The sequence below is a fragment of the Solanum dulcamara genome, chromosome 1, assembly GCF_947179165.1.
Source record: "Solanum dulcamara chromosome 1, daSolDulc1.2, whole genome shotgun sequence".
In the NCBI taxonomy this organism is placed as follows: domain Eukaryota; kingdom Viridiplantae; phylum Streptophyta; class Magnoliopsida; order Solanales; family Solanaceae; genus Solanum; species Solanum dulcamara.
This window is the reverse complement of record NC_077237.1, coordinates 85,328,800-85,546,576: the sequence shown is the minus strand read 5'-3', so window position 1 is coordinate 85,546,576 and position 217,777 is coordinate 85,328,800. Positions and strand designations below refer to the sequence as shown.

At 34.2% G+C, this 217,777-nt stretch overlaps 16 protein-coding genes, 1 long non-coding RNA gene and 2 pseudogenes across 29 annotated transcripts; 11 read left to right on the top strand and 8 right to left on the bottom strand.

Moving 5' to 3' along the window:
* Positions 1-4,888: 4,888 nt before the first annotated feature.
* On the top strand, positions 4,889-10,505 carry LOC129881993 (protein EARLY FLOWERING 3-like). The gene is made up of 4 exons (XM_055956103.1): positions 4,889-5,692; positions 6,638-7,410; positions 8,866-8,917; positions 9,211-10,505. Exons 1-4 carry the CDS (start codon positions 5,504-5,506, stop codon positions 10,354-10,356), a joined length of 2,160 nt encoding a protein of 719 aa, XP_055812078.1. The 5' UTR covers positions 4,889-5,503; the 3' UTR covers positions 10,357-10,505.
* A 4,236-nt stretch (positions 10,506-14,741) lies between these two features.
* LOC129895221 (protein EARLY FLOWERING 3-like) lies at positions 14,742-18,207 on the top strand (the record flags this gene model as incomplete). The annotated part of the gene is made up of 3 exons (XM_055970905.1): positions 14,742-15,154; positions 16,139-16,190; positions 17,198-18,207. Coding segments are annotated over 3 exons (1,107 nt in total), but the record flags the coding sequence as incomplete, so codon positions are not given.
* Positions 18,208-36,012: 17,805 nt separating this feature from the next.
* LOC129881959 (nuclear poly(A) polymerase 4) lies at positions 36,013-43,099 on the bottom strand. Of its 7 annotated transcripts, XM_055956077.1 has the most exons (13): positions 42,537-43,074; positions 42,376-42,417; positions 42,214-42,286; positions 41,973-42,102; positions 41,800-41,877; positions 40,441-40,548; positions 39,234-39,296; positions 38,927-39,088; positions 38,467-38,580; positions 38,337-38,399; positions 37,828-38,157; positions 37,565-37,729; positions 36,013-37,408 (listed from the first exon to the last, which is right to left on the bottom strand). In XM_055956077.1, the coding sequence occupies exons 4-13, from the start codon at positions 42,096-42,098 to the stop codon at positions 36,797-36,799; spliced, it is 1,821 nt and encodes a 606-aa protein (XP_055812052.1). In that variant the 5' UTR covers positions 42,099-42,102; positions 42,214-42,286; positions 42,376-42,417; positions 42,537-43,074; the 3' UTR covers positions 36,013-36,796. The 7 variants fall into 7 exon arrangements, with proteins under 7 accessions (XP_055812052.1, XP_055812066.1, XP_055812048.1 ...); XM_055956091.1 differs by lacking the exons at positions 42,376-42,417; positions 42,537-43,074 and adding an exon at positions 43,081-43,099; XM_055956073.1 differs by having other exon boundaries at positions 42,376-43,074.
* A 2,837-nt stretch (positions 43,100-45,936) lies between these two features.
* Positions 45,937-55,858, top strand: LOC129881949 (ATP-dependent 6-phosphofructokinase 6-like). Its single transcript, XM_055956065.1, has 13 exons — positions 45,937-46,341; positions 47,950-47,996; positions 48,116-48,155; positions 49,587-49,649; positions 49,763-49,900; positions 51,153-51,311; positions 51,765-51,818; positions 52,400-52,468; positions 52,732-52,861; positions 53,226-53,494; positions 54,215-54,263; positions 54,339-54,493; positions 55,337-55,858. Exons 1-13 carry the CDS (start codon positions 46,240-46,242, stop codon positions 55,517-55,519), a joined length of 1,458 nt encoding a protein of 485 aa, XP_055812040.1. The 5' UTR covers positions 45,937-46,239; the 3' UTR covers positions 55,520-55,858.
* A 1,048-nt stretch (positions 55,859-56,906) lies between these two features.
* LOC129890310 (serine/threonine-protein kinase Aurora-1) lies at positions 56,907-60,638 on the bottom strand. The gene is made up of 9 exons (XM_055965883.1): positions 60,408-60,638; positions 59,445-59,561; positions 58,815-58,961; positions 58,634-58,729; positions 58,273-58,368; positions 58,078-58,174; positions 57,796-57,913; positions 57,300-57,372; positions 56,907-57,215 (listed from the first exon to the last, which is right to left on the bottom strand). Exons 1-9 carry the CDS (start codon positions 60,447-60,449, stop codon positions 57,114-57,116), a joined length of 888 nt encoding a protein of 295 aa, XP_055821858.1. The 5' UTR covers positions 60,450-60,638; the 3' UTR covers positions 56,907-57,113.
* Positions 60,639-62,023: 1,385 nt separating this feature from the next.
* On the top strand, positions 62,024-67,720 carry LOC129881938 (cell division control protein 2 homolog A). Its single transcript, XM_055956054.1, has 9 exons — positions 62,024-62,195; positions 63,278-63,308; positions 63,393-63,577; positions 64,621-64,741; positions 64,993-65,166; positions 65,546-65,709; positions 66,463-66,550; positions 66,656-66,709; positions 67,328-67,720. Exons 2-9 carry the CDS (start codon positions 63,300-63,302, stop codon positions 67,415-67,417), a joined length of 885 nt encoding a protein of 294 aa, XP_055812029.1. The 5' UTR covers positions 62,024-62,195; positions 63,278-63,299; the 3' UTR covers positions 67,418-67,720.
* A 600-nt stretch (positions 67,721-68,320) lies between these two features.
* LOC129881920 (tryptophan--tRNA ligase, chloroplastic/mitochondrial) lies at positions 68,321-79,014 on the bottom strand. 2 transcript variants are annotated; one of them, XM_055956044.1, is made up of 16 exons: positions 78,836-79,014; positions 78,578-78,721; positions 77,771-77,858; positions 76,547-76,588; positions 75,391-75,480; positions 75,188-75,310; positions 74,049-74,120; positions 73,705-73,817; positions 73,516-73,537; positions 73,354-73,419; positions 72,260-72,316; positions 70,991-71,037; positions 70,681-70,762; positions 70,402-70,488; positions 70,098-70,125; positions 69,523-69,611 (listed from the first exon to the last, which is right to left on the bottom strand). In XM_055956044.1, exons 1-15 carry the CDS (start codon positions 78,901-78,903, stop codon positions 70,120-70,122), a joined length of 1,107 nt encoding a protein of 368 aa, XP_055812019.1. In that variant the 5' UTR covers positions 78,904-79,014; the 3' UTR covers positions 69,523-69,611; positions 70,098-70,119. The 2 variants fall into 2 exon arrangements, with proteins under 2 accessions (XP_055812013.1, XP_055812019.1); XM_055956038.1 differs by lacking the exons at positions 70,098-70,125; positions 70,402-70,488 and adding an exon at positions 68,321-68,758 and having other exon boundaries at positions 69,522-69,611; positions 78,836-79,010.
* A 10,366-nt stretch (positions 79,015-89,380) lies between these two features.
* LOC129881910 (uncharacterized) lies at positions 89,381-97,715 on the top strand. Its single transcript, XM_055956028.1, has 10 exons — positions 89,381-89,667; positions 92,216-92,298; positions 92,400-92,477; positions 92,887-92,999; positions 93,100-93,165; positions 95,156-95,257; positions 95,358-95,844; positions 96,379-96,584; positions 96,758-96,921; positions 97,372-97,715. The coding sequence occupies exons 1-10, from the start codon at positions 89,549-89,551 to the stop codon at positions 97,505-97,507; spliced, it is 1,554 nt and encodes a 517-aa protein (XP_055812003.1). The 5' UTR covers positions 89,381-89,548; the 3' UTR covers positions 97,508-97,715.
* Positions 97,716-102,028: 4,313 nt separating this feature from the next.
* On the bottom strand, positions 102,029-107,495 carry LOC129881899 (casein kinase 1-like protein HD16). Its single transcript, XM_055956017.1, has 16 exons — positions 106,812-107,495; positions 105,515-105,646; positions 105,347-105,420; positions 105,168-105,237; positions 105,009-105,064; positions 104,831-104,902; positions 104,527-104,621; positions 104,320-104,386; positions 104,093-104,222; positions 103,795-104,013; positions 103,551-103,693; positions 103,308-103,482; positions 103,067-103,157; positions 102,818-102,975; positions 102,547-102,735; positions 102,029-102,436 (listed from the first exon to the last, which is right to left on the bottom strand). The coding sequence occupies exons 1-16, from the start codon at positions 107,202-107,204 to the stop codon at positions 102,377-102,379; spliced, it is 2,124 nt and encodes a 707-aa protein (XP_055811992.1). The 5' UTR covers positions 107,205-107,495; the 3' UTR covers positions 102,029-102,376.
* Positions 107,496-108,189: 694 nt separating this feature from the next.
* LOC129881883 (uncharacterized) lies at positions 108,190-118,789 on the bottom strand. Of its 2 annotated transcripts, XM_055955999.1 has the most exons (12): positions 118,419-118,789; positions 117,479-117,523; positions 117,025-117,081; positions 114,457-114,526; positions 114,119-114,160; positions 113,693-113,766; positions 112,488-112,558; positions 112,250-112,332; positions 112,003-112,112; positions 110,366-110,465; positions 109,760-109,822; positions 108,190-108,557 (listed from the first exon to the last, which is right to left on the bottom strand). In XM_055955999.1, exons 1-11 carry the CDS (start codon positions 118,614-118,616, stop codon positions 109,800-109,802), a joined length of 873 nt encoding a protein of 290 aa, XP_055811974.1. In that variant the 5' UTR covers positions 118,617-118,789; the 3' UTR covers positions 108,190-108,557; positions 109,760-109,799. The 2 variants fall into 2 exon arrangements, with proteins under 2 accessions (XP_055811974.1, XP_055811983.1); XM_055956008.1 differs by lacking the exon at positions 110,366-110,465.
* Positions 118,790-131,892: 13,103 nt separating this feature from the next.
* Positions 131,893-138,622, bottom strand: LOC129881867 (protein NRT1/ PTR FAMILY 1.2-like). 2 transcript variants are annotated; one of them, XM_055955980.1, is made up of 5 exons: positions 138,381-138,622; positions 137,157-137,374; positions 135,709-136,259; positions 132,632-135,375; positions 131,893-132,272 (listed from the first exon to the last, which is right to left on the bottom strand). In XM_055955980.1, the coding sequence occupies exons 1-4, from the start codon at positions 138,484-138,486 to the stop codon at positions 134,511-134,513; spliced, it is 1,740 nt and encodes a 579-aa protein (XP_055811955.1). In that variant the 5' UTR covers positions 138,487-138,622; the 3' UTR covers positions 131,893-132,272; positions 132,632-134,510. The 2 variants fall into 2 exon arrangements, with proteins under 2 accessions (XP_055811955.1, XP_055811963.1); XM_055955988.1 differs by lacking the exon at positions 137,157-137,374 and having other exon boundaries at positions 138,381-138,621.
* A 5,023-nt stretch (positions 138,623-143,645) lies between these two features.
* On the top strand, positions 143,646-156,105 carry LOC129881843 (chaperone protein dnaJ 10-like). Of its 3 annotated transcripts, XM_055955963.1 has the most exons (11): positions 143,652-143,855; positions 144,260-144,576; positions 145,783-145,842; positions 146,416-146,498; positions 146,652-146,811; positions 148,034-148,163; positions 150,911-151,069; positions 152,358-152,536; positions 152,622-152,702; positions 152,794-152,943; positions 155,695-156,105. In XM_055955963.1, the coding sequence occupies exons 2-11, from the start codon at positions 144,490-144,492 to the stop codon at positions 155,788-155,790; spliced, it is 1,185 nt and encodes a 394-aa protein (XP_055811938.1). In that variant the 5' UTR covers positions 143,652-143,855; positions 144,260-144,489; the 3' UTR covers positions 155,791-156,105. The 3 variants fall into 3 exon arrangements, with proteins under 3 accessions (XP_055811944.1, XP_055811938.1, XP_055811930.1); XM_055955969.1 differs by lacking the exon at positions 155,695-156,105 and adding an exon at positions 154,662-155,673 and having other exon boundaries at positions 143,646-144,576; XM_055955955.1 differs by having other exon boundaries at positions 143,652-144,576.
* A 5,789-nt stretch (positions 156,106-161,894) lies between these two features.
* Positions 161,895-167,102, top strand: LOC129881826 (UDP-rhamnose/UDP-galactose transporter 1-like). Of its 2 annotated transcripts, XM_055955943.1 has the most exons (6): positions 161,895-162,187; positions 162,296-162,438; positions 163,661-163,845; positions 165,050-165,250; positions 166,226-166,387; positions 166,501-167,102. In XM_055955943.1, the coding sequence occupies exons 2-6, from the start codon at positions 162,309-162,311 to the stop codon at positions 166,849-166,851; spliced, it is 1,029 nt and encodes a 342-aa protein (XP_055811918.1). In that variant the 5' UTR covers positions 161,895-162,187; positions 162,296-162,308; the 3' UTR covers positions 166,852-167,102. The 2 variants fall into 2 exon arrangements, with proteins under 2 accessions (XP_055811918.1, XP_055811911.1); XM_055955936.1 differs by lacking the exon at positions 161,895-162,187 and having other exon boundaries at positions 162,194-162,438.
* A 3,315-nt stretch (positions 167,103-170,417) lies between these two features.
* LOC129881805 (uncharacterized protein At1g76660) lies at positions 170,418-174,438 on the top strand. Its single transcript, XM_055955915.1, has 3 exons — positions 170,418-170,928; positions 172,453-173,524; positions 173,857-174,438. The coding sequence occupies exons 1-3, from the start codon at positions 170,872-170,874 to the stop codon at positions 174,042-174,044; spliced, it is 1,317 nt and encodes a 438-aa protein (XP_055811890.1). The 5' UTR covers positions 170,418-170,871; the 3' UTR covers positions 174,045-174,438.
* Positions 174,439-175,216: 778 nt separating this feature from the next.
* LOC129881816 (uncharacterized) lies at positions 175,217-180,332 on the bottom strand. Its single transcript, XM_055955925.1, has 7 exons — positions 180,027-180,332; positions 177,746-177,806; positions 177,532-177,626; positions 177,416-177,449; positions 176,048-176,102; positions 175,921-175,963; positions 175,217-175,547 (listed from the first exon to the last, which is right to left on the bottom strand). The coding sequence occupies exons 1-7, from the start codon at positions 180,231-180,233 to the stop codon at positions 175,476-175,478; spliced, it is 567 nt and encodes a 188-aa protein (XP_055811900.1). The 5' UTR covers positions 180,234-180,332; the 3' UTR covers positions 175,217-175,475.
* A 1,220-nt stretch (positions 180,333-181,552) lies between these two features.
* LOC129881793 (pyrophosphate--fructose 6-phosphate 1-phosphotransferase subunit alpha-like) lies at positions 181,553-189,000 on the top strand. Its single transcript, XM_055955904.1, has 19 exons — positions 181,553-181,752; positions 182,751-182,923; positions 183,433-183,545; positions 183,795-183,869; positions 183,950-184,063; positions 184,162-184,229; positions 184,465-184,548; positions 184,958-185,011; positions 185,223-185,303; positions 185,418-185,511; positions 185,595-185,668; positions 185,892-186,002; positions 186,099-186,143; positions 186,229-186,285; positions 187,180-187,284; positions 187,824-187,940; positions 188,133-188,236; positions 188,371-188,536; positions 188,697-189,000. Exons 1-19 carry the CDS (start codon positions 181,663-181,665, stop codon positions 188,823-188,825), a joined length of 1,854 nt encoding a protein of 617 aa, XP_055811879.1. The 5' UTR covers positions 181,553-181,662; the 3' UTR covers positions 188,826-189,000.
* Positions 189,001-194,695: 5,695 nt separating this feature from the next.
* Positions 194,696-196,417, top strand: LOC129890303 (uncharacterized). The gene is made up of 2 exons (XR_008766996.1): positions 194,696-194,810; positions 195,922-196,417. It is a non-coding gene; the product is annotated as an uncharacterized LOC129890303 (long non-coding RNA).
* A 3,428-nt stretch (positions 196,418-199,845) lies between these two features.
* Positions 199,846-200,870, top strand: LOC129890292 (transcription termination factor MTEF1, chloroplastic-like; annotated as a pseudogene).
* A 4,686-nt stretch (positions 200,871-205,556) lies between these two features.
* LOC129895200 (protein PIN-LIKES 1-like) lies at positions 205,557-213,370 on the bottom strand (annotated as a pseudogene).
* Between the last annotated feature and the right edge of the window lie 4,407 nt (positions 213,371-217,777).

The window sequence follows — 217,777 nt, the reverse complement described above, 5'->3', positions numbered from 1 at the left end:
TGCATATTAATTATAGTGGTAGAATGAAATAAATATTTTTTAGTAAAATGCTCATTTAGTATGGGACGGAGAAAGTACTAGTTTGTAGTATGTAAAATATGTAATAATTGATTTCATGTTAATTGATTAATTAATGGGAACTGTTTAAATTTGTTATCAAACTTTTGGGAACTAGTTCAAATATGTACTCCCTTCGTTTTTATTTATATGTCCTTCCTATTAAAAATAAATGTTTCTTAATATTTGTCATTTCACAAAATCAATACATAGATAACATTTATGTTTTTTTAGGTTTTTCATCCAGTGTTCGGAGTCTATAGAGCCCCGACTAAATATGGATCACGCACTACATGGATCATTCGGGGTAAGGCTGCTTATCGGGGCGGATCGGACGGATTATTATGCTTAATGATTCGGCTTAACGGTTATCGACTTTTAAAAGTACTAATCCGCTAGCCAACCTATAAGATATCGGTTGGTTCGATATCGAATTAGCAATTATTGGACGGTTATCGGGCGGTGTATCGATTAAGTATGACATGACTTGCTGCATTTGAAGCCTCACTTTCACCTATCACCTTATCACTTTGTTCAGCCATGCTAGAAGTTTAAGACTTTGAGTCCCTCTATTTCAATCAACAATCCAAAAGTAAGCTACGATATGGATAATTAATTTTATACTAATAGTTTAATAACGCCAAAATTAGTGAAGCACATACCAAAATTAACAGAAATAATCAAAGCAGATTGAAGCCGATTTAGACATAAAGTGAGGATTTAGCACATTAACATACAGAATTAGTGAACCAAAGATCTGAAACCTCAAAGAAATTCATGCTTTAGCCAAAATTCACAACAAGAGTAAACATGCATCAAAAAAACATATTGAAAAATCAATAGACAAAAATGAGAATTGAAAAATGAGAAAACAAACCTAGACAGATCTTTCCAGATCTGTCTTTAACGTGCCGAAATCGCAGGCTTTAGTCTTCGTCGGCGTTTACTAGCTGTCACCTTCTGGTCGCTGTGATGGTTGGCTCCACCGGAGTCGTATTTGCTGCTATCAATGTTGTCTGGCTTACCGGAGTTTTGCTTAACGAAACGTTGCAAGTAGAGAAGGACGGATCGAGAAGAGGTGGAGGCGGCGTCGTGGTCTTGCTTGTCTCTGCGGTGAAATTTCTTCGTAGACAGTAGATGAGAGCGAGAGGATAGAGGCGGAGGGGGGGAAAGAGAAGAGGGAGGCAGTTCCTACCCTTTAGGTTTAGGTAAAATTAGGGTATAGTTGCTGTCTTATTTACTAAATGGGCGGGAATGAGCTGTCTTATTAACTAAATGGGTTTTGGCCTGTTGAGGCTTATCTTTAGGTTTACAAATTATAATTACCATACATATTTTATATGTTTAGGGATAAAAATATAATATATTCTTAACGGGTTAACGGTTTACCCAATAAGAAATTTGAGTAATCCATCTCCCACACCAATAAATCGTTAATTATAAAATTTAAATTTATTTTCCACCCGCTAATCCGATAACCAATACCAATAAGCCAATTTTGCGGTTGGGTTATCGGTAGCGGTCGATTTTGAACAGCGCTAATTCGTGGGTGACGCTTCCAACATGATTTTTTTCATACTTAGGGCTCGAATCCGAGACCTCTGATTAAGGGTTAAGCAGTCTCACCACAACCTATGTTGAATTTGAATTTGACCAACATAGGGAAACTAAATGATTAATTCATGTATATTGGTCAATTTTATTAATTAAAAAAAAATTATGTTCATTTATTAAAAACTAACTTCAAGGAAACACTAAATAATGATACAATGGTAAACTCACCAAGTTTCTTAAGAGACGTAAAATCTAAAATAGTGACATATAAATAGGAACGAAATGAATAATTCATTAATAATTGTGTCAAATATACTTCTACTGAATAAGATTGATCTAAGTCGTGGCATTTTTTTATAAGGAAAAACTCAATTTTGCCCCGGAACTTTGAAAAAAAGTTTCATTGTTCACTTCGTAGCAATATCATCCTCTTCAACACTCAAAACCTCTAATGATAATGTATCTATCTCGAGTTTAGATTAGTCACCCTCAAACCTTAAATCATCTCAAATAAAATTCAATTATCACCAATTTAAATTTTTACATTTTATCGAAAAACTCAATTAACACAATCGTATAACTAATTCTTTTGAGATTATTAATTGCTAAATCATCTAGAGCATTATGGATGGATATTGAGAAAAATGAAATATGCACAATTTCATAAAGTTCATGGACAAATTTTGGACAATATTATAAAGTTTACGGGGTAATGAGCCTTTTTCTTGTATGAAAAGAAAATTACGTGTTGAAGTTTCGTATGAATAGTGTCATGTTTGGACTAATCTTGCAACGATAAAAGTATATTTAATTCAAACTATTAATAAATGACATATTTAAATTATTTCTCAAAATTCATCGTCATATTTAAATTTTTTCTCCTAATTTTTTTTATCGGTGCATCAATCCCATTCTACCGATGTGTACTTTTTTGGAACAGCTTTCCCGATCCCATCATACTCTTTACCTTTCTTCCCCGGAAGGGACAATCTTTTCTCTTAATTAATCAAAAAAAAAACTGTCTAGATTTGTGATTTAGGTCCATGACTTGACCTCCCCCTATGAAACTAGTATTTAGGTACTATTTGATCCCAAATAGTTTTGGGTAAAAATTTAAAAAAAAACTTGAAAATTAGTGTTTAAAAATTACTTTAAATTTTTATATTTTATAAAAATAAGTATTATTTATTATCCTGAAGAGATTGTTTATAGAAAATGAAAAGATTTTATAAAAAAATGATTTGCTATTATCTCCTTCGGAAAAGAATAATTTGAGTGACACAATTTGATTTTAATTTGATTAATATATTGCTTTACCTATATTGTTATTTTGTTATTGTTGATTGTTATCAGTTATGTTATAAGATCTTTTAATGGAACATGTTCATTATAAAATGATAACACAAACTTATGTGTATTTAAAATAATTTTTAGAATTTACGAGTACAAATAATATTTTTTGAAATAGTCAAATATTCTTAAAAAAATTCGCGGCCAAACACATGGTAAAACTTTACCTAAAAATTACTTGCCAAGAATATTTTATTTTATTTTTTAAAAAAATTTACTACACATTTTATTCATTTTTCAAATTGACAATATTCTCTTCTTTTTATAAAAAGAGTTTGAAGGTGAACTAGGCACGTCTCCATTGGCATGTTTGCTTCATCAAGGACATTTATGGAGAGAGTTTGAAGTTGAAGCAATGGCGAAAAATAATTAAATTTTAGACATATTAATGGACCTTTTCACATTAGATTTGTACGGAAAAAAAGAGAAATGATTTACTATCACACAAATAGATATTAATAATTTATTTTAGAGTAAAAATTTAAAATCATTCAATTAAATACCATTTAAAATTTATCAATATTAATAATATTTATCAAATATTAATTTTTTACTTAATGATATAATTAAAAAAATATGAGTATTACAAGCTTTATAAGCTAAATTACTATAAATAAAGGAGGTGGGAGACCTCCAAATGGTTCTACTCCTACTTCATGGGAGCTCAAATGTAATGTTTGTATTTCTTTTGTTAGATGTGTGTAATGAATGCCTTATCACTTATGATTTTAAAATCTATGTTTGACTATTAATATCTTATATGATTACTTAATGATAAGTGTAATATTGGGAAAAATAATAAAGCTCTTATGATTTATTTAACTACACAAATAAAAATGAAAATTTATTTAGAATATGAGAAATAAATAATAAAAAACAGAGGAAGCACTTCAGTAGTTCGGACATGTTGAGAAAAATTGTTGGCACTATTCGATTAATATTACTCCCTCAATTTTATTTTGTTTGGCCTATGTTGAGTTTTAAAAAATATTTAGTAGGGATTTATTTTAATAAATCAACCTTATTAATTATTTTTTGAAAATTTGAATTTTAACTATCATTACTTTGTATAGTTATTTAATGGTAAGTGTGGTACTGAATGAAAACAATAAGCTTCTCTTAATTTGCTAAAGTGGATAAATAAAAAAAATATTTTTTATATAGGAGCAGATAAAATAAAACGGAGCAAGTTACCTTTTTTCAAAAATTAAATTAAATTAATATTACTACTTGAGGCAAAAGTATTGTCTACATGTCATATTAGTTAAATAATTAGGAGTCTTAATATTAAAAATTAAAATTATTACTCCCCCATCCGCAAGAACAATCTTGACTTTCTTTATACTTTATAATATAAGGTCCTTTAAATGATCGTAAATGGCCTGAAATGTAACAACCTATAAGAGAATGACTTTTAGAAAAGAAAGCGTATTCCAAATTATTTTACATAGTAAAAATTTGAACGTCAACCAATTTTTTTGTTGATTATTTTTTTATATGTTTTTGAAATTGCTAATTATAAGATTTATAGTATTTTTTTATATAATTTTCAATTAAGCACTTCTAATGACAAAGTTTTGCAGTGACAAGTGAATATATAATCAGATTCTTATGAGCTAGTTAAAAATACGTAATGATCTTCTTCATAGTTATAAATTTTAAAATAATCAAAAAAAAATATATATCATAGCAATGATATTTTAAAAATAAATAAAAGGGGTGAAATAAAGTGTCGCTTCTATTGATTGGAGGTGTCTCTATGTGTCTGGTAATCAAATATGAAAGGTGTCTCTATGTGAGTGTCTGGTAATCGATATTTCATCGTCAAAATACGTAATTTTATTTTAAATAAGATAAATTAAAATTATTAGTAATTCTCAATGATCCAACGGAATATTTTAATACTCTCTTATTGGTCTTTCTAGTTTCTTTCTGTTCTATCCAAAAAGATTGGGTCCTGCATTTTGCACTTTTTTGCCCCTTCCATTTTCACAAAGGCGTTTGATTATTGCCGACTTTTCCAATTACTTCTTGTTTTTTTTTTCTCCACTGTAATCTCTTCAATAGGCTTTTTTACCTGATCATAAAAAGAAGGAAGAAAAGAGAGATACAATAGGAATTTTGTTAAAGTATACATTTTTTTTGCTTCTGGGTGCTTCAGAAATCGCTTGATTTCTATGTAAAGAATCTGTTTTGGGTTTCTGGGTCGGTAGAATTATTGTTTTTTTTCAGGTGGGTTTCGCTTGGTTTTCTTCAATATTGATTGTTTTTGCTGAAATTTGAAGTAATTGGACCGAAGTGCTTGATTTCTATGTAAAGAATCTGTTTTGGGTTTTCTGGGTCGGTAGAATTATTGTTTTTTTCAGGTGGGTTTCGCTTGGTTTTCTTCAATATTGATTGTTGTTGCTGAAATTTGAAGTAATTGGACCGATTTCTTCGAATTTTGAAACTTGAATGTATGGTTAAGTTTCCTTTTTTTTTGATTGAATTAATCAATGTTGGAGATTGAGTGAACCTGTTGAGAAGCTATTAGGAGGAAGAAATGAAGAGAGGAAAGGGTGAAGAGAAATTAATGGGACCTATGTTTCCAAGGCTTCATGTTAATGATACAGAAAAGAGAGGTCCAAGAGCACCTCCAAGAAACAAGATGGCCCTTTATGAGCAGCTTAGTATTCCTTCTCAGAGATTCAAACATGGGATTTCGAATAATCCCAAAAATGCAAATTGCCAGGTATGCATACAAACTGAAAATTGATATTCCTTGTTGTTGAGTGTACAATAGTTACATCGGTGAGCTGATTCCTCAAACTGGTCAATAGAAATGTTTACTAGTCTCTGTGATTTACTGTTATTATTAAACCTATTGAAGATAAATGAGGTCATCCTTTTTCCTTGTTGAGTACTTAGTTTTATTTTCATCCAAAAAAGCAGTCTTATAGGATAGGATGGTTGTTTTTTCCAATGCAATTGGTTAAATTGCAATGCGTTGCCTGAATAATCATAACGGAATCAATTGTCTTAGCTTTGAAATATTGTTCAAAATCTTCTAGATTGACCATTGTGCAAGCATTATTGAGATAACCACTGGATGATATGCACACGTTGGCTAACCCCCTTTGTTTTGTTTTATTGGGGAAAAAGTTGGGGTGGCTTGACACCACTTCCATTGGCATGTTTTGCATGACAACTAGGAAGTTAAGTATTACCTCAAAATCATTAAGTTCTTCATCTTAATGTTTCAGCAGGATGTTATTAACTTATATATGTGATTGTCCTTCTCTTAAAGGTCTCTTGATGAAAATTTGGAATTACCTCATTCAATTAAGTAAATGGTTGTCATTCCCTTGCTTTGTTTTTTCTCATGTTTTTTTTGGAAACTAGAGATAACGTACTAGTAGCAAACGGGACTGTGACATCAAAAGTGCTCTTAATGTAAGCTGGTATTACCTTTAATCTTTATGCAGTTTAGAGGTTTCATGGTGTTAACTGTTTCACTCTGGATTTGATTTATATATTTTGCGCATGGTGATTATAAATATTCAGAGATAATGGCTATTCAGTTAGCTGCTGAAGTCTTTGTGCATAAAGGCTTCACAAATGTGGTGATTGAGACTGATTCAACCTTGTAGATGTTTGAATTTATGACCTGACTGATTTAAGGAATTAAATTGTGCAGGGAAATGGACGTGAAAGAGATGAATTTTTCTCAGTACAATTTCCTCCATCAAGACATCCTGCTGAAAAGTCACATTCCTGCAGTTCAAATTCAAAAACTCCGTTGCTGCCAGTTGAGTCTAACAAGAAAACAGAAGAGGATGATTTTAGAGTTCCTGTATTTGTCAAATCCAAAATGGGCAAAGGAAATGGAAAGTTTTATAGTACTTTGGATGGTAGAAAGCTCTCTGCCACTACTGCAGTACTTTCGGGGCATTCTAGAAAAGACTTGAATGATGAGAACCCCAAACAGCTCGCCGTAAGCAGAGAGCTTTCGTGTAACTCTACCTTAATTCCATCAATGGATAAGCTAGATGATGTTCTGAAGAAAGCTGAACTACGATTGCAATATGAACCGAGAGATGACCCTGATAATACTTTTGGCATATTTTGTAAGAATGATCTCCTACGAGCGGAATGCAGAGTTGATTCTCAAGTGGGTGGCACCATGCTATCTGAACCTGTTATGGTTGTTGATAATGGTGATTCTTCTCCTCTTGTTAATGATGTTGCATCAAAAGAGCAGATAATTGCTAAGAATAATCATAGTAATGATACGGAATCAAAGGAAGACAAGGAATCTGAATCATTACAAACAAAAATTGTGGACCAGGGTGATGACTTATCAGAGACTTCCATGGTGGAATCTATATCTGGAATGTACATATCTCCTGACGATGTTGTTGGGATAATAGGTCAAAAACATTTCTGGAATGCCAGAAGAGCTATTGCCAAGTAAGTTCAACTGTTTTGTATTGGCTTGGTGAATGATAAATATTTAAGCTTGACATTTGAATTTTATCGTCATATGTGAAAAATGAGTCTGCCATCTCTTTGGTAGTTGGGTGGGGGAACTTGTATATTGGCTTTTCTTTTGAACTCGATTTCCACTTAACTGATGATGTACTTCCAAGTGCTACTCAGATCGTCATTTATAGAGAAAGTGTCCAATTAACCTCTATGTGTATCCTCATGGTATTTTATGTAAAAATGAGGTATGTTCTCCTGGAATATTTTTGCGTGCTGTAACAGCATTATCTGTTCTGTGAATATATGACATGTTCTCTTGAAATATCTGCCTATATTAATTATGTCACTTGTTATCCAGAATGATTCCGAACGATATTTATCATTTGTTAGACATCTGTTCCTACTTAAATTTTACATTTGAACTGCAATATGTTTTATAAGGACCTTGTCAGATAATGCATCTTGATAGTCTTTCCATGCCACTGGGTGCAGTTTGAGTGGCATGTTTAGTTATTTGATGGAGGTATGTGCACAATAAGAAACTTTCCCTGTAAATAATTTTATTTTTTTAACTTTTGTAGTTTACTTCATCATTTGTTTTCTTAATGCTAATGGTCTTTGTTCAATTGGAGCTTTCTCACCTTGTATTCAGATATTTATTGGTTTTCGTTTGTCTCTGTCGAGGTTTTTAACAATTTAGAGTGGTTGGTGCAATTGGATGGAGTGTGAAAGCCCTCAATTGGTTTAGGCACCTTTGAATAGGATAATGACCCTTTTGAATACTACCTCCTCTTGTCCATTTTAAATGACCTTTTAGCCCAAAAGAATTGATCCAAAATAAGTCTCTTTGAGAAATCAAGAAGACATTAATTTTTTCTTTTCAAACTTATCTTTACTGTAATGAATGATCTATTGGATTTTCTTAAAAAAATTTCCATGCTTATTTACATTAATAACTAGGAGTAGATTAAAGGGGTTTTCCTAGGTAATTGAATTAACCAATGTCAAATGAATTGCACATTCCTATTATAGATTTGTTGCTATTTTTACGTTTGGGTTTGTTTCACAAATTGAAAGTATTGCTATTTCTACGTTTGGATTTGTTACAGAAATTTTGGTACAAACATTGCAAATGCTATTAAAAATCAGGCGGTTGATGTTTATTGGTGTTTTAGGTTCTCTTTTGTTCAAGCATCTTGGTGGAACTGACTACTTTTATAGATGAGTGAGGGTATCCATTCCCCTTTCTTTCATCAGTATTTGTTGTTGTCTCTAGATTGACTTGGTGGTTATTTCTCTTTAAAATTGTTTTCAACTGTGCACTAGTCTTTTTTGTTTTCATTTTTAATTGATAATTTTTTTCTCGATGCACTTAAAAGAGCTAAGATTTTTCTATTTGTTATTTGTTTGCTTGACGTTTTCCCTGTTGTCCTGGAACAGCCAGCAAAGAGCGTTTGCGGTTCAAGTTTTTGAGTTGCATCGTCTAATAAAGGTGAGGCAGTTGTAGAGGCTAGATTTCTCGTAGTATTAGAAATGCGATTTGGTATTGCATATAACATAGATGTCCTGCTGGACTGGATTGATTCCTTACCAAGACAAGAGGAGTCAGTCTAGGCCTATGATGCACTATCGTTGTTTCTGTACCTTTTGAACTAATAATATTACCTATCAGGAAAAAAAACAATATACAGTTACTTTTTTCCTGTTGAATTAAGTATTTTTTTTCTTTCTTTAGATCGTTGTTGAATAAAGTAATTCTGCTAAGCTTTTGTGCAACTATAACAGGTCCAGAGACTCATAGCTGGTTCACAAAGCATGCTTGAAGATGGTGCTGATTTAAGCAAAGCCGTAAAGGATTCATCTGCTAAAAGACTTCCATTGGAGTATATCGTCGGAGATGGTCACAAGAGGAAGAATTTTGAGAAGCCAAACACTAGGGTGGAATGTTCTGCTGAAAATACAGTAGGCAAACCTGTGAAGGATTCATCTGCTAAAAGACTTCCGCTGGAGTATATTGTCAGAGATGGTCACAATGTTTCGAAGCAGAGAAAAGATTTGGAGAAGCCTAAGATTAGTATGGAATGTTCGGCTGAAAACACGGTGGGAAAGGCATCCTTCTCTTCTGTGCAAAATAATAGCCAACCTTCTAGCTACAGTCTGTTTTCAGGTCACCCAATAACAAATGACTCCACTATGGGTCCTTGGAGCTTCAATCAACCCTCAGGGCACCAATGGTTGATCCCAGTCATGACTCCCTCCGAAGGACTAGTATACAAGCCATATCCTGGACCTGGAGTCACGAGTTCAATCTGTGGAGGTTATGGACCCCCAGGATCGACTCCGATAATAGGAAACCATTCAGCTCCATCTTATGGAATTCCAGCTTCTCATCATCAGTATCAAGGGTTCAGAATGCCTTTTGCACCTCCAGCTGCTCACAACTACTTCCCTTCATATGGCATGCCAGCTATTAATCCAGCAATCTCATCTTCAGCTATAGATCAATCAAGCCAGTTCGCTGCTCAAGGTTTACAAGGTCAGTTATCGGGAGGAGAAGCTAATATATATGTTCAACGTCAGAACTCAAGTAACATGCCAAGCAATAAGAGTGGAACTGTCCCAGATGTGAAGTCTCATTCCTCTAGAGATGCTGAGATGCAGGCCAGCACTGCAAGCAGTCCAAGTGGAACAGCTAACAAAATAATTGTGGATAACGCCACAGAGCAAAGAAATGTTCTTCCTCTATTCCCAACTTCTCCAGCTACCAAGAACCCGGATATTAGCTCCCAACCTCAAGTTCCTAGTCGTCATGCTAGAGTCATCAAAGTCGTACCTCGTAATGCAAGGTCTGCCACAGAATCCGCTGCTCGGATTTTTCAGTCTATTCAAGAAGAGAGAAAACAATACGACTCTGGTGTCAATCATCTATAGACAGTAGTTATCGAGTAATTAATGTGACCATTAGTTCATTATGATGTGTTTATGATTGATTTCTTGTAACCTTTTGGATAACAATATTGTAACTGGAACTTATTTGGTAAGTGAGCCAATTTGTAAATAACATACTTATAATTATATCACTATTAATTGTATACAGAAAAGTGAACATTGTGGATGATGAAAAGGGAGATTGGCAGTACAAACGAACAAGCGCTTATGTACTCGTAAATTCTTTCATCATTGACAAGCAAAACGCTTCTTAAGACATCCACAAAAATGATACTGGGATTACAAGCTACCCAATTAATTAAAAAAACACAAAAATCACTGTCATGAACAATATTATTATTATTATTATTATTATTATTATTATTGCTAGTGCTACTATTATTACTTCCTAGTATTATTACATTATTATTATTATTACGTTATTGTTGACACCCAATTTTGGTTCTACAAAGTTTAATTAATTTTTAAGTTTTTTCAATTTCAAACAATTGAAAATATTTGTTTTCAAAAGTCAAAAATACTATTAAACCATTTTCAAGGCAATTTTATCTTTTTTTTCCCTATAAAATATATCTCTATGTACTTATAATATATAGATTTATATAATTATCGCTTCTAATAAAGATTTGAAAGATCGTATTATAAAAAATGGTGTGCAAATTAAGCTTTCATCTTTCCTTAAAAATCGGCTAATTTTACAAAATAGTTGACATAATTGGCGCCTTTATTTGAAAAGAATTAGTCTACGATAAGGTAATTAACAAGTTTAGAAGTTAATTGAAAGCATAATTTATTTTGTTCTCCATTCTAGGCAATTTCAAAATAATTTGGAAATATTTGCTAAAATCTGGCCAAAGGACCAGGTCCTTCAGCTCTCAATTCATTAAACATTTGGAGTTTCTAATTCAGTCAAATCAGGCCCAAAATCACAGCAGATCCGGCCCAGCTCCAAACTTAACTCCTATACAGCTATACTCTTCTCTTCCTCAATTCTCTCAGCACAGTTCAGAACGATGCTGCCTTCCCATTTTCCTCTGATTTCTCCCTATTTCGTACAGCGTGCGTAAAAAAGAACATGAAAGAAAAAAATTCAAAATCATACTATCCGTTGAAGAGCTTGGGACAAAGCTTGCATCAAAATGGAGGCAACCAAATCTGTCCATGGAGAAAAAGTGCTGAAGTTTTCGCCAAAAATGGTAAGGAGAATGTACAGCTCATTTAAAGAACAGATAAAGAGCCCGTTTGGATGCCAACTTATAAGCCTTTTTAGTTTATTGTGGTATTTTCAAGTGATAAAGTTTTTAAATTCGCCAAAAATAAAAAGTTCTTAAATTCCAATTATTTTTTTTCTAAAATGGCGTAAAACCATTTAAATTACTTTTATATGTATTATATTTTAATTAAATTTTTAAACTATTATTTTTATTTTTTTTAATTTTAAAATTCACATTATTTTCCCTTTTTTTGGCATAAACATTTTTATTTCAGCTTCTTATCGAATTTGCTAGGGTTGTCGAATTTCACCATCTTCTTCATCTTTTCTTCCAGCTTCTCCTCTCTCACAGAGCCTTTACTTCCAGCTACTCTCCCCCAAAACAATGTTACTGATGGGTAGAGATTGAGCCTGAGTTTCATCTCAGCATTTACTTCCAGCTCCTCTCACTTCAGCCCCTCTTCCTTTATTTGCCCTCCATCGCAATGTTGCCATTGTTGTGGAGCTTGAGTTGGTACAATCAAACCTTCAACTCGAATTGCTAAAAAACCAAAAATATGCGGATGATATACTGAATGAGCTGGTAAACCACACCGGTTTTTTGCTTTTGTACACTCCTGGGGTTTGATGCTTTAAGCATCAAACACTGTTGGTTGTATCAGCGCCGTGGTTATCATGCTTATTGTGACAATCGGTTACAAAATGGCAAAATTGAAGTTGGAGAGGATGAAGGTGCCTATCAATGACTTGAACTAAAAAAAGAAAAATCTAATCGATCAAGAATCAAGGAAGCAGAGGTAAGAAGGATTAAAAAGAAGCTGGAAGGCAGGAATGATGATGTTGATGTCGACGACGTAGGGAATGCTGCACAACTTAGTAGTATGGTAAGAGCGGAGTCTATTGTCTCGCGGCTTAATGTATTGATTAAATCGTGCGATATGACGGCATTTGATGATATCAACTGCAAGATGTTTATATATTTATTCGTTTGCGGAGGTGTGTTACTGGCAGTCGTTGGCATATTCTTTATTTTTAACAATTGTGCTGAGTGCAACATATACCTACTTCAAACTTGCATTGCTTATATCACCAACAACTGATCGATTTTTATTTTTCTTGCAAGTTTGTCCTTTCTTTGCAGGTTTAGCCCAGATTTGTGTACCTTTTGAAGATCGGAAGAAAGCTTTTTTTGCTTGACTGTCAATGATTTTGCCAAAGTTATTATTATTATCTAGTCTAAGTAGTAATTTTTTTTCTTTTCCGTGTAAAAAAGGCAAGTTGTGTTTTTGTTCATGACAGTGATTTTTGTGGTTTTTTAATTAATTGGGTAGCTTGTAATCCCAGTATCATTTTTGTGGATGTCTTAAGAAGCGTTTTGCTTGTTAATGATGAAAGAATTTACGAGTACATAAACTTGCCTTTTTTACACGGAAAAGAAAAAAATTTACTACTTAGACTAGATAATAATAATAACTTTGGCAAAATCATTGACAGTCAAGCAAAAAAAGCTTTCTTCCAATCTTCAAAAGGGATACAAATCTGGGCTAAACCTGCAAAGGAAGGACAAACTTGCAAGAAAAATAAAAATTGATTAGTTGTTGATATAAACAATGCAAGTTTGAAGTAGGTATATGTTGCACTCACCACAATTGTTAAAAATGAAGAATATGCCAACGGCTACCAGGTACAAGCCTCCGCAAACGAATATGTATATAAACATCTTGCAGTTGATATCATCAAATGCCGTCATATCGCACGATTTAATCAATACATTAAGCCGCGAGACAATAGACTCCGCTCTTACCATACTACTAAGTTGTGCATTATTCCCTACCTCGTCGACATCAACATCATCATTCCTGCCTTCCAGTTCTTTTTAATCCTTCTTACCTCTGCTTCCTTAATTCTTGATTGGTTAGATTTTTCTTTTTTTAGTTCAAGTCATTGATAGGCACCTTCATCCTCTCCAACTTCAATTTTGCCATTTTGTAACCGATTGTCACAATAAGCATGATAACCACGGCGCTGATACAACCAACAGTGTTTGATGCTTAAAGCATCAAACCCCAGGGTGTACAAAAGCAAAAAACCGGTGTGGTTTACCAGCTCATTTAGTATATCATCCGCATATTTTTGGTTTTTTAGCAATTCGAGTTGAAGGTTTGATCCTACCAACTCAAGCTCCACAACAATGGCAACATTGCGATGGAGGGCAAATAAAGGAAGAGGAGCTGAAGGGAGAGGAGCTGGAAGTAAATGCTGAGATGAAGACTCAGGCTCAATCTCTACCCCATCAGTAACATTGTTTTGGGGGAGAGTAGCTGGAAGTAAAGGCTCTGTGAGAGAGGAGATGAAGCTGGAAGTAAAGGCTCAGAAGATGAAGCCATTTCAATACCAGAGTTAATTTAATGTTGTGAGTATTTGAAAGAACAAAATATATGAAGGTGTGGAAGACCCACATTAGGGCAGAAGGCTAGTACATGGTCTCTGTATTCTTCCTTATTAGTAGGCGCATTAGCGCACTATAATTTTTTGTGCTCTGATTTCTGTTATTATCTATTACGTTCTGTACTTTGATTACTCTATTTTATCTGTGTCGCTTTCGTTATTTGCTTTCCTATATCGCTTTGAACTTCTTAGCCTTATCTGACCTCTTTTTATGCTTTTATTGAGCCGAGGGTCTTTCGGAAACATTCGTCCTACCTTGGTAGGAGTAAGGTTTGCGTACACTTTATCCTCCCCAGACCTCACGTTGTGGGGTTTCACTGGGTGGTTGTTGTTGTTGTTATTGTATATTTTGTTATTAGTTAAATTTGTCTGGTAAAGTCAATAATTAATTCCTACATAACATATACTTACATTTTTAGAATTTCGATAGTTCAAAACTTGTATTGATAGGAAGAATCAAAAGATCGAGCAAGACAGGATCCTTAAAGCACTTGTATTGACAGAAAGAATTAAGTGATCTAGCATGACAGGATCCTTAATATAATAATGTATCTATTGTTATTAGTTAAATTAGTCGGATAAACCAATCATACCTACATTTCTAGTATTTCGATAATTCAAAACTTGTATTGATAGGAAGAATCAAAAGATCTAGCAAGACGTGATCCTTAAAGCACTTGTATTGACAGAAAGAATTAAGTGATCTAGCAAGAAAGCTGAACTACGATTGCAATATGAACCGAGAGATGACCCAGATAATACTTTTGGCATATTTTGTAAGAATGATCTCCTACGAGCGGAATGCAGAGTTGATTCTCAAGTGGGTGGCACCATGCTATCTGAACCTGTTATGGTTGTTGATAATGGTGATTCTTCTCCTCTTGTTAATGATGTTGCATCAAAAGAGCAGATAATTGCTAAGAATAATCATAGTAATGATACGGAATCAAAGGAAGACAAGACATCTGAATCATTACAAACAAAAATTGTGGACCAGGGTGATGACTTATCAGAGACTTCCATGGTGGAATCTATATCTGGAATGTACATATCTCCTGACGATGTTGTTGGGATAATAGGTCAAAAACATTTCTGGAATGCCAGAAGAGCTATTGCCAAGTAAGTTCAACTGTTTTGTATTGGCTTGGTGAATGATAAATATTTAAGCTTGACATTTGAATTTTATCGTCATATGTGAAAAATGAGTCTGCCATCTCTTTGGTAGTTGGGTGGGGGAACTTGTATATTGGCTTTTCTTTTGAACTCGATTTCCACTCAACTGATGATGTACTTCCAAGTGCTACTCAGATCGTCATTTATAGAGAAAGTGTCCAATCGACCTCTATGTGTATCCTCATGGTATTTTATGTAAAAATGAGGTACGTTCTCCTGGAATATTGTTGCGTGCTGTAACAACATTATCTGTTCTGTGAATATATGACATGTTCTCTTGAAATATCTGCCTATATTAATTATGTCACTTGTTATCCAGAATGATTCCGAATGATATTTATCATTTGTTAGACATTTGTTCCTACTTAAATTTTACATTTGAACTGCAATATGTTTTATAAGGACCTTGTCAGATAATGCATTTTGATAGTCCTTCCATGCCACTGGGTGCAGTTTGAGTGACATGTTTAGTTATTTGATGGAGGTATTTGCACAATAAGAAACTTTCCCTGTAAATAGTTTTATTTTTTTAACTTTTGTAGTTTACTTCATCATTTGTTTTTTTAATGCTAATGGTCTTTGTTCAATTGGAGCTTTCTCACCTTGTATTCGGATATTTATTGGTTTTCGTGTGTCTCTGTCGGGGTTTGTTTATTGGTGTTTTAGGTTCTCTTTTGTTCAAGCATCTTGATGGAACTGACTACTTTATAGATGATTGAGGATATCCATCTCCCTTTCTTCCATCAGTATTTGTTGTTGTCTCTAGATTGACTTGGTGGTTCTTTCTCTTTAAAATTGTTTTCAACTGTGCACTAGTCTTTTTCGTTTTCATTTTTAATTGATAATTTTTTTCTCGATGCACTTAAAAGAGCTAAGATTTTTCTATTTGTTATTTGTTTGCTTGACGTTTTCCCTGTTGTCCTGGAACAGCCAGCAAAGAGCATTTGCGGTTCAAGTTTTTGAGTTGCATCGTCTAATAAAGGTGAGGCAGTTGTAGAGGCTACATTTCTCATAGTGCAATGCGATTTGGTATTGCATATAACATAGATGTCCTGCTGGACTGGATTGATTCCTTACCGAGACAAGAGGAGTCAGTCTAGGCCTATGATGCACTATCGTTGTTTCTGTACCTTTTGAACTAATAATATTACCTATCAGGAAAAAAAGCAATATACATTTACTTTTTTCCTGTTGAATTAAGTATTTTTTTTCTCTCTTTTGATCGTTGTTGAATTAAGTAATTCTGCTAAGCTTCTGTGTAACTATAACAGGTCCAGAGACTCATAATGGTCTTTGTTCAATTGGAGCTTTCTCACCTTGTATTTGGATATTTATTGGTTTTCGTTTGTCTCTGTCGGGGTTTCTTTATTGGTGTTTTAGGTTCTCTTTTGTTCAAGCATCTTGGTGGAACTGACTACTTTATAGATGATTGAGGATATCCATCCCCCTTTCTTCCATCAGTATTTGTTGTTGTCTCTAGATTGACTTGGTGGTTCTCTCTCTTTAAAATTGTTTTCAACTGTGCACTAGTCTTTTTCGTTTTCATTTTTAATTGATAATTTTTTTCTCGATTCACTTAAAAGAGCTAAGATTTTTCTATTTGTTATTTGTTTGCTTGACGTTTTCCCTGTTGTCCTGGAACAGCCAGCAAAGAGCATTTGCGGTTCAAGTTTTTGAGTTGCATCGTCTAATAAAGGTGAGGCAGTTGTAGAGGCTACATTTCTCGTAGTATTAGCAATGCGATTTGGTATTGCATATAACATAGATGTCCTGCTGGACTGGATTGATTCCTTACCGAGACAAGAGGAGTCAGTCTAGGCCTATGATGCACTATCGTTGTTTCTGTACCTTTTGAACTAATAATATTACCTATCAGGAAAAAAACAATATACATTTACTTTTTTCTTGTTGAATTAAGTATTTTTTTTTCTTTCTTTTGATCGTTGTTGAATTAAGTAATTCTGCTAAGCTTTTGTGTAACTATAACAGGTCCAGAGACTAATAGCTGGTTCACAAAGCATGCTTGAAGATGGTGCTGATTTAAGCAAAGCTGTAAAGGATTCATCTGCTAAAAGACTTCCATTGGAGTATATCGTCGGAGATGGTCACAAGAGGAAGAATTTTGAGAAGCCAAACACTAGGGTGGAATGTTCTGCTGAAAATACAGTAGGCAAACCTGTGAAGGATTCATCTGCTAAAAGACTTCCGCTGGAGTATATTGTCAGAGATGGTCACAATGTTTCGAAGCAAAGGAAGGATTTGGAGAGGCCTAACATTAGTATGGAATGTTCGGCTGAAAACACGGTGGGAAAGGCATCCTTCTCTTCTGTGCAAAATAATAGCCAGCCTTCTAGCTACAGTCTGTTTTCAGGTCACCCAATAACAAATGACTCCACTATGGGTCCTTGGAGCTTCAATCAACCCTCAGGGTACCAATGGTTGATCCCAGTCATGACTCCCTCCGAAGGACTAGTATACAAGCCATATCCTAGATCCGGAGTCACGAGTTCAATCTGTGGAGGTTATGGACCCCCAGGATCGACTCCGATAATAGGAAACCGTTCAGCTCCATCTTATGGAATTCCAGCTTCTCATCATCAGTATCCCAGATGTGAAGTCTCATTCCTCTAGAGATGCTGAGATGCAGGCCAGCACTGCAAGCAGTCCAAGTGGAACAGCTAACAAAATAATTGTGGATAACGCCACAGAGCAAAGAAATGTTCCTAGTCGTCATGCTAGAGTCATCAAAGTCGTACCTCGTAATGTAAGGTCTGCCACAGAATCCGCTGCTCGGATTTTTCAGTCTATTCAAGAAGAGAGAAAACAATACGACTCTGGTGTCAATCATCTATAGACAATAGTTATCGAGTAATTAATGTGACCATTAGTTCATTATGATGTGTTTATGATTAATTTCTTGTAACCTTTTGGATAACAATATTGTAACTGGAACTTATTGTGTGAGCCATTTTGTAAATAACATACTTATAATTATATCACTATTAAATGATTTTTCTTCCTGGTGTTTTGTATACAGAAAAGTGAACATTGTTGTTAAACCCTCATATAAATTATAATTCATTGGTGTTCGTTTATCTATGTTGAGGTGAAGCTCTTACAGATATCAGTTTATCATTGAAGCTTATGTTGCTCGGATTCTCCAAAAGTGTCGCAACACTTACATTAAGATCCTCCAACCAATAATGTTGTCGAGTGTGTGTAAGATACTTTAAATATGCTTTTGTACCTGTGCTACGACATTTCTGAAGGACCAGTGCAGCATAGATTGAAACGTGCATTTTTAGAAGATTTGACAAGAGTTGCAGAATATTTTTGGAGAAACTAATCATATACAAAGATGAAGTCAAATACTCCAAAAATTATCTCTAGCTAAACTAGTTATAATGTTTGATTTATCCCTTCTTTTTTTTTCAAATTACCAACATATTTTCCGTGAACAGTTGGCACAAACATCAAGGGCTCATAGGCTAATAGTGCAACAAGTTTTCATATTCAAAAGCAGAACGTTAATAAATACTAATAATATATATTTCAAAGTTCCAAAATTACATAGGTAAAAGAATAAGATAGACAGAAAGCTAAGCTATGGTTAAGAGGCTCTTTTTATAAGGGCTACAACTATATGCTGTTGAGCCTTGTGGACCTTCAATATTCCTTAAAGTATTATCATAATATAGTATTTATTTAATTGTCTTTCATCAATGATTTTACTTTTATTTATATCATCCATTAATATGCATATTGTATAATATTTGTTAACAATTTATATTATTTAAAAATTTATGTTATAAAATAATTTTATATTAAATAATAATATAAAAAAGAATATGAATTATATAGAGTGAATATATTAAAAGAATATTTATTTTATGAAATAAAAAATAATAATATAATATTAAAGAGTAAAGAATATAAAGAGAATAATTTTTGTTAATGTAAAAATTATAGTGAATTAAAGGTGGAAATTTAGTATTATGAATTAAATATGCCCTAACCATTTTGTCAATTTCTCTACTAAAAGAGAAATGTTTTTTTTGCTCTGATACCATGATACCATTAAGAGAAATGGTCTTTTGACTCTGATACCATGAAAAGAACTATACAATCTTGACTGTCTTCTATTCATTCCCAAGAGAGAATACATATGTAATACAATATTGAAATAAGGAAACTGAATATCTCCCTACAAATATGCTATCAAATAATATCAAATTATCTCATACCAAATATTATTAAATAGTACAAAGATATTATACTGCAATACTAACTCACAAAAAACTTGTTTTAGAAAAAATGGGTGGAAAACAGAAAAACAGGCCTAGCTAGTAGGTACCATAGTGTCTGCCAGTGCCGATGCCCAGTGAACACTGAGAAAAACTACAGAAAAATAGAAAAGCAAACGTACACTGCCAGTGTCGGTTCCCACACTGAGAAAAACAACAGAAAAGCAGGCGTAGGTACACTGTCAGTGCCGGTTCCCGCACTGAGAAAAAAACAACAGAAAACAGGCCTAGCTAGTAGGTACACTGCTAGTGACGGTACTGAGAAAAACAACAATAAATTAAATTTTATTCTGCAAAAATAATAGAGGCACGTGGATTTGTCTTTTCTAATTACTTTTCTATTTTATTTTATATGACATATATTTCATTTAAAAGATATTTATTAATATTTATATTTTGAACAATTTAAATTTGATAATAACTAATTTGTATTTATTTAAATGATTAAGTATTGACTTTTGTACTTATTGAATGATTAAATATTGACTTTTGTAGTTATTTAATGATTAAATATTTCTCGCCGCCTGTACGCCACAGTGCTATGGACTTGTAGGTAGTGTATAATTATTACGCCTAGAGATCCACCTTATTCTAGTTAGTACTGTGATTACTTAATTCTCTCTCCACGTTTGTAGGTAGCAGGGGTGGGCATAGTATGATATTGTATGATATGGTATGGTATTTAAATTTTGATACGATAGTTTTGATATTTAATTTTTATAATTATTATATCATTATCCTATCAATTTATTTTGGTATGCTTCGGTATTTTTAAGTTCAATTTTGATATTGTGCGGTATGGTAAATCATGAACCATAGTTTGCTCAATTTCGACTAATATATACTCGTATAATAGAGTATTATGACTTTAAAAATTTTAAAAAAGGTCTCAATTGTATTATACTAACATATTACACATGTAGAAATATAAATTCAAAAGAAAGTACAGACAACTCATTTTGTTAATCAATAACATTTACAATACATTTCAATTAAAATAGAATAGTCAAAGTTTCAACTTCTAAACATTTATGTTTATACTAATACTAGGTTAATATAATTTTTTTTATCTATTTATTGTTATTAATTTTTTGTTTCCTTTTTAGTTGTCATGTATACTATAAATATTTGTTCTAAAATAATTATCAATTTAAACAATTAAGAAATAATTATTTTTTTCAATTTTAACTTTAACATTAATCATTTTAGAATTAAGAGACACATATTTAGATAAAAATTAAAAAATTAATAAAGGATATATTGGTCAAACAATACTCCTTATTAACATAATACGTTGGTTCGCAGAACTGCTCATTTGAGATAGAATTTTGTGCCCATGTACAATCACGTTTTTTTATTAACTTCAAAGTTTGGACTAATGTTAGATGGGCATTTTGTATTTTATATGGTAATTAAAAAATTATTAATAAATTATTTAGTTTTATTATTTTTCCCTTTGCTCATATTAATTATGTCTTTTGCACTTCCATATGGTCACACCTACTTCCCTTCATATGGCATGCGAATTATAAAGTCCTAACACATTCCTAAATTAGTTTAAAGTTAAATTATTAAATTTCTTTTCAATATCTGACATAGAGTGTATCTCACTCTCCTAAAGAGCGTGAAAACCAAAAAAATAAGATTAATATTTACTTTTTACAATATTTTCTGTTAAATAAATTTATAACTTTTTTATTTTACTATTTAAATCTTTTTCTCTTTTTTGTCTTCTTCTACTCTTTCCTCAGCTTCACCATTGAAGGACGATGACAATGGCTTCAAGTGTTGTTATTACTTTCTTCATTCATTTTTTAGTTGTCACATGTACTATAAATACTTATTTTACAATAATTGTTAATTTAAATAATTAAGAGATAATTAATTATTTTTTTTAATTTTACCCTTAAGATTAATTATTTTATAATTAAAAGTCACATATATAGATGAAGATTAAAAATTAGCAACACTCCTTATTAATTTTTCTTAAAGTTTGTGCTGGACCTTATTATGAAACTAAAAAAGAAGGGGGAGTATTAATTAAAATTTTCTTAATAGCTTGTCGCTAATCTCTTACTCCTTTCATCCCATATTAGTTAATCAATTTTTTTTTTACACGCATATTAAAAAATTATAAAATAAAAAGATAATTTTACTATTTCACCCCCTTAAAAAACTTTTTGAAAATTTTACAAACAAATATGAATACTTTCAAAAAGAATTAATTGCAAGGGTAATATAGAAAATAATTAAGTAATGCTTTCTTGATTTAGTAAGATGAACAACTACTATGAGACAATTATTTTAATAAGATGATCAACTGATATGAGATGAAGAGATACTAATTATTATGCTCAGCTTTTTGAAAATTTATTATTGATCTAATTTTAATTAAATATTGTATACGATTAAATTTACAGTTACTTTTTATTTTTTAATTTATCTAATTTACTTCAATTTGAATCAACCATGTTTTAATATTAGCTTTGTAAGATTATTTTCAATTCTTTGAGCCGAGGTTCTCCTGAAAACAGCCGTCCTACCTTGGTAGAAGTAGGGTTTGCGTACACTCTACTTCCCAGACCCCACGTTGTGAAATTTCACTGGGTTGTTGTTGTTGTTGTTGAGATGTATTATTAAACATTTTCAGATTGTTTCAATTCTTTGAGATGTATTATTAAATATTTCAAGCTCAAATAATTAGATTATCAAAGAATTAAAATTTAAAAAATATTTTCTTAATTTTGAATGTCTTATAAAGGTAACAATTACTATAATACTACAACAACAACAACAATGTATATTAATTCAACAATGTATACTATAATACTGATTTTTGTAATTCAACAACGATCAAAAGAAAGAAAAAAAATACTTAATTCAACAGGAAAAAAGTAAATGTATATTGTTTTTTTTCCTGATAGGTAATATTATTAGTTCACCTAATTTCATTCTAATGTCTTATTCACCAACAAAACTCCTCAATCTCTAGAATGAATCAGGTTTTATATGTTCTTTAAATGAGTTGTACGTTCCCCTTGCCATTTTTGGCGAAAACTTCAGCACTTTTTTGTATGTTCTTTTTATGCACGCGAGTTGTACGAAATAGGGAGAAATCGAAGGAAAATGGGAAGGTAGCATCGTTCTGAAATCGATTTTGGACTGTGCTGAGAGAATTGAGGAAGAGAAGAGTATAGTTGTATATTGTATAGGAGTTAAGTTTGGAGCTGGGCTGGATCTGCTGTAATTTTGGGCCTGATTTGGCTGAATTAGAAAGTCCAAATGTTTAATAAATTAAGAGCTGAAAAGGACCTGGTCCTTCGGCCAGATTTTAGCAAATATTCCCAAATTATTTTGAAATCGCGTAGAATTGAGAAAAAAATAAATTATGCTTTCAATTAGCTTCTAAGCTTGTTAATTACCTTATCGTAGACTAATTATTTTCAAATAAAGGTGCCAATTATGTCAACTATTTTGTAAAATTAGTCGATTTTTAAGGAAAGATGAAAGCTTAATTTGCACACCATTTATTATAATACGATCTTTCAAATCTTTATTAGAAGCGATAATTATATAAATCTATATATTATAAGTATGTAGAGATATATTTTATGGGAAAAAGAAGATAAAATTGCCTTGAAAATGATTTAATAGTATTTTTTATTTTAGAAAACAAATATTTTCAATTGTTTGAAATTGAAAAAACTTAAAAATTAATTAAACTTTGTAGAATCAAAATTGAGTGTCAACAACAACAACAACATAAAAATAATAATAATAATGTAATAATACAAGGAAGTAATAATAGTAGCACTAGCAATAATAATAATAATAATAATAATAATAATAATATACAAAAATAACAAACAAGAAATCAAAGAAATAAAATAAGATAAACGAGAAAAAGGGAGTGGGGGGGGGGGGGTAAACGTAGGAAAATAATAATATTGATTCATTCACTCTATAAACATCTCCTTTTCTGCTACTTCTGCTGTTAGTACTGCTGCTTCAATCCTTGCCGCCTGTACACCACAATGATATAGACTTGTAGGTAGTGGAGATCCACCTTATTCTGGTCTCTCTCTCCACGTTTGTAGGTAGTAGGGTGGCATAATATGGTATGATATGGTATTTATATTTTGGTACGATAATTTGGTATTCAATTTTTAAAATTAGTATATCATTATCATACCAATTTATTTCGGTATTTTTAAGTTCGATTTTGATATTGTACAGTATAGTAAATCATGAACCATAGTTTGTTCAACTTCGACTAATATATACTCGTATAATAGAGTATTATAACTTCGGCAATTCAAATTACCAACATATTTTCTGTGTAGTTGGGTTTGAGTTTAATACATTAAGTGGAACAATTTTAATACTTAATAACTAGTTATTGATGAAGTGTTTATACTAAATGTAAAAGTAGGAAAATAATAATATTGGTCATTCACTCTATAAACATCTCCTTTTCTGCTACTTCTGCTGTTAGTACTGCTGCTTCAATCCTTGCCTCCAGTACGCCACAATGATATAGACTTGTAGGTAGTGGAGATCCACCTTATTCTGGTCTCTCTCTCCACGTTTGTAGGTAGTAGGGGTGGCATAATATGGTACGATATGGTATTTAAATTTTAGTACGATAATTTTGGTATTCAATTTTTAAAATTAGTATATCATTATCATACCAATTTATTTCGGTATTTTTAAGTTCGATTTTGATATTGTACGGTATGGTAAATGATGAATCATAGTTTGTTCAACTTCGACTAATATATACTCGTATAATAGAGTATTATGACTTCGGCAATTCAAATTACCAACATATTTTCTGTGCAGTTGGGTTTGAGTTTAATACATTAAGTGGAACAATTTTAATACTTAATAACTAGTTATTGATGAAGTGTTTATACTAAATGTAAACGTAGAAAAATAATAATATTGGTCATTCACTCTATAAACATCTCCTTTTCTGCTACTTCTGCTGTTAGTACTGCTGCTTCAATCCTTGCCGCCTGTACGCCACAATGATATAGACTTGTAGGTAGTGGAGATCCACCTTATTCTGGTCTCTCTCTCCACGTTTGTAGGTAGTAGGGGTGGCATAATATGGTACGATATGGTATTTAAATTTTAGTACGATAATTTTGGTATTCAATTTTTAAAATTAGTATATCATTATCATACCAATTTATTTCGGTATTTTTAAGTTCGATTTTGATATTGTACGGTATGGTAAATGATGAATCATAGTTTTTTCAACTTCGACTAATATATACTCGTATAATAGAGTATTATGACTTCGGCAATTCAAATTACCAACATATTTTCTGTGCAGTTGGGTTTGAGTTTAATACATTAAGTGGAACAATTTTAATACTTAATAACTAGTTATTGATGAAGTGTTTATACTAAATGTAAACGTAGAAAAATAATAATATTGGTCATTCACTCTATAAACATCTCCTTTTCTGCTACTTCTGCTGTTAGTACTGCTGCTTCAATCCTTGCCGCCTGTACGCCACAATGATATAGACTTGTAGGTAGTGGAGATCCACCTTATTCTGGTCTCTCTCTCCACGTTTGTAGGTAGTAGGGGTGGCATAATATGGTACGATATGGTATTTAAATTTTAGTACGATAATTTTGGTATTCAATTTTTAAAATTAGTATATCATTATCATACCAATTTATTTCGGTATTTTTAAGTTCGATTTTGATATTGTACGGTATGGTAAATGATGAATCATAGTTTTTTCAACTTCGACTAATATATACTCGTATAATAGAGTATTATGACTTCGGCAATTCAAATTACCAACATATTTTCTGTGCAGTTGGGTTTGAGTTTAATACATTAAGTGGAACAATTTTAATACTTAATAACTAGTTATTGATGAAGTGTTTATACTAAATGTAAACGTAGGAAAATGATAATATTGATCATTCACTCTATAAACATCTCCTTTTCTGCTACTTCTGCTGTTAGTACTGCTGCTTCAATCCTTGCCGCCTGTACGCCACAATGATATAAACTTGTAGGTAGTGGAGATCCACCTTATTCTGGTCTCTCTCTCCACGTTTGTAGGTAGTAGGGGTGGCATAATATGGTACGATATGGTATTTAAATTTTGGTACGATAATTTTGGTATTCAATTTTTAAAATTAGTATATCATTATCATACCAATTTATTTCGGTATTTTTAAGTTTGATTTTGATATTGTACGGTATGGTAAATCATGAATCATAGTTTTTTCAACTTCGACTAATATATACTCGTATAATATAGTATTATGACTTCGGCAATTCAAATTACCAACATATTTTCTGTGCAGTTGGGTTTGAGTTTAATACATTAAGTGGAACAATTTTAATACTTAATAACTAGTTATTGATGAAGTGTTTATACTAAATGTAAACGTAGGAAAATAATAATATTGGTCATTCAATCTATAAACATCTCCTTTTCTGCTACTTCTGCTGTTAGTACTGCTGCTTCAATCCTTGCCGCCTGTACGCCACAATGATATAGACTTGTAGGTAGTGGAGATCCACCTTATTCTGGTCTCTCTCTCCACGTTTGTAGGTAGTAGGGGTGGCATAATATGGTACGATATGGTATTTAAATTTTGGTACGATAATTTTGGTATTCAATTTTTAAAATTAGAATATCATTATCATACCAATTTATTTCGGTATTTTTAAGTTCGATTTTGATACTGTACGGTATGGTAAATCATGAACCATAGTTTTTTCAACTTCGACTAATATATACTCGTATAATAGAGTATTATGACTTCGGCAATTCAAATTACCAACATATTTTCTGTGCAGTTGGGTTTGAGTTTAATACATTAAGTGGAACAATTTTAATACTTAATAACTAGTTATTGATGAAGTGTTTATACTAAATGTAAACGTAGGAAAATGATAATATTGGTCATTCACTCTATAAACATCTCCTTTTCTGCTACTTCTGCTGTTAGTACTGCTGCTTCAATCCTTGATGCCTGTACGCCACAATGATATAGACTTGTAGGTAGTGGAGATCCACCTTATTCTGGTCTCTCTCTCCACGTTTGTAGGTAGTAGGGGTGGCATAATATGGTACGATATGGTATTTAAATTTTGGTACGATAATTTTGGTATTCAATTTTTAAAATTAGAATATCATTATCATACCAATTTATTTCGGTATTTTTAAGTTCGATTTTGATATTGTACGGTATGGTAAATCATGAATCATAGTTTGTTTAACTTCGACTAATATATACTCGTATAATAGAGTATTATGACTTCGGCAATTCAAATTACCAACATATTTTCTGTGCAGTTGGGTTTGAGTTTAATACATTAAGTGGAACAATTTTAATACTTAATAACTAGTTATTGATGAAGTGTTTATACTAAATGTAAACGTAGGAAAATAATAATATTGGTCATTCACTCTATAAACATCTTCTTTTCTGCTACTTCTGCTGTTAGTACTGCTGCTTCAATCCTTGCCGCCTGTACGCCACAATGATATAGACTTGTAGATAGTGGAGATCCACCTTATTCTGGTCTCTCTCTCCACGTTTGTAGGTAGTAGGGGTGGCATAATATGGTACGATATGGTATTTAAATTTTGGTACGATAATTTTGGTATTCAATTTTTAAAATTAGTATATCATTATCATACCAATTTATTTTGGTATTTTTAAGTTCGATTTTGATATTGTACGGTATGATAAATCATGAACCATAGTTTGTTCAACTTCGACTAATATATAATTGTATAATAGAGTATTATGACTTCGGCAATTCAAATTACCAACATATTTTCTGTGCAGTTGGGTTTGAGTTTAATAAATTAAGTGGAACAATTTTAATACTTAATAACTAGTTATTGATGAAGTGTTTATACTAAATGTAAACGTAGGAAAATAATAATATTGGTCATTCAATCTATAAACATCTCCTTTTCTGCTACTTCTGCTGTTAGTACTGCTGCTTCAATCCTTGCCGCCTGTACGCCACAATGATATAGACTTGTAGGTAGTGGAGATCCACCTTATTCTGGTCTCTCTCTCCACGTTTGTAGGTAGTAGGGGTGGCATAATATGGTACGATATGGTATTTAAATTTTGGTACGATAATTTTGGTATTCAATTTTTAAAATTAGAATATCATTATCATACCAATTTATTTCGGTATTTTTAAGTTCGATTTTGATACTGTACGGTATGGTAAATCATGAACCATAGTTTTTTCAACTTCGACTAATATATACTCGTATAATAGAGTATTATGACTTCGGCAATTCAAATTACCAACATATTTTCTGTGCAGTTGGGTTTGAGTTTAATACATTAAGTGGAACAATTTTAATACTTAATAACTAGTTATTGATGAAGTGTTTATACTAAATGTAAACGTAGGAAAATGATAATATTGGTCATTCACTCTATAAACATCTCCTTTTCTGCTACTTCTGCTGTTAGTACTGCTGCTTCAATCCTTGATGCCTGTACGCCACAATGATATAGACTTGTAGGTAGTGGAGATCCACCTTATTCTGGTCTCTCTCTCCACGTTTGTAGGTAGTAGGGGTGGCATAATATGGTACGATATGGTATTTAAATTTTGGTACGATAATTTTGGTATTCAATTTTTAAAATTAGAATATCATTATCATACCAATTTATTTCGGTATTTTTAAGTTCGATTTTGATATTGTACGGTATGGTAAATCATGAATCATAGTTTGTTTAACTTCGACTAATATATACTCGTATAATAGAGTATTATGACTTCGGCAATTCAAATTACCAACATATTTTCTGTGCAGTTGGGTTTGAGTTTAATACATTAAGTGGAACAATTTTAATACTTAATAACTAGTTATTGATGAAGTGTTTATACTAAATGTAAACGTAGGAAAATAATAATATTGGTCATTCACTCTATAAACATCTTCTTTTCTGCTACTTCTGCTGTTAGTACTGCTGCTTCAATCCTTGCCGCCTGTACGCCACAATGATATAGACTTGTAGATAGTGGAGATCCACCTTATTCTGGTCTCTCTCTCCACGTTTGTAGGTAGTAGGGGTGGCATAATATGGTACGATATGGTATTTAAATTTTGGTACGATAATTTTGGTATTCAATTTTTAAAATTAGTATATCATTATCATACCAATTTATTTTGGTATTTTTAAGTTCGATTTTGATATTGTACGGTATGATAAATCATGAACCATAGTTTGTTCAACTTCGACTAATATATAATTGTATAATAGAGTATTATGACTTCGGCAATTCAAATTACCAACATATTTTCTGTGCAGTTGGGTTTGAGTTTAATACATTAAGTGGAACAATTTTAATACTTAATAACTAGTTATTGATGAAGTGTTTATACTAAATGTAAACGTAGGAAAATGATAATATTGGTCATTCACTCTATAAACATCTCCTTTTCTGCTACTTCTGCTGTTAGTACTGCTGCTTCAATCCTTGCCGCCTGTACGCCACAATGATATAGACTTGTAGGTAGTGGAGATCCACCTTATTCTGGTCTCTCTCTCCACGTTTGTAGGTAGTAGGGGTGGCATAATATGGTACGATATGGTATTTAAATTTTAGTACGATAATTTTGGTATTCAATTTTTAAAATTAGTATATCATTATCATACCAATTTATTTTGGTATTTTTAAGTTCGATTTTGATATTGTACGGTATGGTAAATGATGAACCATAGTTTTTTCAACTTCGACTAATATATACTCGTATAATATATTATTATGACTTCGGCAATTCAAATTACCAACATATTTTCTGTGCAGTTGGGTTTGAGTTTAATACATTAAGTGGAACAATTTTAATACTTAATAACTAGTTATTGATGAAGTGTTTATACTAAATGTAAACGTAGGAAAATGATAATATTGGTCATTCACTCTATAAACATCTCCTTTTCTGCTACTTCTGCTGTTAGTACTGCTGCTTCAATCCTTGCCGCCTGTACGCCACAATAATATAGACTTGTAGGTAGTGGAGATCCACCTTATTCTGGTCTCTCTCTCCACGTTTGTAGGTAGTAGGGGTGGCATAATATGGTACGATATGGTATTTAAATTTTAGTACAATAATTTTGGTATTCAATTTTTAAAATTAGTATATCATTATCATACCAATTTATTTCGGTATTTTTAAGTTCGATTTTGATATTGTACGGTATGGTAAATGATGAATCATAGTTTGTTCAACTTCGACTAATATATACTCGTATAATAGAGTATTATGACTTCGGCAATTCAAATTACCAACATATTTTCTGTGCAGTTGGGTTTGAGTTTAATACATTAAGTGGAACAATTTTAATACTTAATAACTAGTTATTGATGAAGTGTTTATACTAAATGTAAACGTAGAAAAATAATAATATTGGTCATTCACTCTATAAACATCTCCTTTTCTGCTACTTCTGCTGTTAGTACTGCTGCTTCAATCCTTGCCGCCTGTACGCCACAATGATATAGACTTGTAGGTAGTGGAGATCCACCTTATTCTGGTCTCTCTCTCCACGTTTGTAGGTAGTAGGGGTGGCATAATATGGTACGATATGGTATTTAAATTTTAGTACGATAATTTTGGTATTCAATTTTTAAAATTAGTATATCATTATCATACCAATTTATTTCGGTATTTTTAAGTTCGATTTTGATATTGTACGGTATGGTAAATGATGAATCATAGTTTTTTCAACTTCGACTAATATATACTCGTATAATAGAGTATTATGACTTCGGCAATTCAAATTACCAACATATTTTCTGTGCAGTTGGGTTTGAGTTTAATACATTAAGTGGAACAATTTTAATACTTAATAACTAGTTGTTGATGAAGTGTTTATACTAAATGTAAACGTAGAAAAATAATAATATTGGTCATTCACTCTATAAACATCTCCTTTTCTGCTACTTCTGTTGTTAGTACTGCTGCTTCAATCCTTGCCGCCTGTACGCCACAATGATATAGACTTGTAGGTAGTGGAGATCCACCTTATTCTGGTCTCTCTCTCCACGTTTGTAGGTAGTAGGGGTGGCATAATATGGTACGATATGGTATTTAAATTTTAGTACGATAATTTTGGTATTCAATTTTTAAAATTAGTATATCATTATCATACCAATTTATTTCGGTATTTTTAAGTTCGATTTTGATATTGTACGGTATGGTAAATGATGAACCATAGTTTTTTCAACTTCGACTAATATATACTCGTATAATAGAGTATTATGACTTCGGCAATTCAAATTACCAACATATTTTCTGTGCAGTTGGGTTTGAGTTTAATACATTAAGTGGAACAATTTTAATACTTAATAACTAGTTATTGATGAAGTGTTTATACTAAATGTAAACGTAGGAAAATAATAATATTGGTCATTCACTCTATAAACATCTCCTTTTCTGCTACTTCTGCTGTTAGTACTGCTGCTTCAATCCTTGCCGCCTGTACGCCACAATGATATAGACTTGTAGGTAGTGGAGATCCACCTTATTCTGGTCTCTCTCTCCACGTTTGTAGGTAGTAGGGGTGGCATAATATGGTACGATATGGTATTTAAATTTTAGTACGATAATTTTGGTATTCAATTTTTAAAATTAGTATATCATTATCATACCAATTTATTTCGGTATTTTTAAGTTCGATTTTGATATTGTACGGTATGGTAAATCATGAACCATAGTTTGTTCAACTTCGACTAATATATACTCGTATAATAGAGTATTATGACTTCGGCAATTCAAATTACCAACATATTTTCTGTGCAGTTGGGTTTGAGTTTAATACATTAAGTGGAACAATTTTAATACTTAATAACTAGTTATTGATGAAGTGTTTATACTAAATGTAAACGTAGGAAAATGATAATATTGATCATTCACTCTATAAACATCTCCTTTTCTGCTACTTCTGTTGTTAGTACTGCTGCTTCAATCCTTGCCGCCTGTACGCCACAATGATATAGACTTGTAGGTAGTGGAGATCCACCTTATTCTGGTCTCTCTCTCCACGTTTGTAGGTAGTAGGGGTGGCATAATATGGTACGATATGGTATTTAAATTTTAGTACGATAATTTTGGTATTCAATTTTTAAAATTAGAATATCATTATCATACCAATTTATTTCGGTATTTTTAAGTTCGATTTTGATACTGTACGGTATGGTAAATCATGAACCATAGTTTTTTCAACTTCGACTAATATATACTCGTATAATAGAGTATTATGACTTCGGCAATTCAAATTACCAACATATTTTCTGTGCAGTTGGGTTTGAGTTTAATACATTAAGTGGAACAATTTTAATACTTAATAACTAGTTGTTGATGAAGTGTTTATACTAAATGTAAACGTAGGAAAATAATAATATTGGTCATTCACTCTATAAACATCTTCTTTTCTGCTATTTCTGCTGTTAGTACTGCTGCTTCAATCCTTGCCGCCTGTACGCCACAATGATATAGACTTGTAGGTAGTGGAGATCTACCTTATTCTGGTCTCTCTCTCCATGTTTGTAGGTAGTAGGGGTGGCATAATATGGTACGATATGGTATTTAAATTTTGGTACGATAATTTTGGTATTCAATTTTTAAAATTAGTATATCATTATCATACCAATTTATTTCGGTATTTTTAAGTTCGATTTTGATATTGTACGGTATGGTAAATCATGAACCATAGTTTGTTCAACTTCGACTAATATATACTCGTATAATAGAGTATTATGACTTCGACAATTCAAATTACCAACATATTTTTTGTGCAGTTGGGTTTGAGTTTAATACATTAAGTGGAATAATTTTAATACTTAATAACTAGTTGTTGATGAAGTGTTTATACTAAATGTAAAAACAACGCTTCATAATCAATTAATTTACATACATAATAGTTTCAAAGATTGCACTTTTAGTACGAGTGTGGTAAGATATTTCAAATTCGGTATCTACTGATTTTAGCTATTCATATGTATGGTGGTTTTGATATTCGATTTTTAAAATTATTATATTATTATCATACATTCGGTATTTTGAACTTTGATTTCGATATTCTACGGTATGGTAAATCGATAACCATGATTTGTTCAACTTCGACTAATATATACTAGTATAATAGAGTAGTATGACTTCGAAAATTAAAAAAAAAGGCCTCAATTGTATTATACTAACATATTGCACATGTAAAAATATAAATTCAAAAGAAAGTACAAACAACTCATTTTGTTAATCAATTACATTTACAATACATTTCAATTAAAATAGAGTAGTCAAAGTTTCAACTTCTAAACATTTATGTTTATACTAATACTAGGTTAATATATTTTTTTTATGTATTTATTGTTATTAATTTCTTGTTTCCTTTTTAGTTGTCATGTATACTATAAATATTTGTTCTAAAATAATTATCAATTTAAACAATTAAGAAATAATTAATTGTTTTTTTTCAATTTTGACTTTAACATTAATCATTTTAGAATTAAGAGACACATATTTAGATAAAAATTAAAAAATTAATAAGGGATATATTGGTCAAACAATACTCCTTATTAACATAACACGTTGGTTCGTAGAACTGCTCATTTGAGATAGAATTTTGTGCCCAGGTACAATCACGTTTTTTTATTAACTTCAAAGTTTGGACTAATGTTAGATGGGCATTTTTTATTTTATATGGTAATTAAAAAATTATTAATAAATTATTTAATTTTATTATTTTGCCCTTTGCTCATATTAATTATGTCTTTTGCACTTCCATATGGTCACACCTACTTCCCTTCGTATGGCATGCGAGTTATAAAATCCTAACACATTCCTAAATTAGTTTAAAGTTAAATTATTAAATTCCTTTTCAATATCTGACATAGAATGTATCTCACTCTCCTGAAGAGCCTGAAAACCAAGAAAATAAGATTAATATTTATTTTTTACAATATTTTCTGTTAAATAAATTTATAACTTTTTTATTTTACTATTTAAATCTTTTTTTTTTTTTTGTCTTCTTCTACTCTTTTCTCAGCCTCACCATTGAAGGACGATGGCAGTGGCTTCAAGTGTTGTTATTATTTTCTTCCTTCATTTTTTAGTTGTCACATGTACTATAAATACTTATTTTAAAATAATTATTAATTTAAATAATTAAGAGATAATTAATTATTATTTTTAATTTTACCCTTAACATTAATTATTTTATAATTAAAAGGCAAAGATTAAAAAATTAACAACACTCCTTATTAATTTTTCTTAAAGTTTGTGCTGGACCTTATTATAAAACTAAAAATGAAGCGGGAGTATTATTATCTATTAGACGTTTGCCTGATTATCTCATCATAGAAATCCTTAGTAGACTTCCAGCAGATTGCCTTGTTAGAATGTCCAAGACACTGATCTCATCGCGCTATTTTTCCACCTTACATCTCAGAAGAGCTAGACCTCTACTAATCATACACCATGTCATAGACGATCGCTTGGGTAATTATAATGTGCAGAGACTTTTTGTATTTGATGAAAGCCTTAATAAGGAGGAGGAGAAGATGTTCACGAAAGTACTTCTCAAACGCGACCTTATGATCAATGAGGCAAGGAAGAACAAACCTGTTATTCGATACTCTTGTGAAGGTGTTCTTCTATTCACGATTGTTTATTCTCCACCTACTTATGTCATTTTCAATCCAATAACACAAGAGGAAGTAGCCATACAACATAAATTCAACCCTGGCTCCTTGTGTGCTTTTTATTATTGTTCATCAACAAGACAATTCAAACTTCTTTATGCACGATATGCAAAATCTCAGTGTCAATATTCCATATACTCTGTCAGGACACAGACATGGAGGAGGAAAATTCGTTGTCCCACTCCCAATCTTTTGCCAGATGTCGATCCTGCAATTGTCAATGGAGCATTGCATTTGCTCGTGTCCAGAGACTTAGAGAAACCAGATATTCCTCCTTGTGGTAAAGGAATCATGGTGCTTAATATGGACAAAGAAGAGCTTTCCAATATGCCTCATCCCGGAAGTTGTAGCTCATGGAAAATACATCACACAATGTCTCTTTTAGTGAAGGATGAGTCTTTCTCTGTGTGAGCAATTGTTTATCTTTGAGAATAGATTGGATATATGGATGTTGGAGGACTATGAAGCACGGTTATGGACCAAAAAATGCAAGGTTAACCTTGTATATAACAACGAAAGTGTTTATCGCAGTATGCGTTTTCTTCACTATAGTTATTGGGAAGTGGTTATGTACATGAACTGGTATTTTATTGGGATAACAGGGGATTATTTATGTATAATATGGATCATAATACTTTGAGAAATATCCAAGGTCCACAAGGCTCAACAATATTTACTTGTAACCCTTATAAAAAGAGCCTCTTGACAATAGCCTAGCGTTCTCTAATTTTATTCTTTTACTTTCGTAATTTTGGTGCTTTGTTTAGTTGAGTTGTTAGTGTTTTGAAATATATATTAACTTATGTTTTTGAATATGACAACTTGTTGCATTTTATATATATTCACTGTTGCTGTGCAAACATAAGTTCAAGTTTCAAAAATCACAAACTTTAAAATCTATGAGCAAACGGAAGCTTAGAATATACATATAATGGACAAATAAGCATTGATGGAGGGATATGATGAGAAGCAGTGTTAGGATTAGTTTAGGAAGCAGTGTCGTTGCGATAAATATTTGATTTGTTTCTTCAAAAATATTGTTGGTTGGATCCTCTAAAAATGCACCCTTCAACCTATTCTTCACGGTCCTCCAAAAATGTAGTAGCATAGATACAACATATTTAAAGTATCTTACATAGATGCGACAACATTATTGGTTTTTGAAAAATCTGAGCAACGTACTTCTAACAGCTTTGATAAACAGATACTTGTAAGAGGATTGTTATTTAAATTTTATTATATCATATTGCAAAATTTATCGTTATGTAACGACAAAAATTCTTATTTTTTATAACAATCGATTAGGTGTGATCGCATTGTTACCTTTTTTTCCCTTCTACTTTATAATGTAGATAAAATAAAACTGTGGAATAAAAAATAAAGAATCGAATTCAAGAATCAAAAGAATCTGCAAGTAAAAGACGTGTGGATCAGATACAAGGAAAAATAATAATCCGGGCCCTTGTTTCTGAAAACATCAAAACTATCTTGAAAAAGATTATGCTGAATCAGATACAAAGAAGGGTAAACGGAAGCAAAATTAGATTTTGTCTGAGACGTTATTTGTTTTTTCCAATCGAGATGGAATGATGCTTTGAATCAAAGAATGGTAAAAAATATAAGGAGAGAAATGAGACAGGCATATTTACCTCTAATAGAACTGATGAAGAAGGGAATATTGATTATCGAACCAAATTTTTTATAATAGCTTATCTCATATCCTACCCTTCTTCTAATTTTGTTATTTAAATTATTGATATGTAAAATTATACAACGTAAAATTAGACAATTTCGCCAAATATTATATTCATCAAAACAATACAATACAATAAAACACATTATGAAACAACCTTCCAAACAAAGTGCTAATGTGGCCTTTACAAATTCAGTCTTTTCATTCAAATTTTGAAACTTGTCACCTCAATAGCTATGCTGCTTTAATTGGTCACTTCAGTCTTAGCAAATTCTGGTGCTGCTTTTTAGTTCTACGCTCTCTTGCTGTTGTTGATTTTTTGGTGTCTGGGGAAAAAATCTTGATTTTGCTAATTTGATGGAGTTGCTGCTGCCTTTGGATGTTGTGCTGACATTAACCCCTGTTGTTGGATTTGAAGTGTAGTACATGCACTATCCGATTATCTTTTCTACATCCATTCCCCACAACTGAAATCTGGTCTGTGAAGCTTGTATCATCCTGCAACGACTCATAGCTTCAAGTCTCTCACTGTCATCGGCCACTATAAGTGAGTGAAAACTCACAGAGACTCCTCAAGAGGCTTTGAATTTTGGAATGCAAGCACGTTTCAACTCCTTCATATACCACCCACCTCAAGTTTGTATACCTGGTCCATCGAGCTGCTCATCATCATCCTCCACCTTTTTTGTCATCCTGCATAACCTGCGAAGCTGGGGCACCTCTAGAAAATTGTTCACAAGTACTAAGAGCCTCCTGGCTACGGAAGAATGTTATGTTGGACTGGTCGAGAAAACCTTCTTTTACAACTCCCAACAAATTCCTTATCGTGGTGATATCTAAACTATCACGCTGGAATTTTCACTTCACTCAGAAAGGCATGGTTTCTGCTCACCAATATCCCCTATTGATTTATCATCAGAACTTCTGTTCTGAAGGCCAGCAGTCTTAACCTCCTGGAGCGACTCCTCAGGAACGATCATCTGTGATGATCCACCTGACCAACTAGAAACACTTGCAGGAGAAACAGATCCTATATCTTGAGGACTAATAGACGAGCGTTTTGGCAGTTTTTCAGACTGTACATCAACTGTATCGATTTCCTGCTTCCTCTTTGAATGCCTTTCTTCAGGAGACATGCACCCTTTGGCATCTTTTTCAGGAGTATGCTGAGTTGTATTTCTAGATTGACGTGGTCTCTTATATCCATCAGGAAAGACATAAGCAGGAATTTGCTTCCTACGAACATGCGAGACATAGATATCCATGCCCGGTCTCCAATAAGAGTACATGCTTACATCTTGCTTAAACTCATCGACTGTTCCACGTATATCAAACTGTTGACCTTCTTGTACTTTGACACCCTTTTGCCTCTGCAAACCCATGAAAAAAGCACAATGTGGGCATGGCTTCGACATGTCCACAAATTCATTAGGATAAGGATGGCACTGCAACGTCCCATTGGTATCCCGCTCTATCTGCAAAGCATCAACCGAAAACCACACATTTGACATTCCATCACTAGAATAAGAAGAAAATGGACAAGGAAAGTAGATCTTTCCCTCCCAAACGTAATCTTTCTGTGCTAACAATTCTCATCAACCTGAGTTAACTAAAGAACTACCAACTTTCACCTTTAGAGTGAGTTGTCGAAGCCGGGATTCCACCCAGCCTTTCCAAGCTAGCAAATCATCATTATCTGCTGCTACGATCTCAACCTGGAGATAGTTTTTGTACGCCTCAAAGAAAAAATAATGCTCAAAAAGAGCAGGCCACTGTGCTTTATTCAACTCCACATCCTGAACCAAAGAATAAACTAAAAACATCAGCACCACATACTAAAGTTTCTTACAAGAAGAGGGGGAAAGAAAGAACACTTGACCTTTATATAGCTTACCTCACAAATCTTGTTACCAATCTGAAATTGGTCCATCATTACTCGAAGAGTGCTTGGTGAGACGTTGTAGCTAGAGTTCATGCAAGGGTAGGCAGGAGTGATAATTGGCATATGATGAGTTCTGTCTTTAGGATTCTTGCGCGGATCCCAAACAAGAAACCCAAGTTCATCCTCTTCTATTGGGCATAACATCACAGGATTTGGCCAACGCCATTGTGTATAAACACGGAAGAACCTAGAAACAAGCATACTAGGGATTGCATTTGGGTAGAACTGGCAAATGCGAGCAACCAAAAGAGCCCAATTCACCCCACCAAGAAATCCAGTAACCTGAATAAGAAGCACAGAAGAGGCAAACCAGAAAATCATGATCAGAGTGGGATATTTTTAAAGAATGACACCATCATGTCAAATTAATGGGAAAGATTATGACCAAACAAGAGGAATGACTAGTTGAAATACGAGAGAGAGAGAAACCACTGAGATGGTTGGAGGGACTAAGAACTCACATTGGAATAAACACCACGTCTTTTGGCCCAGAACTTCAGACATCTAAGAGTTGTGCGGAAGTGCTGCAAAAGTTTAAGTAAACATGGAAATGATCAATCATTTAAGGGAAGGAGGAACACTGATGGTTACCTTAGCATTAGGAACTAGTTTCAGTATTTGATCAGCAACTCGACAACCATTCAGACTTCTAACAGTTGGCTCATCCACATTATAGAGTACAGATTGGTCTGAGATATCGAAATCCTGTTGTCAAATCAAAATTACAAGTTGGAGTTGAATTCAATTCAGCATAACAATATAATCGATGTCTGAATAATAATATTCAAGAACCACATGCTTGCATATCCAAAGCTCGCAAGAAAAGTAGACTTAAGAAAAGGTGGAACGCAATCGAAATACACATAATAAATGAAAAGTTGTTATATTCTCCATTGAATGAACAAATCCACGCAGACCAACACTTCAAGTACCAGCCTTAACAAACAACGTCCATGAGATCCTTGACATACAAAGTTTCAAAAGGAAAATAAAAAGAATAAGGAAACTACACAAATAAAGAATAATTCATGAAAACTTAACTCCAACTTACTTCAGGAACAACCAAGAGAGTTATACTTGCATAAAGAAGATCAATTGATATCCCTTGAAATTTGAATTTCATAACAGGGACATGAGCATCAGGAACTGGTTGAAGTTCACGAACTTCTTCCATTTCAGCTAAAATATCATGGAGGAGGATAAAGAAATCTTCCTGCATAGTAATCAAAAAAGAAAAAAAAGGACTACTCCTCAATGCAAAGTAAGTTGGGGTAAACACAAAAAGGAACAATTTTAATCAAATTATGTCATGTTCACAGGACCAAACAACAAAAATTTGACCAGTGGGTTGTACTCACTTCTCGATTGACATAAGAGGGACCAACACACAATGTGTCAACGTCAGCTCCTGGTCCATGAACCTGCAAGGAGTACAACGTGTGACCAACTTATGCATTTGTTGAGCCAGAACCTCAAGATAGTGACCGAAGGGACCAGTCAGATTCTAAAATAACTTACACGCAAACCAGATTTAAATTAGGAGAAATAAAAATTCATGTGGGTGCCACGTAGGAAATAAAGGTGGGGACAAGGGGATTTGATGGTTAAGGGGTAATATGTGCTCAAAGTTGGACGGTACGGGAAATATATCAAAAAGTATAAATATAACCTTTTTTGAAGAGTACATGGGCAAATCTGACCCTTTCCTGTATATCCAAACCTTCCGTTGGAGACGTGTTTAATGTCGTTAGAGATTCGTATGTCAGTACAAAATGTTGCGAACTTCTACTGTTTAAGAATCTAAATTGCTGAATTTTAGACTGAGATAGACATAACCATGGATAGTGAGGATTCATATTACTAATCCCAAATAGCTTGGTGTATGTTGTTTTTTCCAGTACTGAACACATTTACTGTCTGCAGAATGAAGATGCATCCAGTTTAAACTTTGTTTCAGGTTTTTCATGGATTTCCCATACCATAGTAAAACTAAATTACAAGAACTACAACCTCATAGAATTCCTTCATCACCTTAAATGTGCCAAATAAAAACACTGCCTCCATTCTAGGACAAAATAGTTCAGCTACTTAACAATCCCGTGAGATATTGCACAAATCTAAGTCCATTGGTTTATTAACCAAGGTTAAACTTGCAGCACAGAAAACGGAGTAGCATGAGATCACATAGAGAATAATTGCAAAACAGGAATAAATTGGAAATCCTAGACTAGTGTTGTTACTCAGTTTCTAAAGGTGCCGTCCAAAATTTTACTAAGTTGAAATGCACATAAAATGGTCCATATAAAGCATAGCATTTCTTGAAATGCACATAAAATGGTCCATATAAAGCATAGCATTTCCAACCTCCAATCAGAAGAAAGCTAGGAACATAAACCGAGTAGAGGGCATGTTAATTAAGCTAGGAACATAAATCGAGTAGAGGGCATGTTAATTTTACAGGAGAAGATTGAAGCATAATCAACTCCAGAGAAGAGGATTCTATTAAGCTGCTTCCGGAAGAACTAACAACAAGTAAATTCCATAAACGCTGAAACTTTTACTTACCCCTAGACGATAAGAACCAAAGGTGACTATGATAGCATTTGCATCCTCAACCATTTGATCTGTGTAGCCTCTCTGGCGAGTCAATTGTTTCACCCATTGTTTTACAATCTACAACAGAATAGTGACTGGTCATTACAACTTCATTCACTACACTTCCATGGATAGATCACATAATGAGAATCCAACACTATTAGTTGGATATTATGGACATATGCAATGAATTCAATATGCAAATGTTGGCTTGCAAATGGTAGGACAATACAAAAGGGGATTATTGCAAGGAGCTAATACCAAAATTAGACGGACGTTCACAATCACAAAGAAAACGCCCCAATTTCATCCTCCATCATATTGATTTTGGAATGAAATTGAAGAGCAACATACCAAAAAAATAACTGGCAAATCCAAATCCAAAAGTCAATATGATGGAAAATAAGAAACCAATCTCCCAACCTGTCACCCCTTTTGTAGCTTCTCAACTATGTCTTTTAAATAATGTCTAGTCATCTGTAATACAAAAACAACCAGCAAATCCAAGCATAAACTTAAAAAGTTTTTTCCTAGTACATGACATTTCTGGCAAACAATAAAGCATGTTTCATCAGATTCATATTAACATAAAGGAGTCGTTTGGTAGCTGGAGCCTGGATAAGAAACAAATTATCCATGTATTAATTTCTGTATAACTTGTACAATGTATAACTCTAGATAGGAAGGTTTGGACATTGCGTATTAGCCATTAGGGTAGAAGGTTAGTAGGGGTAGAGTGTGGTTTTTCCTTGCAAGGGTTTAGACTTGTTAGTGTCTGTCGTATTACTAGTCATACACTTGTAGCTCTTGTTTATGGTATCTGTAGCCATATGTAGTTTATTGTGTTTCACTTCCCACACTATTTTCTTGTTGTTATTGCCCCTTTTATCAATTGTACATTGTTTTTCTTATTAAATGCTATGTTTTCTTCATTGTTTTCCTCTTGTTTTACTTGGATCTGATGAACTTGAGCTGAGGGTCTTTCGGAAACAACATCTCTACCTCCACAAGATAGTGGTAAGGTCTGCATACACTCTACCCTCTCCAGATTCCACTTAGTGGATTTCACTGGGTATGTTGTTGTACGACGTTTGGAAGGTAGATATGAAATAAGTTATTCTATTCATAAAATTAATACAACATTTGGTTGACAATTTAGAAACCCCCATAACTAATACATGTATAATTATGAGTGACTTTATTTATTATTTTATATGGAATAAAAAGTGGCATAACTAATACATGAATAACTAATACCTACATAAAATAATACATAGATTCTATCATAACTAATCCAAATTGTTAAAATAATTAATGAGGTTCAATTACCTCGTCAAGTCGCTGCAGTACTTCTTCTCTCCTTGAAGTCTCTTCCTCGCTCTCATACAATTCTGATTCCCTCAAAAACTACCCCATAACCATAAAATCCAAAAATCAATACAAATTCATGATCAAGTTGAAATCAACTCAGACAACCCTATATCAAAAAAAAAAAAAACTACCTTTTCTAGTTCTGCATTTCTTTGAAGATCCGCCTCAGTGGGTCCAGCAAGAGATAATGGCTTTGTGACACCATATTTCTTCGCTGGTGGTGCAGCAGACCCACTTAAGCTCTCGGAACTCACCATCACACTGACGAGAAAAGGAAAAAACCAAACAAAAAAGAATACCAGTCTGAGTAACCAAAGTTCAGATTAGTATAAAAGCTAACTTTACAGATAATTGAACAAATGAAAGACAGACCACTTAGTGGAATTTCACGGGGTATGTTGACGTTGTTGTTTGTTGAACAGATGAAATGCAAAACCAGAACAATCTAATGATAAAGGGGAGGATTTTTCAAGTCAGTATGAATAAAATCGAAATTGAAAAAACCCCAGAGCAGAAAAAGGCCGGTCAAGTTACCAGAAAAAGCTAATCTACACAGATCATTGAACCAATAAAATGCTGAACCAGAAAAGAAAAAATCAAGTAAAAAAAGGGAGAATCTTTTGATTTTTCGACTTTGTATGAAGAAAAATCGAAAAGGGAAAAAACCCAGAGCAGAAAAAGACCAGTCGAGTTACCCAGAATTCAAATTAGCATAGAAGCTGAACTTCACAGATCACTGAACCAATCAAATGCGGAACGAGAAAAGGAAAAAATGAGATTTTTTCAACTCTATGAACAAAAATCGAAAAGGGAAAAAAACCCACACACCAAAAAAAGACCAGTTGAGTTACCCAGAATTCAGATTAGCATAAAAGCTGCTCAACTTCACAGATCACAGAACCAACAAAATGCCGAACCAGAAAAGATTAAAAAGTAGAATTTTTCAACTGTATGAACAAAAATCGAAAAGGAAAAACCCCAGAGCACCAGTCTAGGTACCCAGAATTCAGATTAGCCTGCTAAACTTCACAGATTACTGAACCGATGAAATGCTGTACCATAAAAACAAAATCGAAAGAAAAAGGTGAGAAATTTTCAACTCAGTATTAAAATATGAAAGCCCTAAATTTGAACGAAGGAATATTCAGCGTATATAGAAGAGATCTGGAAAAGATAAGCGGATTTGGGGTTCTTTTTCTGATGGTTAAGCCGAAGGCAGCCGCAGGGTTTAGCAATTACCAGTCAAATTAGTACTCAAATTCTACACTGGTTTTAAGGGTGTCTCTAGCCCAATTAATTTAAATTTGCCTTCAAAAATCTTATATTGGGATAAAATACTTCCTAACAAAGGTAAGTTTATACCCATAAAAATTTGAATTCGAGATTTTTAGTTAAAAATGAACGAGTACTTACGATTTCACTATTGTTGATAATGGTTTTTATTTTTGTTTAATATTAAAGTACCTTGACTGGCTAATTATTTGAACTTTCTCCTTGTCGGTTTCACCTTTTTGATGAAGTTTTCATTCCCGTCTCGTAATTCTCTTCTCCATTTCATCTTTGGATGTTTGGTACGGAATCTTTACATGTTTGTTTGGACAAAAATTTTGAAAAATAATTTTTCTAAACAAGTTTTTTAGAAATAAGAAAATGATTTCTTTAATGAAAGTAACAAAAACAAGTTTTATGAATGATATTATATCCACCCCATTCTTATTCCTTGACCATCCTACCCCGCTAATTCGAGTCCCACTCTCTATCATTCTTACCTTTATAACGTTTGGCTAAATTATATATACATATTTATTAGATAACATTTTCTTACTTACTTATCAAATACTAAATAAATAAATAAAATAATAATTTATTTACCAAACATACCCTTTATCTATCCTAATTTTATTTATAAGAAAAGTGTTAATTTTTTTAGAATTAAATAATAAATAATCAAGCTTTAAATATCTCTCTCTCTCTCTCTCTCTCTCTCTCTCTCTATATATATATATATATATATATATATATATATATATATATATAATAATAAAATAGAGAATATTGTGGCCTGATTCCAATATTTTCTCCCTTTTGAAATACTTTTCATTCTTATTAAAAATATATACAAAATATAATAATTACTTCTTTATTTTTGGTAACTAATTAACTTGAAGACAAATACCTTAACTATAACACATAAAATATTCACGAAAAAGGATTATATTTAAAATAAAAAAATTAATCTTTTTAAAAAAGAAATAAATTATTGTTATACCCCCAAAAGAAAAATTATTTACCATTGGATACTTTATTATTTTTATGCCCCGAAAAAAGAGTTCGTGCGACTTCTCGATACCATTAGAGTATATATATACTCTGATAGTATCATGAATGAAAAAACACAGCTCAATTATTTCTTGATACTATCATAGTATATATACTCTGATAGTATTATTAGAGCTGTCAAAATGGGTTGGCCTTACCCAATCCAATCCAACACTAAAGGGCTACGAGTTCAATGGGTTAAAACGGATTGACCCTTTAAACTAAAGGGTCTATGAAATAGTAGCCCAACCTAGTCCTAAGCGGATTGCGGGTTGGGACGGGTTGACGCTTCAATCAAAAGATGAACAATATTGGCCTCTTAGAAAGACTCTTGAATATTGATCAACACAACACCAATACGTCAAAAATTCACATGTCCATGAGTTTCATACACTTTAGTGGAATACTTACAAAACAATAAAACATACAGGATACAACAGTCAATAATCATGAGATTCATCATAATAACATACATTACGTGATCATTTTTTTCATAAACTAGACAAAAAAGAAGAAACGAGAAATTAGACATAAACACAAAAATAAAAGAGGTCAAAGATTCATAGTTATAATAACTTCAATTGACTAGTTGTTGAAGATTTGACAAAATAAAATACTATTTAAAAATATATAATAAATATTTTTAAAATTCATGACTCACGGACCGACCTATAGACTAGCAGATTGAGCCCATTAGGCTGGCTGAGCTAAAAAGTCTCGTTCTTAAATGGATTGAAATTTTTTAGCCCAACCCTACTTAATTCAAGGGTTGGGTTGGGTTGGCCTCAAGGGCCACATTTAGTTTGACAACTCTAAGTATCGTGAAGGCATCAAGATCTGAATATCACTGCAGTAAAAATACTTAATTGTCCTGATACTGTGCTGTTATCAAGGAGCAAAAAACAACTAATCATGAATAAACTGTCCAATTACTTTTTAATACCAGAATATATATATAAGTGTATATATACTCTGATAGTATCATGAAGAGAAAATACTGGAGTAAAAACACTGCTCAATTATTTTTTGATACCATTAAAGTATAAATATACACTGACGGTATCATGAAGCTTACGCAAAAACAGACATGGACTGAAGAAGGAACGGGACAGTGCTGTAATTACTTTAAGCCTTTGATCCAATTAAAATAAATAAATTGATGTAAGTTCAATTTAAATAAATAATTTATTCTCTTGATCTATTTTGTGTAGTTTTTCTTTTAAAAAACATATAAATAAATGCATTATTACATATAGTTATTTTCTGCATATAAAATAATTAAAATGATATGATAAATGCCGCCAGCCGACCAACTCCTATAGCCGTCTGTTTCACGGTTTCCGTAAAAAAATAGAGATAATTAGGATACTTCCGTCATTTTAATTATTAAAGAAATAGTCATTTGGTATATATTTTAATAGAATGTATCATAATAGAATTTATGCTTTTTTTTTAGCCGAGGTCTCCCGAAAACAGCCGTCCTATCTTGATAGGAGTAAAGTCTGTGTACAATTTATCCTTTCCAGACCCCACATTGTGAAATTACACTGAATTATTGTTGTTGTAGAATGTATCATAATGTATATTTAATATATAATTGATATATAAGTAATTTATATTATATAGTCAGTATATATTTTTTATGATTTTTAAAAAATTATATAATATAATCACTTTATATTTTTTATAATTTTTTATTATCTTTCAACGTAAGTAAATATAATTATATTTATTATAAACTAATTAATTTATTATATATATTTAAAATTGTCTTCTAAAAATATCTTTTTTTCCCACTTTCCCTTTTGAAAATTGACTCATTTTTTTCTCCTTTGATTCGTGCGAAAGAACAATCCCCAATTCACGTGCTGTACTGCCACGCTTATTTGTTTTTGTTATTTCTTATTACTATACAATATTTCTGTTTATTCTCTCACAAGACCCAAAAATACAAATCTTCCTTTTCTTGGGTTGACTCAAATCTAACATATATATATGTATTTTTTGTTTTTGTTTTTCTATTTGAATTTCCATTGAAAAAGAAGGATTTTTTTTGGTATTTTTGTATATTTGGGGAAGATGGCTACTGAGAGTAATTACCAGATGAAGGTGGTGAAAGGAGATTATGGTTATGTTCTTGAGGATGTTCCTCATTTGACTGATTACATCCCTGATCTTCCTGTATTGTTCTTTTACTCTTATCTTTTATTCTCAATTTCTGAAATGATTTTGGATGTGCATGTGTTTTGGATGTTGTATTTAATGAATAATAATTAATTGTTTGATTTTCTCATTTCGTAATGTTAATTGATTGGTTTTGTTTAGTTATTACATGATGTGTTGTTTCTCCTTCAATTGATCTATGAAATGGCGAAAGAAATGTGAAAAAAGCTCATGGGGATATGCATCGGGATGTGTGGTAAGCATACATCACGAGTTAGCTGTTGAACAGAGTATAGCGTTTTAAGTGGAGGAGAAAAGTTCTCTCTTTTCCCTCAATGTTCCTCACTAATTCCACGAGATATCCGCCACTCTCTCACCAACAACTAGTACCGTGTAACTCTGTCACCTAAGGCTAGGACAACTGAGAAGAAATCACCTCGTGCTTTTTGTCTTCGCTGAGGTTTGAACTTGAGACCTCATATGATTCTCATCCTACTTCATTGACCACCAGGCCACACCCTTGGGTGCACTAGACTGTTATATTTCGAAGCTGGAGCAATGGATTTCTTGTTAGTGTGTCATTTTCTTTCCCATTTTGAATAACAGTTAAGAATATGTTCTATGTTGTGGTGAACTGAATGCGCACTAATATTGAGAGTTAATTTTTGAAATTTATTGATAACTTTGTGTCATGTACTTGTGTACTTGGAGAGCTGGTTTCAGAAGTATGGTGTCCGTAAAGCATGGTATCCATAAAGTATGCATGTTCTCTCATACTTTGTTTCTACTATATAAAGTTCTCGGAAAAATGATAATTGGGCTTCTGATGAAGTTATGTCAGAACCTAAAAGATAAATTAGAAGCCCTTTGTATGAAAAAAGGTGTGTGTGTGGCTGGGAGGATTTTCTGCTCAATTGCTATGGGACAATATCGATATAAAAAGATGAAAGGCAAAACAGGTTGATGAAAATTAAGATACTACTTTTGTGCTTTTAAGTTTTAAGTAGTCTGCAAAAGGAAGGAGTTTATAGCTTTCTCGATGAGGGGACATCCTGACTTGTTGGAGGATGGTTAGTTGGGGCATTTATGTAAAAGATGTTTTTGAGGCGCCTACAATTTGGCTTTCAGCACAGCTGCTAGATGCTCTATAAATCTTTTTTTTTGTGCCAGTAAACTTTCATTCATTTAAAAAATGTCTTCACAATGTCTGCAATTTCGTTTTGTACACAAGTCCTAAGTTCAGATTTTGTTGGACTGGTAAGTATTTGTATGTCCTTCTGTCCACAAACTAATACTAAAAAAACCATATCCTATCCATCACTCTCCTTTGTTTTCTTTCCTATTCTCAATTCAATCACATGGTTTCATTCGAGCTGTATTTTGTTTTTGGAAATGAACCATTATGTCATCACTTTAAATATCTTGGATGCTGGCATGTGACCTTTTGTAACATCCTATTCCTAATTTCTCTTGTTCTACCCTTTTTTTTGAAGTGTTTCAAATAGATGATTCAATTTTGGCTTTTATACGTATTATCTATTCTATACTCCCAACCTTTATGTCTGTTGTGCTGGATGCTGATATTTACTAATTGAACTTCTTTTACATCTTGTTGCTTGACGGCAGACTTATGACAATCCATTGCGGTCCAATCCTGCATATTCAGTTGTGAAGTGAGTCCATCACCAAAAATTCTTTAAGTTATGCTTCTAGCTGTTGTGACAGTTACTTTACAGTTAATTATTTGTGCATTTCATCCATAACAAGTTGTGAACTTTCATTGTGGTTTCAGGCAGTACTTTGTTGACATGGATGATACTGTCCCACAAAAGGTGAGTCCTCCTTTCTAACTTGTTCCATGGGTCTAAAATTCCTGCGAAGAAGAAAATGTTATACCCATCTTCATTCCAATGTTCGATGAAATACTAGGACAAATTACATTTGACTACATAGAGTCTTGAGAAAGCTGGGCTTAGGATTCTCTATTTTGCTACCCTGGGAGTGCAGGTGATCCAAAGATGTACTACTAGGAATAACTCGATTACTTGAAAGCTACAGTGAGGACCATTACACTTCGATCTAGGTTTTGGACAAATGAAGATTCCATATTTTGTTGAATTTGACACTTCTATTGTTCTGTGTAATATATGAACACTTTGTTATTCCACCCTTGCCACAAATTACATCTCATGAAACAGAGTCTAAGCATTGAAGTGGAATGCTTAAAGGATAAACAAAATCAAGGTATATGTCAAAATTTGAGAATTTACTCCATTATGTAGCTGAAAGGTACAAAAAAAGAACATGCTGATCTGATTAAGAATAGGTGTCTATTAAATCTGTATTTCATGTGTAAAAGGAGTATTATGGAAAATAGGGAGCAGCGCATGGAATTCCTAGAAGAGATAGGAGAACTGTAGTTGCCGTGTTAGTGATAGATGCTGATCTTTGTAATATGTACCATCTTGGTACAACAACAACAACAACCCGGTGAAATCCCACAACGTGAGGTCGGGAGAGGATAGAGTGTATGCAGACCTTACTCCTACCAAGGTAGGACGGTAGGACGGCTGTTTCCTGGAGACCCTCGGCTCAATAAAAGCATAAAAAGATGTCAGATAAGGCTAAGAAATTAAAAGCTATATGGGAAATAGATGCTGATCTTTGTAATCTGTACCATCTTGGTACCTTTTATTAATTAAATCTTACCTTATTAAAATAAGAACATGCTCGGACTCTTCAGAATGTCTGGTCGATCATTCCGCTGGCATCTCGCATTCATGCCCCCGTTTGACTGCCGCTCAGGGATGTAGTTGTAGATAGGTTAGTCTTAGTGGGTCGTTGGCTCCACCTGTCATCTCCTTCTACGACATGCTAATGTCGTCTCCATATTCCACATGTCACTTAGTCATCTCTGCCTCACTGCGATTCAGCACCTCCGGAAGAAATGGTATTAAACCTGAAACTTCTGGCAGATGGCCAGTGGCCCACAGAAACAAAAGAATCGGTTACGTTTTTCATATGATCTCCATTTATAGATAGACCAACCTAAAAGCAGTACTTTTCACTCCTTTTCATTTCTCAAGTCTTTTCAGTAGTTTCCAAGATGATATAGCAGTGAAGAAGCGTGAAATTTTCTTTCATGGAATGAGCCCCTTCATAATTTTTATATTCCTATGCTAGCTCGTTTTTCCATCTAGGTACCAGGGAAACTTGGATTCCCCCTCCTTCTCATTGAAGTAATGTTTTAAGTCTCTTTCCAGGTTGTTGTTCACAAGGACAGTCCCAGAGGGGTGCATTTCCGGCGTGCTGGCCCACGTCAAAAGGTATGTACTATTTACTTTCCTCTGGAAAGGGCAATTCTCCTTTTTTCTCATCAATCAGTAAAAGTATGAACATAAAAGATTTTCACTGAGAAGCATGCTTCTTTGTTGCTCAGGTGTATTTCAGTTCGGATGATGTTCGTGCTTGTATTGTAACTTGTGGTGGTTTGTGCCCAGGGCTAAACACAGTGATCAGAGAGATTGTTCATAGCCTTGATTATATGTATGGGGTCAGCAAAGTCTTTGGCATTGATGTAAGTTGTTTGAACTTCAACTTTTATGCTTGTTTAGGCGTTCTGCCTCATATGGGAAGTGATTGATGCATGCACAATTAGTTGCAAGGGGATGCGGTTGCTATTTGTTCGTACTTGTTTCCTTATTGATGAACAATGGATCCTTACAGTCACCTGCCTATGTTATTTCATAACTTATCACAGTTGTTACAAGCTTGCTGCTCAATAGCTTCTTTTTCTGCAAACGTTTTTGGCATTAGGTCAGTTATTAACTTCAGCAGGTAAAGACTTTGTAGGACTAGATCAAATAGCACCACTTCTGTAAGTGAAGACTTGCAACATGCAGAGTCCCTCCAGGTGATTTGCATCATGTGCTCAAAGAACTTGACTATTTCCTTAGTCAAAATATTAGTGCAATTTGTAAGACTCATACTATTAGCTCAATACTTCACTATTACGCCTGTGGTACACAAAGTCATTCATGGATTCCCTTAATGAAAAAAGAATGAAGGTGAATTATGGTGACTGTATCAAAACATTGAGATATAACGACTTCTATATTCATGTTGGTTCCACAAACCGTAGGATCCAGAGGAATCAGAGGCCAATTCTGGAGTTTGCGTTCACTTCATGGTCAAATCCTTTAGCTAGGAAATGATAATCTAGCACAATTGGTTGCTCTGGAGTTCGAGTTCGAAAAAAATAAATCAGAAAGCATCTTCTATCCATCTTATCACAATTGTGGAAAAAGAAAGGAAGCACTGCTTTGTGGGAAGTGTAATAAGACAACGTAAATAAGGTAGATAGAAAGATGAACTTTTGAGAGATATAAAGTGTAATCCTTGTTAAGTTTCGATAGCACCAGTTTGCTTCAATTCTGAATAGAATACCTATAAGGAGGTGGGGGTGAGACGGAGGACTGGTGATAATTTCGATAAAAAAGATCTTGAATCTTATTGATTCATAAACAATGCTTAAAGAAACTTGAGGCATAATTCGAATTGCTTAGACCTTGGGTCTAACTCAACCGCAAATTAGCATCTGGTACAAGGACACCAATTTGCTATGTGTGGCGAGTTTAGATAGTAAAGCAGATTCTTGTTACTGTTTTGTTTCTGAATCTTTTTCGGCTTTTAAATATAATGTTTTGACAATTGGAGATTGATATGGCCTCATGTGTGTTTACTCTTTTATTCTGTTTTCACATCTTCCTCTTGGCAAAGTTTTATATTGCACTTCATTAGCAGCTGATACTGTAATTCTTTTTCAAAAGGGAGGCTACAAGGGTTTCTATTCAAAGAATATCATCAATTTGACACCAAAGACTGTTAATGATATTCACAAGCGTGGTGGCACAATTCTTGGGTCATCACGAGGAGGCCATGATACCACAAAGATTGTTGACAGCGTACAGGACCGTGGAATTAATCAGGTACCTCTAGTGTGAGATTGTCCCTAAACACGTTTTTTTGGGATAAGTTGTCCATAAATAGGTGTGGCAACTGGTATAGTACTTTCCTCTTTTATCCCTCATAGTTCAAACTATGATTTTCCCAACCATCTGCAAAAGCTGCTTATTAATGAAGAAGGAACTATACTGGTCATGGAAATCTTCTTTAGGGGCAAATAAAGTTGAGCTTCTGTGAGCTTGCTTGTTGTATTCATGCAAAAGACTATCTGGAAAAGAAGCTAGAGGGAGAAAAGAGCTTTAGGAATAGAATTTTAGCTTTGTCACAAATATAATCTTTAGGACGAAATTGCTGTTTATCACCAATAGTTAAGTGTCCTCCGATGCAAACCTTCTATCTCACTGCAAAATGTCATTGAGTGTGGTTTTGTTACTCACTAAATTTCACTGGCTATAACTTGTGTTTTTACTGGTAAGGTTTATATAATCGGTGGTGATGGAACTCAGAAAGGAGCAGCTGTAATATATGAGGTATGCTATTTCCTGGAAATCCCAGCTTTAAGATTTTAAAGATGCCAGCTCAAATAATTTCATTGTGAGGACAACAAGGTGCTCATGGATTGTATTGTCTTGCTGAGCTTTGTTGCACTCTGCTCAAACTTTTGAAAACCAATTCTTATATTTGGTTGTTGAGGTAATATAATCACTTAACAACCTCTTGAATTAAGTTATCTGTTATATTCTTATACATGTTGACATCATCTTGATCCTCCTTTAGCATACATCAGTTAAGAGTATATATACCTATATAATTTTATTAAGTTTGGACGACTTTGATGGCTTTTTCATATCTACCTAACAGTTTCCAGGGGTTTGCTTCTTTTGAAAATTTCATGTGGTTTTAGTATAATTTTCAAATATCAGGTTACAAGGTGCTTTTCGTTCATATGTTTGCCAATAATACGAAACAGATATTTTTATATGTTTTACCTTTTGCATCTGATTTTGACTCATGATATGGTCCTTGTTTTGGGTGTTCTCAATACTTTGGTTGGTGAAAGAGTACTTATCCTCTGTCAAGCTTATTAGAGCAACCTACTGCCATTTTGCAGGAAATTAGGCGGCGTGGTCTCAAAGTAATTGTTGCTGGGATCCCAAAGACAATTGATAATGATATTCCTGTAATTCTCTTCTCTTCAATTACCAATTGATTTTTTTTCTTTTTTCTTTCCATTTAATAAATAGTTTAATAATCTCAGGAAATACCATTTGATGTTTCTTGCAAATGAGAAACATAAATGTATCCCGCATTACATTACTAGTTATGTTGTCTTCAAAAGCCTCAGTTTGAGAGTACCATCTCCTATTTGATCGAGTCAAATTGAGCTCTTCATTTATGGCTGCTTTTCTGTGAAAATAAAACCTTTTTTTTTTCTGTTTTCAGGTTATCGACAGGTCATTTGGTTTTGATACTGCTGTAGAGGAGGCTCAACGCGCCATAAATGCAGCTCATGTCGAAGCTGAAAGTGCTGAGAATGGTATTGGTTTGGTGAAGCTAATGGGGCGCTATTGTGGTATTGTGCACCTTGACCTTGAAATCTTATTACCCATAACCAATAGGCTAGTTATGACAAGTTTTTTCCAAGTTCTCATGGAGAGCATTTGTTGTGCATCTCTGCTGCATAACATCTCTTGCACAGTGTTGGTTAATCTTGCTCTTAAAAAATTATTGCTTCTGAGTTAATAGATGCAAACTAGATAATGGTAATAAATAATAAGGTCTGCTTTTCTAAGCTCTTGGACAATCATTTTGACGTGGAGAATAACTTATAATATTTGCAGTGATCTCAGTAACGATGCCTTATAAGTTATTTTTCCAATGCTCATCTTTTAAAAAAACTTTTGGCTTTGTTCAAATTTCTGGAATTTTTGTTGCAGGATTCATCGCAATGTATGCCACTTTGGCGAGCAGAGATGTTGATCTCTGTTTAATTCCAGAGTCGTCCTTTTATCTTGAAGGAGATGGTGGACTCTTCGAATACATTGAAAAACGGCTCAAAGAAAATGGGCACATGGTTATTGTGATAGCCGAAGGAGCAGGGCAAGAACTTCTTGCAGAAGAGAATGAACATGCCAAAAAGGAACAAGATGCTTCAGGGAACAAACTTCTCCAAGATGTTGGTTTGTGGATTTCCCAGAAAATCAGGGTAACGGTTGTAACTCATGGAATTCTCCTTTAAAAATCTTGTTAAACCCAGAAATATCTGTCTATTTGTCTGTAAGTGTGTTTGTCTCCACTTTGGCGTGCAGATCAGTGTCAAATTAAATCCAATTAATGAAGGAGTATGAAATTCAACTTCTACCCTATTTCTAGAAAGATGGGAAGTATTCACTTAAGAAGGATTTAAACAAGATGAAACAACTTGAACTACATTATTACTCCTACCAAATAATAACCTCAACATCACTAATAGGCATATGCCTCTAATAAAGACATTGCTATGGTGAGAAAATAGCTAATGCATTATATTGCTATGTATATATATTTAAATGTATTTGTTTTTAGATATCTATTCTTAAATGTATTGATGTTATCTACTTATCTATCAAAATTGAGTTATTATGTTGGTGTAAATGATGTAAACTGGCTGTAACTATGAATATTTGTTGAACATTCTGCTTTATGGTTTATCTAATTACAATGATGAAATCTTTTCTAACTTCATGGCGCAAAGCACCCTTGATGAGCAATCTGCAGAAGTCTTACATTTCAAATGTCAGTATTAAGACATTACCTCTGGCCAAAACTGTCAAACATGGTGTGTAGTATATTCTTAGAGTCTATGGAAAAGTCATGGTTGAATTGAGTTAGAGAGGAACTATTTTGTCTTGTATTCTGTTATACTCACCACTTTGTTTTCTTGTAGGATCATTTTGCTAAAAAAACTAAGATGTCCATTACTCTAAAATATATAGGTAAGAAATTTCAACCATCTTAATTAGTGGATTTGTTGTGAAACATATCGAGCTAATCGATTTTTTTTTCTTCAGATCCGACTTACATGATTCGTGCTGTTCCAAGTAATGCCTCTGATAATGTATATTGCACTCTTCTTGCTCAAAGTTGTGTTCATGGAGCAATGGCAGGCTACACAGGTTTCACCTCAGGACTTGTCAATGGTCGCCAGACTTATATTCCATTCAATGTAAGTAGTTCTGCATTGACTTATATTCTATTCAATGTAAGTTCTGCATTGACTCTTCTTTTCAATGGAAATGATCTCGATAATTTCCATACCTATACCTCTCAAAGTCCAACTTAGGCCCTGGCTGTTTGTGATAACAACTCCAGAGTTTCTGAAGGAATTGTGTAAGACCGAAAATGTCCCAAGAGTGAATGGCATGCGGATCTCAACTAAGTTAACAATGGAAAAAAGTACATCATGGTGGCATTTTATGCACTTTTCTTTATCAGGCTCTGGTTCAAGAGCAGGAACTCTCATTTTAGGTCCAAGGGTGTAACTGTTTGTTAAATTCTTTCAATCTTCTGCATTATGATCAGTTCTCCAGTCATATGCATCTGGACTCATTGTTTAGTTTTTCTCATTCCAGGAGAGACTTTCGACATGTTAACCAGTCACTGGATAATTTTTTCTATTGTTGATAAAAGATGCATTTCTATGATGTTAAATAAGAGCATATCCACATGTATATTGGTGTTATTGAATTCCTAAGTCTCTACATGTCTGTAGTGGGAGTAGGTGCATGTCCTTTTATCAGAAGTTTAGTTAGCAGTTGCTCAACTCTATTTTCAAAGTGGTCGATAGTCATTGCAACTGAAAACCAAAGCTGTCATTGCCATGGTGTATACCACAGTTACAAGTCCAAGTATATTCTTTGACGACCTCCTTTCATCACTTACTCTGTCAAGCTTTTTCAGGCTTCAAAAAGCACATTTGATTTGCTATGAAGGTTTAAAGCCATGAATTCTTATCTCCGTGGATGCCCAATCGTATATGTTTAAGTTTAACCGGCACTTTTGTTTGCAGCGTATTACCGAGAAACAAAATATGGTGGTTGTAACTGACAGGATGTGGGCACGTCTTCTTTCGTCAACCAATCAGCCAAGCTTCTTGCGCATGAAAGACATTGAAGAGATTAAAAAGGAGGAGCAGCCACAAACTCAACTGTTGGATGGGGATAACAATGTACATGAGAACTCAGGTCACTGATACAGTAATAATGCACTTGACATGACACTGAAGTAACACTGTTTCAATCATTTGCCTGTGCAGTGGTTCTCTTGCTGTCTTTGAAGCTTTGATGCTTGCATTGTGCCTTATAAAAAGTCCTAGGAACTTATTTGTTGTGAAGGTTTTGAGATCTTCTGCATCAGGTGTGGGCAGTAGTAGCAGATGTATTTTGCTGCCTAATTCATCTAGTGTCCTAATCTCTGGAAGTGAAATCAGACATCTTCTATAAAATATTTTGTAATAAATTTAAATAGAGAGAAAATTGCGATGCACATAAATGATAAACTGTGTGGGGCTGGATGGTCTTTTGAGATCTAAAATAGTCTCAGATTTTGGCAGAAATCGTAAGTAGAGGCATAATTTTTCACTGAGTGGGACATTCTAATCTTTCTTTGAGTTACACCCACCCGGACTAGACTCACCTAGGCAATGACAACTAAAATAATATGCCTAGTGTAATCTCACGAGGGGAGTCTGGGGAGGATTGTGTGTATGCAAATCTTACCTTTACCGAGGGTGTTTTCGAAAGACCCTTGGCTCAAGTAAGACAATACACAACAGGAAAAGAGAGCTTCTTATTGAGACATAACGAACTTTTTCTCCTTTCAGTTTCTCTTGTAATTGATCCCTTTCGAGCAAATTGAAAATATAATGAAGAAATGTTAGATCATCGTTTAAAATTTCAAGTTATTGCAAACATTAAATTAATGTGCTATCTGTAAGATTGTGGAATATTTAGTGAGTAGAGTTACCCGATATCTGCTAGAGGGAAATAACAAGTATCTCTATGAAATTAGTTGAGGTGCATTAGTTGAGGTGTGGATAAGTGACTCTATTATTATGATTATAAAAAAAGATTGAGAAATATAGAACAACTACTAAATTCAAGTCTTGTTCGGAAGAATAGCTTTTTACGTGTCATATTTACACAAATTTTTAAAAAAGAGCACAAAATCCTAATGGGTTCAAGATCTACCTCTGTAGAATGACATGTTCTCCAATTATAAAAATATGGCTAGTTAACCAACATGATTATCCAAACAAACTGCGATATATATATTAGTATACATAAATAGACATTTTAACTTGGTTTCAACTAACAACCAAACATCACAAGAGATTGCACATCTAGAAAAATGTATTTATGGGGATACAAAATCAAGTTGTCAGTTGAAACCAAGTTAAGACGTCTATCCATGTATTATGCCTATCTTCTTTAATTGCCAGTGCTTTACAAATTGACATTCATACAATCAATTCTATAAAAGCTAACTGATGTTCACTCAATCAAGTTATTAACAAAGAGAGATACAGACACCTAGAAAAGAATGAGAAAAAAAGAACTTATTAGCTACATAACAAACAGTTGGAAAAGTAATTCTTCTCATTTTCAGGCAACATAGATAAGCATTCATAAAAAGTGATTACATGACAATGTTTTTCATTACAGCTCGTAAAGCAATTCCTCTCGTTTTACATGACAATGTTTAATCCTATCTGATATATTAAAAACTTCCTGAAAAATATATAAAAAAAATGTAGTATGATTGGAACTTGCAAGAAGATGTATCCATTAACCCCTATAAACACCAGAAGGATCTGCATTCTGCACAATCCAAGGATGTTCAAGTAACTTCTTCAAGGGCAGACGTTGCGAAGAATCCTTGACTAGCATCTGCTATTCCACATAATATTAGTCTAGCTGAAACACAAGTATAGTAGCCTATCTGAAAAGTAGCTGAATAATTTTGAAATTAACCTGAGTAATAAGATCCTTTGCAGCTGATGAGACTACCAGTCTAGAAGGAAATTTTAGATCCACTTGTATAATCCTGTGTAACGTCATCACAAACCAGGATACTTAGTGGCATTTGGACATGATTTGGTTGAGATTTTGAGAAAATGTAATATTTGAAGTTAAGTTGAAAAAGAGAATTTGAAAGTTAAAGTTGTGTTTAGACATGAAAATTGAGTTGAAGTTTACTGAGCAAAAACTTGAAAAACTCCTAAAACACGTTTTTCATACTTCAAATACTATATCAAGTTTAAAGTTGAAATAATCTCCTTCAAATATCCAAATCTTATTCATGGCCAAACGGCTCCTCATAGTTCTTTTATTGTTTCTTCTAGGGCTGCTTGTTTTGCTAGCTAAATCAAAAACCAATGGGAAATTTTTCTCTCTTTTACTTTTTCAGTTTCACATTCCTCATAAAGAACAAAACTCATAATAGTTTCCATTTGTAGAGAAAGTTTACCTTCTATATGTGTCTGAGTGTTCCTTTGCTTCAAATGGAGGCACCCCATATAGGAATTCATAGCAGAGAATACCAAGGCTCCAAATGTCCACATTTGCATCATGCTCCACACTTTCCACTGCAATATTCATCAATCAACCATCACACTTATGTAATTCAGTTGAGCTTGCTTTTACATAATCAAGCAGGCCATGTGAAGGTAAAGCACAGATGAACTTGGAGAAAAGCTTAATTGTGTCGGGCCATGAGAACATTAAGTTGCATCAAGTACAACGTGCGTACCCATCTCAGGTGGCAAATAGTCTAGAGTGCCACACATAGTGCGTCTGCGATTGAAGGTATGTACCGACCAACCAAAGTCTGCAATTTTAAGCTCACCCTAATTGTAGAAAACCATGAAAAATACAGTTACCATCTCTGCCCTATTTCTACAGCAGCAAGCAAAGCATAAACTCCAATAAAATGCAAAATAAATACCTGTGCACCAACCAAAAGGTTCTCTGGCTTAATATCTCTATGTATCACATGCTTCCCGTGACAGTATATGAGGGCTCGCGCCAATGATGCAACATACTGTTCCACACCAATGAAAAAACAATTACGTAAAACTTTTGATCAATTTAATAATGTAAGTAGACTAGAGAGCATATTAAAATGATATAACGTGTTACACACTCGATGCTAACTAAAATTTGACCAAAAAGAAAAAAGAGAAAATGAACTCCCAACTGACATGAATTCTCTTCATCCCTTAATTTAAAAAGGAAAAGATTAACAGGGAATCCCAAGGTTCCACGGTAACATTAAGGCAGAGTCTAACAGTGTGATAAGAACTCACAGTTGCAGCACGCCTTTCACTAAAATATTTGCATTTCTGCAGCTCCTTATAGAGTTCACCCTTGGCAGCATATTCCAGAATCAAATAAACCCGTTTCTGCAATAACAATGTGATAATCGTTCTCTAAATTCTTCTCAGGCCATAAATTGAACAAGTAAAGCATTAGATTGTAGAAATCTACCTGATCATAAAAGTAACCATACAGTCTCAGGATATTTGGATGCCGAAGGTGGCTTTGTATTTCTACCTCACGACGAAGCTGATGCTCGACTTGGGACTGTTTCAGTTGGCTCTTGAAAAGCACTTTTAGTGCAACAATATGATTGCTCTGTTTACATGAAACAACTAAGATTACTGTCCACATTATCATTTGTAGTATGAATTGTATATTTAGATAAAGAAGAATGACAGAAGAAGGGATCTTGTGAGGATTAGAAAAGGATTTGATCAATGGGAGATAAGAACTTTCTAAAATCTGAATGGGCTAAGAACTTTCTAAAATATGAATAGTTCTTCTGGCACAACAACACAATTTGAACAAACATAAGTGTTATACAGTTTCTTTCCATTATGCCAAAAGGCTTTGATTTCCATGAAGGATGAAAAATGAGGATCAGATGCACATCAATTTCCCATTAAACAACGTTACGGAAGAGTATGTCGAATTACCAAACCAGTGAAGCACATGTAGTTGATTAATTAAAACGAATAATTATCCACTAACCCTTTTCTCCCAAGCTAAATATACATGACGAATTACCAAACCAGTGAAGCACATGTAGTTGATTAATACAAATAATTATCCACTGACCCTTTTCTCCCTAGCTAAATATACATGACCAAATTTTCCTCTTCCAAGAGGCTTTCCTATGTCAAAATCATTGAGAGTCCATCTCTTCTGATCCACCGCCGCACCCTCGGAAGAATCCTGCAAAAATTGAAATCCTAATTAATCGTTTACAAAAGGGAAAATTTATGCAAAAAATAAAAGAACATACATTTCTATTGTATAAACTTAAAGCAGAAATCAACAAGGATTGTGTTGGAGTGGTAAGTCTTGCATTATTCTTAACAAGAGGTCTTAGGTTCAAGCCCGACCGGATATGGAGTCCCTTTCTACCTCCTCGAGATAGGGGTAAGGTCTACATACGCTCTACCCTCCCTAGACTTTTCAATGCATAAATATTGCATTATTCTTAACCAGAGGTGTCAGGTTCAAGCCCAAATGGATACAATGTCCCTTTTTACCTCCCGAGGCAAGGGTGAAGTCTGCTATACTCTATTCTCCCCAGACATTTCAATAGGTATGTTGCTGTTGTTGTTGTTGTTGTGAACTTAAAGCATAAAAAATCTTAGAATTTCATAACCGTGGTCACTTTCCAGGAAAATGAATAACAAAGCTTAACAAAGTCAACCAGTCCATTTTTTCTACAACATGCCAAAAATTTCCATGAGAAAATCCTAATCCACAGCCCTAAATCCTTTCTAGAGCTCACTTAACTAGGATCCACCCCAAAATTGAACATTTCTGTTTTAAATACCAATCAATTAAATTCAAAATCAAGAAAAAAAAGTATAAAAAAGCTCTTTACAACAAATGTGATCCAACAAAATCGTCAGAAATTCAAGCTCATAGCAACATTCAAATCGAACAAACCGAGAACGCATATAACTCAATAAGTTCAAGTTCCTAAATACCCTAAGCTCGCAAGAAAACAAAAAAAATTGACATTTTTGTTCTCCTATTCATCTAATTAGGTCAGAAAATTGTTACCTTCTGTTGTTGCTGCGTCTGAGTCTCCGGTGCAATCGCCATATCCCTCTTTTGCCGGTATATGATGCCCTAAATACAGAGAGAGAAAGAAGAGAGAGAAATGGCTGAAGGAGGAGCAATTTGGGACTCGTTAAAAATGTCAAGTTTTTGAATAGGAGAGAGATCTCCTTTGTAACGGTCATATTTTTATTTTTTTTTGGTGCAAACATGACATGTGGGCCAATTGCCATGAAGAAGTTTTAAAAGAATTTTTTTTTATGGAGGGTCCATTATATGTTTTTCCGTGTCAATCGACGAAATGCTTCGGAGAATTAGAAAATAATTATCGATTTTTGAAATAGGGCAACATTTTGAATTGTTGTTGAATTCATGGATAGGCAAGAGAGAATTAGGTGAATTGAAAGATATTAAATAATCAATTTTAAGTTAGAAATTTTTTCAAAAAAGAGAGTTCTTTCTTATGAATTAAGGTGGGACGGATGAAATTTTTAGGCTTTTAATTAAAAGTTAGGAAAAAAAATCACTTCTAACAAAATGAGGTTCATAACCTTTGTTTAAGCAATTTATATACCCATAACGATTTGATTGACTAAGGAAGCAAACCATATTAATATCAATAGTTTTCTGGATTGCTTTGCAATACATTTCAATACTATCTGATTCTTGAATTCCCAAAGTGTTTTAAATGTTTGATATATTGCTTGGGGGAAAGGTTACATATAGTACCAGACTGATGATTTGGACTATACCACAAACTAAATAAAGCTTGTGGAAATGTTAAAGAAATCCAATAATTTTGAGTTCAATAGTTTAAACCATTAAAAATGATAAACTTCTAATAAGAAACGTTTTTTTTCTTTATTGTATCTAGAAGAATCATGAACGTGTACACATTCGTTAAGATAAAAAAAGACAAGACAAAGCTTTTTGGTCACATTACTTGTTGTTTGTAGTTATGCTAATCAATCTAATTGAATTGACTAAGTTGATAATAATAAATTAGAGATTATTAGAAATAATGTTTAGTTTTCTCACACTGATCACAAAGAGTATGATAATATCAAAGAAAATGATAAGTTTATAAGTCTATAAGGAGGAATGTATTCCTTCCCATCGCCTACGAGAGAAAAACAAAAAAGGTTAGAATAAACTATATATCCTACCACAAGCAAAATGACTTAAATAATGAATGTATAACAATAAATTTAATAGTATAAAACATGAAGCAATAATCATAACAAACATATATTGAAAACAACAATATAATATAATATACACGTAATATCAGTAAATTATTAATTTTAAAATAAATGTTCGATAATATACTATTCTCTTTCACTTATATTCAAGACAATTTTGGCTCAGTCAACAATCATTACTAGCATATAGTATTATATTGACCCGAGTACGTAATATGTCGGTCAAAAAAAATTAAATTAATTGATTGAATGATATATAGGTACTCAAAATGAACTTCTATTAGTGCAATTTTTTTTTAAAAAGTATAAATTAAATTAAAGAAAAAAAAACATTTTAATAGGTAAAAGAAAATTAAAGGTAAAAAAACAAAAAAAAGATAAAATCAAACCAAATTAATAAGATGAGGAAAATAACCTGTTCTACCCCATATTTCATAGGAGGGGAAATAAATGTGACTCCAAGTCCAACAAGTGTTCCCTGTGGTACAACCACGACTTTAGTTACTCCGTCTCCGCCAGTACTGCCGGCAGCTTTTCATCTCCGATCTTCCGCTTCACGACGGCGATTTACTTCTTTATTCATACTCAAGTGAGCCACAATTCATTACCCCTCCTCGCATTTCCCTAAATCTTCGATAGATTCATAGCTTTAATTGCTTTTTACTTTTTCTGATTATTGTGGATGAGTGGCATTTTGTGTGTTAATTTTCGATGAATTAGAGTTCCTCTAAGTTTTTTGCTTGCTTTTGCTCATTTTGCTGCTGATTTTCGGGTATTAGGTTTGGGGAATTAGAGCTGATTATCTGTTTAGTGCATTGGAGATCTCTAATGTGTATTAAGATGGTTTTGTAGTAAATTGATGTTGCTTGAATTGAAATGGCTTACTAGCAATGAATAGTATGAACTATGAAGTGGGTGGAAGTTAGCACCCAAGAGTTTAGCTCAGGGGTTAATGAACCACGATCATCAAAAAATATAAAAATGTGGGTGGAAGTTAGCACTCAAGAGTGTGACCTAGTGATAGATAAAGTGATTGTGAGTCATAGGGTCTCAGGTTCAAATCCTAGCAGAGACAAAAAATGCTAGGCGATTCTTTCCATCCATCTTAACTTTGGTGTTACGTGTTACGTGTTACGTGTGGGAGGTGGCAGGTATCCTGTGTAATTAGTCGAGGTGTGCGAAAACTGGCTCCGACACCATAGTCATCAAAAAAAAAAGTGGGTGGAAGTTAATTTTCCCCTCTGTTTTATAATTGCAACTATTATCCGGGAGTATTTAATTTTCTCTGTAAATATGCCATTTGAGAACCTTGCTTGGTTCTGCATTGAATTTGAAATGTACTCAAAATGTTAGATGTTACTTGTTAGTGTAGAGTACATGGTCATTTTGGTATATTTCTCTAGTACAGCTTGGCAAATTACCAGTTACCCCACCTGTTTGAAACTCGGGTGAGTTGGGTTTCTGGGTGTTTGCCCCTCGATGCTGCTCCCATTTAGTAGTGGCAAGTTTGAACTGAATGTTAATCCAAGTTAAAAAATAAATTGATTGGAAAAACAGATAATGCACTTGATCTTAATCAAAAGGACTAAAAAGGTATCTGTGACAAATTTTCTTTCTTACTACCTCTTTTCATCTAAATTTCTTTTTTGTTCCTCTTGCTTTGCCTTTCAGGAGTCCATCCAGCTTGACCTAGATGGACCAGGTAAAGGAGTTCTCATCTGTATCATTAGTTGCTTTCTGCTTACCTGATGCTTGTATTGGAAAGTGATATTGTGGGTAATTGCAGTATGAAAAAGTTGAAAAGATTGGTGAAGGAACATATGGCGTAGTGTACAAAGCTCGTGATCGTGTAACAAATGAAACTATTGCACTGAAGAAAATTCGGCTGGAGCAGGAAGATGAGGGTGTGCCAAGCACCGCCATTAGAGAAATCTCCCTCTTGAAAGAGATGCAGCATGGAAACATTGTGAGGTATATTGTGGCAATATGGTCTTTATATACTACTCCTGAAAACATTATTGTATGGATGTCATTGCGATGAGAGTGATTGAGGCTGCATTTTCTATTTCTTGTGGTTATTCAATAAATGTAATGTAGATTATGTGTTTTATGCATACGTCTCGTTCCCCTCCGGCCTCCATATCAGTTTACACAGGGCCTTCACTATTATAGTTTCTTGAGCAGTAAAATATTGATTTGTTTCCTGGCATAGGCCATCTTCCTTTTACCCCTTGTTTCGCCATGTAAGAATGGTTTTTTAAGTATTAATCTTCTTAAATTCTTCTATATGGAGTGCATAGTTGGGAGATGCTTTTCCTTCTGCTCTGGGGATTGGGGAAGGATTTAGCTGTACATATTTACTGCTTTGAAGGCTACCTCATGGGATATACCAGTTCTTACTGGGGAAAACTCCGCCCCTCTATGTCCTGCACTTCTTCAAGTGTATTTGGGTTGCATAGGGGCTGTTTCTGTGACATGGATATAGACCTATTTTTGCTACAACTTGTAGTAGGGATGGTTAAAGCATATTCATAGTGTTACTTAGATTCTGGGCAATCGTAAAGTTCAGCATCTAAATAGAATAGGTGGAGACCATTTGTAATTTAAGGAGCTTATTAATCATTCCTTACACTTTAGAAATATTTAAGATCATAATGGCTAGGAGACGGGACGTCGTCTGACTTCTTATTTATTGTTTGTATGAGCTAGCTTATCTTACATTTGAAATTACAATTCATTTGGTCCTGTATCTGATTATGTTTGGAAGGTGAAGAAACTGGGTGCAAAGGTTCATTTTGGTGATGATAGCTAAATAGAATTTGCGCCATTATGGGGTTAGTGAGTTTAGGAATGCTTTTTTCGGTTGGGGCGTGGGGGTGGGGGTGAGGGGCTAATTGAATCAGCAGATTCAAGCACGATCTGTATATTGGATACCATTGTAAAAAGTCTCTTTTATAATATCGGAAAGCTATTTTTGCATTTTATAAGACAGTTTTCTTCCTATCTGGTTACAGGTTGCAAGATGTGGTTCACAGTGAGAAGCGATTATATCTTGTGTTTGAATATCTCGACTTGGATTTGAAGAAGCATATGGACTCATGTCCAGAATTCTCTAAGGATCCGCGTCTTGTAAAAGTGAGTACGAACTGGATGATCCTTTGGAGGTCTGGTTGTCATTATGTGTTATCTGCTTGATGAATTTTGTAAGTTGCAACTCTATTACATCTTTTGTGGAAAAGGGAGGGAGAGGCACCCTGACCACAAATACGTAAATTAAAAGTTATCTGGTTATGTGATTGAGGAAGTATCACTATCTCATGATTATTCTCAAGTTCACAGGCTTCTTGTTCATGGTCATCAATTAAGTAATTTCTACAATTTTGCAGATGTTTTTGTATCAAATTCTCCGTGGTATTGCTTATTGTCATTCTCATAGAGTTCTTCACCGAGATCTGAAGCCTCAGAATTTGCTGATAGATAGACGTACAAATGTTCTAAAGCTTGCAGACTTTGGATTGGCTAGAGCATTCGGCATTCCTGTCAGAACTTTCACTCATGAGGTATGCACTCAGTATTTAGCTCTCTGAAACTTTCATTGTGCCTTCTCTTAAATTTTACCATTGTTTAATGTTCCCTAGGACTGATGAGAAACTAATTATGAGCAAAACATAATCTTTTCTTACATCTGACGCGCCCTACTTCAGGATCTGATACACCTTGTCTATGCGAACAACTTTTCTTCTCTTCAAAGTTTTTCTTCACCATTTATAGCTTTAAGTTGTCTTATAAAGATAAAGAGTTTGATCAGGGGTCTGGCCCAGATAGACTCTTTTATCTTCTGTATTTGCCAAGCTAACATCCCATCATCAATAGTAGGAGCAAGGGTATTTATCTAGCTTTTGTTTCCTTGGGCCTTAAATAGTTGACTTTTTGTTTCAGGTGGTGACCTTATGGTACAGGGCACCAGAAATACTGCTAGGATCACGCCACTACTCTACTCCGGTTGATGTTTGGTCAGTTGGCTGCATATTTGCTGAGATGGTGAACCAGCGGCCTCTGTTTCCGGGTGACTCCGAGATTGACGAACTTTTCAAGATCTTCAGGTTTTAATCTGCATAATCATTCTTGCTGATAAACAATGTACATCACTAATTCTTTCATGAAAACAATGTTTCTTATGAAAAGAATAAAGGGGGAGCCCGGTGCACTAAGCTCCCGCTATGTGCAGGGTCCGGGGAAGGGCCCGACCACAAGGGTCTATTGTACGCAGCCTTACCTTACATTTCTGCCAGAGGTTGTTTCCAAGGCTTGAACCCGTGACCTTCTGGTCACATGACAACAGCTTTACCAGTTACTTTGAAAAGAATATACTTTGATAATGGAAGTGTCCTCCTTATCTACAGATTGCAGATCCCATATTCGTCCTGGTAACTAATCCTTCTTAGAAAGGAATAGGCATTGAACATTCTACTGACCTCCGCTATGCATCACAGACTAAAATAATTAGAACTCAAAGAGCAGGCAGAATGTGGGGGGCTGAGTGAACAGAATATAAGGGCATGGGTAAGCCTCATGGTTCGGAAATCCATAGCCATCATTTTGGATGGACTGTGATGTTCATTTCCTTACCCCTCTATGAGGTTTAACAAGGTTCATATATTGTCTTTATGATGTGTATGATCCAAAATATCACTGTTAACATGTTCTATAACTATTAATATCATCAAACTATATAAAGAGAATGCTAGAGTGAGGTTTCTTGAATCAAGGAATGTCAGCTTTTCGTTTCCTTCTGCATTGTGTTTATTGAATATTTCCAATGATGTCATGATTATCTACTTTTTCCGTCTATGAAGAGTTGTGGGTACGCCAAATGAGGATACATGGCCTGGAGTGACTTCTCTCCCTGATTATAAATCTGCTTTCCCAAAATGGCCATCAAAGGTAATTTACGTTTTTCTTATGTTTTCCCCTTAATAAATTGACTCCTTCTATACTATGAGGATAACATCCTATGAATTATTTAATTGGAGCCATTTAAACTCGCAGGACTTGGCAACTGTAGTCCCTAATCTTGATGCAGCAGGCCTTGATCTCATTGGTGTAAGTTCACATTCTAAGTTATAAATGGTATATGCATCTTATGAGCATGAAAAACACGTTTGAATGAAGCTCCAACTTTCACGATTGATTTCTAATGAGAAAGATATTCTAGTGAAAGACATGCAAAACATCTACAACTAACTGCTTGGTGAATCTCTGCCCGTGATATTGTAACAGCAGCAAGAGACTGACAATTAATTTTCTTCAAGGAATTCCAGTTTCTGTGCTCAGTTTCTGTGCTTGTGTTACATTTCTTTCTTTTCAATCGTTTTAGAATCTGCATCCATATACTTGTTTCAGTTTCTTCAGTCTATGCTCCTTCATTTTCCATTCTTTGTGCGTCTCTTTTCATTTCCTTCTCAATTCTCCTTTTTATTTGGAGGACATTTATTGGGAGGTGGGTCATTATGGTGCAGTTTGTTTCTATGGAAACTAGCAACTTTCATGTTGCAAATTCGGTGAATCACTTTGGTTCTTCTCTTCATTTGAACTATGAGTAGGTCTTCACGTGCACAATGAATAGTGTTTGATGATTAGATGATTGAATATTTTAGCCTTCAATCTCTCATGCTGAGATACGTGCCCCATTACTCATGTCCTGGCTTATTGATGTTTCAGAAAATGCTTTGCCTAGACCCCAGCAAGAGAATCACTGCCCGGAACGCCCTTGAGCATGACTACTTCAAGGATATTGGGTTCGTTCCATGATTTGTTGCACCTGTTTTAATGTAAAAGATATTGGGTTTGTTCCATGATTCCTTGCACCTTCATCTTGAGTTCTAATGTAAATTTGAGTGTTATCTACAAGGTTGTCTTCTCAGGATCTTTAGGCTCTGTGTCTGCTTTTCTTTTAATTATATTTCTTCCAATGCTATCCAATCCTTCCAGCTTCTCTGTTCGCAATTCACGCGACATGCTTGAAGAATAGTTTCACTGTAATTTCCATTCGTTTGTATTTTGTTGTTCAGATCATACTGGAAGACGGCAATCCATACTGCTTTCTTGCATTAATTTTGTTTTGGGGTTCCATCAAGTGTTGTGCATAGCTTGCTATCTTGGCTTAATTTGAGTTTATTACTGGAGTTTTTGATTATCCAAAAGTATCATTCTTGAGGATTTGTCAAGCACTCTACAAATAGGGTAAGACGGTTTTATCAAATATAAGTCGATTCCACAAGTAGCAATACTAAGACTAAGGGTGTGTTCTGTACGAAGGAATATGTTTTTCATGAAAAATAAGTGATTTTTTTTACTTATTTTCTTATGCAAATGTAAATCAAAAATATTTATACATAATTTAGACAAATACTATGGTAGGTTTTGCAGGTGGGAATGGGGTGAAGATGAGATGTGTTGGGGCAAAAAAGATTCATCAATATGAAATGTCATTTGTTAACTTCTCTTTTTCTACTTTCACTAGGTAAGTCTTGTTCCTTGTTTTTATGAAATTGATTTTTCTAGAGAAAATGTTTTCCAAAATTTTTGACCAACTTAACATGGAAAAATAGGAAAACATACGTTAAGCCGAAAACTTTTTTTTTTTTGGATTGATTAACTGTTAAAGAACAGGAGATTAACTCCCTGCTAAATGAGAATTTTAACCCCATTAAATACCCAAAGTTTCTAACTTCCATTTAATGCTCAGTTTATTTTTGTCTCAGCTTGTAACATAGATGATCTAGTCAAAATGTTGGGAGCTTAGTTATACAACTTGACTAAATACAAATGGCAAAATTGGTGATACGTCCTCCATTGAGATCTACACATGTATAAAGAAAGAAATCAAATGTAACGCACGGCGATGCATCAAACAACAACATTTCCAGTGGGGGCTGGAACGCATAGCGATGCATGCATGCCTTAAAAATATCACATTGACCTCTGCATCTTTGGTTCATGCAGCATCGGTCATGCTCATCTCCTCAAGAATCCCATTGCCTGGTAGACATTATTTACAGTAACATCTGCTATGTCTGCTGCTTTTCGGGCTCCCTCTGCTAAAACTTCGTCCAAGTAACTTGAGTCGGATATGATTTCCTCATAGCGTACCTGCAAAGTGCAAACCAAAAGAAGTGCAAAATTATCTTTGAAGGAATAAAACATTGGACCAGACACTAGGCTTGCAGTCAGAATGAATTATCTTTAGACTTGCAGTTGCCTGATGCGAATTAGAGATGGACAAATCTCATTATCCAAGCTCAACTTAGTCCATTTTAAACAAAAATGTATCCTACTAGAAATCTGAACACAAACAATTTCACAGGAAAAAAGAAAAAAGGCTATAGAAGAAACTATACCCTACAATCAAAAGTGAAGTGAATTATAACAAAAAAAGATGTACAAGAGGAAAATGAAGAGTTAGTTGATGTGACAAGTTGACACCTAGATGCAAAATACTAGCAAGAAAGTTTATTGTAACCGAAAGGATAGCACCAAATTCATATATAAAGATGCAAACATGTGTATTCCCACAAGCTATTACAAGAAATGTAACTATAATATTTAGGGAGTAAGTGTCGCAAATTGAAACCTCAAGGACTACATGCACTTTATTGCCACTCTCAAACCTATATTTTGTACCAAGTTTCTAGCTCTATGACATTGGCTACACTAAGAAGTAGGCTACTAGGTCACACACTTGTGTTTCTCCAATATAAGCATGCCGATGCACTTTTGCAAAATTTCCAACTAAATCCAAAGCAATTGACAAGGAAATCTAAAATAAATATATCATGGACATATCAACTACACAAGCACAATCATCCAACTAACACAATGCTATCAGGAAGGCAACATATGCGAAAGAAGAAACCTGGATAGGGTGTAGATGATCAACTAAAGCATCTGTAAGCACGACTTTGAATGTTCCCCAATTCATATCTCTGCATTCTTCTGCAACCTCCTGCGACATCAAGTCATTGAGATTTAACTTCTCTGGTATTGCTTGGACAATGTAATGAAAAAGGAACCAATTTTGCACCCTCAAACTCAACCACCCAAAAGAAAAGAAGGAAATTTACCTATTTTATGACACATTTTGCCAGACCTTTAATGTGAGAAGTTTCTTTGACTTGCATATTAAATTGATAGTAGTGAAAGAAAAATAATGGAAGTTGTTTATGTAGAATGAGGAGGAATATTTTTTTTTTTAGAATACCCTGTTTCATTATTCAGAGAAGGGTCAAATACTTTAGTATCTTGTAGAATGAGAAGAATCAATTGACAAATAAGAGTACGAGTAAAATGTCTAGTTGTCTAATATATATACACAAGTAAAATGTCTAGTTGTCTAATATATACACACACATTTGATTTCTTAAAATGAAATCTATTTGATTTCATAAAATGAAATCTATCCCAAATACTATTATAGAAGCATATAGCATACCTTTGGGTGGGGGTGGGGGGCACTAAATCTGTGTTAAAGAAAATTTGTCAGAGAAAAGCATTTAGTGGACAATTTGGAAGGAGGAACTCAAGATGATTCAAAGACACAAGCTATTCTTTACAGAAGATTAAATCCAACTGTGTTCTTCTTTTTGGGTTTTGGTGCAAATCTGAAAATATAGATAATTATGATGTAATTTTAGAAGTATTAGGATCTTTGTAAGAAGAACAAGGATGTTCGAAATATCTTTTTGGATTCCAGCATTTTTATGCTGATGATTACTTATATATAAAAAACACGTTACCTTGATTAAAAAAAAAAGGATATTGACTCTCTCAATTGTATGCATCACATAAAATGGGACCAAGGCCGTGACTTGATTTCCCAATACCTTAGGTTGTAAAATTAACAGCACAAGGAACTGTATTATGAGCAAGAAGAACCACAGAAAATAAACTGCAAACTTAAGTTCTTAACCTGTCACCCATTAAAGAAGAGGCATACATAGTATTGATGAAAAGAAAGAAAAAAAACAGAAGGATAATGTACACAAATTATTAGCATCGAATATGAGGTGATTCACCTGCTTGGTCTTGCCTGAAACTAGCTGATAAATGGAAAGAAGATTGTTACATTCAGGTCTTTCCGCATTGTCAAACTCCAAGCTGTATATTGACAAATAAAACAACAGAAGAAATTATAACTCAGCACAAGAAGGTAAGTCAATGAGAAAATTTTTTATGCTATAAGGATGTATTTCACGTGCTTTGTCACGGTCTAGCCCTTAGAGAAGCCTTTTCTTTTAGAAAGTAAAAGCAAGACTTTAAAGTCTCAATGGAAAAGATTTAAAAAAATTCTACAAGCGTCTACACCAGAAGTGATTGGATGCTTACCCGGGAAACGCATCAGTCTTGCACCGTTTTATTTTATTTGCTATTACCTATGAAAAGAATAAAAAAATCCCACATTACACATGAAATAGGTTTAATGTTCAACATACAACAACTAACCCAACCAAGCTTTATTTTGGTATCGTAAGGTCATCGCCGCTAAAGATCTATTAAAAAATGCCAACAACTTCACAGTTCATACCTAGACCCTCTACTCCAATAAAACACTTACTTTGACATGACACAAGTATTGAATTAGAATTTAAACTGCAATTATCTAATATAAAAGAATGGCCATGAGACTTTTTCTCAAAAAAAGAGATTATAATCTTTTACCATTAATAAAATATGGTCAGAGTTTCCTTTTTAGGAGTTAGTATTAATTTAGGACAAAGTTGGACATTCAACCAAAGACAAATAATCCCAAAAAATGGCCAAGTATGCATGCCAACTCTTAGTCCAATTGCTTAGCTATTAATAAAGCCACTACAACCCATACTATCAACCAATGTGGGCCCGTAACGCCTCCACATGCCAGAGGCTGGACATTTGGAGCACAGACAACATAACACCCCGGCAAGACATTGCTTAAACTGAGAATGAATACTTCTGAATTTAATACCATGTTTAGAAAAATGAACCTTGCACTTAACTCGACTCCAACAGCTAGCTTTTTAAGTTGAGTAAGGCGTAAACAATGTGAACCTCTAATGTGTGCACATGCCTCTGGAGCACATGCAACATAACACCTAGCGTGACATTATTCAAACCAAGAATAATTATGAATCTAGCTTTAATACCTTGTTAACAAAAATGAACCTTGAACTTAACTCTAGCTTTAATACCTTGTTAAGAAAAATGAACCTTGAACGTAACTCAACTCCAACTGCTAGCTTTTCAGATTGAGTTAGCTTTCTTGACACAAGACCCTGAAATGCACTAATGCTCTAGACACTCTTTTACTAATTGTAACTTTCAGATATGTTAATCTGAACCAATAATGGATATGTGGTATAAGCTAAATATAAACAAAGAGAGGAAAAGAGAATTCAAAAGTATTTATGATGAACTTCTAGATGGAATTGCAGATTTCCTAAAATGAGAACTTGCAAAATTGTCTTTTTCTCTTTCCTTCTTACAATGACATATTCAGAATATAATTAGCCTATTCAAGTTTTTAGGATCCTGTTTAAATGCATAAACCCACATTTGAAAGGGAAATACATAAAGAATGCTGAAAACAAAAAAAATGACCCAAAAAAATTTACTTACATCTTTTGAATCTAGCAAATTGATTCTTGATTGATCAGATGGTGCTGACTTTGACATCTGTAACACACTTCATTAGAAAAATATATAGGAAAGATGCACAGTTTTATTAATGAAACTGAGACAAATATGACAAAGGCTTTAGGCAGAAACTATTGCAAGATGAAGAGCATTGTAGATGGAGAGGAAGTACTTAGTGTCCAAGGGAGGTTCACACCATACTTCCACATTGGCTATGCCTATGTCCACTCATGTAAGCTTTTTGTCTCGCAATGTGTTAACCATTTGAGTCTAGGAAATGTCACAAAACTATCTTAAAAGTGAAGTTCGGAAGTAAAATGGTGTTGTATGTCGATTCAAATCCTTCCTCTCCCGTCTGTACATTGTGGACTACGTTTCCAGAAAAAGTGCTATCAAGTTGACAGAAGCAGAAATTACTAACAAAAACATCATATCATGTTTTCTTGGGAAATGCTACCACTACTTTCGTGTTAGGATTAGCCCAAGAACATTTTGGCTGTAGGTCAAATGGAGTAAGTGCGAATAAAGTAGGACGGGTATACAGCATGTGAAAAAACCCAACTAGTTTCGCATTGAGGCATCGTTATAGTTTCTGCTGCAGGTCAAGTAGAATCAAATCAAATATGTTCGCTTGTACTAGAATGGTAATTTAGTGTCTCTATATACCTTCTCATCAGAATTCACCATTAGCAGGATACTATAAAGTGAAGTGTGTGAAACTCTCTGAATATTTTTCATACGTTATATATGAAAAGAGTTTTCTCATCCGCACTTTACTGAAATCAAAGCATTTCAGAGTTTAGTTACTGAGTTTTAGATCCGCAATTGCCTTGCTATTTCTGAAGTTTCAAGTAGAGTACTCAACATCTTTAGATTCCTTACTACTGTTACCAATTAAAATTGAATTTTAAGAATTAAGGAGACAAAAGAATCTAAGATATGTCTTTGCTTTAAAAAAAAGATATCTACATTAGTAGTCTTCTGTGCATACGCACCTTTTAAGCTTCTAAGAAAGAGTCCGTGCAGGAGAAGAAAAGGAAAGAAATAAAAGTTGTTTGAACTTAAAGATTGCAAACCTTGGAAAGACCATCAGTAAGGGACATGATTCGAGCCCCAGCGGGTGGAATAAGGGGTTCAGGAACCTGCATTGACAAAAGCATACTGACAAGTGTTTTCACCTATACAAATAATATGTATAGAAGTGAAGGGTATCAACCAGACAACAGTTGAGAATCCACCTTGAAGATTGCACCACCTCTCCTGTTACAGAGAAATGACAATGTGATTTTCTTTTGACAAGTTGAAACAGAATCAGCTACTTCCTAGTAACCAAGAAAAGAAGGGACACAAATAAGTCGAACAACAAACAGTAAGTATCCAACCAAATATATGTATTTAGAGCAAAACGTGACTACCTTATGACTTACCCTCCCAGCTTCTTCCACTTCCTTCCTCCATATAAATAGTTTACACGCTCAGCCAGCTCTCGTGTCAACTCCAGATGTTGCTTCTGATCCTCTCCAACAGGGACAAGATCAGACTGCAGAAAGATACTCGGATACATCAGATCCACACATATTCACACATGTCAAGATTAGAGTTGGTGAAAAATTATGCTGGGGACTGCAGTGGCATTAGCAATCTCCGCCAAGGATACCCCAAGTTATGATGATAATCAAAATACTGAATGAAACAAATCAAGATTCTTCTTCATGAAAAATAAATCTGAGACATATCAACTAGGGTGAGTGAAGTATGGAATGGGAAACACCTGATACAGAAGAATATCAGCAGCCATTAGCACAGGATAGGTTAGAAGGGCAACACCCACATTTTCATCCCCCTGCATAGAGGAGAAATATATATTAAAAACAACCGGTAGAGACTCTGAAAAAACAGTCAGGTACAAGATAGAGCTAAACGCTTAAGTGTGAGCACAGGAATTATGATGTTTCTGTAACAGATAGAGGACAAAACCAGCAGCCAACTGTCTGGATTTTTACATCGTTGGGAGAAAAGGGTCATTCCATTTTTTGGGTTCCAATCTTAGGCAGTAATTAATAATTATATGCACCGGCTATTTCAACAATTTGAAGAAGTCTTGATGCCTGAAATGAGAAAAGGAAGAACCCCCAAGCAGATACACATGTTTCTGCTCGAGATAGGGGGTCCAAAGGCATACACCATTAAAAGCATGCTTGTAAAGAATATCTTTCAAGCATTCATATGGTAGTTGGTATGCGTACTGGGTCATGGGACTTACAGAGAATTTGGCCTATCAATAAAGTTGAGATCTTCAAATCAAAATGAAGTTTGATTAATGTTGTTTATAGAAACAGTAAAGAAATACCAAACCTGATCTTGACTACTAACTGTATACAATAGAAGAAGTGATCCATAAAAAAGAAAGGATGATCAAGTAACTAAAATAAGTGTGTAAACACCAAGATTTTATGCAGCATTAAAGGCTATAAGTTCAAGAGGCAAGCAGCAAACTCATGTTGAGCAAAAGTGTAATCTGCAGATAAAACTAGGCATTATATTTACCTGAATACATTTATGATGAGCCCAATAACATCAATGGCATTTGTAAAGATAGTCAGAGAAAAATCAATGAATTATCTTTTGCCACTTATAGAAGTTTTCCCCAGGTTGTGTATTCATATTTGATATCAATCTACCTACTATTAGTTTATCCAAAACATCCTTTGGTTGAGTTCATACTTATAGCACCTTTTACACATGCAGCTTCAAATTACAGTTTATGAGATGACAAGGTTGAAATCAAATTCCTTCAAAAAGATTTGATGAGTTAAATATGTATAGGCTGCCTAATCCTAAAAGGCAGAAATTAAGATATTGAAAGATCGACACTCGGTGGAGACAGGGCTGCATACAGCAACAACGCACCGCCTTCCGTGATTTCTCTTTAAATTGAATCATTCTATTGAGCCAACCAATAGGTGTTGCAGAACTCAAAAGCCACATCAACTCTACATGAGCACGAACATGAGACTGCACAAAGACGGAAGCCTGAAACCAAAGTCGCAGTAATCAGAATGCAAGGGATAGGCTACAATGTGATATATATGTTAGAGAAGATAAGAGCAGACCTTAGAAGGATTTACGCCACATGCTAGATAAATAGCAGCTGTATCCCTTGTCGCCCTTAGCAATTGTTGTGCGTCGTATTGCAAAGTTATCTGGAAACGTCTGAAACAATATTACATTCACCAAGGAGGAGTAATTCTTTAAGAATGAAACAAAACAAAAATTCTAATTTTTGGGAATTTCCCCAGATGGAATAAACCTCAAACATAAAGTGAAAGAAAAGACCAAAGGACAAAGGTTATTTTCTTTTTTCCTTTTCATCTTAACTATATCCTTATCCTCACATGCAGTGGGAGGGGTATAGGGAGGAATTTTGGGGCGAGAATTGTGCATATGTGATTCTGGCTATTGTTCCTGTGTGCATCATATCTTATTTTAATCATCGTGGTGCTTCCTATTGTATTCATCACTGTGGTGCTTTCTCTCTCTGTGCATCATATTCTTATTTTAAAAGCTTCCTCAAACAATTCCACCACAAATCTCTTGCAATGAAGCATCTAAAAAGAAATGCAAGTACTATTGCTCCTCCTGTTGTATTACTAGTGCACTAAATTGAGGCTCAAAAGTTTTAAAAGCATATCAACGTTATGATTAGATGATGTCAAAACTATCATGATGATCACAGAAACAAGAAAATAACTGTTTTTCCACTGGTACTTTGAAGTCCATATAAAGGAGGAAAAGGGAAATTCCGGCGCATATGTTGGCGGAAATTGGGAAGTAGCCAGTACTTGGTGGCATAGTCGAAGTGCACGTAAACTGACCCGAACACCACGGTTATTCAAAAAAAAAAAGTAAAGTGAAGTTACTGCTAGGATTTAAGCTAATAAAGTCTGGGAACCAAGATTGCCAGTCAAAATCCTAAATGAACTAACTTCCAGTTGCGAGCGTCTGGACAATGATGAAAGATTTATGCGCTTCATGTTAAAATTTCCTAGGACCGAATATTGGTTTAGCAAATTATGCAGATTATTACAATGATATTCCGAAACTGAGTGAATACAGATATTGTTTAAATTTATATAAGGGGAGTAGTGATTCATACCACTAACTTGATAATGCAAGTTCATATATATCTTCCATAAAATGTAAAATGGCATGAGAAAATTGCAAAGAAATGATATAGACTGAGGAATTGTCTGCAAATTTGAACAATACCGCATGAAGGTCCACAATGAAGAAGAATGTCTCATATGTATCCTGAAAAGAGAAAACTCGCTGTTGAAAGAGTAGTTCAAATATATATTGAAATTTTTGAAAAGAAAATACAATAATATTTCTCATAGAAATAGGAAAAAAAATAATAGCAAATATCTTTTATTTTATATGTAAAATGATAGTAAATCTCTTAACACATCTTATATGTTACAGAAGCTGTAATTTCCGATCAACTGAATAATAGAATTAAGGGATTTCCAGAATTTCTTTAAAAATATGTCATTTACTATCAACTGAATACTAGCATTATGCCATTATGGGTTCCAATCAACTGAATACTAGCATTATGCCATTATGGGTTCCAATCAATTGAATACTAGCATTAAGGGATTTCCAGAATTTCTTAAAAAACATGCCATTTAATTGAGTATTCAAATAATTAGAAAGAAGAACCCAAACAAAAACAGGAACCCATTAACATGTATGTGTTATAACACCCACTGTTTCCTCATCAAACTGTGTTAGCAATTGGAGTTCACCATTCCATTTGAAAACCCTACTGAGGCAACAACATTCACACAAAATGCAGAGAAAACCAAAGGGATCAGCAGATATTTAATTCATAACGACTGAACAAGTTGATAAACAAGCTAGTATGTAAGTTCGAAGCCCTAAACATTGCCCGTGAGACCTTGATGGGCAATTTTACAGTAACATATAGCTAAAAGATGTTGATGAATGATTGAATGATGACTAAGAAGTGTGAATTCGACAATGTTCATTCAACTGAGTTTTCCTGGCTGATACTGGCCTCCATTGTGAAATGGATATCAGTGAGGGAATAAAAATCAAACTAGTCATAGAAATTTGGAAGTCTTAGATTGATGATATATAAATTTCCAATATGGTGTAAACTAATTTGACTACACCAAGACAAATCCACAAACTTTTTTCAACATAACAAATTCTAGAGTAAAAGCTAAAAGTGGAAAACCCAATCACCATTCAACATGATACGTTAGTAGGAAGCACTTGCACCTTCGCTTCAGATTGCAAAACAAAACATCAATAGGATATTCAGAAACTATAAATAAGAAGACAGCAACAAAAATAAAGAATCTTAATTGCTAGGAGTATGTTGTAACTAAATCAAAACTCCTATTACATAGACTCTCCCCCCCCCCCCCCCCAAGAAAGTATAAGAAAAATGACAAAGAAGCCAACCTGCAAGCGTATCCAGTTCTTTATGGCACCAAGGTAATTCCCCAGATGTATCGATCCTGTGGGCTGAACACCGGAGACTATTCTCTTCCTGTTTAAAGAAAAAGAAAAAGAACAAAAGCACAACGTTTTAATCTCGAAAATCATAAACCATCATGGTGATCTGAACTTTCAAATAACCAGCAAGTGTTTAGCACTACACATAAATGTCTTTTTTCGAAAAATCACTCATGTGAAGTTCGGATCATGCCTTATGGTACCATAACCACAAGTGTCTGGGTTTTTGTCCAATTAAAAAAATTATCTCTCTCAGTTGCAGTACACAAAGCGACAAGTAAATCACAATCCATTAATTGAATCAACATGTCCATTAACAATCAAGCTATCAAATTGAAATGCTTGAAGAAAGAAATAATATATCTGGGTTTTTTGTCCAATAAATCTTGTTTTTTCGAGTCTCATACCTGAACTATCAGGTGTGCCAGTTTTCTACTTGAACTATCACCAAATATGTATCGAAACACACCTCAACTATCTCTTGCTCCCTTTTTCTATTTGAAAAGGGAACAACTGATAGTTGAGGTATATTTTAATAAAATATTTGGTGATAGTTCAAGTAAAAAACTCGCACACCTGATAGTTCAGTTATAAAACTCGAAAAAACTAGATACTTCTCTATGTTTTTGCCCTTTAACTCTTTATATTTCTCAGTTGCATTATACAAACTAGCAAGTAAAACACAATCGAGTAAAACTCGCTAATTCGTACGTACAAAAAAAATTCCATTTCACATAATTCGAGCTGCATTACCTTACAGGACTTGAAGAAGACTCAGAATTCTTCACAGGTTCAGATACAGCTACACTACTGCAAAAGCATCGGAAATCTCGACCGTCCTGTTGACGAATTAGCTGTGTTCTTCTCAAGTATCCACCAATACTTAATCCGCAAGACCTTATAAATCAATATAAATAAACAGAAAACAAAAACAAAATTGAAGATAATTAATGGATGGATAAACGGAAAAAATCAACAGAGCAATATATAGAGAGAGAGAGAGATGAATACGTTGAAGAGGCGAAACGAGGAGCAGAATAGGTAACCATATTGAAATGGGAGAGAAGAGATCGACCCATTACTGCAAAGTGCAAAGTAATATTATGGATGAGACTGAAGAATAAAAGAGGGAAAAACAGGAAGAAGGATGAAATTGCAGGAATTGGAGGGTGCAGGAAAAGAGAAAATGATGAAAATGATACCTTATGTTTGAATAGAGGTTCAAAATAGTCCTTTGAGTATATATTTAGATTTTAGTCCTTTTAAAGTTTGCTACTCCCTTTGTCAGACCAGATTTCGAAATTCAAATAAGTTTTATTTTTAATCGTAAATTTTTTTATATATTTTTAGATATTTTGAATTATTATTTTGTGATTTATAATATATTTTTACGTAATTTACAAATATATTAAAAAATTTATTTCAAAAAATTTGAAGATTTCATGCACAAATTTTCAGTCATTGTTAAAAGGATGTTGGATTGGCTTTTTTAAGTGGCTTGTGTTTTTTTGTATTTTTTTCAGCTTTTAAAAAGTGTAAAAGCATTTTGTGTGTTATTCAAATATTTCTTAAAGTGTTTGACTCTCGAAAAATAAAAAATGTCATCTAAATTGAAATATAGGGAGTATTAGTTAACAAAATGGTCCCTTGAGTATGTATTTGACAATTAATATTTAATATTTAGTCTTCCATTAAATATTTATCAAATTCTATCTATTAAATTTTATGGAAATTATGAAAAGAAAATAGTGATAATTCACATTTAAAGATGCACACTACTAAATAATGTCAAATGTTGAGGAACAAAATTGATGAATATTTGTTGGTTATAAGAAAAAATATGCAGAAAAAATGGTGAATTTTATTGTATCGTAAAATAGTGTCTCGAAAATTATATTTGTATTATCCAATAATTTAACTACAATTTTACACTTAAATATTAACTTCGTCCTAGTAAAAGAAATATTACGTTAAAGAGGCGAAGCAAGAAGCAAAATAGGTGACCATACAAAAGTGTGAGAGAAGAACACATTACTAAAAGCAATATGGATGAGATGGTGAGACTGAAGACTAAATTCATATGGAGTTCGTATGAAATGAGAAGTGAAAAAATAAGTAAATAATCACTTTTTAGTAGACGTTCGCTCATAAAATTTTGCTAAAACTCCATTAATGGAGGTTATCAGTCCTCCATTAATGGAGGTTATCAGTCCTCCATTAATGGAGGTTATCAGTCCTCCATTAATGGAGGAAGAATAGAAGAGAAACAAGGAAGAAGAAAGCTTAGAGAGAAATCTGAGTATAGAGAGAGGAGTAGAAAGAGAAAGAAATATCTGTCATTAGCATCTTCTCTCTGATACATGTATATATGTATATATGTATATGTACTGTATTATGTATTGTGTACACATATACACTCTAACAGTATTTGTAACTAACTAATAGCTAATCAGTTAATTTCTAACAACCAATTAACTACTCTTGTTAGCTTAACTACCATTTGTTAGCCATGGTAGCTTGACTAACCATGCCTTTTAGTCAACACTCCCCCTCAAGCTCATGGCTTAAACAAGTCCAGTACTCCTAGACCATTCAGCAGTAGTTGATGTTGGGCTTTGCCGAGGCTCTTTGTGAATAGATCAGCTAGTTGATTTCCAGTGGGTGTGAATTCAGTTTTCAAGACTCCTTGACATATTTTTCCCTTACAAAATGACAATCTATGTCTATGTGTTTGGTTCTTTCATGAAATATTGGATTTGCAGCAATTTGTATGGCTGACTTGCTGTCACAAATCATTCTGACTGGAAGTTCAATTTGAATGCCAAGTTCTTTGAATAAACCAATCAACCAAGTTACCTCAACTGCACAATTTGCCATACTTCTGAATTCTGCTTCTGCTGAACTTCTGGAGACTGTCTTTTGTTTCTTAGACTTCCAGGATATGAGACTTTCACCATATTTAATCACATATCCAGTAACTGACCTCCTGGTCTCTAAACATGCACCCCAGTCTAAGTCACAATAGGCAATGAGCTGTTCTGATGCTTCTGATGGCATGAATAGCTCAAGCCCTGGAGCTTCTTTGATGTATCTGACTACTCTGAGTGCTGCATCCATATGTGATTCCTTGGGGCAATGCATATATTGACTCAGCTTCTGGACTGAAAATGCAAGATCAGGTCTGATCATAGTAAGATATAGGAGTCTTCCTACTAGCCTTTGATACCTGTCAGGGTCCTTCAGAGCAGGATCTTCATGTGCTCCTTTTGGGGCAATAGCTTCATCATATTTGGCTGAGGTCAGTTTTAAATTTTGTTCAAGTGGTGTAGCTGCAGGCTTGACTCCCCCTAAACCAGTTTCAGCTATTAGTTCCAGTGCATATTTCCTTTGAGATAGATGTATGCCTTTGCTGGATCTGGCAACTTCAATCCCAAGGAAAAATTTAAGTTCTCCTAGGTCCTTCATCTTGAATTTCTTCTGCAGATCACTCCTTGTGCAGTCTATCAGATATTGTTTGCTGGCAGTGATTAAGAGGTCATCTACATAGACTAGGATAATCACAATACCACCTTCAGCTTGTCTAGTAAACAGTGAGTAATCATAATGGCTCTGGATGAAGCCCAATTGTACCAAGGCTTCTGTCAATTTGAGGTTCCACTATCTGGGAGCCTGCTTGAGGCCATAGAGTGATTTGTGGAGTTTGCAGACCTTGCCTTGCTCCCCCTGTCTAGTAAAACCAGCAGGAATAGTCATGTAGACCTCCTCCAAGAGATCACCATTGAGAAAAGCATTGTGAACATCCATTTGATGAAGACACCAGCCTTTGGAAGCAGCCAGAGCAATAACAGATCTAATAGTGACCATTTTTGCAACAGGACTGAAGGTCTCACTATAGTCAAGACCCTCTTGTTGGCTATACCCTTTGGCCACCAGCCTGGCCTTATACCTTTCAACTTCACCTGAGGCCTTATATTTCACTTTGTAGACCCACTTGCAGCCAATGGGTTTTTTACCAGGAGGCAGGTCAACCACACTCCAAGTGTGATTATCTTGCAGGGCAACAATCTCTAGTTCCATAGCCTGGATCCATTTAGGATCAAGGGAGGCTTCAGAATATGAGGTAGGTTCACTTATAGCTGAGTAGGCAGCCAGAGCATGAGCATAATGGGGAGACAGATGAGTAGGGCTGTATAGGGCAAACCGATAAACCACACCAAACCGACAAATCGAACCAAATCGGAAAAAAAAACGACTACTGGTTTGATTTGACTTGATTTAGTGTTTGGAAAAAAAATCCGACCATTATAGGGTTGGTTTGGTTTTAACTAAAAAAAGTCAAACCGAACCCAAACCGACCCGATTATAGATATACTACTTTTAAATTATGTTATACATAAAAATATTTATTAAAATGTAATTTATAAATATTTTTTAAATTTTTTTCATAATTTTTGTTTTCTTTCTTGCATTTAGATTTGGACTTGAGAAGCTCATCTAAATAAAATACAAAAAAAGTTCATCTTATAAAGTTATATTATAAAGTTAAAACTTCAAACAGTGTTCTGCCTCCATCTTATATGTTGATATTTGGGAAACTTACATAAATATACAATATTAAGAAAATATTTACCATCTATAGCAATAAAAAAATAATTCATTGAACACTTATAATACATTTATAATACATATTGCAGAGAACTATTTATAAAACATATATAATACAAGTTTTATAGATGAATAATACATTTATCACATACTTTAATAGATTTATAATACATTATGTTAGTTTCTTACTACACAAACATAATATATATTTTAAAACACTTATAATACATGTATATTGTATGCATAATTTACTTTTAATACAAGTGTAGATTTATCATAGTATTGCTATAAATGGTAATAAATAAAAAATATCACTAAAATCAGTAATTAATTTTTAAAAAGCACTCAATCAAGTAATTTTTCCTTGATATTTTGTACTAGAACTCTTTTTAGGAAGCACTGCTCTGTGCTTTTTATTAGATACTATGAAAAATCTGAGAAATCCAAAAAACCCCAAAAAACCCAGAAAAACCCAAAAAACCCGGAAAAACCCGAAAAACCCGAGAAAAATTGATATCAAAAAACCCGGCTTTATTGGTTTGGTTTAGTTTATAGATTTAATAACCCGACACAAATGGTTTGGTTTGGTTTGTAAAAAATCCGATCCAACCCGGTGTATGTACACCCCTACAGATGAGCATAAGAGATGTGATCAGATATGGGGTAAGAAGAAGAAGAGACACCATGATTGGCAGTGACAAAGTCCTGAAGCCATAAGGGAGGATGGGTTTGTCTAGATGACCTCCTAGGAGGTGGAGGTGGGAGTGAGGAAGGAGGATCAGGAACAGGACATGAGGAAGGAGGTACCAAGGAGGGCAGTGGCATAGGTGGAGAAGCAACACTATGAGAAGGTATAGTGAAAACTGGAAACAAGGGATTAGAGGAGACTTGTAAGTCTTTGAAGGGGAAAATATCCTCCTTGAACACTACATTTCTAGTAACAAACATAGATTTGGAGTGCAGATCATAGAGGAGATAGCCCTTTTGGGACAGAGAGTATCCCATCATGACTGCAGAGATAGCTCTGGGGGAAAATTTGTCTGATATCTTGGGACAGGCTGCATAGCACAGGCAGCCAAATGTTCTGATATGGGAGAGAGAAGGAGGTGAAGAGTGAAGCATTTCAAAAGGGGACTTATAGTGAAGAAGTTTAGAAGGAAGTCTGTTCAGAATATATACAGCAGTAGTGACACACTCACCCCAAAACTTCAGAGGCATACTAGCTTGGAACTTGATTGCTCTAGCCATGTCTAGAATTGTTCTATGCTTCCTTTCAGCAACCCCATTTTGTTGAGGAGTGTAGACACATGTACTTTGATGAAGGACACCAAGAGTGGACAGTAGAGATTGAAAGTCATGGCTAATGAACTCACTCCCATTATCAGTTCTGAAGGTTTTAATAGTAGTAGAGAAAAAATTATGAACTTGTGCAAAGAACTTTCTCAACACCACTGTAGTATCAGCTTTGGAGGAAATAAGAAACAGCCAAGTAAATCTGGAAAAATCATCCACTAATGTCACAAAGTATTTCATACCAGAATGAGTGGGAACTCTGTAAGGGCCCCAAATATCACAATGAACTAACTCAAATATAGATGTAGAGATATAGGAGCTAGTTGGGAAAGACAGTTTAGTTTGTTTAGCTAAGGGGCACACTGTGCAAGGTAAATTTACAGTAGTATGAACTATATCGAGGCTAGATGACTTCTTTATTATGTCTATGGGGGCATGGCCTAATCTTCTATGCCATAAACAATCAGATTCAGCTTGACTTGTTGAAGTAGAGGTAGTATGTGTTGAGTGTGCAGAGGAGAGAAAGGCTGAGCTGATGAGATTTTCTTTGAGGATGTAGAGGCCTTGATCTTCTCTACCAATCCCCCTGACCAGTCCACTTGAGAGGTCCTGAAAAATACAAAAGTCAGGAAAGAAGGCTGCCATACATTGAAGTTCCTTGGTAAGTTTTGACACAGACTGTCACGCCCCGAGAGGGTACCCTAGGCGTGGCCGGCACTCAGAAACCATCTCTGGCTTCCGAGAGAACCACTTGGTCTCATTACTCATTTGTTCATTAGCGGAAGACTTAATAATACTAATGTGGGCTTGTCATAATCAAAGGAAAAATAGATAATTCTTAGAAGAAGTAGTTTCTAAGGAGAACTACTCCGATTACATCATCAAACTCTGTCTATGAAGCCTCTAATACTCTTAGATGGTGCCAATGACATGTCCATGGCTACCTCAAAAGAAACATCACACTCAACAATAATAAAAGGATAAGGAGTTCCTTCGAATACAAGAAGGACTCACCAATTAGCTGAAAAGAAATGATCTTCAACGATGCGCCTGTTGAGGATCTCTAACACCTGTATCTGCATCATAAAACGATGCAGGTCGAATGACGTCAGTACGTGGAATGTACGAGTATGTAAAATGGCAGGAAGGTAAGGACAGATATCAAGAAACTCCTCTCAAGAAAACTCAGCTCAGAACTCAACATCATCTCAACATGAATATGTAATGCAAGTTTAAAATATAATAATAAAAATAATAGTAATAAGCAATGCTTACTCAGTTGGGAGTTTCTCTAACCGACAACCATCACTTATGAGCTAGCGATGATACAACGAAGCGATGTCGTTGCCACATCCATCCAATACCTTGCCAGGGTAAAGGACATCACCATCTTGGATCCATTCATCAAAGTCCTCTTTTTGGGACTTAAGAGGCATAGCCTCCATCCTACGCTGGCTACGTAGTTCTGGGGTTTGAGTCAATTAAACTCTTACCCAACTCGGTGCTCAATACTACTCCCAAAATATGTGCTCATATTAAACTCATCATCTAGTCTCATTGGACTTTAATTTAAATCATCAAACTCATCTCATTTCATGTTCATCAATCATTATACTTCCAAAAACATCATTTACATCTCATCAAAACATCTTGATCAAAATATCATTTTCTCAAATTCATTCAAATTCAACTCTTTTACTCTTTCAAAACTCAATAAAATACATATATAGTATTAATTCATATAACTCTCTTTTTATCAATAAAAATAATAAAAAACCAACATCTTTACTCAAAACATATGTAAAAATATTCATGAACATCAAATCAATTAGAATTCATGGGAAAGTAGCCATGAACAATAATTCCAATAATATGAGAGATAACAATAATAATAATATTAATGCATAAATATATCAAACTCAATAGAAGAAGAATTAATTCATCTAGAATTCAAGATTTGAATAAAACTCAACTATAACTCAATTATAATAAATTTAAATATTGGGCGCATGGACGAACTCAATCCAATGCTATGAAAGCCTTACATACCTTAAATCCGAAGGTTTACTCCGAATTGGAATACTCTTGGATCCCTAGCCTTTTCTTCTCGCCGGAGCGTTTTGTGTACTACCCGGAGTATAAGAATAACCGGAGTAGTATTTTTATACTACTAAAACTAAAACTATATTTGAGAAGAAGTATATAGAGAGAAGAAATGCTTAGGAAAGCTTGATGAATAAAATGAGGAAATAAGGTGGGTATTTATAGGTGGGAAAGAGGGACCTAACAATAAATAAAATAATTATAAAAAAAATCTGAAAATTTAATGGAATATATTGATGTCATGGATGATGTTAAATGGAGGACAATTTATGTCATGCATGATGTCAAATGCATCTAGATGTTTCCATGGTAGGTAAGATGAGTTCTTTTTAACAGAATACTCATTTTCGAAGCTACGTTTGAATAAGATAAATTCCTTATTAGGATTTGGTTTCTTCATAAGAATTGTAGATATGGAAGTCTAGTTTCATATCGTTCAAGAATCAACCAATTTGGAGCAACCTACAGTGAGATATGAATTTTCTTCTATCAACACTCAATTTCGTCACAGCACTATATCTTGCAAAGATTAATTTATTTGACCTACTTATACTCCGAATTTGAAGTTATGTTCTTCATGAAAGTTGTAGGTAAGGATGTTGTGATTACCCAGAAATTTGAATCACCTAATTTGGACCAACCTATGAAAAGTTATGCCCAAAATACAGAGGCTGTATTATTTTTATCGAGAATTGAAATACCGACATACAACATTTTAGGGGTTGTTACACAGACAGTAAGTTACACTTGAAGTCTGGAACAAACAAAACATTACTAATACTTTGGCTACCAAGTACTTTTGTGCTCCCAGTGTGTGAGACTGATACTACATTACCAGTAGGGAGGTGAACTTCTTTTCTCTTAGGACTAGGCACAGGTTGAACTGCATCAAGCACATCAATACTAGTTGTCATATGATCTGTAGCTCCAGTATCTATTATCCAGTCCAAAGGCACATATTTGGATACTAAGGCAGATAAGGTACTACCTGCTGAGGCTGCTTTAGATACATGTTCCCCTGCATTCTCACTTCCTTTTGCCAGCATCTGGATGATTTGTTGATATTGATCTTGTGTGAAAAAAGTGGCAATTGATAAAGTTGAAGGACTCAGAGAGGGCAGGCCATTATTAGTCGATTGAGATACTTCAACTTGATTAACATAGGAGCTTGTTCCTCCACCTTTCTTCTTTGATCTCCACCCCACAGGATAACCTTTAACCTTGAAGCACTGCTCCTTAGTGTGTCCCCTGTATCCACACACTTCACATATAACTTTCTGAGTTCTCTGAACCTGTGGCTTGTATTGAGAGTCATAGTGACCTCTGTTTGGATTACCATCACCACTTCCAAAATTTCCATTCCCATGAGTATATGCTTTCTAACTGAACAGGGCTGCACTTTCAATAGTTCTGTGAAGAGAAACCTCTGAATTGGTTAGGTTTCTCTGGCTCTCATGATCTAGGATGAGTTAGAAGGCTTTGTTTAGGTTTGGGATAGGAGTTTGAAGTAGAATGTGTCCTCGAGCAGCTGAGTATGATTCATTCAACCCCATTAGGAACTGGAGTAGCCTTTGATACTCACAGTGCTCCTTAAATTTTCTGGATTCATCACATGAACATCCTGGACAAGGCATGATGGAGTCGAACTCGTTCCACAGGCTTTTAAGTGTGGTGTAGTAATCTGTCACTGACATTGTTCCTTGATTTAAGTTGTGAATCTCCTTGTGAAGGTGAAATACATGTACTCCATTGATTTTGTCAAATCTCTCTTTTAACTCACACCATACTTTGTGAGCGTCTTCACTGTATACTACACTACTGAGTAGGTCTGACCTTACAGAGTTCATAATCCAGGACAATACTACTGCGTTGCATTTTTCCCAAATATCAAGGTATTCAGAGGGAAATTTCGACTTAGGATATCTACCATCCACAAACCCTAACTTACTCTTACCTAGCAGTCCAATACGCATGGACCTACTCCATACTGCGTAATTTTCTAAACCGGTGAGCTGCACGGAGATCAATGAGCTTCCTGGAGTATCACTAGATTGAAGATAGAGCGGATGATTATGATCTATCACTGGAATGTTGAATCGAGCTGCCTCAGTGGTGACGTTTGTGTTTTGGTTGCTGGTTTCTGTAGATCCAGCTTCAAATCTAGTTGTAGTCACCATTTCCTTTGTTTGTTGTTGTTTCCTCTTAGCCGCTGACTTGCGATTCTAGTGCTCCAGGGCTTTGAATCTCAGCAGGAGGTTCCCGCACTTAGTAGATCATCGTGCAGGCTCTGATACCATGCTAAAACTCCATTAATGGAGGTTATCAGTCCTCCATTAATGGAGGAAGAATAGAAGAGAAACAAGGAAGAAGAAAGCTTAGAGAGAAATCTGAGTATAGAGAGAGGAGTAGAAAGAGAAAGAAATATCTGTCATTAGCATCTTCTCTCTGATACATGTATATATGTATATATGTATATGTACTGTATTATGTATTGTGTACACATATACACTCTAACTATATTTGTAACTAACTAATAACTAATCAGTTAATTTCTAACAACCAATTAACTACTCTTGTTAGCTTAACTACCATTTGTTAGCCATGGTAGCTTGACTAACCATGCCTTTTAGTCAACAAATTTGGATCCTAGAATTAAGTTTCTGATTTGAAATTTGCACAAAATATTATAAAGTAATGGCCATATCAATTACGAAGGATGAGGCAGAGTGTAGGTCAATCGAGAAATCGCACATTTAGAGGAGCCTCAAACATATTAGCAGCTTAAAGTCAAAATGAAATGAAGGACTTAAAGTTTAAACAATTATTTATAATTCTTATATAATTGATTTCTTGTAATATCCTTTTTTCAATTGACAATAGAATCAATCTATATTATCATTCATGAGACAAAATACTTCAAATATGTCAAATTTCTTCTAATTATTTTTTTTTTTATATGTAAAATTTACTTTTTCTACAAATGGTATTCAATATTTTTAAAACTAAAATGAAATCTATAACCTATTATTGTTGAAAAAAATTGAAGCTTCTCAAATTTGGGGGCCAAAGACATATTTCTTTTTCTTTACACGGTTAAGCCTGCGCACATTTCTAAGAAGAAAGTAGCATAAATGAAAATATTATGATGGATGTGTGGACACACGATAAAAAATAGGATTGAGAATTACGTTATTCAGGACAAGATGAGAGTGAACTTTGTGTCGGATAACATAAAGAGTGCGAGACTAAGATATTTCGATCATGTGAAAAGAAATACACAAATATCTTAGTGAGGAATTGTGAGCTATTATTAACTATAGTAGGTATACAAAGAGGTGAATATAAGTTGAAAAAGTATTAGGAAGAGATTATTAGATAGCACATGAATATAATCTTAGACAAAAAAAATATGAAGGTCGAGAGCTATAATAGGTCGAGCCTTGTCGAGTTTTTTTTTTAGTATTCTTATCACTATTCTCATACTATATTATTCTTCAATTTTAATTTTACCTATTGTTTTTTTAGTTCAATTATTTCTATAATCTTATCATTGCTACCAAGTTCAACGTTACACTTCCGTTATCCTCGCAGTTCACTTTAACTACCTGTGCGCTGCTGTAAACTCCAAACTGTTACTGCAGACGGCGTTTTAAGGATCTGGCAGGTTCTTAGGAGTATATATATCTACTCACACAGTTTAATTGAATCGAAGAGGTAGGAAAAATGGAGGACGATAGAATTCTAGAGATAGAAAGGTATCAAATGGAGCAAATACGCGAGCTTGAATCGGAGGAATTGCAAGTTGAAGAAGTCGATGAAGAATCATCAGATGATGAAACAAAGTAAAATTCTAATGTGAATTTGCTTTTGCATTTTGATTTATTGTTAAATTGTGCGGTGTCTGTATTCTTTTTCGTCCTTCCTATGATTTAGGGTTTTTAGTTTGATTATTATCAGTGTATTATGGCTTTTGGTATCAATGTTTGCATGTTTTGTCGCCTTGTGATTTTATGGTTTTCAGATTGGAGTAGTTTTTGAGATATTTATAGCTTAATTTATCTGTATCATGTATTTGCAAATTGGAAATGGAAAGTGAAACCGGATCATTTTGTGCTTACGTAGACTAATTTCACAATATACTTGCCACCTCACACTAGCATCAGGTACCAGGTTACTTTGTTTAAGGGGTAAAACAAATGAAAAGAAATTTCTCTGCCTGGAATTGAACTTGAGACCTCATGGTGCTCAATCCACTCCATTGAAGGAGAGATAAGTGAAATGTTGGCAATTGGATGACCTAGGAATTAGAACTTACAAGTATGCCTATTCTCTTATGGGAATCACTTTTGAGTATGCCTTGTAGAAATTTACTTGGACTGTAGCCTGTAGGTATCATCATAGTAAGAGGAGATCTTTATTCATTATTCAGTTTACTTCTGTTTTACCTCTAGATTTGTCACCTATAAACTAGTTTTTCTAGTGCTGCCTATCTTCTTCATTTTTTATTTTTTTGAGGGATACGTTTTTCTCTTCTTTTTTTTTTTTGATCTTTTTAAATATGATGGATTTTCTCATGTTCCTTGCATAGGTTTGTGTCTGATAGTTACATCAATGCAATATCATATTAGTTGTTTATGTTCAAACTTATATCGGTAAAAGAAAACAGGGGAGTTTATAAGAACTTCGAGAAATTATAAGTAACTTAAGCCTAGCCGAAGGATGTGGTTTAGTAGACAATGAAGTGGGATGAAAACCAGAAAAGACCATTCAAATCTCAGTTGAGACACTATATAGTTCAGGTGTGTGCAAGTTAGCCCAGACACTAATCTACCCCAATATAAGTTGGAGGCCGGTCAATCGGACACTTCTGAGCTCTGACACAGTCCCAATGTGCTGATCGATATATTTGACTAATAATCCCTCTGATTTTAATGTGGCGGTGCTTAATTGGGTGCTGAGTTCAAGAAAGAAAGGAGTTTTGACGCATACCAAAAGTACTCTGGAAGTTGGAACTGTAGTGTTAGACATGCCACAACATTTTGATGGCTATAAGAACTTATTAAAGGTAAAATGAGAGGATTAAAGTTAAAGAGTTTTCAAATACAGAAAGTTGTCATTTTTTTAAAATCAATTTTTGCATCCAAGTGTGTGGCCTAGTGGTGAATGAAGTGGGTTGAGAGCTATGAAGTCTCAGGTTCAAATCCCACCAGAAAATAAAAACATTTGGTGATTTTTTCCCATCTATCCTAGCCTTGTGAGGACCTTGTTTGATAGAGTTACCTGTTGCTGGTGGGGGTGGGGATATCCCATGGAATTAAGTAAGGTGCATGCAAACTAGCCCGGACACCATGGTTATAAAAAAAAAGTTGTCGTGCTTTTTCAGAACAGACTAAGAGCCTGTTTGGATGGGCTTAAAAAAGTGATTTTTATGTATGACATGCTTTTAGAACTTTTAAGTGCTAAAAGTTATTTTTATAAATAAGCAGTTGAGTGTTTGGATAAAAGTGCTTATACTGAAAATAAGTTGTTGATGTGTTTGGCAAATAAGTGCTATTAAGCACTTATTTTCTGTCAAAATGACTGAAATATCCTTATTTTCAGGGCATCGAGAAGGGCAATAAGGTCACTAACAATATGAAAAACGGTATAGCTAGAAGGAGAATCTGTATCACCATAACCACGTAGATCTGGAGCTATTGCACGGTAACCCTTAGATGAAAGTGAAATCAGTTGGTGACGCCATGTATACCGGAGTTCAGGGAAACCATAGAGGATAATATTGTTGATGGACCTCTATATGCATATTTATGCCGTTTACAGTCAAATTTTTGTGCTCTATATTCTCCATTGTTGGTTCTGTTTGTGAGTTTTCAGTTGCTATCTTTTTGTTTTTGATATATTCCTATTTCCTCGTCGGTGGGAGAATTTGGCCAGACGTTGTTGCTGAAGAAATGAGGAACAAATGTGAATTTTAGGGCTTTAGCTGAGAGGGTACTTTGAGAATTAAAATAAAATATAAAGGATATAAAAGTCATTTTCATGGTCAACGAAAATGGCTTTAAGCCCTCCAAAAAAAAGTTAGGATTTCCAACTTTTCATTTTTGGGTGACTTTAAGAACTTTATGGCTTAAATTTAGCATTTTAAGTTAGTAGCCAAACACCACAATAAGCTAAAAGGAGCTTATAAGTTGGTCAAACCAACTTATAAGCCCATCCAAATGCGCTCTAAAACAGAACAAGTACCATATAAAATGAAAGGGAGGGAGTAACTCTTTTTCATCCATGCGATCTAATGGATTGTCATTTTCTTATTACAAGTATCAATCAAGAATTTCTTTACTAAAAGTACCATTTAAGAAATGTTTTTTTGTACTTGTCTTCTGATTGTAGTTATCGTAGTTCGGGGGGAGCATCTGCATCGGGTGAATTTACTTATAACACCTCTTTGGCTGCCTTACATTCTTACCTTGGTGGTAGGTGTAATCTGCCTTTTCATTCTCATTTTTCAATTATTTTTTGGGTTGATATGACTTTCATGTTGTGCACTTATTTTTTGAACATTTTCTTGTGTCAGATGTTGAAGATACTCATAACAGGCTGGCCTTCTTGGATGGAGGAGCTGTCTTAAAGGTTCCTCTGTTCTATCTTGAAGGTAAATTTATTACTCGGTTGCCACTTGCCTCGGCCCTTGTGACTGTCTTTGTTTCAATTAAAAGTATTTATGGAGGAAAAGGAAATATGACCACTAACTGTATGAAACAAGTTGTATTGTTTGTACAATTGTAGATGTGAGGTATGGTACTACATAGTGTTTGTGAAGTTCAACTAGATCCTATATTTTTGTAGTTTCTTGTTGAGAAGTGACAGCAGTGCATGACTCTTTTACCATAAATGCATGGTATTTTTGGTACTTAATTCCAAATAACCATGTAAGCGTATCTTTCAGCTCAGCAGCTATTTCAGAGTTCAGATTTCTAGTCAGAAAATGTTGCCTCATGTGAGTTTTTCTTGGGTAGTTTAACATCCCTCACAGTGTCTTATGTGCTTTGTTTTACTTCCAGGAGTTGTTTTATTTCCCGAGGCCACACTTCCTCTGCGAGTCATTCAGCGTAATTTTATAGCTTCTGTTGAAAGGGCACTTAGGCAAGTTGATGCTCCTTACACGATTGGCGTGGTAAGGGGATGCCTAATGGCACTGATGTTTTGTTTTCTTTCCCTCGAATTGTTTTCCTCTTTGAGTTTTGAGTGGGATTGCTGGTAAAAAATTATTCCAGATTCGAGTTTACAAGGATACAAATAATGGAAGGATAAAACTTGCAACCACTGGTACAACTGCTGAGGTATGAACTTGAACCCTCTGCCTTTCTTGATAGTTATTTTTGTGGATACATAATCGAATTGAGTATATTTCCTTCAAACTGTTAGAAATGTTTCTGAATGTTGATGAGTAGACAAGAATCTGAACTGTTTCTGAAGAAGAAATTTCATGTCGATTTTGTGACATTGCATCTTGTTACTAGATTTTTTTGCAGATCCATGCATTTCTTGTGACTGGTATAACATTGAAAGTTTTCTGGTTCTATGAAGAATTTCTAGTTCGGGATAATCTGAATTAGAGCGTATGGGAGCTTTCTGGTTTTAGTTTATTTGAAAAAAAGACATGTTCTAGAAGCCAGATCGAATCTGTATTGTCAACATTTCTTGGTAATACATCCCTTTTTTGTGAAGTTGAAACTTATGAGGTTCATACAGTTAATTGATGGCAAGTTCAAAATGGTAAAAGCAATGTCTAAAGTTCTTTTCTTTCTGTTGTATATGTTAGTTGCATGAGTGAGTTGTATTTTTTTTTCCATTGTGCTTTCGATGTCACAACTCATGGTTGCTTGGGATACTTAAGCTAAGAGCTAATTGCCTATATCTTTTGTCCTTTATGTTAGCCAGAAGATTGGTGGAAGAGACAATATTTTGTTTTATTTGTTTTGGGAGCAGAAGTGATACCATGTAATCTTTGCTGTTATAAAACATTGGTAATGTGTGATTATTTTAATTGATGAATTTTCCTTGAAGTTGGAAAAAGTTTCCAAGGTCCCCAAGATAGCAACCACGACAATTCAATATTGGAGCAGATTATTAGTGCTAAGGATAATTTTATATCAAAGATGATCTTGCCTGTAACTAAAGGAAACAACTGAAAGATATACATCCTTCTGATGAAAGCTGTTTTCTGTGGATTACAAAATGCATGCATGTTGAAATATGGAAATGATTTATATCAAAACAGTATGAGCCTTGGGAATGTGAGAAGGTGCTCCATTATGAGAGTGTTGTGAGAGTCAGATAAGGGGTGAGCATTGCTGCAATTATGATCTAAAAAATGGCTAGAATTTGACACAATGATAAATTTGTTCTGCTACAGAGTAAATCTAACTTCAGATAAAGGTTGAGTTTATCACAGTAATAAGGTTTCTCCATTACGTAATTGATTATATATATAGGGGACCTTGCTAGCATCCAAGGGTATGGCCTAGTGGTCAATGAATTGGGTAGAGTAAGTTCTTCCCATTTGCCCAATCCTTGGTGGGCTGAGATACCTGGTACTTGTGGAATACTTGAGGTAATCTCAGCTTTCTACACTTGAGACATAATGATATCAGCTGATATAATTTTTTTGAAATTTATATTTGATAAAATTCTTTTAAGCAAGCAGAACAAAAAATAGCATGGTGGTTGGGTTATCAAAAAAAATAAATAGCATGGTTGATTGCCTTATTTATCCTCGAAACAAGACAATGGTATAATTAAGATCTAAAATAACATACTGTGTCTTGTACATGCTGTTTGGTCCTGTCAAAGTGACTTTAGTTAAAATCTTCTGGGTGATTATATGATGGGCATTATGTAGGTAGTATTTATGCCTATGTTTATAGATAAGCAGGACGCAAAGTAAAATGCTTGGCGTGCATTAGAAAATTATTTATTGAATTGCACCAATAAGCGTTAACTTTGATTTGTGAGTCACATTGACACTATCACATGATGTTTTTGGTACAAGCCCAACTTTCCCATTGACACTATCACATGATGTTTTTGGTACAAGCCCAACTTTCCCAGAAGAATTATTACTTTTCCTACTACCAATATATGTTAGTCAATTTGATTTCTTAATCTAGTCAAGTTGATTTCTTAATCACCATGCCCTTTCAAACTGACATGCAAAAAGAGTATATGCATTGTAAAGGGAGTTGATATATTTATGTTTCAACAACACATCGAAAGATAGCTTATTGTATGACTTGATTATCTCGGGTACCTATGTTTATACTGTTTCAGATTAGGCAATACCGGCACTTGGAGGATGGTTCGGTGAATGTTGTAACTCGTGGGCAACAGCGTTTTCGTTTGAGGCGCCGCTGGGTGGATGTGGAGGGATCAGTAAGTGTACAACAGATACTAATATATTTATTTTTATAAAGGTATCCTTAATTTTTTAGATCTTCGTAAGTTCGTGTTCTGTTGCACCTTTTTGTCTAAGCCTTGCGGGGAGATACAAATCATCAAAGAAGATTTGCCATTGAGAACACCCAAGGAAGCTGTTGGAAGATTGACACCATTAAGTATCTTCCGTTCTGGTGTACATATTCAAATACCACCGATAAATTGCTCTCGAGCTGACCAATATGGCTTTGGGAATGAAAATGATTCGGATGCAATGTCAGAGGAAAGTTTTGAAAGTGAACTTTCACCCACAGAAAGGAGATTGCACCAGTCTGTTCTTGGTTCATGTGATATGCTGGACGACTCGACAACCAGCGATGATGAGAATTTTAGAAGGTCATTTGGCACAGGAAAAAAACAAGAGGCTGATGGTGTAAGTCTCGCTGGTGGGAAAAGGTCTATGCCAACACACAACACATGGAAAAAGCATTCCTTAAATCAGTTTCGTGAAGTTCCTAGGGCCTTTTGGCCCGGTTGGGTTTACCAGATGTACGATTCATACTCTCTTGCTCAAAGGGCAGCAGGTCATGTGGTCTTCACTTTCTCCTTTAGAAAATTATGGATGATGAATGTTCCAAATTTGGTCACACTAGTTTGGACTTTTTTATAGCCTAAAGTTATGACATTGAAATATTGGTGAAAACATCCTTCTTCCTTTTCCCCTCATAAAATCGGTTTAGAAATATTACCATATTCTAAAAGTTGGGTATTTTGAATTGAAATTTACATCATGTTATATATAGTTTATGCTTTCATGTGTTAGTCTCCTCCATCTTGCTGTACGAGGGGCTTCTCTTTACTTAACATGAGCTATCAACTAACATGTAATTGATGGCAATTGCTGATTTGTTTACTGACAATCATGGCTAGACTAATCCATAAAAATGTAAACTATTTTTACTCTGTTAATCTCCGTACATTTGTGGTCTCAATCATACTTTGATAGTTTATTCTCCTGTTGTTTTCTCGTCTTTGATTCAAGGGGATCATTTGAGTAAGAAGTTACATTCTCTGTTGAATTGAGACGGTTATAGTAATATTGAGTTGAAATTTTGCAGGTCGATGGAAACAGATAGTCAGGGCTCCAAGCATGGACAGCTACGTAATGAAGCCAGATGTCCTTTCATTTCATATTGCAAGTAAGATGCCCGTGTCCGAATCGACAAGGCAAGAGCTTTTGGAGATTGATGGAATATCCTATCGATTGAGACGGGAAATTGAATTACTTGAGAATTTTGACTGTGTTCGGTGTAGAACTTGTGAGGTAATGTAGAAAATGACACTGATTTGAAATAACTGAATATTGTGTCACTAGCTTTTCCACTTTTCCCTTCTTGAGGACTCTAATTGTGATGCGGAAAATGACACTAAACCCTAATCCGCTGTTTTGAATAAGTTAAATATTGTGTCACTAATTGTTGTATTTTTCCCTTCTAGACTCTAATTGCCAAACGGAGCAATATGTTGGTGATGTCCAGTGACGGCCCTCTCGGTGCTTACGTTAATCCACATGGTTTTGTACATGAGATAATGACACTATTTAAAGCAAACGGGTTGGCTGTTATTGGAAATCCTGTTAAGGAATACAGCTGGTTTCCTGGGTAAGTCATTTTCATTTGGCTGACTTTTACGGTCAACTATATCTTGTGTCAATTATTTGCACAATTTGTCCAAATGGACGAGTCATGGGATGTTTCTAATCATATTAAGGTGTCAGATGGGGGCACTTCGAAGAAATCACTGCCCGACATCTGTTGTGATAGAAGTGTAACCTGTTGTTAGAACCATCTTCATTAGACTACTTAATGGTTTGTTTTTAGCTTCTTGTTCACTCATCTGGAATATGAAAAGGTAGTCTGCTCCCTGCATTTATTAGAAATCGATGCTACGGGACATCAATAATAGAGTATAGGAATTTATTTTTCACGGTTAAATTGCAACCATGTCTTCATGCTCCGGTTTCTGCTGCAATAAGATATGATCTCTCAATTGCTATATCACGAAATCTCGTTGTGAAGAGATTTGATACCTAAGAAGTGACTGTATTGTAGGTATGCCTGGTCAATTGCTGAATGTGCCACTTGTGAAACTCAATTGGGATGGCTTTTTACTGCTACAAAGAAGAAACTTAAACCCAAATCATTTTGGGGCATCCGGAGTTCCCAAGTTGCTGATGATTCGCGTTGATGCTATCATGTTTTATTTACTTGTAGGTATTCCGTCCGCTGCTATTGTAAATTTTAATGTTTTAAGAGCTTTTGTACTTCAATAATAGCACGCACTTAGCCTATCTGAGTTGTAATATTTCATTGTCTTGTTAACATATTAGAGCTTTGTCTGGGTAAAAGTTACTTTGACTTGTGGCTGGCATATCAGAGATCAGTTTTGAGAGTTATGAGACAAAATTACAACTATATTTATACTCAAGAACATTAACGTCAATTACTTGGGGTAACGAATACTTGATTTACAAATGTTATGAAGTATTATTGTTGTAGAAAGTACGCGAGTAGAGATTGCAAAGAAAAAAATTACATGATTCTTTAGTAGATTGTGCGATGAATTACTTTCTACTTAAAAGATTTTACTAGGAAAATGAGGAGGAAATAAACTTTAGTACAGTAAAAGATAGTTTTTCATTTGAGATGTTTTAGTTTTCCGTTCTACTTGAGACGTATGGTCGCAATACAATGTGAGCTAACACAATCACGAGAAATTTTGTAACTCATATTCGAAGTCTATCGAGAACCACCTTTCTACTCTACAACAAAGATAGAAGTACGATTTGTAGACCCTTTCTTCCCCACATCCCACTTTGCAACTATTTTGGGTATGATATTGTATTAGGGATTGTGGTAGATGGACGAGGACATCAACATCGGCAGCAAAGGTTAACTAAACAACCTCAAAATCTTTTACGTAAAATTGGCTGGTAACATACATTGGAGTACATTATAATGACATTTTTATATTTCCATAGAATTTCATTTCCAAAGTAATTTGCTACTACAATGACCTTTTGTTATCTTACATCAAATGTTGCTTTTCTTCGCAGGCATTCGTCAAACATAAACAAAATCAATTATAATACCCTTGAGATACTTGTTAGTAGCTAACTATGCACGTCCACAACCTGGTTTATTGATCCAGCTCAATGTTTCCACATATAGTGCAACCCACAAGGCATCAACACCCCCTCCCCCCACCCACCCCACAAAAAAAACCACCCATCCTTTCCACCCTCCAATGTGATGTTCGATCCAATTTGCACGCACCTCAACTATTCCACCAACATCAAGTGCTTGTTATCTCCCAAAAGCACATATAACAAATGACTTTGCTTAACATGCGTAAGATAGAGAGAAAAAAACTGTCCAAGTTCACACTCACTTTTTTTTTTTACCGCTAAGCCACACACACCTTTGAGTACCAAGACATCAACCCCTCCAAAAAGAAAGTGCAATAACTACCAACCTTAGCTCCATCCAAGTGTGCTATGCACCAGTTTGATCCTGAACAAACTATCACAAAATATCCGTATTATGTATAACAAGATCCTCTAAATATTCTGAAGCTGGGAAGAGAAAGCAGCTCCAGCCAATCGCCAGATGTAGCTAGAGATGCATCTATGCACACCACAGAACTGTGCATGGCAAAATTAACATGGGTCACCTAAATACAAAGACACCACAAGACTAGTTGGGGCTAGGATTGCATTTGAAAGTAGGGACACCCATCACAGAAAAGACAGGTTTCCAAGTAACAAATTAAGTTCATTCACAAATGCTTGGTAAAAACTCTCATCGGATTAGCAGCTATCATTACCACACTAAGCCACAGGAAGGCAGACACCTACCACACACAATATAACCTACAAAAGAAAGAATATCTTGCAACAAACGAGTCCAACCAACTGCTGTTTGCATTACCTAAAACCCTGTAGTCATCAGTCTGGAAACCACATGCTTGACCAGCTGATATTGCTTTTTTCCAGAAAAGGGAGGGGTGGGTATATCAGCAATGATGGGAACTCAGCAGATTCCAGAATATTCTGATATCAACCCCAAGAATCACAAGAAAATACCAAACACATCAGAAAAGGCAATATAAGTTTGAAACAAAGATGCCGCAGCGAAAAACAACTCTAAGGAACTCGTAAAAGGTAGACCAACAAGCAGATCAAGAGAACTTCTCTAGAGAAGAGAACATGAAACCACATACATGATTAATCTGTCAATTCCTGAATTAGCCGAGGTTGAATTTATCAATGTCAAACGGAGCAGGAGCTTGTTCATGTTTTGGCATTATATAATCTTACAAAGACTTACTCCTCTATGAAGGTCAAGAACATACAACATAAGCTGATCACTTTCACGTGAATTTAGATAATGGTGTGTTGGGTATGAAGTAAAATATTTTGCTAGAACCTGTTTTCTTGGAGAACAACTAGGTTTCTTGCTTATTTTCTAATGTTCATCTCAAGAGAATTTATATAAAATCTAGCAAAATACTATGGGAAGTGGGGAGTGAGGAGCGATGGGGTGAAATAGTCAAGGGATGGGGGTTGGGGGCATTGGGTGGGTGGGGAGGGGATAATAAACTTGAAATGTCACTTATGAAACTTATTTCCATACTTTCATTAGGGAAGTTTTCTCTTCATTTTTAAGGAACTTATTTTCCTAGAGAAAATGTTTTCCAATACATTCTGCCCAACCAAACATGGGAAAATGGAAACATTTTCTAGAAAAACTTTACCTCCATACCAAACACACCAAATATGTTCTGCTATCTAAAGATTCAATGCATACTAATAAGATGTACCAGTGCACGGAACATTCAAACTAAACAGTCAAGTACATATTGACCTTTGATAAAATCAGCCAGACCCAAATTGTGTTCTAGCTACTGTGAAGAGTCACAGAAAGTCAAAAGGCATGATACATAAATATGCCCTTTAACTTTGGGTGTGCAAAAGTAGGAACTTAAACTTATATAAAATTGAACAAGTAGACACACGTGTCCTACGTGATATAATACATGTAGGACGTCACGTAGGACACAAAATTGTCGCCATGTAGGAAGAATGTGTCTATTTGTTCAAGTTTTGGATAGTTAACGTGCCTACTTGTGCACTAGTAAAGTTAGAGGTCATAGTTGCTAGCTGAAGCCAAGTTAAGGGTCATATTTATGTATTATGTCAAGTCAGAAACATCAAAATGAGAAGTGCAATAAGCATATTGAAGCTCATATATTCAAAGAACCTAAGTAAGAAAAATCTGAGCAATGATTACCAAGCAACCCCTATTAGCTAGAAAGGAGTTTGCATACTTTTACAGTTTATTTCAAAGGAGGACATTAACGCTAAACATCTTTTAATAGGAGTGGCAACAAAAACAAAAACTAACAAGAGTTGAAATTTTTTGATACTGTTTTATTAAAAAAAAAAAAAGGTAACATGGGCAAGAGACCAGTCTTCCACCAGAATAATAGCTTCTAAATAGCCTTGGATACACAAAATCCAAATAGTGGCAACAGAATAATTAGCAGACTGGTAACTTACACATCTTAAGTAACTCCCGTGTTGCTATATGGTAATAGATCTTTTGCAGCTCCAGGTATGCAACATATTGCAAATAAGCATCTTTTCAGAAGAAAAACTATTGAGTACACTTCAGTATGGTACCTCAAATACTTGTTAGAAGTTTCTACCTACAAATCTTCATTTTTGCAGGCTAATGTACTGGTTACCTATTACATCACTCTAATGCAGGCTAATGTATTCATACCCTAAAAATTAAATGAAGGGGATGACAACAGGAAAAAAAAAAATCTAACCACCAAACGGAAATTTTCCAATTGTTAGGAAACAAATAAAGGCCTCCTTTGGAAGGAAAACCAGGTGAAAAGAACCTTGACCAACAAATTTTCCACCTTGTTTTCATGTCAAATGCCACATTAAAATCTGGAGAAAACCACCACTTCAAGCTAATAGTTTCTAGGACAGACTGGGAATCTTAAATATCCAATAATCAACGATGCTGTATTGCGAGACAGATACTCGAAAATATCAACTAATTATTATCCCAGCCAAAAATATAATGTACAAATGGGGAGTGGGGGTGTATGCACTCATACTACTTCTGTCGGGTAACCAAAGTGCCAAGACGGTCACTAGTGCAGAGTGTTATTGTTTTTAATAAGGTAGGATTTTATTGAAAACAGTATCAAGATGATACCGCGAAAGTACAGAGAAAACAGAATCTAGCATGTCCACCATGTTATCTAAATTCACAACATTTCCATCTTTCAATAGTACAGGTGGTGCAAACAACTATATTTCACAGACTACAACTGCTCCTTTTTGCCTTCAAACTACCTCTTATTTCAGTATAAGAGCAACAAACTAAACAAGGACAATTTCAGAATAAGAGTTTCCTGTAGTGTAGAGGTATGGCAGAGGAGAGAAACCTGTGCTGAAAATTAAAATTTCCAGTGACCAAAGCTCCAAAATGATCATGAATGCACATGAAGAGTGATAGAGCTAACATACAAAACAACAGGAACAAAGTTCTACTATAAATGTAAGTTAAAATTCATTTCAAGCACAAACTCGCTGTGAAGATTAACCAATATAATATATGGACTGACATGAGCCAAAACCAGGAAGGGGCAAGAAAAATAGAAATAGAAAATGAGACTGACTACCAGTGTTCAAAATCCTTTACAAAATATTAAATTGCACGGTTCATAATACTACAGAATATCCTGTTTTGGTCGTCTCTGAAAACTAATTATCGTTCAAGCTGTACAATCTTTAACCAATATGTAAATTACTCCCATCCTAGATCCAGAACTGCCTATACTAATATTCACATACATTGATGGCAATGGATTTTGCAAATAGCATCCCCAAATGAAAAGAAAAGCCGGGTTGACAAGCATGAAACAGTATAGTATTTTTCTCCATTAGTTAGAAAAATAAGCAGGATGTTGCTCAAGGCACATTCAGGGTTATCACATGGCACCCAGGAAAATTAGCAGCCAAACCTTGGTGCCTCAAGAAACAGTTCGCCCATAACAGACAGATGCAAGGTAAAGATTTTTTGCCCATTTCTCCTGCAGCGAGCACAATCAATAGTTAACTATGGAACATGGAGTCAAAAAATCAAAAACCGAAAAACGGAGTGGTTCCTGTCAAGAAAAGCATAATTGATTAAATAACCAACCTTGACATGAGTGCTAGGAAAAGCAGAAGTACGAAGTGTCTCTTGTGTTTCATCTGCAGGTTTCCTTCTTGGAATACTTAGAACTAAAGCAGCTTGATCCCATGTGGCTGCAGTCGACGTAATCCTATATCCAGCATCCCATCTCCTATGGATCCCTTCACTAGGATAGAGAAAATCTAATTCCACCACCTGCAAATTATATACCGAATTTCAAAGTTGAATACAATAGCAAGTGACCCTAAAAAATCAAAAGAGAATCCACGATAAAAACCTGATCAGAGAACCCAGCTCCACGAGACATAACAATTGCCCATCTACTTCCTGCAGTTGCCATGGCAGTGACATAAAAACCCTCTCTCCATTTTTTGTTTATCCACTTAAATGGGAAAGACTCGCTGACTTTGTATGACTGCTGCAGATACTGCGTACCTGCCATTTTACAAACAAAACTAAGTTTAGTCTTCCCTAATTCAGATTATGGTGCAAAACATGTATAGCATGTTACAAGAGTTTCACTAACCCTTTGACATGATAACTAATGAGCTTCCATTATTAGCTCCAGCTATGGCACTAATATAATAATTCTTCTCCCATTGCTCCATAATCCATTCCTATGTTTAAACATATACAGAGGGAATTAGCTAGAGCATGAAGGAGTAAATTGAATCATGCATAAGTTTGCTAGAAGTATAGCAAATATGCAACATAATTTAATTTGAATATGCTTCAACATAGACCACACTCGTTGGAGCATAACAGACCTTGTGAAGAAATAAAGGTGACAATTCATAAACTTGGGCACTGAACCCAGTTCCTGCATCCATGATTAGGGCCCACAAGTTTGAAGAAGATGCCACACTGCTAATAAATAGTCCGTCTTCATTTCCTTTCTCAATGTGCTGAGCTAGCCTCATATCAGCAACATTATAGTGATACCTGCGAGCCGAAACAATCACTGCATTGTTCACAATGCTCAAACCAAAGAGATTCAAAACTGTATATACCTTTGCTTCATTGGGCGACGTGCATTGTAAACACTGATCCATTGTGTCGCAGGCATTCCCATGCGAACCTTCTTCTTCGGCTGTTCATCATCTTCTTCTTCCATTGTCAATCTTCCTCTTTTCTGCCCAACTTGATATATAAGCTTCAGAAAATGAAAAACATGTTAGCAAAATTCTACTTCTGTGGCTGATTCTTCAACATCAACAAAAATCTGCAATAAAGATGTATGCAAATAATACCTACCTTCTGTGCACCATCAGTGTTGATTGGCCTGATTTCTGGATTTGGACCTACTACTCCATCAAATAAAGAGATGTACTTAGCATAGTTAGGCTCCTCGTCAAACTTCAAGTTCACAACATATTCGACAAACAGCCTAAATGGAGCAGGGCAGAAGCAACAAAGAGTTTCTGGAGAAGATGCCATCTTTTTCTTACAGACAAGGAAACCTTTGTTCTCGCCCTAAACAGAAAAAAATCACGTCACCAGAAGGAGACAATTACAAGTAAAATGCCGCAATTAAGTTAAGAAAAAATAAAACCTGGTATCCCTGCCAAGGCAGCCGGCCTCGGAGAAGAAAGATGAGCGTGTAAGCCAATGATTCTAAATCATCCCTCCGGCTTCCAGTCCTTCCCAGGTGAGCATGTACACTGGCATACCTTACAGTTCCTCTGAGGCAATGGTTCTCTTAATAGTCAGTGGAAGCAGACGCAAAACAAATGTAGCCAAACAAACAGATAGGACAAATTGAATTATTGAATACTGTACCTAAAGACATCAGGCCGTTGATCATACTCCACATGTAAGCCGGTAGAAGCATCACGCCACCTTGTTGCTGGACCATTCAAACAGGTAAATCAGCATATGACCATATTATGCTGAATAGAGCATGATGAAGATAACAAAGAGAGAATATAGGAAAGATCAACAAAAATTGTTGTTTCCTTCTTCTGTTCTAAGCTACAATTAACTCACCTAATCCAAGGTCAACCAGAAACAATTTTTTTTCATCGGGACTTCCAGGGGTTCCAAGAAGAAAGTTTTCAGGCTTTACATCCCCATGCACATACCTTCAGAACAATATCAGCCAGACAAATCAATCAGATCAATTAAACATTATTTCCTTGTTGCACTTCTTATTTTTTTGTTTTTCTTTTCAGTGAGGCCAAAACAGACAGTGTAAGCCATATTGCCAGAATTTATAATTTACCTAAAGATAGAAAACAGCTTCATACATGTAGTACACTAGGAACTGTTAATCTAAGCGTGATATACTTACCCTCTGGAGTGCAATTTCTCTAGTATGGAGATTGCTTCAATGGCAATGCATGCTACCATTTCAACAGACATCCTGAATGGAAAACATAAGAACCAAAGAGCTAGCAATGAGGCCCAGAAAACAGAAATAATTTTAAGGATAAGCATTTTCTATAATACAGATGGAGAATAGATCTTACGTGTGGGAATTATTGTTCCAGACATCCCATAAACTAGGACCAAGCATATCCATAACCTGTATTTCATTATAGGAATTCAGCAGTTCTAAAGGAGATTGGAATCAACTGTAACTTGAAACGAATAATTAAAATAACTACATTAAACTGCAGATGACATACCATAATGTAGTAATCACCTTGACGTCCCTTGTAATGTACGCGTGGTATACCATGACTACCACCAAGGGCACTAAAAACAGCAGGAACGGGCATCAACTCTTAGAAAATCTTTAGTTACCAGACATCAGTAATACAAATAAGATAACAGAAGGAGCAACAAGCGTAAAATGACCACATACTTGTAGACCTGCCACTCATAAGGTGGTCCATGGTTACAACCTTTGCTGCTTCTATGCTCGAATTTCAAGGCAACCTAGAACCAGAAATGATAACTTCATCATAATAAGAGAATTTTCTTCAGCATACAACAAATAGAACAGTAAATAATTGGAGAAGTAATGAAGTACCTCTACCGCTCCTGAGCCACTTCTTTCATGTGGATTTGCTAGGTTCGCACGACGACCTACAAAAACTTGACCAAATCCTCCTTTACCAAGTTTCCTGTCAATCTTATATGCTGGCGATCCACCAACCTGGACCTATTGGATGCAAAAGGAAACAATTTAATACAACAATCAAGTCAAGTGCCTCAATGTACAACTAGGGAAAAAGTAAAGTGGAAAAGAAACAGCAAGATGTCTCCACCTTGACAGGACTAGAGAATTCATAATTTCGGCAACCACAAGCAAATTTATCAGAAACAAAGTTGGTGAAAAATAACTATATATATATTGTGTGTATATGTGCGTGTGATGTCACAACCAAAACTAGACCATACCAAGCGAACCATATCGACCCAGCCCATACTCAGCCTATCTTTAAGTTCCCAAAAGAAGACCTCAGAAACAAATTCCCACTGAGCAAGACTGATGATGAAATTCAAAGGAGTCGGAAAGAACAAAATGTAGAAACTACTAGTACACCCAACTGAAGTACTTGTAATCCACAGTCAAACACTACACCATGAGCACTTAACCATAGATTTTGAAAATTTATCTTCAAATATCTGTCTGGACATTAAATTTGAAGTTAGCAAAAACTGACTCAGATCAGTTTTTGGGACTTCCACTCACAAAATTACAAATTTTTTCCAAGTAAAATGCATGTCCAAACACAACTTCAAAAATTCAAATTTTCAGGTTTCAACTTCAAAAAACTCAATTTTCATTTTTCAAGTTTCAACTTCAAAAACTCAAATTTTCAGGTTTCAACTTCAAAAACTCAATTTTCAAGTTTCAAGTTTCAACTTCAAAAACTCAAATTATCAAGTTTCAACTTCAAAAACTTAAATTTTCAGGCTTTCAACTTCAAAAACTCATATTTTGAGGTTTCAACTTCAAAAACTCAATTTTCAAGTTTCAACTTCAAAAACTCAAATTTTCAGATTTCAACTTCAAAAACTCAAATTTTCAGGTTTCAACTTTAAAAACTCAAATTTTCAAGTTTCAACTTCAAAAACTCAATTTTCAAGTTTCAACTTTCAACTTCAAAATCTATGAGCAAACTAAATTACTGCAACAAAAATCACACATTGCAGATAGACGTTTATGAAAAATTACACAACAGACAGTGACAGACCCAGAAATCTGCAACCTCGTGACTTACAGAGTTCAGACAGATAATTACATCCAATAAAACACAAGACAGTTATCTAACTTCACAGACAAATTGTTGAAAGGAGAGATTATGAGTAAAATTTGGTACCCTTTCAGGCAGTGGAGCTGTGCTGCCTTCATCCTCAGCAGCCAAACCCTTATCACCACTTTGGCCGCCACTGTCGTATTCATCCATCTGTTTTTCTCCTACCTCTTCCTCCTTTTCTACTTCCTTCTTCTCCTTATCCTCTTCTCCAGACGTTGTTCTCCTTACAGCATTCTGATCACCTACTGGTACAACTTCTTTCTCCTCGTTATCTGTATTCTTCTTCCTTCCTCCTACTCTATTTCCAGCAGTTCCCCTCTGCCTCGTAGTCCTTGCAACAGTTGTTCTCCTTGTAACCCTCTTGTTATCGTTATCGTTGTTTTCTTCCGGTTCGATCGCAGCAATCGGTTGACGGCCTCTACGCACTCCACTACGCAATTGAGGCATATCGATCATCCATCAAGTTGTGAAAACCCTAACTCGATCTTCATCTATCAAAGCTCGCCTTCTAGACTCTTCTTCCACTCACTCCTTCACAAACAACAGATCTCCGGTGACTAAATCGGAATTACAGAAATCTAAGCACCGCAACTAGCCGACGGTCGGTGGCCGGTAAAAAAGTCAAGGTTTATTGTGAAGATCTATGGAAAGAGAAACGATGAAAACAATGGGTTTGCCACTTGAGACGACGAAGTGATGAACAAAGAAAATTACTTCCCTAATCAAGTTTACGTGGCACAGTGTAAATTTCAAAAGTAAATTTCAATAGCTTTTATATATTTAATATCTTCGTAAAAAGTATTGCAGTATATAAGTACTAATAATAATTTAAAAAATTAAAATCAAAGAAAAATTCACTGAAAAAACAAATGGAATTATATCATTTATAATTTTATTTTGTTTCCTCTTTTTTTAATTAATTAATGAATTCTCATTTGGTTATTACCCACGTAACTCGTATTTTCTTATTCGTTAATTTCTCGATTAAAATTGATTACGGATTTTGGTAATTTAAACTGTTAGTGAAATTCTACGTGGCGGATAATGAATGAAAATACGACATATAAGAAGGGGGTAAGTGGTTCTTTTGTACCATTTGGTCATAAGATTTCTTTAAAGAATAATTAAAATTATCTTTCAATATTATATTTTTAATTTGATTACCCATAAGAGAAGGAAAGTTATCGTTAAACTTCTCCTAATAAGATGATTGAAATTATATTTATCAAATCTAGACACTTTTATGAGTAATTATAAGAATTTAACCAGAGCATAAAAAAAGTCCCAGCAAATCTTTAGAAATAATAAGAAAAACAGGAGTCGAAATATACTACTAATAATAATAATAGCAAAGAAATTGAAAAATTCATAGTTCAAAGTTCAAACTATAACACTTTTGCTTATATAGTGAAATTCTCGTATAATTCATAGAGTTCGAAAATTCATACATGTAAAACTCAAGCACAATATATTGAAATTAAAACTTTTTAAAAGTGAAATTTCATTACAGTATCATAGAATTCGAGCTTTTATAAGTGAAGCTCCAAAATATCGTGGTAACTCGATACAAAATTATGAACAAACTGCACGTTCTGCTTGATCGCCTAATGCCCGTCAACAATGTAAGAAAAAAAGAACTGAAAAAGACAATTTCCTTTCAACTAGTCCCCTCAATTTCATGTTCCACATCAAGGGGATAACAAATTCATATCTCTGATCCAGCAACCGATTAATATCTTCAGAAACCGTGTGAGTTCTATTGGGGTCGGAAGAACAAATGAGAGATCGCAAATACCTTTCATGTTTGACCTGCAGGAATGTTCCAATGTATTTGTTTGGGTTACTAAATGAACATTCATGTTACAAGGGTTAAAATCAGATATAAACTTTAAACTAACATAAGAAATTCCTAACTGCAAGCAGTAATTCTCTCAGGCTAAAGGTAATTAACAATGTATACATAGCGTTTATGCTAACAAACTGTAGTTTCACAGCCCTGTGAATTAGAAAAACAATGTTTGACAACCTAAATTGTTTGTTACAACTTCCAAGCATGTCGAACAACACATGAAACAGGGAATCGAGCAATTCAATTGTCTTTGGGGTAAAATGCAACAAAACAGAGGAAGTTCCTATGTTTGATGACAATATAGGTCTACAACATTTCATTGAATGAACCAATGTCCCCACCTCTCACCCCCTAAAAAGAGATATAATCAAATGGGAAACGGAAAGGAGAGATCAAGAACGCATTATCTAGCATGTAACCTTTTTCATTGAACAAATATGCTTGCAAGGAAATGAGATAGAAAACAAGGTATTGAGTTGTTCCAAGGGCTTAAGGAAAGTTAATAGGACTAGAACTAACTGCTACGCAAGGAATATTAGATAATAGCATTGGATGGAGTCAATACTGGAGTACTTATTTGCAAATAAAACTACTTCGACATTTTGTCTCAAGGTTTATTTGTTTCTTTTCTTTTTTATGATAATAGCTACCTAGCTCTTTCATGAGTCTGATATATGAAGCAGACAAAATAGTGATTGATATATTTTTGTATGTTCCTTATACTTCTAATTGGTATGTGCAAAGTAATAGGCTGAAATTTATATGTTTGTGCAGATGATTTACTTACAATCCACTTAATAAGAGATAGAAGAACGAAGCTTCACAAGTGTGAGAAATACATCCTCTCGGGACCACATGGATAGCAATATCAGGAGAATTGTACCACCTCATGAAGAATCCAAGAAAACATGATGTGCATTGTGCAACTGTGAGTTTATAAGGTTATATGAATGAACACAAGCTCCATGAGGTAGTAGTAAGGTCTGCGTACATTCTACCCTCCCCAGACCCCACTTGTGGGATTTCACTGGGTATATTGTTGTTGTTATGAATGAACACAAGAAGCAAAGAAACATTAAAATATACACAGTGATGGGAAGCACACAAGTTGAGGTATTGAAAGTACTTTAAAGGCTCTCAAACAATTACAGATCACCATTACCTATTTTCCATTTACATAATCCAGAAGTCTTTTGTCAAGCTCAAAACGCCCACAAAGAAGTCTCTGCAATAAATAACTTGCAAATGTCATCAGCACAGAATTTCATCGTTCATAAACAACAGACACCTGAAATCTCAAGAAAGACAAGATACAACTGATTCTAAGATGCTAAATTCAAGTACCTATATTTGCACTAAAGAAGGAATAAGGTATTGCTAAGTATAATTTTTCAGAACAGATATAGTGCCGACAGCAGGCACCATAGGGTAGCCTTCGAAAGCATGAGGCATGATTGTGGTTGTGTTTTTTAATGAAGTCATATTTTAGAATGTGTCTGAGATTCACAAAGTACAGCAGGCACCATAGGGTAGCCATCGAAAGCATGAGGCATGATTGTGGTTGCATTTTTAATGAAGTCATATTTTAGAATGTGTCTGAGATTCACAATATCCAATATATTCGTTAAACTAAGATATCATAGATAATATGTATTTAGTAGAATATTTGCTTGCCTCTTATGAGTAGGGGGTATATTTATTTTAACAATACTGTCGCAGGAAAAAAAGTTCTTCTTTTCTTTTTGGTAAGGTAAGGTTTTAACTCCACCTGCATGAACTTGCTCACATCGCTGGTCCCAAATCCGGATAAAGAAGGAGGGTAGCAGAAGGCTGGCGGTCAGCGTAAACTTTGCCAATTCAGGATGAATCTTCATAATACAATAAGGGAAGTTTTTATTAATTGCTGCAGGAAAAATAGTTGGACAGTCTATAAAGTAGCCCAAATCTTCTGTCTTCACTACCTCACGATCACCGAGTTTGTGATCAGATGTTAACGAGGAGAATGGGACTCTACTTCTCGTATATGGGTTCCCAGGCTTACTTAAAGGTCCTATCTAAACAAGTCATGTATGGAAGCTTTTTATAGAGAATTGGATTCAGGCTAACATTGGTTAATCGTAAGAATAGGAAAGCAATAAACGATGCGACAAAAAAAGTGAGAAAATAGCTGAATCCAATTGAAATTTGACTGATTGGTTTGCATTGTAGTATATCCAGCACTTAACACAATGTGTTATTTATAGTTTTATACAAAAAAAGGTTAGTCTGTAACAGACTCAATCTACCATTCAAGCACACTAAAGGTCCTATTCCTAAAGATGGGAAATGATCTGGTCAAAGTTGTGTAGTGTGTTGTGCATTTGTCTGAATTCTTTGCACATCAGCTGAATGTATTGTTGATATCGTTCGATTGACGTTTTTTATCCCACAATTTGTGATGAAGTTATACTAGACTGACATTGTGTGGTAAAAGGTCAACAGGACTTTGTTTATCACAGTAACTCCTTCACCAACAATTAAGGCTGGAGGCTATGGGTCATAAGCTAAATTCTTCGACTAGCTCATTAGACTCCCAGCAACAGAACTTCCAGCAATAATAGCTGAAGTGTCTAACCAAGCTTGGGACTTAAACTTTGGCGTTACCACTTTGTCCCTACCACTTTTAGCCCTTTGATGACTCATGAGGCTGAAGGAGTTGTAGTAGCATTTGAACATCAAGATTTGAATCATAAATACTTTAAGAGAAAAAAACACATTTTTGTGTCTATTCAAGATCTTTGATTTTCCTAATCTCATCCAATATAACAACAGCCTTGCATTACTACTTCAAATTTTCAGTCCTTCAATTGATTATATCTACTGCACAAGATATGATACATATACAAGAAAAAGTATGTCATTATCAGGGCCTAGCAGAAGGGGAAATTCCAAATAAAAAAATCCTTAACCGGGAACCTTTGGTATACTATTTATCTAACAAAATTTGTATAATGGCATAAAACTTCTATTTTCAGAACTCTGCTTTTGAATAGATAAACATATGACATATGGCTCAGGCCTTCGGTATAGTGGTTTCATTAGGCAGAAAGTTTCTGCTTTCGTTAGGCAGAAGGATTTGAGGGTTTGTAAATGTGATCTACTCCCTAGCTGGTCGTTGTTAAAGTATGACAAAATCTGAATCTCTAAAAAGTATGAGGTCAACAATAAGGCATTGTGCACAAATATATTGGTGAAAGATAAAAAAGGTGAATACTTCTATTATATGGAAAGAGAGAAACCCACAAAGTGGAAGTGAGCAGTTTAAATATGCAATAGGAATAGATTACTTCGCTTAGGAACAGAAAGGGGACGCAGGGGAAGGGGTAGGCCGATATGACACTTGCACCTTGTGGTAGAAGAGAATACCTTTGTAATGGTAGGACCAAAAACATATGGCTCAGAATCAAACTCTGGAAAGCGTGCAACCTCTACAGCATTCTCAAATAGAATGTACACTGGAAGTTGGTTCAAGCTTCCTAAATAAGATCTCCGAATGAACCAGTCAATTGAAAAGTCAAACGAAACAACATTAGCACTTAAAGTATTAAACACCACAAAATCAACAAATCCACTTCATATAACAGATGTAACAGTAGAGTAAATAATAACACACCAAGAGAAATGCCAAATCTTTCTGCAGCATTAGGGAAGAGTCCAAGATCAATTGTCCCAAAAGATAAATTTTTATTTGAGTATCTGTTCAGAAAAATACATAAGAAACTTGCATTTCCAACAAAGAGAAAAACTCTCAGAGAATTCAAATTTGGGTGAACAAATTACCAACTTCACTTCATAAAATGCCTCTCTAAGTTTGTATAATAATTTTAATCATAATGGAGCATATCACTCACGTTATTGAAAGTTCTGGAAAAAAGGAACTTGTGCATACGCAAGCCGATGTGGAGAAAGCGCGAAATTCAACCTGCCAAAGGTGACAATCAGTTAAGAATAAGAAGGAACATAAAAACAGAGATTGTATACAAAAAACAGAGAGGTCGTTTTCATGTCATCCATTTGCTTTTTGCCACATGACACAAGAGTGGGAGTAGGTCCTCATTATTTCTTCTATTCAACTTTGTAACATGTGATATTTTTTTAACATAATCATTTACAAGTTAAACAGTCTATATTTGGTCATTCAAAATAGTGAAATTTGCTAATTAAAATTCTATTGATCTAAAGTTAAAACATTTTAATCAAGTCGTCTACTCATTCATTAAATGTAATTAAAGGAATTTTAACTAAATACTCCAGTTTTACTTCTGTAGCAGATAAATGGCAGAAAAGGAGAATATAAATTGGCCCACTTAGGAATGGGATGTCTCTTTATATGGTCTTGGCCTCTTGGGCAATCCTCCCTTCATGAGCTAGCTTTAGGGGTTGAGATAGGCTCAAGGTCCATTTAACATGGTATTAGAGTCGGGCCTTTTCCAATCTTTATTTACCTGATGTCGTGCCACCATCTTATATTTTCCACACAACAGATTTTCAGTCCTCAGAGTGTGGGGGGGTGTTCAGTCCCACATCAGCTCACTTAGGGATAGGAGGTCTCTTTATATGGTCTTGGGCAATAATCCCCTCATGAACTAGCTTTTGGGTTGAGTTAGGCCCAACGTCCATTTAAGAAGTACCACAAGAATAAATGTTAACAATAACATAGTGCTGACCACATTGTGGAGCCAAGCAAATTAAAAGGTTTTTTCCACTCAACTACGCAAGAATTACAGGATAAAAGCAGCGCTTGTATAGCAGACTTAATAATACCTTTACCATTTCAAAAGAAAAAAAAAGAAGCTTATATAGCAGACAGGATCAGCTAGAAGAACAAATATGTGTTAGATTTTCAAAACAAGGTCTTTGTAAGTTTCTGTTTGCACAAATACCGTTCAAGAGAATTTCCCAAATGGCCAAATCTCCTAACCATTCACAATCACCACAAATAAAAAAATGTTTGTTCTTTATCTTCAGGGTGGCACAACGCTAAGTAGAAAATAGAGGTAAGGAACTTTTCCAAAGAAAATAAAAAAATACCAATAAGAAACTGCAGAGAACCAACCAGCCAAAATCGTGATGTATTTCCTTCAGTAAGCAAACTCTCCAACTGCAGTGGTGTCAAATGATTTGAAGAACCTGAACATTTACATTTACATTTACACACTCAGTGTACCTTTAATTTTATTTTTACAAGTCACTGCATGTACCTTATTATGTTCAGAAAACTACAAGTGCTCGTTTGGTATGAGGGATAAAAGATAACTAATCCCGGGATTAATTTTAGGATGAGGTTATCCCATGTTTGGTGTAATAAAATCACGGGATAACTTTTCCTGGAATTAAGTGCTATTTTTATCCCACATTGAGGGTGGAATAACAATCCCAGGATAACTTGTTCCCCAACCAAACGTGCCCTAAGAAACAAATGTAGCCTCACAAAAAGCTTTTAGAAGTGTGGTAAACCAAATAATGGGAGTAGTAAGAGTACCTAGTCCTTCATATGGAGGCTGTTGTGCTATAATGTGTATTACTGCAAGGAAGAAACCGATACGACGACTGCATTAGATAAAATTACCAAGTATAAACATCAACAACAACATACCCAGTGAAATCCCACAAGTGGGGTCTGAGAAAATTACCAAATATAAACGACATTCTCAAATAAATTGCAAAAGGCTAAGAACATCAGTAAGCCATCCATCTAATAAATAGATTTCTCATAGTTCTTATTCATGCATCGCATATGACAATCATAGTGCTTTTGAACCTCCCTATCAAGTTTCAGAACTAACATTATCAGAAACTGCAAACAAGAGTAGAACCCACCTAAAAATGCCAATGCATACCACAGAGCCAAGTGATAATCCAAAACTAAAGCGATGGCAGTAAGGAAAATCTGAAAAGAAGCAATTTTGTGTCAAATATTCCAATGTATATAATAAGAATTCAACAGAAGCTATAAAGAACTACTCGGCTGTAGATGGTAATGAAATTTGAAGCCAGATTTCCAATATTAAATTTGATGCCCAAGTATGCACAATCAAGGAGCAGAAATTTGTGAAATGTCAGGATGAAGTGATGAACCCTAATTACAGTATTTATTTCCTAATAAGAACTTCTCTGCTTGCTACATATCATACTAACTGAACGCAAAGCAATAACTATTCTGCTAATTCCCACAGATTTGTTTTTCTTCATTCTTTTGTATAAGCATAGTGGAATATCAAAGAGGACCAAGATAGATTGAATACACCACTTTCACCATGTTCGTTCTTAGTCCACAGATTTCTAAATTTTTCAAACCAGTACCACTAAGACCAATATGGGAAAGTCTGCAATGCTTTTTTTCCAATCATGGGGAAAGTCTGAAATGCTATGACTTAAAAGTATCATAAGTTGTAATTCAAGTTTATCTTTCCATTATAAGTTACAGACTGCCATTGCTCAAACATCAATAAAATTGTTACTTTATCAATCAAAAAAAAAATACAAACTGCAATTGGTCACTGTAGCACTAATCTTATGTTTATGAAAGCTCTCTTTTATTGTTTCTCTTTCAAGTAACTGCTGACAGATAACTTCTTTTCATTCCTAAAGGTATAATGTGGAAAAGAAACCCACAATAATAAAGGCCGTTTACGAAATTAAGGTTTTAATTGATTGCTACATTTTCCAATTTAACTGTGATCTCTTTTATTTAGTTAACTAGCCTTTTTTTGGTGGGTGGTGAGATAACTGCTGCGATCCTCTGTTGTGCAGACAAAATTATCTGCATTTCTCTGAGAAAATCCCCATTATTCTAATTAGCTGTATTAGGAGATTTCCGAAATTCACATGATATAGACTTATCCAAAGTGCACACAGATTTTCCATTATACAATCGTCACTTAGACGAACCCCCAGATTTGGAGATAGATATCATACGTGAGACACATCCAACAGTTATACACACTCTCCTCACAACAGTTTTAAGTTGCAGGCTAAATCAATTGAAGTACGTGGTATCAAGGGAACTGTGTTTCCTTTTTTACTTCTAGAAAGAACGTACACATATTCCCGATAAATCTTTTCAAGATATAAATTACTGTACAAAATGTTCCCGTACTACAAACGCACAATAGCCCTTAGCAGCCATTTCTTAGATGAAAATTCAATCGAATATTTAAAGCAAGTAGTGCAAGAACCAATAATTTCTCAGACACGTTCGACTAGTTCTTCCTTCAACTCAGAAGCCCTGATGAGCTGACTTCAGCTAGTACTACCTCTGTCCCATTTGAGTATGACTTAATTTGGCTTATGAGGGTTGACTGATAAATTTTGTTTCTTCTATTGGACATTGATTAACTTATTTACCGAAAATATAGATCAATTTTTTTTATCGACGGTTAAAATGAAGAAAATACATGGAAAATAGTACTAGTAATTAGGGTTGTTCACAGTTTTGGTTAAAACCAAAACCAAACCGAAAATTTAACCAAATCGAATAAAAAACCCGACATTTGGTTTGGTTTGGTTTTAAATTTGAAAAAACGATAATATTTGGTTTGGTTATGGTTATAGTAAAAAATAACCGAATAAATAACCGAACCAAACCGATAATTATATACATAAAATTTATTATTATTTATATGTATAATATTAGCTTTTCATAAATAATTAAAGATATTTTATACCTTTAATTATTAATTTAATTTTGATATTATGGATTCTCTAGTTAGTTTAGTTTAAATATGTAATTTTTTCATTTTAATGGACAAAGTTGTTTGTATTTTGGAACCTCTGTTTGACTTGTTCTTTTAAATCTAAACTGCGTTGCAAGTTTGGTCCACCTGATTTTCCATCAGCATGTCTTTCCCTCAATATGCAGCAAAGTTCGCCCTTGTGGGCCGTGAGGAAAAAAGAGCTTCATAAGAAATTTGATGAATGTAGAGAGAGAATATTTGAATTGTCCCGGTTAGTTATAAACCGAAAAACCAAACCAAACCGACAATAACCAAACCGGTGGTTATTATTTTACTTGGTTTGGTTATGGTTTTAGATATTTAAAAACCGATTAAATTGGTTTGGTTATGGTTTTAATCAATAACCGACCCAAACCGAACCATGAACACCCCTACTACTAATCACCAGTTTTGGGGCTAAAACGATCTAAAATATGAAGTAACTAACCAGGGTCTCACACAAAGAAGAATCTAGTTGATTTTCTACATAATAACTTGGGAAAACAAAATGAGATGGGGTAAGTATTACCGGCATTTGAGGTTGGTTATAGATTTTGCAAATCAGAGATAACTATATCCAGTTATCCACAAGCATATTAATTATACATCATGGTGAAGAGGGCATAATTATGTGAGGATTGAGGATGAAGGGCATAAAAATAACAGATATAACCTTAGCAAACAACAAAGTATCTTGAATGAAGGATTCCCAGCTTTCTGTCCTTACAATCTGTCATGCAAAGTAAACAACAATGTCAAACAACAGGTATAGATCTCTCCTTTTCAAGTAACAATTTTAGGCATCAAACAATAGAAAAATGCAGGGGCTGGCAAACAAATTTTTATGCAACTGAAATGTTATACGAGTTCATTCAATAGGATAAGGAAAAGATCTATTCTTTCTTTAGTGCATCCAATTAAGAAAACTAGGCGATACTGATACATATCAAAGGATAAACTTCAACTTGAGCAGTCTGACTGTGAACTCCAATTGAAGTGAAAAAACATGTATATTGGATAAGCCTTGGGGGGACGAGCAAGGAATGAACAAAAATACAAAGGGAAAAAAAAGAAGCAAGGACACATATGCTACATCTCTATTGGAAAAGGATCAGTTAAATATATACCTTCACAACAGTCAAGACACAGTATGCAATGAACACTTGAATCTCCTGCCAATGAAACAGCAAATCGTGAATGACAGTACAGAGAGGAACAGAATTTCAAACAAGTATTTTACCAGCTTGTTTACATTGTTCTTAAATATCCTTTCATAAATGTATCCTATTGCATTGTACTATATTGTTTTGATAAGTGCCATTTTTGGATAGATTGTATTGTTTTTGCCTTTCATCATGCCAGATGAGAAGAAAAAATGGTCACAACACTATGTACCTGCCGTTACATAAATGGACACTTTTCATTGTTACATAACAACAGATTTAACAATAAGATAAAAATGGAAACACATAACTATCACTTCTTCGCGAGTTTCCCACTGCAACTATTAGTTGTTACCTTTCTCTATCTGAACTATCACCAACTGTTCCATTTTCCTACCTGAACTATCTATGTATTAAAAAACACCTAGTTGAGTAGATGGTGATCGTTCAGCTAGGATAAGGAACAAAGCTATCATACCAGTTGTTACAAAAAGGAAACTTTTCATCATTACATAACAACAAATTTAACAATATGATATAAATGGTCAAAAATACTCTTGAACTATCACTTCTTAGTAAGTTTCACATCCTAACTATAAGTTGTTCCATTTTTCTACCTAAAGTATCATAATCTATGTATTAAATAGTTAGTCTAATCAGCTTTGAGGTGTGTTTTACCACATACATGATGATAGTTCGTGTGTTTATTACCATTAACTCAAAATTTAATTAACAATTAAAGCAAACTTATTGAATTTAAAGTAACAAATGCAATACAATAGGTAACAACCATCCCAAACAATTTCATTCTCATCAGCCATTGCATGTATCAATATAGCTACACACACAAAACCACTTATTCACACAAACAAAAGACGAGATTCAAGCCGAGAAGAGTGTATACTCGTTTAAGCAGAAACGAATTGCGAGCAGGATCGAGGATTTGGAAAGCGGAGCAACGAATGGGGATGTAAGAGAAGAAAACTAGCAAGTGAAATAGATAGTAAGGCTCCGAAATCATCAGATTCAACCATCTAACTGGATCGTAAGAAGATTCGTGATCTCGTTGAACACACGGTCCGCCATTGTTGTTCTTCGACATAGCTTTTCAGCTTTATGCTGCAGATCCACAAAATGAGATTTCTGATTTTTGCAAAAAATGCTAAGGAGAATTCATTCGAATATTTATAGCTAAGCTTTAACGAACTGGGAATAACACAAATGCCCCAAGTTTGATTTGAACTTGAACCCAGTTAAGCTAGAGTTATCTGCATCTTTGCACCCTTAAATTAATGCAACCTTTTTATTTGCATCATATTGTTTTTAAAAAAAATACTCTTAAAAATTAATATTTTGTGTTTGACAAATCAATTTAAAATATATTTTTATCAATAATAAAGTAACAATATATATTTGACTAAAATTCTGAAAGTGCTTTTAATTTTATTTTCTTCAGCTCCTAAAAATAACTTATGCTACTACTTCTAAAAGTTTGACCAAATAGATTACCAATCAAATTTAGCCTGAAAAAATAGGATTCATTTTTTTACGTTAGGATCAGAGAAGGGGAAGCTAAAAGAGAGTAACGAAAATCGAAGTAATGGATTGATATCACAAAAGTATATTCACACTCATTTCTACCATACTAGACATTTCACACTTGAATCCTCTATAACTTTTATGTCTGAATTAAAGGTAGAGTCAGAATTTGAGATTTATGAATTAATCATTGGATTCTAATTTATATATATTCAATGAATTTTTAAGATAAATACAAGGTTTGAATTAAAGCTACTGAATTCTAGAACCAACACTCTAGCTCAGCTCTTATGACTGCTATAAGATTGTAATTTCGATAAATAAATTTTCAACAATCAAATATCAGTAACACTATAGGTTCAAATTCAGGATTGATATTATAAATATCTTCCTTCCATCAACACCTTGTTTGGATGGTTGTTGCCCGTTGTATTGTTTTGTATTGTTAATTTAAATATAATATTTGTTTTGATTGTTACTTAAATTATATTGTATCGTATCTTTTAAATCTATTGTTAGGTAACGACGAAAAGACTCATTTTATGTAATGACCGATTTGGTGTGTTCGCGTCGTTAACTTAATATTTTCTTCTCTTTTTTGTCTTTATTTATTATTTAATAATTATATTTTATCTTTTATCCTATTTTTCATAGTAACTCTACCTTGTACCTTACTTTTCTTATAAGTTTTATATTTGAATCATGGATGTGTGACACTATGTAACGACGGAGAACGTTACAATCTATCCAAACACTATAGTCATTAAAACAATACAGTACGATACAATACAACACAATACAATACAATACGATACATATGAAACAATTCGTAAAAACATCCAAACAAAGTGTAACTGCATAAACTATAAAATCTATGTTTTACAATACCATAGTTAGAGCCCGTTTGGATGGGCTTAAAAAAAGTAACTTTTATGTATGAAATGCTTTTAGAATTTTAAAGTCCTGAAAGTTATTTTTATAAATAAGCAGTTGAGTGTTTGGATAAAAGTGCTTAAATGAGAAAAATTATGTGAATTTTAGGGTTAAAAGAATAAAAAAGATAGTTTGGAAATATAATTAAAATATAAGGGATATAAAAGTAATTTCCATGGTCAAAGAAAATGACTTTAAGCACTTAGAAAAAAAAAAGTTAGGAATCCTAACTTTTCATTTTTGACTGACTTTAAGAACTTTCTGGCTTAAAGTTAGCATTAGGCAAATACGTCAAAAAACTGAAAAGGGGCTTTAAATTGGTTTTGACCAACTTAAAGCCAATCCAAACGGGCTCTTAGTCATAATAATTGGCCTAGTTTAGTTTAATTTCGTTAACCATAGAAATTGTTGTTATTAAAATTAGGGTGTATCACATATAACACTTATAAATTGCATATACCAGGTATAGTTCTTACTGAACCTCAGTAATATCTAACCAGAAGAGTTTTATGTTAGTCAAATACATAAAAAAAAATGGGTCAAAGACAAACATTTTTTTATGTAAGTCGTAGTGCTTTTAATTGTGTGTTCTTCTTCTATCTCTCAAATTAATCCATGCTCCAGACATGAAAAGTCTCAATGTTCTATTTTTGTATCATTGTAGAAAGCAGACAAATGTGTGTCGTCATAGATGATTAATGTTGGACAAATTCTTGATATAATGCATGCTTTTCCATCGGCATCAAAACAATCAATCTGGAAAAAATTTAACTAATTGTCAATGTTGTACAAAAGAAAAATAGTTAAAATATGAGTTTTATTTATACAATAAAAATAGAAAAAAATTCATAAATAGCTAAGAAAAAAAAATTAATTAGCCTCTATAGCTATAGTTTGGCTAGTTACGCTCCATAGCTTTGCTATAGATATTTTCCTTTGTATATTTTGCATGTATTTAATAATTTATATAATTTGGCTTTCAAATATTTTTGGCAGAATAAATCAGAACCCCCCTAAACTTGTCGATTTTTATTTGGTGTACACCTAAACTTTGTGTTGGCCTAATTACCCCCCTCAACTTGGTAATTTGATAGTCGCGGCCTCTCTGGATGCTAATGTGGCAAAGAGCGTGAATGCACTCTCTTTTAATCGCGTGACAGGGAACAAAAATCAGCTTCCAAGTGGGTATTTTCAACTATTAAACGGCACATAATCAATATAATGATTTATTTGTTTCAATCGTATTTCTATATACTTTTTCTTAATATACATTGCATATTTTATTCTGAATGTATTTTAATTCTTTTTCATATGCAATTATTATTTGTTGATATATATATTTTTTATTTTTCAAGACCCAAATTTACAAATTTAGTTGGAACTTTATTTATTTTATCCATGTTAAGAGAAGGTTTAGCCAAAATAAAGAAATTCAAACAGATATTTTATACAAAAAATAAAAAATTATGTATTTTCTTCATGCAAAATTTATTTATTTCAATTGTGCATTGTTCCTTTTGGGGCCAAATAAATAAAATATTTTGTTAAAATTTTATTTAGTTCTTCTTTAGATACAACAATTATCCTTTCTAACTCTCTATTTTTTTCCTGGTCTTGATTAAAATATTACTATCTTTAGCCAAATAAAAAAAAATATAGGCAAAATATAATTGTTTCAATTTTTTAATACAAAATTGGCCTTGAAAAGATGATTAAATAATTAATGAACTTAAAAAGGTAAAAATATATATTTTTTTCTTAAAAAAAGACACATGGATAAAAAAATCTATGTGGCAACGCGTGTATTACACATTCATGAGTTGTCACCATTTTGGGGGACCGCGACTATCAAATTACCAAGTTGAGGGGGGTAATTAAGCCAACACAAAGTTTAGGTGTACACCAAATAAAAATCGACAAGTTTAAGAGGTTCTGATCTAATGTGCCAATTTTTTTTTTGAGAAAAATGGGCAGTTATTTCAATTGTGAAAAAAGAAAAACAATCTAATAAATCATGAGATTGTATCTCATTAGAATTTCTTACCAAATATGACTTCTACCAAATAAAAGATTATATATATATATATATACACACACACAGAGAGAGAGAAGTAAGTACAAATGCTGAAATTATATAAATAATTAGTTGAAACGTATACTTACTAGTAATATACAAATACAAAAAAGTAATTGTATAAAATTATTGAAAATATATGCTTTTAAGGTCTTAAAAAGTAAGAAAGTCGGTTACGTTAAATCCATAGAATCATATACAATATAGTGTGAAATGTATTGACAGAAATACAAATCACCAAAAAATATACAAAACAACTTATACAAATACCTCAATAATGTTGAAATTATACAAATAATAGCTGGAACGTGTGCTTGCTGATAGTATACAAATACAAGAGAAGTAATTGTATATAATTGTTGAAAATATATAAATAAGATCTAAAAAGGTATTATATACAAATATTTATATTTGTATTTATATATAGAAGTCTGTCTATTATATAACTAATTTTATACAATTATTGAAAATATACAAATGAATCGTATAAAAGTATTTTGTGTGTTAATATGTGGGAGATCAGAATACACAAACAAAAAACAAAAAACAAACGAATATATACAATTATATATAATACTTTCCTCTTCTTTTTGGAACAATATTCAACTTCACTTTATTTTCTCCCTCATTATTTTGATGTCTTTTGCCTTTGAATCTTTGATAATTTCTTGCATTCTGATTGGATCATTTCTGTGTTTGGATCTATACTCCTCATTAGATCTTATCACTTCAATTGCTTTAAATTTTAGCAATTGAACGTGCAATTCCTCTCAAATTTTATGTTAGTAATCCTCTTTGATGGAGTTTGAGCATCCATTAATTTACTATACAAAATAAAAAAAATTGATTGAAAATAAATTTTGGCGATTACCTAAAATTAAAATACGACGATTTGAAGGAGGAGCATGAGAATTCAAAACTCAAGTGGATGAAATATTAGGTGAAAAATAATTGAGTGCAAAGAGGAGAGATGAATTGTGATTTATATAAAAAGGTATATGAATCTCCCTTTCGTATGTTTATTATTATGATGCAAATTTGTGGTGGGTCCCGTAGCAACTTTTAATAAACTATGGTCATGAATCATAAATAAGTGAAATTATAGCTTAATTTAATAATACACTATAAATGTTTGCCATTTCGTATAATTTTCTCCAAAAATACAAAGAAAAATATATCAAACTCCTTAATGACAATGTTTTATTTGTTAAATCTACGTCAAGATATTCAACAAATGATGACTCATACATTTTCTTATGATTCTTTTTCATGCATTAGGAATCATAAGAAAAAACATCATTGTTGGATATATTAATGTAGATTTATAAAAAAATTATCATTAAGGAGTTTGGTAAGCTTTTTTTGGGTGTTGGGTTTTTATCGACTTTATGAAGTTTGTACAATTATGAACTATTATTTTAGTTAAAAACTTATTCACAACTGGTTATCATCTAAATAAAATCAATAAGCTAAAGTTAACTTATAATAAGGCATCAATTTTTTTAATTCATGATTATTGTTTATTGTGTAATATTTTTATAAGGTATAATATTTTTAACCTTACAACAAAAATATGATAGTAATAATGTTATTAAGATTATTACAAGTTAACAAATTAGCCATGTGTATATAATGCGTTATCTTGGATCTTGTTGCATAATAATTTTTATCTAATAATATGAAGATTTGAGTAGTGTAATTCAAATTCTATAATATTTTTACTAGTAAAAAAAATTCCTTCTTTCCATTTTTTTAAAAAGATTTTGTAGATTTTTTTCTTGCAAATTTCAATAGTTTTTTAAAAGTAAAAATAAACCGATAAAATAATATTACAAAATTTTTAGCTCACCAAAAGTTTTTAAGGCTTAAAACAAAAACTTTACTAGTCTCTACTTTGGGTCTTACTTTTTTTTTTTGCATAATTCAATATGGTGTCATCAAATGTATAAGAGAATTTAGAATTTAAAGTTTATAAGATTCATACGTCTTAAATTAATTTATACAATAGAAAAAAGTCAAAAGTATTCCTAATGTATGAAAAATGACTCATAAATAATATCATTTAACTTTTAAATCTAAAATTACCCTCAACCTATGTTTTATATGTTATTTTACATATTTTTTTTGCAGGATTAGAAAAAAAAAAGTAACAACAAAACTTTTGTAGGATGAAAACATTAACTATTATTCTAATCATGACATCATCAGAGAGATCGAAAAAGAAAATGAACCTTCAGGTATACCTTAAGAAATACAAGACAGATCTTCTACTATTATGAAAATATTGTGTTATAACATTAGAAATGAAATAGTTGAGAATTTTTATGATGTATGAAGGACTTTATTAATACTCCTAATAATAAGTAGTTGTTTAACAGCAATGTCAAACAATCTCTTCCAACTTTTTTTTAAACTTTTTTCAGCTCCTAAAAATAAGTTATGCTACTATTAAAGGATTCTTATTTTTTTCCTTAAAAGCTTATGTACTTTTGATTTACTAGAAGCTTGACCAAATAGGTTATTGGTCAATTTTTCCGCGGAAAAATAGGATTCATTTTTTGTATGTTGGAATCAAAGAAAGGGAAGGTAAAAGAGAGTAAGGAAAATCGAAGTAATAGATTGACACCATAAAAGTCGATTCACCCTCGTTTCTTACACTTCTAGACGCTTCACGCTTGTATCCTCCACAACTCCTTATGTCCGGCTTAGAAATGGAGTTGGGATTTGAAACTTATGGTTACGAGTAGGTGTTCGGTATTTGATTCAGGATTTTTAAATTTTAAATTTGGTAATTTAGTAATTGGTAGTTAAAAGTAGATACCAAATATTAAATTTTTAAATTTTGATTCGATAATTCGATAATCGGTAAATCAAACTTCAATTCGGTACGGTATTCTTTAATACCATATTGAAGTTGTAGCCCATTGTATTACAAAGTTAATACTGTTTATAAAAGAAGATCAAGTAAGAAGACATCAAGAAAAATAAATTGACACAACCAAAAGACATATGTATTTAGGTTGTTTATGTTTAGTTTTTAACTTTCTATCTGGACTTGTACTAATGAGTAATGGGCTTGTTGATATATGACCTTCATTAATTAAATCATTTGGTATTTGAAAAATATCAAATAGCAAATGGTATTAATGTCTCGTATCATATCCAAATTCAAATATCCGCAATTCTAAAATTTTAATCCAGAATATCGTATCGAATACTAATTACCGGATACCAAAATTTTGGAGCCAACACTCTAGCTCCGCTATTGTGGCTATTATAAGATTGTGATTTCGATAAATAAATTTTCAGCAACCCAGCATCAATAATATTATAGGTTCAAATTCAAGACTGATATTATAAATATGTTCCTTCAATTAACAGTACAAACTACAAAATGTATGTTTTACAATATCATAGCTAATCATAATAATTGGTCTAGTTTAGTTTAGTTTTAATTAACCATAATTGGTGCTATTAATGTTAGAGTGTGGATAAACATCACATAACACTTATAAACTATTTACATCAGGCATAGTTTTTACTGAACCTCTATAATGTCTAATAAATAGAGTCTTATGTAGATCAAATACATAAAAAAGGGTTGAAAATAAAAAATTTCTCCTTATCTAAGTCATAGTTACAAATCAAGTCTTGCCATCAATCCGTGAAACCTTTCAAGCTCAATACTCTCCTTCCAGTCTATTTTGTTGTGCCGAAGAAGAGGACAAAAGGATTGTTGAGCAAATTCTTGAACTTTCTATCTAGTTGGATTTTTTTTTTGAATTTATTACATTGACTTACTAGTATACATGTACGCAAGAAATAAGTAAACATTCATGTATTTTAATATGAAATAAGAACTCTTGATATGAAATAAATAAGAACTCAATAAAAAGATAATTGCATTCTATATGAAGCGTCATTAATTCAATTTAATGAAAAAGAAAGAATATTTTATAACAAATCTGTACAAGTTCTCTTCAAAGAAAATAAAGGCCAACATGAAAAGAGGGAGAAAAATTGAATTTTCCCCTCAATATTTTAGCTCTATCTCTCGAATTACCCTTACCCATGCTCCAGGCATTAAGAGTCTCAATTTTGACTGTCTCAATTTCATTGTTGAAAGCAAACAAATGTGTGTCTCCATAAATGATTAATGCTAGATAAATCCTTGATGTAATGCGTGTCTTTTTATCGACATTAAAACTTTCTACGAAAGAGTGATCAATTTGAAAAAAAAAATCAACTAATGATCAATGTAGCACAAAAGATTAATGAGCTAAAATATGAATTTTAAATGCATTTTATAGAATAAAAGTACCAAAAAAAGCTTATTAAACTCCTTGATGATAATGTTTATTTCTTAAATCTGTATCAAGATATTTAATAAATGATGACTTATACATTTTCTTGTGAATCCTTTTCAAGCATTAGGAATCATAAGAAAATGTATAAACCATTATTTGTTGGATATACCATCATTTGTTGAATATCATAATATAGATTTTACAAACAAAACATTATCACTAAGGAGTTTAGTAAGCTTTCTTTGGTGTTGGGCTTTGATCCACTTCATAAAGTCTTTACGATCGTCAATTATTATTTTGATCAAAAACTTATTCGTAAATGGTGATCATCTCAATAAAATCAGTAGGCTAAAGCTAACTTCTAATAAGAAGTCTCATTATTTTTATTATACGTATTTACTATCTGTTGAGTGATATTTTTATAGGTATAATATTTTTAATTGTACAACCAAAATATGATAGTAATAATATTATTAGGGTTATTTCTAGTTAATAAGTTAGCCATCTGTATGTAATACATTGCCTTAGATCTTGTTGCATAATTTTTTTTATCTAATAATATGAAAATTTGAGTAGTTTAATTCAAGATCTAAAATATTTTTACTATTAAAAAAAATCTTTCTTTCCTTATATTTTTCCTTATATATAAAGATTTTGCACTTTTTCTTTTCCTGCAATTTTTAATATTTTTTAAGTAAAAATAAACTGATAAATTAACATTACAAAAATTTTGGGGCTTAAAATAAAATCTTAACTGGTCTTCAATTTGAATCTTACCTATATCACATAATTCAATATGGTATCATCATATGTATAAGAGGATTTATAATTTGAAGTTAATGAGATTTATACAATATTTTAAATTAATTTATACAACCAAAAAAGTCAAAAGTATCCCTAATGTATGAAAAATGATTCACAAATAACGTCGTTTGACTTTTAGATCTAAAAATAATCTCAACTTTTAATTTTTGGCTTAAGAATACCCCTCAATCAAATTCTAAATCTCGGCTAAATTTTATTTTTTAAAATAGTATGTGACCGTTTTTAATTTAGAATTAAATAAAATCTATCCATATTTTAAATACACTCCGCTTCCGACCCATTTTTCCTTAAGCCCCCGATCTTTCATCCTCATTAGAACAAAACATTTAACCCTCAACAATAGTCGATCAAACACTTTCGATTTAAATTTTTAAGAAAAAATTGTGAATGTTCTCAAAGTCTCATTACATAAATAAGTTAACCACTTAAAACATGTCACCTTCTTTAATTATACAATTAGCATCAATAAACCATAAAGCTTCATATATGTTTGTTCCAATTAATTTTGACGTGTATAATTAAAAAAGATGACAAAATTTATGTGGTTAATATATTTATGTAACACGCACTTGAGAACAAGCAAAACTAAAATAATTCAAAACTTGAATCCATAATGTTTAATAGGAACTTAAGATATTCAGTTGAAGCAAATCATAGAAATGGCGGTGAATGAGGAGAAGGCGATGATTGTTGCAGCGGTTGTGTTAGTAGAGGAAAAGATGGTGACGGTGATGATTGAGGAGAAAGAGAAAAAGAGATAGCAATAGCGGCGGAGGAATAAGAAAAGGAGATGGTGAAGGTGTAAGAGAAGGAGGTGGTGGTGGTAGCGGGGGAGAAGATGATGGTGATGGTCATGGCAGTAGAAGGGGTGAGAATGACTGTGGCGGCAGAAGGGGTGGGGATGGCGGCGGCGGCAAAGGAGGAGGGGTGGAAAGAAAAAAATAGGGTATTTTTGTAAATAAAAATATTTGAGGGTTTTAAAATTAGTATAATTAACACTAATCTTAAAATTGTCATAGCTATTCAAAAATTAAGACTTGTTTCATTTTTTTTTAATTTTGAATTTTTTTTCACCTTTAATCACTTCTTGACTTCAACTTTCATACTTTTTGGGACATATAAAATGCACTAAAAGTTTACCAAATTCACTAAAATACCAAAGGCATCAAAAGTAATTAAGTTATAAGTAAATGGTACATGTGTCTTCAAAAAGCAATAAGCATTTGCCACTTTTGAACATTCAAAATGTTTTCAATCTGTTAGTTGAATTATTTCTTGATTTTTGTAAATTATGTAATTATCCCTTGGCTAGGAAGCAAGCATGTGGTCCAAAACCTGCTTCCTAGCCTCTTATACTATATAAAATCTAATATTTTTTCCGTTTTATTTTATATGTCACTGTTTTATTTGGCACGGTATTTGAGAAAAAAAAACTTATGAAATGTGTGGTCTTAAAGAATTTTTAGATATTTGTATCATTGTAATTATTTCATTAGGGACAAAAGAGAAATTTCAAAGTTAAATTATTTCTAATTATAATATGGTGACATTTTTTTTAGATAAATTAAAAAAGTAAAGGGAGCCAGATAAAATATGACGGAGGAACTAAATACATGACACAAGTCTTTACATGCTATTATTAACACCAATCTATGATTAATTAATATAGATTCTCACTTTAAATTATAAGTTAATCATGTTAAATTAATATGATTTTTGTATAAACATAAAGTGCTATAACTTTTTTTACCTGGCGTTTAATGATCTTTTTGGTCACAATATGAGAGGACATCCTTGTATTTTTTTTTTGTATAATCCAAGAGGGACTTCCAAATGTGTATATATATATATATGTGTGTGATGATAGCTCAATTATCACAGATAGAAAATAAGGAGAATATGGAAGAGAACATGTTTCTTTCTTTATTCAGAGAACAAAAGAATACAAAAGAATGAATTGAGGAAGAATGAAAAACGTGTAGAGAATTAGCTAATCTTCTCCATTATATACATGTACAATTCTAACTGTATTGACAATTGTAATCCACTGACACTAACTAATCACTAGCACTAACTAATTAACTAATTAATCAGATTAGTTAATAGTTAGTTATAACTAACTCAACATCCTCTAATCAGTCAAGTCACAGCTCCTATTTCATTACTCCCCCTCAAGCTGGCAGGTGTAAACACATTCAAGATTTCCACCTTGGAAACCAAATATTCATGTTGTGGTCTCGGCAGTTCCTTTGTCATAATGTCTGCCTGTTGATCTTGTGTCTTCAAGTATAATGGTCGAATCAGTCCTATTTGTATCTTCTCCCTAATAAAGTGGCAGTCTATTCCAATATGCTTGGTTCTCTCGTGGTACACTGGATTTGTTGCTATCTGTAAGGCTGCTTTGATATCACAGAAAATATCCACTGGTAGTTCCAATTCTTCTCCTAACTCCTTATATAGTACAGTAATCCAAACTAACTCTGAGACAGTAGAAGCCATGCTTCTATACTCTGACTCTGCTGAGCTCTTTGAGATGGTTGTTTGCTTCTGCGACTTCTATGAAATTAAGAAAGCTATATGTTTGATCAAGAAACATGTCACAGACCTTCTTGTGTTTGGACATGCTGCCTAATCTGCATCACAAAAGGCCACTCTTTCCTGCTGCTTATCAAAACACCCATAGCTGGTTCCCTCTTTATATATCTCACCACCTTAAGAGCTGCCTCCATATGAGATTTTTAAAAATTGGCTCAAGGTCTGAACTACAAATCCAATAACTGGTCTAGTCAGGGTCAAATACAACAATCTCCCAATCAACCTCTGATATGAGCCTCTGTCTGTTAGAACATGATCATCTGTAATATTCATTGCTTCATCCAGTGTTGTAGTTGTTAATTTCAAGTTGTTATCCAGTGGTGTCCAAGATGGTTTGGCACCAGTCAATCCTATTTCCTCTATTAGCTCTAAAGCATACTTCCTTTGGTTCATCAGTATTTCCTTAGTAGATCTACTGAACTCAATTCCTAAGAAGTATCTCAGAGTTCCAAGATCCTTGATTTTGAACCTAGTATGTAACTCTCGCTTGGTTTACTCTATTAACATCAAATCATTTCCAGCCACCAACATATCATCTACATATATCAGAATCACCACAACCTGTTCATATTTTCTTTTGATAAACAATGAATGATCCAAGCTGCTTTGCACAAAGCCAAAATCAACAAGTCAGTAATGAGTTTCATATTCCATTGCCTACTTGCTTGCTTAAGGCCATACAAGGATTTTACTAGCCTACATACTAACCCTAAAGTCTCTCCCTGGCTAGAAAAACCCTCAGACAATGACATGTAAACTTCTTCATGTAAGTCTCCTTGGAGAAAAGTATTGTATACATCTATCTGATGGATGTGCCAACCAGAAGCTGCAACAATGGACAAAACACTTCTTACTGTGACTATCTTCTCTACAGGTAAGAAAGTGTCTTGATAATCAAGCCCTGCTCTTTGATTGTATCCCTTGGCAACTAGTCCAACTTTATATCTTTCAATATCACCATTAGCCTTGAACTTGACTTTATAAACCCATTTGTAGCCAATAGGTATCTTTCCAGGAGGTAGAGGGTCCAAAAGCCAAGCGTTATTTGCTTCAAGAGCTTGGATTTCTTCCTGCATAGCAGAGATCCATTTGGGGTCTGAGCATGCATCTTGATAGGACTGAGGCTTAGTAATGCAAGAGAAGGCAGTCAAATAAGATTGGTACTGGGAAGAGAGGTTAGCATAACTCAGAGTGTGTGAGAGAGGATAAACAGTAGAATGAGAGGCTGCATTAGTAACAAAATCAGTCATCCATGTAGGTTGCTTCCTAGGCCTGTGGGACTGTCTGGTAGGTTTATCATCAGGGACACTGGGTAAGACACCAACATCAACATCTATAGAATCATCAATGCATCAGGCACAATAAAAGGATCTGTATGGTCTAGAGTGGGTTGGTCATGCAATTGGGGATCAACAACAGGATAAATATCATGAAGATAATCATCAATAAAGCCTGTAGAAGTATTTAAGAAAACAGGAGGAGAAGGAGATTGAGTCTGAAAAGAAAAAATGTCCTATCTAAAACTCATATCTCTGGATATGAAAAAATTATGTGTGATCAGGTTATACAACACATGACCTTTAGTAACATCAGAATACCCCATATGAACTGTAGGCACTGCTCTAACTTCAAATTTATCACGAGGAGGTAAGCACTTAGCATAACACAAACAATCCATAGTTCTAAGGTGATCAATGGACCCTTTGCAATCATGAAATACCTCAAAAGATGTCTTTCCTTGCAAATCCATAGAAGGCAACCTATTCATCATGTAAACAACTCCAAGCATACAGTGACCCCAGAACTTTAAAGGTATGGAACCTTGAAACCTGATGACTCTAGCTAATTCTAAAATATATCTGTGCTTCCTTTCTACCACCCCATTTTGTTGTGGGGTGTAGACACAAGATTTTTGATGCACTACGCCAAGAGAAGTGAAAAAATATTGACAAGTAGAATTTATAAATTCTGTCCCATTATCTGATCGCACGACTTTGATCTTTTTGCCAAATTGTATACTGACTAACTGAATAAAATTCTTTAACACCACAACTATATCACTCTTCATTTTCAACAGATAAATCCAAGTCATACAAGAATGATCATTAACAATAGTCAAGAACATTTTATAGACATCAAAAGTAGAGATATGAAATGGTCCCCATACAACCAAGTGTAGTAAATTAAAAATAGAAGAAGATCTAGTCTCACTAACAGCAAAAGGCAGCCTAGTCTGTCTAGCAAGTGGACAAATTTCACAATTGTCCAGAACTTGTTTACATTCAGCTTGATCAAGACTAAACAAAGGTTTCATAGTTCCAACAGATGCCTGATCCATCCCTTTATGCCATAGAAGAATGTCCACTTTATTCCTAGTAGCAATTAGTCCTTTTATTAGTTGTTTATTCTTGTCCCTTGTGTGCTCCACCAAGTATAGACCCTCGTTCTATTCACCATTCTCCAGCACCTTCCCACTTGAGAAGTCCTGGAATATGCAGAAGTCAGGAAAAAATTTGACTGAGCACTGAAGCTCCTTAGTTATCCTGGACATTGAAAGAAGATTGTATCTAAAATTTGGAATGTATAACACATTCCTCACACATTTCCCATCCATTATGTCACAACTACCAACATGTGTTACTTTTACTGTTTTCATTAGGTAAATGGACTGATTTATTATGGACAACAGTAGGCTCCTTTTTAGTATTCACCATATCTATGTTAGAGGCCATGTGATTAGTTGCACTAGAGTCTACTATCCATTCCTTGCTATTGTTATTCACACAAGAAACAACATATTACCTGTGGTTTGATCCTCAAGCACATGTGAAACAAAGATATTACCTCCCATGTTTGCTGAGTCTGATGCCCTGCTCATGTTTGCTGAAGTCTCTAGTGTATCGTTTTTGCTCATTAGCTTTCTAAACTGATTGTAATGTTGTGGATTGTCAATATATTGCAGCATTTGATTATACTGATTCTGGGAGTAATTGGAAGGTCCTGAGAATTTTCTCCAATCACCACCTCTATTGGAATCAGAACAACCTGCATCATAATTTACACTATTGTAGGAATCAACATAAGCAGCCCTAGCCCGAGCTCCATCCATGTGTGGCCTACTTTCTTCATTCCTCACATTGTGTGCATGTCCTCTATTCTCATTTCCCTTCATATTAGGACTAATGTTATTCCCAAATTTCTTTTTAAACTTGAAATCAGGAGGATAACCAATCAACCAATAACAATCAGCATTAGTATGTCCCATCAACTTACAGTGATCACATTGAATATTCCAGTTCTTCTTGAACTTATTGTGAGCATGTCTTGTAGTCATGAGAGCTGCAATCTCCAAATTCACAGCTGGTCCTGCAGAATTGACTATGATTCTTTGACTCTCCCTTTCAATCATCATGGAAGAAACTTGGTTTACTGAGGGAATTGGAATCAACATGAGGATCTGACTTCGAGCTTGCTCATAAGATTCGTTAAGTCCCATCAGAAACTATAAAAGTTTTTGTCTCTTCATGAATTCAATGAAATCTCTTAATTTCTCACAATCACATCCAGGAAAAGGTGTTATGCAGTCAAATTCTGCCCAAAGCAACCTCAATTTAGTAAAGTACTCTGCTATACTACTTGTACCTTGCATCAAAGTTACTATCTCCCTGTGCAATTGAAATATCCGCGAACCATCCGCCTTATCAAATCTCTCCAAACAATACATGCATCTGAAGAGTAAACAATTCCACTCAATATCTCATTCGAGACACAATTCATGATCCATGAAAGAACTCTCACATTGCATCGTTCCCACAACTCAGCCAAATTAGGACCAAAACCTTCCTTCCTGCACTTTCCATCGATTAGCCCTAACTTGTTTCTTCCAAGTATGGCTATTCTTATCAATCAGCTCCATACAGAGTAGTTTTCAGATCCTGTGAGCTGAATAGAAATCAACACAACGCCAGAAGTATCCGAAGTATTCAAAAAAATAGGATGATTGTGACTAAGTTTTTCAGGCAATGCATTGTCAATTGTTACTGCCATTTCTTCCTTCACCACGTGTGTTCAATCTCACGTCTCTGTGCTCGATTAGACCATATCAATGGCCAATAGCTCTGATACCATGTTGAAAGCTCAATTATCACAGATAGAAACTAAGGAGAATATGGAAGAGAACCTGTTCCTTTCTTCATTTAGAGAACAGAAGAATACAAAAAAATGAAAAATGTGTGGAGAATTAGCTAATCTTCTCCATTATATACATGTACAATCCTAACTGTATTGATAATTGTAATCCACTAATACTAACTAATTACTAGCACTAACAAATTAACTAATTAATCAGATTAGTTAAGAGTTAGTTATAACTAACTCGACATCCTCTAATCAGTCAAGTCACAGCTCCTATTTCATTAATATGTACCAAAAAGAACTACACAAAAATATATACTTTTTTAGGTATATAAAGTTATATACACCAAACTAAAACTATCTTCTCCCCCACAAAATTTAGTGACTACAACTTCATTTAATACATACATTAGCATCAGCCATGCTCAACTGAAAAGTATAAAAAGAAAGTTTAAAAAAACAACCCGATACACTAAGCTCTTGCTATGTGCGGGGTTAGCAAAAGTTTTTCTCTGAGTAAATAGGCATGACACTATGGATAATGGATTGGCGCCTTTCGAGCTAAGATATATAAGTTCCTGGTACCAATTCATGGCTTCTCTTCTTCCATTACCTCTTCTTCCTCCCCTTTACAGGGACCATAAGCTTTACTACAAACAATATAACACAGTATGTTAACCAGACTAAATCCTGCAAGAACGAGATAATAGTAGTCGTAATGGCCCTTGTTTATATTGCTCGATATCCAACTTTCCTCCCCTCCTCTTTTGGTCAAGTTGTCGATAGTACTCATTATAAAGCTAGCTAGTAAGCTTCCCACTCCCATACCAACTCCTAATAGAGAAGCAGCTACACTTGACATGCTTCTAGGAAATTCTGAAATATAGAATTCGTTTTGGCCTATGGCATGCAGGGCCCCCGCGAAGCCAGTAAGGGAATTCTGGGGAAGTAGCCACATAGCTGACATAGGGATCACGCCTTCTGGATCATCTGAGTACCCCTCCTTGATTGCGATACTTCTACGAACACCTTCCATAACTGCCACCACTAAAACTGACAGGAAGGAGAGAATCAACCCAAACCCCATTCTCTCTTTTGTGCTGAAATGAGCAGGTTTTCCAGTCAATTTTGATGCGATGGGAAGAATCAAACAATCATAGAGGACAATCCAAAGTACAGCAGAGATGACAGCAAAGATGCCAAAGGAGGCAGCTGGGATTTCAAAGCTTGAACCAATATGTCGATCCATGGTATTCGCTTGAAGTACTGGAAAAGTGTTCTGGCTTATGTTTATGGACAATACAACTCCGGTGAACCAGATTGGAACAACTTTGAGCAATGCTTTCAGCTCCTCTACTTGATCTACAGTGCAAAGACGCCAAGGATCTGTTGCTTCTCCATCTGGACTCAAATCTAGTTGAGGATCTTGTACAATGCAAGCTTTATTCAGAAACCTTAAAGCCAATAAATTGAAGTTAAAACGCAATACGAACAAGTATATCAGGATTGGAAAAAGCATCCAAAAGCATCATTAATTTTGAACAACATGACATGAAGTCTCTTTTAACAATAAAAGCTGGAGTCAGTAGCACAATGAGTTATATATGTCATCAGCTGGCGCAGGTTGAAACAATGAACTTCACAATTTCCTATACAGGCGAGAGAAGCAACAGCATACAGGCTAAATAACCAAACAACAATTTACCATTACATAGGTTCTCTTTCAAGCATATGCAGAAAGTAAGATGACCAACAGAAAAACTAACGATTGGTAAGAATGAAGTTACCTTAGTTTTTCACTTGGAAGAACTATGGTTGACCCTTTTTTCTGATGGTATAGTACACCTGCACTCTGAGACGACAATCTGAGACATCTGTTTCTATAAGAGGCAACTATCACTTGAAAAAAGCCAATGATTAAGCTCGATTTAGGCTTCAGCTTCACGTAGAAAGGAGTACCCAAATAAATTAAAAGAGTTGAAAACAACATTAGCAAAACAGGAGCTCCAAAACCTAAAGCCCATCCCATGTTGACTTGGATATAAACAAGACACGTGAGAGCAACCAGGATAGATGAAGCATAGGAGGCATAGTACCAGCTGAAGTATCTCTCTATTAAACGTGCATTTTCTTGATATACCTCCCGTTTCAACTGATCAGAACCAAATGCTAAAGATGATGATCTGATTGCACCTGCTCCAATGGCAACGATGCCCAAAGAGAAACACAGGAAGAAGAGTTGGAACATCTCTGCTGATCTGCAAATGCTGTTGGAATCGACACAGGGTGCAGGCCTTGCTTGTGGAATCACTGATGTCAGCCAAAACAGAAACATCCCCTTCAAAACACATAGAATATCTAGAATTATTATCGGTAAACTTACCAAGTTCAAACAGATTATTATGATTCTTCATATCACAAACTTTGCAACAGATGGGTGATAATGATTCCTCCAATTGTCAAACTGTGAAGAGGGATCAAGCAATAAATGGGAATACATGTTGCTACTTCCTCCCCCTTCCTGAAGTTAAAAACTCGTCAAATGGGAACATAGGTTGTGCATTCATTTTTGCATGAACATACTGGTAAGCTTGTGGCAGCTTTTTCTAGAACCTTGAGTTTTCATGCAATCATATTTGCTGAGGCTATTGATAGTCAAGTCGGTCACAGCTTTGTACCATAGGTGGCTAATATTTTGTGCATATTGAATGTGTCTCTAAGGGTTAGTTACAGTAATACAACTCTTCCCTTCTACCATATAAAGTGGCTTGCTTTGTTTGGCTTGTAGCTAAAGAGGCATGTTTGACTCGAGAAAAATTGGAAAAAGGGGGGATCCAACTATGCTCAAGACGTTATTTGACCCCCTCGTCTAATTGAAAGATAGGTATTCAATGTCAAACGAAATGTTCCCATAGATATGACAAAGAAACTAGTAGAAAAATATTAAAGGGCCGGAAATATGCATTAAGGTTCCTTGTAATCAACCACGGTTCGGCCAATCAGTAAAAATTATGGGAATCCATTAACAAACACGAAATATAAACAATTATTAGACAGATTTGGTTACTAGAAGGAAAATATTTTCTGTGGTGGAAACGACTGCCCTCTCATTTTCCTTTCAACTATCTAAACTTTCAACCTCATATTACTTGCTCCAACTAACACTACACCGTCATATTGTTCCTCAAAACTTAAGGGACTAATGAAAGAAGTCAATTCAGTTAATGAACTTTACCACAAGGGTGACAACAGATCCCAATCCTATCATCTGGAAGCGACCCACAAAAGAATCTGCCATAAAGGCCCCAACAACGGGAGCGATGTTGGTAACTGCTGACCAGATGTAGATGGTATTGGACCCAGTAGTCATATCCATGTGATATTCATTCATCAAATACAGAATCATATTAGGAGTTAGAGCTGACGTCGCCGCATTCGTCAAAGCTGCATTTCCTATCCAAAATCAAGAAAATAAAATATTAAACAGAGAATAAAGAACTCCCCAACTGTTTCATTGGAATTCCATGGGGGGGAATCATATTCACCCACTTCCTTTGATTTCATGTTAAACCCTTGACTGACGAATCAACAATTAGGTAAAAGTCATCAAATTGAACCTTGGTAAAGGGCAATTACATGTGTTTATCAAGAAATCAAACACGTAAAATGAACTTGTTCCAAAAACTTACTCGACAAAAATCAAAAGAATTAATGATCAAAACACATCTAAACTATCACTTTTTCATGAATTTCATACCTCAACTATCCATTGTTTGATTTACCTACCTAAACTATCACTCATTTTGCTCAATGTTGAGTTGGCCAACATGCCTCTTGTCTATTGGGAACAGCTATTTAGCCAATTCAGCATACATACCAAAATATATCACTCACGAATCAACAACTAGGTAAAAATCATCAAATTGAACCTCGGTAAAGGGCAATTACATGTGTTTATCAAGAAATCAACACATAAATGAACTTGCTCCAAAAACTTACTCAACAAAAATCAAAAGAATTAATATTCAAAAACACACCTAAACTATCACATTTTCACGAGTTTCATAACTCAACTATCCATTATTCCATTTACCTACAAAAAGTATCACTCCCTTTGCTCTATGCTAATTCATAACAGAGCATAACATTGAACCGGGAGTATATTCACAACCCACATGGTCCCGGAGCTCCACACCCGACCCAATGGGTCCGACTCTAATACCATATCAAATTAGGCCTCGAAACTAACCGTATCAAATTAGGCCTCAAAACTAACTCAAGGATTGCTCAAGCCTACCCAAGATCTCGTCCCGGTCCAATATGGGATCATTCCATTCATCACCAACTCAGCAAAATTACCAAAATATTTGATTGATGAATCAATAACTAGGTAAAAATTACCAAAAATGAACTTCAGTAGCAAATTCAAAATAACAAAAAATAGGAGAATATGACATACCAAGGATGAAAGGTAAAGTTCTGAATCCACCCTTTTGAATTTCGGAATCATCTAACAACAAAGGCTGTTCGATCATTTCGCCTTTTTCACTTGACAAATTCTCCATATGTGTACGATCGGTATAGAAAGAAGAAAAAAAACACTATAATTTCAACTTTGTTAGCATCACAAAAAAACAGAGCAAAAATGCAGAAAACAGAGTAAAGGACAGTTAACACTGCGACAACAACCAAGCGTCGACTACAAACAAAAGAGCTGATCAAATAAAACAAAGAAAAAAAAGGAGCAAAATTGCAGAAAACGATTTGTTTTGTTTCCCCATTTTCCATTAACTTTGTGCGTGTCACAATATGCCTTTGCCAAGTATTGCTGTTACTTTCTTCAGATTTTTCTTTCTGAAATAATATTACTACAGTATTTTATTAATAATAATAACGTGGACTTAATGTTTAGTTTAAATGAAATCTTCTTTTTTATTGTTATTTTTATGTTACATAATATCAAAAGTCTCATTTTGTACCACGATTATTCTTTTTTCGTGTTTATTTATTCTTTTTTCTTTATTTATCAAATATTTTTTAATTTAATTTTTTTTTACTTGTCAATTTTGACAAATTAAGAAAAGATATTTTTTTTTTCTATTGTACCCTCAATTTATTAATATTGAGTTAATATCTTTGAAAAATGTAGTGAGTAAATATGTTTAAAACTCTATCAATTAATAAGGGTAAAATAGTAAACTCGCTATACCAATCATTATTTTCTTAATAGGTGTGTCAAGTCAAAATTTGACAAGTAAAAAAAAACATGGAGTATTATTTAATAGTTTAATTTATCTATCCTATTTTTTAGATAAATTTAACCTTCAAAATGTTGATGTAAACGATATAATCTACCCAAAAAAGAGTGATAAAAAAGGGGTTCTTTATAACTCGCAAATCACATCGAGGAGGTTTATATATACATTACAAGCTATTGAGTTCAGGTTAATACATACTTCCTTTATTTTATATTATCTGAATTTCTAAGCTAATGCACGCATATTAAAGAAATTATTTTAAAACAAAATTTGAACAATATTTTTCTATATTACCCTTTTGTTTATTTCTAAGTCATTACTCAAAAAAGGTTTGTATTTTTCCTATAATAATTACTACTATTATTAATAGAAGTTAAGAAGTGCATTAGATTCCCAATGTAAGCATCAAGCTTTGGATTTTAAAACAAAATTCACATTAGACTCTTATATTTCTGGTGAAAAATTTGTACTTGGAGCCAAATTTTTAAAAAGAAAATTTCAAAACAATGCTTTGCAAATCCAATCAAAAAAATTCTACTTAAAAATTTTAACAAAAATTAACATGGAGCCAAAATTTTAAATATTGATTTCCCTCCAATATTTATCCTATAAAAAGATTTAATTTCCTTAATGTGGAATTAAACATGGCTACAATACAACTTGATCTAAATATTTCATTTGAATGTGATACTAATGAACTTCCTGACCTTAATGTATCAATAAATAACAACGATGATGAACATACAATTCCTGACTTGAACATGAATACACAACTTGATGTCGGATTGCAAGAATCAATGGAAGAGTCAAATCTAAATGGTAGTAAATATTTTTTATCACTGCTATCTATTTTCAATATGCTAAAATAGTTTACTTCTAGTAATGTGATCATTGCTTGAAAAGTGGACTTATTGTTTTCTCTCTGTTTGTCTTTTTTCTTTTTGATTAATAGCTTAACTTTTTTTCCTTTGTGGGATTTCACTGGGTTGTTGTTGTTGTTGTTTTAAGTAGATGCAACTGAAGAGCTGTCCCAGCCATTAGGAAGTGTTAAAATGTTGAGCAATTTTACACGTACTGCAATATAGGAAATGTTGCTGCAAAAAAGTGTTGATGGAAAACTTAAAAGAGGAGTGACGAAGATGGTGGCATCACATTTTTCAACTTCTATCCAAACAATTCAGCACATTTGGAGACAATCAAACTATGGTGAAGGCGCTCCTAACAGTATATATAGTAGAAAAGTGAAGAATTATGGTCGTGAGAGAATTGATATGGATGACAATCTCTTTCCCCAAATGTTAGGGAGAGGAAACACAACTAAAGTTTGATATGATAATAAATAATAAAAATAAATTGGACACGAGAATTTTCTGTGAAAACCCTTCAAACAAATAGAGGGGAAAACCATGGGGAAGAAGAATTTTTCTATAATAATATAGGAGTACACTGCTCGCAAATGCAAGGAGAAAATAACAATAAACACTCCTCTCTTGTAAAAGGAATAATTCATTTAAGAGGACACTCAAGACTACAATGTTTATCTTGATGTATAATTCTCTTTTTGTTCTTACTCTTTTGGATTGTATTTCTGTGGGATGATCTAAGTGAGGGTAAGAGCCCCTCTATTTATAAGAAACTGGAAATGCGTAAAAATGTGTTTTTGTGTAAAATACGCGTTTTCTTGTCAAAAATTGCTAAATAAGGCAACAACTTTTGAAACGCGTAAAATACGCGTTTTCTTCTTGGACGGTGCATGTGCACCTCCCTTTTTGACTTTCTTGCACCAAATTCCTTTGCGGAAGCTGATGACTCTACAATCACTAGCTTATGCCATGAATATGAGTCGTAGCACTTTGTGTAGGCGTTTAAAGTCGGGATATATACGAAGACATTCTAATGCCATAAAGCCTTATTTGAAAGATGAAAACAAAATAAGTCGATTGCAATTTAGCATATCTATTCTTGATGGTGGTAGCATACCACATGATCCAATTTTCACTTAAGTCGATTGCAATTTAGCATATCTATTCTTGATGGTGGTAGCATACCACATGATCCAATTTTCACTTCCATGTATAATGTGGTCCATATCAACGAGAAGTGGTTTTATATGACCAAAAAATCTGAGATATATTATTTATTATTGGATGAAGAAGATCCAATACGTACTACTAAGAGCAAAAATTTAATTGAGAAAGTTATATTTTTAGTTGTCGTAGCTCATTCTAGATTTGATGGACATGGAGTAGAAACATTCTACGGAAAAATTGGGGTGTTCCCGTTTGTGAAACAAGAACGAGCTAGAAGAGCTAGTATAAATAGAGTTGTAGGCACTATGAAGACAAAACCAATAACTTCAATAACCAAAGAAGTTTCACGATCATACTTGATCGAGAAAGTCCTTCCTGCTATCAAAGCAAAATGGCCGAGAGAAGATTCAAATTCTCCAATATTCATAAAACAAGATAATGCAAGAACACATGTTCAACCTAATGATGAAGAATTTTGCCAAGCAGCCACACAAAATGGATTCGATATCCGCTTGATGTGTCAACCACCTAATTCTCCGGATTTAAATGTATTAGACCTTGGGTATTTCAGAGCTATTCAATCTCTACAACACAAAGAGAGTCCTAAAGGTATTGACGATCTTGTCAAAGTAGGCACAAAATCATATGAAGACTTTTCAGCAGAGAAGTCTAATTATATTTTTCTAATGCTGTAATCCTGTATGATCGAGATCATGCGAGCAAAAGGTTCACATAATTACAAGATTCAACATCTTAGTAAAGTTATGCTAGCAAGGAAAGATCAACTTCCGACACAACTTAAATGTGATCCTGAATAGTACAAGAAACTCTCAATTATTTAGGTTAAGTTTTGTTTCTAATTTTTATAATGATGTTTTGGATTAAACTCGATCACTGTTTTTGTGTCAAATTTTTTATGATTGTATAAACAAAGAAAATAGTGTTATGGCATATGGTAATTTTACAAGTGTTTCAGAATGCTAATTTAATAACACTAACAGTGAAAATAGAGGCCAAATTTGTAAGTTACAGACTTCTATTCATTCAGTAACAAAAAAATGTAAAGTAATTATTCTAATAGAATTCAAGAAGATAAATTTTTAACATAATTCTAATCTCAGCTGCAATGCTGGTGTCTTGAACTATTTCAAATGAGTCTTCATCAGAATCATGAACTATCTCAACTAAGTGTTCAACGATAGTCTCTTGAACGTTTTCAATCGAGTCTTCGACGATCGTATCTTGAACTATTTCAATCGAGTTTTCCTCAGCGATAGTGTCATGAACTATTTCAGTCGAGTCTTCAACACCAAAATCCATGAAATTTTTACTCTCTCGCTTCACTTTTCAATTTGTTTGAAAGAGTAGATATGGAGATGGATGAGTTAAAAATGAATTTTATGAAGTAGAGTAATACACGTAGTTCTTTATTGAAAATTTCAGCTTCATAAGAATAATTAAATGTAATCATAAATACTCTTTGTAAGTAGTGTAAACATTAACTCCCAGAAAAATAAAACTTCATTAAAGCAAAGGGTAAACTTGAAAAAAAATTCAAACAATTCTCTAGAAATTTGAATAATTCAACTATTTTGAACAATAAAAAAAGCCTTAGAAATTCAGATAATATGAAATAGAGGGAGTACATTATAAGCTATTATGTGTTCGAGTCTTCTATTTGAATTATCATGTATTCGATTTTTCTACTTGTACAATTATCAATTATTTATAAAAACACAAATTAACATAGAGTCCGTTTGGATAGGCTTAAAAAAAGTAACTTTCATGTATAAAGTGTTTCTAGAACTTTTAAGTGCTGGAAGTTATTATTATAAATAAGCAATTGAGTGTTTGGATAAAAATGCTTATGCTGAAAATAAGTTGTTGATGTGTTTGACAAATGTGAATTTTAGGGCTAAAGAGGGTACTTTAGGAATTAAAATAAATTATAAGGGATATAAAAGTAATTTCTATGGTAAAAAAATGGCTTTAAGCCCTGCAAAAAAAAGTTAGGATTTCTAACTTTTCATTTTTGGATGACTTTAAGAACTTTATGGCTTAAATTTTATATTTTAAGTTGGTGGCCAAACACTACAATAAGCTAAAAATGACTTATAAGTTGGTTTGAGCAACTTATAAGCCCACCCAAACGAGATCTATTAACAATTCAATTTTCATACCTAAAATATTACTATTATTCGGATAAAAGAAGAAAATAATTAATAATGAAAATATATTTGATAAATAATTTAAATATGAAATTCAAAAAATTAAAATATATTAAATATATATTTTTTTAATTTTTTTAAAAATATCAATAAGTATTTTGAGACTGAGAAAATAGTTACCAACGACAAACTTTCAAGTCATGAATTTTGGAGACAAAATATCTAGCGTTGTGCCAAATATGTCAAATTACTTGGCGGAGATAAATTACTCGGTATATAAGGTTCACCTGGAAACACCGCACAGTGTTAGTCAACACAAACCGAATCTAAAGTTCAAACAGACAGGGGCCCGAAGCCAACACAGCATGAATCATCAATTTCCATATTCCACTTTCTTCATCATAATCTCTTAAAACTCTCAAATTTAATGCCCCTTTTCGTTTTTTTAGAGGAAAAATTCCATCTCTTCTTCGATTTTGTACGTGGGTTTGATGTTTTCTGTTGTTCGATCCCCTTTTTTTTCCCAACTTGATAGCAGTTTTATCATCATAATTTCTGAAATTTTGCTGTACCTTTTGGTTTGTTAGAGGAAAAATTCGATCTTCTCTCTTCGATTTTGTACGTGGGATTTGTATTTTGTGTTGTTCAACCTGATAGCATTTTCATCATCTTAATCTCTTAAATTTACTGGTCATTTTGGTTTGTTAGAGGAAAAACGATTGATTTTTGTGTTCGATTTTGAACGTGGGGTTGGCTATTTTCGTGCTTATTTCTCCTGTTTTTCGATCCCCTTTTTTGTTAACTTGATAGCAGTTAATTAACCGCACCTGTTTTTGTTTTTTTTTCAGTTTCGAATTTGATTTCCTGCTTTCGTTCGTGCAGTTTCTTAATCATTATCTCTTGAAACTCTGAAAAGATCGTTTCTTTTCGTCGTATTTGTACGTGGGGTTTGGTATTTCGTGCTTATTTCTCCTGTTCTTCGATCCCCTTTTTGTCAACTTGATATCAGTTAATTAACCGCGCCTGGGGTTTCAGTTTCGAATTTTATTTCCTGTTTTCGTTCAATCTATCGGTCAATTTGAAAGGAAAGAAGGAAATAGATTTCGAGATCGATGGTGAAGGAGACTGAATATTATGACATTTTGGGGGTTAGCCCTACTGCTACTGAACCTGAGATCAAGAAAGCATACTACATTAAGGTGCATAATTATCTTATTTGTATCAACCCTTTATTTATCATTTTAACACACTTTGTGGATTGGGTTTTAAGTGTGGGCATGGACAGTTAGGGAGTATATATTAGTGAATCTTTTTCTATCTGCACTTGCTTATTGTCTGGTTCAAGCTGAAAGTGGATAATTAGGGAGTATATCTTTAGGAGTTATATTGTGGCGGTGGCAAGGTTTTATGCTTGAAAAAGAAGCTACCTTTTAACCGCAAAAGTAAGATTTCTTTATTAAGGAACTACAAAGAATAGTCCTGTTTGCTATCTATCAACTCACACACACAGAGAAGAATCTTGTCTAGGTAACAGAAGTAGATTGTAGATAGAGGTGTTCCTTTGACAAATTCCATCTGCTAGAAAGGATGTAGGCGTTTGTTATAAATAGATGGAATGGAGCATGCAAGAAATAGAATTTTGCAATTCCTTTTAGGATTGTGGTAAACATTGGGGATGTTCAAGCCTCTATTTAAGGCTTCTTTTATACACATTATCATTGAAAAGTTGAAGACCAAGACTGAAAACTTGAATAGCATTTCTTTGTCAAACCTCGCGTTATTGGACTTCTTTTCTAGCCATATATGATGCCATTACATTTGAGGGAAAACAATGATTGACATGACTATTTTACCACACTACCCCTGATGTTTAGTATTAGGTCTTGAAAAATGATCTAGGAAATAAGTAATTAATGTTAAGGGTAAAACATGGAAATAAATAATTGTCTTGATATGTTAAAAGTGACAAGTAAAAGTAAAAATTCATTTTTGGAACAGTGGACAACAGGGCAAGTAAAAGTGAACGGAGGGAGTATAGTGTTTGGTGCCTTCATCCAGCTGTGTATTTGTTTTTGTTATTTGCGGCTTCCAGTTTGTCCCTTGAATAAGTAATTATGATTTATCCATACGCAATTGTGGTTTGTTTTATGTTATTTCTCGAGGTTCTGGTCATTTTTTAAACTCATAGCCTCAGGAATGAGCATACTACCACAGATGTACCACAATAACAAGGGATGAAGATTAAAATTTGTAGCTCACAGACTTTGAAAACTTTTTACTTTAGTTTTCCTTATTGTAGTTGAACTTGCCCTTTGCAGTTCTAATTTTAATCTTGACTCTGTTTCCTATTCCAGCTTTCCATGTTTTGGCTTCTTCTTTACTCCTAACTTTCTTATGTGGTATAGGCACGGCAGGTTCATCCTGATAAAAACCCAAATGACCCTCTAGCTGCACAGAATTTTCAGGTAAGTCTTTAATCTACCTTCTTTTTCTTTTCTTTTTTGTTGAGAATGATTTATCTTTAACATTTTTTTGTCAATTAGGAGATATTCCTTTTTCTCGTGCATACTTCAATTTTACAAAAGAATTACCGCATATGAATGTTGAATAAATACCACCAATCAAATAATGCATTGATTCTGGAACTCTCAAATTACACATTCTTTAACTGAATAAGTATGTTTCATTTAGATACGTGCCGGATCAAGATATCCTATGATATCCTGAAATAAATGTTGTAAATTTGATCAAAATCTTTTCACATAGATACAAGCTGAATAACAGGGGTTTATGTATGTATGAATTACCTTACCACATCACTATATACTTCTTTTGATAAAATTATATTACCATATATACTTTATCCATCTAGAGATACATATATATGCCTACGTGTATTAAGAGGTAACTAGGAGAGTTAATGTTCTTGAATACAACAACAATAATTGTGCTTCAACAACAATGTTCTAATCTGTGCAATGTGTCTCCTGTGGTTCATGTGCTATTGGCTCAATATTTCTTGTTCTCCTCGGTTGCAGGTGTTGGGAGAGGCTTATCAGGTACTGGGCGATCCATCTCAACGAAAAGCTTATGATGCACATGGAAAATCAGTAATTTCAACGTAATTTCTCTCTTGTATTATTGATACATGGGGCATTTGTATTTCTCCTAGTACAATTGATATTTGGTATCTGTATGTTCATATAATTTGCTCTGATGTTCTTATGTGTATTCACATGTTAATTCAAACTTCTATGCTTTGGATTGTTTTCAGAGATGCAATCATTGATCCTGCTGCAATTTTTGCTATGCTTTTTGGAAGTGAACTTTTTGAGGAGTACATAGGTCAGCTTGCTATGGCATCAATGGCTTCATTGGATATTTTCACTGAAGGTGAAGATTTTGATGCTAAAAAGTTGCAAGAGAAAATGAGGGTACAGTTCTTCATTTCCTTTTAGCATTTATATTTTTAAGAGTATTACTTGAGAAATTGACTTCAAACATTTTTATTGACTTCATTTATATATGGGTAAAACTTGCAAAAAGATAAAGAACTGAGAAGTAGCTTGAGAAATGGTTATAGTGGCACCTCTATTTATATGCTTGTGTAAAAGAAATAACATTTATTTCCATGATATTATATTGCTATTGTTCTGTTTCTTCACCGCGATATTTCCTTTTCAAACCTGCTTTAAAATTGCTTTATTTGAGCTTAAGGTCTTTCGGAAACAACCTCTCTACTTCCACAAGGTGGGTGAGGTCTGCATACACACCACTCTCCCTAGACCCCACTGTGGGATTACACTGGGTATTGTCGTTGACTTGTTTAACCTAGAGTGCCACATGGTGCCTCACTCTTTTACTTTTAAAGCAAAAACATTTTCCCCAAAAGAAGAGAGAAGCCCAGAGGTATAAATAAGAGATAGAAAACATGCATCTAGTTGTATAAATTAAGGGAAGTGCTTCAGATGATTTGGACATATCCATTGACCTTAGCGTCAGATGCATCTGATGATACAATAAGGAAGAATAGGGGAATCAGAAGAAATAACAACCTCTTTTTTTTTCTGTATATATTGATTGACAAGTAAAGAAGGAATGACATGTGTAGTAGTGGAACTCTCCAGTGTGATATTTTGGATTCAGATTTTCATTGTCCGTACTACAAAATTTCCAGGAAGCTTAGCTGTTGCTTGTTTATTTTGTAGCTTAGTTTACTGGTTGAAGTTCTTATAATAAGAGATTTCCAATTATCTTATGGCTTGCAAGCTGTATTGTTCAAAAAATCTGTGCGGGTAATTCTGTTGCTAGTGGGTGTAAATTGCCTTCAAGACAGCAATGTTCTTTTATTTACTATTCGAATGATATATTTACCTATCTTGCTCTATTTATCAAGATGTTAATCATTGATATCACATTGTATGATATTCACAATGAATTGGATATTGATGTCACAACAATCTGTTTCAGCACATTGCACCTTTACATTACAATGAGTTGGATCTCATATCAATTCAATAAAAAGATGCTAATATGCAGTCACATGGTCTACCATTACTTGGCTGGAGCTACTGTATTTTATAGAAGCTGTATCAGGAGATGTATAGCTATACTAAGTACTACCAATTAATTTCTTTCCTTCTTAATCTTATACAGGTTGTTCAGAGGGAGAGGGAAGAAAAACTTGCTGAAACTTTGAAGGACCGTCTCAATCTATATGTACAAGGAAATAAAGAGGACTTTGTTCGTCATGCAGAAGCTGAGGTGTCAAGGCTTTCAAATGCAGGTTAACATTGTCATACCTACTATATAATTCCTTCAACCCTTGTTTTGTATCGAATTGCTTTTCTGACCTCAGCAAATGTTGATACTTAAGGGGTAGTACAAGCAATATGCATATACAGCTGTATTATGGGCTGTAAAAGTTGGTTTCGTGAGTTGTGCATGCTAAGATCTTTAGATTTCCAAGAACTTTTGTAGTCATGACAATTCATGATTGAAAAAGAGGCATCTAAGTAGTAAGGGTTGTTTGGTATGTAGGTTCGGCTAAGGTTTCTCATCTCTCCATAACAAGTGAAAGATTTAGTGCAAAGCATGGCTCTTACCGGACCTTGTGTTGGACACTGGAAAAATAATAAGTCAATAGTGGCCAGAAGGAGATGTAAGCAAGGTACTGGACCCTATGTGTTCGTTCTGGTAAGGACACAAAGATATCAAGATGGTCAAAGGTAGAGGATGTGTGAAGCTAGGCGAATCTAAAGAAAGTGACACAGACTGACATGACGTGTTCATGAAGGTCGGGTTAAATAGCAATGATGTCCCATTTGAATCTGAGAATAACCTAATAACAGACATTTATCAATGGGAGAGGTTATTAGGGTCAAGTTATGAAGAAAGCAAGTGCTTCTACAGACACTAACCAGAGGGAATATAAAAGTGAATATGGTAAAGCCAACTATGTGTGCAACTTGATTCTTATTGTTAAAGAAGGGCATGTATTTAATCAGATCTATTAGGCGCAAGCAATTTCAATGAGATATCTATTCTATCAACTACTCTATTTTGTTAGAATATAAGGTTATTTTCTGATAATAATTTTTGGCGAGTTCTTGTACTAAAAATAAATTTTGGTGCAGCACCCAATGGTGTGGCCTAGTGGTTAATGAAGTGGTTGAGAACCTTGAGGTCTCAGGTTCAAAATTCAACGGAGGCAAAAAAATAGGTGATTTTTTCCATCTGTTCTAGCCTTGGTGGACAGAGCTACCTGGTACCTATTGCTGGTGGGAGGTGACAGGTATTCCATGGAATTAGTCGAGGCGCGCGAAAGTTAGCCCACTCACCACGGTCATAATTTTTTTTTGTTGCATTACACTATGGAACATCCAAATAGAAGCCCCAATTCGATTTTAATTTCAACAAACAATATCTTAAAAATGAAAGGCAGTTCATAACAATTTTCATGCAAGTTCATATGAATAATCATCATTTAAATCTACCAAATAGTGAAAATGCATGCAAAAGGTGATTCAGCTAGGGATCTCAGACATCTGTTGGACTAAAGAGAAATGAAACTATATCCAATTATTAGGATGAAGGAAGTGCTGATTTGTCTACCTAGTTGACATGAGCCATATTTTAAAATAGACAAGCGAGAGATACTAATTATCATTTTTATAGTGCAAATGAACTAAGACAATCAATGGGTGTTCTCGGATGGTGGAGATAGTAAAATCCATCTGATTCTAAGTTACCTTTTCTAAAAAAAAAGTCCTTTTGATTCATGTATAATACCAATTATTTATCCAATAACATAACTTTGTGTAACAATCTAAGTTGCACGGACTCTTCATTTTTTCTGTCGTGCCTGTGTCTACATGAGACGGGTGCGGGTGTGGGATTCGGTCAACCCACATCAGATACTTTGACCAAGAGTTCATGGACAATCCACATCAGATACATCAGACGGGTGCGGGTGTGGGATACATGTGAGATTTGGTCAATCCACATCAGATACTTTGACCAAGATACTTTTCCTCTTGCTCAATATTTGTTGCTTCATGTTTCAAGCCAAACAGAGAGATGCTAAATATTCAAGTGCTTGTGTTCCGACTTATAGTAGACATAACAATGATTTTTAAGGAGAGTTGGTGGAAGGTCTTGCATGACTTTCTTTTTCTTTTCTGAGGGGAAGAATATCTTTATCTTTATAACTATATTTTTATAACATTAAATATAATTAGCCGAATTCCCGCACCCGTATCCATACTCAAATTCGTATCCCCAAATCTTAAAATTTAGATTTTGCATCCGTCACCTGCACCCGAGTCCGAGCAACTTAGGTAACAATAAAGTTATTCAAAAGGATCACGGACCAGCAAAGTGTTTGGGGTAAACAACTAATTGATATAAGGTAAAAAGAGAATAGGAATGTAAAAGACGAACTTTACAGTCAGAAAGTAAAAACTTATATACTCCGGTTGCCATAGTTTGATATCTATTGGCTGATGTGATTGTCAAAAGAGACTAAGATATAATGCTAGAGAGGAAGATGTGTTGCTCGACATATGATCGGAAACACATGAGTCAATGTTTCAACGGTTCAAACCCTAGCTGCAAGCAAAAGTTTGGTGTTTAATTGGAAAAGGGTAGAGGGGCAGCCGGCCTATTATCCGCTGAGTTTCAAACCATGCGCCATTGACCTTCGAAACTTCTCAGTTGTAATGAAAATATTGAAAAGTTTGAACGATAGAAGTTACTTGTGGAGACAATTTCCATAGGAACTTGTAGTCATATAAGGAAACACCTAATTTGGTATTGAGGCGTAATAGTTGTCGTATAAGCACCATTAATGGCATTGAAGCTGTCTTGCTTTATTCTACTGACTTACATTCTCTATTGACCTGCAATCGCCTTTCCGCTTCTTTCCCTCTCAACTCGTTAGCTTTGACTTTCTTGATACTTTTGTTGGTGTCTTCCAATTAACATGGCTATAGTTACAGAATCTTTTCTCATCAACTTAATGTTTGGTAACAGCTTATGGTGTTGATATGTTAAACACAATTGGATACATATATGCAAGACAGGCAGCGAAAGAGCTTGGAAAGAAGGCATTATATTTGGGTGTACCTTTTATTGCTGAGTGGTTCAGAAACAAAGGCCATTTTATCAAATCCCAAGTAACGGCTGCAACAGGTTTGTTGTGCTGGCTTTAAGCAGTGTTTTGTGGTTAAACATTGTGCTTCTCATTTCCGAAGTTGGGACAAACCATTTGCACCTTGTTTGCTCAATCTCTATATTGTGCATAGAGCTTTCGAAAGAATATCCTTACGGTTTACGCTCTTCTTTCAGTTTTGTGATTTAATTAGTTCAAAATTAGTTTTTGACTTTTTTTCTCTGTTGGTTGATGTCATATAATCTTGATGAATTAGGTAGACAGTAGGATAGTATAGGTAGAAAATATATGAGAAGAGTATTAAGCTGAGGTCAAATGAAGTATAAAAGAGATTTTTTTTAAAAACTTTTTTTCACTTTTCAGCATGTGCACCTATCTCTAACCAGAAATGAGGCCTGCACCTGGCAGACAAAAAAATGCATTGTTAAATCTTTTCCCACTTGGAGCACCATCTCTGCAGCCATTTGTTGGATCATTTGAAATGAAAGAAACGGCAGAATCTTTGAGGAAAAGAATGTTTCAGTCCTTAAACACAGCTGTGTATCCTTGCTTAGTTTTGGGGTAATATGGCAGTGGCAAAAGAGCCTGAAACCATGCTAGATTCCGTCACTGCATTACTCTCTGGAATGCGTTTTTTTAATGCTTTCACTGTTAAACTTTGCGGGTTTTGCATCAATAAATTTTTACCTTATCAAAAGAGAAAAAAACACGAGGTCTAGTTTTGGTATAGATGTGCTATGGAATTGTTTCTCTCTCAAGTGGTTTTACCTTTCTCTTTTTTCTTTTATTGGAAAAATCTAATTCATTTCTCCTACATGTTTTTTTATTGACCTTTTGCCTAATAATACAAGAAAAAGTTTGATTTTGATAGTTGTAGCTCATCAATGTTTTCCAAACCGTCTTCCTCATCCAAATACTTATAAAAAGGGAATGGCAAGGTTTGAAGATAAGCTTTTGGGTCTTTCTTGCATCACTTCTATCATAATGTGTCCTCAATTATAGCTGATATAATTTTGATAAATGTTGATCATTCATCCAAACCTGCATAATGGTAAAGTTGTTTTTGTGCGACCTATGGGTCATGGTTTCGAGCCACGAAATCAGCCGCTGATACTTGCAAGTGTTAGGGTAGGTTGCCTACATCACAACACCCTCTTGGAGTGCGTTCTTTCCCTGAATCATATGTAAACGTTGGATGCTTCGTGCACCTGGTTGCCTTATTCATCCAACCCCTGCGTGTATTGAATGATACTTGATCGTCATATGTGGTAATGTTCTTCTGAAAGAGAATACTTCATGCTTTTGTAGGTGCAATTGCTTTGATTCAGCTGCAAGAGGACATGAAAAGGCAGCTCAGTGCAGAAGGAAATTACACTGAGGAAGAACTTGAGGAGTATATGGAATCCCACAAGAAGCTAATGATTGATTCCCTCTGGAAGCTTAATGTAGCAGATATTGAAGCCACTCTTTCTCGTGTTTGTCAAATGGTTGTTCATACTTTATCATGTTGTGTTTGTTGCTTATTCTTTTATTGTTCTTATTTATTTGTTTTAATATTCATTGCTTTGTTAGGTTCTACAAGACAACAACGTAAAGAAAGAAGAGCTTCGTGTTCGTGCCAAGGGGTTGAAGACTCTCGGCAAAATTTTTCAGGTACTATAGTTGACCAATAATTTAAGTAGATAGCATGATCCTCTGAATTGATTAACCTTCTTGTTCTGAAGAATGGAATTCATATGTACAGAAGGTGAAGTCAGTCAATGAAGCCGAAACTACAGAAAACGATGTCCACAAGTTGGACGGAAATGAACCGAGCCACGACTCTCGTTCTTCAACTGCATCAGTACAGTATCAAAATAAAGAAGAGGTGCCTCATACAGTATTTGCATCACAGGTACTGCTCTGATTTGTGTTCCATTCCTTTATGAACAGCTAACTTGCACAGGTTTGGTTCCTTTACTGGCCTCTTTCTTTTGGTCAATTGCCTTTTTGGTTCTCAGATTGTAAGTTTAAAACCAAATTCTGTTGTATTGTGCTGTACTGAGAACACTTAGCCTTCAGTATAATTGAAAATGAGATATTGTTCCTTTTAGAAATGAAGTCAACCAAAGAAATATGTATCAACTCCATTGCATTATGTCTGCGATCACCTTCCTAGCTCCCCCCCCCCCCATCCTTTGCCATCACCACCAATCCCTGAGACTTTTTTCCCCAACCCTTCACTGACACTTTGAGTTGGAGAAGTTCGGTTGTAAGAGATGGAGAAGGGTTTTGTGGAGGTTGGGATAGGTTTTCAGGGTGATAATGCTTGGGCGGTAGGGTTGAGAGAGGGGCTGAAGAAACCAATGGAGCTTTAACATTTCAATTTGATTTAGTTGATTCTATTAGTGGGGGTAAATTTGCTTGTTAGGTAACATTGGAAGTCTACTAATTGTGATAACATAGGCAGTCAAACATAATTGGTCCAAGACATAAAGACATGGTAAAAAAAAAAAGAGTACAATTTCTCTTTGTTTGAATGCGAAGAAATTGCTGGAGTTGATAAAGGAGAGAAGATTTGCAAACATCTAACAAATGGCCCTGTACAAGGAAAAATTAAAGGGAAACAGGTTAAGTGCATTAATATACAAAGCTGTACAGCGCTACTAAAATGAGTATAGAATTGCTGGGAAAAGTCGAGGAAACAAATAAAAATTGGTCCAAATAGATAAAGACTAATAGTACAAGAAAGTTAATTTTTTCTCTTATCGTTTGTGGAAAAAGTTCTCTCATTGAGATCAGAATCTTTCATGTATGCATGGTAAAAGGGAAGAAGATGGAAAGATATGTGAGAACTGAGAAATGGTTAAAGAGACTTGGACAAGATAAATTAAAGCGGAAACAGGTACATGATATGCACATGTTCATATAAGGCTTTATAGTGCTACTAAAATGAGAGATATCATCAGTGGGAAGAGTCAAGAGGAATTCAAGAGGTTATGATGGCCTTAGTTCTTCAAGATGGGACAAGTGGAGCTGCTAGATTCAACTCCAGAAACTCTTCTGAGCCACCTCTATTGGGCTCTTAATTAGTTATGTTGAGGTTTCCCTTCTTTTTTGGGGTCAAATACAGATAATAATTCAGAGAGCTTGAAGTACCAGTTATTTGGTCTCTCTTAGCGCCAAATACTCGTAAGAAAGAGTCTCTTTTAATTCTATTATATGTGTTGATGGGCTGTTTTTCTCCTATTCCAGTATACCCCCTGATGTATTTCCTCCGTGAGCCTCTTTTAATCTCCAAATATACAATTTACTCATTGCCCGACTTTGTTTTCACAAGAAACCTAATGCCACCATCTATGAGCTCCAAAAGAAATGATATTAACAAGATGACAGGATTTAGAGTTCATGGTCGGTGGCTTACGTTTTGGAACTCCGAATCCTTCTCTCTTATTTATCAGATTTTTCATAGCAGGCAACCTCAATTGTAGTTGTTCAACTCTTCTAACTGGATGGTAATTTACTTCCTGCTTTGTGCTGCCCATCATCAATCACAACATGCTGCTTCTTAACTCAAGATTGAACTTTTACCATTTCTCTTATATTCTTAGCATTACTCATTTCAATGTGCAGACCCCCACCCGCCCACCTTTTCTTCAGGACGAATACTCAATTTTATGTGCTTCTCAAATGTCAAAGTGAAATAGTGAATGCATCACCACAGCATATGCAGTAGTGTCAACTTCTCACCAAAAGCATCTTTACTTTCCACATCCTGTGATATACCTATTCCTTTGCTGAGAAACAAACGAAATGACCAACCTCTATTGGTATCCTCGGTACTTCCTTATACATCAATGGCCTCACTTCTGCCTTTTAAAAAAAGATCCTATGGTAAGCGAGCAGTGTAGCTTGGACTTGGAAGAGATGAGAGTGTTTTTCACCTTCTGTATTGTTAGCTTGGACTTGGAAGAGACGGAGTGTTTTGCACCTTCTCTAGACTTTAACAACTCCCTAACTTGGGGATTGTTATACTTGAAAGGACATCTATTTTCTTCTTATTAGAGATTCGAAGGAACTAGTGGAAAGTAGATTTTCTTCTTGGGAATTGCTAATTGCAAGTGCAGCTTAGAGGGAGAAAGAGATTTACTTGTCATGTGTCGCACGTCAGTGTCATGAGGCACTCTTAGACATTGATGCAAGGGCAGAAAAGGATTCAGCGGAACAGGTTTCTCCTGACTTATTTCCTTTCATCTTTTTGGAGTTGAGTTTGTAGAACAGTTTAAGATTAAAAACCTTTGGCTCTATCCATGCATTCGCTGGATGACAATATCATTAGGAGATGGTAGAGTGATTAAGAATCGGGTGGAGGAGAGTATTCTTGCACACTGTTTGTGTTAATCTTAATTTCCTTTTCTTTTTCTTTCTTTTCAGTAATTTCCTTCTTCTTTTAGTGTTGTCAAGAGGAATATATTGTGTTTTACTTCTGCCAAAACAATAAAAGGAAGGTATTCCGCTGTAATGAGTATAGTGGCTATTCTAGGAAATGTTCTAACTTCTAAGATTCATTTCAAATGAAGCAAAGATCATGTCATGGTCTTTTTCCATTGTCTTAACTATTTGAGCAATTTATTAATTCACATTCAATTTTGGACATATTTTCCAGAGCCCATATGTGGAGGCTCCACAGTTTGCCGGGGGTCAATTCAGCTATAACTTCCCCATGCCGACTGCTCCACCGGGTGCACAGAAACACAGGTAGACAGACATGGTGGACGCTGCAAGAATTTGTGTAGCTTGTGAATTTGTAGTGTTTGTTGTGTATGTGGCTTATTCTTAGGGGAAAAAAAGAGGGAGTTTTTCTTATGTAACTCCAGTGTGCTATATTTAAAGCATTATTCTTGCTTAGCAGAGAAAAGCTTCTGTCATAATGCTTTCATGAATGACTTCTTTGTAGTTAATATAGTTAAGAGTGTAAGTTGTGTGGCCTGTGAATGCAAAATATTGTATATTGCATTGGTCTATTCTTCTTGTTGTATAACCAATTTAAAGTTTGTTATTGACCTATTCTGTGCAACCTCTAGTTGGTGTCTTTTTGTACTTATAGTGTACTTTGTAGCTGGCCTGCTTGAAACTTATGATTGTGACTATTTCTTAATTACAAGGATTGGAAAGTGACTATTTCTAAACTTTACCTATTTTTTGTGGGGGTGAGGAGAAAATATTTGAAACACATTATGAACAGTAATTGTAAAATTATCAATTAAAAAATGTAAGCCATCTCCTTCCCTTCTTGTCCATTTCATTCATATATGAAATTAGTAGTTAAAGATGAACACGGAAAAGTATTGGTAGAGGAGACCCTTATCAAACAAAGATGACAGTCATATTTTCATAAACTTTTGAATGACAAAGGGGACAGAGAAATTGTGTTGGGAGATTTGGAGCATACAGGAAGGAGACACGATTTTGGGGGTTGTAGGAGTATTACGGTCGATGAGGTTAAGGATGTTGTTCGTAGGATCCGCTGGGGAAGAGCGATCGGACCTGACGAGATCCCTGGAGAATTTTGGAAAAGTGCGGGCTCAGTAGGTTTGGAATGGTTGACTAGGTTATTTAATGTCATCTTTACGACGGCAACGATATCCGTAGAATAGAGATCGAGCATCATGATCCCGCTATACAAAAACAAGGGGGATAACCAGAGCTGTGAGAACTATAGAGGTATCAAGCTTCTAAGTCATACTATGAAAGTGTGGGAAAGAGTGGTAGAGATGAGGGTGAGGGGAGGCGTGTCTATTTCAGAGAACCAGTTCGGATTTATACCGGGACGCTCAACTATAGAAGTCATCCACCTTATGAGGAGACTAATGGAGCAATATAGGGAGAGAAAGAGAGACTTGCATATAGTATTCATCGACTTGGAAAAGGCTTACGATAAAGTCCCACGAGAGATACTATGGAGATGTTTGGAGGCTAAAGGTGTACTTGTAGCGTACATAAGGGTGATTAAGGACATGTACGAGGGTGCCAAAACCAGGGTAAGGACCGTAGGAGGGGACTCAGAACACTTCCCAGTTGTGATGGGGTTGCATCAAGGATCAACTCTTAGCCCGTTCCTATTTGCCTTGGTGATGGATGGATTGACGCGGCAAATTCAAGGTGAGGTGCCATGGTGTATGCTTTTTGCAGACGACATAGTCCTCATCGATGAGACTCATAGCGGAGTTAACGCTAAGCTAGAAGATTGGAGACGTACCTTGGAGTCTAAGGGGTTTAAGCTGAGTAGGACCAAGACAGAGTACCTAGAGTGCAAGTTCAGTGAGACACCTCAAGAGGTTGGCGCGGAAGTAAGGCTCGGGGACCAAGTCATCCAAAAGAGAAGTAGTTTTAAGTACCTTGGTTCTATCATGCAAGGCAGCGGGGAGATCGACGAGGATGTCACACATCGTATTGGGGCAGGATGGATGAAATGGAGGCTCGCCTCCGGTGTGTTATGTGACAAGAAGGTGCCACCACAACTTAAGGGCAAGTTCTACAAAGTGGTCGTTAGACCAGCTATGTTATATGGGGCGGAGTGTTGGCCAGTTAAGGTCTCCCACGTTCAAAAGATGAAGGTTGCCGAGATGAGAATGTTGAGAGTGGATGTGTGGGCATACCAGTAGCGACAGGATTAGAAATGAGGCTATTCGAGAAAAGGTAGGAGTGGCCTCGGTGAAAGACAAGATGCGGGAAATGCGACTGAGATGGTTTGGACATGTGAAGAGGAGAGCCCCAGATGCACTAGTGCGGAGATGTGAGAGGTTGACCATGGATGGTTTCAGAAGAGGTAGGGGTAGGCCGAAAAAATATTGGGGAGAGATAATCAGACAGGAAATGGCGTATTTACGACTTACCGAGGACATGACCCTAGATAGGAGGGTGTGGAGGACACACATTAGGGTAGAAGACTAGTACATAGTGGTTTTATTCCCCCTTATTCGTAGGTGTATTGACGCACTATGATTTCTTGTACTTTGATTTATGTTATTTATGGTATTTATGGTATTTATGGTATTTATGGTATTTATGGTAACTATGTTATTACCTAATAATATCTACTGTTTTTTGTGCTTTGATTATACTATTGTTTGGACCATTTTCGTCATCTACTTATTTACTCTAATATTCTTGTCTGACCTTTTTCTATGCTTCTATTGAGTCGAGGGTCTTTCGGAAACAGTCGTCCTACATTGGTAGGAGTCAGGTGTGCGTACACTCTACCCTCCCAGACCCCACGATGTGGAATTTCACTAGGTTGTTGTTGTTGTTGTAGTATTGCTCTGGTAGTTTCTTGTCCTTTGATATCCATTAATCTTTGTTGTTTCTCGTACCTCGATTATCATATATTTTGTTATAGTTGTTGTTCTGTTCCTATCTATTGTTTCTTGTACTTTCGTTACTTTTTTTCTGTGTTGTTTTTTCTTGAGCTGAGAGAGTCTATTGAGATTCTCTATCTCTTTAGGTAGGAGTAAGGTCTGTGAACATTCGATCCTCCTCAGACCTCATTTTGTGAGGTCATACAGGTTATGTTGTACAAAATTTGGAAAATAGTTACTCGAGGGGGTGCTCTTAACCTAGTGAATATCGCTTGTTCTAGTATTTATCAGTGATGGTATATAATTGGTTTACACATTGATGAAGATCTTTATCATACATTTTGAAGGTGACTAATAGTTTTGTCCTAAGGTGCAAAAAGGCCCCTCACCCTTTTGACATTTTTTTTTCTCTTTACCAAAAGGCCATTCTAACTTGTAAGTTTATCATTGAGTCTAACATCCTGATTAGCGTAAATATATAAAAAGGAAAAAGTTTAAAAGTTGCTTCTGTGCTATTCAAAATCGCCTATATTTCCTCTCGTTCCACTTTTGGTCAATTTATACTCTTGCCGATGGCAAATTGTATTGTATTTGTTATTGCAAGTAACGGAGCTCCAACTTGAAATGTGTGTATTTTATTTTTTTTAAAAAAATGTATTTTTTAAAGATCTTGATAAACGGTATAATTACTGTCTTCAAAGATGCAGCTTCTATGCATTGAAGTTATTTCTCGCTAGAATGAGCCTAGGTGGGATGGGAGAGCGGTTGAGCGTGCCAAGTCACAAGTCAAGCAACATCATGTGTAAGGATCATTAACTCTTGTAGCCCTTTTGAGAGAGGGGCATTCCAACCTCACTCAAGAAGAATGAGTTGTAGGGTTCAGTAAACTAATTGGTTATTTTCAATTACGTATATCAATAGTTCCAACACAATATTAGATCAAAAATCTAGTGGAGGAGAAAGTTACTCAATTTTAAATATATATGAGATAACATATTTAACTATAGTTAAAATAAATCTGCCAAATTGGAGAATGTATTATGATACAATTTTAGACTTTTTCTTGTTAGTCAATACAATATGCTATTAGTGAATGAATTTTCTGTTAGCTTTGGATCAAGTGTGTGTAAAAAACTGCATCAGACATCAAAAATATATTTTAAAAAATTAAAATTATACCTTAAAAATTTGTTTATCAATTTTTAAAAAGTAGATTAATAATAACAATAAAAACATATTCAATATATCACAAGCAAAATCTTGGAGGAAGGATGTATGCAGATCCGAAACTACAAAAACAACACCTCCAAATATGAGTTTATGTTTTAAAAAATCACAATTTTTATTAAATCTTACAGAATATTTTATTAAATATTATATATAGATGAAAACAAATTCTAGTATATATTACTACTTCTAGGGCCTGTGCTAGCAGTTATATGGCCATTTCAGATGTAATGATGCATATATATATATATATAGATGACAACAAATTCATTTTTGACAAATTTAAAGAATCAAACTGCACAGGAATTTATATAAATGAAGATGAGAAATCTTTCTCCAGTTTACTTGAAGCAAAAAAGTTATGAATACTAATCTTAGAAGGCTATTCTACAATCTGAAAAGACTATTATTAATAATATTTGATATCAAGTCTAACACCAAACTCTAATCTAATTGGTCTGAATCTGATTAAGGCGATGCTTTTACATGTCAAATCCTAACTGATCCTTCTGCCAAATTCTAATTTCACCCTATACAATTAGTAAGAGTAGGTTATGGTGTTGGACGCGAGATTGAGATCACGAAACAAAAAAATAATTTAAATATCACTTGTCAAATTTGTTTTTCCTATTGCATCAAAAAAAGTCATATGTAATACTCCTTTTTGTTTCGATTTGATTGTCCTGTTTTGATTTAACACAGAATTTAAAAAAGTAATTTTTTTTTGAATTTTGTAATCTTAAATTTAAAATATGTTGAATGTATCAAAATGTCCTTTAATCTTATGGACTTAATTACGTCATGCGAAACATCTAAATTAAATAGTTCAACAACAACAACAATAATGTACCCAGTGAAATTCCACAAGTGAATTTTGGGGAGGATAAATACACGTAGATCTTACCACTACCTCATAAAATTAGAAATGTTGTTTCCGAAAGATCATCGGCTCAAGTGTAGAAAATTCAGGTACAAAGAATAAGAAAAAAAAAAAGAAAATATAGCAAGTAACAAAAACACAGTGCAAAGTCTACAAGAAGGGAATCAAAAACAAGAACGAAATAATGCAATAATCAAAATACATTAAACAACATACTATGATAGATTATTAAAAACAATAATAAATAATAAATAATGATAAATATAAAAAACAAGAACTATAATAATACAACTAGTACAATGACAAATACCAACCAACCTAAGCAAGACAACATTACACTATTTACCAACCTTCTACCCTAATACAAGTCTTACACCTATCAAAGGTCATATCCTCAATAACCTTAAACTCCGTCATATTTCGTTTCCCCCAATACTTTTTCGATCTACCTCTGACTCTTCGAAAGAAGAATTTTTTTTTAAAAAAACAAACTATATAGAAAAATAGAACAAAAAAATTGAAACATAAAGAATATGTAAGAATCTCTTCTCTTTTTTTAGATTTTTTTTTTAAAAAGGGAAAAAGGTCAAAAATATCCTTAAATTATTGGAAATGAACAAAAATGCCCTTCGTTTATAGTTTGGTTCAAAAATACCCTCCTCGTTAATACTTTAGTCCAGAAATGACCTTGTTGTTGATAGTTTGGTCCAAAAATATCACTATTGTTACAAAATGGATCCAAAATGCCTTTTTCTGAATATATAAGTTTAAGAAAGTCTATTCTTATTTTATTTCCTTTTAAACATTTTAAGTAATAAAAATGTAGGAAATTATTATTTTTCTTCTTAATCTAATTTTATCAATTAAAATATAATAATTTCATTTACTCTAAGTTTAATCGGATAAGATATGTCATATATATAAGATCATAATAAATCCATCATTAATTTCTATTCAAAAAACTATAAACAATAATTATAATAAAATAAGAAATATTTTTAATTTTTTACTAAATTGAAGTAGAATAAACATTTGCTAATAAAAGAAATATTATTAGAAAAAAATATGTTCAAAAAGAAAATAAATAATATATTATTTAAAAAATAATATTTTTAACTCATTAAATAACAATAAGGATATTTTTAGATCAAAATATTGACTAGAATATTTTTAAACCAAACAATAAATGAAAATCATTTTTATTTATTTCAAATAGTGTAAAGATACTTTTGACCCTTTTGTCCTTTTAAAAAAAAAATATTTCCATACCAAATACATACAACCAAAAAGAAAAAAAGGAAAGAATATAGAAAAGTGACAAAGAAAGTGATGTATAATAGCATCGAAAATGCCGGTGGGGAGTCGTAAAAAACTCTCTCTCTCTCTTCAAATTCCAAAAAAAATTCAGATCTTCACTTCCCTCTTACTTCCGTCCTCTCACACGCAAAGGAGAAACACACACACATCCCACATGCCATTTTCTCTCTCTACTGCACAAAGCAAACTGATACGCTTTTACTAATAACACAAAAATATAAATCTGAATCTACAAATATATCATCCATTCAGTTGTTTTTGTTGTTGTTATTATAGAATACAACAACTCATTGTTGTAGATCTATTCAATTCTGTGGATATTTGTGTTATTCTGTAATCCTCCGGCCCCTCTCTGTTAAACGAGTTGGGTTGGGTGGGTGGGTGATTGGATCTTATTATTATTAATTTATTTATTTATTTTTATTATTAATATTATTATTATTGTGTGTATATTTATATATTTGTTCAAGTTGAATTTTGTGTAGTTAAATTGTAAGTATGGAGAACGAGAAGAAATCGTCTCATGTATCGGATATGGGAGCATGGGCGATGAATGTTGTTAGTTCGGTGGGAATTATTATGGCGAACAAGCAGCTTATGTCGGCCAATGGTTATTCTTTCACTTTCGGTAAATCTCATTTCCTTTTCTTCGGTGTTGTTCAGATCTCGGTAGAATTTTTTTGATTTGTACGTAATATGTATTGTTTTCGGGGCGGATCCAGGATTTGAAGGTTCTGGGTGCACCGATAATAAATACACAATGTTGTAATTGTATGTGTCCTGGTTAATTCGGTGGATTTTCGATTAATTCAGCTAATTTTCAGGTTATAAATGTGCAATCTGATCCAAACCTTGAATTTTTATTCGTAATTATGTTCAATTATGATCAATTATGAATGGAGAAGAAGGAAAATGATTAGTGTTTACTGTTATTTTTGGCTAGATGAATGATGAATAGAGAGTATCATGTTTACAGTTCAAAACAAGCTCAATGGAGCATATATTCGATTCTCGACTAGAAGCATATGTAACTATAAACCTCTAATTAATCAGTAAAATATGGAGGACTGATGTTCGAAAAGCAAGATATCAACTTTAGTACCTATTGAATTGATATGAATTAAGACCACGTAACTATAAACCTCTAATTAATCAGTAAAATATGGAGGACTGATGTTCAAAAAACAAGACATCAACTTTAGTACCTATTGAATTGATATGAATTAAGACCACGTCTTTGATCTGCCTTTGCTTATCCATGCTCTTAGATTCTCTTCGATTTGTGCCTCCACTTATCTTCTTCTCTAATTGCTTGTCCAAGGACGTGTTAAGATTTGAAATATTGTTTGCAGTTATATACGGTTGTAATCAGATTTGCCACCGTCTTTAAAGTATTAGTTCTGTAAAAAAAGATGTCAGCTTGAAATTAATCCCATTATGTCTAACAAATTCCTTTCCAAAATTGAGTTAGCATATCTCAACCGCGTTGGACAATCCTCTGACTGCTTTGTTCGTCATTTTGAATGAAGCTTGTCTATGTAGATGTTGGTGTTGTTAGGAGGGCAAGCAGGAAAGCGTGTCACACCTTTTTCTCTAGATACATTGTGCTTTTTTGATAAAAAAGATCTGTAAGGCTTATATTTGAACTAAAATAACCTCCTTCTGGCTTAGTGGTGGATCCTGACATTTTTGGCTGTAAAATTTTCTACATCTCTTTATCCTTCTTCCACTTCCTGAGGTTTAGAAATCTGCTGTTCCTATTACATCCCAATTCCCATCCTCTGTAATGTATGCTTTCAAATTCAAATGGTCTACCTATCATTTTTAATTTCATGGTTTGTTTCCTCCAGCTACAACATTGACTGGGTTCCATTTTGCTGTGACGGCACTTGTTGGGATGGTGTCAAATGCCACGGGGCTTTCCTCATCAAAGCATGTGCCTTTGTGGGAACTTATCTGGTTCTCAGTTGTTGCAAACATGTCTATCACAGGGATGAACTTAAGTCTCATGCTCAATTCAGTTGGATTTTACCAAGTATGATATTCTCTCTTTTGTGTCTTATCCGTAACGTTTCTTGTTAAGTCTTGTATTTTGTTCTCTTGAAAAAGATAAGTCTTGAATTTTGGCGAATGTCTATCAGAGGGTGAATTTTGCTAACAATGTTATTATACTATCAGCTTTCCATCTCCTTTGGTTGGAAAGGAATATAATAACTTAAAACTATTTTCAGTGGTTCATTTCACTAGAATTTTTATCCGTTTCTTTGCATCCCTTTGCTCAAATTTTAAATATGACCCCTAAAGATCGTTATCAGTTTTACCTATCGGCAGAACAAATTGTTGATGCCTGTTTTAATTGCATTGAAGTTGCAAATAACAGGTAAAACTTTGTGCTTATTGAAATGTAGCTTCAAGTAGATTTAAAGGTTGGATAACTAATATGGTCCAAGTATGCTCATATGTCTAACTAACTAGCTATGAAGGGTGTACCTAGAACAGCTTTTACAAGATGATCCCAAATCTTCCCCTTTTCAAAAATGATTTCATTTTTTGTTGTTTTCATTTATACCGATCAGTATCTTCATGACCTGAAATGACAACACACGGCTTGAGTTTAATTTGAAAGGAAAGGAAGGAAAGAAAATTGAAAAAAAATGAGAATAAAATACAAGTCAGGGTAAGTAAATTTCTTTCTTTGATTGGTCTAAAAGGATAGTTGCAGGATAGGGAATTGATCTTTGTGGTCATAACTCTCACACATCTACTGATAAGTAAACTAATTTTGTTCACATAAGTGCTTAAATGTTTTCAAAAAACTCAAGCAAGGACAATAAATTCATGAGCTCCTATACCTAATCTGTGTATATCTGCCTACACCAAAAAGCAGGGCATCTAAAAATCTTTCTGGAAGCTGTAACACTGTCTGCCTAAGAAATATTTGATCTTCTGCATTGGTGCTGTTCTGTCCCTATTTCATCACACGGTCATGTTCAGATTCAGTGTCTAATGAGCTGTTTGCATCAATGTTTTTTCATGTTGATCTTTTAATTGGTTATAGCTTTTGAGAGAAGAAGTGGACTGGTAGTCTTTTTTTTGAGCTAGTCTTTTTTTTGAGCTGAACCAATTGCTTCTTGCTTACTCAACTCCAATTCATTGATAATAGGTTGCTATGTATTATAGAATACTAGCAGTGCCACTTGTTTTATATGCCTAAGTTTTTCAAAAAAAATTTGGTGTAGATCTCAAAGTTGAGCATGATTCCAGTGGTTTGCGTGATGGAATGGATCCTTCATAATAAGCGCTACTCGAAGGAGGTTAAAATAGCTGTTGTGGTTGTCGTTATCGGTGTGGGTGTTTGCACAGTAACTGATGTCAAGGTTAACGCCAAAGGTTTTATTTGTGCTTGTGTTGCAGTTCTGTCAACATCGTTGCAGCAGATTGTGAGTATACTCTGGCTTCTTCATAACTTTACTGCAAAAAGACTGAATGATTGTAAAGATTTCCAAGAGAGATATATTTGGTTTGGTTCTGATTTAAGATCACTATCATCAAAAGTTAAACAATTTCCTTGACGTTTGGTAATTTCTCCTCCGACCAGGATAAAAGATCCCATTGAAGCAGCTAATCCGATGCATACATAAATTCTTTTGTATGTTAGGTGTCTTTTGTGATTTGACTCTACTATTTATGTGGGTTTAATTTCTGACTACAAACTTGGTTAGTTTTCCTTTGTGGGAGACAACCAGTTTATTTGGGGAAGCTGGTATAGTGCTATCAAATTTATTTATCCTTAACAAAGATCCCTTCTTTCTCTTAGAAGCTAAAGGATAGACGCCCGAATTTTTTTCCTTCTTCCGTTGTCTCCCATAGAAGTGATGAAAGTTTGCTTATTACTCTATTAGACCTTTTTATCCTTGACAAGGATCATTTGTCACTCTAAAAAGCTAAAGAAAAAGAAGTCCCCAAAATTTTCATGTTTCCTCTCTCTGCTTTTACCCTTGATTAAAATCAATACAATAACAAATACGCCTCAGTCCCAAACATCAATATTTGTTGTGTTGCTATTAATCGAGGGTAAAAAAGGGAGAAAGGGAAACATTGATTTGACCTTTTCTTTTTGCCTACTGCTTTGGTCCCTGTTCAGTGGTATATGGAGCAAAAGCTTGTTTCTTACCATTGCAGAGTTTAGAACAGTTACCTGCAGACACTCAATGGAACAAAGAAAGAATGCCCTGCTGCCTGCTGGCCCAATTCATTTAGTACATTTGGTCATCAAGCTCTCACTTTCTTCAACCAAATTAAATCCTTGCTTAATTCTGCCCCCCCCCCCCCCCCCCCCCCCCAGGTCATTCTCTCTTTGTTCTCTTAAACTTCTGCTTGCATTTGTGTGATCAAACGATGATTTCTCGGTGCAGTCAATAGGCTCTTTGCAGAAAAAGTACTCAATTGGATCCTTTGAATTATTGAGTAAAACAGCTCCGATACAAGCTTGCTCCCTCCTTGTGCTGGGTCCTTTTTGCGACTACTATCTTAGTGGAAATCTATTACTAGACTACAAGTATACTTATGGTGCCATTGTAAGTATCAACCAATCTTCTTATTCCCAGATTATGATGCATATTTGATTGGTCCTTTTATGCCCTACACAACTTTATGCGCTCTGATCATGGATGTGTGGCACTTTCTGCAGTTCTTTATACTCCTGTCATGTTCGCTAGCTGTGTTCTGCAATGTGAGTCAGTATCTTTGCATTGGGCGATTCTCTGCAGTTTCCTTCCAGGTTCTAGGCCACATGAAGACCGTGTGTGTCTTGACTTTGGGCTGGCTGCTTTTTGAATCTGCATTGACTTTTAAGAACATATTAGGAATGCTCGTTGCAATTGCGGGCATGGTGATCTATAGTTGGGCAGTGGAGGTTGAAAAACAATCCAACACCAAGAGTCCACACGCTTCCAAAAACAGCTTGACAGAAGAGGAGCTGAGATTATTGAAGGAGGGAATAGAGAAGTCGGACGTCGAAGTCGGTCAGTCCAAGGCCTAAATTTTTAGGTCTCTTATTTATTTGCCATCATCACATAATATAGCTTCTTTTGGATCAAATTTGCATGTAGTTTATGATATTTGTTGCATTATTTATTGGACATCCTACCATTTGGTCCCAATTTGGTGACCTTAAATTGTTTTTTTGAATAGTTACTGAATGTTTTGTTCTGTATCCAAGTCTACCACTACCAGGGTTCTTTCATACCATTCTTTAGCTAATGTTATTTCACATAAATTCGTTTGTTTCAATTTTAAGTGCACTATTCAATCTCGTACTTGATCCATTTGAAATTATATTAAGAAAACAGATTGTTATTAGCACCATTAAAGAGAAAATCTAACTTAAGGAAAATTTAAGGTATTTAAAGCTGATGATTAAGCCAATTACAAGTGTTATCTCAAGAGTTGATTCTCATGACTAGCAAATTAAAGGAAGTTCGGCCCATTAGGATCCCAGCAGTCAAATCACTAGCGATTGGTCGACCAACTTTAACGGGGATTAAAAAAAGTAGATTGCTTCTCGTCGAATGTCGACTTATGTCGCGATCGACTTTTTCTATTCGATTGTCTTTTTGGTCGAAGAACCAACTCATATTTCTAATACATACAAATTTACAAGTTCATCCACTTTTCAGTAAATATTAAATGTGGTGTTTGAAAGCATATATAATTGAAAGAGAAAATAACGATTTTAGTCCATGTGTTATTGCATAATTTCAATTTTAGTTCCTATGTTATTTGAGTATTCATATTTAACCTTTAATTATTTGTAGTGTGCGATTTTGGTCATTGGAGTTAACAAAAATTAATTATTTAATAAAATATATAAAATAAAATAAATTGAAGGGTTGGTGATTTTAAATGCTTGAAGAATTTTGTGGGTAATTAAATTTAATAAAAATGAAATGTTAAATTTTTTAAAGAGTGAAAATTGTTAGGACATCATTGATTGCCTTAAGGAGCCTGTACACCTACTAAACCCTCAAGTGTAATCTTATTTGACCTTAATTAGTAACTATTGAAAAAGAGAGGAATAACGAGTCGTTAAGGAATAAAAAACAAAGCATAGAACATTTGAACAAAATGGAGCTAATGAATAATATAAATTCAATTTTATATACATAATTCTTCAAACATTTAAAATCACCAATCTTTTATTTTATTTTATATATTATCAAATAATCATCTTGTTAAATAGTTAACTTTTGTTAACTTCAGCGACTAAAATCGCACACTTCAAATAAATGAAGATTAAATATGCATAATCAAATAATACAGAGACTAAAACTAAAATTATACAATAACACAGGAACTAAATCTACATAAGATATCCAGTAAAACTTTTACTAATTGGGTATGATCATGAATAAACCCAAAACACGCAATGTCATGTTAATAATATCTTTTTCTTGAGATATAGAAAAATAAATTTTTTAGCCAATAGAGCTTCTTCAAGGTCCTTACTCAGCATGGTACAATCTTTAGTATTTAGCCCTACTAATTGGTGTAATGTCAAATATGGGGGCCAAAATTAGTACTAGTTGCTTATCTTAGAATGATGATCCACTAACAAGTTTTAACAGTAACAAAAGTGATAATGTTTTTCCTCCATCAATCAAGAATTTTGATTTTCAGAAAATATCATGATCATTTAATTAAACAAAAGTTGAAGAAGGAAAAACTCAATTATGGAAAAAAAATATAGATTTTTTTTAAAAAATAAAATAAAATTGGGGGTAAGGGAAATGGGAAATGGGGAGGGGATTACTGATAGATTTCTAGTATTTTGTTGTTGCTACCAATTTACTTTGTTGTAGCTATTATTATTTTTTTTGCATAATATTTTGTCATATTTTTTTCTAGTATTTGTTTTAATATGTGCTTTTTTAAGTTGGGAGAATTGAAAACATTCTTTCTGCCTCTTAAGATAGGAGTTAAAATATGTGTATACTCTATTCTTTTCAAACTCCACTTATAAAATCACCTTAAATATGTTATTGTTATTATATTTATTCATAACAAGTATTTTCACTTTGATTTATTGAGTCTTAGAGCCCGTTTGGATGGGCTTTAAGTTGGTCAAAACCAATTTAAAGCCCCTTTTTAGCTTTTGAACGTATTTGTCTAATGCTAACTTTAAGCCATAAAGTTCTTAAAGTCAATCAAAAATAAAAAGTTAGGATTCCTAACTTTTTTTTTCTAAGTGCTTAAAGTCAGTTTCTTTGACCATAAAAATTACTTTTATATCCCTTATATTTTAACTAAATTCCCAAACTACCCTTTTTATTCTTTTAACCCTAAAATTCATATCATTTTCTTCGTTTAAGCACTTTTATCCAAACACTCAACTGCTTATTTATAAAAATAACTTTCAGCACTTCAAAATTTCAAAAATATTTCATACATAAAAGTTATTTTTTTTAAGCCTATTCAAACGGACTCTTAGTGTTAATTTTTTCGTAGAAGTGTAAACATACTGTTGTACAAACAAGTACTTAGCATTTTTCATTTTGGTTAATGCAACTATTGCAGACGTTTAATTAATAAGTTATTTAAATGCTCATCATTTATCTTAATGAAAAATTCCTTTTGATACTTTTACTTGTAACTAGAGTGTGACTATACTGTGTTGTTAATTTAGATATAATATTTTTTTAATTTATTATTTTTTAATTTTATTTTATTAATTATTCTATCTTTTTATTATAGTTTTATTTTAAAGTGTTTTTTGGGGAAGGTTTGATACATTTATTCAAAAATTATTTTAATCAAACAACACAACACAATACAATATATTACTTTATTTGTCCAGCTTTACTTGTCCACTATATTAAAAATAAATGTCCAATAATACTTGTCTAATATATAAAGTCAAGAGATAATTTTAACTTAGTGCCTAATTTACCCTTATTATTTATTAGTAGTCATTTCCCTATTATATTTTTTAAAACATTGTATTTATTATATTCAAATGATGATATAGTAAAATTACCCTTCTATTTATAGTTTTTTAAGAATTGTGCAAAATCAATAAGGGGCAAGTATTGTTGAACGGAGAGAGTATCTAACAATACACAATACTAACAATCATTCAATCAAAATGTAATTTTTTTGTTTCTCATTCGGTATCTAATATCCCTATTAAAACTTAATTAAATTATATTCGCATCGCATAGAACCCATTTGAGAGCAACATTATCTACCAAAAAAATTTTCATTTCCCAAATTTGAAACCAAAACCTCTGACTAAAATTCAACAACTCAACTACTGCAACGCATCCTTTTGATGGTAAGCGATTATTTGTACCTAAATTTATTCAACTATTGCACCGCATCCTTTTGATGGTAAGCGATTACTTGTACCCAAATTCATTCATTACTAGTAGTCAAAAGTTTAATCAAATATATAAAAAAATTTTACTATTATTATTAACAATAATAAAAATAAAAATTTAAAGCTACTACTCTTTTTTTTTATTTTTTATATAATTTTCCTTTTCCTTTTTTCCTTTCCCATAAAGCATCTCTCTTTTTCTCTTTATCTCTCTCCCCCACCGTTTTTTCACTTTCACTTTCACACACACACAATTTGGCTTTATTTGTGCTTTCGTTGTCTTTTGATTAACAAAAAAAATAGTCTCTCTCTTGTCTCTCCTGTAGGAAAGAAAAGAATAGTATCAGTACTAGTAGTAGTAGCAACAGCAGCACAGTACATACGTTCTTCTTCATTTTTTCCAATTGTTTTTTTTTCCAATTTTTTTGGTAGCAAATCTGTGAATTTGTCAGTATCTGTTGAAAGATTTTGCTGTTTGTGTGCATAACAACCACTTATGAGTACTTGGCTGTAATATGTGTTGTGTGGATGAAAGAGTAAGAGCTGGAAGGGAGAAGAAAGGTTGTTGTGTTTAAGCAGTATAATAATCTGCTGAAACTACTGTGAAGTGAAGGAAAAAAGAAGTATACTAGCGAAAAGGAGTTTGATTAGCTGAAGTTTTGTTCAGATTGGTAAATTGTAAAAATGGGGTCGGAGCAGAATAGATTTCCGCAGCAGCAAGGGCCGCCACTTCCTTCTCGGGTACTGTGCATTTCATTTTTCAGATCTACTTGCTTACTGTCTAATTTTGTTTGTGTGGATGATAATTTGTGTAATCTGTTATGGGTTTCTTGTTGTAATGTTTTAGTAGTGCTTTAATTGTGTGGTGGAATCACATTTTCAAGCAGATCTGAGGTTTTGGTTAAATGGGGTTGTGGAGTTTACATGAAGGAATAACTTTAATCTACTAAATAGTGGTTGTATAGAGTGATGAATCTACTTTCCTAATTGATACTATTAGATAATGTAGTTATTCTCAACTTTAATCTATGTAGGGAAGGGTGTGGTATAGCGGTTAATGAAGTGTGTTGAGAAACAGGAGATCTTGTTTCAAATCCCAGTAGAGATAAGAAAAGGCATTAGGGGATTTTTTTCTCATCTGTCCTAGCCTGGTGGACAGAGGGAGGTGACAAGTATTCCGTGGAATTAGTCAAGCTGCCCAAAAGTTGGGACACCACGTTCAGAAAAAAAAGGAAAGATAATGCAGTTACTCTCATTCATAAGAAAATATAAGAATATATTTAATGCAGTAAATTTGAGGGGTGCGAGGATGATTATCTTATTGAGCCAGAACAAACTTTTCACTTCATTTATTTTGGTGTAAATGTGATTTTGAGAAACGAAGCTGCTCATATTTCAGTTTGGCTCCACTGTGTGTGGACCATAGTATCTTTTAGATGTGTGAAAATGCAGCTGATACATGAGTCTAATGGATTGATGATTGAGTCACTAAATGGCTTTTTATTGTTGACATTAGATTCCATGAGGGAGTCTAAAAAAAATTACTTTCCTAATTGATAATGCAGTTATTAGCACTCATAAGAAAATGTAGAAGTATAATGCAGTAATTTTGAGGCCGTGAGGATAATGATCTTATTTAGGCTAAAATGAAGTTTTCACTTTATTTATTTGGTGTAAATGAGATTTTGAGAAAGGAAGCTGCTCATATTTTACTACCTAACCTGCTGGATGTTGATTTTGGCTCCACTGTGTGTGGACCACATTATCTTTCAGATGTGTGAAAATGCAGCTGATACATGAGTCTAATGGATTGGTGATAGAGACACTAAATAGCTTTTCATTTTTGACTTAGATACCATGAGGGAGTATTTAAAAATATTTCTTTGACTATTTATGGTTTCGCACTTGGTCTTAGTTCTGTGTTATGAGCTTACTTTCTTGTTCTTCGCATGTGAACCACTCAGGCACAGAGGCAGATCATGGAATTTTGATTTCTTGGTTCTGAATCACGATCCTCTTTGCTTACTGGGTTTTGGATAGCATATAGAATATATTTTTAAATATAAATACAGGGTTTGAGCTAAATCTAATGGGTTTTTCCGAACCCGTAGCTCTTAAGGCTGGCTTCTCCCGTGCTTAGATAGTCGTTCACAGCAAATGCCTTCTGAATTTTGCATGAATGCACCTTTTATCCAGCATCTTCCCCTTTTTTTCTGTTTATATGTTAGAGTACACCCCAACAGCTAATGCTCTAATCTTTGACAGCGTAAACGATGGGGAGGATGTTTGGGAGGATTGTCTTGTTTTGGAAGACAAAAAGGTGGAAAGCGTATAGTGCCTTCATCTCGTATTCCTGAGCCCAATTCAATGCCAAATCAGCAGAATGTTCCCCAAGCTGGTGGGTTGAATAATCAGACAGCAGCTCTTTTAGCTCCACCATCTTCACCCGCATCCTTTTCGAATTCAGCACTCCCTTCAACAGCTCAATCACCAAGCTGTTTTTTATCTAGCAATTCGCCAGGAGGTCCTTCATCTGCTATGTATGCCACCGGTCCATATGCTCATGAGACCCAGTTGGTATCTCCTCCTGTGTTCTCAAACTTCACCACTGAGCCATCTACTGCTTCTTTCACACCTCCGCCCGAGTTGGCCCACTTAACTACTCCCTCTTCACCGGATGTGCCTTTTGCTCGTTTCCTCTCCTCTTCCGTGAAAGTTAAAACCAACACTGGTGCCAATGATCTTCAAACAACATACTCTCTTTATCCAGGAAGTCCTGCTAGTACTCTCAGATCCCCTATTTCGAGGGCATCAGGTGAAAGGGAACTTCCTCAACTGGATCCTTCTATTCCTTCATCTGAGATCAAGTATCCAGGCCCTGATTCAAGCACCTCCAAGTTGACTCAAGATTCAAATTTCTTCTGTCCAGCTACATTTGCCCAATATTACATTGACCACTCCTCATTTCCTCATTCTGGTGGAAGGCTGAGTGTTTCCAAAGAAACCGATGCTTATTCAACTAATAATGGGAATGGCCAGCAGAGTTGGCAGAACAAACCATATAAACAAGATGCAGAGGAAGTAGAAGCTTATAGAGCATCCTTCGGGTTCAGTGCTGATGAGATTGTTAGTACGACGCAATATGTGGAAATTTCTGATGTTGCATTAGATGAATCCTTTAGCATGACCCCTTTTACTACGCCCAGAGAAGAGGAAATTATATTAACTATGTCAACAACTGAGGGAACAAAAGGAGGGAATATCTCTAATATGGCATCTCCTCAGCAGTGCAAACCAGGGATAAATCATTTTGAAGGAGCAGACAATTGCATGAAAGGTGCATGATTTTTTACTCCCTTGCTAGTTTTGAATAGTAACAGTTGGTATGAAGTTTCAGTCGAATGGATTTGCTTTCGTCTCTCTGGCCTTTGCCATGAGGTTCCAAAATTCATATTTCTTCGGTGGTTGGATTTTATTTCATGCTAGTCTTTGTAATTTTCTACTTAGCAGCTTCTAAATTCAGTTTAATATTATCCATAGAACGCGGTGAAGTAATTATCCTGTTCTATATTTTGACCATTTCGTATTCTTGGGATCCTTAAACAGTTCTATATTATCTGGATATTGTACAAGACTTAGACTGACTGCTTCTGTCTTCTACATCCACAGATCATACGTCTCCAAAGAAAATTGAATCTGCTAACCATGCAATGAGTGACGATGAAGGCATCTTCTCCAAATTGGGAACTTTAAGATTAAGTCGGAAACATGACCATGGTTTGTCAAGCTCCGATGCAGAGATAGACTACAGGAGAGGAAGAAGTTTGAGAGAGGCAAAAGGCAATATCGCATGGTAGCACTTATATTTAGAATATTATATAGTTCTATTGGCTGAATTGCATGGTTCTCTTCTTTTGCTTTTGTTGAGGGTATTCTTTCACAGGTGATCTATCCTCACTCGTGAAACCCCCTTACTGCGTCCTTGTTTATTCTACTGTTTTATTGAAGAATGTATTGTCTGTATATCTTAAGGTCCTCTCGAGTTATGTATGTCAAAAGTCGTAGCAATATACTTTCAGCCATTAACGTCGTTAGGAGTGGGAATGTATCCTGGAACTTTTTGTACTGTGGATTGTGTATGCTTGTTTTGGAATGTCTTAGGCTTGAAGTCTTTGGAAATGTATCTTATTGAATATGCATTTCAACCGGGTATATTGCTTTTAATGACAATGCTTTTGATCATTTGGCTCATACACACCATTCATTGGATGAGAATCCACAATTCTATCACAATCACAGTACTAAGCTGTGCTCCCCGTTTTTTGTTTTCCTCAAAAATATTTCTGTCGATGCATTACAAATAAGAACTTTTCTGGGTTTTACCGTCCCCATCTTTTACTATGATTCTACAACAACAATATACCCAATATGATTCCACATGGGTAGGGTCAGGAGAAATATTTTCTCAAAAAATGTTTCAGGAAAATAAGTGAATTTTACAGTGGGGTGATGAGAATGGAGGCTACTAGAGTGGGGGTGAAGATGAGGTTAGTTAAAGGGTGAGGGGAACACAATCAATGTAAAATATTATTTGGTGGAACTTATTTTTCTAAAATCTATTAGAGAAGTCATTTTCCTCAGTTTCAAGGGATTTGTGTTCCTTAAGAAGATATTTTCAAAAAGTCTTGACCAATCAAACATGGAAAAATTGAAAAACATTTTTTGAAAAATATTTTCCTCCGTTCGAAAAACACCCTCAATCTTGACTGCACATCTTTGATCAATGTTTGCAGCTAGCGCAACAGGGGAGAGAATGAATGCAGGTTTGGCTTTTTCATTACATGAAAATGAGAATACAGGAGCTTCTGGATGATAAGAATTTTGTCAACCTTTTGTTTTCTGTAGAACAAAATGACAAAAATGTTCATGATTTATCAATAGATCAGGAAAATGCCAGGGGTATTTTGAGTAAATGAAAAAGGGTATGTTGCTAACCTGCTCCATAATATATGCAGTAAAGATGCAATGCTGGAACGATAACTTCCACGTACAAATTAACATCTTGAAGATTGTCGGTCATAGTGAAAATGGGACACAGAAACCACATAGTAGGTTTATAACAGAAATGGCCAAGAGGCTTTCATCACACACATCATTATAGACTGAAATGGACTAGAAAAACATCACAACCAGAGAAAGTGTAATAGTATTACATGGGACCATTTCAGTAAGATAGGTGTTGGTAGCTCGTGGCTCGTCGTATTTCCTTAACATTTCACTTTAGCGGCTCACATTCCATTAAGGGTGATCACAATTCTGCGTGGGGTAGCAGAATCACGGTGCTCACACAACCATATGCCCTGAGATTCAGAAAACATTAGTTGTTCATCCTACCTGTAAGTCTTACATTCAGGAATCAATAAATACACATGTAATGACTATTAGTAAGAACTGTCTCTGTAGAAATCGTTTTATCCTTGTGATGGTTTGGATCTCTATCCAAAAAGGAGCCTTGCTATAATTACATGTTCATCGAGACTGGGAAAAATTGGTTCTGTAAAAGATAGGAATTGAAAGATAGATTTGACCAACTTGGTGACAACAGTGGATGTAATAACTTTTACTGCCTGCTTTTTAATGGATAACATAATCCAACATGAAGGTAAATGCTTTGAAATTCATAGTTCTAGCCATGCCCAAATCAAACGACCTGTAAAGAGGTAGCATAAATACCTGCCAGGTTCCCATGTTTAGCTTTCCGTCCGTGATTGGTATCCTGAAAATCCAAGACGTGGTAAATATCAGTGTATGGAGGAGGTGTGACAAAATATATGGATCACATCAAAGGAGATATTCAGACGTGAGATTGCAGCCAAACATCGATGACTTAATATGAGCGGGCATGTCATCTGGCCCTGTCAAAATTGCAATATAATAACATCAAAATAATAACCAATAAAATTGAGAAAGACAAGCTAACCAAGGAGGAAAAAAGAAGCAAAGAACTTAATATAATTTCAGTCGGGAAGATCGATGGTGATGCAATAGAATATAAATATAGGTAAAATAAGTGGCAGTATTATGAGTAGGTATGACACAATCCGAGGAATGGAAGTCAGAATCATCAACAAGGAATAAGCAGATAATTTTGCTAAACATTTAAACCGACTGCAAAGGTCTCCAGAAGCAACTCAAATGCAGTAAAAGAGCAAAATTCTTTAATCATGCTAAGATATAGTCAGTTTTTCAGTCTTCTTTATTTTACTGCTATTAATGCTGAAAAATTAATGTACAAGGAGGATGAAGGGTCTAGCTATGCATTTGCTGATAACATGAAAAAGCGGAGCTGGATGCTGAAGTACGCAACGACTGAGCTAGAATTTAATATTGAAGTAGTTGAAGCTTGAATCTAACCTAGATATCTCATATCTCATTTTTTTTCTCTTTGCTAATCTCTCTTCTCGTGTTTTGGTACAGATATCCTCCTCTAGTAATTTCTCGACTCTCATCCCATTGTAGGTTTTCTTGTATTGAGAACGAGTCCGTAGACGTACATCTCACTGAAAGGTGTTGCAGGCGATCATGGCAACGTCGGCCTGAGGACTACTATGGATCTCACGTATTTTGATTCCATACCTTCTCTTTGTAAGATATAAGTTATTATCTCCATTTTGAAGATGCATTGGATGAAACATTTTGAGTTTGTCGCTGTTCTGAAATAGGAAATTTTAGATTTTGATTACTTAGGTTTAGTCATTTAAAAGATTACTTGATTTACGAGTAATTTATGGAGTTTTATGCTACTTGATTATATTGAAAATGTGGTTTCTTGAGTTGGAACATAGACTCTGGAATACTGCCATGTTGGCTTAATTCAAGCATCTCAGGCCCGAGCACAAGCTCCTAAGAAGTAATAGAAAGTCGAGCTCAGCCATAAGAATTTGAGCTACCCCAAGCTCAGGCAAAAATTGCTAGGTGTTTGGCTCAGATAGTTTTCACCCCAAACCCACAGCAACCCACTAAATTGCCACCCCGGGAATAAAATCCAATCTAATACCTACAACAACAACATACCCCAGTGTAATCCCACAAGTGGGATTTGGGGAGGGTAAGATGTACATAGACCTTACACCTACATTTGTGTGTCTGATAGTCTGATACCTGACGAACTAAAATTAAAAGAAAAGAAACAGCAGTTTAGAGGACAGGGATTAAGCTACACACTTACCCTCAAGAGTATGTTTCCATGGTGCAGATGTCCCCTGAAAATGTCATTTCAAAACAAAATGAAACTCTCCACAACAATGAACGATTATTACTCAACTTGGCTGAATATAATCTTACCTCTGGGACAACCCTACTAAGAAATGTCTCTGTATCATCTCGAACATCTGAGTCGTAATTTTCATTTATAGTTAAAGAAGCACTTGTATGCTGCACTGGTTAAACATACAACTAACCATATTCAGTCATAAAGGAATTCTAGTGCAAGTACCTGTGCCAATTAAGAGACATCCAGCAGAATTTCAAGTAAAATATCAGAATGAAGGTTACTTACGAAAAAGATGAGCAAGGCCACATTTGAAGCCTGATATCTCTTGACCAATTTCCTTCATAATCTGATGAAGACAACATAAGTCAGAAGAATAAGAATGGAATTTGAATACATTCAACTTTTGTAAGAAAACATGTCAGTTTAATTTGTGAGCCAACTAATAGGCCTTTAGTGCTAACATTTTCACAGTTTCTATTGCCACGTTTGTTCTTGTAAGAGCCAAAATAATTGTAATTCAAAAATACTCCTGTTCATGTTGATTATGCCTACTGACATGATATATATTTCTAACTCCTCTCCATCCACCCCCACCCCATGGCTAACCACTAGCAAGCTTTGCTAAACTTGAATTTGTATTACTAAATTGCTGAAAGCATTTCCCAGAACAATCTAGTGAAGTAACTTCTTCACTTGTCATTTTTCGAACTAATATAATGGAAAATGAAAAGATGAACAATTTTCCACAGGTAACAAAGATGAACCAATTGAATAAATCACTCTTCCACTGGTCATTCTAAGATTAACCCCAACATACCCAGTGTAATCCCGCAAATGGGGCCTGGGAGGATGGGTGTAGTGTGTACACAGCCTTACTCCTCATTGTGAAGGTAGAGAGTTGTTCCAATAGACGTTCGACTCAAGTAAAGCATAATAAAAATCAAGTATGTAAAACAAATACAATAGTGAAGAAGCCATGCTGAAAAGTCATTCTAAGATTAAGCTGAACTAATATCAGCAACAAAACTAGAATTCTCAAATAGAGGTTTCTAAGATATTACTTGCTTTATGAAAATAATACATAACAAAATGACCAAGAGGTAAACTATCCTATGTTATTTTGTACATGGAGAATCAAAATTGAATTGAATGTATCAGTTCGACCTGTAGCAGCGAGAAAAATAAGAGAAACTTATTACACAGTTTTACAGGGTGATCAGGCAATAGGAGATTATTTTGGCATCAGACACAACATGTAAGAGCTTATTGAGTCATTATGCACATATCATATTCACTGGAGTTGATGGTGATAAAACAGCAGCCACTCTTTTCAAGAACAGAAGTATTAAATTATAATTTAACATTACTCTAAATTCTTTCAGTAACTGCAGCTAACTAAAATAAGAGCCATAACAAGGGGTCAACTAAACCTTGACCCGAAACCTAGTCCCATAAAGTCAATCAAGCAAACATAGACACGATTATGTTCTGTATGTTTAATTTGAGACAATAGGATTAGCAACCAATAGTGTGGCCTAGCGGTCAATGAAGTGGGTTCATGGTTCAAATGACATGAAAAAAAGGAGCTAGGTGATTTCTTCCCTATTTTTAAGCCTTGGTGGGCAAAGTTACCCGGTACATGTGCTAGTGGGAGTTAAAAGGTAATTGATGGAATAATCGAGGTGCCATTGTCAAGAAAAGTTGATATAATAGGATTTCCATAGAGACGCCAAAAGAAAGTTAACCAATAACATCAGTTTCTTCGGAGAGTAAGAAATAATACAAATATAAGTTGCTACCAATACAGAGATCATCCAAAATGCCAACCACCATTATTTCAGTTACAGAAACCAAAGCCCATAGGTTAACATTATCAAATCTCTCTAAAAGTGCAGTCTCGGTAACATCATAGTTCATTTAATTGTCAGGAGCAACTTAACACCCAAGAAATAAATAAACAATCAAAAGCTTAATCATCGGGAGCTATGAAACACACACTAATTTTTTTCTACTCCCTCCATCCTAGTCCCAATTTATTTGATATTCTTTGTTTCTCTAGACTCAAACTATGTAACAACATTTTAAAATGTAATCTTTTTTCATGTGCACTGCACCCAAGGATGTGGCCTAGTGGTCAATGAAATGGGTGAGAACCATGAGGTCTCAGGTTCAAATCCTACGTAGTTTCTTCTTATCTGTCCTAGTCTTGATGGATAGAGTTACCTAGTATTTGTTGCTGGTGGGAGGCGGTCGATATCCCGTGTAATTATTCGACGAGCACGCAAGCAGACTCGGACACCATAGTTATAAAAAAAATGTATTTTTTTCATCCTATTTGACAAGATAACAACTGAACTTACACATTTAGATTTTTAATATCTGAATTTTAATTTTAAAACATTGACTTAATTCTAATCAAATTTAACTTCTAAATAGTCAAATTGACTTTCAATAAGTGAAAAATATCACATAAATTGGAACAACGAAGGTAATAATAAACATTTGCCAGTAATCAAAAGCAAACAGAAGAAGGAAATAAATCAGTTGATTGACATAATCCATATACCTTGGAAGTAACAAGATGACAGCCACGCCTTTGAGGAGGAAGAGTCACAGTTTTTTGTGCCCATTTTGGGGAAGCCATGGAATCAGAAGGGTTGTTGATTGTTTTTCTCAAAGGAGTATACTGAGATTTCAAACTGATCGGCGCTGAAAATGGTTTTGCAATTCCACCGAACGATACTAAAGAGGAAGAAGACGAAAGGGAAAGCATTTGCTTGCAAAGTGCTGTTTCAAGAACAATTTTTTATTAGTTTCTTTGGAGGACTTTGCTTGCAAAGTGAATTATGGGCTTCAAAAAACTTAGCAAAGTTTAAAATGAGGCCTATAAAAGAGTTTGTGGTGTGATCCTTTATTAGACTGTAATATGTATGGTCCAAATTTATCACCCTTACCTCCGTTAAAATGTTTAAGTGAAATTCTACGTCAATTTTTTTTTTAATTGTAGTGTTTGAACCAATTTGAGTGCATTTTAGCTAAGTTTTTAAAATGTTTGATATCTTTTATTAGCAATAAGTGTATTATAATGATCAACTCACTCCATTAACTATTAGGTTGTACTCTTATATACATCAACATTTCGTTATTTGACCATCATCTTAGTGCTAAAAATTTACATTACACCTAATAAATATTTACTAAATAAGTCTCCTTATAAGGATTTGCAATTTGACTTTTTTTTTTTTTTTAGAGAAGATGGTCAAATTTGTCAAAGAATATGTGAAAGGTGTAGATTTGTCTTCGTTTAAGATACTCACAAATTTGCGGGACACATGATTACGTGCGACCTTTAGAGCACATGTAAAAAAATAGTGGAATTGATCACGCAATGGATCACTCTCTTTGATATCATCGGTGCTAAACTTTTATCGTATGAAAATTAGGATAAATTTAGTTAATTTTTATCATGACGCCAGTCGATAATACATTTAACCCTAACTATTAACGGAAGCTAAATTTGTTTATTTCGCATAATTTAGATGCGATAGGGTATTTTTGTCATTTAGGAGCAAAAGTAATTTATGTTTAGGGATAGGTTTGAAGTAGTCCCTTAAATATATTTCTGAGCAGTTTTGATCTTTTAAAACAAATTAAAAGTTAGCACTTTTGAAATTCGACATTTGACGAGAACTCTGGAAAAAGAATTTAGTGGGTAACTCACATGATTAAGAGATGCAATTTTTGCATTTCTTGTTTCCTTATATCTATTTACAAATTTTAATTTTTTTTGAGGTACATATTTTATTATCTTTTTGATCTTTTGTATCCAACATATATAATTTTTTATGTAGCAATTTTTACGATATGACGAGACTCTTTTGCAATTCTGATTAAATCATTATTTTCAATGTTCCTTTCAAATCTAACCAATAGAATTAATTAAATTATTCGATGAAAATAAAATAATCCTCATTTTATTAAATTTAAAGGATTAAAATTACTTTAAAATATATTTAAGAGATTATTTTGAACCTATATCAAACATGAGGATCATTTTCATCATTTTCTCCTTAACTTGGTCGTATCGCCACCCTTTAATCCCTCCAATATAAGCCGTATTTTCAGAGCGGGGGAGAGAGAAACACAAACAGAAGAAAGAGAGTGAGTGAGTGTGTGTGTGTAGTAGGTGAAAAATATCACAAATGGATGCAGATTACGGCATAGCTAGAGAACTCTCTGATCTGCAAAAGCTTCGATCTCAGTATCAACCTGAGCTTCCTCCTTGTCTTCAGGTTTCTCAGTTTTTTTTTGCAATTTTTTTGTGTATTTTTTCGTTGTTAGTGGTTTACTATGAACTGTGATTCGTTAGATTAGTTGTTGTTGATTCGATAGAGAAGTTGTGTATGTTTAGCATTTCGAAAAATCCGCAAATAATTACCGGAGAAATGTATGTAATTTGTAGATTGTCTCGGTAGACTAACGTCCTTAACAATAGAATAGATCTGACGTTATAGATCAGATTTGTTCTTCTTCTATCTGTATCGTTACAGATTTTTGGTGTAGATTAGAACTATCTTATTCGTTGCGGGCACAATTTTCTGTTCGATTTTTTAGTTCTTGTGTTTATATATGATTTATTAGTATGATGATGGTGTGAAATGAGTTTGAGTGAAGAAGTTAGGTTTCATATAGATGATATCAACTTGTTTGGACTGAGATGTAGTTTGTTCTTTGTGTTTACATATGGTTTATCAAATTTAAAAGTAAGGTGATTGAGTAGTCGTGAGAAGAAAAAGAAGAGAGGACGTAAAGTTTCAAACCATGGGCATTTTCTATCCGGGATTTTAAAAAAGAAAAGTGAAAATGCATTCTACTTTCCTGTGAAGTGCCTCCAGGAAGAGATGCTAATTGTCTCTGTTTGATGGATAACCAAGACGGGCTTTGTATATGGAGTCTTATTGTTGCAAAACATGTGTATTATGCACTTACTTTTTTTGTGTAAATCAAGGGCGACTTTGTATGGACTTTTTTCAAGTATGCCATAATGTATTTTGAAGTTTTTTCGTTCATTTATCTGATTATTCTGTTTGATGTGTATTCATTTTGATTAATTACCAACTTCCACTGGATTGGTAATGAAATATGCTGCTTTGTATCTATAGTATTGATATCCACTAAAGCGTTGCTCTTGATAGCTGCTCAGGGAGATCGATCCTATTAACTCTTATAAGGATGTAAGATTTTTCTGTCTTCAATCCCGAGTTTACTAAATCTGATTAAACTACAACAGGGTACTACTGTACGGGTAGAGCTAGGTGATGCAACCACTGCAGCAGATCCCTCTGGTGAACATGTAATAAATCGGTCTTTTCCTCACACTTATGGTCAGCCATTGGCCCATTTTCTCAGGGCAACTGCCAAGGTCACTGGTGCTCAGATAATTACCGAGCATCCAGCGAAGAGGTATGCATTAATAATCTTTAGTTTACTTCATCAAAGAAAATCTTTAGTTAGTAATCAATGACATCAGGGTTGAAATCATGAGCTGTTTGCTCCAAGTCTATGTTGAAAGTAGGCGTACAGCAATTCTTTTGTTTTGGTTACTAAAAATTCCTTCGTTTTAGTTACCTATAAAAAAAGAAAAAAGAAACACATATCCTTTAAGTTGTTTTTGAAATTCCACTTGCATTTTCTGTCTTTAGAATCTAACTGAGGGGACTAAAAGTCTAAAGCTAACAGTTCCTATCAAAACTGATGTATTTATTTATGTATAAACATAAGGATAAAAGTTCACTGAGACATGGATTTCTGTGAAATGAGCTTTATTCATTTTTAAGAGCAATAAACTTCTTTTATATGGGCAAGCTTTTTCCCTTTATTTAATGAAATTTATTACTTTATCAAAAAAAGAGCATCATAAACATCTCTGGTATCCTAACGTTTTCATTGTATTCACTCTTTTTCTTTTTTAGAGTTGGAGTTGTTTTCTGTGGGAGACAATCTCCTGGTGGACATAATGTGATATGGGGTATTCATGACGCCCTTAAAATTCACAATCCTAACAGTACTTTGCTTGGTTTTCTGGGTAAGTAGTCTTTTTGTGTTGGTGCTCTATGTTCTGTGATGCATCTGTTCATGTACTCTCCTATAAATCTGTTAGACTTCGAGATTGTTTCTCATACTCTCCTGGTCATCTATTGTTGGGACATCAGGGCAGTAAACCCTTAGAAAGACCTACTGTAACACCATTTGAGTGTCTCTTACATGTGTCATGTCTACTATGCTGTGTGTCATAATTTTTTCTGCTGAATCTCTCCTTTTCAAATGTCAACAGGTGGTTCCGAAGGTTTATTTGCACAGAAAACCCTAGAGATCACCAATGATATTCTTGCCACCTATAAGAATCAAGGTAGAATCTGGTTTTGAATGAAGTCAGTATTTTTTCCTTTTTGTCTTAAGCTTATCATTAGTTGATTTATCCCCATTAAGGTGGTTATGACATGCTGGGTCGGACAAAAGATCAAATTAGAACAACCGAGCAAGTTAATGCCACGATGGCTGCATGCAAATCTTTGAAATTAGATGCCCTTATCATTATTGGAGGTATTTATTATGCAATTTTTTGGTTCATTATGGATCTTCTGTGCATATACACACAGAGAGAGAGATATTCATCCTAACATATGCATTGTATTTTGAAGGGGTAACATCAAACACTGATGCTGCTCAACTGGCAGAAACATTTGCCGAAGCAAAATGCCAAACAAAAGTATGCATGGGTTGAGGCTGTTCTCTTCATCTAATTTACTGTTATTATGCATGGGTTGAGGCTGTTCTCTTCATCTAATTTACTGTTATGCTTCTGACTTTTCATGAATAGAAGTGAATAACCTAATTTTTTCTCCAAATGTTTTTGCAGTATTCCAACTTTAACCTATGCATTCTCTTCCATTTTATTCTCTCATTATGGAAGGTTCATACTTTCTGATTGTCCTTTTCTCCAGGTGGTTGGAGTTCCTGTTACATTAAATGGAGATCTAAAGAATCAGTTTGTTGAAACAAATGTCGGTTTTGACACAATATGCAAGGTATTAGTCTAATTATGTCAATCATATGAAAGGAAACATTCATCTAAGGACTATTTTTTTTAGAATAAGCATAGTTAACATCTAACACCTTTTCCTTTGAGAGGCATTGCGATTTAGACTTGTGTTCATGCTCCTCACTTGAACTTTGAGGGTCTTGTTTATGGTGGCGTTCAGGTTGAGTGTTCTTTTTCCTTATTATATTATATGTGATGGAATTTGAGGTGAAATACATTCAGCAGATACTGAGTGTTAAATTTGTAGGTCATTTTGATGATTTCTGCATGATCAAGAGTCCTTGTTTTTTCTAGTAATGATGCTATTTGTGTGCTTCAACTCAAACAAAATCCTAATCAATTATAAAAATGTTTCCTGGGGAAGAAGCTTATTATTATCTTTGTGGTCATCTTAGGTTAACTCCCAACTCATTAGCAATGTGTGCACTGATGCGCTCTCGGCAGAAAAGGTAATTTCATGTTCTTTACCTCTCTTCCAATTCTATGGAATATTTGGGTTAATTTTAAATATACGTTTCTGGTGGGTTTCATTTCTGTTATATATATTTGTTTTGATGGTGTTGACTGTCTGTTTATTATGTTCACAACCTTATCTTTTGTATTTCCTATCTGTGTCTTTTACCAACGTTTTACTATAACGTGGTAATCTTTCCTTTTCAGTACTACTATTTCATCCGACTCATGGGGCGAAAGGCATCACATGTTGCCTTAGAATGCACTCTGCAGTCACATCCTAATATGGTTCGTTTTTACAGCTTCACTGAAGAACTAATGAAGTAATTGTGCTGTTAGGATATGTTCTCTTAGAACTTGCAAGTATTCTCTATCAAAAAGTGTTAATAAATGATTTTGCAGGTAATTCTTGGTGAGGAGGTAGCTGCATCAAAGCTTACTCTTTTTGACATCACAAACAAAATTTGTGATGCAGTTCAAGCTAGGGCTGAACAAGGTATGGGAACTTTACCTTTTATTTGTTGTCTTTTGAGATGCTTTCCAAAAAAAATTGTCTGCTCACTAAGTTTTTGGATTTAGATAAAAACCATGGTGTGATCCTGTTGCCAGAGGGGCTTATTGAAAGTATTCCTGAAGTATATGCTCTACTGCAGGTAAAATCCATATAAAAGAGTATTATTTCTCAGCCTGCCTTCCAGTGTCCCTTATCATGCCCTCTTGACTTACCTAAGGAAAAAAGAAATAACGAGGGAAGAGAACAAATAGGCCAAAAAAAAAAACACTTCCAAACCTTAATTGTTGGGCTTCTATGATTCTTTGTTTGGAAATGGAATTTTTGATTTTCACAGTGCCTTGTTATGATCCTATGTGTTACAGGAAATTCATGGTTTGCTCACACAAGGCGTTTCTGCTGATAAGATTTCCTCTCATCTATCACCTTGGGCATCTGCTCTCTTGGAATTCTTGCCGCCCTTTATAAAAAAGCAGGTACCATTCGTGTATTGTTGTGACTGAGTACTCAGATATGACAGATATTAAGTTTCACTTGGATAGTTCTTACTTAAAATGCTTATGATGTTGTAGCTCCTCTTGCAACCAGAATCAGATGATTCTGCTCAGCTATCACAGGTAACTACTTCTTCCTTTGGATGGTTGTTTGGTGATACGCATGAGCTATATATTTAGTTGATTATTCTTTCATTCTTCCTCACAGATTGAGACCGAGAAACTTATAGCTCATCTTGTGGAAACTGAAATGAATAAGCGATTGGTATAGCTTCTGTCTTCCTCTATTCTGGAATGTGAAGTGCTGCATGTAATATTTTGTATGGTTTTTCTTTAGGGGCAAATAAATGAAATATCCCATCTCTAAACAGAAAAGAAATTTTAGTAAGGATATGTTTGTTGTTTTGCTACTATAAGCTTTTGAGCTTGTAAGTGAGTAGCACACTGACTTCTTCCAACCTCTACATTGTTGTTGACTTGTGTTACATTTCTTGGCGAAGTTATTTGATGCAAAGTTGCAAGAATGATTTCCTTAAATACAAATCATACCTCTCTGTCAAAGAGGATTAAGGACCACATTTGTGCAAGTTTGGAGTGGGGAGATAATATGTTTAGACCTCTGAAAATTCAATCAAGTTTTTGTCTTTCCTGATTTCTTGAAATACAGCTCTTCTTCATGACATTTTACGTTGGCATGCTAAATCTTAAAGCTGCTTGCTAAAGTTTCCTCCCTAAAACAAGGTCATGTTACACAAACTCTTCATTTGCTTCGACTTAGACTGGGTATGGCTATTTCATATGGTCCTTCATCAGACGTTTAATGTCTTGCTGTATTGACTACATAATTGTGTCCATTACTAGTATTGATGACATATTTATGTCCATTACTAGTATTGACTTCATAACCATGTCCATTGCTAGTACTCAAGTTCATTGAACATATAAGGTTGTTATTGCATATTTCACACAGCTCCTTCAGCCATTGCTATGTTTTCACTGAGCACTCTTTCTTTGTAAACTTTTGTTTGCTTCAAAATCATTGTTATTACTCTAATAGCTGGTGCATTTGAAAAAGTGAATCTCACATGATTTAGATATTTGCTGCCTTGGTCAGCGTTACCTTAACATAACATGTCTTGTATCTTGTATGACTTTACAGAAAGAAGGAACTTACAAGGGAAAGAAATTTAATGCAATATGCCATTTCTTTGGTTATCAAGCTCGGGGATCATTGCCATCAAAGTTTGATTGTGACTATGCATATGTAAGTTCTATTTTTTTCCTAGCCTTTCCTTTTTCTTTTTAGGGAAACAAACTCCCTCTCATTTTATGTGATGTTGTTTGACTGGGCACATGGTTTTAGAAAAAAAAGACTTTTGAACTTTATGGTCTAAAACAAGTACTTCCTAGTCTCAAATTGGTAGTCTTACTTTCCTTTTTAGTGTGTTTAAAAAAGAACACTTCTTTCCTTTTTTTTGGCAACTCTTTAATTCCAACTTTTCACGTGGCATGTTTAAGACCACGAGGTGAAAGAGCATTTTGGTATGTTCTACATATCTTTAGTTTAACACCACAAGATTTAAAAGTATTTCTACTTTCTTAAATTGAAATGGAGAAAGTAATAGATATTTGTATGGCTGTAATCAACTCATTAATGGTATAATGGGAAAGCTTAAAGTAAATTGTTTCTAAATATAGGAAGATCTGGACAAACTAAAAAGGAAAGTATATCACATGAATTGGGACAGAGGGAGTATATGATTTTACAGAATAAGAAAGATAGTAACAAGAATTACATGCCAGGTACTTGGTCACGTCTGCTATCATATTTTGGCTGCTGGCCTCAATGGTTACATGGCCACATTGACTAACTTGAAGAATCCTGTCAACAAGTGGCGCTGTGGGGCTGCTCCTATAACTGTAAGCTCCTTACTGTATTTTGTACTGATGTCCAATCGTAACTTGTTGAATAATGCACCCTAAGTTTATCTACTTTTTGCGAAGCTGTAATAATTACTTTTTAAGGTTTCACACTGTCCCCTACCTACCAAAAAGATAAACAAAAATAAAAGAGGAAAAAATTGACCTTATCACTGTTTGTTTAAATTCTAGGCTATGATGAGTGTGAAGCGGTATGGTCGTGGTCCCGGCAGGGCATCACTTGGGAAGCCTGCTGTGCATCCAGCCACTGTAGATTTGAAGGGCAAATCATACGAGTATGTCTATGTCCTGATTTTTTGCTTATTTACAAGTGAAGCCTAAGAGGAAGTTGAACTTTTGTGATTGAAAAGTAGCAAGTAGACTGTGAATTTTGTGCATATAACTGATATGTCTCTTTATTTTGGTGCAGATTATTGAGTCAAAATGCGACAAAGTTCTTGCTCGATGATGTTTACAGAAACCCAGGTCCCCTCCAGTTTGATGGCCCTGGTGCTGACGCAAAGGCTGTAACTCTTTGCGTTGAAGACCAGGATTACATGGGTCGTATTAAGAAATTGCAAGAGTATCTGGACAAGGTGATTATTGTTCAACCCAAAGATATCTATTCTTATGTAAAATTATAGCATCATTTATTTATCATTGCCAACTGCTATCCAAGCTTGGCTATACGTTTACGTTCTCTCTTTTAAACTTTGGTTTGGTGCATGCCTTGTCATTTTATGATCTACTTTCCAGGTCCGTACAATCGTGAAGCCTGGATGCTCACAAGATGTCCTGAAAGCTGCATTGAGTGCTATGTCTTCTGTCACAGACATTCTTTCTGTGATGGCCTCGCCTTCAAGCAACGTGAACACGCCATTCTAGATGAGAACACCCCTTAACCTCACGGAAATTTAGAGGAAGTCTTATTTGTCAAACTCAATAGAATTCATAGCCCTTTTTTTTTTCTCCAATGATCTTTTGCGTTTTGCAGAAACTTTATTTAGTTACAGATATGTTATATTGTGGTTTCAATGATTTTATTTTTGGGGGTTTCTTACTCGGTGTTTGATACTTGTTTTAGAGTCTAACTAAATTCGAATTCACGCTGAAAAGTCTCATATTGGGTTAAAACCAAGGGACCTTTTATTAAGGATGAAGGAGGACTTGTCCCTCCACCACAATCCTTGTTGACCGTTCATGATTTATAAAGATGGAGTTCTCGAACATGCTTCCACACATATTAAAAGAAAATCATTTGAAATATAGGTAACATAAGTTTTCTTGCCTTCCGTCCATGTTTAAATATTGTTCATAAATAATATTATTTTGTGATATACAAAATAGGAACTCCTTGTCAAGTATTTAGAAGTAGATATTGTTCATAAATAATATTGGTTATTGTAAATATTATATTTATTAGAGCATTTGATCTCATGAATCATCTTGCTTTCCATTTTCCTTCAAATGTAATGTATTGTTGTTGCTATGGTTATAAGTCATGGATTTTCAAACTTGTCAATTTAAATGGTGCAAGGTGAATTAAGTATAAAACTTATAAAAGTATTTAAATTTTTAAAAACGTGGAAACAAAGGCAGTAACAAATTGTGACAAGGGTGGCACAAGAGGAGGCTAATGAAGCCTATATCTTATAATAATAATAAAATGTTTAGCCTTTATATTTGATAATATTTAAAATTTTGAATAAACCACTCACATCTTTATATTAGTAAATAAAATTTTATACAACTCCATCCAATAGATTGTGTTGCCAACGAGTAAGAACCCGTTTGGATGGATTTAAAAAAGTAACTTTTATTGTATGAAGTGCTTTTAGAACTTTTAAGTGTTGGAAATTATTTTTATAAATAAGCATCTGAGTGTTTGGATAAAAATGCTTATGCTGAAAATAAGTTGTTGATGTGTTTGGCAAATGTGAATTTTAGGGCTAAAGAGGGTATTTTAGGAATTAAAATAAAATATAAGGGATATAAAGTAATTTCTATGGTAAAAGAAAATGGTTTTAAGCCCTCTAAAAAAAGTTAAGGATTTTCAACTTTTTATTTTTGGGTGACTTTAAGAACTTTATGACTTAAATTTAACATTTTAAGTTGGTAGTCAAACACCACAATAAGCTAACCAACTTATAAGCCCATCCAAACGGGCTCTAAGTAACATCTTATAACTTGAATGAATTGTGACTAATATAATTATTAGCAATAATTATTATGTGAAGTCACAAAATTTATGTTTTAAGGAAACTATTACATTAAAAAAAAGTATACAACAACAACAACAAACCCAGTATAGTCCCACCATGTGGGGTTTGGAGAGGATAGAGTGTACGCAGACCTAATCCCCACCTTGAAAGGTAAGACGGTTGTTTTCGAAAGACCCTCGGCTCAAGAGAGGAAAACAAGATAAAATGTCAGATAGAGACAAGTATATCGAAAACAAGATGAAATCAAAAAATAGCAAAAGTGAGAAAGTCATGATAGAATAGTACGAAAAGAAAGAGGCATTAACTACTATAAATAAATAAGATAATCAAAGTACAATGGCCCCACACCTATAAACATCAATACAATGCAGAAATCAAATGACAATAAACAATGAGCAGAACTACAACTACTATGGTGTAAGATTAAGTCACCTAGCATTTTATCCTAATCTAAGTCCTCCACAAAAGAAATTATAGTGCGTTAATGCGCCTACTAATAGAAAAGAATAACGAGACTATGTACTAGCCTTCTACCCTAATATGGGTCCTCCACACCCTCCTATCTAAGTTCATGTCCTCGGTAAGCTGTAACTGCGTCATATCCTGTCTAATCACCTCACCCCAATATTTCTTTGGCCTACCTCTACTTCTTCTGAAACCATCCATGTCCAACCTCTCACACCTCCTCACTGGGGCATCTGCGTCTCTCCTCTTCACATGCCCAAACTATCTCAGTAGCATTTTCCGCATCTTGTCTTCCACCGAGGACACTCCTACCTTGTTCCGGATAGCCTCATTTTTAATCTTGTCGCTCTTGGTATGCCCACACATCCATCTCAATATTTTCATCTCGGCTACTTTCATCTTTTGAACTTAAGAGACCTTAATTGGAGAACACTCTGCCCCATATAACATAGCCGGTCTAACTACCACTTTGTAGAACTTGCCCTTAAGTTGTGATGGCACCTTCTTGTCATAGAGCACACCAGAAGCGAGCCTCCATTTAATCCACCCTGCCCCAATACGATGTGTGACATCATCGTCAATTTTCCCGTTGCCTTGCATGATAGACTCAAGGTACTTGAAACTACTTTTCTTTTGGATGGCCTGGTCACCAAGCCTAACTTCCGCTCCAGCCTCCTGAGGTGTCTCACTGAACTTGCACTCTAAGTACTCTGTCTTGGTCCTACTCAGCTTAAACCATTTAGACTCTAAGGTATGTCTCCAATCCTCCAACTTAACGTTAACTCCGCTACGAGTCTCATCGATCAGGACTATGTCATCCGCAAAAAGCATCACCTCACCTTGAATTTGTCGCGTCAATTCATCCATCACCATTGCAAATAAAAATGAACTAAGGGCTGATCCTTGATGCAACCCCATTACAACTGGGAAGTTCTCTGAGTCCCCTCCTACTGTCTTTACCCTGTTTTTGGCACCCTCATACACAGGTACACCTTTTGCCTTTAAACATCTTCATAGTATCTCTCGTGGAACTTTATCGTAAGCCTTTTCTAGATCTATGAATACCATATGCAAGTCCCTCTTTCTCTCCCTATACTTCTCCACTAGTCTCCTCATAAGATGGATGGCTTCTGTAGTTGAGCGTCCCGGCATAAATCCGAACTGATTCTTTGAAATAGACATGCCTCTCCTAACCCTCATCTCTACCACTCTTTTCCACGCTTTCATAGTATGACTTAAAAGCTTTATACCTCTATAGTTGTTGGAGCTCTAGATAACCCCTTTGTTTTTGTATATAGGGATCATTACGCTCGACCTCCATTCTTCGGACATCATTGTTGTCCTAAATATGACATTAAATAACCTAGTCAACCACTCCAAACCTACCTAGCTCGCGCTCTTCCAAAATTTCCCAGGAATCTCATCAGGTCCGGTCGCTCTTCCCCAGCGCATCCTACGCACAACACCCTTAACCCCTTCGATCGAAATACTTCTGCAACACCCAAAATCGTGAAGCCTCCCTGTATGTTCCAAATCTCCCAACACAATCTCTCTGTCTCCTTTTTCGTTCAAGAGTTTATGGAAGTACGATTGCCATCTCTGTTTAATAAGGGTCTCCTCTACCAAAACTTTTCCATGCTCGTCCTTAATGTACTTCACTTGATCCACATCGCGTTCCCTTCGCTCCCGCACCCTGACTAGCTTGAACAATTTCCTATCCCCTTCTTTCTCTTCTAGTTCAGCATAAAGGCGTTCAAAATCTATCGTTTTTACCGTCGAAACTGCCGACTTCGCCTCTTTCCTCGCTATCTTATAAAGTTCCCCATTTGTCCACTTCTCCACCTCATCCTTGCTTTCTATCAGCTTCGCATACGCGATCTTCTTTGCTTCCACCTTCCCTTGCACTTCTCCATTCCACCACCAGTCCCCTCGATGCCGGCCATGGCTACTTGTCGAGACTCCCAACACTTCCCTTGCTACAGCCCTAATACAGCTAGTCGTCCTATCCCACATAGTGTTCGCATCCCCACTACTATCCCAGGCCCCTATATCCTTCAATTTCTCTCCCATTTTCAGGGCGCTAGCCGTGGTCAAACTCTCTCATCTGATCCTAGGTCGGTCATCCCCGATCTTCTTCTTCCTCGTCATCTTGATCCCTAAATCCATCACCAAGAGCTTATGTCGTGTTGTAAGATTGTTGATCGGAATGACCTTATAGGCTTTGCACAAACCTTTATCATCCTTCCTAAGGAGTAAAAAATCTATTTGAGTCTTAGCCACCGCACTTCAAAAGGTTACCAAGTGGTCCTCATTTTTTAGAAAACTCGAATTGAGTATCACCAACCCAAAAGCTCTTGCGAAATCCAAAAGTGAGACTCCTCCTCCATTTCTGTCCCCAAAGCCAAAGCCTCCATGCACATCATCATACCCTCCCAAAATAGGCTCGATGTGCCCATTGAAATCCCCTCCCACAAAAAGCTTTTCGATAGGCGGTATGCCTCCCACTAACTCGTTCAAATCCTCCCAAAAACGCCTCTTATCATACTCGCTTAAACCCGTTTACGGCGCATAAGCACTAATAATGTTCAACGTGATCCCTTCAACGACCACCTTAATAGACATCATCATATCCGTGACTCTCCTAACCTCCACCACATGATCCCTTAAATCACTGTCTACTAAAATGCCTAGCCCATTCCTATACTTCGATCTACCAGAGAACCAAAGCTTATACATGTCTACCTCCTTAGCTTTAGAACCTATCCATTTGGTCTCTTGGATACAAGCTATATTAATCTTCCTCTTCTTTAGAATCTTAACTAGCTCTATGGATTTACCCGTTAATATCCCAATGTTCTAAGAACCTACTCTCAGTTTGGACGCTCCTTTAATCCACTTACCCCTCTTTACCCTCGTCCCCGTCCCCGTCCCCATCCCTGAGCGAGAACATAACCCTAGTCTACCATCACTATCCAAAGCCACGAAAACGTGTATGAACTAATAAATTATTCAAAGGTCTAAAGTCAGCAAAATGTAATTACAACTGTATGAGCAAAGAATAGATATGAAAAGATATGAAAACCGGAGGTACCAACTCCAGTTGAAATGAACCTGATTGTCGCCGGAAAATACTATTCACGTCAGAGTACTGTTCACATCGATGTTGTTGTTCATGTCGGAGTTACGAGCAAAAAGATTGTTGATAATGGAATCTGTCTTTTTCTCTTTGGACTTTTGTCAAACACCTTATGCTCCTACTTCTGAGTTCTATGAAATGTTTCAGCTCTAGCTCAGATTCCTGCCTGCAACCAAAGAATACAGCAATGCCAAAGACAAATTGAAGGCGAAGCAGAGATTACAAACGATTATGAGGATCTGGCAAAGAGGAGAGAAAAGCAAAGATCGAGTAATAGTATAAATCTGGTGCATATGGTAGATTCTCCAATTACTCAAAAAGAATCAGAGAAATATTCTCTCTAGATGTTGATTAATCTTCCAATTAAATTCAAATGAAGAAGGTCCTCCTCTAAGCAATGAAATCAATCCAAATCCAAATCAAAATCCTCAAATCTTCCAGAACTAAATGTCCAGGCTGAAAATATAGGTCTCTCATTGAAAAATTGACTTACACTTCTTATTGGTGACTTTTAGTCAAAAATAGGCAAAAAAATGTCCACAAAAATAGGTAAAAAGGATAGTCAGCATCAAAAAATAAAAATAGATAAAAAGGTTTTAAAAAAACATAGCAAAAATAAAAAAACTAAAAAAATAGGCAAAAGTTTTCTAGTAACACTTGAATTCCTAAATTCATGGGACACTTCTAAATCAATTAATTTTACCTTTTACTAAAAACAAAATCATACAATTCTATTTAAACAAGTCCTAATATTTTGCACTTCTAAATCAATTAAAATATTATCTTATTTAAGTCCAAATATATATAATTTTTAAAGTAAATTTTGGGTCAAACTTAAATATATCTTATTTAATATTTTATCATCTACTCTGACGCTATTTAACAACCTTCCTAGTTTTAATTTAACCTACTTTTACCTTATTTAATGCTTCTTCTTTTAATTCTAAATTTTCTTCTTATAAATATAATTACATCCGTTTATTTCTTAACAAATAAAATAAAAACTGTTAACCTTTTCTTGTGGAGCCTCCAGTATCATCGTTCACCGTAAGTTTTTTCTTTTTTTCTTTTTAACAAAACATTCAATTATTTGTATAACTGATTAGAAATTTGAGTTCATCAATTAAAGAGAGGGGATTTTGTTTGTAAAACTTGATTCTTTTTGTTGATTTTTCCCCTTTGGAATTCTTCATTGATGAATGTATATTTAGGGTTTGTAATTTGCATGATATGAAATTGGTTTCAGGGTATAATTTTCTTTATTAATCATATTCAATTTAATTTTGAAATTAAATATAAAGTTTTTGGGGCAACTCTTTTTTTTATTATTAAATTAATTAAAGAAACATGTCATCTCATGAATTCAATATATCAATCAATTTTGTAGTCAATCTTTCCCAGTGAATTTCTTTTTTTATAGATAATATTGATCTAGGTTTTAATATTAGGATTGAACCAACTTGTAATTTTGAGACAATCATCTTTTTATATACCTTGATTATACAAATAGGATAACAAGATCCAAAATAGTTTGATTATTCTTGTATGGCTCCATAAACTAGAATAGTCATGAATTTTGAACATGAATTTAGATACAATCAGAAATTTTTATAATAATATTTCACTATAATAATCATGTCTTCTATTGAATTGATATGTCATGTCACGTTATATTATAACTAAATATATATAACAATATTTCGCTATAACAGTCAAAAATTATTGAAACAAATGATATTTTCATAAAAAAAATTGACTTTATAAATATCATACCCATAGATTGATGCCCATTACTCATTAATTTTCTAATTGTGAGTCATCTTATCCTTGAGGATTTCTCGATTATTAAAAAGAAATGCAGCTCATTCCTCTTTAAAGATGATGATAATTGTTTTGGTGTTAGCTAGGAATACTACCAAAACGAACATGAATAGGGACAAATAGTTTTCGTCACTAAACAATGAATATTTGTTGTCAATCCTCTATAATGATGGATTAGCAATGAATTATTAAAACAATATGTTAGTCACGATCTATGTAGCGACAAAATTCATAACTAATTCAGATCCTGTATAAACACGAAATGCTTTGTACACTAAGCTGCTCTTTTTGCAAAATATCTGCTTAATATTTCACGCTCCTTTGATAACTTTTGCAGAGATAATGGATGCCGTTGTGGACTCATTGGACAAGGCATATAAAGAATTTTTAACAGCACTAACCATTGTGCTAGAGACGAGAGGGACTAATGGTGGAGAAAAACCAGAAGGTGTGGATCCATATCTTGAAAGTCTCCAAAAGCATTTGGTATCCTTTAAAGCTACTTGTGATGAAGCACAAGCTTTTGTTGAGTATTTGAAGCATAGTTTAGGATGTGAAAAGTTTCCAGAACATGTGTCTTACAGTGATCCTATTCTTATGAAGACCGATAATGAAAAACGTCAAAGACATATATGAGCATATTAAAATCTTAGAAGATCGTTGAAACATTTCAGACAAATCGTTACAAAATGCCATTAGCCTAGCTAGAACATAATGGACCTTTTAGGGTCCAATTTCACATTACTTGTTTCTTTTTGAGATTTTAGAAGTCAATAATGTCCACATTAATGTCATATGATGTTTTTGAATATTTGACTAAAGATAGTTTATTATCTATGGTTTAATTTTAGTAGCATTTGTCTGCTAACATAATGCTCTCCTTCTTTTATCAAGAGGAAAAAAAATTGAATTAGTTATGGATCCGTTGCTAGATTGTTTCTAAATATTTCGTCGCTAAATAGAATTAACAATAGTTTTTTTTTATCTGTTTAGAGAAGTCTATCAATTGATAGGTACATCCATTTAACTAATTTCAATGAATTTTTTTTCAAGTATGTTAAATTAATTCTATTACTACAACAACTAACAAGCGCTAATTTTTAGACGTGAAGGATACATGGATTGAGGTGACCAATAATACACAATTAAGATAGTATAACTTGCTTTAATTAATGTGAACAAGATTAACGAGTATGAAATAAAGTGAAATCAATCGGCAAAGTAATGAAAATGGCTTGAGATTATCTAGTGCCAAAAGTTGATAATGCCATAGACAAACTTGATGTTAAGAGACTAAAATCAACTCAAGAGTAGCAATATATTGCTAAAAATAATACAAAAATTTCATATCATGATTTTACGACGAATAACTAAAGAATTATTTATAGTTAAACTTTAGAAAGCAGTTTATGTGGAATTTGGTCTCCATGAGGACTTTTACTAACTCACTAAACCCTTCGTCAGATCTAATCATTTTTTAAAATCTAAATTATTGACACTTAATACAAGTAGTTTTATTTTTTGGACATAAGGTAACTAATCCAAGTAATTTTAAGCTAAATTGACAGATCATTGAGCTATCTAACTGTGTGCTAGGGGTGTACTGGATTGGTTCGGATTTTTCAAATACCAAATTAAATTATTTATGACGGGTTTTTAAATATATAAATCAATTCGGGTTTTCCAACCTCAGATTTTTTTTGGATTTTTAGGGTTTTCGATTTTATTTTTTTTTGCGGGGGGGGGGGGGGGGGGGGGCAGGGGGAGGTTCGATAAAGTATTTATATTAACTTATAATTGACTTGTGCTTCAAATATTTTTTTAGTTCTACCAAAATACAATTATCTAAGATGTTTATTAAGAAAATAACACAATATATGAGATGAATGAAGACACTAAAATATTTAACAAAAAATAATAATAAAATTGCATAAAATAACTGTTGCAAATTAATATGTCATAATGAAAATTTCAAAATTTAAAAGTATTAAATCATGCTAAAATAAGTCTAATAAGTATTAAGGGAAAAAATGTACTCCGAAATTGTACCGAAAAGTCAGTTACACACTTAAACTATCATGGCGACCTATCACACACTTAAACAATCTAAAAGTGAAACTATTACACACATGAACGCATAACACTACTCTCATAGTATGTGGTGTATTACACTTGCTGCCACGTCATCTCCACGTCAGAAATTATAATTTTTTATATTTTTTTCTTTTCTTCTCTTTATTAATTAACTTTTCTTTTATTACCTATATTTTATACTAATTAACTCTTAATTAATTATTAACTATCCATCCGATTTTTTATACCTTTTCTTTTCTTTTCTTTATTAATTAACTTTTCTTTTATTAACTATATTTTATACTAATTAGCTCCTAATTCATTATTAACCACCCATTCAATTTTTTATATTTCTTTTCTTTTCTTTTCTTTATTAATCAACTTTTCTTTTATTAACTATATTTTATACTAATTAAATCCTAATTAATTATTAACTACCCATCCGATTTTTTATATTTTTTCTTTTCTTTTCTTTTATTAACTATATTTTATACTAATTAACTCTTAATTAATTATTAACTATATTTTGTCTTGTCTGCAAGAAATCCACTGTTCCACAAAAAATCTCCGATAAGTACCAAATATACGGTATAAGCACTGGAATTGGCTTAGAATAGGAAACTGGGGCAAATAGACTTACATGTGCTCATTGTTTTCCTCATTACTGTAAAGTAATTCCTCAATAGGAGGACGAAATTTTTCTCCATGCTTTTCGTTGGTCAACAACCAATTATGAATTATGAGCGAACAACGGAAATTGAACCCGGCTTTTCAGAATCATTTTTATTTCTTAGTGAGGGAGTGATTTTGTTTTTTAATTTTTTTTATTTTAATGGGTTTTGAAAGAAAAAAAATCAAGATTCAAAATAGGAGTAAATTAAGGCGGGTGTAACGAAAAAAGGGTAGGTGGATGTGAAGAAGAAAGGATGTGGGGGTGGGGTGATTTTGGTTTTTTAACTGACTGACATGTTGTTCCTTTTTTTGCCACGTCAGTTGTAGGTGTGTAATAATTTCACTTTTAGATAGTTTAGATGTAAATAATTCCACTTTTAGATAGTTTAGATGTGTAATATGTCGTCATGATAGTTTAAGTGTGTAACTGACTTTTCGGTACACATTTAGGGGGGAATTTATGCATTTTCCCTAAGTATTAATTACATGACTAAACATTAAAGAAAAATTAAAATTAGGTTATATATTTTAATTGTCTAAGCCAATATAAACTAAAAAATAAATATTCAACATTATTGTCATTCTTAGTGTTGACTAATATCTTTTTTGTTAGCATTATTATTGATTTGATTTTGATTTGAGCTTTATTAGAGTTAGTAATATCTATGGACTATAATCTTCATTGGACCACTCAAAATTCTAAGTTTTAAACGTTAAATAATATAATAAAAGATAAAAACTATGAAAAAGTATAAGAAATATTTATAAACTATGTCAAAGTAAATACTTTTATGTATAAAATAAATTTTAAGAATTATATAGTATATAATGTCAGATTGATTTGATCTCGGGTTGTTCTTTTTTAGTTTAAACCAAATTAAATCAACTCAAATATAATCGAATTTTTCTTCCAATACTAAATCAAATTAAATCAAAAACTAGTCAAATATTTTTTTGATTTAACTTAATTTGCAGTTTGATTCGATTTTCGATAGTATAAGAATAAGAAATAAATTTTGCAAGAACTTGATAGTTATTATTGAAAAACATCTTATAAGGGATACATTCCAAATAGGCAGAACTTAATAACAGAAAAACTATATTTGAATAGAAAATATAACAAATCATGTTTAAATTGTTTGCTCACTATCCCCTTATCCTATACCCTTTTTCATACCACTTGTTTTTTTCGAATAAAATTAAAATCAAATAAAATATTATCAATTTTTAAAAATATAAAATAAAATAAAATAAAATAAAAATTAGCTTATTTGATCAGTTTGATTTGACATTTTAATTTTTATTCGAACCGTGAATATTCGCTTTTTATCTTCTTTTTTTTGATTTTTCACTGATGTTTGAAATCGCGTAGTCCTGATTAAATTCGAATCACGCAAATCTATTTATGAATAACACGCTCACAATATGATTTTTTCTATTCCCCAAACTTGAACTCGAGATAGTCTCAACTCTGCACCACTACGTGGTCTTATTACATTCCCTCCACACCACTAATACAAATTCCCTTCACGTGAGAAATCACTATGCAAGAAACTCTCCATTTCTCCTCTTCTTCTTCTTTCTCACTTCCTAAATTCTCCATTTCTCCTCCCAAATCCTTCAAATCCTCCACCATTTCTTTCTCTCAACACCCAAAACCACCCACCCCCATCTCCACTTCTCTTCCTACCCAAAAAATCTTCCATCTCCTAGAAAAACTCCTTTTCTTGGATTCTCCTGGCATAGACTCTTTACATTGTCTTACTTCACAACCCCTTATCATTTCTTCCTCTTTATCCCATCTCAAATCAGCTATTCACTTCCTTTACTCCCTTAATCTCACCATTCTTGATGTTCGGAGAGTTTTACACATGTGCCCGGAGATTTTAACAGCCTCAATTTCCACCACCATCCGACCCGCCGTCACTTTTTGCTCCGGGAAGCTCATGTCACCGGAGAAAATCTTTCGGGTGTTCTCCGTCGACGACCCCGGCTGCTCATAAAGTGTGTAAAACAGCATCTCCGACCGATCCTTTACTTTTTGCAGAGTAGTATTGGTATTGAGGATTTTTCAAAATGTGCGACTTTTCTATCTTGCTCTGTGGAGACTAAGTTTATACCGCGATTGGATTACTTTCAGAGAGTTGGGTTTTCGAGGAGAGATGCGAAAGTGATGTTTAGGAGGTTTCATTGTTCTGTTACAGTATAGAGGAGAATTTGGAGCCGAAATTCGATTACTTTTGTGGTGGAAATGGGAAGGGAGTTGAAGGAATTGAATGCGTTTCCTCAGTATTTTTCGTTTAGCTTAGAGAATAGGATAAAGCCAAGACACAAGATGTGTGTTGAGAAAGGTGTGTGCTTGTCATTGCCTGTGATGTTGAAGTCCTACGAATCGCGATTTCGTGATAGGCTGGAAGTTTATTGTAGCTCTTCTATGCCGGTGAGACAATCTCCCTTTTGGTACAATACAAAATTTGATGATCATAATGTAACATAGATTGAACTTAAAACAGTATTTTGCCCCATTTTTGTTTATAGAAGTATATGTTTGATGATCATTTTAATCGTTACCCGTTTTCCGGTGGTGTAAAATCATGCTAATTTTGTATACGTTCAAACTTAAATAGAGTGACATGGTCAATGAGGATTCGTAGCTGACCACAACATGCTTGGGATTGAAACGTAGTTATTTGCTAGTTTGTGTATATTCAAGTTGTGGTCAATGAGGATTCATATGGCTTAGAGAATAGGATAAAGCCAAGGCACAAGATGTGTGTTGAGAAAGGTGTGTGCTTGTCATTTTCCGTGTTGTTGAAGTCCCATGAATCGCGATTTCGTGATAGGATGGATGTGTGTTGTATCTCTTCTATGCCGGTGAGACCATCTCCTTTTTGGTATAGTACAAAATTTGATCATAATGTAACATATATTGAACTTAAATCACCATATTTTGCCCCATTTTTGTTTATAAAAGTATATTTGATGATCATTTTGATCGTTACCTGTTTCCTGGTGGTGTAAAATCATGTTATTTTTGTATAGTTTCAAGCTTAAATAGAGCGACATGGTCAATGAGGATTCGTAGCTGACCACAACTTGCTTGGGATTGAAATGTAGTTGTTATTTGCTAGTTTGTGTATATTCAAGTTGTGGTCAATGAGGATTCATATGGCGTAGAGAATAGAATAAAGCCAAGGCAGAAGATATGTGTTGAGAAAGGTGTGTGCTTGTCATTGTCTATGATGTTGAAGTCCTACGAATCACGATTTCGTGATAGGCTGAAAGTTTGTTGTAGCTCTTCTATGCCGGTAAGACAATCTCCCTTTTGGTACAATACAAGATTTGATGATCATAATATAACATAGATTGAACTTAAAATGATATTTTGCCCCATTTTTGTTTATAAAAATATATGTTTGATGATCATTTTAATCGTTACCTGTTTCCTGGTGGTGTAAAATCATGTTATTTTTGTATAGTTTCAAGCTTAAATAAAGCGATATGGTCAATGAGGATTCGTAGCTGACCACAACTTGCTTGGGATTGAAACGTAGTTGTTATTTGCTCAACTTGCTTGGGATTGAAACGTAGTTGTTATTTGCTAGTTTGTATATATTCAAGCTATGGTCAGTGAGGATTCGTATGGCTTAAAGAATAGGATAAAGCCAAGGCACAAGATGTGTGTTGAGAAAGGTGCGTGCTTGTCATTGTCTGTGATGTTGAAGTCCCATGAATCGTGATTTCGTGATAGGCTGGATGTGTGTTGTAACTCCTCTATGCCGGTGAGACAATCTCCCTTTTGTATAGTACAAAATTTGATCATAATGTAATATAGATTGAACTTAAACCATATTTTGCCCCATTTTGTTTATGGAAGTATATGTTTGATGAGAATTTTATTGGTTATCTGTTTCCTGGTGGTGTAAAATCATGTTAGTTTTGTATACGTTAAAGCTTAAATAGAGCGACATGGTCAATGAGGATTTGTAGCTGACCATAACTTGCTTGGGATTGAAACGCAGTTGTTAGTTGCTAGTTTGTATACATTCAAGTTGTGGTTTGTACAGTTTAATAACATGTATTGGAACATAATAGTTGGATTTACTAATTGAATATTTTAAGATGTTTGAAAAGGTAAGCATTATTACAGAAATATACCTTAATCATGATTTAATTAAATTGATTTGGTGTAAACACTTGATATATGTGTTTACCCATCAATCATTTTTTCTCCTCCACAATCAAGCGGGCTTAAGGGAGGAGGATAAGAGGCGCTTTTGGGAGGATTTGGATGAGTTAGTGGGAGGTATACCACCTACTGAGAAGCTTTTCGTGGGAGGGGATTTCAATGGGCACATCGGGTCTATTTCAGGAGGGTATGATGATGTGCATAGAGGCTTTGGCTACGGGGTCAGAAATGTAGGAGGCCTTTCACTTTTGGAATTCGCAAGAGCTTTTGGGTTGGTCATAGCCAATTCGAGTTTCCCAAAGAAGGAAGACCACTTGGTAACATTCCATAGTTCGGTGGCTAAGACTCAGATAGACTTTTTACTCCTGAGGAAGGTCGATAGAGGTCTGTGCAAAGACTGTAAGGTCATTCCGATAGACAACCTTACAACCCGACATAAGCTTTTGGTGATGGATTTAGGGATCAAGATGATGAGGAATAAGAGGGTCGGGGATGATCGATCTAGGATCAGATGGAGGAGTTTGACCACTGCAAATGCCCTGGAGATGGGAGAGAAGTTGAAGGCCATGGGGGCCTGGGATAGTAATGGGGATGCAACCAGTATGTGGGATAGGACGGCTAGTTGTATTAGGACTGTGGCAAGGGAAGTGTTGGGAGTCTCGAATGGTAGTCGTAGTCGGCATCGAGGAGACTGGTGGTGGAATGGAGAAGTGCAAGAAAAGGTGGAAGCAAAGAAGATGGCGTACGCAAAGTTGATAGAAAGCACAGATGAGGTGGAGAAGTGGACGAATAGGGAACTTTATAAAATAGCGAGAAAAGAGGCGAAGTCGGCGGTTTCGACGGCAAAAACAACAGCTTTTGAACGCCTTTATGCTGAACTAGAAGAGAAAGGTGGGGATAGAAAATTGTTCAGGCTAGCCAGGGCGCGGGAGAGAAGGGCACGCGATGTGGACCTAGTGAAGTGCATTAAGGACGAGCATGGAAAAGTATTGGTAGACGAGACCCTCATTAAACAGAGATGGCAGTCCTATTTCTATAAACTCTTGAATGAGGAAGGGGACAGAGACTTTGTGTTGGGAGATTTAGAACATACAGAGAGGCGTTGCGATTTTGGGTATTGTAGGAGTATTAAGGTCGTGGAGGTTAAGAGTGTAGTTCGTAGGATGCGCTCGGGAAGAGCAACCGGACCTGACGAGATTCCTGGGGAATTTTGGAAGAGCACGATTTCGGTAGGTTTGGAGTGGTTGACTAGGTTATTTAATGTCATCTTTAAAACGGCAACGATGCCCGAAGAATGGAGGTCGAGCATAATGATCCCTCTATACAAAAATAAAGGGGATATCCAGAGTTGCAACAACTATAGAGGTATTAAGCTACTAAGCCATACTATGAAACTGTGGGAAAGAGTGGTAGAGATGAGGGTGAGGAGAGACGTGTCTATTTCAGAGAACCAGTTTGGATTTATGCCGGGACGCTCAACTACAGAAGCCATCCATCTTATGAGGAGACTGGTGGAGCAGCATAGGGAGAGGAAGAGGGACTTGCATATGGTATTCATCGACCTAGAAAAGGCTTATGATAAAGTCCCAAGAGAAATACTATGGACATGTTTGAAGGCTAAAGGTGTACCTATGGTATACATTAGGGTGATCAAGGACATGTACGAGGGAGCCAAAACCAGGGTAAGGACAGTAGGAGGGGACTCAGAGCACTTCCCAGTGGTGATGGGGTTGCATCAAGGATCAGCTCTTAGTCCTTTTTTATTTGCCTTGGTGATAGATGGATTGACGCGACAAATTCAAGGTACGGTGCCATGGTGTATGCTTTTCGCGGATGACATAGTCCTGATCGATGAGACTCGCCACGGAGTTAACGCTAAGCTGGAGGATTGGAGACATACCTTGGAGTCTAAAGGGTTTAAGTTGAGTAGGACAAAGACAGAGTACTTAGAGTGCAAGTTCAGTGAGACACCTCAGGAGGTTGATGTTGAAGTTAGGCTTGGTGCTCAGGTCATCCAAAAGAGAAGTAGTTGCAAGTATCTTGGGTCTATCATGCAAGGCAGCGGGGAGATTGACGATGATGTCACACATCGTATTGGGGTAGGGTGGATGAAATGGAGGCTCGCTTCCGGAGTGCTATGTGACAAGAATGTGCCACCAAAACTTAAGGGCAAGTTCTACAAAGTGGTGGTTAGACCGGCTATGCTGTATGGGGCGGAGTGTTGGCCAGTTAAGACTTCTCACATTCAAAAGATGAAAGTTGCTGAGATGAGAATGCTGAGATGGATGTGTGGGCACACCAGGAGCGACATGATTAGAAATGAGGCTATTCAGGACAAGGTAGGAGTGGCCTCGGTGGAAGACAAGATGCGGGAAATACAACTGAGATGGTATGGACATGTGAAGAGGAGAGACACAGATGCCCCAGTGCGGAGGTGTGAGAGGCTGGCCATGGATGGTTACAGAAGAGGTAGGGGTAGGCCGAAGAAGTATTGGGGAGAGGTGATTAGACAGGACATGACGCAGTTACAGCTTACGGAGGACATGACCTTAGATAGGAGGGTGTGGAGGACCCACATTAGGATAGAAGGCTAGTTCATAGTCTCGTTATTCTTCTCTATTCATAGGTGTAGTAGTGCATTACGATCTCTTGCGCTTTGACTTCTGATTTCTGTTATTTCTGTTATTATTTATTACTTTCTATGCTTTGATTACTCAATTTTACCTGTGCCGCTTTCATTATTTATTTAATCGTTATTTGTTATTAGTCTTTATTTATTTGTATTTATTTGTCATCTATTCGTTATTTGTTTGTTGTTTTTCTCATAAAGCTTTTAATTTTCTATTCTTATCTAACATTTTTTTATGCATTTATGCTTTTACTGAGCCGAGGGTCTCCAGGAAACAGCCGTCCTACCTTGGTAGGAGTAAGGTCTGCGTACATTCTACCCTCTCCAGACCCCATGTTGTGGGATTTCACTGGGTTGTTGTTGTTGTTGTTGTTGTAATCAATAATATTGTCATTGTCATTCTTAATACAATTGTAGTTGCTTATAGCTAATATATACACCATAGTAATTTGATAAATTTTCTTATCTCTGTTTTCCCTCTACACAACAACAATATATCCAATATAATCTCATGCGTAGGGTCTGACGGTTTTTTCGTCTAAACTAATTAGGAAATAGCGATCAGGATACAAGCCATATGAAGAATGCTGTCCATATTGTAAATGATGCTGAAGCCAATGCTTAAGTCCATAACATAATCACTGAACACTCACTCTCACCAGCTCCAAACAACTGTGTCATGGTTCCTGCAAATAAATCTGCATTCGCATATACCGTCAAATTTCTCTATAATAATTATAAGTAATTGAGCAAGATGAAACAAAAAATACGTTCATTAATTAATAGAGCATGAACTGATATATACGCAAAGAAATAACAGTATATGTAAAAGACCTCCTACGATGGAAACTAAAGAAAATAACAACATATACAGTAAAATAAAGCAGTAATAGTAAGGAATAAACAGTAATTAACAATGTTCTGATAACAACATTGTTCGTCCGGATATTTTTTTGGTTGTAATAGCGAAATGTTGTTATAAAGAATATAAAAGTTAGTTCTAAACATTGTTATCTCTGATGGCTGTTATTGAAAGGTCTGACGATGTTTTCTGGCCCAAATGATTTTTGCTTAACATCTCAATATCTCAACAGAAGGAATGTGTAACGCCCCGGTTTTTTTTTCCGCCAAGACTCGAACCGTTCTTCTTGTGCGTATAGGATCGAACTCGATGATTTGTAATTTTATATATGAGTTAGTATTAATTCCTAAATATTTGAAGTGTATTAGATGTGTGTTAGGATCATAAAAGATCTCTAACACCAAGTCGAGTCCAAAGAATTCCAATCGATTAAGTTTTCAGATGAGTTAGTATAAGAGTCAACTTCAAATGATCATATCTCTTATAATATAATAAATTGGGTGGCTCATGACCTATTAAATTAGAGGTATTTGAGTTTTCTTTCCAACGCCACCAAGATTGTAATTTTTGGAGTTCGGAGTCAAAAGTTATGACAATTTTACTACAGACTAGTACTGCAGAAAAATTCAGGCCTGGACTATCATTGCAGGAATTTCAGGCCTGCCGCTCCAGTGGCCCCCGACGCCACTATAGCTCCAGAAACTAGCCTCAGTAATTTGGCCCTTGGCGCGATAGGCCACTAAAGCAGGTGCAGGGTTTTTAAGCCCATTTTCCAGATTTCAGAAATTTTAGGCTTGACGCTGTAGTGGCGCGGCGCGCCACTATAGCGCCAGCAGGGTTTTGGCCCATTTTTTTTTTCCGGATTTTTGATGAAGGGCATTTTGGACCTTTTCCCACCCATCCTATATTAAACCTAATACACTAGAGTTCACCATTTCCGCCCCTCACATCAATTTCTAAGGGTTTTCTCTCCAAAAACACCCAAGAATGTTGAGAAGGAGAATTGGAGAAGAAGAAGAAGAGTGAGGTTTCAAGCCATTCCTTCAAGTCTTGATTTCCTCCGATTTCTAGGTATGTAAGGCTAACCTAAAATATGAATTGAGTTCTTCCATATGCCTCATAGATGTGTTGGATGAAAATTGTGAAAGGCTTGAACCTTCCATAAAGGTTTTCTTGAATTTTTCCTAAATTATAGAATATTTTTTATATACTATTAATTGATTGATGATTTTCATGACTTGAATTATTAAATAGTTATCTTTCATATTATTGACTACAAATGAATTTTTGTATATAAATTCATATGTATTGATGGTGTTCTTGAGTGGAGTTTTGTTGAGAGTACGGATTCATGTTTCATTCACATGAAAACCAAGATGAGATTTCCTTTTTGGTCATAAATTGTCTTGAGGTTGAGATGGATGGTTTTTTGTGTATATGTATTGATTGGAATGAAAAGAATGAATTGGGATAGCTATGAATGTGAATGACATAAAAAGAAATGAAACATTGGTAGAGCTAGAATGTCATTTGTGTTTCTATAAATGGAATATAGAATTAAATAAGAAATTTGAGCAAGATGTTTGATAATGATGTGAATGATGATGTTTGATGATGATGTTTGAGGTGAAATGGATTGGAGTCTAACGTGACTACATGATATGTGATTTGCATAATTTGATTTGAGTGGAGTCATATGAGTATAAATTATTGTTTGAGAAGGAATTTTAAATAAATGATTTGTGAACATTTTTGCATAAACTATTTATACACTATTTTGAGTTTAAAGAATAATTACTTTTATCTTTGATTTAAAAAGAGTTTAAGTATGAATTGAGTTTGAAAAGTCTCTTAATTATCATTTTGAACATGAGTATTTTGAATTTAAATGAGTTGAGTATTTTTACATAAAAATGTCTATTTTGAGTTTGAGTTGAGGAGTTGAAATTATGTTTTAAAAGCATCTAATATTTTCTGCATTCATTGAGTTGAGATTGTATCAATTTTAAAGAGAAGAGTTTGATGGTTTGAGATGAGTTGATTTGGAAGAAGGTCCAATGAGGCCAAATTTGAATGCGTTTTGAAAAGAGTCCAATGAGACTAAATGAGTTGATTTGAAAATAAGTCCTAAGAGACTAAATGAGTATTTTGAGTATTTTACTCACTTGATAGATATGAGCATATTGAGTTTTGGGAGGAGTATTGCGCACCGAATTGGGTATAAGTATAGTCTATACTTGAATTCCATGAACTACGTAGCCAACGTAAGAAGGGATTGTACCGTGTCGGATGTTTCCCTATTTCATTGTCCTGAAATGATAGGACTTGATTGATTGATGGATCCATAATTGGTTGATTCATTCATATCCTGACAAAGTATGAACGGACGTGACAACAACGTCGGCTTGTTGTACTATCACTTGCTCATATGATGATGATTGTCGGTTAGAGAAACTCCCAATTGAATGGATTGTGCTTGATATGATTGGTTTAATTGAGATTGTATCTGATTGAGTTGATTTGTAAATTATTGCTAAATTCTAATTTACATATCTATTGAATTGAGTCCTTTGACTTTATTGTTGAGTTGATTGTATATGATTGGATTGGATTGGATGGTATGCGATTGAATTATAAATTAATAGATTGAATTGGATTGGATCGGATTGTATATGATTGGATTGGATTGAATTGTATACGATTGGATTGGATTGGATGGTATATGATTAAATTGAATTGGATTGTATGTGATTGGATTGGATTGTATACAAGTAGTCTCTGTCTAAACCGTATTCTTACTTTAGACTTATGACACTTTGATTGAGCATCTCTTATCTTTATAACTTGAGATATTTGAACCGGTATTATTTCATTCTGTCATATTACATACTTGTATATTTCACGTACTGACGTCCATTTGGACCTGCATCGTTTCATGATGCAGAGACAGGTTTAAGAGATCATCAATAGGCGCACCGTTGAGGATCTGTTCACACTCAGCTTATTGGTGAGTCCTCCCCTACATTCGGAGAATACCACTTAAGTTATTCTTGCGTCGAGTTAGTCTTTTCATTCTGATTTGAGGTAGCCATGAACTTGTCATTGGCACTAATTAGATAATAGTGATAGAGGCTTCATAGACTAGATAGTGATGGGTCGATTGAGTATTTTACTTCTTGAATTATTCTTGTCAAACTATTTAACGGCATAGATTGGAGTTCGATTTGTTGGCCCATGGCCTTTATTATTTGAGTTAAATTGATGATTTGAGTTGCCCACTAAAGTATTCCTTTATTTTAAACTTTCCGCTGATTGATTGATATGAATGAATGTGTGATTGGATCAAGTGGTTCGCTTGGAGACCAGCAATGGTCTTCGAATGCCGACCATGTCTAGGGTACCCTCCCGGGGCGTGACATAATGTTTTTCTTTCTTCCTTTTTTTTCTTTCTAATGGAGTTTGTTCTATCGATATTGCTACTAATTTGTTTCGGTGATCACGAAATAGACACCAGTTCCCACATAAAATCTAAATTACAAAGCTATTTTAGGAATCTCTGCACATTTCTGATATTGGTTACTGTATTTTTTTCCATACTGTTTTTAATATGCTTTGCTTGAGCTGAGAGTTTATCAGAAACAACTTATCTACCCTCACAGGATCAGAATAAGGCTACATACACATCATCCTCCTCACACCCACTTGTGGGATTACACTAATATGCTGTTGATCACGGAATAGACACCAGTTTCCTCATAGAATCTAAATTACAAAGCTATTATAGAAATCTCTGCACGTTTCTGATATTGGTCGGAGGATCTTTACTTATTTGAAGAATGTAGCCAACGAGAAGTATTTCTATCAGAGTAAAACAGAGTGAAGGGTCAAAAACATCCAAAGTATCCCGATATTTTGAGCTTCATACATGAACTATCATGTGAGTTTCTATATATTTAAACAAGCTAGAGAGTCTCATACCCATGTAAACTAGCTGTATCTTGGACCCCATGAAGAGGAGCTGCATTACCTATAACTGACTTTCTGATTTGAGGTACAAGTTCAACTACAAAACCTGCAATCTATACAAGGCCAATGGTCAATACTCCTCCTTGAATAACTGGATCTTAAACAAGACTTCAGGCTGCCCTGCAGGAAATGCCTATCATATTAACAGAAACACCTAACAAATTGCACACACTAAATACGAACTAACACAACCACGCAATACAAAGGAGTTTAGAACACAGATAGGATAACAGTGGGAGAATACTGCTCCGATGGTAGAAGGGAAAAATAATTTCTTCAGGTTCTTCTTCCTTGAAAGCACTCCCATGTACTGTCTCAATTTAGTCCATAGCGATACCTGTTACAGGAACTCATAGATCAAAATTCAAAATTCTAAGTGCGCCATTACCATCCTGGAGGTTATGCCGGTGAGCTTCTCTTTCACAATATTCATTTGCATCCACTCAGTTTTCCATTGGGGAATGGGGAAATATTGTAATGTATACTCGCTTTGTTTCAATTTGTTTTTCTGAGTAAAAAGAATTTTGAATTTTGTAGCTTTAAACTAAAGATATGTAGAATGTACCAAAATACCCTTGAATCTTGTGGTTTTAAACATGTCATGTGGAAAGTTGGAATTAAAGATTTGTCAAAAAGGAAAGAGATGATCTTTTTAAAACGGACTAAAATTGAAAGTAAGACAAACAAATTGAAACGGAGGGAATAGTTAGTTCAGGCATGCATGATTGAAATGTGATGCATAATCAACCACAGATTTATCATCAAATCTAGTAGAGGGCAATGCAGGTTGTTCAGATTGGTGCTCTGATCGTGCCAAGTCATTTGTCCAAGCAGTGGCTCCGTGAAGATCCCAACTTCAGCTATGGAGCTTTCACCGGCATATATTTACTTATGGTGGAATCGTTAACTTCAACCTTATCGGGGCTCTTACTTAATGATATTCTGACAATATTATACACATAAGACCATAGATAAATTGTGCCTATCTGAAGAAGAGAAATCACCAGGAAACATTGCATTAGATTTCCATTGAATGAAAAGTTTTAACAGTTTTTGTTATTAAGTGTTTTTTTCTGCCCCCAGTTAAGGCCGTAGAGCCGCATGTACATTCTTTGGAGTGGAGAGGTAGCTCATAACTGATACTACCTTTTTGTTTTACTTTCATTTTTAATCAGTTTCAAAATGAACCAATAGATTCAAAAGTTTTCCGAACTCCGTGTCAAGTAAAAGTAAGACAAACGAATTGACATAGATGAAGTATTCAACGCCACAATTTCACATCGGAGACCATCCCAAACATGAAAGTATAGTGAAACCAACTTAACTATTAATAACACATACCGCCATTGAAAGGGAAACATAGTCAATTGCATATGTGTGGCAAACATCAGGCGCTCCAAATGGGCTTCCTTTCTCCTCACAGACAACTGGAATTATGATGAGAAGTATGCCCATTTTCCAGTTCACATCGTAGACGCAAAATTATGCGGAGAAAGTAAGGAAGACTTTTGTTTGTCTAATTTTAACTTGACACGAAATTTAAGAAAGCAAGAAAGATTATTGAATCTTGAGGTCATAAACTAAAGATACGTAGAATGTACCAAAATGTCTTTCTTGTAGTTTTTAAAAATGTCATGGGGAAAGTTGGAATTAGCGAGTTGCCAAAAAAAAGTAAAGAGACATTCTTTATGAAATGGACTATAACGGAAAGTGAGACAAACAAACTGAAACGGAAGGAGTACTTAATTTTGGCGAGAATACTAATGTCAATTTATCACCTATAAGTTCAAACGGAGTAGAAGAATTTATGTAAGAGGAAGGGTCAGAATTCAAAATGTCAAATACTGATTTTAGCAGAACATGAAAGGGTTACGCAGAAGCTGTACCATATTAACTTGGACAATAGTCATCTTCGTGACTGATGTTCTTTCTGGTTATACATACCTGCAACACAGCAGCCTATAACGAGGCCTCGTAGATGTTTAGGAGGTCTTGTTATTTGATTGACGATCCAAGCAAGAATCGAACCAACAATATAAGTGATGAAGAGATTCAAAGGCATGAATCACCTACAATTACAACTGAGTTAATGGGACAGACAGGGAACACATAACAACACAAGAGATTAGAAATCTCGAAAACTCACAATCGTTTCATGCTTTCGTATGTAATTGTTTTGGATAAGTTGCTTGAAATCAGGGCGGGATTGAATATGAAAAACACAATCTGTTCACAGAAAATAATACAGAAAGAAACATCAATTTCCTATGACAGAGATTACCACGTAATAAGAGAGTACAATAATTTTTACAAGTTAGAATTGAAATGATAGAATTTTTTTTGTTTTTTTGCCTTTTCCACAACAATATTACTATAGCACCGCCCAAGGGTGTGACTCACTAGTCAATAAAGTGAGTTGAGAACCTGAGGCGTCAGGTTCAAATCCCAACAGAGACAAAAATACTGGGTGATTCTTCTTGTCTGTTCTAGCCTTGGTGGACGACTGTTCAAACTCTAAAGAAGTAAAGACACGAAGAAGTTGAAGGAGTTTCAACATCTACTATATATACAAAAAAAATAACTTTAACCATGTATAAACAGTGTAATTTTTTTGTTCCTAAATGTTCTCCGAGCAGATTTGATCTCCCTTAAAGGACATGGTAGAGGTGCAGAGGATTGAATAAACTAACAAGTTCACGTACAAGTACAACAACAGCATATGCAGGGAAATCCCACTAAGTGGAATCTGAGGAGGATAGGGTTTACGCAGACCTTACCACTACCTCCTGAAGGTAGAGAGTTACAAGTAACGAGTAAAGTTTGAATTGACGAGCAAACTACAAAGCATGAAAAGTACACTCACATTATTCAAATGCTTCCTTGCATCCTCTCCTAGTAAGGCGAAACGATCTAGTGCAAGAACTAGTCCAATTGCTGTTATCAAAAGCACTTGGATAACCGGCATTGATGCTGCAAGTAAGAGATCCAGAAGCCCCATATCGAGTTCCTCTTATGTAAACGATGAAACAGAGAACCAAGTTAATTTGTCTAGATGCACTCTCAAAGTTAGAGTATGTGTTTACGTATTATGCCTATTAATACAAATCAAAATATAGCACATAAGGATATTGAAACTCAAGAACAGAACCTATAAGTGATAGAATTCACAAACAATCAATCAAAGAAAACTAAAACTGCTAATTACCATCTTAAAATGCTACTAAAAAATGTTAACGGCTCGTATAATTCTCGAAAATGCTTCAGAATCTTTTTTATTGCTCGTTTGAGAACCACAATCTTTAGCTCTAAAACTAAATTATTTTCTTATATCTGAGAAGAACTTCCAAATTTATAGGAAGGAAACTTAATCAGAATGATTAATCATTTTGTTTGAACTCTAGAGTGTGGTCATTTTCAGCTTTGTATTTATTACACAATAATTTATCACACGTAAGTCATTTTTTACTTTATTTTGTCATATAAAGTCATCCAATTTTATCCAAGTTAAATAAAAAAGTAAATTTCACCTAATTTTTTTTTTCTATTGCTCGTTTGAGAACCACGATTTTTAGGTTTAAAACTGAATTATTGAACATAAAAAGTGAGAAGAACTTCGATTAACAGGAAGGGAGCTTAATCAAAATGAATAATAATTTTTCTTCAATGATGGAGCAGTGGTGGAGCCACTTTATAGTTAGGGGTTTATCCGAACCTACTTCGGCAGATGAAATAGTGGTGGAGTCACGTTGTAGCTAGAGGGTTTATCCGAACCTCCTTCGACAGAAAATTATACTATTTATACATGGCTAAAATAATTTTTTATGTATATAAAGTAGATGTCTAACCTCCTTTAACTAATTCGTGTGTCTATTTATTTAAATTTTGAATCCCCTTATTCAAAATCCTAACTTCGCTAGATTGACCCATATAAGAGCCTGTTTGGATTGGCTTAAAAAAATAACTTTTATGTATGAAGTGCTTTTAGAAGTTTAAAGTGCTGAAAGTTATTTTTATAAATAAGCAGTTGAATGTTTGGATAAAAGTGCTTAAATGAGGAAAATTATGTGAATTTTAGGGTTAAAAGAATAAAAAGGGTAGTTTGGGAATTTAGTTAAAATATAAGGGATATAAAAGTAATTTCCATGGTCAAAGAAAATGACTTTAAGCACTTAACAAAAAAAAAGTTAGGAATCCTAACTTTTCATTTTTGACTGACTTTAAGAACTTTATGGCTTAAAGTTAGCATTAGGCAAACACGTCCAAAAGCTGAAAAGGGACTTTAAGTTGGTTTTGACCACTTAAAGCCAATCCAAACGGGCTCTAAATATCAACAGGACTATTGTTTTAAATAAATTCCTTTACAGGGAATTTCTCAAATGGTCCCGAATTCATTAGGTGAGGAACTTTTAAGAGGAATCAGGAGGATTGTGGTGGTATGGTTCGGGATTCATTCACGTCAGGGTTCGAAATTAGGTATGGTTGAAAAGTTCATTCAAACCCCTCCAACAAAAAAATACACTATTTATATATGATTAAATAAATTTTTATATATATATAGTAGATGTTGAAACTCATTTGGCTTTTTCGTGTGTTTTCTATTCATATTTTGAATCGTCTTAGTGAAAATTTTGATTTCCCCATTGTTTTCACCCTTAACTAGAGTTATCAAAGTCTCTGAAAATGAAAATCATTCCTTTGGGAGGTCTACCCCATAATTAGATCGTGTAATGCGAAAATTCAGATTTAATCAAGTTCGAATGCAAGTATTGAATACTGAGTGAAAAAAAATGTTCTTCGAGATGTTTTAGTTGGTTTGGAGGTTGGCTGTCTACATGAATGACTCGGGATTGATCCTCCGCCAATGACTTCTAAGTCAAGTCTTTTTTTACAGACTTGTGTAGTACAATTTACATCTCTTGTTCTCAAATTTAACAAAAAATAAATAAATTCATAACAACAAATAAAGGAATTAGTTGAAGAAGAGAACAAATTCTTCATGTATCTGCTTAAACAGGGGCAAGTTATTATATGAAGAAAAAAATATTTATTTTTTATACTTTACCTTCAATATTAATCACGCACTCCCTAAATCATTTCTCAAAATTTAAGAATATACACCAATTAATATGAGTTTTATGATGGAATACTTATATTAATTCATATTTCTTAAAAAACATGTTAAATTTAAAATAAATTATTTTCCATGTATTCAAAATAGTAAAATAAAAATACTTTTAAGATGAAAAAAAATAAAATTATACGAGTCCACAGAAATTACTGTGTGTCCTTAAAGAATTTAATCCCTTCACTGTACCTGAGATTATGAAATATTTCCTCGCATGATAAAATGAATAATATATTAAAAAAGTAGCGGTACTTCAAAATTCAATAATTTCAGCGAACTAAAAAGCCATCAACGAAATCACACAAAGACTCAACTTTATTTATAAGAAAATATATGAGAAGAGGGAGAAATTCAATGTTGAAAAATGAGAGGAAAATCTTGTATTTATAGACAATAATGGGTAGTGTGAACATGTATTTATTGTGTCTTATCGGAAAAGTCACAATCCTTTGAAAAAGTCACAATCTTTTAGAAAAACCGCAATTCTTCAAAAAAGTCACAATCTTTTAGAAAAGGCACAACATTTCAGAACTGTCATAACTCTTTAGAAAAGACATAACTTTTAGTAAAGATCACAATTCTTTATTTTCTATTCACATCTTTAAAACTCAATATAAACGAATAAAAATGAATTAGAAAAAATATTTCAAAACACTGTGAATTGGATCGGATTTTACTTCGTACTACCCTGAAATTTTCCACTGGCCAATGTTAGATCATACCTGAGGCGTGCCCATTTAATTTGAAATTTGAAAAAACGACATTTAAGTGGACACTATTGTGTGGTTGATATTATTTAGTCTTAATATTATTTGATTTGACACGATATTAAAGATAAAAAACAATTTTTTTTAAATTTATGTTTTAAAATAATTTTTAGATACTTATGTGGTTAGAAATTATTTCATTAAAGGTGAAATTAAATTATTTTTAATTATAATAAAGTGATATTCTTTTGGAGACATATTAGAAAGAAAAGGGTGTCACATAAAATAGTACGGATGGAATACTAATCATAATCACGTGAAAATTACAATGTTCCGATTAGTTAATTACTTCCTATGTTCATTTTTACTTATTTATTATTTTAAAATAAATTTTCAATTTTACTTGTCACTTTTAACTTATCAAGAAAAAAAATTCACATTAATGAGACAAGTCTGGTAGAAAGAGGACGTCTTTGTCCCCTCACCTGATTATTTTTTGTCATATTTTACCCTTAGCATTAATTAATTATTTATTCCTCAAATCAATTTCACCATAATATTGATTCATTTTTAAAATATTTATTAAATAAGTTATCTTTTTATAATTAATTTGAAGAAATTAATATAAAGGAGGGCAAACTTGTCAAAGCATAATTAATTTATATTTATTTTAATAGATTTACAGAATAGTTATAAAAAAGTAAAAAAAAAAAGGCAGACATAATATTATAAACCACAGAAAAAACGAGTGTTATAGAGTGAAATCTCTAAAGATATCTAAAATTATTCTTTTTTTTATTTATGAAATATGTCGAAAAGTGGCACATTATTATATGTATTTCTGTTGTTGGGTAAGAGAACCCATTAATGTGTCATTATCCACAAAACGTGAACCCTTTGAATAATTTTATGGCCGTTTGATAAAACACGTGCTTTGTATTAGAGGGTTGATGATTATATATAATTAATATAAAGGAACTAAGTTTATAATTTATTTTAGTTATTGAATTCATAATTAAATATTTATATAAGTTGATATGGATTACCTCAAAAAAATAAGATTTAAGTAAACGTTTTATATTGTGTTCATTGGAAATTATAGCTTCATTGTGATATAATATTCTACATGAATTTATAAAAAGGTGAAATTCAGTCAAACCTCGTTATAAGACCATTCGTTATAATGAAAATTGATTTTGTTATAACGATCTCCATTAATCTCGTTATAAGTTTATAGCAATCATTCATTGTAATAATATTTTACTATAATGGATCAATTTTCTCACGAATTGATTTTTTATGTTATATTTTACTTTTCTATAACATCATTTACTTTTAGTAAAATTATATACCCCTCTATAATTGTCATACTAAAAATGTTGTGCACATGTTAAATTTCAAGTATAAATATCTAAAAGGAAAAAAATTGTATTTAAATGGTGTTCATTTGTTATGTCATAACTCCACGAGGAAAGATTAATAATTTTTTTAATTAAACATTTTTTTTGTTTACTTCTTTATAGAGTAGATGGATCGTGCTTGTGTTGAGCAGGGCGTTTACGTATCAAATACTGAAAAAGATAATTACATACTTATTTTTTAATTATTTATTAGGATTTCCCAAAAATATAAAATAGTACTACCTTCGTCCCATATTAGATGGACACTTTCAACTTCACAAGGTGATTAAGAAATCATTAATACATTGAAAGACTTTATCATTTTGCGTTTTGTTTATATCAGTGTAATATACATAAAATATAGAAATAGCTAGTATTGAAAATTGTTTACATTCAAAATGTCATATTAATTGTAGAGATAAAATGGAAAAAAACTAATTAATTCTATTTCGATTTAGTAAGTGATCAAGTAATATAAAATAAATATTTTTTGTAAGATGCCCATCTAAT

What these genes read in the sequence shown, in the direction of transcription:
- LOC129881993 (XM_055956103.1), top strand. Translation starts at nt 5,504, where the DNA reads ATGAAGAGAGGAAAGGGTGAAGAGAAATTAATGGGACCTATGTTTCCA. An exon ending in CCAAAAATGCAAATTGCCAG is followed by an intron (nt 5,693 to 6,637) that starts GTATGCATACAA and finishes TAAATTGTGCAG; the next exon opens with GGAAATGGACGTGAAAGAGA. An exon ending in GCCAGAAGAGCTATTGCCAA is followed by an intron (nt 7,411 to 8,865) that starts GTAAGTTCAACT and finishes GTCCTGGAACAG; the next exon opens with CCAGCAAAGAGCGTTTGCGG.
- LOC129881959 (XM_055956091.1), bottom strand. Translation starts at nt 42,098, where the DNA reads ATGGTGAGTTCCGAGAGCTTAAGTGGGTCTGCTGCACCACCAGCGAAG. An exon ending in TTGGTTCTTATCGTCTAGGG is followed by an intron (nt 39,297 to 40,440) that starts GTAAGTAAAAGT and finishes TACTCCTTGCAG; the next exon opens with GTTCATGGACCAGGAGCTGA. An exon ending in CCTCTTATGTCAATCGAGAA is followed by an intron (nt 39,089 to 39,233) that starts GTGAGTACAACC and finishes ATTACTATGCAG; the next exon opens with GAAGATTTCTTTATCCTCCT.
- LOC129881949 (XM_055956065.1), top strand. Translation starts at nt 46,240, where the DNA reads ATGGCTACTGAGAGTAATTACCAGATGAAGGTGGTGAAAGGAGATTAT. An exon ending in CCTGCATATTCAGTTGTGAA is followed by an intron (nt 47,997 to 48,115) that starts GTGAGTCCATCA and finishes TTGTGGTTTCAG; the next exon opens with GCAGTACTTTGTTGACATGG. An exon ending in ATGATACTGTCCCACAAAAG is followed by an intron (nt 48,156 to 49,586) that starts GTGAGTCCTCCT and finishes GTCTCTTTCCAG; the next exon opens with GTTGTTGTTCACAAGGACAG.
- LOC129890310 (XM_055965883.1), bottom strand. Translation starts at nt 60,449, where the DNA reads ATGGCGATTGCACCGGAGACTCAGACGCAGCAACAACAGAAG. An exon ending in AGACGCAGCAACAACAGAAG is followed by an intron (nt 59,562 to 60,407) that starts GTAACAATTTTC and finishes CAATTTTTGCAG; the next exon opens with GATTCTTCCGAGGGTGCGGC. An exon ending in ATTTAGCTAGGGAGAAAAGG is followed by an intron (nt 58,962 to 59,444) that starts GTCAGTGGATAA and finishes TCATGTAAACAG; the next exon opens with AGCAATCATATTGTTGCACT.
- LOC129881938 (XM_055956054.1), top strand. An exon ending in TCAGAACTTTCACTCATGAG is followed by an intron (nt 65,167 to 65,545) that starts GTATGCACTCAG and finishes TTTTTGTTTCAG; the next exon opens with GTGGTGACCTTATGGTACAG. An exon ending in CAGGCCTTGATCTCATTGGT is followed by an intron (nt 66,710 to 67,327) that starts GTAAGTTCACAT and finishes TTGATGTTTCAG; the next exon opens with AAAATGCTTTGCCTAGACCC.
- LOC129881920 (XM_055956038.1), bottom strand. Translation starts at nt 78,903, where the DNA reads ATGGGTCGATCTCTTCTCTCCCATTTCAATATGGTTACCTATTCTGCT. An exon ending in AAGACTGATGCGTTTCCCGG is followed by an intron (nt 70,763 to 70,990) that starts GTAAGCATCCAA and finishes GTCAATATACAG; the next exon opens with CTTGGAGTTTGACAATGCGG. An exon ending in TTTCAGGCAAGACCAAGCAG is followed by an intron (nt 69,612 to 70,680) that starts GTGAATCACCTC and finishes TTGATGTCGCAG; the next exon opens with GAGGTTGCAGAAGAATGCAG.
- LOC129881910 (XM_055956028.1), top strand. Translation starts at nt 89,549, where the DNA reads ATGGAGGACGATAGAATTCTAGAGATAGAAAGGTATCAAATGGAGCAA. An exon ending in CCACTGGTACAACTGCTGAG is followed by an intron (nt 93,166 to 95,155) that starts GTATGAACTTGA and finishes ATACTGTTTCAG; the next exon opens with ATTAGGCAATACCGGCACTT. An exon ending in GGGTGGATGTGGAGGGATCA is followed by an intron (nt 95,258 to 95,357) that starts GTAAGTGTACAA and finishes TTTTTGTCTAAG; the next exon opens with CCTTGCGGGGAGATACAAAT.
- LOC129881899 (XM_055956017.1), bottom strand. Translation starts at nt 107,204, where the DNA reads ATGATCGATATGCCTCAATTGCGTAGTGGAGTGCGTAGAGGCCGTCAA. An exon ending in GTGGCTCAGGAGCGGTAGAG is followed by an intron (nt 105,421 to 105,514) that starts GTACTTCATTAC and finishes TTCTGGTTCTAG; the next exon opens with GTTGCCTTGAAATTCGAGCA. An exon ending in CACCTTTATTTCTTCACAAG is followed by an intron (nt 103,158 to 103,307) that starts GTCTGTTATGCT and finishes GTTTAAACATAG; the next exon opens with GAATGGATTATGGAGCAATG.
- LOC129881883 (XM_055955999.1), bottom strand. Translation starts at nt 118,616, where the DNA reads ATGTCGAAGAACAACAATGGCGGACCGTGTGTTCAACGAGATCACGAA. An exon ending in GTGTCTTGACTGTTGTGAAG is followed by an intron (nt 117,082 to 117,478) that starts GTATATATTTAA and finishes TTTGCATGACAG; the next exon opens with ATTGTAAGGACAGAAAGCTG. An exon ending in GCCTCCATATGAAGGACTAG is followed by an intron (nt 113,767 to 114,118) that starts GTACTCTTACTA and finishes GTAAATGTTCAG; the next exon opens with GTTCTTCAAATCATTTGACA.
- LOC129881867 (XM_055955980.1), bottom strand. Translation starts at nt 138,486, where the DNA reads ATGGAGAATTTGTCAAGTGAAAAAGGCGAAATGATCGAACAGCCTTTG. An exon ending in GATCTGTTGTCACCCTTGTG is followed by an intron (nt 136,260 to 137,156) that starts GTAAAGTTCATT and finishes TGTGTTTTGAAG; the next exon opens with GGGATGTTTCTGTTTTGGCT. An exon ending in CTTCCAAGTGAAAAACTAAG is followed by an intron (nt 135,376 to 135,708) that starts GTAACTTCATTC and finishes ATTGGCTTTAAG; the next exon opens with GTTTCTGAATAAAGCTTGCA.
- LOC129881843 (XM_055955963.1), top strand. Translation starts at nt 144,490, where the DNA reads ATGGTGAAGGAGACTGAATATTATGACATTTTGGGGGTTAGCCCTACT. An exon ending in TAGCTGCACAGAATTTTCAG is followed by an intron (nt 145,843 to 146,415) that starts GTAAGTCTTTAA and finishes CCTCGGTTGCAG; the next exon opens with GTGTTGGGAGAGGCTTATCA. An exon ending in CTCTCGGCAAAATTTTTCAG is followed by an intron (nt 152,703 to 152,793) that starts GTACTATAGTTG and finishes TCATATGTACAG; the next exon opens with AAGGTGAAGTCAGTCAATGA.
- LOC129881826 (XM_055955943.1), top strand. Translation starts at nt 162,309, where the DNA reads ATGGAGAACGAGAAGAAATCGTCTCATGTATCGGATATGGGAGCATGG. An exon ending in ATTCAGTTGGATTTTACCAA is followed by an intron (nt 163,846 to 165,049) that starts GTATGATATTCT and finishes AATTTGGTGTAG; the next exon opens with ATCTCAAAGTTGAGCATGAT. An exon ending in AGTATACTTATGGTGCCATT is followed by an intron (nt 166,388 to 166,500) that starts GTAAGTATCAAC and finishes CACTTTCTGCAG; the next exon opens with TTCTTTATACTCCTGTCATG.
- LOC129881805 (XM_055955915.1), top strand. Translation starts at nt 170,872, where the DNA reads ATGGGGTCGGAGCAGAATAGATTTCCGCAGCAGCAAGGGCCGCCACTT. An exon ending in GGCCGCCACTTCCTTCTCGG is followed by an intron (nt 170,929 to 172,452) that starts GTACTGTGCATT and finishes AATCTTTGACAG; the next exon opens with CGTAAACGATGGGGAGGATG. An exon ending in AGCAGACAATTGCATGAAAG is followed by an intron (nt 173,525 to 173,856) that starts GTGCATGATTTT and finishes CTACATCCACAG; the next exon opens with ATCATACGTCTCCAAAGAAA.
- LOC129881816 (XM_055955925.1), bottom strand. Translation starts at nt 180,233, where the DNA reads ATGCTTTCCCTTTCGTCTTCTTCCTCTTTAGTATCGTTCGGTGGAATT. An exon ending in GTCATCTTGTTACTTCCAAG is followed by an intron (nt 177,807 to 180,026) that starts GTATATGGATTA and finishes TGTCTTCATCAG; the next exon opens with ATTATGAAGGAAATTGGTCA. An exon ending in TGGCCTTGCTCATCTTTTTC is followed by an intron (nt 177,627 to 177,745) that starts GTAAGTAACCTT and finishes ATGTTTAACCAG; the next exon opens with TGCAGCATACAAGTGCTTCT.
- LOC129881793 (XM_055955904.1), top strand. Translation starts at nt 181,663, where the DNA reads ATGGATGCAGATTACGGCATAGCTAGAGAACTCTCTGATCTGCAAAAG. An exon ending in AGCTTCCTCCTTGTCTTCAG is followed by an intron (nt 181,753 to 182,750) that starts GTTTCTCAGTTT and finishes AAACTACAACAG; the next exon opens with GGTACTACTGTACGGGTAGA. An exon ending in TGCCACCTATAAGAATCAAG is followed by an intron (nt 183,870 to 183,949) that starts GTAGAATCTGGT and finishes ATCCCCATTAAG; the next exon opens with GTGGTTATGACATGCTGGGT.